Source organism: Puma concolor, chromosome B1 (genome assembly GCF_028749965.1).
Source record: "Puma concolor isolate L17-30 chromosome B1, mPumCon1.1.hap2, whole genome shotgun sequence".
Lineage (NCBI taxonomy): Eukaryota > Metazoa > Chordata > Mammalia > Carnivora > Felidae > Puma > Puma concolor.
The window spans coordinates 115,939,815-116,183,607 of NC_141670.1; the positions used below are offsets into that span (position 1 = coordinate 115,939,815).

Below are 243,793 nucleotides of genomic sequence, written 5' to 3' on the forward strand. Positions count from 1 at the left end.
ATACCTAATAATTCTTCTTTTGTCATATGTTCAAGTTAAAACACTAGAGATTTATTATATGTCCAGGGCAGGAGTCAGACCATTGTACATTTCACTAACTCTATAAAGAGTACAGTGAGGAAACAGCAGTTCAAGGAAGGGCACCATCTTTCTAATTTTTCCAGGGATGTTTTTGTATTCTTTGTAGAAAGGCACCTGGAAGGGCACCTGGGTGGCTCAGTTGGTTAAGCATATGACTCTTGATTTGGCTCAGGTCATGATCTCATAGTTTGTGAGTTTGAGCCCCATACCAGGCTCTGCCATGACAGTGCAGAACTTAAGATTCTCTCTCTCTGCTCTCTCTCTCCCCTTACCCTGCTCATTCTCTCTCTCTCAATAAATAAATAAATTTTAAAAATTTTTAGAAAGGCTCCTGGAAAGTGGCGGCACCCCTTTTCTTTCCTACTGGTCTTGTCCATCTGTCTCATAAATAACGTCTCTTCAAAAAGGTATTTGTTGCCTGACCCTCCGGGGACCATCTCCTCTCTCCAGACCTAACCCTTACTATATCATATTACAACTGATTGTTCAATATTCATGGGTGAGAGTTTTCAAGTATCCATCCACCATGTGCCAGGCACTTTTTCTTCACCATCTCAAAAGTGGTTTTTTCAATGTTTAACACACACTGCATTATAGTAGGACTTTACAAATCTGATGTTCACAACAACCCTAATAATTTTACAATCATCCCTAGTTCACAGATGAGAAATGTGTGACCCAGAAAGTTTCCATAATATTTCAGAGGTCACACAAAGGTGATCACTTTGACTTTAAACTGCATCAAAATCTAAAAATTGAATACTGACCGAGCATTTACTGACATTACAGAATTATTGTTAACTGTTCTTTTAGATGTGATAGTGATACTATTACAATTTTTGCAGATAAGGACTGCAAAAGATATATGCAGTCCTTATATAAAGATATATAAAGATACATTTAGAGATATATAAAGATATATAAAGTCTTATATAAAGATATATTTAGAGATATATGCAGAAATATTTATTGATTAAAAAAGTCAAAACTAAAGTCGATATTCCACATCAGGCCCCAGTATTCTATCAGAGCACATCCCCAGGATCTCTATAGTTTAGAAAGAACCTCACCCAGTGGCCAGTGCAGGGTCTCTCCCTAACAGGTTTTGTGACTTTGGGTGAGTCATGTCACGCCTTCCTTTTAGAAATGAAGACCTGGGCATGATGCTCTCCAACGCTCTTCTCAAACAAGGTGGTAGTTATTTACCACCTTGTCCTTGTAGGACAGTTCCATAGTTAATAGTGGCTCTTTAATGGAGTATGGACTGTAACCAGAAAGGATCCAATCTGCCTAGGTTTAGACATAATCTTCACCAAGAAAATCTTCTTATTCTACACCAAAGGTCTTGAGAGTCAAACTTCTTACTTCATTTGTGTTTGTTTTAGAAGCGGTAGAACCCTTTTTTCAAATGAAATATATAGCTGCCTAATTTATAAAACCTCTAAAGAGAGCTGCTCTCACTTAAATGACAGCTAAGAATCCCCTAAAATAGGCCCCTCTAAAAACCCACTCATCTATACCACCCAGAAACTGCTTTCATGATTTATGTTTATTTATTAACTTACTTAATTCTCCTACCATCCAAATAAGATGGATATCATTTGAAGACGAGATGAGGAAACTGAGGCACAGAGAGGTTAAGAAACTTGTCCAGTGTCACAAACGTAGAAAGTATCCGAGCTGGGATTCAAACCTGGGCAGCCTGGTTATAGAACCTGTACTCTTAGCAGCTATACTATGCCCTCTCAAAGCAGTTACACACTTACCTTCCATTGTACTGTAAGTTTCTTGGGAAAGGGTAGGAGTGGGGGTGTGTGATTTTGTATTCCTAGTGCCCAACTTAGTGTCTAGTCAAGAATAGGTATTCCGTAAGCATTTGTAGAGTGAATGAAATTTATTGGACACTTTTCAGGGGATAAATCAAAGCCCAATAAACTTTAGAGATATGAGTGGGTGGTAGAGATCAAGCTAAATTCTTTATTTTAAAGATAAAAAACCCGAGGCCCTGAAAAGTTAAATCATTTGCCCAAGACCAGCTAATTAGCAGCAGAACCAGAATTAGGTCTCTTAACTAGTAAATCACTAAAAGAATCAAAATGATAAAGGGACTGGATTAGCCAATGCCTATGTCTCTTTTTATGTTGAGCTGTTCTTTTTCTAACCATGAGGTATTGACAATTAGGAGAGTGGAAAACTTTGTCCTGGTCACTGTAGCACTGGAAGGGACCCTAAAGGTGGGCTTTAGGGGAGTTTCTTCGCATTCAAGTTGCCCTTAAGTGGCACCAGTTGGCAAACCACAAAGTGTCTACTAGCCAATGTCATTACTAAAAATATTGCCTACTTATCCCAAGTTACTTCTTTATAGAACTAGGAAACAAGTTATCTCGTTTCTTTATAGAACTACTTCCCTTGAGGTAGGAGACAACAAATTACAGCTTTAGCCCCATTCCAGGCCCAAGAACAATCAAAATGTAATTAAAGAGTCTCAGTTCAATATTTGGATGGCTCAAGTCAATATGTATGTCTAGTCCTTTTCTAACCTGGTTTCAGTAACTGGGGTCCTTAACTTTTGAGACCAAGCCCTCACATATAACCCAGTTCTTATTAAACTCTTATTTTCCCCCTATTGGGCCTAAGATACATTTTTGATAATCAGCTTACAGCAAAATGCAGGAAAAGAAAACACCTGCCTGGCAGGCTGCCACTCTACCCACTCCCTACCCTCCACTTCTGTAGACATCACTAATGGATCACAGCATTCCTTCCTGTAGATCCTAGAAACAGACGCAGGATCTTACTCTGGGAAGCCACTGCATTCAAGAGGAAACCTATTTGCCACAAGCTTTATTCCCTTAAAGATCTGTCATTTGCTTCATTCTCATGTTTCTCTCTTGAAGGAACTAGAGGTCTATCAGCGCACAGGTCTTGCAGCCTATCAAATGGCCTTTCTGATGCTGAGCACTGCCCCCATGCCTAAGATCAACCACACAGAAGATATAAATTGTCCTCCCTTCCCTGAAGGAGTGGTTTAATGGACATCATTGGGGATGAAAGCCAGAGGAGAAGCGGTATCTCATTTAGAATTCAAGGAAAGTTAAGAGGTGTGTATGGAGTTTAAGAATAAAAAGAGAAAGTATTAGCTGATTAATGTCAGAAGAGGAATTTGAAGAAAACCATAAGCAGAAATTGAGGGCCAATATACAGAGAAAGGGAATTAGAAAGCAGAGAAAACAAGACTATTATGTAACAGATCAAGAAAGTGGATGGGGGGGGTGTCTAAGTGGTGCAGTCGGTTTAGCGTCCGACTCTTGATCTTGGCTCAGGTCATGATCTCACAGTTAGTGAGTTCAAGTCACGCATCAGGCTCTGCATTGATGGCGGGGATCCTGCTTGGGATTCTGTCTCTCCTTCTCTCTGCCCCTCACCTGCTTATGTGCTCTCTCGCTCTCTCTCTCAAAATAAATAAATAAACTTTAAAAAAAAGGATGTTAATGGGTAGTGAATAATTAATAATTATTAATAATAATTAATAATAATAAGAGAATTAGTAATCCATCATACTTGTCTTATTACTGCCAGGAAGCTCAACTTTGCTATCTGATAACAGTAACTATATTAGCTCTTATAACTAGACCGTACTGTGCTCACCTCCTTTTGGAGGCTTAATTTTTTGTTTTGTTTAAAAAATATGAAGTGTGTTTAAATATACACACATTATATATGTGACGATTTTTGCTTTTTCCATTTACGATAAGAATTTTGAAAACCCTAGCTGATGAGGAGGGCACTTGTTGGGATGAGCACTGGGTGTTGCATGTAAGGGATGAATCATGGGAATCTACCCCCGAAACCTGTATACAGTATATGTCAGCTAACTTGACAATAAATTATATTAAAAAAAAATACCCTAGCTGAAAGCTTATAAGACCTTAGGCATCCATCTGGAAGGAGAATTTTAAAAAATAGCAAGAAATGAAAGATGAGAAGTCTCCTATTAACCCTCCTCAGTACAGCTAAACAAGTCTTTGTTGGGTATTGAGTGTGTATTGAGCTCTGAAATGGGTGACGTGAAGGACACGAAATTGAAGAGGTGACCCATCTCCTATAGAAGGTTATCATCTTAGGGAGACTGACTATACAGAAATACAATTGTTTGTAAGAAACAAAACAAAACAAACAAACAAAAAACACCAACGTGTGACTCATGATAGATATATAGTCTGAGCGCAAGGTTATACTAACCCAGTGTGGGGCCCGGGCCAGCAGCATCTGCATCACCGAAGTATGTGTTAGTAATGCAAATTCTCAGGATCCCCTCCAGACATACTGAATCAGAAACTCTGAGATTGGGCCCAGGAATCTGTGTTTTAACAAGCACTCCAGGTGATTCTGGTGTGCTAAAGTGTGAGAAACTCCACCCACAATATTCTTTGCCCGGGATACTTACACATTTCCTCCTTGTCTTCCTCCTATAGCATAGGGCCAGACCATGCAATCTTACGTAGTCCTGAAGAACAGAATTCAAAACCAAGCCACTTTGCTGAAGCTCTACACTAATAGTTCCATTTACAAAAGTTTTAGACTCAAATATCTAAGCAAGAGGCCTTGTTTAAAATGACATCAGCTCAGGGCGTCTGGGTGGCTCAGTCAGTTCAGCATTCGACTTCGGCTCAGGTCATGATCTCACAGTTTGTGAGGTCAAGCCCCGCATGGGGATCTCTGCTGTCAGCAAGGAGCCCGCTTAGGATTGTTTGTCCCCCGCTCTCTCTCTGCCCCTCCCCTGCTTGCTCTCTCTCTCTCTCTCTCAAAAATAAAAATAAACCTTTAAAAGAAAATGGCATCAGCTCAAGTGAAGATGGCCTATGCATCCTGAAAGAGGTGAATTTCAAATATAAAAATGACCACAGTTATTGATCATTTCCTATGTGTTAGTTGACCCACTATCCTCCAACCACTCTATTCCCCCTCCTAAAAAAAAAAAACAAAACAAAACAAAAACTCTATAAAGAAGACAAAATTATCACTCCCAATTTACAGAGGAAAACACGGAAGCTGGGAGCAGTCAAGTAACTTTCCTAAGACTCAACAGTTTGTAAACGGTAGATCCAGATTTGAACCCAAATCTGTCTGACCCCAGACTCTATGCTCTTTGCCACCCGCCTTTATTAAAGAAATGAGCAATTTTCTGAGAGTGCCTGAGAACGTGGAGGCCCAAGCAATACATCAACCCATCATTATGTTACCAACCCCACCACCAATTTGTTGAGGTCACTTCACCATTAAGCCTTGTGTGTTTTTTTACTTGCAAAAGGAGAGATTCTGCTACTTGACCACCTACTTCCCTGTGAGCTGGAATGAACTGAGGTATGAAAAACTTTAGAGAACTAAGGACGAAAAGTGTTATAAATAGTATTATTACAAGTAGCAATAAATCAGGTAAAGAATGTAATGTGCAAGTTGGAACATAAACTGGAATTAAGCCTCGTAAATATAAAAGAACCCAAGGCATGCAGTTCTTTGAATTCTAACAGTAAAATGCTTAACTTAAATTTTAGATTAACAAGGCACCCAAATAGCCACCTCAGAAAGGTATAATTTGAGAAGGTTGGGGCAGGATAATCATCAGGAACGTTTTTTGAAAAGGTGGTTAATCTGATGTATATCTTTAATGTTTTTTAGGAAAAATTACAGTAATAAAATTTGACAGTTTATTATATGCCAGTTAGAGTTTCTAAGCTCTTTACGTTACTAAATTATTTACTCTTCACAACAGTCTTACAAAGTAAGTCATATTATTATCTCCCATTTTAAAGAGTGGGAAGCTGATAGACCGCCTGGGTGGCTCAGAAGGTTAAGTGGCCAACTTCGTCTCAGGTCATGATCTGGTGGTCCGTGCGTTCAAGCCCCACGTCGGTCGGGCTCAGTACTGACAGCTTGGAGCCTGGAGCCTGCCACGGATACTGTGTCTCTCTCTTTCTGCCCCTCCCCCGCTCACACTCTGTCTTTGTCTCTGTCTCTGTCTCAAAAAAATAAGTAAACATTAAAGAGGGGAGAGCTGAGAAAAAGAGTTTAATACAACTTGTAAGTGGCAAAGCCAGAATAAGAATTGAGGCAGTCTGGTTCCAGATTGTATAGTCTTAGCCACAACGTTATGTACCAATACTTATAGGTTGATAAATTACTATTTTTAAAATCTCTTCTTCTTCTCCCATTAGCTTGTTGTATTTATCTATCTTCTCTGTGTTTTTTACCATCATTATCTCTAGCTGGATCATGACTCAGAACTCTACCAGTAGGTCAATGAATGTTGCAATAAACTATAATAAAACAAAACACCACAATGACCATGACCTTTTCATTCTTTTCCAGTGAAGCCATCTAGACAAGAATGTTAACCAAGCAGGTTATTGTCAAGGAATCTCAAAACAAGAAGTGAGCACTTCTTGGAGCACCTGGATGGCTCAGTCGGTTGAGTGTCCGACTTCAGCTCAGGTCATGGTCTCACGGTTCGTGAGTTTGAGCCCCACATTGGGCTCTGTGCTGACAGCTCAGAGCCTGGAGCCTGCTTTGGATTCTGTGTCGCCCTCTCTCTCTGCCCCTCCCCGCTCATGCTCTGTCTGTCTCTCTCAAAAATAAATAAACATTTAAAAACTTGAAAAAAACAAACAAAAAAAAAAACAGAAGTGAACCTTCTTCTCTGGCACATAAGAACACTGAGTATGTGTGTGTATGTGTGTGCATATAGACATATATATATATCAATCATATACACACATATACAATTGATATATATCTCAATTCTTTGTATTCAGTGATAACAGTTGCTCTTCACAACCTCACATGGTTACTTCCTCTGGCAATTTCTCTTATCTAAAAACTGTGCCAAATTGATGCCTTTCAGATAACTTTCTCAAAGTAATTCTATTTCAAAGTATTTTAGAGTTGGTCAAATTCTTAGAAATCAACTGAGTTGATCCTATGAAGCCCCAAGAAGGAAGCAACTTGCCCAGCGTTACACAGCGGGTTAGTGCATAGCATGACTCTAAACCCGGCCCTGTTAACCAAGGGGCCCTGAGGCCTGGGAAACATCTCTAAATCTGAACAGGAAGTAGCACATGGGCTCTCCAACAGACCCTACTGCCAGCCCCAGTTTTACCACTTACTAGATATGCTGAAGAATAATTTAATCAGACAGTACTATCAGAAAGAGATTAAGGGGCTCCTGGCTCAGTCAGAAAACCACGTGACTCTTGACCTCAGGGTTGTGAGTTCAAGCCTCACACAGGGTATAAAGATTACTGAAAAATAAAATCTTTTAAAAAAGAGAGATTTGGGGCGCCTGGGTGGCGCAGTCGGTTAAGCGTCCGACTTCAGCCAGGTCACGATCTCGCGGTCCGGGAGTTCGAGCCCCGCGTCAGGCTCTGGGCGGATGGCTCAGAGCCTGGAGCCTGTTTCTGATTCTGTGTCTCCCTCTCTCTCTGTCCCTCCCCCGTTCATGCTCTGTCTCTCTCTGTCCCAAAAATAAATAAACGTTGAAAAAAAAAAATTTTAAAAATAAACAAAAAATAAAAAAGAGAGATTAAAATATAGTTACTTGTAAAAGGTATATGCCTATACACTTAGAAAAGCCAAAGAAATTCACTAAAATGCTATTTATATTCATGAGTAATCTTTAAATTTCCTGATGCATTATAAACATGCAAAACCTAATAAATATTTCTGTTTACCATTAATAACCAACATAATGTTTAATTATAACTACAGTGTTTAACTTCTTCTCAAATAACTACCAAAACTATAAAATACTTACAGATTTAGCAAGGGATATACATTACTTATATGTTGAGAGATTTAACTTACTTGGTTTGGTACAAGGAGAAATATTTCTGCTTCTAAATGGAAAAATTAGATATATAAAAGGTACCTGATTCTTTTCACACATGCACACACACATACTCTATAAATACATCTTCAATTCAACCCAGTCAAAAGCTCAGTAAGATTTTTACTAATATTCTGAAAAATTAAAATAAAATTCATCTGGAGAAACAAATAGGTGAAACTATAAGTAATATTTTCAAAGAGATGAGTAAGAATAAAAGACTTATTTTTATCAGAGAGTAAAATACAGTATACAGCAAAATCAAAACAGTGTGTTAGTTCTACTACAAAACTAGACATACGCACTAATGGACCTATATAGGATGTTGTTACACCTAAGAATGCAATATATGATATGGAAATTTAAAATATTTTTACAAATGATATTGTACTGTCTTGTTAGAAACCGGGGAGAGAAATAAATTTAAGTCTATACCTCACTCAAACTCAAAAGAGTTCCAACTGCTATTAAGAATTAAAGAAAAATAAAAAACTAGCACAGAAGATCTAATAATAATCAAATATCAAGAGAAGTAATAACTTTGTAAGTTTGAGAATAAAATAGACACAATTTCCCTATACAAAGACAACTTCCCTTAAAAAAAGCTTTAACCTATGGGGGCATCTCGCTGGCTCAGTTGGTAGAACATGCAACTCTTGATCTCAGGGTCATGAGTTCAAGCCCCATGTGGGGCATAGAGCTTAATTTAAAAAAAAAAAAAACTTAAAAAAACTTTAAGCTATAAATATTAAAATAAAAAGACAAATAGACTAAGAAAAATTTTCAGTAAAAATGGCAAATGCTCATTTTTGTATCATCTTCACAATATAAAAAGTCTGTTCAAATCAATTTTTGAATGATGTGGAAATAAAACTAAAATAAATTACATAAAGAACTCCCACACATAGACAAGAAAATCGTAAGACCCTCATAGAGAATTAGGCAAAAGACAAAACAGAGACAATTCATACAAAAAGAAATACGATTAATAAGCAAGTCAATGGAAAAATATTAATATCGCTATTAACCAAAGAAATGCAAATTAAAGCAACAATGGAGCACCATATTCCAACTATAAAATTAACAAACATTGTTTTTCAATAAAAATAGTCTGTGTTGGTGAGGTCATAATGAAACCATACACTTATATATTTCTGGTATTGAGGTAGAGAAACAAATACTTAAGCCATAAAAATGGAATGTCCTTGCGTAAAAAAAACTTAAAATTTTTTTTAATGTTTATTTATTTTTGAAAGAGAGAGGGAGAGAGAGACAGAGTGTGAGCTGGGGAAGGGGCAGAGAGAGGGAGACACAGAATCTGAAGCATGCTCCAGGCTCTGAGCTGTCCGCACAGAGCCAGACGTGGGGCAATGAACCTACGAACCACGAAATAATGACCTGAGCCGAACTCGGACACTTAACCCACTGAGCCACCCAGGCACCCCCCCACCCCAAAAAACTTTAAAAAATAGAAAAACTGTAAGCACAAAGGTGTTTAGAGCGGTGTTATAAATTTAAATTAAATTTCAACGATTATCTAAATGTCTCAGCATATACTTCTTACAGGAAGCTTTGCCTTACTCCCTGACATGCTGCTTCCTCGCCTTCAGGCACCTCAGTGTTTCTCCTGAGTATATGCCTATCACTGACATGTCCCTTGCCTTTAGCACAGGGCCAGGCACATAGTAATTAGGGGTTTAGTAATTAGTGAATGAGTGAGTGAATGAATGAATGAATGAATGAGTGAATAAATGGATCAAATGAATCCATGTTAAAAAGCAGCAGATTGCATTAGTATGGGTCTTGATGAAATATGAACCTATTAATTTGCTAATTATGAAAATTATGTTGCAACTCAGAAAATGCTTCAGGATAGCAGTGCAAAGTGGGGGAAAAAACAGAATACATAATTGCACATATATTATGATTGTAACTAGATAATAGTTGTAGGCACATGGACAAACGCTAGAAGATAATATGTAAATTTAATAATGTTTTTTGTTGGAGTCATGGGATTATGGATGTTTTGGTCTTTTTCTTTTTTTTAAAGGCATATTAATTTTTCTCTTTTTATAATTATAAAAAGGCAGGGGGGAGTGGGGAATGCACAAGCCTTGAGTCAGAATACTTGGGTATCAGTACCAAGTCTACTACTTAATAGCTTTCTGACCTTGGACAAGTTACTGGAACTCTTTGAGCCTCAGTTTCCTCATCCATTAAATGGGACTATAATAGCTACCTCTCAAAACTGTTTGTAAGGTATAAATGACCTAATGCATGTGAAAGGATTTTATAAACTATAAAGTGCTATATAAAAGTGACACCATTATTATTAAAGTAGCCTCTCTTTCCTAAGAGAATTAAGCTTTTTATTTCCTCCAAATTGTTCACATTTAGTCGTTTACATACAATGCAAAAACAATTCCTAAGTTATTGAAACACACACCATCCTAACCGTGTCTCACAAGCTAATCCTGAACAAGCCCTAAACTCTGGCCTATCGGGCACTATTGCATTTCCAATCTGGTAGAGGAGACCTATGAGATGCTAGGAATAAATTGAGACCTAAACCCAAAGTGCAAAGCTTTCCTCAGGTAATCAAATAAGGAAGGTCAGAGAAAATCCATCACCAACTTTTGAAAGTTAATTATTTAATTTTCCAAATACCAAAAAAATATAAAAGGGGAAAGTCTCCCTCCCATTTCTGTCCCTGGTGGCCCAGTCCTTTGCTCCCACATGGTGACTATTATTATTTTATTATGTGTCCTCCTAGGATATTTTATGCACATTTAAGCAAACATAAACGTCTTAATTTTTTCCTTAAAAAACGTAACTATACATCTTGGTGCTGTTTACATATTGGTGCATAAAGAGTTTCCTTATTTCATTCTTTTGCAGCTGTGCTCTATTCCATTGAATGGATGAGCCTTTATTTATGTATCAGTCCCCTTTGAAAGAACATCCAGGTTGTTTCCAATCATTTGCTCTGCCCTCTGAAAAAGGAAGATTTCATTCTGCCATGAGCAGTGACAATGAGACATGCCGGGGAATGTGTGCTGAGTGACCCCAATCTAGAAAGCCCATTTGCTTGCTTCTCTTTTGAACAGTTAGACAGGCCTTTGGAATCTGCTCGGTTATTTTTCTTGCCTTGGATCAAAACTACATGATTGGGAGAATCTATTTCAGTTTGCCCTTTTCCTAAAAGACAGTATGATGTTGTAGTTAAGTATCTAAAGCCAGACAATCTGGGTTCAAGGGCTGGCTCTTCTCACTTACTATTCAAATGCTCTCTGTCTCAAAATAGAGATAATAATAGTATACACCTGACAATGTTTTATAAGGCTTAAGTGAGTCAATATACATATCAGTGGCTCTTATTATGTCCAGCATCTTTCAGAGGGTATTTGGTAAGGAGCAACCAAAACAATAAGAGGTATCATTATCTCAAGAAATTATGCCCTAAGTCAGCGGTTCTCAAAATGTGGTCTGTGGACCAATAGTAACACCTGGAAACGTGTGAGAAATGCAAACCTACTGAATCAGAAACTCTGAGGGTGGGACCTAGCAATCTGGGTTTTAATAAGCCCTCTAGGTAATTCTGATGCATGCTATGGTTTAAAACCTATTGTTCTAAAATGTCGGTTTTGGCATCTGAGGGTAGTTTAAAAACATTCAGATCATGGAACACCTAAGAAATCATGTTCTTTGTGGGGCACCATGAATTGGTGACATAGAATTCCATGCATTTTACCGGTGGAAAATATGCCCATATTATTTGTATGCCATTTTTTTTCTTCTCAAAATATATACATATAATTGTTTCCTTTTTTCCCCCTTTTTTTATTTGAGAGAGAGAGAGAGCCTGCTCGAGCAGGGGAGAAGGGCAGAGGGAGAGACAGAATCTTAAGCAGGCTCCATGGAGTCTGACATGGGGCTTGATCCCATGACCCTGGGATCACGACCTGAGCCAAAATCTAAAGTCAGACACTCAACCAACTGAGCCACCCAGGAACCCCTAGAATTCTTTTCTTTTTAATCACATTTCCAAAGTTTTTCTTTTAGCATTTGTTTGCTACTAGTTTTCTTTTAGCATTTGTTTGCTACTGATAGATTAAATGGTAGCAGGTATTAATATTTAATTAAAATACAGGGGAAAAAATTCAAAATTGAAAAAAATTTCTAACTTTTGAACTCACTCTATAATTGCAAAATGAGACTTGGCCACTGTGATTTAACTTTCACCATTTTTTTTTTCATCTATGTATTCATTCAGCGAACATTTACTAAGCATTGACTACATTGTCAAAAATGTGCTGAGTGCTTGGAATTCTAGTGAATAAGACAGGCAGGAGGAGGATATGGCCTATCCATTGATCTGTCATATGATCTACCTGCAGAAAATCACAGTCCCATTTGTATTATACCCATATTTTTATGCCGTTGGGCAGAGTTTCTAGAATGAAACAAACCGTTAATGTCCCTATCCATTAACGGTTGTGGACCAGCACAATGGTTTCTTCAATGAAGAAATGTTACTGTCCTATAGCAAAGACCAAGGGCATCAAATAGGTCTGAGGTCAATTCCAGCCAGTTGTCAGGGCTTCCCTGGAGCATTATCTTGAGAAAGATTCTGAGATATTATGGCCGGGCAGGAAACAGTGCTGTGCACAAAAATGAACCCTTGGAGAGTGTAGCCTTCCTTTTCCCTTGGGATATGGGAGGCTATTTCTCAGCATTTCTTGCATTATAAAATGGTACCTTTTGCCTTGTATCCCCCTGAGGCTACTAATAATGTTGGGTTTCTCCTTCCTCCTTGTAGTTTCCTTCTCCAAGAGCCATTGGGAATGCCCTGGTCAACTTCAGAGACAGTGAACAGTGTTTCCGATGTCAAATATATGAGCATGGGATGATTTTCTCTGTGGTGTTTGGGCTGAGGCTCAAGTGCCCAGCCCTATTGCTTTCTTCCATTGGCTTTAAGAAACCTGGCTTGCTTGTGAAGCAGCGTGAAGCAGCAGGATTTGTTTTCCTGAATAAGAGAGCATACACTTTCCCCTTTGCTACTTGGTTGGCATTACACAGATGTCAACAAATGGCCCTTCACCTTCCACCTCCATGTCAATCAGCCACTTGGAATAAACACAAAGAAGATTCCCACTACAAGCTTCATGTTTCATGCAAGAGAATACAGAGGAGATAAAGTGGGCATTAGAGTCAGGAATTCAGTGGTTGGGCTGGTTCTCCATTTGCTCTACAATTAAAAAGGTGTGTATGGAATTTCTAGATTACTCTTTATTTGCTTACATGCCTCTCTTACAAAAAAAAAAAATCATGAATTCCAATTTAGGATCCATTAGGATCATAGCTCTAGGGAAGTCTGAACCAGATCAATCTGGTTCATTTGGTCTGCTGGAGTTATACTTTGGAATGCGTGGTTCAGAAAAACCTGTTCCATGCTTTAAGAAATGACAATGACCCTGGAACTGCAAAGATTTTTTTTCCCCATTCAATTTCCTTCAAGAAGAGTCAATATGGAAATATTCCCAGGAGATTTCTCCATTAGCTCTGTTGAGAATATCTGGAGATTATATTTATCCTGATTTGCTGAAGACATTAGAAATCATTGTTCTCTTCCCCTAAAAATGTTTTTTCCTTCTCTTTCCTAATATTTTGCTTCTTTATTCAAATCCAACCAACTTCACAATGCTTGCTCATCACTGGACTCTTTGCAGGTATTATTTGGATCTCCTTTTGTTGGCTCTCCTTTCTGAGTACTTCTGTTTTCTGTGTAAGTTTATGAGTGCCTCAGACACTGTTTTTAAGCTCTTGCTTTTTTCTTTATACTCATGAAAAATATATTCTGGGGTTACCTCATTTTAAACCCTACCACAAAATGATGATTTTACAACCTTTATAAAGTTGCAAACTGGAAATAAAACCAATGTTTCCCATAAGATAATCAATTGTAAAAACTATTAGTTATCCACCTGATTGATTCAAATTTTAGACCACTGGCGCATCTGATTCGCAGGTGGCTGTCAACCAACCCTAATCATAATGGAGACAGGAAGAGAATTGTGTGTTAAGTTAAATCATAGATAACTGTTCTTATAGGAATATCAATTTCCTTCCCTTACCAGAAGTGACACTGAAGAGTAAAATTGACCGGCTTACTCTCATATTGTTTTTCTTCCAATCTTATTTTGGAAAACAGTGAGCAAAGACAAGAGGGGAAAAGAGAGTAAAGGAGATGTGAAAATGCCACGAACTATCCCTAGAGTAAACAAAACAAAACAAAATAAACCTGGATTTTGTTGGGACTTTCAAGACTGTGGACATAATATGCCATGTCCATTCACTGGCTCTAAGCACAGTTTTTACAGCCAGTCATAAAATGGAAAGTAAAGGTTCATTGTGAAACAGTTGGCACACATTTAACAAAGGTAAGACAAGCTGGCACCACTATAATTTATACCCATTAGCATGGGGTTCGGTGGTGATCTTATGGTAGAGGGCACAGCTAATAAAGAACTTCAAAAGAAGACAGAACAAATTATGAAATGTTGATTAGTGTAAGCAGTTTACATTTCCAGCTATGGTGAAACTAAATTTAAATTGCAAAGATCCGCAAATATCACTATTAATTCATATAAACAACCCAGCCATTCTATAAATGGATACAGATTTCACACAATGAGTTTTGCCATAAAAAGGAATCAGTTATCATATCTGAAATCGACACTATTTAACTTTGCAAAGGAATGAAATGATAGCTCTTGAGAATACTCAAGAGAGGTTATCTGTCAAATCTACATTTGGAAAGATTTTCCTTGTGAAGACAGAAAATAACTGGATCCCTTTGCCTTGTAATAACCCTCCAGATTTCTAAAAATGGGAACTGACTCCTTAATCCTTATTTTTACAGGTAAAACAATTCCATCCCCATCAGTTTTTTTTAAAAAAACTCATTTTCCATATCCTTTGTTACTTGGTTATTTTCCTCTGGTTCTTTTCCTCATTCCCACTTTTCTCTTAAAAAAGAAAAGGAGGGGGGTGCCTGGGTGGCTCAGTCCATTAAGCATCCAACTTCAGCTCAGGTCATGATCTCATGGTTCCTGAGTTAGAGCCCCCCTCAGGCTCTGTGCTGATAGCAGGAGCCTGGAGCTGCTTTTATTTCTGGGTCTCCCTCTCCTCTGCCTCTCACCGGCTCGTGCTCTCTCTCTCTCTCAAAAATAAATAAACATTAAAAAAAAATTTTTTTAAAGAAAAGTAGGTAGGTCTCAGGAAAGATTCTTCCAAACTTCACCCAGAAGCATTCCCACTTCTTCTAACTCGTGTGGGTTTTTGTCATTAGTTTTGATGGCAATTTCATCAAAAACATAACCAGATACTTTTAAATTCCTAAGAGAAGAGATTTGAACACAAATCAAAGATGACAACTAAACCTCTAAAATTATAATAGCCCTAATCCCTCTGTTAAGTGTACAGAGGGTCTGCAGACCACATGAGCTCACCCTGGAGAACATGCTGTATTTACCTGGGAACCAACTGCTGTACTATGACATGGGCTCTGTGCCTGTCTTCGGTCTTACACCAAGAACTTATACTCTGATGCACAGTAGAGAAAGGGGTACTCAGAATGCTGTGCTGAGGCTACTGAAATCGGTTGCTTTTTAGTGCATTACTTTAGTCGTGAGAACGTTGGATAAGTCAAGCTCTTTCTGAGACCCCAAACATCAAAGAGAATTCAGTTAAGGGCAATGCTTTGAAGAGCAACAACTATACTATTCTTTACCAGAAGTTGTGTGAAATGTAGGTTTGGCCCATTTATTTGTGTAATCCTTTTTTTTTTTTTTAACGTTTATTTTTGAGAGACAGAGAAAGAGAGGGAGAGAGAGAGAGAGCGATTGGGGGAGGATCAGAGAGAGGCAGACACAGAATCCAAAGCAGCCTCCAGGCTCCGAGCTGTCAGCACAGGGCCAATGTGGAGCTCGAACCCATGATCCTCGAGATCATGACCTGAGCTGAAGTTGGACGCTTAACCGACTGAGCCATGCAGGTGCCCCTATTAGTGTGATTCTTATGCACATTTCAAACGCCAAGGAAATCTGTTGAAAAACGTAGATTTGACCATTTAAAACTTGTATGTCCTGGCATTTTGTTTGTGGACAGCAGATTGCACCATGGTATAAACTGAAGCATCATGTTAGTTGCATCACGATGGCAGCACCAGCCACGCTCCTCAAAAGTTATGGAATAAATACACACAACTGTAAAATTCTTGGTAGTCAAACCAAAGCAGAGACTTGACTTTGTCTAACCAGAGAGACAATACTTCAGAACTGAAAGGAGTGCTATAAATCCAAAGTTCACAAACTCCTATTTCTTTATCACATGTCTTTCAAGTACCTTACTGCTCCAAGTGTGGTGCCCATACCAGCAGCATGGACATCACTTGGGAGCTCGTTAGAAATGCTACCTCATTTTGTATACACAATGGAGTACTATGTGGCAATGAGAAAGAATGAAATACGGTCTTTTGTAGCAACGTGGATGGAACTGGAGAGTGTTATGCTAAGTGAAATAAGTCATACGGAGAAAGACAGATACCATATGTTTTCACTCTTATGTGGATCCTGAGAAACTTAACAGAAACCCATGGGGGAGGGGAAGGAAAAAAAAAAGGTTAGAGAGGGAGGGAGCCAAAACATAAAAGACTCTTAAAAACTGAGAACAAACTGAGGGTTGATGGGGGGTGGGAGGGAGGGGAAAGTGGGTAATGGGTATTGAGGAGGGCACCTGTTGGGATGAGCACTGGGTGTTGTATGGAAACCAATTTGACAATAACTTTCATATTAAAAAAAAAAAGAGATGCTACCTCAGATTTACTATATTTGCATTTTAACAAGATTTTCAAGAGATCTGGACATACATTAAAGTTTGGGGAATACTACTTCATAGATGACTTTCTAAAGTAAATTTTACCTGCAAAATGATTTTATCCTCTTAAGCTCCCTTTCCAGGAAGTTAAAAGCGCTAATTTAACAAAAAATATAGCAATGAAAAATCTCTCATAGAGTCATCAGCAAAGCTTTCTGTCTTTAGAATCATACGATGGCCTACTTCACCCAAGGGCTAAGATCAGGGGGAAAAAAGAGTTTAAAAAATAGCTCTTGGCAAAACATCAGATATTCCCTTCCATGTCTTACCTTGTCTAGTGAGGAATCTCCCTAGAATCAGCTTCTTTATTTCACACACCTTCTACCATTGAGAGTCTAGAAAAACTTCAAAGGAGGACCAGGTGCTCTAAGACTAACAGGTGTTTATTATTATAATTTAATTTACTGAAAGAATTTAGTTCCATAGCAGTCCTAAGGAGATTGTGAACCCAACTGGAAGAGTAAGGAGCCTACATGCATACTCACCAAAGATCAACTCTACCCTACAACTCATAGCACATTGACCTTAAAAAGGTGAATGGAGGGGAGAAGATTCTATCACCAAGAGTTGTGCAGGGTTCTAACTTGAGCCCCTTCCTTTGAAGTGCTCAATGGCTTCCAAGCCAGCTTGTGGTTTAGTTCTCTCCTGTGGATAGAACATTTTACGAATAGTGGCATAGTTTCTTATGGTAAAGGGCAGATATCTACAGACAAGGTTTCAAAGGATATGGAAAATAACTTCTCACAATTCTAGGTTATTTTCACTGGGGACCCTGCAGCAATTGGTGGCCATTCTTGCTAGTTCCCCAGCCCATCCCTTTCCGGAAAGTACTTAGGCATTTGAAGGAAATGTGCTCTTAAATCCTTCTGGATTTTTCTGCCCAGCATATGTCATGTGACAATGTCTGCAGAGAATAGTCTGACGATGAGTACTATACCTGATTCCTTAGAGTAGTGCTTCCTGAAAAGTGGACCAGAGGACAACCGTATCTGAATCATCTGGAGTGCTTGTTCAAATGCAAGCTCATGAATATCCAGATCTAGTAAATCAGAATCCATGGAAGCTGGGTCTTAGAATCCACATTTTGAACACACTCCTGGAGGATTTTTTTTTCATGTAAACTACTACTCATAGTTTGAAATGTGCTGAATTTTGGACTATGAGAGCACTTCAGTCTGCATAGTATTCTGTAACTATCTCCAACATTTCATTCGTGGTTTGAATGAGCCTGAGGTGTCTCACTATCTTAAGGAATCTCAACCCAGCCTAGGTTATTTCTCCATGTAGAAGTGTTAGAGGAAGAAACAAAGTATATCAGTGGATACCCTAAAACACTGAAATGCTTCCCTGGTGATTTAAAGTTTATTTTTATTTATTTTGAGAGAGACAGAGAGAGCGCATGCATGCCAAGTGTTGGGGAGGGGCAGAGAGAGAGGGAGAGAGAGAATCCCAAGCAGGCTCCATGCTGCCAGCATAGAGCCCAACATGGGGCTTGATCAAACCCACCAACTACGAGATAAGGACCTGAGCCCAAATCAAGAGTCGGACCCTTAACCGACTGAGCCACCCAAGTGCCCCTGCTTCCCTGGTGATTTAAATTGTGGCTTGGTGTATCTCCAACCCAGGTTCTCTCTGCCCAGCCAAAAGATGTTTCCACAGGCAGGTTCTCTTGAACTGTGGGATTAGAACAATCACTGCAAGACCGAAGTGATATGTCAGCTAGATGGATTGAAGAAACTCCTGAACTTTCACCTAGACTATCTACAAACATACAGCATTTCAGTTAGGTAACTAGTTGGTCCGTGCCTGAACTCACTTTGCACCTGATTGATCATATCTTGGGTTGTTTCAGAATTTGCACCAGAATTATGCTTTCATTTCTTAATTTCTACACCGAGAAATGAGTAGGTTTGAATTTTCCATCAGTTCTGGTCAAGAGTGCCTATTTACCAAGCTCTAAACTCACTGTGTTCTCATCACATTATTGGTGTGTTTGTTTTGTTTTGTTTTGTTTTTTTTTTTTTGTCTTTCCCTGGTAGAAAGGGAACATTTAAATGAATAGTAGAATAAAAAGGTTATCCAGAAAGAGAGCCATTGCAATCATTGTTTAGAAGTGAGTGTTAATGCACATTTTCATTTAAGCTCCAAAAACAACAAATCAACTAGCACACATTTTAAACCACTTGTATAGTAAAAGAGTTCTTTTTAAATTCTCTGATTCTTATCAACATAAGTTCAGTTTTCCACTGAAATCAGCAATGAGGTAACAAATTTCTGGCAGGGTTTTCCCATCAATCTATACACCCAGCCCAGATTCATAAGCCATTATCTGGACACCTACATATTTTGATCAATAGTTAACTGCCTCATTTTTACTTAAGGTGAGATTTCCTCTTTGAGGTCTTGTATTTTTAAAAAAAAAATCCACAAAGAATTGGGGCACCTGGGTGGCTCAGTCAGTTAAGTGTCTGACTCTTGGTTTTGGCTCAGGTCATGATCTCATGGCTCATGAGATCGGGCTCTGTGCTGACAGCATGGAGCCCACTTGGTATTCTCTCTATCTGACCCCTTTCTCTCTCTCTCTCTCTCTCTCTCTCTCTCTCTCTCTCTCAATATATAAACATTAAAAATTTATTTAAAAAATACATAAAGAATTAAGTTTCACTTCAAAGGAGTAATATAAAGAATGCTATGCTTGGCCCAAGAACTAAATCATTTCCATCCTCATGAAAAGCAGACAACCATAGGTATATGTCCAGCTCCTAATAAGTAGCCATCAATTCTTTTCCCCTAAAATGACTAATTTTTGGCCTTATAAACTACTGAGAACTAACTATACTCAGAATGAGACAAGCTTGGCATTTGCATGACAGGAAGTAAACACATGAACTTTGAGGGTAATGTAGCCACTGTCACATCTTAACCCTTTGTTCTTTGTGCTCTCAATATCATTGATATGTAAACAGAGATTTATTCTGGATGAGACAAGAAAGATTTTAGTCGCCTCAATGAGCTACTTACTTAGTATTGTTGTTTCTGGGTCTGAAGTGTTACTGGCCAATTCATTTAGAATGTTTTAACACAACTTTGTGTGTTCAAATGACAAAAGGGTAAATGGTGTGTGATAGCTAGTCAGAGGTAGGGAAAAAATGGCTCTTTTCAATATAAGCTTTGTGAAGCACACGTTTACAGTCGGATGGGAGTGAAGAAGTTGCTGCCTGAGCATTAATGACGCTACATGGAGACAAAGCGAGTGCTTAGTCCAAGTTCACAGTACTCCCAGCAAAGGTGGGCAGTTCTCACTGGTCATCAGTTTATGAAATTACTAAGGACTTCTTTGCCCTTAATTTCCTAAAGGAATGGCAGGAAATGAAATCAAGAACCCTCACTATGTAATAAATCAAAAATACACCTTTGCAAGTAAGCTGAGCAATTTGCCTGAAGTGATGTAATTATTCCATGCTGAGCCTAGATTAAAAGTCAGAACATAGAGAGGCCTGGGAAGAGAGCATAGCGTGTGTTCTCTGGGTCCACACTTCATCAAATAGGATCTCACATCATTCTTGCAAGAATCCTATGAGGTAAGTTTTCTTACATCCGTTTTACAGGTGAGGAAATAGGGACTTGGTGTGGGTCCTTTGGCCACCTTCACACAGTGGGAAAACTTCAGAACCAGGAATCGAACGCAGCCTTCTCTCTTTAAAGCCCGAATCTCGTGTTTCCCCAAGTGTAATGCACACTCCGCTCCTTTAGGCGGTACAAGGAATCAAACCAGTGCAGTTCTCCACTATACCCTGAGTGAGAATCACCTGTGAAGCTCGTTAAACTGTAGAACCCCCACACCCTTCCCCAGAGCTTCTGAGTCAGCACCACCCAGGTGATTCTGAAGCAAGTGTTCTGATGGTCTCACCGTGAGAAACACTTACTAGGGATGAAAATGTAATTAGCACTACGAACCCACTTCACAGGCATTTTCCTTTTCAAATAAACTTAAAAAAAAAAAGTGAGGAGGTGGATTTTAAACTCACGCGTTATTGTTTAAATCTCACTGTATGTAAAAAGAAGAAATGATAGCGGAGGTGGGGGCAGATCTGACAAAGATCCTAGAGGTGGTACTCGAAACACTGGGTTAGCAGGTGAACAGCCTATGACCGCTACTCAGGTCTACAAACAGAACTCTGCTGGCCACCCAGCAGCCCCTCAGAGTGCCTCAGCCCATCGTAGACTGCTCCCTCCCTCCAAAAATAACCACTACCTGAGATTAAAAGCAATCATTTCCTTGGAATTCTTTCTAGTTTTATCGCCCAAGTGTCCATCCTGAGATACTGTCATTTAATCTTGCCCATTCTTTAAAATAATCTTGCCCATTCTTTAAAATCTGGCATATATTTTCAATCTCTTTTAATCTACTGGTTATCCTTTTTCTTTCCCCTTACAATTTATCTTTTGAAAAAAACATCTCAGACTAACTGAAGTTTCCCACAGACTGGATTTTGCTGATTGCACACCCTCGGTGCAGTTCATTTTGTTCCTGTCCTTGATATCTCCTGCAAATTGGTAGCTGGGCCCAGAGACTGATCAGATTCAGTTTGGCAAAGCTCTAGGTAGTGTATTCTTCCAACAAGTGGCATATAATGTCTGATGTTCTCTCCTTTTTGATGTAAGCAGCCATTGATTCAATGCCTGGATCTATTAATTCATTAGATGTTACACAATTGTGAAATTCTGATTGTATCATTTTCTTTTCATTTGTTAGCTCTAACAATCTTATAAGGAGATATGTGGTGATATGGTTCACAAAGGAAAGGTAGATAAATGCTTGATTTTGTTTTCTTTTACCTACCCAGTTTTTAAAGCAACAAATCAGTCCCTGTTATCTTCAGAATGGGTTTCAAGCCTTCGCAATTCTTACCAAATTTGAAGCTCAAATTGATTGTTGGGAGCCGTGTCTTCTAGGTGGTGCCCAAGTCCATTAGACATGACCCTACTGGTCTTTGATAGCTTCTTGGCTACCTGGCATTACAAGATCTTCCAGGCTCATCTTGTGTGTCCCCGGCCCCAGACTTGGAATCAGTCATTTGCCAATAAATCCTGGTTTCTTTTAGAGGAGAATAGTATTTCTAGACCACATCTGGACCCTAGGAAAACTCATTGTTTCAGAGGTGGTTATTATTTCTAGAGCTTTTCAGTGAACAGAGCTAAGAAATACACACACCAAATACGCACATATGTTTTTTAAAAATACAATACCTCATAGATTCATACTGTAGTGCATACCTAGGACAACAAGATTTTCACAGGGTTCATGGGACAATAGTTCTCAAGTTCTTCCATGTTGATTATAAACTTCATGCCCTTTTTTTTTGAAAGTCAGTTTTGCTAGATATAAAAACTTGGCACACATTTTCTTTCCTTGAGTGTCTTTCTTTATTTTATACTGTTTCCTTCTGGCACCCAAGAATTGTTATGCCACAAAGTCTGATGGCAACCTAATTGATTTTTCTTATATGTCATATGCTTTCTTTGTCCACATACACAAAGGATTAGGATTGTTTTTTTAAGCTCAGTGATTTTGTGAGAATTTTTCTTTACAGTTCAGTAATTTTACAAGAATTTTTCTTCGTGTTGGTCATTCTGGGTTGATACTCCAAGGCTCACAGTGTGCTTTTTAAAATGTTGTTTCTTTTTTTTTTCTCTGTCTTTCAGAAACATTTTCTGGAATTTTTGTATTTGTTCTGTTCTTGCACATTGGTTGTCTTCTTTAGGAATTCCTAGTATCTTCAGGTTTTGTTTTCTTTGCCTGTCTTCAAATGTCTGCCTTATTATCTTGAATCCTTTTTATTTCTTTCATCCTTTGTTTTTAAACTTTAAAATTGTCCTCCTTTTCACCTTCTGCTCCTTCACTGGCATTTCCTCTAATTTAGTGTTCATTTTTACTTTTATTAAAAAATTTTTGACACCTATCCTCCATCCTATGACTTTTTTTTTTTTTTAATTTTTTTTTTCAACGTTTATTTATTTTTGGGACAGAGAGAGACAGAGCATGAACAGGCGAGGGGCAGAGAGAGAGGGAGACACAGAATCGGAAACAGGCTCCAGGCTCCGAGCCATCAGCCCAGAGCCCGACGCGGGGCTCGAACTCACGGACCCTGAGATCGTGACCTGGTTGAAGTCGGACGCTTAACCGACTGCGCCACCCAGGCGCCCCTCCTATGACTTTTTTAAAGTGCAACTGTTGTTGTTCTTTCGTGTTCTGAATAATTTTCTTAAAATATTTAGCTTGCCTTTGAAATAGTACATTATAGATTTTATCTTTTTTTTTTTTTACTTATTTCTTTCCGGTATGATTTATTACCTGTAGAAATGTTATTCTGCTCTCAATACTCTTTTTTCTTTTGATAACTGTGTGTAGAATTTGACCTTAAAATTTCTGCTACCAATTCTTATGTAAAATTAGCTTCCTGAACTTTTAGGAAGGGTTTTGGTTCATACAAATTTCCTAACTTCACAGAGATCTCTCTTCTGTTGTTTTTGTAGATCGTTTGAAATATAGACACATATGGCAGCTTCAAGTACCTGACCAGTACTCCTCAAAACTGCCAAGATCATAACAAACAAGGAAAGTTTCAGAAACTGTTATAGCCCAGAGGAGCCTAAGGAGGCGTAATAAGTAAATGTAATGTGGTATCCTGGATGGGATGAAACAGAAAAAGGACATTAGGTAAAAACAAAGGAAATACGAATAAAGTACAGACTTCAGTCAATAATAATGTATTATTACTGCTTCATTAATTGTAATAACTGTTAAAGATGTTAATAATAGGGGAAACTGGGTGGGAAGCATATGGGAACTCTGTACTGTCTTCTCAATTTTTCTGTACCTAAAACTTTATTTCTAAAAAATGAAGTCTAGTTTTCATGCACACATGTGCATTCACACACACACACACACACACACACACACACACACACACACACACACACAGGGCAGCTTGCTTTCTAAGATTTCCTGGCTCTGTTTTCCCCACCCATCCACTTTTATCTGAACCTTCTCTTTTCTGCACCTCTTCACTGTGAGGTCCTGCACTGGGAGAGAGCCTTGGAGAGTCAGTCTTAAGAGCTCACAGAGGCTATATTGCCCCGGTTACTGTAAGCCTTAACATGAGAAATTTGTACCACCAGCAATTGTCCTGACAAAGTCAGCTGTTATCAAAATGACCTGCCTTTAGTTCCCAGTTTCATCTTTTTGGGGGCTCATCCATTATTCTCATATTTATCAAATCCAGCCCCATTACTTCCCTCTGTTTTCTTTTACACAGATGTCAGAAAGATACCGATCTTGCAGCTCATATTCTAGGGGTCACTGGCTTACCTTGTTCCCCGGATTTTTCATAGTTGTCCATGGATTTTTAGTTTTATGATCTAGTTGCTGTGTTTTTTTTCCTTATAGTTTCTGATCTCGAGTTTCCATGTATATATTCATTCATATAGCATACAATTCACCCTGTGTTTTTTTGTGGGGAATTTAGGAAGACCCCCAAATCGTGCTGCCACCATTTTCCCAGCATTCCAAAAACAAACTTTAAGGCCATCATCAACATTATAGAACTGAGATAATGAGGATTTTTATTATGGTAGCAGATCCAATGGCTTATTTAACTATAGACAGGCTAGAATGTGCTGTGGGTGGTAAAGATATGGTCCTGTGTTTTTCCACGTGTTTCAAAGCAGAAACTCAAGGACTTCCTGTCACCTGTGGCATATAACCAGTTCACAATTACTGACGGTGCTGTCTACGAAGGCAGCGGCAAGGACATTTGAAACGCATCAATCATCCCGATGATCTCATTCATGTTACTTTACTGAATTTCTCCTGGTTGATCGGTCTTTGAGGAGTACAAAGAAAATCCAAAACACACATGAGTGTGATTTCATCACCTTCTGCCAGGACATGATGGCTGTGTGGAATTTTCCTCCTGTCACCCAGGAAACACAGCTTTACACTGGAGATCCTCTTAATGAGGCAAAACTTAGGTGACATCAGAACAGTTGACATACTGGGAAATAATATACCTTATTTCCAGGGGCCAGTTTTTAAAATTTCTTAAAAAACAAAACAAAACACTCTCAAGGTCTTTTTTGAGGTTATTTCTCCCTTTCATAATTTGGGGGGGTGGGGCGGGGGAGGTGCATAGAGGCTGTGTTATCATCTTGAAGAAAATTTTCCAGGCCTATCTGACAAGAAGGCTGTATTTTCAGCCCAGACCCCATGAACCTGATTTTACTACTATCTTAGATAGACACTTTTAACAGGGCCTGCTCAATAACAGTCAATAAACTACTAACTTAGCAAAATTAAACTTGTTAGAAAGAATCCACTCAACTTCCAACAATTTCTTCCCTAAAGTATTAATAAGTCTCAACATAAACTTATCCAAATTACACTCTTCTGTCTGCCCTTGACCTTTCTTTAGGCAAAGTGCTAAAAAAAGGCAGCCAAGAAGAGGAAGTAACAGGGACCCTCACTTAATCCACAGCCTGGATAATCAAACCCTAAATAAAGGATATAATATTTTATTTTAAAGCTGCAACTAGACCTTGTTGGAATTAGACAGGGCCTCTTTCTCCCCAGAACATTCTAAGGACGAGAGGCCACCCTCAGAATGCCACTCTAACACAGACTGATCCCCATACACATCACTAGTCATGGTTTGTTTTCTTATATGGCAAAAGTTTATTTTATTTCGCTGCTCCATCAAAATTTTTTATCTCATTTATCATACAGTTCCTGCCTGGTGTGTTTTGCCAGAACTAACATGCATGAAAATTATGTTAATGGGCCTTGGACTGGTTTTAATGTACTTCATATAATCAAGAAACTAAACAAACAGAAAGGGCTCTGAAAGGTGCTCATTCTACTCAGAAGAACTGCTTGCTCTTGTAAGACACGTTTTTGAGGAGAGTACCTGCCAAGGATCAAACCACCAGCAATTCCCTTAGAAAAGACCTGTTTATTGAAAGAAGAAAATAGACTAAGGGACTTATCATTGTATCCCACCCCATCAAGTACCCTAGGTTTCCATTAACCAGTGGCGGTTTCATGGAGAGAGACTGGGAAGTGATTTGGAATGGATTCTTAACACGAAAACTGACCAAAAGAAAAATTAAGTTTCGATTTTTGAGGAGAAGCCAGCTTGGTGAAAATCGTCCATTGCTTGAGGAATTCAATGTGTGTGTACACAAGGATGTCACTATAATGCTGGCCCGGTGGTCTACTTCCAAAGCACACTGACGTTGGGAAAAGCGATATTATAAAGAGGTCTTTCTGCTACTTTTGAGAATTGAATATCCTAGGATTTAGTACAAGATGGACCCGCATTATCATAAATTTTCCTCCATAAATAAGTTTTATAGAAAAAATTCCATTAAGCTTGCTGAAGAACTGAAACTTTGAGGATGAGTTTCAAATAGCTTTGTGATATTGCTTTGAATATTTATATCTACATACTAATTTTTTGTAAACAACTGCCAAAAAATTTCTTGAGAGCCAGGAGTTGGGCTAGTCTCTGGGATACAACAACAACCGCATACACACAACTCCTTTATTAGCAATGTAAAAAGAATGCTAAAACCAGATAGAATCTATGTGTCTGAAATGAAAATAAAGACATTGGTCTGCAATTTTTAGTCATTTAAATGATAGTATCAGATAGACTGGTTGCCCAATCAAACCTATAGAGTTGGACTGTGGTTAAAAATGGCTGAAGTATGTGATCTCTGAATGATTGCGATATGTAAAATATGTAACCCTTATTCTTATTTTGGATAGCATCCAGGACGTTGAGGTCATTTCTGCCCCAGTGACAGGAGGACCTCTGCGCTTTTCACAGGAAAAATGTCTGTTTTGTTTTTGTCTAATCTGTTTTCCATTGAGAAGAAGAACTATTTTGCTTCATGAAGAATAAGAAGGCAAAAACACAGCTGGACATCACCAAGCTCAGAGGGGCCGGCTGTAAATGTGAGAGCTGGCAGTGGGGGCGGGTTGCCAAAGCAGGACCCTGGAGATTGAAGGCTGGCAAAGAGTCTGTAAGCAAAGGGGGCTGAAACATGATATCATTTCAATAAAGCACCCTGTCAATATGGCTCACCAACAGCTAAAACTCCACAATTGGAACTTTTGTTCTTTGACTCAATTAAACAAGGCTTTGTCTATGGAAATAAAAACACCCTTGAAGAAAGATAGCACATGAAACTTACCATTTATTTGGCACTTCAACTCAATATATGAGTCAAAGTCTTTCTTTACGGTTTGTTTAATACGAGTAGCGGGCAGGGGTGTAGGGGTGGAAGCAGGGCAACAGTGGTGAGATAGAAAGAGAAGGGATAAAGGCTGAGAAGACCCCTGGGATCGAAAGGGAAAATAAACCCCGAAGGAGTGAAATAATAGAAGTAGAAGTATAAGTAAAAATAGAAATGGAAGCCAGATCTTAACCATACACTCTCCCCCTTAGGCATCTCGCTAATAGTTCTCCAGGTAGAACAAGGTAATAATCCCTTTCTACAATGTTCAACCATGCGACAAATAGCAGTCTATAAGTACGCCATGTTTTTAAAAAGATGTTGACCAATTGTACCTCCGCAAGAGTATGACTAGGGGGATGAGAATCATGCAGGATCTTTGAGGAGACTAAGTATGGTTGGCTAGCGAAGATTTAGCAGAAGCGTGATAATTAAATTTGTGAAGGGCAGGAAGGCAGATAAAGATGTACACTGAGAAGTGTTGCCCTTGATAACACATATAAGACCAATGAAAGGAGCTAGATTTGGGATCAGTGTAGAATTTTCAAATCCTCAAAAAAGGAAATGAACTCCTTCACAAAATAGTGAGGGCCTTATCTCTAGATGTACTCAAAAGTCAGTTGCTGAGTATTCATTAAAGTTATTATAGAAAGGATTTATATTAGTGAGAGCTCTCAGTTGAAAGTGACAAAAACTAATTTAATTTAGGTGGCTTAAGCAAAAAGGAAATTAATTGCTTCAATATAATTCTAGATTCAGCATAGATGGATTCAGAAGCTCACATAGTATCGTCAGGAATCTCTATCACTTGGTTCTCCCTGCCTTTGTGTTGGCTTCATACTCAGGCAGGTCATTCCTCAAATGGTGGCAAAGAGGACAACCTACAGCTTCAGTCTTACACTACATCAGCTAAACAACAGGAATGGAAGGAGTTTCTTCTTTCTTGATGGCACCAGCAATTGCTGGAATTCACTCTAGCTACAGCTAAGTGCCTCCTCTGAACCTATTTTTATGGAAAGGGGAAAGCAGCAGTCCCACAAGCCAGAACTAAGTCATGCGCTTGCCCTTGCACAATTCTTGGTGGCCATGGGCATGGAGCACCCTCTTTGGCCAGGCCTGGGTCACATCCACACCCTTAGAGCAGGAGAGGAGGGTGGGCTAGAGTCAACAATACCTCCCTCCTAAACCATGTGGACTGAGAGTTGCCAAAGGAAAATCAAGAGGCTATTATCAGAAAAGAGGGAGGAGTTTCTGGATAGACAAAAATAACAGCTATCCTGTAGCAAGGATAGGAGACAGGCCTACAAAACTTTTATAGCCTTTTCCACTTAAAATTGGGTTGACTGCTAAATACCATTTGCTAAATTAAGAACTAGGTACTCATTCTATAATTTAAAGCCAAACTGTTGACTTTTAGTTACATAATCCCTTAGATATACAGTTACATCAACTCAGAAAGCAAATTATTCCAGCAATAGCCTGTTAATCACCTCCCTTTGTAAGATGTAAGACAGAAACCAGTGGTGTGCTAGCCAAATGACTGTTGGAAAATAAAGCCCCGATGTATAGTATTTGCCAATTTCCATGGTGTAAATACTCCCAGAAAGGCCAGTTTCAAACTATCAACATGAAGTCACTAAAAACAGAGTTGGGAAGAGATGCACACATTCATCACTCCCAAGTTGGTGCCTTCCCCTCCAGCACACGACTTGACAAGACCGAATAAGTGTTCCAAGCTCATGAAAAATGATCTCAGATGACGGAGTCCGGTTTTTTTTGTTTTTTGGGGTTTTTTTTGCGTTTCATTTGAGGATATGGTAAGAGACTGAATTTAAAATATGGCCTAAAATATGCAAATTAAGTCTATCAATGTCCCTACAGTGGCTACTATTAACTATTACAGTAGATATTTTCAACACAATATGGAATTTCCCAGTAAGCTCTTCATAAAATAGTTCTCTTTTTTTTTTTATGATTTAACCTGAAGAATAATGAAAAAAAAAAAAAAACAGAGGCATTGCTAGTTGGTGACTAATTATGATGCCTCCAGACTTGTTTGAAAAACCTAAGACCCTTCTCCACCTAACAAAAACCGGGATACTTTTTGGCAAAAAGAACCAAATCTAATGGGAAATAAAACACATGTCTGCAATATTTTATCAATGACTTGATTTGTTCTGTGACAAATGCAAAAATCCCACAAAAACAAATACAACTATGTATCAATGTACATGGCAGGCATTCGGCAAGAGGGGAAGAGACCATAGGAGCTGGCACAGAAACTCAATAGGAGAGTCATTCCTTACAGGATGAGAACACATTAAAGGGACCTCTAGCAAAGCTTTTTATTATGTGTCCTCCCAGAAGGTCTCGGTTCAAACTTCAAGCATCCCACATTCCAAATAGACCACTGCAGTTATTTTAAAAGGAATTACTTATAATTTAACCTTTTCAAATATTGCAAAACAGAGTATGGGTAAATATATATTTCTTAGTTTGTTTATAGTATCCTGTTGGAATTTTAGAAATTGATTTTGTCCTCACTGTCAGCAGCCTCAACTATTTAACCATTCTGAACTGTGAAAAAGGCAATTTCAGGTCAACACTTGGAAACAGTAGTAGTTAACAATTATGTAACCCTTACTTTGTCCCAGATGCTGTTCTATTTATTTTTTTTTTAATTTTTTTCAACGTTTTTTTATTTATTTTTGGGACAGAGAGAGACAGTGCATGAACGGGGGAGGGGCAGAGAGAGAGGGAGACACAGAATCGGAAACAGGCTGCAGGCTCCGAGCCATCAGCCCAGAGCCTGACGCGGGGCTCGACCTCACGGACCGCGAGATCCGCGAGATCGTGACCTGGCTGAAGTCGGACGCTTAACCGACTGCTCCACCCAGGCGCCCCGATGCTGTTCTATTTAATACAGGCCCTTTGATGCACTCACTCAACAAAGAGTGTTGCACCAGACTGAGGTCCATAGCCCCAGAGAGTGGGTTCCAAGAGGCCATCCAAACCAGTAAGGACTGACTTCAGGGGTCAGGAGCTGAAGCCAAAACCAAGTGGTGCACAGATAGAATGGAGTGAGAGAAGTAGGAGGCCGCCGAGCGAGGCCAGGCACAGGATCTTCCCTTTTCTCCTGAAGGTGCTCATGTGGCTTGTCCCACTTATCATGCCATAGATGGAACAAATACAGAATCCCTTTTTGAAAAGTAGAAATCTGAATTTTAAAATGCGTAGATTAAAAAAAATCTGAGGGGAAGGTATTTTTATGGAAACCATAAAACCCAAAAACTGTACAAGGAAAGATTGATCTATTGAATTTTTCTCAAAATTTAAACTTCTGTAGGAAAAAAATACCATGAAGTAAAAAAGACAAACTTGAATTAAACTTTTGTAATACATACTGCTTGTACAGAAAGATATAAATCAGTAGAGAGAAAGAAAGAAAGAAAGAAAGAAAGAAAGAAAGAAAGAAAGAAAGAGAGGGAAGGAGGAAAGGAAAAAGAAAGAAAGGCAAAAAAGAAAAATAAGCAAAGGACAAATGTGAAAATCTTCTAATAATTTTATATACACCACTCATAATTTTAAAATATAAACATTAGGCGCACCTGGGTGGCTCAGTGGGTTAAGTGTCCAACTCTTGATTTTCAGCTCAGGTTGTGATCTCATGGTTCTGTGCTATAAGCACAGAGCCTGCTGGGGATTCTCTCTCTCTCCCTCTTTCTCTACCCTCCCCCCACCCCTGTTCACATGCACACATTCTCTGTCTCTCTCTCTCAAAATAAATAAACATTAACAATATTTTAAAATAAAAACACCAGTCATAATTTTAACAATGCAAATTAATACAACAATGAAGTATTCTTTTGACCTACACATTTAAAATTAAAGCAAGAATGTCAGCAAGTGTGTAGTAAGAGATAAATTACGAAATTTTTCTCGAGGACAATTTGGCAAAACATCAAAATTCTAAATGCATATATCCTTTGACTTTGCAATTTGGTTGAAATCCAGAATCCAGAATAATAATAAATCAATAAAATCAGGATTTTGACTAATGAAGAAGCAAGCCACCTAAAAATGAACACTATTGTTCCTAGACGATTGATGATGTAATTTATAATACGAGAGAATGTGAGCCTTCTTGGACTGGCCTGATGGATAGCAGGTCAACTTAGAAGAACATTTATGAGCAGAGGTAATAACAAATTCTGAGCCTACTTTGATCTGTGATGTGGTTGAATTGGTTTTTCCTTTGCCCTCCCTTAGGCTGATCATTCGGAAGAAACCAAGGCCACTCAACACCCATAGGTTAGCAAGCTAAGAGCAGCACTGTATCAGAGGTCGGGGAGGACAGAGAGAATGTGATGCAGGGTAACAGAAACAGCAAATGCTATGTGACTGCATGGGTGGGAATTTGGCTTCACAGAAGCATATTACCTGACAGGGGCCTTGAACAGAAAGAGCAGAGACTTGGAAAAGCCAGTCCAAGGGTAGGGAAGAGCAAGATCAAGAGTCAGGAATGGGCAGAAAAATTTGAGACTTAAAGACAAATCTAGGAGATATTGGACCAGGAGCAAGAAAATTCTTAGCATTTATCTATAACCATCAATACATCAAGGAAAACAGAGACCCTGGGTCTTAAGATATCCTATATGAGTGGGTCCCAAACTTTATCCATTCATGACCTTCCCTCCAAATTCTTGCCATATTGGACAACAGGTGTGCTTGCTCTAAATTTTTCCTTTGGGTCACTCCTTTTGTATTTAGCCTTGTCTCAAGGAATAATACCCATGAAATAATACGTTTGCATATTAAAAATAGTTCTTCAAATACGTGTTAAGTAAATATACAGCTGAGAAAATGTTTTTATTTTTTTTTAACGTTTATTCATTTTTGAGACACAGAGAGAGATGGAGCGTGAGTGGGGGAGGAGCAGAGAGAAAGGGAGACACGGAATCCGAAGCAGGCTCCATGTTCTGAGCTGTGAGCAGAGAGTCTGATGCAGGGCTCGAACTCACGGACTGTGAGATCATGACCTGAGCTGAAGTTGGATGCTTACTTGACTGAGCCACCCAGGCTCCCCCACTAATAGAGTGTTTTAAAAAGCTCACTGTATACCACCTAATATACTGACATGTGAACCAGCAGAGTGACACATATCCCACCTTGAGAAATGCTGGTCTTCAGATAGAGTCACTTAGGAACTGATGTGAAAGCTGTCATTTGTTCCTGTTTACATCAAATATGACAACCTAGGCCAAACATGAAGTGTGAAAGTGAGGATACCAGATGGCATTTTTAAACCATGCTGAAGCATAACTTAACATACTATGGTTACGATGAGAAACTAACATTTTGGGGGCAGCTACTGTGGGTAGTACATGTGCTGGTTATTTAAAATATCTTCTGAATGGACATGGAAGTTTCACAAAATCAAGTAATATAACCAAGCAAGTGACCTCCATGTACAAATACCTTCATATTCCCAACCCCTGACAGCCTGATATTAAATATCATTTCAAAGTAGTTTGGGCTCAGTTTTACTCCCAACCTTTGAGGAAGGTTGTTGGATCTCACTTGAAAGGATGGCCATCCTTTAAGGAGGAAGACCACAATACCACAAGAAACGAGGAAAGAAAAATATATAACCTTCAATTACCTTACAACATTTACTAAAGGCGGGAGAGGTTTCAAAACAGTGTGACAGCCGGTTGGAGTCATGGCGTGGTTTCTCCTTTATCTGTTTATTTGCTTAAGGTACATGTATTCACATCTCCCACCAGTCCTATCATTTTCTGAGCGACCAAAGATTTTTAACCAGGCTTGTAATTGTGGCAGTATGGACCCCTCTTCATGGAAAACGAAATGACTTATCTTCCATGGGTCAGAGAAAGGAATCAGGGAAGCATGGTTGTCTTAGCCTCCTGGTTAAATGAGCTCTGATTTGGGGGATTGGGGCAGAGTGTGATTTTATTCTCCTGTTTGTCCCTACACCATACAAAAGCCCTCTTCTTTATGTGTCCAGCGAGGATGAGGTAGGTCGGGGCTGAAGGTGCCAGGGGAAGCATGGTGTGGGGCACTTGGAGAGAACAACCAAAATGATTAAACATTTCGGAAGCTGTCCTCACGATGAAAGAAGCAAAAGAATTTAGATCGATTGTGCCTTCAGAGAAGAAGGTTGTGAGGACAGGGATATGACTCTCCATCCTAAGGGATAGGGATGGTTATCGACAGGCACATGGCAAGGATCCGTCAACCACATGCACACGAGTGGAGCAACACTGAACTTGATGGGAGGTGTTTCTTGTGAGCCGCAATTCCTTGACTGCTTTCTAGAACATCACCAGTATACGAGAGGCAGGTCAGCAAACAGTGTAGGCACACAGACTCTGGAGCCAGACTTAGTCTCAGTTCCCTTGCCTGTAAAATAACAACAATAAAAGTGCCCACTTCATTAAGCTTCCGTGAGGATTAGATCTGTTACTATATGTAAAATGCTTGAACCACTGCCTGGCACATAGTTAGTGCTACGTGTTTGTGATTGTTGTTTTGTTAGTGTAATATTAACTGTAAGTACTTGCTCCATTTCCATCAATATTAACAAGTTTGGGGATTGGTCCTGAAATAATACTATCATATGGTGACAGATGATAGCTATACTTGTGGTGAGCATAGCATTAAAAAAGTTTGGAGATTCAATTAAAGGGCATGAATTGGAGGTAAGATGTTGAATAAAACAAAATGTGTTACTGCGGGGGAGTGGGGATTTTATCCTTTAGGGTTGACCTATGTTTGTTGTTTCAGACAGCTTTTCTGAGCTGGTGTGAACATAGTCCTTCTTAGCGGGTAAAGTGTATACAAGATGACCCATTGAGTTCTTCACAGCCAGCTGGTTTGGTATCAACAATGTGATCACAGCAGCTCTGGACAGAGAAAACTTTTCCTAAATGCAGCTACAAGAACATCTCCTGTCAGGGTCTATGTTGTTTTATGCACAGGCATATGGCCAACAGATCTCTGCTATCTACCAGTCAATAAACATGTGTGATGGCGTCTCTCCCTATGGCAGGAGGGGAGTGAAGAAGTGTCTTCGAATCCAGACTTTACAAAGGATGTGAGCAGGCTCTGTGTGTCTCTGCTGTCCATGTCAGTCAATAAAATTAGGTCCTTACATCTCCCTTTTCTTGAAGGCATTTAATTAGTTACATATTCATTGTTTTAAGAAGCACACTCGAGTAACAATAGAGCTTGAGAGCAGAAAAAAGAACTACTCGGGCTGGGTTCTGACGCCATAAAAACTTGGTGATAGGAAGTAACCTCAAACACTGGTGAAATCTTCTGAACGAAGTGGGAGTCTGCCTGCTGAAAGATGCCCCATCCCATCTGCTTAGTGGTACACAGATGTGGCTCAGTGGGAGTTGAAATCCTGGAGATCCTTGACATTTGCAGATTCAGCTATTCATAGAAGACCATTGGGAAGCCACCTCAATGGGCTATGCCATGTAATCATTTGTAATTCTGCTGCAATGCCGGAGCTCCCGAGGGACCACATAGCTAGTGACGGGAGCATGGTGTACTATACTAGGCCAGTCCACCATACTGTCCAAACTGGGACTTTTTTTTTTTAATTTTAAATGTTTATTTATTTTTGAAAGGGAGAGACAGAGACAGACAGAGTGTGAGTGGGGAAGGGGCAGAGAGAGAGGGAGACACAGAATCTGAAGCAGGCTCCAGGCTCTGAGCTGTCAGCACAGAGCCCGGCATGGGACTTGAACTCACAAACCGTGAGATCGTGACCTGAGCCGAAGTCAGATGCTTAACTGCCTGAGCCACCCAGGCGCCCCTGGACAACTTTTAAGAGTAAGAGGGGGGTGCTATTAATAATTACAGTAGGATAACAGGCATAAACTGCATCTGTACTAGACAAATTAAAACATATGATCACCCCACCCAAGGTCTAGCTTTTGGATCTTCTGTTAGTGTAAGTCACATCTGTGATTAATTAAAAAAAATTTTTTAATGTTTATTCATTTTTGAGAGAGGAAGAGAGAGCACAAGTCGGGGAGGGGCAGAGAGAGAGAAAGAAGGAGACACAGAATCCAAAGCAGGCTCCAGGATCTGAGCTGTCAGCACAGAGCCTGATGCAGGGCTCGAACTCAGGAACCTCGAGATCATGACCTGAGCCGAAGTCAGTCACTTAAGTGACTAAGCCACCCAGGTACCCTTCTGATTAATTTTTTTTTAATATACTTATTCAAAATAGCAATACAGTAAGAAATAAATTTTTATTTCAGGTTGGTTAGCTTATATGAAGATTTGCAGCCGAAACTGTTAACTGTAGAAAAGCTGGGGAACTACAGAAACATGTCCATTTTGGAGATTCATCAAAATCTTGCCCTAGAACTTTGTGGAACTCCCAAGAATTTACCGACTTGCCAAGCATGGCATAAATCTGAACCCTGTGTGTCTACCAAATTGGGTCAGGCCGCTTAAAGAGTGAGTCGACCACCTGAGCACAACTCCAAACAACATCACCAGGGCTTGTTATTCAGATCACTAAAGTAAATGATCAAGTGGGCCACTGGTGATACTGATGTCTTATAAGGCACTTACTGACAGCTGAAATTAATTATTTAACAGGAAATTTGGAATCAGGAGCATCATTAAAAAATAGCCCCACTAAGTCTTCTGGGTAAAAGGAAATCATTGCAATGTGCCATATACCCAGAATGAACCAGGCTCTTCACTACACTCTCTATATATGTTCTGATGTAATCTTCATAATGCCATGAAGAAGATACCATCCCCATTTAGCAACTTGAGGAATTAGAAAGTTGGCATGACTTGCACAAGGAAGCGATATAAAATATAAAAGTTATAAAAAGTATAAAACCAGTGAATGCTTTTACACAATCATGGTCAGGAGCCATGTTGGCAGCAGAAAGTCAACTTTCATCTCCTGCTCCGCTGGGAAGGGGAAGAGGAAGTAATTTTTTGCTGCCTCCAAGAAACCACTACTATTCAGTCCATCAAGCGCCAACAAAATTTAGAGACTAATTAAGATTGGTACCTGCCTACAAACTAACCTGTTTCTGGCTATGAGTTTATTGTTCTGTACAATTCCCAGGGGAAGTGCAGGCATTCTGGGGCAGCCAAAGTGACATAAACAGGGCAGTGGTTTGCAAATAGTTTGCCACCAATGGGTAAGAGAGCCCATCTCTTTCTGAGTCTTCAATTCAACATGAGTGTTGAGTCATTAAAATGAAGGGGAAGAAACCGGCACTAAGGGTTGCAACAGGGAGAGAGAGTAACTGCAAACTGCAGCCGGGAAGTGGCCAAAAAGCATTCTGCAACAAATGCAATGATAACTAAGTGTGGAGAGCACCAGTCTGTTTAAAAACAAGGCACCCATCTGCAGTTTGTGACTCCCAGATGAACTCGCTTTAGGGTAGAAGGGGAACAGACTGAGGCTTAACACTGTAGTAATTACCTATAATTATCATTTTGGATTTTTTCTTTTTACATAAAAGGAAATACGTATAGTTATGCTGCAATAATCCACTTATGTATAGTTTTTACTAATTCTATGATAGGAGATGGGAGTTTGTGTAGGAGAGTACTTTCAGGTCAAGCTCTAAATTTTTTTTTTTTTTAATTTTTTTTTTTTCCAACGTTTATTTTTGGGACAGAGAGAGACAGAGCATGAACGGGGGAGGGGCACAGAGAGAGGGAGACACAGAATCGGAAACAGGCTCCAGGCTCTGAGCCATCAGCCCAGAGCCCGACGCGGGGCTCGAACTCACGGACCGCGAGATCGTGACCTGGCTGAAGTCGGACGCTTAACCGACTGCGCCACCCAGGCGCCCCTCTAAATTTTTTTTTAATGTTGATTTATTTTTGAGAGACAGAGAGAGACAGAGTGCAAGCAGGGGAGGGGCAGAGAGACAGTGAGACACAGAATCCAAAGCAGGCTCCAGGCTCCAGGCTCTGAGCTGTCAGCACAGAGCCCGACGTGGGGCTCAAACTCATGAACCGTGAGATCATGACCTGAGCCAAAGTCGGATGCTCCACCGACTGAGCCACCCAGGCACCCCTCCAGTCAAGCTTTAAGTGAAAATGTGTTTCAAGTCACCATAAGCTGGGTGAATACAAAGATCTGGGATTTTTAACGCATGTATGAAGCATTGGAAGATTAGCAGATTGGCAGATTTCTAAAGTAAGAGAACAACTCAATTCATCTAGCAAAGATTGCCTGGATCTGTGTGTCCAGCTGGGCAGTGTGTTCAAAGTTGAAAAAAAAAAAAAGTGGTTTGGGTTGACTTTCTTCTTTCTTAGAAAACTCCTTGGGTAGAAACAGCCTCCCAAACCCCCCAAGAAGACAAACACCTATTCATCATTCAAAAAGCACCTCCCATGTCACAGTGAAGTTTTCCATCAGCTCTGCTGCAAAGCCTTCCCTCAGCCCCAAGGCAAAGGTTTGTGATCTCTTAGCAGGCTCCTTTGTCCCCTTGTGGAGACATCCCTTTCCCCTGCTCACCATACACCATGTTAGCATTCAAGAGTGGTCTGCCTCCAGCACATCATCCCACTGACCTCCAGGGCTGATTCTCGTGACCCGGATGATTAGACACGGGATCTCTTCCTCATTCAGTACCCAAGAAAATGACATCGCACCTAGTAAAAACCTTCCATTTGGTACAGGGCAAAGAAGTAACTCACAAACAAGTGTCTGTCCATGTGTGTATATTGTCCACTGGCCTGTGGTTTTTAGGTCTTATTGATTTTTGTAACCTGTGCTTATGTAGCACAGATTATATGTACCTCATACATCGATGTGTGTTCTTGCGATAACTTCAGGGAAAATAATGCAACAATTTTCCTTTCCTTTTCCTAGGTTTTTGTTTTCTAGGACCCATCTAGATCTTAAAATGTTTTCATTTTCACTGTAAATGAGGTAGCCTCAAATTTGTAAAAGGAGTCCAAATTTTTATATTTCCAGCCCTGAGATCCAGACACACAGAAGCAACTTCCGACATGACTCTCCACTTCTACATCTAATAAGCATCTCAAGACTATCATGGCCAAAACAGAACAATGGATTTTACCCGCAACCCCTTCCTAAAAGTGACCCTCCCCACTCTTCCCATCTCCATGTCTTCAACATGCACCTGGTACCCTGGATCTCATATCTGCCTCCTGCTATTTCCCTGGTCCAAGCCATCACCATCTCACCTCCAGCTAGTCTCCTGTTCCCATCCCTGTCCTCTACACACAGCAACAGCTAAAGCACCCTTCTTAAAATATTAATCATATCATGTTATTCCTGCCCTCAAAAGTCTTCAGAGATTTCTCCAGATACTTAGAACAAAACCCAACTCCTTCCTAGGAGCCTCCAATGTTCAATACCAAATATGGCCTGCCCACCTCTGATCTCACTTTCTACCTCTCTCCACCATATTTTTAGGGTCCAAATTCCCTTCTGTTCTAGGAACCTGCCACATTTTTCTCCTCTTAGAACTTTGTGTTTGTTCTTCTCTTTGCCCACGAGGCACTACCAGGTCTTTCGGCCAGCTCTGTCATGTCCTTCTGGTCTCAGCCTAACTATTAGCTCCTCAGAGAAGCCTTCCCCAACCAACCCTCTCAAGTCACTCTCCAAGCACCCTCTAAAACAATCCCCTATTTTGTGTGCTTTGAACATTATTTTGTTCATCGTCTATCTCCCCCACTAGAATGCGAACCCTGTGGGAGCAGGGATCTTGCCTGTCCCATTCACTGCTATATCCCCAACTCCTAGAACAGGGCGGGTGTGCACTTGTGGAATGAAGAGGGAGGAATTCTGGGGGGGAAAAAAGTTGTCAACAAGAAATTTGAATTTTAGTACAGTCACCAGGAAGTAGCTGTTCTGTAGACACATGATGCTTACTTTGTTGTCAGCCACAGGAGTAAGTGAGGACTACGTACAAAGAACTATCCAGTGACAAATGTGCAACAGTTTGCTCCGTGACAACTTCCAAACTGCATGCAAGTATGTCAATGCGCTCATAAAACAGATGTTATCCAAATTGCCTGTAGGGCCAACACAGCTGTGTCGGACAGGTGGCTGCTTAGAGAGTAGGCAGGACTGTCACCTCACAGAATAGATTCTCACTGACTGAAAGCATCACAGTAGATCCAAAACATGCCATACCAAACGAACACCCCAACCTTTTGGTACAATGGAAAGAGGATGAAGAAGTGATCTATTTTATAAATTGCAAAACTTGATCTTACCCTGACCCAAATCCTGGTCACTGACTAATTAGCTCCCTCTTTGGGTACATATATTTGCCTCCTTCTCTGATTCTGTCCTCCCGATACCAATCTCACACCCTCAATCCCCTTATCACCCAGCTAAAATGGTGTTTATAAACTGAAAGTACCCCAGAGGCCATCCCAGAATGAATTCCATTACTGTTGGCCATGTCGATGGCCAATATGAAATATGATGGAATCTGTGTAATGAATATGTGATAAAGAGCTCATCATTGTCAAGCTGAGCCACCAGCATGGTACTAACCATATGGAGCTTAATGTGGCTATAACTCCTTACAGACTCACCCAACCATCTCTGTACTCTTAGGAGCGTGCGATGTGCTCTTAGCTGAGAATCTAGAGAACTTCCTACTCTCTCCCTCCCTCCCCACCCATCTAAAGATATTTAATTTTTTGCTTCCTAGTCATATCTTAGAGAACAAGGTGGGGTGGGTGAGGGAATCAGAAGTCCTCATTTTTCTCTGGTTGAGTCCTTACTTTCATGTGGCATGGAGGAAGCACATGGGCTTTGAAATCATGCATATCATGTGACCCGGGCAATTAGTGAATTCCTGTCTTCCGTGACTTCCTCTGATGTTTAAATCCCTGTTTCAGGCCTTTTGTGATCAACAAGTCACAATTTGGCCATCACCTATCACCAGCAGGAAATGTTGTGCATCTTAAGAAATACCTCTCTGTGATGTTTCTTATGTCACACAGCATACCCGCTGTGACAGGTGCCATGGTGAGAGAGCCACCTCAAGGTTCTGTGATGAGGTTCTTAGAGAAGGGAAACAGAGGGCCTACCCCATTGCTTTAGTGGCTGTGAAAGAAATAAAGGACAACATCCAACAGAGCTGGTTTTTTAGAGGAGGTAGTTATGTATTCAAGCTCTGGGATTAAAAAAATACAATGCTTTGCCACTTACTGGCCATATGATATCAGGTGACTAACAACCTCTTTAGCCTCAGTTTCTGAAAATGAGACAAAATACAGCACCTATGCTGCAGGCTGCTGAAGGATTAAATTAGGTAATATATATGAAGACTTTAATATAGCTCCCAGCAGGTGGGAAGTATGTCAATAAATCTTAGCTGTTCCTTTGGCAGTATGGAGAGTTTGAGTTTCCAGATGCATGGTGATCAAATGCATCTTTAGTTATCCTTATTGTTTGATGATTTTGTTGGAAGCACTCATGCATGACAGAGGCTCTTCCCGACCTGCATTTCCAATATTCCTGGAAGGGTGAGAGAAGGGGGTCGGGGGGAGTGTGCCAACAGAGACATTATTCCACAAAACTAATTGCCTGGGAGTCTAGGGCACAGGTGCCTTGGCATGGGTACTAGATGACAAGGCAATCATAGAAATAACCAACTCATGGGGTAAGTGTGAGAATTAAATGAGATAACGTATATGTAACTACTAACAGTCTAAGAAGTCATTGCCTTTTCCTCTTTCCTTTGCATGGTTTGGAAAATGCTTCAGGTCTTTATTTAGTAACTTGCCAAATAAATTTTTACACCCCCCTCCCCCGGGCAAATCTTAAGAGACCATTTCGTTCCATGATAAATTCTTGAAATGCTATGTGTTTCTTAAACATTTTTTTTTAATCATCTCGCCTTCCTTTCTCACCCTTTGATCCTTTCGTTCCCTTGTAGTCTCTCTATTTCTCACATTCCTTTAATTTACATTTTGTTGTAGAATCCTGGTACAAGAGCTTTATTGTGGCACCAATCATAGAATGACTTTTTTAAATGGTCAGTTTCTACAGAAGAGTAGAATCCTAGCAGGATGCATCCTGCCACACTCTGATAGATATCCTTTTTTTTTCCGAATAAAAAAAGAAATGGCTCTTATGGTATTCTATGCAAATGAATGCTGACTATAAGTTGGAAACACATTCAGCTGCCTCCTCAAACAAAGATGTCTTTTCAATGTCAGAATTCTTGAAAGTCCTTGAATAAAAATTCACTTCCCTCTAGAGTCGTATTGATGTATTTTTAATATTGCTATTTTTCTTTTATTGTTGCATTGAGATGCATTCTCATTTTGTTTGTAGTTCATAATCAAAAGGAACCAAGGGAAAAACTAGTAAGGGTCTATTGAAAGAGTTAAATCATTTCCCTACAGCTTTCCTAAGCGGAACTGATAGTCTTAGTCTGACTTAGAGAGCTGGAATAGAAAGGCTGCCAACATCTGTTTTGGTCAGAGACAGATAAAAGAGACTAATTCATAGTGGGAATAACCCATGTGTGGCATTCTGTATTCCATTACCCTTTCCACAAAAAAAAAAAAAAAAAAAAAAAATACGCATGATACAGATAGACAGATATATTTCTACCTAAACTTTTCCACAGTGAAAATAAAAGAAACGTGAAAGGCTCAAAAGAGTAATTATTGATTTATTTACCTAGAATGAAGCCAGGAGCACATCATCATCACCACCACTACCTTGTAAGGTTGGGTCTCAGCCATCTGACAGAACTGGTCTTGAAATCTAAAAATACAGAAGTGAAAATAACTTTTCAAATACCTGTAGAAACATGAGTTAGGGTTGACAGAAACAACTGAGATACAGGAATAATGTAAAATCTTTATTGTATCCATTAGTTTCAACCTTCTCTCCATTAAAACTAATTCAAGAACCATTAATATATAGCCAAATAAAGTTACCTGAGATGCTCTTCTCTCATTATTGGTAAAGATGCTAACAGGTAGGCAAGAGAAGTAGTAAGCTATCTGGATAATTGATGAAATGAGTAAGCCACATAGAAATAATCAGGGCATGGCTATATCAAAAGATCAACACTAGAAAAAAAATGTTTTGCATTTAACAGGAATGCAGCTATGGAGATAGAGAGAGAGATTTGGTTTCTTTGGTTGGTTAGTTGGTTGGTTGGTTGGTTGGTTGGTTGGTTGGTTGGTTGGTTGGCTGTGAATGAACACTGTCAGCTTCCTTTCTTACCTAATAATATACAAAAAGCCTCCAACATCCAGGATCATCAAGAAACTTGTTTAATTCTGAATTACTTCAGGTAAGTAGCTCAATGCTTAGTAGCTTGGCGCTTTCTTTTTTGACACTAATCCTTGCATGACTGAAACAGCATTGTGATCAGAACAGAGTTTTATGATATACTTTTGACAGTGAACAGGAAAATCTTGAGTCAGTGCAGCCCAGTGGATGAACTATATGCCACAGTTTTGACACCCAGAGCCCGTGATTCCCATGAGAGGAAAAGATCCACCCTGGCTACTCCAAAAGTGGAGGGCACAAGCACTCTTGTTCTTCTTATTGAGATTTGGATGCTCTTCTCCTACTTAAAAATTAAGCAAGAGCTCTTCATGACTAATCCTAGTCTTTTGTTTCCTCTATCTCTTTCCTTCTTTTTTTTTTCTTCTTTGTCATCTTTTTCACCGTCCCTTTCTCTTCCATGGCCATGGAAATTGGTTGCGGTCTAGGTGGGGGTTATGCCTTATACCTGAATACTAGAATACAAGCTCACTGGGGTCTAAGACTGTACAAAGAAGGGGCTCAAACATGCACTTTAAATAGAATAAAGCCAGACTACCCCAAGGTCCTATACTGAAGAAGTAACCATGTCAGAAGGGGAGCAGTTCCTACCCAAGGAAGGTCAGGCTGGTCTGGCGCATTGTTTCTTCTATCTCAGCATCTGAAAACATTTGCTTCTGAGCAACTGTCTTGTTAAATAACAACTGTAGTCTTTGATACTCAGAACATAGTACAAATGTTTTATGTTTCTGAATTCTTTAAACATCTCAGAGCCTTAATTAACCAGAACTCAATGAAATGGAACACTAACTACCACTACTCTCCAAAAAATATTTTAAATTTTTTTCATCATTTTACTTTCATGGAAAAGATCCAAACTTTAAGTGACTCACAGAGACCACAGATACAATTGATAAAAATGTCTCCACGTACACCTAAGACAGTATATATTCAGGCCAATCTCTTAAATCTTCTACAGGCAGAGCATGTAATACTGAATGCATAATGATCATACGTATTGAGATTTTAATGCTGAAGCAGAACAGAGCCATGATAATGGAAGAAATATTGCTATGTTCTCTGTTTTTACTAAAGCAAGAAAAACTGCTACTGCCCTTCAGAAAGATTTTCAACAAGAGAGAGTATTCTTTTTTTCTTTGCATTCCAGATAATTGAATTTCTTTTTTCATCTGCCAAAGAATGTCAGTGCTCTGATCCTTCTAAGAAATTTGGGAGTAGTAGCCTGGAATTATTTATGATTTATGCCTACTGCCATAAAGGATTTGAGGCCCGTATTCAAAGAATTGATATGACCAATATGCTAGACTCTGCCCTTGACTTTTTGACCAAAGTTGTGTGCTTCTTTTACTCTAACTGTAAAACAAAAGACACAGAGTCATAGGATGACAGAGTTAGAAGGGACCTTTACTACTAGAAACTGTAGATCATTTTGTAGAAAACCAAGTTCCAGAAAAGTAAAATAATCTGTCCAAGGCCAAAGGGCTCATCAGTAGCAGCGCTGAGAGAAGAACCAGGTCCCCTGACCGCAAGTCTTTTCCCATTGGCCCAGACAGTCTCCCTGCTGTGCAGCTCTCCAGAGGATACTGCAATAAGGATGAGACAGACCATTTTGTAAAGTCAGAATACTGGAGCATGCCCTGAAAGTATAAAGTACTAAGGCCAGTTTTCCTCTAAACACCAAGCTCTACCCTCTTACTTAGATAACCCAAGAGGCACCTCAAATGGGTCACAAACTAGCATCTCAGCTGCCATGTGGCCACCAACATGTGCCTCCTTTGCCCTGCCAGTGTTCCTCGGGTTACTGTCTCTGGCAGAGCCACTGATCAAATGGAGTCCAAGAAGAACCTGCCTCTGAAAGCACCAATGCCCACCATTAGGCTTCCAGATTGCTTTCCCTGGATGGTGTCAGTGGGGAGTGCTGGTGGTAGAGGCCAGCTCACTTGTTGTGGACCAGAGCTTGTAGCATCAGGAGATACCAGACCATTAAGCCGGGAGTGGGGATGCATACAAGGGAAGGAGGTATAGTAGGTCAGTGAACTAAAGAGGGTCTGAAGCATGTATTGGGAGATGGAAAATGGCTCCATGGGTTCAGAGTCCCAGAGAAAAAGAATGTCATGGGAATGCAGTCCAAAGAAATAACTGGATTTTTTGTCTTTCACATGTAGTCTTTTGATGAATCAGGTCCACATTTAGGGCCTGGGGGCAGGAGCAGGTACAGGTATAACTTTTTCCTTCTTTTCTGGCAAAGCCGTAGTTAATTGTTGGGGTGGGTGTTCCAAGAGCCATCTCAAGTGGACCAAGTACCTTTCTCCTCCACTGGCTCCATAGCTCCTCCTCCAATATCTCACATGGAAGAGGCTTTGGCTCTGGAAAAATAGAGGTATATTCTAAGAGTAGGAAACTCAACTTTATGGGCAGTGGTGTGCTAGGAAAAGTTTGACAATCGGCTCTCTACAAAAAACATGCACACATAAATACATGTGTACATGTAATATAAATTTCCTGACATAAATAACGTTTGACTATAATATATAACTGTAAGAAAATATTCAAGCCTCTGCATTAGAAATTCCATATAGTCAGTTAATTTCTCACAGAACACTTTCCTTGATTCTTATCTTACTGTTGTATCCTTAGCCACCCATGGTTGCAATGATCAAACAAGTATAATTCCAACTTGAATACTGGTGAATATTTTCATTTATATTAAGGAGTAATAAACAACAAAGACATGCGTCAGAACAACACCTGTTCATGGATGATGTAAGCAGCTTCGTTGCTGAATCAGATAATAGTTTCTGAATATCAAAGGAATATTTCCTCAATGTGAGGGGGCTGTCCACAAGGTAACGAATATAGGCACAAAACAGATTTAAACTTAATGCTACTCATGTTATTACTATTTTCTCCATCATTTTCTTACGTCTAGATAGTCAACAAAAGGATAAATCAAGCCATGATTTCTAGCCAATTTCTGTGGTGTAAATTCTCCCATCATGCAGATTTCAAACTGTCATTGTGACTCACTGACTATGCGGTCGTGAAGAGTGAGGCAGCACGGCACTATCTTTTCTGTTCACGGTACAGGTAGGATGGATGTGAATCAGCTCAAGAGCATGGGTCATGTTAAAATGTAGCAAAATAATTTAAAAGTGGTGAGTAGGGGGTTTTGTTACCTTTGTTTTTAAATATAACTGTTGTAATTGTAAGTTTATGAAATTGAATTCTTCAATAGCGGCTATGTTTAACCAGGGGCTCACAGAATTCCTAAAAACTTCACCATCAGCTCTCATAAACTGGCACAGGCCGGCTCTAGCACTCCACTGGAGGGAAAAGACATTCTTTGGAAAATGAGTATCAGGAAAAAGATTGCTAGTTCGTAAGATATGTGTTCATATTAGGTTATAAAGCCGTTTATTAAGAAACTGAATTTTCAAGCCCTTGTCTAGTCAGTAGATTTGGCTTTTCTGGCCAAGTGTGGGGGGTTGGATTCTCCCACTTCCCCCACAGGCTCTAACCACCCCCAACCAACTCTCCCACAGACACCCACTGCACAGAAGGGATTCATTTAGCGCACCTCATGAGAGTTTCACCTTGTCCTATCCAAAATAACTCTTTCTGGAGCCAATTTTTTAGTGTAATTTATTCCAAACCTTTGATGGGGAAACTTGTACTCTTGAAGCTGTTCAGATGTGCAGCCAGCGGGGAGCTCCTGGGCCACACTGGCTTCTACAGCTACAGATGCTGTGGCCAAGCCCGACGCCCAGGGACACCACGTGGATTTCTAACATTCCTTGAGGGATAGCAGATCCATAGCCTATAAATGAATGCATTATGCTTATCCACGTACATGTTTTTAATCTGTGACAGGTATTTTATGGATTGGAGCCTTCATTTAAATGTTACATAATCCTCCTTTAATAAATAATGTGAATATTCAATATAATTGAAACAAGAAAGCCTGCCTTTGCTTCCGCATAAGTGGTTCAAAAACAAAAAGACTCAGCACAGATTAGAGATTGATCATCAAAAAGATCAGTTACATTAGAAAGTATGATCACGTGTCTGTCATAGCTTAATCGTAATGAAAGAAGTATAAATGATATTAGCATGTTTGCCTTCTTACATGGTCATCTTGAGCTCTTCAGACATAAGAAGCCAAAGAAATGCACCATTTGGTGAAATTACTAATTTGGCTTAACTAAAAGCAAAGCCAGGATGAATCAATTAAAAATACTAAGTTTCAAAATACGTTTTACAAGACACTTTTTAAAGAAATTAATTTGCATTAATTTTCAGGATAAGACGTAAGTGAAATTCCATCCACACTGCCAAGGAGGGTATTTACTTCAACAGCTTAAAGTGTACGAGACTGATGTAGGGAATCTGTTGATCTTAAAGAGTTTGTACCTGTAGCATTTAGCACAATGCCTGACTGAACATTCAAAAGGAATTTCTAAAATGAATGGACGAATTAATACCTTAATGACTGACGACAATTTATTAGCATTATTTTTTAAAGTTTCTTCTGTTACATAGACTAAAAAATATGTTTGTAATTTTACTTATGGTACTAATTTCTTAAATAAACATTTTCTCTATTAATATTATTAAAATTTAGTCCTTTACTAAATTATCATGTTTTGAATTATGAGAGTCTGTAATTAAGAAGTCCTAGTATTCTTCTGTGGCTTTTTCCTGTCCAGGATCCATTTCCCTTTCTGCCATTAATAACACCCTGATTTTCTCCTGGGGAACCATCTCTCCCCTTCTCATAGTCCATCCGGATACACTGAGATGGACCCCAGCACCAGTCCACAAGTGGTCATATGATCCAAACCTGGTATTGTCAGTGGTTAGTATACAAGGACTTTATGCACAAATCCCAACTGTGTACCTGAGACATCCTTACAAGAGAACCTAAGCACCTTTATAACAAGAGGATAAATAGCATGGGTTCTCCTCTGCTTTGTGAACTGTGCTTAAGTATGTGTGGCCTGGTGAACCTTGGTACTTTATGCAAGGCAGTGTGCTAAGCGCTATCAGAGTTACAAAATAAGTTAGACGGTCTCTACTTTCTAGGAACATAGAGGCCACCTGTGGAGTCAAATGTACTCCACACCAAGCACAGCATGAGTGCTAGAACAGATGGGCAAGCAAAGGGCTATCTCAGTGGAAGTAAGAACTGATTAAATCTAGTGAACAGTAAATACGAGCATTTCTGCACAATTTCCAAAATGGCTTGGTTTTTAACAGGTGCTAGAGAAGAAGCCTCACAAGAAAAAGGAAAAATCCATGGAAAGGCACTGAATAGGGAAAATGCCTAAGGGATGCATGAAATGGGATTAGGGAATAAGCTAGGAATGGAGCATTTGTCAGATTGAGGAGGGCTTTGAACACCTAGCAAAGAAACTGGACCCAATTCCAGAGGCATTTTTTAAAAATTTCATTTTACATATACATATATTTTAGTTTTCTCATCCCCAGGACCAGGGCCAATTAACACACTAGTAAAACTAGATATTATGGAAAAGTGATTTACATAAGAATAATCACTGATATTTCTTAAATCCCAAACACTCTCTCAAATGTTATTTTCTTGGGTTTTCTCTCCCCAAATTACTCTTCCCCCCCCCCCCAAAAAAAGTAAAAAGTAACATCAGGGATTCAGGCAATTTTTTTTAGTCTTGCACTTTCAAATATTTTTCTGTCCTTTAAATATTTTAATCAACTTTATTTACAAACCACTAACCTAGGAATTATTAGTCTACAAAACTTCACCTTGAAAAAGTATATAATCGCTTAATGATAGATGACTCAAATTTACTTTAGAAGAGAGACAAAAGAGACTTCAGTTTCCTGCCAGAAGCTCGACAGTGGGAGGGCATCCAGCCTATGGAGAGGAAAATGAGGAAAACTCCTTGCTGGAGAAGTATATGTGCATGCGTGCGTGCGTGCGTTCGGATTTATTTATTTATTTATTTATTTATTTATTTATTTATTTATTTATTTGGAGGGGGGGGGAGGGAGAGGGGAGAGGGAGAGAGGGAAAGAGAGAGATTGAGAAAGAGAATCTTATGCAGGCTCCACACTAAGCATGGAGCCTGACACAAGGCCCAATCCCACCATCTTGGGATCGTGATCTGAGCCAAAATCAAGACTCAGGTACTCGACCGACTGAGCCACCCAGGCATCCTGAGAAGTATTTATTTTGATAGAAGGATATTGCAGGCCAGAAATATTGCTTTCCAACAAAGATCCTCATGGGATTCATACACGCTTTCTGAGGAAGCAGAAGAATAAAGTCCTGATGTTTGCATGTCCCCTTAGATTCACCAGCACCACAGAAACTTAACTGGAATTAGAGGTGGAGGAACAAAATCTAGACACCAAGGTGGGAATCTGAGAGGAGGGAAGGGAGAAGGTCTTCTCTGATGAACACTGACCCTCTGCGGAAGACCTTGCCACATGATGTTCAGCTAGGTTCTCTAACGGGAGTAGCCACTGGTGATTTCATGGACTTGATTTTTGTCCTAGTGACTCTACATTTCCAGAAATATCAGTCTTCAATGTATCTATATTTGTTTAGGTTTTTTGCTTAGTTCTTTCACTAGAAAATCTATTGCATTCTGAAGTGCAAGAATTGGTTAAGTGGAATTAACTTTCGCCAGTCACCTCCTTTCTAGCTGTTCCTAATCACTTATATTTAAGGCTTACATCGTTTAAGAATAACTTGAGGTCACAAATGTTCATATAAGTTTAAACATTTCAAAAATTTTACATTCTCTTTCAAGTACTTTAGAAAGTTGCATAACAAAATGTTTCTCCTTATCTCTATGCAGCTGATTTTTAACTGAGTGAAAACTTTTGGTCCAAAAAAGAGAATTATCCAAAATTCAAGGATTGCCATCCACGCTGTCAATTCCCAAAGAAATCTGCAGCAATGAGGGCCTGGACTCAAGTGTTCAGCTGCCACAGTCTTAAACAGCTTCTCTAGAAGAAGCCAGAGGCACGAATCCAAGGCAGTCACAGCTCTTTGTGGCTCCAATGGCCAAAGCAGGACTGCTTCTAGTTGCCAGTGCCCCACGAGCCACGACAAACCACACAGAACACTCTGTGGAATTCAGCCTGGATCCAACCCTGCCCCTGGTAAATAGGAAAGCCCATCAGCTGAGCAGGTCAATAGCAAAAGAGAAGTATATCAAAGATAGGGTTGCCCAGTGCTCCCTCTTTTTCTTCTCTCTCCCTTCTGTCCCTTCCTTCTTTCTTCCTTCCTTCCTTCCCCCTCTTTACAACTTTATTGAAGGATAATTGACATAGAATCAACTGCCTATATTTAAAGTATACAATTTGATAGCTTTGACATAAATAAATATAAATATGTCTCCATAAAACCACACTACAAACAAGATAACAGACATTTCCATCACCCCTCAAAAGTTTCCTTGTGACCCTTTGTAATTCATTTTTTGTTCCATCCTCATGCCCAGACAACCACTGATCTGCTTTCTGTCACTGTAAATTTGTTTGCATTTTCTAGAGTTTTATGTAAATGGAATAACGCATTATATATGTGTTCCTTTTTGTCTAACTTCTTTCAGCATAATGATTTTGAAATTCATTCATGTAGTTCTGTGTATCAATACTTTGTCCTTTTTATAGTAATTTTCTATTACCTGGACATACCACAATTTATTTTAATATTCACCTACTGATGAGCCCATGGTTGTTTCCAGTTTTATGAGAGCAAAGCTACTATGAACAATTGTATACAATTATTCATGTGGAGATATGATTTCTTTTCCCTTGGGTAAATGGGGAATAAAATGACTAGGTCATATGGTAGGTATATGATCAACTTTTTAAGAAATGGTCAAACTGTGTAGAATTGGTATTGTTTTTTCCTTAAATGTTTGGTAGGAATCAAATGTCATCTGGACATGGGGTTTTCTTTGTGGGAAGACTTAACTAATTCATTATCTTTAATAGGTATAGATAGAGTCACTTAATGTTGTCTCAAGGTTCACTGATGCTGTTTTGGTCTTTTTTTCTCTTTGTTCTTTCCTTTTTGTTGTTTTTTGTCTTTTTTTCTTTCTGTGTTGCTTTATGGATAATTTCTATGGCTATGTCTTCAAATTCACTAATATTTTCTTCTGTAGTGTTTAGTCTACTAGTAATCCTATGTGGTGTATTTTTCATCTCAAGCTTTGATTTTTCATCTTTAGAGGTTTCATTTGGGCCTTTTTTAAGATCTCTTCTACATCTCTCCTTATCATGCCCATGCTTTCCTCTATTTTCTTAAACATATGAGGCATATTTATAATAGCAATTTTAATGTCCTTATCAATTAATCTTAGGATTAGGATAATATCTGGGTCTGTTTCTATTGATTTATTTTTCTCCTCGTTATATCATGTATTTTCCCATTTCTTTGCATGCCTAGTCATTTTTTTATTAGATGCTAGACATTGTCAATTTTTTATTGTGGAGTGATAGATTTTTGTTGTTGTGTTCCTTTAAATATTCTTAAACATTGGTGTGGGAAACTCAAGTCACTTAGAAACAGATTGAGCCTTTCAAGGCTTGCTTTTAATCTGGAAAGATGAACTATTCCTGGCTCCGTATGGGCTCCAAAGATTATTCTACCTAAGTCTTCCTACTGATTCCAAGGCTTCAGAATTTTCCTCACACACATTCCCAGACCAGTACTCAGCTAAAGACCTGAGGGCACACTCTTCACATCTCTACAGCATTTCCTGTCTCCCTCTCTCTCTCTCTCTCTCTCTCTCTCTCTCTCTCTCTTTCTCTCTCTCTGTGTGTGTGTGTGTGTGTGTGTGTGTGTGTGTGTGTGTGTGTAGCTTTCTCCTCTCTGGTACTTAGCCTGAGATTTTTAGTCACCTTGGCCTCCTCCTTCTCCTCAACTCAGGGAGGACTGCACTGCAGCCTGGAAACATTCACCAGGCAGTGAGCTGGGCTAATCACAGGGCTTGCTTCATTTGTTTTCCTTTTCTCAGAGATTATTGTCTTATATTGCCTATTTTAACATAGACACTATTTTTTTCACATATTTTTGCCCTTTTTTTAGTTGTCTAATGCAGAAGGGTAAACACAGTCCCTATTACTCCATGACAGCACACTGTGAAACTCTGATTCAGGAAATTTAATGTCAGGTTCAAAGAACTTAACTATATTCTAAGGGTTAATGTTGAACAATTTCTACAAATTTGTCAGTCCAACCCAGAGCCACACAACACATGTGTACTAAGTGGATTCAGTTTGTCTGATAGAAACCCTATTTCATTTCCATAAATTAAGATTCAAAGTAATAGTGTGTGTTGCTCCATATTATCAGATCCTAGTCTGATGATTCGGTGATATTTTCTCTCTAGTTCTGTGCATATATGCATGTGGTGAGGGGGGGTGTTCCTATAAATACACATGAGTAGATATTTTATAGCCAGCTTTGTGACTGGATTTAGACTTAAAATTTACAAGTACACTTTTTTAATGCACATAAATAAGAAATAGCTACTTGTGAATTCATTAGTTAATATTCTGTTTATAGAAGTATTGTGCAGAATAATCCTTTGTTCATATGAGTGAGATCCTGCTGTCAGTAGGAAAGTATGGAGTGAGGTGCCTTAAGGAACCACCTTGGAGCTTCACCACACAGTCAGCCAGTACCAATCAAGAGCCCTCTGCATTTTCCATTTCCTAAGATTGAATTTTACTCTCAGAGGAGTAAGCTCTTGAATTGACTAGAGCCATGCATGAGAATTAGTTGCCCATTCACCTGCACCCACAGCCCCCCTTACTCCAACTCTGTTCCTAGAGCTGCCTTGGCTGCCTGCCCAGACCCTTGACTTCTTGAATTTGGGCCCATCATGTTTCTCATGCCTGGCTGAATCCAAGGCCATCCACCTTTCCTTGACCTTAGGTATAAACTTCCTAGACTCCTGTCTGCCTGTCCACCTGGCCATTGCTTGGCCTGATGCCCAGCACATGTTAAAAGCAAAAGGCAAGATTTAGGAATCTACTTGTTTCCTCTGAACTACTGAAAGGCAGCCGGCAGTCAAGAGAGATGGATATGGTATGTATTTATAAAGTTAAATGAACCAAGGACACAGCTACAACATTAATGCAACTCAGCAAAATACTTTTAAGCCAGGCACTGTGCGAAGGTTGAGAATACAAACTGAATAAGGCATTAGCCTGATGATGGAGACTCTACTTCTAGTTTGGAGGACAAACAAGGAAGAGATTATAATAGAGCATGTGAGAGAACCACAGCTTCTCCTTGCCTGCCTAATTTCAAGCTCTCTACTTTTATTTACATATACATTTGGATAACAGACTATATATATTACTACTGGATGACACTGACACCACGTCCTGATTGATTTCCACAAACAGTTTATATGCCTGTCTTTCTAAGTTGTAAATTCCCTAAGGATAAGGGCCACGTCTTATTCTTTTCTTGTCACTCAGTGACTAACATAAGTTTTCCTTGAATTGAAATGCATGAAGTTCACATATATAAGGGTCTACTATAAAGTAATAAATTCCTTATATGAGCAATGCATACTAAACTAAAGCACACCCCTTGATAAACAGCAATGATTCCAATTATCTTAAGAAAGTACGTATGGTTACAATTCATAATGGGGAATTAATAGGTTAATTTTTTTTTTAATTTTTTTTTTTTCAACATCTATTTTTGGGACAGAGAGAGACAAAGCATGAACGGGGGAGGGGCAGAGAGAGGGAGACACAGAATCGGAAACAGGCTCCAGGCTCTGAGCCATCAGCCCAGAGCCTGACGCGGGGCTCGAACTCACGGACTGCGAGATCGTGACCTGGCTGAAGTCGGACGCTCAACCGACTGCGCCACCCACGCGCCCCAATAGGTTAATTAACTAAGTGGTTAAAAGGTAAAGTAAATGTACTAAAGTTGTTTATCGTTTGTTTATCTTACCCCAAGCCTTATCTTTAATATATGTGTATAGTAAGGTTATATCCATATATAAGCAGCCAGGAAACTGCTTAGAATTCATATTTTCAAACAAGAAAAAATTCTAGATCTTGCCATTGTTACCATTTTTCAGTCTTTTGGCCACTACCTTTATCTATTTCACCTTTACTCTACATAAGAAGATAACCTGGAAGAAAGAAGATAACTCTAGATAGTTTTGTGCCTAGGAAGAGACAGTAAGGGTTTAGCTAGAAGCCAAGAGGGGCAAGAGGCAGGAGGGACAGTCAAGCTGACTCTTGCAAGTTAGGGTTCCTGCAAGTGGCAAAAAGCCAAATATGTAATAAAGGAAAAATTTTTTATGCTTCACTACAGCTGGATTTGGGGCTCAAACAATGTCATCAGAACCCCATCTCTCTACCTCACAGCCTGCTCTCCTCTGTGGTAGCTTCATTCTCAGCCTTCATCCAGCTCACTGAACAATTCTACCTTTTGTAGAAGCTGAGTGCAGTGACATGTTTTCTAGAAACTTACCATTGTACTTGATAGTAAATAAAGGGTGCGCAAAATTGATGGGGCGCCTGGGTGGCGCAGTCGGTTAAGCGTCCAACTTCAGCCAGGTCACGATCTCGCGGTCCGTGAGTTCGAGCCCCGCGTCGGGCTCTGGGCTGATGGCTCAGAGCCTGGAGCCTGTTTCCGATTCTGTGTCTCCCTCTCTCTCTGCCCCTCCCCCGTTCATGCTCTGTCTCTCTCTGTCCCAAAAATAAATAAACGTTGAAAAAAAAAAAAAAAAAATTTAAAAAAAAAAAATTGTTTAACCACTCTCTGATATGCTGCAATGTCGAGCTCATTGACAAAAGTATTAAAATGTGCTCTAACCAAGAAAGGGGCAGCACTTTCAATGTTGACAATTTCTAAACTCAGTGGTAGCTTCGAGTCTCATAATCATGTACTATATTATACAAAATTACATAATTTTATAGGTTTGTTGATGGATCTGAACTTTAATAAGCAGTACTTATTCAGTTAATCTCTCAAAGACCATGATGGGATTTATAATCTAGTTTTTAATTACATCTTATGTCCTCAGTTGCCCATTTGTTATGGTAAAATAATATCATTTAGTTCTCACCTTTGGTCTGGCCTGGCTTACTTAGCACATGTAATTTGCAAGGTCAGACTGTGTTTTTTTTTTTTTTCCCAAGTATTTATCCTCAGCAGAGTGCTTGTCCAAAGTAGGTGGGTAATAAGGATATTTTAAATAAATGTTCTCCATCTTCAACAGTCCAACCAGTTATGTCTCTGCTGTTCTGCTGACTCTGCTGCCCACTGCATTCTTGCTTGCTAACTCATTTACATAGTGTCATGCCTGTGTCTCTCAAAATTCTGGATCATGTACACTGTGTGTATGTGTGTGTGTGTGCAGGTGTGTATGTGTGTGTGTTTTAATTAAGGTATAACTTACATATAGTAAAGTACAACAATCTCAATTGCTCAACTGTACAATTGGATGACTTTTTACCAAGAGAATAGACTTGTATGACCACCAACCAGCTCAATAAATAAAGCATTTACGGAAAGGCTTCCTTATGCCACCTTCCAGCGTCCCACCAAAGATAACTGCTCTTATGACCTCTACCATTATCAATTACCCTATCTTTGAACTTCATGCAAATAAAATCATAGCCTGTATCAGTTATATTTACCATATTACAAACCACCCCCAAAGTTAATTGTCTAAAGCAACAACCATTTTATTTACTCATAATTCTCTGGGTGGGCAATTTGGCCTGCATTCAGCTGGGAAGTTCTTCTGCTTCTTATACCTTGGGTCACTCATGTGGCTGCAGGCAGGCATGTGGCAACTCAGTTTGGTGGTTCATGATCTAATGGGGCTCAAATAAATATCTAGTGGTTTTTGCTGTCAGTTGAGCTGTATGTGTGTAGCAGGGCCAGCCAGGCAATATCCTGTGCATCCATGTTCTGAGGGGGTCAGAGCTGCAGTCCTCTGAGGTTCAGGCTGAAGAGCCACACGATGGTATTTCTCCCCCCACATTCCATTGGTCAGAGCAAGTCACAACAGCAACTGATATTCAAGGGACAAGTATATAAACTCTGTCTCCCGTCGAGAGTAGTTGCCATTTTTAATTCACTACACCCGACAGGTACTTTTTGTGTCTGACTTTTTCACTCAATATATATCTATGAGATTCATACGTGATATTGTATGTATTATTAATTTGTTCTTTTTCATTGTGGTGTAGTATTCTGTTATGTGAAAATACCACAAACTACATATCCATTCTACTAATGGTGGGCATGCAGGTTGTTCTCAGTTTGGAGCTATTATGAATAAGGCAGCTATGAACATTCCTGTACCTGTCCTCTAGTGGCCATAGGTACTTACATCTACTGAGTACATACCCTGGAGTAAAAGTATTGAGTAATAGGGTATGTGCATGTTTAGCTTTAGTTATACTGATAAATATTCTTCCAAGTGATTATTTTGCAAAATGTTGTGATCTAGAAGTTTCACAGTGGCTAGGAAAACTATTTCAACACAGCTACCCATATGTCTTCTCGGGTTCTCAGACAAAACTCTGATTTTTTTTATTCCCTCTGTCAGGTACTCTTACTACTCCCTTAATGGTAAAAATGATTTCAACATAGCCATGTCTTAATTCATTTGATCTAAACACATTTCCTTGAGCAATCAAAATAGCAATCCTCTTTTCTGAATGGTCTAGAGAGGCAAATCTAGTATGTCTAACTGACAGGGTGTGCAGCGGCTGAATCCAACAGTCATGATCAAAATTGCACCAACACCAAAGTGTGAGAGAAGGGGAAGGGAAGGGAAATTAACCTCTATTGCAGATCATTGTGTGACAGTCACTTGCTATGACCTCTGCCCACAGACTCTCACTGAGTCCTCGCAACAATCCTGGGAGGTAGGCTTGATTATTCTCATTTTATAGATGAGTAGACTCATCTACCTACCTGAAGTTTCACCTTCTAAGTAGCAGAGTCTAGATCTCGACTGTCATCTGCACTACCTAGCATTGTATCAAATAACTATGAAATAAAGATCTTGAAGGTGAGCAAGATTCATGAATTGCTGCAGTGTGGACTATAACTGATCCCTTGACCGGCACTTGAATACGCTGAGGCTCAGAGAAAGCCAAAATGACAGGAGTTGCAAACTCCTCGATGTGTCCCCAGAACACACACTATAGTTTGTTCTGAATCATTTTTCAAGCCAAATTTCCCCTACTGCCTCAGGTATCACAGAGTGAATAGCCCTTTCCACAGGCCCAGGACTGAGGATCACCATGTGGTTGAAATAACCCAGGGTGCAAGAAGAGCATATCCAAGCCCACATTCACACATTCTGTTTCCTGACAGTATCCTCCCAATTCTAAATTCCTCTTTGCCCACCCATGATAAATTTCCAAGCTCCCAGATGAAGCTCTTGGTGTTCTATTGGAGTCCCTGTTCCCACCTTCCCCATTCACCCCAAAACACTCCGCTTCCCGATGCCAGATGTCACTCTCCTATGCATACCAGATACCCCAGAGGCCCTTCTGTCTTTGCTCAGCCCTCTCACTGCACATAACACAGCCCATTGAAACATTTACATGGAGCACAATTTACAATTAAGAGTATTTTTAATCTGGGGACACCTGGGTGGCTCAGTCTGTTAAGCATCCAACTCTTGATTTTGGCTCAGGTCATGATCTCACAGTTCGTGAGATCAAGCCCTGGGTCAGGCTCTGCACTGGCAGCTTGGAGCCTGCTTGGGATTCTCTCTCCCTCTCTCTCTCTGCCCCTCTCCCCACTCGCATCCCCCCCCCCACTTCTCTCTCTCAAAAAAAAAAAAAAAAAAAAAGAGTATTTTGTCTGGGCTTCCTTCAGTTTTGTCACTTGGTTCTGCCTCACATGCCATCCAAACCATATCTCTCCACACACAACTGCTATCTCTCCCATTCTGCAACACACACACACAACAATCCCTTCATGGAAGTTCATCAATGCCCTTGTCTTTTTTCAGTCGGTTATTAAACAAGGAATTTTTTTTTCTTCTGTCAAAGCTACATATTTTCCGTAATTGCCTAGGCTTTTCTTAAGAAAGGACAAAATAAACGAAATCAATAATCTATACATGCTGCGATGGTTTCAGTCTTTGAGGTGCTTTTCCAAGCTGTGACTCACCATGGAGCTTTGAAGATCACCCACCCCGGGTCAAAACAAAAATGAGTGTCCTTCTCATGATTAACAAGGGCCTGAAATCTCCCGAGTTCTTAGAACTTTCACCCCTGGATGACACGTGGGACGTGTCTGTGAAAACATGACACTACTTGTTGGAGCAGGGGGGTTTATTCTGAAGGCTAAATGTGTAATGAATGATTAAGAGAACAGGCTCTGGAGGTTTGAATCCTAGGCCTGCTACTGGCTAACAGTGTGACCTTGGGAAGGTTACTTCATCTTCCAGAAAATAGAAATGATATCATTTATCTCATATTATTGCTGTGGGAACCCATGAGATAATTCATGAAAAGTGCTTCTTATGGTGCCTACCTAGCATATGATAAGGTCTCAGTAATTGTTAGATAGTATGATTTCAATAGACTCTGCCAGAATCACCATTGCATCTTCAGCCTGCCTCCCAAACTCCCTCCTCCTTCCTATTTCTGGACTACTGCCTTAAATGGAAATTTCTACCTTCTCTCATCAGTTCTCATACCCTCTTTCTGATTTGGCTCGACTCCATCCCTCCCCACAACATGAATTCCTGCACCCCCATCAGGCTCTCCCACAATGCCCTGGGGAACCTCTGTCTCAGTGTAAACACACATTTTGTCCTTTCTCCTCAATGCTGGCTTGTCCCTGAAGATACCATTTCCCTGACAACCCTTTCTAATGGTGACCACCCATCCCATAACCCATCACCTTTGAGAGAAGCATACTCCAGTCACAAACCTAGTCAGTTACCTCCCAACGTCTGCTTGCCTCTGAAATCAAAGCCACCCATATATATCACCTTCCTCCATTTTTTTGGTGGCCATGTTTCTTAGCTTTTTCATAAATGATACCTGGCTTGAATTTTGTTCTTACTCACGTATTTAACAATTATGCTGCTTTGATAGATGCATCAAACCCTGCATCATGTACCAGGAACATAAAGGTAAATAAAACATTGTTCAAGTTCTATGGATTAGCAGACCAGTGGGAAGGCAGACACACAATAATAGTAAGAGAACATTATTTATTATAATGAGTGCTATCAAGGAGATAACTACTGGTGCAACTGAAGGTCAAACTCCACAGGCACCTCCCTGTCTACTATGTCTTCCCTTCCAAGCCCCGTATCTTGCATGACCTGATCACCTGAACTTTTCTACTTGTCCTGCCTATAAACAGACCACCACTTTAGATCTGGTTATCTATAATTTGGAATTGCTCACCTCCAAGATCTTAAATTCCTAAATGCCTCTCGTTGATGATAACCTCTGATCCCTAGGAAACCTGCTCTCTGCCCTCATTTTCCTTCAGTTCCTAAAACATTCCCTATTCTCACCAGTCACTGGTGAGTGGACTTTTATTCCATTTTAAAATCTTCATCTAGTCCCATTAATTCTATTAGCCCATATTCTCCAGTCTTAACTTACTTTGAGAACCTCTAACCTGGGTCTTCAAACCATCCATAGTCACATTCTCTTCTCCCAGGTTAACCATTACTGGAACCATTAAAAATGAAAATCACTGAATAGTTCCATTTCAATCTATATATCCAGTCTCAACTGTTAACTTTTCCTATGCAACTGTACTTTCAATTCAGTGAATCCCAATCACGTTCCCTACAAAGCCAATTTCACATCATTTCCTTTCTCCAAATCCTCCTACCACTTTACCCCAGCTGAGGTCATGGGATAGCTCTTTCAACTTGCCCCATTCCTCCTCAAAATATCTTTAAATTCCTATCCATTTTCTCTTGCTTCCTTCCCAGCACAAAGAACAGTTTCCTGCTCTCCAAGGCTACCCACTATGCTTGTGACCTTGATCTTAGCAAGTTAATCCTCTTGGAACATCCATATTAACTGTCAGTTCACTTGATTTTCCCTTTCTCCCTCTCCATTGGTCCTTCCCCTTAGCCTATAAGCGAGCTACAGTCTCTCCTCCCATCCTAAAAGAGCATTCCCTTGATATGCTACCCCCTCAAGCTCCCATCCATTCTCTTTTCTTCACTGCCAACTTCTTGAAAGAAACCTATACTTGCTTGTTTCCACTTCCTGACCACCCACTCATATCTTATGCCTGTGCAATCTGCCTTCCAGCTATGTGGCTCTAATAACAATGCCTTAGCACAGATCACCAAGGAAAATACAAGATACTACAGAAATCACTTGAAACCAAGTTTAAATAGAATTGAGTTAGGCCTTTTCAGTGAAATTCTCACAAGAATTAAACACCACCCAATTCTCACAATTGTGTGTTGTTGATTTAAAAGGAGAAAAAAATGTTCTTAATTGTTTTTCTGAAAAAGGAACAAACTTCAGGATGTAAATTACAAATCATGTGGGTCCTTTTTCCTCTTCCCTGAAATACTCTAATTTCTAGAGCATAATGACAGTATGCAGTGTTTTATATAATCATCTTGATTTATAATGAATAACTTTTCCACTTTGCATAAAATGAATCATATCGGATCTTATGGTCCATACAATACTCTTTATTTATACAAGTAGTTCCCAAGAACATGAATCAATTTCACTAATTATTGCATTATTCTGAAGAAAGATAAGCAATAAAAATTTGGTGAAAATAGATCTAGAATGCGGATATGTTTATAATCTCCTGTCGTTGCAGTCAAGGACCATGATACACACCCATCTAACTGTGGCAGAATAAAATTAAAGGTTCATAATATAAACATGAGTTTTAGGAGTTTTTTACACATTTCTGGTTCTGTCCAGGCCTTTGCTGTGACTCACTTTCACTGGGATTCTGCTGACAATCTGCTCTAATGCATTCTTGTCTTCCAAAGTGTATCACTACTTCTGCCTTGGCATATCCATATTAGTGTCATCAATTAACCCCATGTTTGCCAGTTTCACAATATAAATGCTTCATAATTAGAATAATGACATTCAATCATAGTATAAGAATCAACTGAGCCTTCAGAAAACTAAGGGTGCGGCCTCGCCGTCTGGTCTCCCCAGCTTTCAGACAACTAAGGATATTTCTACTTCTACCTGATGCTAGGCAGGGTGATATCTGAGAATGTTTAAAGAGTGAGAGTCTTTCTGTCATTTCAAACAAATTTACAAGTGTTAAGGTTTAATTATTTTAGAAGAAAGGTAGGAGGAAAGTATGGTTTGGAGAGTGTTAAAAATTCTTGGTTCATAGATTTTATTTCTTAGAGTGCTACTTTTATGGGTATATTCTTAAGTAGAAGGAGCTCTTTACAGTCAGTCTTTACCATCCCATCACATAGTTAAGCAGGAAAGAGCTGCATGCTTGCTATTTGCCAAGTACCTAGAAAATGCCAGAGCCAGATGGCCAGGTTGCATGGAGCTTACCCTCTCGGCTGCAAAATCACAAAGGGTACAAAGTACAGAGAGCCAGGGCTATCTTTTAGTTTTAATGATCTAAGGATTCAGAGTTGAGAAATGACCTTTTTCTTATTTTTCACCAAGCGTATATTCAGTTAGGAGCCTTAACTCTGTTAGCTGTGGAACAATAACGCACCTTTGCATGGCTATTTCCTGATAAGTGAAGAAGCCTGGGGTAAAACTCCTCTATACCATAATTAAGGCTGGAATACATCTTGTCCTTTGTCCAACACTGCTTACTTATACAATGCTATTCACACACCAAAGGGAATTCTAGTTACCATGAAAAACAAGCCACAGGGACACTATAGAAATTTCCCACAATTATTTGTTCCAAAGTAAATACATTTCCTTTGATTTTGACAGAACCATAAAACACAGAAGTGTATTGTGAGGCTGTTTTGCTGTGTGTTTACCAATACCCTGGAGGCTTTACTCTTTGAAACACAGCAAGATTACATCATGGTGTTTCATCTCTCATCACTTGGCATGCATGTATATTATACCTAACAATCAAACATCAGCAGGGAAAAACAATGAACTAATTCACGAACCAGGATTCTGTTTTATACTCCATTTGTGAAGGATAATCATGACTTAGCTTAAATAAGACTTTATGTCTTGATTACAGGTTTCAAAGCATGAAAGTGTTGACCAAGCCTGGGTCCATGATATAACACACGAAACAGAGACTATTCATACTTGCTTTGCTGGAGGAGCGTAATAGGCGCTAACTCGTATAACAGGATACGAACAAACAACAGAACTTCTAGAAGATTGTCATTTCTAACTTTTATCACCGTTCTTCTCACCCATAATAACAATAACTGTTTTCATTGACCTTTCTTTTCTCTTCCAATTGAAAAGAGTTTCAGATGTTTGAACCCCTGTAACTCCACTCTCCAAAATCAGATACTCACTCCAGGGGACGATTTTGTTTTCATTTTAGATGGCAAACTTCAGTTTTCACCCTACCTCTACTTCATTAGATTATGGGTAAAGTGGGGTTATAAAAGAGTGATAAATGCTCACAAACCACAAAAGAAGTCCCACTACTTTATAGTTTCTTTTGTGGCTATTCATTCATTCATTCATTCATTCTATATTGAACATCTAAAATATGCCAGGCATTCACCTCCCAAGAAATAATACATGAGGATCTTGTAGTTCTGCAGCCTCCTTCATGTTGGTTCATTCACATCCATTCCCATGGCTACACTTTAGCTTTACATCACCTGGAAGTGGGTCACTGGAGACTCCTAAAAGCAAACCACACCTTTCTATCTGTGCCCTTCCCCCACTCCTTTACTCTTTTAAAGCTAGCCTTTGATATGGCTGACATCTTTGGTTTCTCGTCACTTGGAGGCCTTCAAACATACCTGGATTCAGATACTGGCTTACCTAGAGCCACACTTAGTCAGCAGCAGTCTAGCCAGTACCTTCCTTTCTAGCCTCCTTCCTTGTTTTATTGCTTTCGCCATGACAAAACCCAACTCAGTTCAACCCAAGTGGACCCACAGAAGCATCAGTGCAATGGCATGGCCCCAGACGAAGTACTGGCCTTTGGAATCAGTCTGTGGTCTGCATCTGCTTCGGTCAGTTGTCAGCTGTGTGACTTTATTAAGTTAATAATCTCTGCAGACCTCAGTTTCCTTAGCCATATCACAGAAATAATAATTACTACATCACAGGCTTCCCTATGAGGAATAGAAAATGGGTGTTTTAATTCTACAGCATAGACCCTGGCATATAGTAGGCATGAATAAATAGCAACTAGCATTATTTTGTCTATTTCTGGTTCAGATCTGCTAACGCTTCTGGAGAAAATTATATATTCATGTTGCTGGGCTCCATTATAAATTTATAAGCTCCAATCTTAACTGGCCCCTCAAGGGTTTCTCATCTACTCCATTTCCGTTCTCCATAACAGCTCTTCCAAACCTTTACCACTTTCCTCAAGGGTCCAACCAGCTCCCTGCCTCCCCTGCTCTCGGCGGGTGGCCTAATCTCTCCTTCACTGAGATAACAGGTGCCTGTGAGCAAGTCTGATTCTAACCTGACTTGTCCAATCAGTTATGTGGTCATACCTCCTCTCCCACTTCACTTCTATCTCAGAATAAAGAAGTATTCCTGCTCAGTTGATGACTAACTAAGTGACTCGGAAAGCATTTATTAAATGTGGACCCAACATAGGACCCAACCAGGACTTGTGCTTGGTGCCAACCTGCCCTCAAACAACTCTAGCCGCTGGAGGAGTCAGACCCACAAACCACCTAGAAGCAAACAACAGGACTTGTGCTACAACAGATACAAAGACAGGTACTAGCCAAGACTTTCAAGGTCAGCTAGGACAGCTTCTGGTAGGAGGTTGCATCTGAGCTGAAAACTGAAGAAGAAATAGTAGCCAGGTTGGGGGAAGGGGAGGGGGCTTTCAGACAAAGAAAGCAGGTTACGTGCCAATCACGGACACATGGAAAAGCTGGGCGCTGGCTATGAGTCAAGTACCAAGAGAATGAGTGACTTCACTTCTTTTAAATATAATGAGACAAAAAATTCCATGCAATAAGGGGTAGAAAACCAGTCAAGTGATTTCATATCCTTTTATTCCTTTCAAAAATACTATCTAAACAATATTCAGGTAGGACACACGCTGCCTGAAGATTAGGCCCTGCAGCTCTGTGGAAGATCCCAGACCTCATAGTGGGGATGGATGACAGAGGATTGCCATGACCCATACCACATCACTGAAACTTGTCCAGGATGTCTTTCTAGTAAATCATGAAGGTCTCCAAATTTTTTTATGCTTTCCAAAGAAGAAACTGTGGGCCCACATTATCTATATCCCAATAGGTCCTGTGATATTGTGACTTATAATAAGAAATACATATTAGGTCTTTGTCCCTGTTTCTGGCACGGAGCCCCTAAAACCACTGGAATTTCCTAAGTAATGAGAGCAATAAAATTAGGTGATTTTTGTTCTGTTAATGAGATGATTTTTGGAAAGCACCTAAGGAGGGGGGCTGGTTGCCAGAAGAACCAACCAATGTGACTGGGGGGGCTGGAACTTTCAGTGCCCCCCACTGACCTCTAGGGAGGGGAAAGGGGAGTGGAGGTTGCACCAATCACCAATACCAATGATTTAATCGGCCATGCCTATGTAATGAAGCCTTTGTAAAAACCCAAAGGGACGGAGTTCCAAAAGCTACTGTGTTGGTGAAAATGTGGAGATGTGGGGAGAGTCGTGCCCTAGGAGAGGCCATGGAAGTGCCACACCCTTCCCCACACCTTGCTTATGTATCTTTTCCTTCCAGCTGCTTCTGAGTTATATTCTTTTATAATAAACTGGTAATCTAGTAAATAAAATGTTTCTCTGAGTTCTGTGAACCACTCTACCAAATTAATCAAACCCAGGGAACGAGTCATGGGAACCTCTGATATACAGCTGGTCAATCAGAAGCACAGGTAACAATCTAGGCTTTCCTTTGGCATCTGAAGTGGAGGGCAGTCTTGTAGAACTGAGACCTTAACCTGTGGAATCTGATGCTATCTCCAGGTAGATAGTGTCAGAATGGAGTTGAATCGTAGGACACCCAGCTGGTATCCAAGAACTGCTTGGATGTGTGTTCTTCAGTCCTCAAGCACTTCATGCTGTTGACAACCTCCTTTGATGCACCTCCATACTTCTTCACAGTTCAGTATTGTTGCTATTTTGAATTACCTATGAAGGATACACCATCATCTTTTCCATAGTAAGGGCCTCTCAAGAAAGAAATTGTACCTGACATTCATATTTGTGTCCCCAACACCAAGTACAACAGTGAGCACATACTAGGGGCCCAGTGGTTGTTTGTGAGTGTATGGATAGATAGATGGTTGGGACAATAGACGTAGGCTGGTTTCCTACCCTTAAATGACTCATATGTTTCATTCTTAGATTTTCACTCCTAATTCTAGCTTGCCTTGAGCAATTCCACAGTTTTAATTCCACATTCAATTCCACAGTTTTAACTCTTCTTTAGAGACGAGCATTGCTATCAGTTTCTCACTATTTTTTATCCTTGTTACAATGTATAAACAGACAAAAAGTTCATACTATATATACTGCTATGAAATTTGCTTTTTTCCATTAATATGTCATGTAAATTATTCTATATCATTGCATACTTCATACTTCACTCTTCTTAATAGCTGCATAGTATTCCATTGTAGGGAAGAAGTGCTAGGATTTAATTTCTGTTGATGAACATATAATTTATTTCTAAATTTTCTTTCTAACAATAATGCTATACTGAATATCTTTATAAATATATCTTTGCACAAGTGTGTGAATGCTTCTGTAGGATAAATTCCTGGAAATGGATCCATTTAAAATTTTTCATAAATACTGACAAACTCTTCTCCAAAAATAAATATTTTATCAGTCCACCTCCCTGCCAAGAGTTGCTTTGAGAGTACCAGTTTCCTCATATCCTCACACATACTAAATGTCATAAATTTTAAAATCTTTGCCAATTGGATATGTGAAAAATATATCACTGTGCCTTTAATCTCCATTTCATTGAATATAAAGAGCATGGACATTTGCATTTATTCTTTTATGAACTATGTGTTCGTATATACTCTGCTTGTTCTTTTTTTGGAGAGTTGACTTCTTATTAATTTGTAAGAACTTTTGTAAGTTTTGTTTTGCCTTATTGGTTGCAAACAGTTTTCAATTCAACGAGGCATTTTTCAGTGCATATAGGTATGTTCTTGGTGGATTTTATCTTTTATTAATATTAAAATAGTCCCTCTGTTCTGTTAGTGTATTTTGTCTTAAATTCTGTCTCTTATATTTCATTCCTAATTTCCTTTTGCATGCATTTACCTGATGCATCTTTTCATGTCTCTTTAAAAATAATTCTTTGTCCTTTTTGAGAGAAAGAGAGCGAGCGAGTAGGGGAGGGGCAGAGAGAGGCGGGAGACAGCGAATTCCAAGCGGGCTCTGCACTATCAGCACAGAGCCTGATGCAGGGCTTGAACTCACCAACCGCCAGATCCTAACCTGAGCCGAAGTGGGACGCCCAACCGACTGAGCCACCCAGTTGCCCCCTTTGTCATTTGTTTTTAAGTATGTGTCTTATAAACAGAAAATAGCGATCTTGCTCTTTCAACCAATTGGAAAGCCTTTCCTTGTTAGTGTGTGCGTGTGTTGTTGAACGGTGTGGGGAAGAGAAGGAGCTCATTCACATTCATCCTGCCGCTTATATATTCTTACTACTGACGTAGTGTTATTGCTGCCTTCTCAATTTTACTTCAACTTATTATACCCGCTTTTTGCTTCCTTTCTTCTTTATTAGCGTGTGCTTATCACTCTAACAAATATAAGTGAACTTCTATTTCTCTCTCAAAGCCAACAATTAATCAAAATCTGTAGCCTATCTCCACACAACCATCAAGATCAGAACTTCAGCAGAATTTTAACTCCTCTCCCCACTCCTAGGCTTCACTGAAGTAAACTGAAATTTTAGTCACAGATTGTTTTCTTGTTCTAATCTGTCTCCCCTGGTATAAAAATCCTTAAAATTTGCGTTAAACTTTACAATGACAATATCAGTTAGTTACTATAAGTTTCATGCTCACCATTCTATCATGTATGCATTGGCTTTCCTTCTCGACTTCTTTATTCTGATTTATTTTTCATTTGGGTGGAGTGTTTCCATGAGAAACTTTTGTTATAAAATGTGTGTAGTAGTATGTTTTCTGTCTTCTCACGTCTTCACAATTGAATGATAATTTGTCTGCATGTAGAATTCTGGGGTCGTGGTCCTTTTTCCTTAGAATCCATCAGCTCTTAGTGTATACTATTTACCTATGAAAAGTCGATTCCAACCTTAGTAGCTTCCTTGATGAGTAATCTGTTTTTTTCTGCCTGGAAACTTGGGTTGGGAATTTTCCAAGGGTATGAAGTATTCAAAAAAGAATTAATGTCTGTCCCAAGGATTTAATGATTTCACAAAAGTAAGTTAAGAATAATTTATATTCTACTTTAAAAAGTGGCTAATTTTCACCAAAGGCATAATAATTAGTTTTTTTTTTCTTAACCGAGTAGCAAAAGAGCAAATGTGATTTATCTCTATGATTAAAAAAATAGGTTATGCTTAATGAATGATTTTCTAATAGCAATGGTTTTGAGAAAAGTTTATAAAACTAAGCACTACAAAATAAGCTTCTCAAAAGTCCAGGAGGGTCCCCGGAATTGGGAGGGAATCCTAGATTCAATCACATAACATTCAGCAGTGGAAGACAATATGTCAGGCACTCTACCTACATTATTTTCTTCAGAAGTGGTTCTCAAAGGAGTTAAACACTTAGTCAGGACCCCAACACTGGTAGGTAAGTGGCAGAACATAAATTTGAACCCAAGACTTCATGCCTCCAGTACACAGCCTCTTTTCAGCACACCATATTATGGGAAGTGTCTACAATATACAAGGCATTTATTTGTCTTAAGAGTTGTGAGGGACGCAAAGGCGAACGCGATGGAGTCCCAGCCTTCAAGTTGGGTATATCACGGTAGTTGTTATCTAGGTAAACCCTATTTAATGAACTTAGTTTTCTTAAAAAGTAGCATTTTTCTTCTTGTAAGTAAAAATTAGGCCACAAATCTGTGATTCAGAAGGAAAGTGTCCTTATCCAGGTGCATTTTTACACATTAGCATTTAGGGCAAATTGCCCAGAAATCCAATACTAATTTACCCCCAGGATCTCAAGCCCATAGTTACTGTTGGAATTTTTGGCAAGCAGATTTCCCCAAGGGTAATAGTCATATTAAGAAGTATTTTAAAGAAAAGGTGTGAGAGTCTTAGGCAAGAGTTCAAAGCTTGGTGTTCAAAGGTGGGGAGGGGTACTCAACCAGGCGGTGCTCCAGCAGTAAAACAGGTGAGAGGTCACCTGTTTACCTTGCCTAAGCTCCTGTGTAATGGATCAGTGTGGAGCTTGATGTGCAATGGTGACAATCTTTACTTTGCACTCAAAATTAGAGTAGATCATGTTTAAACTCCTAACTCCAAAGTTACTATAGCAGATTGGATAGGTAAACATGTCCTGGGTCAACCCTGAACTCTCCGCAAGTATGAAATACCAGTGTGAGTTTGGCAATCCGGATAAACACCTCCCACACCCCTACCAGTCTCAAAGCAGAACCCAAATTGATGAATTCTGTCCCTGTCCCTTAGGTCAACCAGAAGAATAACAATAGCAACAATACTAGTTAACGTTGTTGTCTATTTACTATGTAGTTTGTACTATCCTGAGTGCTTTAGTTTCCTTTAGTCCTCACAACAATATTACAAGCTTATGCATGTATCTATTTTATACATGAGAAAATGGAGACCCAGTGAGATTAAGTGATTTACTGAAGACTACACACCAAGTAAATGACAGATCCAGGATCTGAACCCACATCGACTGGCCCTGAGCATGCATTACTGACCACTACCATTTACAAAGTTTCACGTGGTTATATAGGACCTTTAGAGAAAATTTTCTCTATCACTTGGATCAGTCTTGCTCAGGCTGAGAGCAAGTTCGGTTAAGGAAATTGACTTGATAGAGGACCAGCTCCTACAAAGTTAAGAGCTTTTGTGGATTCCAAAGGGATTTAGAAGAAGGAATGTTTTAAAAAAAATTTAAACATCAAGATGGGATGGACTGGAAATCGGTGGGAGGCCAACATTAAGGGGAAACTAAAACTGAATGGGTAGGTCAGTACTCATCCCCAAAACAGTCTGTAGCAACAAGATTAAGTCATGCCCCACCACCTGGTAAGGCAAAGGTACTGAACCTGCTCACTCACCTAATCAGAGCTGATTGAAAAATTGAGTATGTTGAGTCAAATGGAAGCGTTATGGGAAAGGGGCTGCAAAAAGGCAGAGACTAGACACTAGAATAAACATAAAAGGAACAATAAACATAAAAGGTCCATGTCCAATTCCAACTTGAGAAAACATCCACTGATAATTTCCCATTCTGAGTTAAATTTAAATGTCTACTGTCAAGATATCTGACCTACTTTCATGTCTCTTTCTTTTATGCTTTGCATAAAATAAATGTTTAATAAAAGTGTGTTCATTGCTATCAAGTGTAAGATGCAAGGAAAGGCAGCTCTCTGTTATTCCTGTCTCCCACCAATCATCTTGGAGAATCACTTTCTCTTTGCCAGTGAGCACTCCCCAGGATAGGACACTGACTCTAGAAAGCCTGCGAGCTGTGTTCACAACTAAGCACTGGCTAGGTATGTTATACAGCTGCTCCAGATGAGCTTGACCAGTAAGATATGGGGCGTGGCAAACCAAGGAATCAGCAGTCCAGCATAAGGCAGCCAATCTGGTTTTGTTTTATTTTTAAGAGTCACAAGAGTATCTCACCCTGACTAAAATTCGGCTTCAGCAAAGTAAGACTAATAAGGAACCCGGAGGTAAGAACACTAGGTATGGGCTTTCCTGGCCAGCTTTTTAACTTTATATGGCTGTGAAAAAACTGAGTTGTTGTTGTTGTTGTTGTTGTTGTTGTTGTTTGAATCTTCTCATATTCAAAGTTTCCAGTCAAGGATGTCTCTGGCTGTCAGGAGAAAATGTTGGCAGCAGGAAGGGGAAATTGGTCACCTTTTATTTCCATCAACCCCAGAGGCATTGCTTTTTGCCAGACTGCCCACCCCACATGAAAGGATTCTCTTTCTTTTGGGTTTGATCTAGTTCTCTGGCAAAACAAATGTGAATTTTCCTAGCACTTCCCTTCCTCCGGCCAAGGCACAGACTGTTTGCTTGGATACATGGTCTCATTTCTATAATCCTCTAACCTGTAAGAGACTTGTGCACCAGAGTTGATGGTGGGTCTGTTGGGAATCCATCTAGAACATCTGAGGACTCATTTCCTGAGGGGTCATTTCCTGAGGAGGGGACACATGCCTAGAGAAGACATAAGCTCCATGAGATGAGGGTCTGTGTCACTCTTGAGCAATCCTGTGTTCCCAGCACTGATCATAATACCTGGCACATATGGAGATCCAGTACATGAGAGTGGGTGTTCAATAACTTCTTCCACAAACTTACTTTTGTACAGAAACTAGTGGTGCTAGATGGTAATGCATAAAATAATCTGGAAGGAATTCTATTCCAACTGTATTCTCAGTGGCCAACAGTATAGATTATAACATCTTTTCCCAAAGTATTTTGTGGGACACTAGACTCAAAATGTGCTCAGCAAAAAATGGATCGCACAGTCAAGTAAGCTGGACATACTGCGTACCTTCACATTAACCTATTAAAGAGGCTCTTCGGTTTTTCTGTTTAGAAACATGTTTAACTTTAACCCAGAATTTCTTAAAATTTTTTGACCGTGGAATCTTCACCTTGCACCTACTACCTACTATCCCATGGAAGTAGTGCTCCTCTGAACTCACTTTGGAATTATATTTGGAAAGACAGAGTTATGTCGTGATTGGCCCTCCATTGTTCTCAATAGTCCCTTGAATGGATATTCAGGACTTTCCTCTAAAATCATTAATTACGTGAACCTGATGACTTATAATTTTCAAATCATCCTGCATGAACATAGGGCTAATGAGTTCCTTCTGCCTTCCTATGAGGAGAGGTTGGCACTCTCCTCTCTCAGGACAGGAGTTGACTACGAACAGCTTCTACATCAGCTCAGCAGTCTTGTGCATTCCCTGGTATGGAGCTCCAAGGGACCCAGGGACCTGGTGAGAGAGGGAATTGGACTTCTGTTCATGAACCCTGGCTTCTTCTTGTGACTGCCTATGTGTCAGCTTGGCAAGGCTAAAGTAGTCAGTTATTAAGCGCCAGCCTAGGTATTGCTGTGACGATAATTTGCATATGTGGTTAACATCGACAATCAGTTTAACTTCAAGTAAACAAGATTGTCCTCAATCATCTGAGTGGCCTCTTCCAATCAGAAGAAAGACCTTAAAAGCAAAACTGAGGTTTTTTTTCCTGGGAAGAAGAAATCCCACTTGTGGATAGCAGTTCCGGTTCCTGCCTGAGAGTCTCCAGTGTCTTGCACGTTCTGGTCTTCAGTAGAACCTTGACTGATATACTGTCCACTGTAGCTGTCCCTCATCAGCATCCCTCTCAGCCAGGCTAACACACTTCTCAAGCACAGTAACAAGCCCAAAGGGATGGACAAAGCATCTTCCCCTCAGGCCATGGAAAGGATCTGCCTCAAGGCAGCAGGAAGTGCAGTCTGCCTGACAAGAAGGCTGGGAAGGAGAGACAGGAATACCCTTTGCCTTCAGACTCTGGTGTACAGGTTCTCCCTGAGGCAGTTTGTGTCTCTTCCACTGTTGCTGCCCAGCAGTGGGGCCAGGTGGGGTGCAGTTTGGGTCTTGGGGGGTGGAGGTGTGGGGGGAAGGGGGAAATTGCTCAACACTGAAGTATTTCCATGCCTAGGCACAACCAGGTGACATAACTGTGGAAAAAACACTTGCTTTCAATTTAATGATTTATTCACAGTTTAATGGTATCTCAGGGCATTTATTTTGCATTTAAGATGAAAAGCATAGATTTGTATATATTATGGAAATCGATGTACTTCTCATTTTGATAAAGAATGTGAAAGCCCAATCTGCTCAGTGGCACTGACATGAGGGAGAGATGGGACACACCTGTTTGTGCACTCACATGGGTGTTCTTTAAGCTGCGTCTAGAGAGGACTTTAATTTTTACAATATGTGGTTAAATATGCACACTAAAATGTGCATATTCGGTGATTCCAGGTCTAAGACTGTATCCTGAGGATATGCGTAAAGTTGTAACTTATAAGAGATCTCATCTCAGTTGTGAAAAATCAGAAGCCACTTGCATGCCCAACAGCAAGGTTAGTAAACGATGGTAAGGCAATATATGGTAGAATAAAATAAAAATAGCTGTCATTCACTGAATAGTGTACCAAGCACTGTTCTATAAGGGCTTTATGTTCTCAACTCAGTCCTCACAGCAAACCTACGAGGCACATTCTACGTCCCCTTTTTACAGATGAGCTAACTAAGGCACAGAGCGGCAAGGTGAAGTGCACAAGGTCGCACAGTCAGCAGGTGTAGGCAGGATTCCAGCCTGAGCACGTGGGCTCCAGAGCCCACGCGCTGCGTACATGCTGTGCCTCACTCTCAAGAAGGATGATGTTATTTCAAACACGCATATGTTCAGATACGTATACACAAAGCAGCTGCTCCAGATGAGCTTGCCCAGTAAGACATGGGGCAAACAAAAATGGAAATTCTACGCTTTAAAATCAACGATCTTCCCTTTTTCTTTATTGCTCATCTGTATTTACTAAATTTTCTACAATGAATATCTTACAGTTTAAAAATAAAAACCGTCAAAATCCATTTTATTATTTTGATTGAGAACAAACTCTTAATTTGTCTGGTCGGAGACTAGAGTCAGCTCAATGAAGACCAACGTTCAGGACGGCTACTCAAGCAAATTCATTCCAGAAGGATGCGAACCAGGCAGCACAGGGAGAGAACTCCTCCAGGGCACAAGTTCCAGGCCCCCTCGTCACACACACCATCAGTGAGCCAGTCAACCAACAAGCCCTCTGCTAGGAATATTGCTAATCTGAGAACATCTGCGCCTGCCCTTAGCTAGTTTCCAAAACCCCCGTTCTCTCAACCCGGCCAATCATTATGATTATTAACAGGGACCATGAGTTTCAAGTCCATAATCTTCTGAAAAGTCAGGAAATAAAATAAGTAATAAATAAATAATATAATAAATAAATAAAATCGGTGGTGAGTTGGGACTTCACAGAACTTTTTGTCCCTGGGTGTGTAGTCTTTATACTTATTGAATGAGATAAGAAAATAATCAGACATGTAAAGGTTAGACAGAACTGAATAGACTCTTCCAGATAAACTTCAAATATCTTCATTTGACAAAGATCCCAAGGCTCAGAGAGATCAAATAGCTTGCTCTCAGTTACCCAGACTGTCAGAGGCCAAACCATAATTAAAAACCAATTGTTTAGTGCCTAGTCCAACACTCCCTCTGTTTGAGCCATGCTACCTCAAGGGTTTGGGTTCCGTTGAAAGGAGGGAAAGGAGGTATTGGTATAAACACAATACATATTTTATAAAAACCATCTTGTATTCACTTTTATTATACTAGCAAAACACACAAAAGTATACAGAGTAACGCACACACATAGGTCCCCTTCCACATACCATGACAACTCCCCACCAAGAGGTAATTACCACGGTCAGTAATTTGGGATGTGACCTTCCAAACCCCTTTCCACAGATACCATACATGTATTTAGTGACATGCTAGAATGAGCTTATACTGGTTCTTGAGAGCCACCTTAAATGTTCAGGAAAAGTTGTGAGCTGGTTGTTAAACACAGTCAGAATTAAAAATTAATTTATATAAACTTATAATTAAGTTGGATTAAAAACAAAGATAAAAAGTACTCAGAACTCATCACTTCCTTGTTTGTTTGTTTTACAACTTTTTACTGTTGTCTACATTCCTCGGGTTATCTCCATTTATTGGAACTGTACGATGGAAAGAATAATGGTGTGTTTCTCTACGTCTCTCCCCAGCTTCACATTTTTACATTTATAGGACCCACCATCATGGGAGCATTTACACCAAGGAAATTGACAAACGCTACAGATCAGGGCAGGCCCTCCCCTCGCTGAGACAGCCAGTTTTTGAGCATTTACTAGCATACCATAAGAGACTTTTTTACAAGTTCTTTTTTCTTTCTAATAAATAGACTATTGAAAACTTTTAAAAATCCGTTAAATGCATTTATTTTCCTTGGCGAAAATAGAGATGAAGCACTCACTGAAACATGTAAAATATCAACGTGTTTTTTAAACTATGACTCTTCTTCTCTCCCTCAATAACCTGCTCCCTTGATAATCTAAACTTCTATTTTAACCAAATCCCAGTTCCTTTTAACTTTCCTCTTCAAGGATATTACGCCTCCCCTCCTCAATTCACCCCCACATCTTTCAAGCTCTCTTAAGAGAGAAAGAGAATTTTTAATGGCAGAGGTGAAGTTTCCCGAAGGTAATTACTTAATAGGCAACCAAACAAGAATGGCTGGATTTGCTTGGCCATGGTAAGCACCAGCTCCTGCTAGGGGCCACTCGGGCACTCTGAGGCTCCTGAATGTCAGAGGGAAAGCAATATACTCAGGCCCTTTTGTTGACACACCAAAAGATTAGGTTTCCTTAAATTCCTAAGGAATTTCAGAAGATTAACTTTTAGATAGGAAACTTCATAGGCTGAGCAGGCTGAGAAAAGAAAAAAGAAAAAAATCATGTCACCCTCAAGCAGTTCCATCAAGGGATGAAATTTTAAATCACATCATGTCTCACACCCATTGCTTAGTGCAAAATAAATCACTTGAACAGAGGGCAAGCCAATTTTTACTTTAAAAATGTTGTGTCCTAAGGCTGTCTTCTTGAACTTCAAAAGCACACTTTGTAATTACTCTACCTATCAAAGGAAACTCAACATTTCACCTCCAATTTCTTCAGCTTGTGTTATCACTTTTAATTGTTAATAAACCACATTAATTTTAAACTGATTATTCTGTTTGGGAATTCAATGTTTTCTAACAGAATACACTGAATTATATATAAGTGGGCTTATTTATGTACCAGCTATAGTTAGGTGGGGCTTTTTCTCACTACCTGTCATTTGTTTTATTTTTAGTAATTTCTGTCCTTTTGGAGACTCATAGCAATTCATGTCCCTCATTTTTTTAAAGGAACATTTCTAGGAATAAGAAGGATAAAAAAAATGCCAGGGATTTTGGGGGGTTGGGGTTTGTGCTCAACATTGATATATCATTTGCTTGTGGGTCATGAACCTGCCCATGACTTTTTATTTTTTTTAAAGAAAGCAAAGGACTAAGAAATAATTTGCTAAACTCAGACCACACCATCAACCTTCGTTCAGATTTGTTCATTTTCCTAACAAGATGTTCCCCAACCTGGAATTAACAAGACAAGTTCTTCTTGCTATCAACCTTCCTGCCTCTCTAGGCACTGACCATGTCTATTTGACAAAAGCATATATTTGCTTACAAACCATATTTATCCAGCCCAGTCAATTTGTTTGTTACCAGCCATGGTAACAAACAAAATGGTCTTGAGATGGAAACATGCCATGTTTGTCTCCACTCTAGCATCAAGCTCAGAATTCAGGAATTGAGAGCAGTTCCTGCTTGACTAAAAAAATTCTGAGAACATAGAACATCCTTCTCTTTACCTTAACTGTGCCCATAGTGCCGAACCCTCCACCTGGAGGGAGCTCCTTCTCCTCTGCCAACAAGACCAGTTCTGCATGCCCTTCCCAGCCTCCTGGATAACTGACATGCCTTCCACATTGGACCTCTTATCACCACCACACCCACCATCATCATCACCATCATCATCCTTTATCAAGGGCTTTCTGTGGTGCCAGGCACTGTTCTACATGTTTTACATGTGTTGATTTAAGTAAACCTCACCACGACCATTATTATTAACACTCTGTAGACATAGATAGGACACTGAGGCACTGACAGGTTCGTGTCAAGGCCACTCAGCTGGTAGATGACAGAGCAGGCCAGCTCCAGGGACTGTGCATCAAGCACTCTGCCATACCTCCCTACTTCATCAAGCTACTTAGTTACCTATATAATTGCTTCTCCACTGGCCTAAGTACTCCCAGAGGGTAGGGACCATCCATCATGCATTCCTACATTCCCCGGGGTGCCTGCCATAGTAGCTGGTGCATAGTAGAGGCTCATTAACTGTTTATGAAATGAATGAATGGATTTTTCCTACCATTTCCAGGTGTATGAACTGGGAGATGTCTCCGCAAGAAGACAGCCTATGGTTGCACCAAGCTGGTAGCCCTGGACGGTACATGGCCTACAGTCAAAAATCTGTCTGCTCCTGAGCCATATAAGGTGAGCAACATAACTGATTTGGTCAATCAACTAAACACTGATGGGTATCACCTCCCCTAGAACGTTATGACAAGTAAAGTGCCACAGATGGCACCTGGCATACTGTAAGTCAATGATGGAGGTTCACATAAGCTAGCAGGGCTAATGTTACGTTGGTGGTAAGGTGGGGAAGGTTGACATATTAGCATATCTTTCTGATTCTTTTAGCAATCCGCTAGCAAAATTATAATTTAAATTTATTTGATTATTTATACATACCCTGTCTTTTCCCCAAAACAGTTTATATATTCAGCAGATCTGTACATTGGAAGTGGAAAGAAATAAAAAAAACAAAAATAAGGACAGTAAATGGAACTTAGAACGAGGCTAATACCAAAAAAAAAAAAAAAGGTGCATAATAGTCTATATTTGCTATGGCTGAAGCAAAAGATTAAAATGTATATAGTAATTTATAATGTACATTCACAAAGACACTTCCTATGGGGTCTTCAAAGCAGCCATTCCCTATAGCTAATGTTATTATGTGCAGGTCACAGGTCAGGAACTTGAGGCTCAAAGAAATCAAGAAACTTGATTGAGTTCACACAGATAGTAAGTGTGACTAGAACCAGAGCCAAAATGAACCCTTTGGGGGAAGAAATTAATTCCAAAGCCTGTTGCCTAAGAGGACTCACAAATCCACCACAACTTGAGCCATCTCTTCCAAATGGGAGAAAATAATGAACCATGATAGCTCGGGTAAAATCTTTCTTTGTCTGTTGAACCAACAATTATTACAGTATAATAATAATTTCACAGATGTGCAAAATCTGAGTGTGATTCTAGAACTGATGTTTTGTGAGTCTGATGGTACATCTCTACATGCTCCTGCCCACAGAAGTTACACTCTTTCCTCCTCACAGAGCAGGTCTAGGCATCCTTTTCCTGAATTTGCGTTCTGGGTAAGGTCAGACTTCACCTCCTCCCCCGCCCTTTACCATAAGTTCCTCAGGTTTTAGTGGCATCTCCTAGGGGGGATGATTGGGTCTTCTCTGCACAGGGTGTGAGGAAACACAGGACCAACATCCAGACAACTTAGCATAACCCTGATGCTGCCTCCTCACCTCTAATTTGATTGGAACCAAAATGTGAATCAGAAGGGGCTCAGACATGGTACTTGAAAAAAAGAGCACAAAGCAAGGAAACAAGATTTCTGATGATGAAGAAAGAGTATTTACAGGCAGAGCATTTCCGGAAGAGTTGCGTCCAAAGAGGGACCTGTATCGTACTAGTCGTGGACTCTCCTTCTCCTCCACCCCTCCAACCTCTGCACTCCCTCCTTCACCTCCCCTGCTCCCCTCACCACCTCCAGGGCTGTTCCCCACCTGAGCAACTCTAAGGAAAGTGCTTTGAATCCTGCTTTTCCAGAACTGTGCTTCTGAGCCTCTGCTTCTGTCCTCAACATCTACAGAAGGTTTCACTGTGGAGTATACCAGTCAACACAGTGAAGAAACATAATAGTGCCCACTTAGACATGGGATTAATTGCAACCAGACACACTGAAGAACGAAAATTCCTTAGCCTCCTGCTGACTTACTGTGTGAAGGAGGGGTCCTGCTGATGTGTTAGCTATCTTCCCCAAACAATAAAATAATCTAATGCTTTCTGTTTGGGGAGCAAATCACCACTAATGGGATCTTGCCAATGACACCAACACCCTTGCTGGCCCTCACCTTTCCTGACTTTCCTTACATGGCCCCTCTCTGACTGTGATAATGTACCAGCATGTACGGATATAGATACTTCTCTTTAGCGAACTAATCACAATTCTAGGGGGAAACCCCAACATCATCTTCTGACTATCCGGAGTCCAACAACTTTGTCTTAGCTATAAAAAACCACCTATGACCGGGGCGCCTGGGTGGCTCAGTCGGTTAAGCATCCGACTTCGGCTCAGGTCATAATCTCATGGTTCATGAGTTCGAGCCCCAAGTCAGGCTCTGTGCTGACAGCTCAGAGCCTGGAGCCTGCTTCGGATTCTCTGTCTCCCTCTCTCTCTCTCTGCCCCTACCCCTGCTCATGCTCTGTCTCTTTCTCTCTCAAAAATAAATAAATCTTTAAAAAAAAAAAAAAAAAAAAAACACCTATGACCAATAGACTGTGGAGATATAGATATATAGATATATATAATTTATTTATTTTGAGAGAGAGGGAGAAAGCCTCTCCCAGGAGAGAGGGGAAAAGATATATATAGATATAGATATAGATATAGATATAGATATAGATATAGATATAGATATAGATATAGATAGATATAGATATATAAATATAGATATATACACATATATATACACACATATACACACACACACACACACACACACATATATATATACACACACACACACACACACACACATATGGAGAGAGAGAGAGAGAAAGAATCCCAAGTAGGCTCCCCACTCAGCACAAAGCCGGATGTGGGACTCAATCCCACAACCCTGGAATCATGACCTGACCAACTGAGCCACCCAGGCGCCCCTGTGGGTGTTTTTTGTTGTTGTTTGTTTGTTTAGTTTGTTTGTGGGGTGTTTTTTTTTTTGCTGTGGAGGGACATGAAATAAAATCTAAAGATACCTCAAAAAAAGAAAGGGGAAATAAGTTTAATCATTCAGTCAAATACTCTGCTGAGACAACCACAAAACAGCATCATGGAACAAACTTGGGAGATAATGTAGCATATAGTATATAGTTGCAGAAATCGAGGCCCAAAGAAGTTAAATGAATGCCCCAAGGCCACAGTACGAGTTAGTGTCTAGACAAGAAGCTGAATGAGCAAGGCAGGCAGCAGGAGAAGAAAAGCACTAAAAGAAGGCAGCCTGAGAATCCAAGACTGCAGGACTGTGCAAGCTACTTGGTCAATTAGAGACAGACACACCCTGGGGTCTCCTGCTGGTCCCATACATTGCCTCCATCCCCACTGCCATTTCCACTGTTTACATGCCTCTCACTCATCCTGGACTGGGTGCCATTTCACATCTACATCTGGGATCTGTCACAGCTGATGAGCTGCAGAGTGGATGACAGAAGTCATGTGAGCCCCTTCCCACTCAGTGGGTCCACTTTCTACCCCAGGAATGAGTCCAGGGAAGAGTATAGCTAGAGAGCAGCAGAAGTTGCTTTATTTATCCTTATTTATCTATGCCCTCTCCCTATCCGCCCCCACCCCCAAAAAACGTCTTGTCACAAAAAGATTTTAAGCCACCTAATTTTTTTTTAAGTCTTAAGCAGCAGAGGTTTATGACCTCTGTTTGAATTTTTTGAAAGTGCCACAATGAAACATGAGTTCAAAGTGTCATCATCTTTTTGCAGGTGGATAGCTAAAATACCCTGTTCAACTTGCTTACCAAAACAAGTTAAAGAGAAATTGGAAAGAAGACTACAGCACATGTTAAAGGATTTTTTAAAAATGAGTGTTATCACGTAAGAACTAACTTCCTTTTTCTATAGTCTGGTACTTGCAGCTTGAAATAACAGCTGGCCCCTGGTGACAGCACACTGAGGAAGCCACATCTGCCTCTAACAATCCTCTTGGAGGCTGAAGACTGAGGCTTGAGGCCTTAAAGGAGTCCTGAAGACTGGATTCTAATTTATTCACAGCTGATTTATTTACAGACTTTTTTTCCTAAATCTCTTTGTGATGTTTAGTAATACACAAAGGTAAGTTTTCCCATATAAATAAAACTGATCACTACTGCCAACTATATCAAAAAACAACTGTTAAACTGTGAGTCTTTGCAAAGAGGGGGAGTGTTCAGAGCCTGGATATGCAAAATAGCATCTGATATTGTATGTTTGGAGCAACCAAACACATCTGGGAAAAGAAACCCACTGCCGCTTAAAGTACCTGCTCTATTCTCTAGCACATCTGTGGTGCAATTAAAGAACCTAGTGCACAATTAAAATTCAGGTCAGCTAACAGCAACAATGGGGCTCTTTGATGTGAGGTCAGCTTTGGTCATTCTCATATACTCATTAAACAGGTTAATCAACTTAGTGCAGGATATAGGACAGGACTGACCAAAAATCTATTTAATTACCATTACCCTGAAAGCATTGGTAGAGAGATCTATTTTATTTGTTTGTTAGCAACTACTGTTTCATTGTCACTGCATGCTAGAGCTAAAGGTGCCACTTCTGGAATTGTGTGCTTTTTTCACAGCTAATGACATGTAGATATAACACAAATATTTGTTTGTATCTACTATTAATGTATTATAAAAGCAGATGGCTTGGTGTATGTCTTTCCTTTTCCCCCGTGTACACTTCTCTCTTTTGGTTAAAGTACTGAAGCATGGGTTAAATTTGTGGAAGATGTCTCATGCTCTTTTCATTTGTTTGCTTTACCTTGGGTCAAGAAGGGGTGAATGTGACATATTCAGTCTGGATAAGTAAACTTGACTCATGTTCTCCTAATGGGTTTTATCCAGCACCTGTAAGGAAGGACAGGTAATATGACCAAGTAGTGCCTATGGTGAACGCTCTAGTAGAAAGACCTGAACTTTAGGTCAAATAGACTTGGATTTGAATCCAGCTCCCTGATCTATACTCACTGACAAAATGAAGACAATAAGATGACTTTGCAGCATTGTTGTGAGGATACAATAAAATTATGTATATAAAGTGCTTAGTGCAGTGCTTGATACATGGTAGAACTTAATGATGCCTATTCATTAAGAAAATGCTTTCCTGAGTCACTGAGGAATCTACAACACCATTAATCAGGGTGCAATTTTCTCTTCCTACTTAAAACCAATATTCAGTGCTTCTCAAAACAAACTAGTTTTTTATGTTTGTTTATTTTATTTTATTTTATTTTATTTTATTTTATTTTATTTTATTTTATTTTATTTTTTTAGTAATCCCTACACCCAATGTGGGGCTCAAACCCACAACCTTGAGATCAACAGTCACATGTTCTCCCAACTGAGACCAGGCACTGCAATCAGTTGTTTTTTTTTTTAAATGACAAAACTGAACATACAATATATGGTGTTAAAGAAAATAACGAAAATTCATAACTAATGGGGTCTAAATGACTTCAACAGGAAGGCACTGTTGAGTGGGTGTCACAGGTATTATAAATACTTCTTGTGTCATGCCCGAATAAGATACAGGGAGTCCCATCTTTGGGGAACAGGAGGTGACATGGGAACACTCAAGGTTAAAAAATCACGAGTGCCTGGCTGACTCAGTTAATAGAGTCCATGGCTCGTGATCTCAGGGTTATGAGTTTTCAAGCCCCATGTTGAGCATGGAGACTACATTAAAAAAAAAAAAAAAAAAAAAAGTGGCGCCTGGGTGGCTCAATCGGTTAAGCGACCAACTCTTGATACGGACTCAGATCATGATCTCACAGTCACGCGATTGAGCCCCTGCTTGGACTCTGCACTGGGTGTGAGCCTGCTTGAGATTCTCTCTCTCCTTCTCCCTCTGCCCCTTCCCCACTTGCATGCGTACACTGCTTGCTCTCTCTCTTAAAAAAAAAAAAAAAAAAAGGGTTAGGGTACCTGGGTGGCTCAGTTGGTTGATCGTCCCACTCTTGATTTCGGCTCAGGTCGTGATCTCCCAGTTCGTGAGATAGAGCCCCACGTCAGGCTCTGTGTTGACAGTGCAAGACTGCTTGGGATTCTCTGTCTCCCTCTCTCTCTGCCCCTCCCCTGCTCATGCCTGTGCATGTACATGTGTGTGCTCTCTCTCTCTCTCTCTCTCTCTCTCTCAAAAATAAATAAATAAACATTTTTTAAAAAGGTTAAAAATCATAAGCAGCCCCATATCCCTTTGGAAAATACATTTGATTCTTGTTACTCATGGTAGTTATGTTCTGTACAGTCACCACAACCACTGAATTAGCAAACACTGAGCCAGTGTTCCCAGGGGAAAATATAGGGTTAAGCTCCTATGAGCTTCTTGTTACAACATTTTTGTCAAGAAATCAATACAAAACCTTATTTTGTATGTGTTTCTCTTTAAAGACATCTTATTTAACACATACTGTTGGTTCATTAACATTGCACTCACAGCCAACAGCACTTCAACTCGTGTCTGAATGAAGCTTATCTACTGGAGGAAGTTTCTCCATAAGGCAGGGTCACAGCCTCTTGCACACAGACAGCAACTCAGTATTGTTCTTGGGGCCATTTTACAAAGCAAAAATACCAACAAAAAGCACAAAAATACAAAAAGCAAATTAAATTGACCACAAAAAGGATACTTGTTTATCGTGTGCAAACAGAAATAAGAATACAGTGCCGGATTGTTCAACCACAGCTGAGAAATGTGTGTGTTGGGCAACTCAAAGTTTTCACCATCCCACCCATGCCCGATATCTATTGGGGGCAGGGGGTACAAATAAATTTTAACAAGTAGGTGAATTCACAATTGCAAAATCCATGAATAATAAGGCTCAACTGTCAACTTGAAATTTGACATGTCCCCTTCTCAATAAGCCCTACATGGCAAGTCTTTTCTTCAGTGTTTGATGGAAAGCTCCTTTGGGAAATTACCAGATAAAGTCACTGAGTGGCATTTAGGGGACACGTTGTGTGAAAAACACTATAGTAACTATGTTGTGTTTATTATGTGCCAAGCACAAGTCGAAGTTTAGTTTATTAATTAAATATATGTTAATAGTTATAGTTATTCATTAAATACTTTTATTATTTAATGATTCAAGTTGTTGCTTTCCTCTATTTTTGATTTAGAAAAGTTAGTTTGGGTGCCCTAGGAAGGAAGCTATCCCAGGTGGTTGGAAGTAGAAAAGCGTACCAGTAGGAAGACTAGAAGCCATGGATTTCTAGAAGTGTTCTCTCACCCCACCTCTTATATAAGAGCATCCATTGATTCATGCTGAAACCAGCCACTACTAGGTAGGCTCAACAGGGTCAGCCAAGTGGAATCTACTTCAGAGAGCTACATAACTCTCAGGATGACAAAGTGTTAGACCTGGATGGGAGCCTAATCATCATCTAATTGAATCTCACTCAATCTTCCTTGCTCTCTCTCTCTTTTTTTTTCTTTTTTCACTTTTAATGTTTTTAATTTATTTTTGAGAGACAGAGAAAGAGCATGAGCAGGGGAGGGGCAGAGACAGAAAGGAGACACAGAATCTGAAGCAGGCTCCAGGCTCTGAGCTGTCAGCACAGAGCCCGATGCGAGGCTCGAACCTACGAACCCTGAGATCACAATCTGAGTTGAAGTCAGATGCCCAACCAACTGAGCCACCCAGGTGCCCCCCCTTAAAATAAATAAATAAACAAGTGTAACAAATATGTTATAAAATCACATTGTGCTTTAAAATGTGGCACTAAAGCATAAGAGACTGTTAAAAACTGAGAACAAACTGAGGGTTGATGGGGGGTGGGGGGTGGGTGATGGGTATTGAGGAGGGCACCTTTTGGGATGAGCACTGGGTGTTGTATGGAAACCAATTTGACAATAAATTTCATATATTAAAAAAATAAATAAATAAAATGTGGCACTGAAGAAGGGATATACAAACAGACTAGTGGAGTGGAATACATGCATGGCCATAAAACACATACACACACACACACACACACACACACACACACACACACACACACCCCCAGCAAGTTTATATGGATGTATGGGTAATCATCTGTAGCACCACTTGAAACTATTTACCAAAATAAGTTATAAAGAACTAAACATTTTTATAAACTAGAAAATACAGATATGATATAGATTGATTAATTTTACAATAGTGGATGAAATTACAGAAGAAAATATCAACTACGTAAAATATTTAATCCTCTGTTTAATAAAAACTAAAGAAAATGAGAATTATATTTTAGCAGACTCTGATGATTGCCTACCTGGTGTCCATTCTTTCCTATTTACTTGCTAACAGAACTCCAGTGTTGCCAAAGGAGCAAGGTATCCAATTAATAATCCTGTCTTAGACATCTTTGCAGCAAGGGGTGGCTATGTGGTAAGTTAGGAAAGAAGAAAAGTATTGGAGACTGTTGAAGAGGGCATCCAGAGAAACTTCACAAAAAAAGACACACTGCAGCAAATGCTTGGTGCTCTTCCCCGTTCCCCTCAGAAACCCTTTATCTGCTGTGTGTGACAACATTCTTGTTTCTGGAGGTTCTGATCCTGACAGCTCACACCTGTTACTTTCTTCAACGACCTTTGAGCTACTAGAGTATCTTTGCCTATATGTCAGAAGGGCCCGGGTGTTCACCACCCCATCCTTCCCCCTTGCCTGGGGTGGGGGTCTGAATGTGGGAGCTACTTGGCTTTGAGAGGACACCAACCTGCCTGATTTATGCTTAGAGTCCAAGATGGGGCTGCAGCACTCCCTTGCGTGGTTTTATCTTCTTCTCTATGCTGTTTCCCTTACTCTACTCATCAATTTCTCCCAGAAATACTTCCTACGTAAGTCACTGACACAAGAACGGGCCAAGGCCTGTTTCTGGGGAATCTGACCTAAGACATATTCTCAGCTGGCCTGCCCTTTCTTATTTTGTTCCTTCACGCTGCCACCTTTTTTCTTTTTGGAGCATGGAAGAAATGCCTGGAGGTTCAGCAGCCATCTGGCAAACACGAGGCAAGAAGCACCAGGTCACAGATCCATACACTAAGGATGATATAGCAAAAAAACCTACTTACTGAGGTGCCTGGTGGGGCATATAATAACACCCGCCCCGCCCCCCCCCCCCCCCAAAAAAGATGTCCACATCCTAATTCCTTAAACCTGTAGCTGGGCCATGTTACACAACAAAGAGGAATTAAGGGTGCAGATGGAATTAAGGGTGCAGATGGAATTAAGGGTGCAAATGGAATTAAAGTTGCTACTCTGCTAACCTTAAAGCGGGGAGAGTAGTCTGAATTATCCAGGTGGGCCCGGTGTAATCACAAGAGTTTTTAAAAGCGGAAACGGAAGCAAAAGAGAGATCAGAGCTAAAGAAGATGTGATGGTAGAAGCAGAGGTGAGAGGAATTATATGTGAGAACGACCACTCACCTCTGCCCGCTGCAAAGACGAAGACAGGGGCCACCAGCCAAGGCACGCAGGCGGCCTCTGGAAGCTGGACAAGGCGAGGAAACAGATTCTCCCCCGCAGAGCCTCCAGAAGGGAACACAGCCCTGCCAACTCCTGGATTTTAGCCCAGTGAGACTCATTTTGGACCTCCGACCTCCAGAACTGTTAAGAGTAAGTTTGTTTCGTTTAAGCCATCAAGCTTGGTAATTTGTTACAACAGCAATAGAAAACCAATACAGCCATGTATATTTGAAATTTGCTAAGAGACTAGATCTTAAGCACTCTCATCCAAAAAAAGGCAACTATGTGAGGTGACAAATATGTTAATTAACTCGATTGTGGTAATGATTTCACAATGTATACATATATCATATCATCATGTTCTATACTTTAAACATACACAATTTTGTTTAACAATTATTCCTCAATAAATCTGGGGAGAGGAGGGAGGAAAACTAATATACCTGGTTTTCTGTCAATTGCAGACTAATTCAATCCTAAATGATATTTTTTAACTGAAAATGGGTAATATTTTTGATATAAGAAAATCTTATACAAATCAATAAAAAACACTAAACCAATAAGTTGATGGGCAAATAACACATGTAAACAAAATACACCATGAAGAAGTATAGGTGTTAAGAAACGACATAGAAATAGGTTTTCTACAAAAACATATGAAATATTTTTTTAAATGTTTATTTTTGAGAGAAGGGAGAGCACAAGTGGGGGAGGAGCAGAGAGAGAGGGAAGCACAGATTCAGAAGCAGGCTCCAGGCTCTGAGCTGTCAGCACAGAGCCCGACACGGGCCTCGAACCCACGATGCTTAACGACTGATGCTTAACCAACTGAGCCACCCAGGTGCCCCTGAAATATTTCTAAATATCAAGAGAAAATCATTACAAAATTACATGAAAAAGCAAGACAGAATTTATATTGTGTGTTTCCAACTATATTTTATAAATAAGCACGGGGGCTCTTGAGTGGGTCAGTCAGTTAAGCATCACACTTCAGCTCCATGATCTCATGGTTCGTGATTTCAAGCCCCACATTGGGCTCTGCACTGACAGCACGGATCCTGCTTTGGATCTTCTGTCTCCCTCACTCTCTGCCCCTCTCAAGCTTCCTCTCTCTCTCTCTCAAAAATAAAACTAAAAAATTAAAAAATAAAAACAAGCGTTGAAAAAGACTGAAAGGAAAGAATAAAAGGAAAGGTTTTTGAAATAGCAAGATTTGGGGTGTCTTTTCCTTTTTTCTATTACCTTTTCATACAGGCCATCCCTAAATGGCTAGCTCTCTTACTTTATTCAGTTCTCTTTAATAGGAAAAAGAAAATAAACCATGCCTTAAAAAATAATTGTAACACGAATACAAAATAATTATAACCCAAAATGCTACCTGCCCTAATACATGGAGGGAAGTGTAAGGCCAGGTGCTGGCACAAAGGAGGGGTGAGGTTTTGCCTAGGAACACTGGGAAGGCCTCACAGTGGGGGCGGGCAATTGAGTAGGGTCTTACCCAGGGCCACAAAGCAAGCAGGACGCTGCAGACAGAGGAAGGCACAAGGCCAAGGTGTTGAGTAAACTGCAAACAGCTGCGACGGCCAGAACGCAGAGTGGGAAGGAGAGAGCAGTGAAAGGCTAGGTATGGATATGGAGAAGCCTGAGCTGAAAGGGTTTACATCATAAGTACTAGAGTTTGACCTTTACTGTATTGGGAAGTAACTTTTGGCAGGAAAGAGCTGTGGTTGTATTATTTTATAAGGATTTTTCTGCTGCAGTGTGAGGACGGACAGGGGACCAAAGGCAGTGGAATAAGTTAGTTTGATTGCAATTATCCAGGCAAGAGGTCCGAACTGAATGCAACAGATATTTGAGGAATTTATGAGCCAAGGCGAATTAGTTCAAGGAAATAGGGGGTCTGATTTCCAGTGTTTACTGAGCCTCTTTCTACCAATATTTCCCTGGCTTTTTAAATGAGAGGTAACATGCGTACAGAAAGTCATGGATATAAATGCATGGCATGTACAACTCCATGGATTATCACAAAGGAACCCACTCACGTAATCACCATCCAATGAATGGATCATATCTTGGACTAATGGAGCCTCAAAGGAAGTGACATCCACTTGCTTGGGCCAACAACCCAGAAGTCATCTTTTATTCTTGTCTACCCTTTGTATCATACATCTAAGTCATCAGAAGTCCTGTCAAGTCTACCTTCAAGATATATCCAGAACTCAACCTGTTCTCACCACCTCCACTATTACCCTACTGCAAACTACCATCATTTCCACCCTGGACTATTGCCATAGCCTCCTCCCTGTTGTCTCGTACTCCCGTCTTGCTCCCCGTGATCCACACAGCTACTGAAGTGGTCCTTTTAATTATGGGGATTGTATCACGTTACTCCCTGTATCGTATCAACTTCATAGCCCTAGTTCTTCACTCTTCTCTGCATTGGTGCCCTTTGTCAAGTAACTTGGGAGTGATCTGCCTCACCCTCTTTGATTCTGGGCTCGGCTGTGTGATTAGCGTAGCAGATATGACATAAGTGCAGGCTTCAACTGGGTTTAGGCACGAAGGTTTTTGCTTTTGCAAAATTGTGTCAAAGTCCATGCTTCTCCCAACTTAGGTATGAATTTAAGTCTCACAAGATGCACCGAATTGGCATAACCTAATTCATTCACATCCAGAACTCTAGCTATCAGGTGTTGATGATCAGTAGGCCCTGCAATACAGGAAGGAGCACAAAAATAAAATTACCATCAACAGAGAATGATCACTTCATGGTATCACTATATCACTCTGCTCCATGTGCCTTTCCGGATTGCTTTGCGCAGTCTCGTCGCTGTACTTGAGCATTACCCCAGGATCCCCTGCTTTATGCCCTGGCTAAGGGTTCTGGCCAGCATCCCACCTTTACCCATGCCCTTCCCTACCCGCACTGGCCCATGTTGGTCTCTGTCTCACCCTGCACAGCGTCTTTTAGCAATCTCTTCCCAATCTCCACAGCTGGCATCAGATAAAAGGGAATCTCTGGTCTCTCTCACTGTGCACCTGTCCCCCTTCCTTCCCACTGCACTCTGGACTTTATTCAGCTGCCCATTCCATCTTTGCCTCATCCTGGAAACTGACCACTTAGCATCATCTTCTTGGCTAACTTTGAATCCCCTAGAGTCATAGTTCAGATCAAAACAATCTCTTTTTCTTCTGGTTTTTTTTTTTTTTTTTTTTTTTTTCCCTCACTGCATCATTTATTTGGAAAAGGAAACTTATCCATTAGGTACAACAGCATAGTACCTACAGGCTCTCAAAAAATGTTTTAATGTTAATTTCTTTCAAAACTAGAAGAAAAAAGAAAATAATAATGAAGATATAACAATGAATCCAATCTGTATTATATTCATCTTTGTACCCTGTATTTGTAAAATTCATACAATTTTATTTAAAAATTTTTTAATGTTTATTTTTGACAGAGAGAGAGAGACAGAATATGAGCAGGGGAGAGGCAGAGAGAGAGGGAGACACAGAATCTGAAGCAGGCTCCAGGCTCTGAGCTGTCAGCAAAACCAGATGTGGGGCTCGAACCCATGAGCCACAAGATCGTGGCCTGAATCAGAGACGCTCAGCCAACTGAGCCACACAGGTGCTCCTAATCTCAGTTACTTTTATGTATTTTTTAAGTTTATATATTTATTTTGAGAGAGAGACTGAGCAAGTGAGTGGGGGAGGGGCAGAGAGAGAGGGAGAGAGAAGAATCCGGAGCAGGCTCTGCACTGACAGCATGGAGCCTAATGTGGGGCTTGAACCCATGAACCATGAGATCATGACCTGAGCCGAAATCAAGAGTCAGATGCTCAACCAACTGAGCCACCCAGGTGCTCCTAATCTTAGTTACTTTTAAATGAAGGAAGGGATCCACAAAGGCAAAAGTGGCTAAGGCAAGCAAAAGTCATAATAGGATCCTGGTTGCTTTTGAGTATGTTGTTACCTTTTGTGGGTATATGTGTGCTTCAACTTAACTGTAAACTCCTTACAAATTTGTGTAATCTTTTTCACATACTTGTTTTCCCTAGAGAAACTGTCTCTTTGTTAGAAACTTGTTTTAATTGGCTAACCAAATGTAACATGCTCCCCACAATATAGAAAGCTCAGTAGTTGGTTGCATTTTCCTTTCCCCATTCTAGGGTCAGAGCCACAGATGGTAGACTGAGTGGGCCCTACATGGTTGCTAAATCTACATGAAGACAGTAGAGATGACCCAGTGTCTTTCAATCAGTCTTGTGATTGGAAGTTCACAATCAGGTGAGCATTCTCACGTGTTATTAGAGGCAAATGAGAGGAGGCAGTAGGTATTTGCTCATTCGTTTATTCATATGATCATATAGTAGAATTCTGGCTCCTTTTCTCTCACTAGTTATGTGCCCTAGGCAAGTAATTCAAACTCTCTTTGCCTCAGCTTTCTGAACTAGAAGCTGGAGAATAAGTGACTATTAGCTTCAGAGGGCCATGATGAAGAATAAGTGAGATAATCTACATCAAGGCCTACAATGGCACCTGAAAAGCATTCTAGAAAGCTCTCATTAACTGGACAAAAATTTGAGTGCCAACATGTTTATTAAATTGATGCACGTCAACGGAATGAACTAATAGTGATCAAACATCCAACGGCCTTGTCTTGGGTTCTTTTGCTTCCCAGCTCTCCTCAGGTGAGCACACAAGCTGCTGGAAGCTTACGTAGGTCATTCTCACCCAGCTGCATAAATCAAGCGTATTTGTCTTCACTGGCCTTTGGTGGAATGTAGGCACCTGGAACGTATCTTACCCTGCTGAGTATTTGCTGACCAAGGAGAGGATTTGTCAGCATCCCTGTGGGTTACAAAAGAAGTATCCTGATGGTGGGGGGGGGGGGTGGGGGGGGGTGGTTAGGGGATGGTTAGGGAATGACTGGAAAGGCCACCCTCTGGTCTTACCAGCCCCACTTTTGCCTCCACTTCTCCACAGGGCAGCAGATTGATCTTTTTGAAGGTGTGCATTAAATCACATCACTTTCCTGATTATTCCTTTAAAGGCATCTCTTTGAGTTTAAAGTACAAATTCAAAATGACACGGCAAGCCCTCCAACCTCTACCCCAGTACCCCTCTCCATCTGATCATTCCCATTTTCCCTCCAACTCCAGACTTGACCTTAGTTTTTCAGCTCCTCAAACAGCATGTTCTCTTTATCTCACAGACCTCCTACCTGCCTCCCCCTCAGAGTTCCCTCTGCCGACAGCCATTTTCTCTTTTCTCTTCGTTGGCTAAATCCCACCCCACTGCTGAGAAATGACTCTGACACGTAGACCAGATTAGATGCGCTGGCTTTGCTCTCCTGCAGCATCTAGGGTTTCCCCAACCAGCATTGCAGTCTATTGTGATTCTCTGTTGAATGCCTGCCTTTCTCAACAGAGTGTAAGCTTTTTTTTTTTTTTAAAGATTTTATTTTTTTAAGTCATCTCTTCACCCAACATGGGGCTCAAAATTCAACCCCAAAATCAGGAGTTACACACTCTACTAACTGAGCCAGCCAGGCACCCCTCAGAGTGGAAGCTTTATGGGGCTACCAGTATACCTGTCTTGTTCATGACTGTATCCTCAGCATGAACAAGACAGGTATAGGACGAACCCAGTGCTTCGTCCATAGTATCTCTCAACACATATTTGCTGACTAAACAATAGAATGAATAAATTAGAGAATAAAGTCCTAAGGGAGAAAAACCAAAAAAAAAAGAATCTCAATGCCAAGAATCAGCCCGCATCCATTAAAGCAACACAAGTTGGGGCCAGAGAATAGTAGAGTTATATGGGTAACCCCTCTATACCTCAGTTTCCTCATCGGTAAATCAGGGATACTAAAAAACCTATCTTAGAGGGTCGTTGTGAGGATTGTCAGATAATAGAAATAAAGCTGGCATTGTATGTGATTGTTATTTTTGTTATTCACAAAAGGCATGTTTCCTGGGTCATGTACTTCGTTCCACACAGTGGATGCAGAGACAGTTTACTGAAACGCCTGTGCAGGAAGGGCTATTTGCGGGCTGGTGACGTTCTGGTGTCACATCCTAGAAGGACATACAGCAAGAATGGCTGGAGCTGCTACTCCCTGGAGTGTCCTGTTATCTATAACATGGTACAGATTAGAGAATCATGACCCTGCTCTGTGGAAATGCATATAACCCACTGCTACATTTTCAGGCCATCTGGAGAACTGGGCCCAATGAGTATTCCATCTTTATCCTCTCCAGTCCCCAAGAATAACACATCAAAGAGCGTGTTTGCATCCCTGCAATAGATAACAGCACTGCCATAAGCTTCAGGGTCCACACATGCTACAGATAGAATGAATTAATAATTCCACATATTTATAAAATATGAATTAACCCAAGAAATACGTAACTCTAAGTAAAATTTCTGTTTTTTTAAAACTGAGCAGAGAAAGGCACTTTGATAAATGAAAGGCTAGTACATTTTCATTATATAGTATCACCAAATTGGCACTTATCACAAGCAACACATCACTGTTCTCAGATATATAGACGTCGACACAACAGAAGCATCAGGTTACTGGATGGGGGGGGTGGGGGGGGTGGGGGGGAGTCGGGAGGGGAATCCAGACAACCGATTTTTTAAATTATATTTGATTATTTGGCTTTTTTTTAACAATAGAAAAACAAGTAATATGATCAGTAAGAATTCTAGAGGCTCTAGTACATTTATATAAGCACAGTAAATTACTTATAAAAACCATGGAGCATTTACCTTTGTCTTTGTGTATGATACGCTATGTCTGTGTGGAACCCAGTTTGCTTTGATGGTAAACAGCTCTTCTTTCTGAAACCTTGCCTTCTCCTCCTCTGCTCTGTTGAGAGGTTCTCTTAATAGCCGAATTGGCTTTCCTGGAAGAAGAAAAAGAAAGCAGTGTGAGAAAAGTATGTGTTAGACTTCTTCCCTTTACTGTAGTGATAATTTACATTCATAGTCAAAGATGTAAAGATCCATACATCAGCTTTGTAAAGAAGTTGTAAAAATGTAAAGCAGTATCCTGTATTAAATATACCATAGCAAAGAAAAAATTTGTCAGTCTACTCTACAATGACATAATATACCAAAAATCAACCTTCTCTCTCCTCATGTCCTGGATCCTGAAACAACAATATGTATATCTGCAAGAGTGCTATAAGCATGTGGATTATTTATTACTGGGTTTGGGGATTATTTTGTTGCTAAATAGGCTTGAGGGGGGACTATGCATTATCTATGAGATGTTTCCAAACATTATCAAGGAAACATTAGAAAAGAGAGCAACTTTGTCTACTTCCTCATAAAGAATTTTCCATTCAGAACCTGAAATAATACTATATTATTGTATATAATAATATAAATACAAATAGATATAAATATACACACACAGGATCTAAAAGCACAATAGAAAAAAAATTTTTTTTTTTTTAAAGAAGAAAGTATTAGCATTATCTCCAGGTAAAGAAATTTGTGAGCTGAGATGGAAGACCTTTATATGTAAAGCCAAGAATGCTTGTTTCCATATTGCCAAATGTGTCCAGTTTTGCAGAGATAATAGCATTGACTGAAAAATGTTAATTACAATAAATCTCCCAGAAACACCCTAAACTAGAATCTCTCCCTCTAGCCCAGGATGGTCTGTAGAGCAGACCAAGGAGCTCACCCCTGCCTTCCACTCCTGCTGTCTAGCCTTTTTTGAATGCTTCCAGGTAAACTAGAAAATTTCCCTTTGGCATCCAGAAGGACCCAAAGTTACCCTTAATGGAAACTCCCTCAGGACCCCCACAACCACAACCTCAAACAACCGGCCAGAGATTCACCCAAAATCAGGCTTGAGAGCTCTGTCCCAAGTGGGGCCACCCGGTCTCTTGGCAATCCCCACCTAGACTCAAACACCGTAGCTACACACAGAGCTACCTGAGAGAAGGGAAGAGATTCTTCCTGCTCCACACTCCTCCAACCTCCATGTGTATCTGAACCCATTCATCCACTAACACACTTTGGGAAAACGTATTGAGTCCAGAATAAAATACCAATGAATATAAAGAGGGGAGACTGGAATAGTGCATGGTATTGGTACTTGCCAAAACTCTTATTACTGAAACCTCTCCCCAGACCTGTTCCTTCGCAGCATAAAAAATTATACTGCTAAATTCCAAGCTGTGATCCTGAAGGATATGTTGTATATAAAGCCTATTTGAAAACAGGGAGGATGAGAGATGGCCCATATGTAAAAACTATCTTTTATTAGAAATTTCTATTGCACTAAGAGCTCTGTGTGCATTATCTCTAGAAGTTTCTATGATCATTCCATTCTACAGGGGATGAAACTGAAGCTCAGAGACATTAAGTAACTTGCCCAAGATTACATAGCTAGTAATATCTGAGTTAGGTTTGAACACAGATTTTCAACACCCTTGTTTTTAATCACTAACCTAAACCATACTGCTTATCTTTATAGATTAGGCAAATGTGGACAGTATGAAGAAGAATCCATTTGTTGAGTTAACAAACAATACTTTTACCACAATACATGACAACTTTGTCAACAGTGTTTGAAGGAAAATCATTAGAAGAACATAAAGAAATGTTAGTTTGTCTTTATATTGTACTCACACAAACATAATACACACTGTGTTTAAATTAGTGAAACCATGCAAATACAGGAAAGCACATTTGGGGCAGAAAGGCTGTATCATGTAATCAAATGATCTGATTCTGTGGTTATTAGGGTTTTCCTCCAGCCCTGGCAAGAACCTACATGGTTAACCCTAGAGGCTATAAAGAGCAAGGTTAATCAAAGAACAATACTAAGTGCAGTGTAGTCTCCTGACTTGATTCTGGAACAAAAGAAAAAATGCCATGAATGGGAAAACTCGTGAGACTTAAGTTTAGTTAAAAGTAACATACCAACGTTAACTCCTCAGTTTTGACAAATGCCCAATGGTTATTTAAAATATTAACAGTAGGACAAACTGGGAGAAGGAAACACAGGAACATTACACTATCTTTGGAATTCTTCTGGGTATCTAAAATCATTTCAAACTAAAAAAATCAGTTTAAAAAAACCGAAGGGGAGCCTGGGTGGCTCAGTCGGTTAAGCATCCAGCTTCGGCTCAGGTCATGATCTCGCAGTTCGTGAGTTCAAGCCCTGTATTGGGCTCAGTACTGACAGCTCAGAGCCTGGAGCCTGCTTCGGATTTTGTGTCTCCCTCTCTCTCTGCCCCTCCCCCACTCGCACCCTGTCTCTATCTCTCTCTCTCCCCAAATCAAATAAATATTTTAAAATTTTTTAATTAAAAAAAACTAAGTAAAATTTAAATGTAAAAATAAGAGAGAAAGAGAAGACAGCACAATGCTAGAAACCAGGAACTCATCTTGCTGGCCTCTTATCATATCGAAACAGAAAAAACATGCAGGATAATTTTGCAAATTATTAATTTGGTTATTAATATGGTCACACAGATGCAAAATTATTGAAAGTATATTTAATAAAGAGAAAGGTGATTCTCAAAGACTAGAAATATGCATCAGTTAAGCCCAAAGCTTGCTTTTTCTGAGAAACTCTCTGGGGAGCTTACTCTCTTGCTAGTACTTCATTAGCAGACATTCCCTTTACTGGAGTGAGTATTAAAAGAATCTGCTACTAGACACAAAGGAAGACTTGAAGAAAATAGCAAAAAATACCATGTTCTTGGTCAAAGACTTAACATCCTAAAATTCAGTTCTCCCTATGTCAATCTGTAAACTTGACGTGTTTCCAACAAAAAAATTAATAATTTTTGTGGGACAAGTGGATAAGCTGGTTTCAATGTCCATAAGCAAGCAAGAATAGCCACGAAAATCTGGGGGGAAAGGTCATACATAGGAGAGCATGCCAGAGCGAGGCGGATTTTATTTTTTTCTTAAAAAATATATGTTTTTCTTTTTTTTTTCAATATATGAAATTTATTGTCAAATTGGTTTCCATACAACACCCAGTGCTCATCCCAAAAGGTGCCCTCCTCAATACCCATCCCCCACCCTCCCCTCCCTCCCACCCCCCATCAACCCTCAGTTTGTTCTCAGTTTTTAAGAGTCTCTTATGCTTTGGCTCTCTCCCACTCTAGCCTCTTTTTTTTTTTTTCCTTCCCCTCCTCCATGGGTTTCTGTTAAGTTTCTCAGGATCCACATAAGAGTGAAAACATATGGTATCTGTCTTTCTCTGTATGGTTTATTTCACTTAGCATCACACTCTCCAGTTCCATCCATGTTGCTACAAAGGGCCATATTTCGTTCTTTCTCATTGCCATGTAGTACTCCATTGTGTATATAAACCACAATTTCTTTATCCATTCATCAGTTGATGGACATTTAGACTCTTTCCATAATTTGGCTATTGTTGAGAGTGCTGCTATAAACATTGGGATACAAGTGCCCCTATGCATCAGTACTCCTGTATCCCTTGGGTAAATTCCTAGCAGTGCTATTGCTGGGTCATAGGGTAGACCTATTTTTAACTTTTTGAGGAACCTCCACACTGTTTTCCAGAGTGGCTGCACCAGTTTGCATTCCCACCAACAGTGCAAGAGGGTTCCTTTTCTCCACATCCTCTCCAGCATCTATAGTCTCCTGATTTGTTCATTTTGGCCACTCTGACTGGCGTGAGGTGATATCTGAGTGTGGCTTTGATTTGTATTTCCCTGATAAGGAGCAACGTTGAGCATCTTTTCATGTGCCTGTTGGTCATCGGATGTCTTCTTTAGAGAAGTGTCTATTCATGTTTTCTGCCCATTTCTTCACTGGGTTATTTGCTTTTCGGGTGTGGAGTTTGGTGAGCTCTTTATAGATTTTGGATACTAGCCCTTTGTCCGATATGTCATTTGCAAATATCTTTTCCCATTCGGTTGGTTGGCGAGGCGGATTTTAAAATACATCATAAAGCTATAGTTTGTAAACAAAGTGGTACTGATGGGGGAGGGGAGGGAGGGGAGGGTGGGGGATGGGTATTGAGAAGGGCACCTTTTGGGATGAGCACTGGGTGTTGTATGGAAACCAATTTGACAATAAATTTCATATCAAAAAAAGAAATAAACAAATAAAACAAAGTGGTACTAGTGCATGACTCTTCAAACTAATCAATGGAATAAAACAGAATGTTCATAAAAGACAAATTCTCGAGGTAATTTAATATACAGCACTAATTTTTTAGAACATTAATGAAAAGATATTGTTCAATAAATGGTATTGAGGCAAACGGGTGGCCATGTGGAAAATATCAGTAAGGCTGGTCTTCTACTTTGTACGCCCCACCAAAAATAAGTTCCCAGATGTATCAAATATGAATTCATATGCAAATAGAGAAAAACCTAGAAGGATTTTTAAAAATAACCTATTTTGAGAAAAGCCTCTTGTATAAAATAAAACCTTTCAGTCAAAAAGATAAAGACCTGGATATTTGACTACATAAAAATAAAAACTTTCTGCACAGGGTGAGGAGTGAGGAGACTAAATAAAATAAAATACAAACAGTGAACTGGTAAATATGTTTGTGATTCATATCTCAGAAAAAAAGACTAGCATTATTAATACATAAAGATCTATAAGAAATCAATAAGAAAAAGAATAAAGCCCAATAGAAAAGTGAAAAAAAGGATAGGAAAAATACAGTTTACAAAATAAGAAATACAAACAGCTCTTTAAACTTAAGCAAAGACGTTCACCCTTACTAACAAGATAAGTACACATTAAACTACACACTAAGGCACAATTTTGCCTTCCAAACTGGCAAAGACCCAGAAGTTAGACATCACACTGTGTTCCCAAAGATGTGAGGAAACAGGTATTCTCATCCATGGCTGGCATGAGTATAAATTGGTATGATTGTTTCTGGAGGCAGGCAACACAATTCCAAACAAAGCCACCAGTGCTCATAGCTCCTGACCCAGCAATTCCAGTTCTAGCTATTCACCCTCCAGGTACACTGTCCCATTTGCACGATCCCACAACTACAAGAATATTAATGGCCGTGTTGGTATTGGTAGCAAAATACCAATATTTTGGTAGCAAATCTTAGAAATTACCAGCGGAAGACAGGTTAAATAAACTAGGTAACACCCATGTAGTGGAATACTAGGCCACAAATGCTCTACAGGAGCTGGGGGTGAAAGCCCTCTGGGATCCCCTATGGAAAAAAAGGAAACAATGAAACAATGAATAACATGCCATCATGGGGGGGGCGGGGCTGGTGTTGCTACATGGATATGTGCAGGGGAACTGTTGGCTGAGGGTACAAATGTAGGAAGAGGCTCGGTGACAGAATTTTGTGGGCTTTCTCCATTGGCCTAATTATTTTATAATGAACGTTAATTCCATTCTAAATAAGGAAAATAAGCAAAGTCAATTTTATAAGAAAATCAAATGCCCTGTTACTACTCAAATGCATTTCGGAGAAGAAAGTGAAAACAAATAAAACCACCTGGTTCTTGAGGCCCCTCTCCCCCATCCTCAGCAGTCCCCACCCTCTCCCTAGGAAAACAAGGTTGTGTTAAACCCTCAAAGCCTCCCAGCTCAGTTGTTAAGGTAATTGTGTTTACTCTTTTCCAAACAAAGTAATTTGAATCAGAAAAGTAAATGTGCTCAGTCTTCAAGCTCTTTGATGTCACCTTCCTCCTTGCTCTCGAGTGTGCGACACCAACACCCACACCGCCCACAGCACTAGGCCCCGAGCAGGACACACAAATTCTATAAGCATTGCCATAGCTACACCATTTTGCTTGTGATCATGATGTAAAACAAATAAAACAGAAAGAAAATCAAATTTGAAATAAAATAATAGGCCCGGAAAAACACAAGCTGTGGGGTTTTTCTGCCCTTTGAACGCTTGTGGAGATTATGAAACTTTGGAGTAGTTTTAAAGCTCAGAACAATTTTTAGTGTCGCAGAGTCCCAGAGACAAGACTATTTTCTTTCCCGAAAATAACATCTGATCAAGGCAAATGGTATGTTTGAAACATTAAGAGCCAGCATCAGTACCTCCTGAGCCTATCAGTTGCTTTCCCTCTAGATGACCCTTGTTAAACAGCACACCAGCTCTAAATGTGATTTTAGGATTTTAGGTTTCTAAGACTCTGGAGCTGGTGGTTGTTTAGTCATGCAGGCTGGATCCGTGCAGGCAAAGGACAGAGACGTCCATGCTGTATTAGATGAGCTATCCGGGTCATCCAAATAAAATCCTCTAGCCTATGAGACACCTACTGTGTCCTTCACCTCAATCCACCCACCATCAGTCGGGTCTGCTCACTCACTTTGTGGGGTCCTGGGTCTACTCGCCTGGAGTTCTAGTTTCTTTTAACTGTTCCCCTCCCCTTTTAACACTCTTTTTCCCCCCTTTTCCTTAGAAAAACAAATTTGAAGTTAGAAGGTATTTAAAAAGAAAAAAAAAAGGAAAAGATCCAAAAGAAACCTGCTAGAGTATCCTTTGCTCATTTAACACCCTAAGGTTAAGCTTCTCTAATGGCATCTAAATCCTTGGGGTTTGTTTGTTTGTTTTTTTCATTATTTTATGTACTTGCAATAAAAACATTCTTTAGACTTTGGAAATTCTAAATAAAACAAGAACAGAAGAGTGTTCCTTCTTTTCAGCTCTCCACCCAAATGTTACCATTGTAAATCAAGGTAAGAAAGTAAATTAACTGCTGGCATTTAAATGTTTGCTGTCCCAAATATTTATTCCTTTCCACTCCCCCAAATTTGTTTTATACAAAACAATGCTCGTAAAAACAATAAATATTCATTCTTTATCTACTAAAATTTTTAGATCAAAGTACCGTGTGGCCCAAATCCTCAATAGCGAAAAGTAACATTGTTTGTTCAGCAGGAAGCCTTCAACTTCCCATTAGCAACCTGACCAAGTGTGGTTCCCATTTATCTGTAAGTGCTACAGCGCTAGGTGTAGACATAATAATATGATTACAGCTTTGTATTTGCAAATACACTTTGCAAACAGAGTTTCATGTACCCTTTAAGTGCACCATGTGCTGGCAGGCCTGCCCACTGTTGCACACACCTCACCAAGTTGTTTTTCTGTATCTGCATGTTTGCTTCCCACTGCTGGAATATCAACTCCAGGGAGGAACCAACTCTCTGCTACCTCTGTAGCCTTCTGGGGGAGTGGCCTGGAGTCCTTCACGGAAGAGGTGACACAACCTGAGTCCTGAAGGACATTCAGGCACAGGGCAAGTGGTGAAGACTAGAAAGGCGTTGCTGGTGGAGGAAACCACATGACCAAACGCCTGGAAAGCTGCACGTAATTCAGAATGCCTGGAGCCTACTGTATAAACCTGGGTCATAGAGCATACGACTATGGTGTGGGAAATGAAAGCCTTAGGGAGAGTCAAACAGGGAGCTCAACGACTTTTTAGTCCCCTGCTGTAAGCAACAGGAGGTGTTCCTTGAACATGTTTTTCTCTTGAAAATCTTTATCTTTATTTGTGCTAATTGGGGAAAAAATATGTTCATTGTTAAAGAAAAACCAAGTAGTAAAAAAAGTGCATAGAATAAAAAATACGTGCTCTACCCTCATTCTGTAGAGGTAACACTTAAGTGTTTTATCATAGACCTGGGCTTTTCACTTAAGTGTTTTAAGCAAAAAAACTGTCATGATCAGTTTCTGTACCAAAAAATCACTTTGGGTATAAGGTAGTAGATGGGGTAGCTAAGGGCTGGGAGACTCCCCAAGAGACTGGGGCAGTTCTTTCGGAGAGGGTAAGAGCCAGGGACAGGGCGGGCAGCAACAAGGGGTGGAGAGGAGGGCACTTAGGTTCTCATCAATCCAAGGGTGACTAAGAGGGAGGAGTCAAGGATAACACCTTGATTTGGGCTTAAATTGATGAGTTTGGAAATACAGAAGAAACATGGGTTTGTGGGAGGAAAGTAGGAGTATAATTTTGGACATGATGAGTTGATGTGGCCATGGGACAGCCAGGAATGTCCAGGATGTCCTGGATCTGGGGTTGAGGTGAGGGATTTGGAGTAAATTTCGTGTGATGGTGAGATTGTCAGGAACAACCAGAGGAAGGCCTGTATTTAAGAAACAAGCAGTCGGGGCACCTGGATGGCTCAGTCCATTAAATGTCCAATGTTGGCTCAGGTCATAATCTCACAGCTCATGAGTTCAAGCCCCGTATCAGGCTCTCTGCTGTCAGTGCAAAGCCCATTATGGATCCTCTATTTCCCCCTCTGTCTGCCTCTCCCCCTCTCTCTCTGTCTCAAAATAAATAATCATTAAAACATTTTTTAAAAAGAAAAAGAAACAAGTAGGCATGGGAGCCTTTATAAAGAAATGGAGAAGGAGGAGACCTAGAAGGGGAGAAAGGAGAGTGGTGTCACAGTCAGTAAGGCAGGACAGATGTTCAAGAAGGATCAGCAGTGTTAAATGCTGTGGAGGGAACAAGTAATTTGACTCAAGTGAAAACAAGCTTTGTTCTTAGTGGTCATCAGGGAATTTAACTGGAATGGGTTCAGCACATCATTTATATACATCATTAGAAAAGGACAGGAAGGAAATATAACACAATGCCAACAGTACTTATTTCTGGGTGTTGAGATTATGGGTGATTGTTACTTCCTTCTGTTCCTAGAAAAGAGATGAGTGGTCAAGGGAGGAAGAAGAAGGTACAATATTTGAAAAGGAAACATTTAAAAATTATATAAATGAGAGGTGTCTTGGGTGCTCAATTGGTTAAGCATCCAAGTCTTGGTTTCGGCTAAGGTTATGATCTCACAGTTCTTGAGTTTGAGCCCAGCATCAGGCTCCTCACTGACAACATACAGCCTGGTTGGGATTCTCTCTCTCTTCTCTCTCTGCCCCTCTCCCACTCGTGCACATGCTCTCCTCTCTCTCAAAATAAACAAACTTTAAAAAAGTTTAAAAATTATATAAATGAAACAAATTTATTTAATATGTTCAAGCATTTACAGTCATAACGGGAGATACCAACTTTATAGGGAATATAGCATAAAATAACATTACTGGTATTTATTACTGCTTGCTGTTTTGTGAAGGTGCACAGAAAGCATAGTGGGAAACTCTCTGGTTCCCCCAAAAATCCCACAAAGCTAGCTCAGGAACCCATAGCAACATGTCCCCCAAACCTCAGCTATTTATGTCCATAACTTTTGTCAAATCCCTTTGCGACTATCCTATTATTTAATAAACATTGTATTTAAACTAATTCCCCTTTTAAATTTAAATGGATCCATTTAGGGGCCCCTGGGTGGCTCAGTGGGTTAAGCGGTCGACTTTGGCTCAGGTCATGATCTCATGGCTCCTGAGTTCAAGCCCCACATTGGACTCTGCGCTGACAGCGTGAAGCCTGTTTCGGATTCCCTGTCTCCCTCTTCCTCTCTGCCCCTCCCTAACGTGCATGCGCTCGCTCGCTCTCTCTCTCTCAAAAATAAACAAACATTTTTTAAAAAATGGATCCATTTATATCATAATAGTAAATGGAAAATCATTATCACAGTAAATGGAAGGTAACTGAAAAATAAGTATAATGAAAACAGAACCACTGCCAGTAAGTCTAGCAAGATGCTTTCAATAACCCAAGGTTTCTAGCCTGAGGCCTGAACTAGCCCTCTGGTCAAAAGGAAACTCTATAGGCACTAGGAGTAGCTAAAGCCTTGCCAGTACTGTTTTAGTTTGGATTTCTCCAGAAGCAAACCCTGTAAAAAGAACTCAGTTGCAAGTAGTTCACTTCAAAAGGTGAAGGAAACATTAGAATACAAATAAGGGAGTTGGGAAATGAGATAGAAAAGGGAAGGAAGCCAATACTTGCTGTGTTATCAAGCCAGCAATCACTCTGGGCAACTGAAAGTTAATCCCTCTGGGGAAACTCTGGGAGCCCGCACAGAACACACCTCAGAATTAGCCCACACAAAGCATGAGGGAGCTGGGGTATTTATACACCAACCATTGTTGAAGGCTGATCCCAGGGACCTTAACTCCCCAGCAATCCTGGGCTACTTTGTGGGCATCAAAGAAGACCCCAGAGGAAAGAGAAGACCTCACCCAAAGAATACACTAATGCTACAACTACAAGTCTGGCAGGAGTGCCTTGATTTGATAAAGGTAAAGAGATATGGGTGGGGTCCCACAGATGCTGCTAGATACTAAACTGAGATTGAAAGAGAATAGAAAAGGAAATAGCTTTCTCATTATTTGAGTCAAGGGAAATTATTCTGAGCCTATCAATCACTCAAAAATCTTCCTCCATATAACCAACCAAGGGCTCCAGCACCCCGGGAAATGTTTGGACAGGAGCAGCACAGGAACGATAAAGTCTAGCCCAAGCCAGACCACTGAAAAACAGACCTTTTAAATATTTTAAAATTTAAATTTACCTTCCTTCCTGTCAGTTCGAAATAGCCTCATCATATCTGCTTGCCCAACAGAGTTGGGTGGCTCAGGCAGTTAAGCGTCCCACTCTTTTTTTTAAAAAAAATTTTTTTTAACGTTTATTTATTTTTTTGGGACAGAGAGAGACAGAGCATGAACGGGGGAGGGGCAGAGAGAGAGGGAGACACAGAATCAGAAACAGGCTCCAGGCTCTGAGCCATCAGCCCAGAGCCCGACGCGGGGCTCGAACTCACGGAGCGCGAGATCGTGACCTGGCTGAAGTCGGACGCTTAACCGACTGCGCCACCCAGGCGCCCCAAGCGTCCCACTCTTGATCTCAGCTCAGGTCACGATCTCACAATTTGTGAGATGGAGCCCCACGACGGGTTCTGCATTGACTGGAACCTGCTTGGGATTCTCTCTTTCCCTCTCTCTCTCTGCCCCTCCCCCACTTCCATGCACCTGTGTGCGCGAGTGTGCTTTCTCTCTCTCTCAAAATAAATAAATAAACATTAAAAAAAACCCCAAAGAACAGCTTTAAGAAAAAAAAGGATTCTTCTCTAGGCAAGCAAGCCATTAGAATGAAATTGACCACAGAGACAAATGAATAAATGGTCATTTTAAAAAAGGAATTTTACCTTATAAAAGAATCATCAAATTCTTCCAAGTAATAGCTTCCCTGAAGCTATTTTAAATAGCTTCATTTAAAATATGGTTTATTGGGGTGCCTGAGTGGCTCAGTTAAGTGTCTGACTCCTGGTTTTGGCTCAGGTCGTGATTTCACGGTTGGTGAGTTCAAGCCCCGCATCTGGCTTTGTGCTGATAGCACGGAGTCTGCTTGTGAGTCTCTCTCACCCCTTCTGTTTCTGCTCTTCCCTGCTAAATTTGTTTCTCTCTCTCTCTCAAAATAAATAAACTTTAAAAACAAATAAATAAAAATAATTTTAAAAATAAAATAAAATAAATAAATAAATGATAAAATATGGGTTTGTTTTTTTTTTTTTTTACAAATACCAAACAATTCACCCATCCATAGCTCACAACTATTATAATAGATAAAGTATACAGGTACCATGTGCTACCAAGCTGTGCATAGATATTTTTTAAGATATTCTTTCATTCAAGAAATATTTATTGGACTTTTTCTACATATAAGAAATTGTTATAGGTGCCTTGAGATATAGCAGTGAAAGAAACACAAAAATCCTTTCCCTTCAGGAAACTACATTCTAAGTGGGGAAGATAGCCAATAAATAAATAAATAATAGGTACAGGATGTCAGCTGGCAATAAGTGCTACAAATAACACAGGAAAGGAGGACAGGGACTACCAGTGTCTGTGGTGGGGAGGGGAAGGGGGAGGTTATCATTTTAAGTAGGGTGATCAGAGAAGACCTTACTGACAAGGGATATTTGGAAAGACCCAGAGAAGGTGAGAGAGTAAGCCATGCAAAGATCTAGAGGAAGAATATTAGAGAGGAAATAGCTTGTGTAAAGATCCTGGGGCAGAAACAGCAAGGAAAGTGGCAAGGCTGGTCCAGAGCAAGCAAGGGGAAGAACAGGAGGAGTGAGACCATAAAGTCCAAGGTGGGTGCAGATCATATAGGGTCGTGTAGGCCCTTACGAATGGTAAGCTACTAGAGCACGCTGAGCAGAAGAAAGATCTGAACTGACTGAGGTTTAAGGGGATCACTTTGGCAGCTTCGCAGATAGTAGGCAAGTGTGACAAAGGCAGAAACAAGGGGCTCATTTAGGAAGCTATTGTTAAAATCCAGATGAAAGATGATAGCAGCTTGAACTGGGTTGGTGAGTAGTTGGCTCTGGGTATATTTTACAGGTAAAGGATTTGTAGCTAGATTAGATGCAGGGAGTCAGAGAAAAGAGAAGGGTTAATGATGGCTCTGAGGCTTTTAGCCTGAGTGGCATAAGAGTAGACCTGCCATTTCCTGAGATAGAGGACACTACGGAGGAGTAGACTTGGGAGAAGATCAGAAGCTAGATGTTGAATATGTTATAACTAGCAGACATCCAAATGGAGAGGTCTGTAAGCAGTTGGATATGCAAGTCTGTGAGTCAGGGGCTCAGTCTACGGGAGAGATTTAATTCTGGGCGTTGTTAGCATCTACATTGTATGTAAGGGCATGAGACTGGATGAGGTCCTCAATGAATAGACAGAAGAGAGGGGCTGAGAGTTTGAGTCAAAGCCCCTCTCTCCACCAACTACAAGTCAGGGACAAGATGGGGAACAAGCAAAAGTGACTGAGGGGTGGCCCAGGAGACCAGGAAAGAACCAGAAGCTGATGACATCCTGGAAGCAAGTGAAGAAAGCGTTTGAAGAGTGATGAACTGTGACAAATACTGACCATGGGTCCAACAAAGAGACTGAAAATTGACCATCAGATTTAGCAATTTTGGTGGAGAGCTGAGACTAAAATCATGTCTGGAGTGTGTTCAAGAAAGAATGAGAGAAGAGGATTGTATTTATATCTTCTACCTTCTTTGTGTGGTAATATTTGCATTGTTTGGAACCTAAAGAAATATCTGATTTTTTTCCCCGACAAAATAACATATAATTGAATATTAGTTCTGTTCAATTGATTAACTGATTAATTCAGGCAAAAAAAAAAAAAAAAAAAAAAAACACCATACCTCCCCCCCGCCAAAATACCCAACACAACAGCTACTTTTCTCTTTCGCCTAAGATATTTAATGATTGGTTTAATTTATGCTTTACTTTTTACCTGAACAAAATATTGGCTTATAAACTATAATATGTGTAGATCATGAAAATTTTGCATATGTAGTTTCTGTAGTGACTTGTAATACATAAGTCAGTAAGTTTTTCCTTCTCTCTTTTCCTCTGATGAGGCACCAATGATCTGGAAGATAGAAAAAAGGAGATAGTAGAAGAAAAAGCGAAGAAAGCAGTACTTCTGAATTATCTCCAACCTGATGATGGAGTTGGTTCCATTTAAATTCAGTTATCAACATAATGAACACAAAGTCATATTCATTAGTGTTCTCAGTGAGAACATAACTATTGACTCATGTACAATGTGAATTGAGTTACCAAAATAAAAAGAAAAGAGAAGTTGCCCCCTCTTTCCTTTTAAATTAAATTCTGTGTCATGTTGATCTGAATACAATCCTGAGTTTTTAACTGTATAAATTAGTTGTAATGTCTGCAGTATCATTTTTATTTGATTGTAAATTCCTCTTTCATCTTTACTAAGACCAGAAGAAACTATGAGAAAATAGGGTATCACTTACCCTTCCTGCATAACCAAAAGTGAGGGCAGTTTTATTCAAAGGATCATAGTCTTAGGCTAGAAATATAATTATTGTTGTTTTATTTCTTTTTCTTCTCCTTTTTTCCCCCTTCAGTAAAAAGGGAACAGAAAAGAGACAGTACAGCTAAAATAGAGTTATTTCCATGAAATATTTCTTCCATAGTACTGGGAACCCTAAGATAACAGTCTTGTATTCGAATGTGAGAGGCAGAAAATATAATTTACTTGAAGCATTATGTGAAACAGAATAGGTTTTTTTAATCAACCATAGAAAGTGGAATACTCACAGTACCTAATGTACAATGTCCATTTGATTTTCAACATTTTTTTCTTTTAGTAATAAAAAAAAACAGATACAATGACAATGATTATCATTTGAAAATCATTTTTGCTGTTACTATTGTTGGACTTATGAATATAATTAATTCTAAAGCATTGGTTCTTGCCTGGAAAACAAGCAAACAAATAAATACCACCTTGGTTTACAAGCGAAGGGGAGAGACAAAAGAAAATAGTCATTAGGCAAACCTCCTCTCCTGCTCCTTTTTCTCAGATTATAATTTAACTTTGATTACTGCTCTCTGTCCACCTGGCCTTCTCATGGAAATGAATCTTTTTTATTATCTTACTTTTCAGCTTACTTATTATTTCTTACCTACATAGCCACCATGCAAAGGTGTTTCTTACCTAGGTGAGTCTTTCTAGTGACCAATTCACCACCTTGGGCACCAAATCATCTTTCCTATCAGTTCTTAATTCCCTTCATTTTCAGGGGTCTAACTATGAAATTCTCATAGCTCACCAGTGGAAACAGTTTATCAGGTGATTTCACACCCCACATGCTGCAGGGTCCATGAAGAAAGGGGGACAGATGAAAGGTCTCAGGGAGCAACACAGCTGCTTGGGAGTGTTTTGTGGTCCATACTCGGAGTAAATTCGGAGTGTTGTTTTCACATTACTGTTTTTGTTTCCCTCACAGCATGCAATGTCTTTCTGGACTATCAGGATAGCAATCCAGGGGCGCCTGGGTGGCGCAGTCGGTTGAGCGTCCGACTTCAGCCAGGTCACGATCTCGCGGTCCGTGAGTTCCAGCCCCACGTCAAGCTCTGGGCTGATGGCTCAGAGCCTGGAGCCTGTTTCCGATTCTGTGTCTCCCTCTCTGTCTGCCCCTCCCCTGTTCATGCTCTGTCTCTCTCTGTCCCAAAAATAAATTAAAAAAACGTTGAAAAAAAAAATTTAAAAAAAAAAAAAAAAAAAAAGGATAGCAATCCAAGAAGTTCTGACACTTGGCTAAGAAATCATCTGATCTGAACCATCCTGCAATCCATTCCACAGTCCTCTTTTGGACAGTTCTGACCTGCTTACTGATCAGATTGTTCTGGAAACCCATATTTAAGTTGATTAAATTGTCCCCTTCCTGGAAGTTCAGGTTTATCTTCATGTTAGAGACAGAGAGACAGAGAGACAGAGAAAAGACAAGAACGTCAACTATTTCACAATAAGGGGAAAAAACATCAGACTACATCCCGTCTGTATTTGTTAACACTTCCCCATAAGAGAAATCCAGGAAATACTTTTTTTTTCTTCTTCTTCACATTAAGCACAATTTTGTGTTGCAGCCAGAAGACCCTCCTGTTTGCTGTCTTCAAGTGTGTGTGTATGCAGTGGACTAGATCAGACAGAGCTCAGAGGAATGCTGAGCTCACGAGGCATGCACTGGGGGCATGAACAAATCCACTATATTGCTCTCCTGTGTTTCTACAGCCACCAAAGATCCTCACGTTCCCAAGTCTCTGGGATGCAGCTGTCTCTGGAAATCACCCCATCACTTCCTTCTCAGTTTACCCCCTAAAGCTCCTCCCCCCAAAAATCCCTGTCTGGAGCAACCAAGACCTCTTCTGAGGTTTGTTGGGACCACAGACATCATTTCATCTATTACACTGAAAAACAATTTGCAGTATTTCACTGAATTTACCTGGCTGGTGTTCCAATTCAGCATTTTAATAGCTAACCTGATACTATGAGTTCCATTTCTGCCCTTCCTATATAAAGTACATTATTGGCATATTTTCTGGAAAGGTGTATTTTAATCCAAAGCAGCCAGTAGGAAAAGAACAATCTAACAACACATGACATTTCACCAAAAATGTAGCTTAAAATTTACTTCCAAGTAAGTTCATTCTCAGGACATCTGGGTGGTTCAGTCGGTTGACTGACCTGATTTCAACTCAGGTCATTATCTCACAGTTAGTGAGTTGGGAACAACCATCAAACTCTGTGTTGACAGTGCGGATCCTGCTTGGGATTCTCTCTCTCTCCCTCTCTTTCTGCCCCTTCCGCATGTATGCTCACTCTCTCTCTCAAAATAAATAAACTTTAAAAATACATATTTTAAAACCCCAAATAACAAAATAAGTTCATTCTCTAGGGGAATGTCCAGAGTAGCTGAAGTATTCTGTAATTTTATTGGAGTGATTGTTTCACAGGTGTATGTATTTACCAAAACTTGTAATAAAGATGTTTCTACAAAGTACTTGCAAACTGCATTCAGTACAGTGCTCTTTTAGTGCATGGAAGGGATACTCGTTCTGTTAACACATGTAGTGAAATGTTTTTAAAATCCTTGAATTAATTGTACACTTAGAAACTTCGCATTTCACTGTTTAAATTTTGCCTTAAAAGTAAAAAAAGCCTTTTTAAAAAATTGCTATAAATGGTCAGAGCCCGTCTGTATTAACTTCTGCATGCTCACAATTTCAGTTTGTCCTGAAATCGTGTCTGCTCTGATGCAGTGGCTCCAACACTGCCACTGATGTCTTCATCCTCTTCTTTTCCTTGGTGATTTATTTCTTTAGATTATGGCTGTTCTTATTGTCGAAATTCCCTAGCATCAGCTCTTTTATTTTTTAAATCTTTTTTTAATGTTTTTTTTTAAATTTATTTTTGAGAGAGAGAGAGAGAGAGAGAGAGAGAGAGGGAGAATGAGTGGGGGAGGGGCAGAGAGAGAGGGAGACACAGGATGCAAAGCGGGCTCCAGGCTCTGAGCTGTCAGCACAGAGCCTGACGTGGGGCTCGAGCTCACAGACCGTGAGATCGTGACCTGAGCCAAAGTCGGAGGCTCAACCGACTGAGCCACCCAGGAGCCCCTAAATCTTTTTTATCACATTACATTTTAACTTTTTAAAATCTTCTTCATCTTGATTCATTGCATATAAATGTTTTTAAAAGCACAAAGATGAAACTAAACACCACCCAAGTCTCCACTATTCAGAGAAAACTACTGTCAGTATATTAGTGTCTATCCTCCTAGAGATATTGAATAGATATTGACCAAGTGCCCAGTTTGTAGCAGGAGAAGTTCTAGGTACTGGGTATACTGTAGTAAACAAGGCAGTGCCCTTGCCCTCATAGAGCTTATGTGCTAATAAATGCTAACGTGAAGGGGATTTTTTCTTTTTTAATGAGGCAGGATTGTACTTGTTCTTTCATAATCTGCTTTTTCCACTTAACATAATACTAATATCTTTTCTTCAAGCGAATAAAAATATGGCACTTTTCGTATCCGCATAGCCTCCACCGTATGGCTTTTTAGAATGTATTTAACAAATCCCCTAGTTCAAACAACCAGACCTTTCGTCTCTATGAACATCTCAATGACAGTATCTTGAATATATTTTTAGTGATCTTCTTGCTGGCAAAATAATTTCATTTTACTTTCTTTATTGCATCAAGGTTTAAATGTCTGAAATGGGTGAAACAATTTTGCAACTATAAAGCGTCTGCCTAAGCCTAAGACTAATGCCTTATGAAAGTATTTTGGTTGAAAACTCCAGGCAGAAGACAGAGATTTACTACCTGGCCCATGTGTGACCAAAAAGTAGTTTAGAAGTATAGGTGAAAATGAAATCTGGGGTGGGAGCCAGAGCTCTCCATACTACCTATTTCCTGAGAAACCTCTGATCCTAGATGACCTGTAGGGAACTTCGAGTTTAGCAGTTTGGCCAGGGAGGGGAAAGTCATTCAAGAAGAAACGCTACAGGAAATCTTCAACCTACATATTTTCTAAAGCGCACTGGTGAATCCACTATTTAGAATGTGAAAACATACTCAAAGAAATAATTCAACAACATACTTGAACCACAACTATTTACTGAGCCCCTATTACGTGCAAAGCACTATTATAATGCATTTAAAGTGAGGATTATAATCTCAAAGTAGTTCAGACTTATTTCACTCTCCAATAAAGTTGAAAATCTGTATTTGCCATGAAAAATAGTATGTAACAATACATTGTAATAATATTACTTGATATGTAATATCAAGTACACATCTTTCATCATCTACTGTTTTAAGGGAAGTGTGCGTGTGCGAGGTATTACTGTAGCAAGGGAGCTACCAAGATGAATCAGACACACACTTGTCATTAAAGAGTTGACCAAATACAGCAAAACTGCCTGATACAGTAGCCTCTAGCCATGTGTGTTGCTGAGCCCTCAAAATGTGGTTGGTCTGAACTGAGAGTGCTGTGGGCAAACAATACACCAAATTTCAAAAAGTTAATATGAAATAGAGAACGTAAAATCTTTCATCAGTAAGTGTTTAAAATGATTATGTGTTAAAGTGGGAATATTTTAGGGGCATCTGGGTGGCTCAGTGGGTTGAGTGTCTGCCTTCGGCTCAGGTCATGATCTCACAGTTCATGAGTTCCAGCCCCGTGTGGGGCTCTGTGCTGACAGCCGGGAGCCTGGGGCCTGCTTTGGATTCTGTGTCTCCTTCTCTCTCCACTCCTCATGCTAGTGTGCTCTCTCTCTCCCTCAAGAATAAATAAACATTAAAAAAAAATTGTTTTTAATGGCAGTATTTTGGATATTTGAGTTAAATAAAATACATTATTAAAATTAATTTGGGACACCTGGTTGGCTCAGTCATGATTCCAGGGTCACGGGATTGGCTCACGTCAGGCTCCACGCTAAGTGTGGGGCCTGTTTAAGATTCTTCCTCTCTGTCTCTCTCTGTCTCTGTTTCTCTCCCCCCTGCCCCTCCCCTCCTTAAGTGTACACACCATGCACACACATTCTCTCTCTCTCTAAAATGAAAAAAAAAAAAATTTTTTTGGGGGGGGGGCGTGCCTGGGTGGCTCAGTAGGTTAACATCCAACTTCAGCTCAGGTCATGATACCGTGGTTTGTGGGTTCGAGCCCCACATCGGGTTCTGCTGACAGCTCAGAGCCTGGAGCCTGCTTCACATTCTGTGTCTCTCTCTCTCTCTCTCTGCCCCTCCCCTGCTTGCACTCTGTCTCTCTGTCTCTCTTTCTCTCAGAAACAAACATTAAAAAAAAAAAAAGGAAGAACAGAAATTTTTTATAAGATAAATAAAATTAAGCAAATTTTAATTTAACTTAATCTTTTTCTTTCCAGCTTCTTAAAATTATATATGGGACTTGCACTATATTTCTGTTGGCAGTGCTAATCTACACAACTATAGCTACCACTTACTCAGCGTTTATACTATATACCAGGTAATTTTAGACCAAATATATATAATCTTCCATAAAGGAAGCATTACAGATAAGAAACTGAGGGTTCAAAAGCTGTATTAACTTAGCATGCAGCACGTTTCTAGTATATTTTCTGTGTACCAAGAGCTGTTGTAGGCAGTGGGAATATCAGAAAACAAATACTCTCATGGAACTTACATTCCGGTGGGAAAAGAAGGTAAAAAATAAATATTAAAAAATATTTCAGGAAGTGATAGATGAAGAAAGATGAAGCCCGTAAAAGAATAGATAGTGCCCAGAATTGGGGTGAAGTGGAGGTGAGGAGTAGTCATCTGAGCAGAAACATGAAGAATGAGTCCTGCAAATATCTACCTGGCCAAGAGTCTCTGGGCAGAGTCAACAGCAAATAAAAGACAGTGCACGTGCATGCACGTGCACTTTACACACTGGAGGAACTGCACAGAGAGCCGGGTACTGGAGAGCAGTGAACAAGGAGTAGGAAAGGAAGTCAGGAGTGTGTTGATGGCAACTTGGGAGCTTCCTCCACACACTAGGGACCGTTCAAGGATGACTTTGACTGCTCTCTGATGCATGGACTGTTGTAGGGCATGCATGGAACTCAGCAAGAGGGGAGCCGGAAACCAGCTGGAGGCTACTGAAGGAGTGCAAGAGAGATTGTACGAGGTCTGTTTGCCTCAGCCACTGGAGATTTGCTGTTCCTGCAATACAAAGGAAAATAATCTAAAAATTATTCAGAGAATTTGAACAGCAAAGGTCAAATATCTGGATAATTCAAGCTTCAAAATATATTTGGGATTGTGTGCAGTTATCTGAACTGGCAGTCAAAAATCACTGTCTAACTTCATAGCATAGTAATTTATCTCTGTCCCTTGCTTTCTGCCAAGTTAACCTAAGGGAAGTGGGCTTGAGATCTGTAATTGGCAGAGGGGATCAGAGGACCTTTAAAAGTCAAATTCAGATCAGGCAAATTAGCTTTATTTCTGCCAGAGAAAAGTGTTCAGTTGAGCCAGATGACAATTTTGTAGCCTAAACTATTTGCATTGGCTCAGCCTACCTTCTGAATTACTCCAATAATTGTTAATTCTCAGTTTAAGCATAGCTGCACACCCAAGACAGAGTTGAAAAACTAGAAGCTGTGTTCTGGATAAATGTATATATTAGCCTGGATAACTCCACTCAGTGAGTCTGTTTTTATGGACAGAAGTACTTTAAAAAAGAAAGTATCCTCAAGGTCAAATGTTTTTGTTAACTTTGTTAATGTCTATGTATTCTTAGAGAGAGAGAGAGAGAGAAAGAGAGAGAGAGAGAGAGAGAGAGAGAGAGAGAATGAGCAGGGGAGGGGCAGAGAAAGAGAGGGAGACAGAGAATCAGAAGCAGGCTCCAGGCTCCAAGCGATCAGCACAGAGCCTGATGTGGGGCTTGAACTCATGAACCATGAGATCATGACCTGAACTGAAGTCAAACATTTAACCCGACTGAGCTACCCAGATGCCCCAAGGTCAAATGTGATATAGGCCAAGTCCCTTCTCCTCTGAGAGGTAAATGAAGGTTTTTAAGTAGGTACTCCATTTCAAGTGGAAACAAATACACATCAATCACAAGGACCCCTAAAAGTTATATCATGATAAAAAGGAGGCACCATCCTGACCATCCAGGTTGGTTTATTTACTTTGATGGAACTCACTAGAAAATTGTTCAACATGCTGCACTGTGCCTGTGTAGATGTGTTTTCTGGGCATCGGATGTAGTTCCTGTCAGGCACTTTCCTGGGGCACTAAAATGTATAGATTACACACATCAAAGACAGACTGCAACCACGGTAGCTGAAATTTACACAAATCTGTGCTGTGAGTAACTGGATAAACAATGAGACTAATGACCTTGTTCTTCATTAATCTCCATATGGCTCTGTTGGTACTGCCCTTGCCTTCAGGCAAGAAGGCTGTGGCTTTGGCTTCTCGCCTCAGACCAGGGATTAGACTCTGGCTCAATGCTGACAGAGCCCAGGGCCCTGCTCCTACAGCCCAGGAGGCCTGAAAAGACTACAGAGGCCACCCATCTTAAGAGGTGCATTTACCTCAATTCAAAAAACACCTCATTACCATATCCACTGAGGAAACAGATTTATAAAAATAAGAAAATCCTTTAACCATGCCTCCCCATTCAGAGAGTTTATTTTCTCCAACAGAGGGCCCCAGGTTTTCCTTAAGTATTTTCAGGGCCTCCCCATTGCCCCCCAAAACAAGACAAAATCCTCAGTGCCTTGGTCCATGTTCTTTTTCCAGCCAAAAATAAATTTCAAAATGGCTGCATCCGTTAAGAAGGGTGAAAGGAAGAACATAAGTACCCCCCACCCCCCCACCCCCCCACCCCTGTTGCTATAGAGCTCCTTCAACACCATTTGCAAGATCTGAGTGTTGCTACTAGCAGAAGGCAGCCCAAAGAGATAGAGCATCTCAGGAGGACTCGTACCTGGGCAGCCTTGGGCCGCAGTAGGAGGAGACTAGAACCGGAACACTGGAAACCACCCCCTTACTCCTGCTTTCATCACTCTGTACACAGGTCTCACTGGAAAGCTTATACTGGGAGGTGGAGCCCAGGAAATGATTCCATCGGAGGGGCTATCTTAAGTTAGGGAAGATCACAAATGAAGCACACTCACCTAAATGCCCTCAGTGCTACACACCCAGCTCTAGCCATAACCTTTATTGCCTTGTAAACTTGAGATGCCTCAGTCTGAGCTATGTGATCACATTCTACGCTGAAACGTAAATTCTGATGGGATTTACTCAGTCCCAAGAAACATCTCTTACACACCTTTCTAGTCACTCCCCTCTGCGTTCTTAATGTTGTTGTTTTGAGTGTTTTATCTATACGTGCTACATGTTAACCCTTTCATAGACCATCATACTACTAAGGTCTCAGAGTTATTATGAGCTGTGTCAAATGCCTCCCAAAATAATATTCTATTCCCAGTATCATTTGTCTACATCCTCTTATCTATCCATTAGGAACCCATCACAAGCATGAGGCAGAGGTAAATCACATTCTCTCTCTCCCTGCAATGTTTTTTCTCTCATCACACTTCCAGGGGTAACAAATGCTACGATGATTTTGGTGCCTTTGTAATGCAACTTGCAGATATGGAGATGGCCACAGCAGTAGATGAGCAAGTGTGAAACCATCCCCATTTACTCCTGTGGTAGAGACTCCTAGTGCCTTAGAAGTTTTCGTGTTGCAACTTACAGGTCTCCTGAAGAATCATCTTTGCTTCCTACTTTCACATGCATTACCTCACTGAATTCTTACAACAATCTTGTCAAGTAGGCCATTATTACACCCATTCTGCAGAAAGAAAGACCGGAAATGGCTTGCTTGAGGTCAGCACAGCATGGCATGACAGCCGTGGTGTCCACCACGGAACCAGGATTTCCAACCCCACATTACACTATTTCAAAGCAGTCTCTTCATATTGCGTTGCTTCTAAAACAACAGAATACTGCTCAAGTAGTGTATTCCAAAAGGGGCCTTGTGGTTTTATTAAACTATAAAGACAAACTTTCTAGCTAGTCGCCTGTAGGAAAAGATTTCAGAAGTCTGTCAACAGGATTTCAAACCATAGACCCCAGATAGATAGTGCTCTGATAAAAAAAAATATTAGCATTGTTTTTGCAGGATCTAACTTCTGTGGGGAAAAAAACTATGCAGTGCATCGTATCGTGTGTAGCAAAAGAAGCACCATGCACGATGAACATGTACACAGGTGTTGTCAACGTTCTCTTCCCAATGTGGCCACAGAAGAAAGTGTGAAGCATACTGCCAATAAGACAATATTTATGGCTCAAGAAATTCGGCTTCACATAACAGTAATTATGAACAAGATATTTTCCCTAATAAAAATTACTGCAAGACAAAAATCTGGAGGAACTAAATGTTTCCCTATGTCCTCTTTATTTTATTCCACGTGCTCCAGAACGGTTGCGGGGAAAGAAAGGGAGAGAAGAGTAAAAAGGAGTGGAGGGAGAAGGGGAGTCATAGCGAGACGGCCTCTGCTGACGGTTGGTTTTGCTTTAGAAACTGGAATGTGTCCAGGCTTGATTTTTATTTTCAATTCACATTTCAGATCCAGCTCCCCAAACTCTTTGATCTTTCTCCCTGTCTCCTTACCCGGAAGAGAACCCTTGGCCTTCTCAGCTGGGAGCTGGGAGCACACGTGGAAAGACTGGCTCGGATCCATATTCTTGCCAAATTTAGTCACACAAAGGGGCCTGCAAGGGAAAAAAGAAAGGATGAAAGCGGCAGCCGCCACGACTTCAAAGGCCGTGCCGCCGAGCCGGGCCTTGCGCAGGCGCCGCCCTCCGCGGATATAAGGCGCGGCTCGCGCGCGCGAGGCGGCCTCTCCGCGCTGGTCTCCCGCGCGCGTCCCCGGCTCGAGCGGGCGGAGGGGACCAGCTGTGGAGGGGAGGGGCCCAAGGGGCGGGCCGCCGCTGCCGGAGGCCGGTCCCCACGCCAAGTTAAGGCGCCTGAGAAAAGTTTTCAGACCGGAGAGAAAAGCATTTACGCCAAGCCCACTAGGCGAGCCGTCCTGTGGCCTCTGCACATTTATGCCAGCACGCACATCCATGCCACTCCGTCCTGGGGATTCCCCCTTCCAGACGTACGGCCGGTGCCTCTGCGCCGGAGCCCCGGTCCCTGCGGCGGTTGACAGGGGTTCCCATTGCGGAGCCCCGCCGCGAGGGCGCGTGGCGGGGCTCTTTCTGGCCCATTCTGCTCCTCGTCCCCTCGTTCCTGTCCGCGATCACCCCAGCTTGACTCCTCTCGCTCCGGACGGCCCCGGGATGTGAGCCCTCGCTTCTCGGGTGGCAGAGGGCCGGCTGGTCCCACACAGGAGTATGGGATGTGGCCTCGGCACGACCCGGCCCTCTGCACCGGCGCGCCTCGGCCCCCCCATCCAGGGAGCTGCGGACGCCGAGCTCGGCCCGCACCCGCACGAGCGCGGGAGAAGCCACCGGAGAGCTGGACGCGCGGGCGGCCGCGGGGTGCTCCGTGGGCGGGCCCCACGAGGCTGTGCGGGCGCGAGGCTGCCACCCCGACGTCCCGAATTTGGCCCCGAATTTGGGAACGACTCTTTCACGGTCCCAGGAGTTGTTACCCGGCGGGTAGGGGGCTGGGTTTGTCGGTCTGAGGAGGAGACCAGAAGAGGCGGAAGAACCCCTGGGATGCAAACTGCCATTTACCTCGCGCCCCCCGCCCCCGCCAAGTCCGTTAAACTGAAGGTGCCCACAGCTTTAGTCTTCTGGCGAAGCTAGGATGGGGAATCGAGGGTGCCAGAGTTCCGTCCGTCCCTGGAATCACAGTTTTCGTTTTCTACTTCTTCCCCGTCCTTGCTCTCCCCTCGAGCATCCTCTTCCGTAGGCCCCCGCCACCTCCTTCCTTTGGGATCCCACCAAAGTTGTAGCTGGGAGAGACTCCAGGCCGCACAAAGGGGAAGACCCGGAGTCTGGGCGGGGGGGTTAGGACCGAGGGGGCGGAGAGGGCTCTGAAGGGCACCGCGCTTTTTCTCTCCTCCCTGTAATTAAGGACTCACTTGAGTGTCTGTAGCTGAGTCCACTTGGCAGCAAAATCGCCAGGGGGGAGGGGTCTCTGGTGGGAGTGGGGGTCATTCTAGCTCCCCTGTCTGCACCCGCGGGGGCCTGGGCCGCGTTTACCCTGCGGACTGCGAGGCCCGTCTCCGCTCCCCCCTCTCCTCGGTTCCGGCCCCGGGTGGGCGCCTTGTCCCCCACGCGCAGCGCCGGCGACGGCGCCCGGCACCGAGGGAAGTGTTGATATAAAACAAGTCACTGTTCGCTCCCAAACTAAACCCAAACCAACCAAAGCCACCAAGAGGGGAAAAACCAACAGCAATACAGCCAGCCCCTAGCAATTGTTTCACGGTCGGAATTAAATCACATCAAAACGCCCCCTGAAACCCACATCCTGACGGAGTGAACCTGCAACAGCCAACCTCTAGTCGTTCGCTCGAGTTCACACGAACAACCCGCCTCTACATCCGAGGGAAGGGGGCGGCGGGCGGCGGTGTTTCTCCCGCGCCGCACCCACCACATCCCGGACTGTGCACCCAAAGCGGCGGCTTGCATATGTAATAGCAGCCCCCACACGAATTAGAAAAGACCTCCCGGCGACAGAAATGCCTTTGCCTGCAACATCACCGAACCTGTTAGAGGAGAAGGAACTTCTTGCCGGGGTTACTGCACCCCTCCTGAGTTCCCCTGCTTTCCAACCCCCATCCACCCGCCCCAGGAGAGACAGACTTCACGTGGAGATGTCAACCTCCTTCTCAGACAAAGCTTCAAATATACTTGGGTGAATGTTTTCTGGTAAAGCCCCCTTTAAGTACAGCCCGTCTCAAGATTAGCAACAACGCTAGGGACAGTCAACACCCGCACGCCTCGGGGAGGACAAACAGCCACATAAACAGAGCAAAGCGCTCGGTGATTTCGTTAGAAACAATGTTTCCATAGGAGAGGGTTACCGAAAAGTACCAAACACAGCCACCTACCCTCGGCCCTTCAAGTAAACAGTTCCCACAAGTTATTATTCCCCAAATCCCCATCTTCTCGAGCTTCTAATCCCCAGGACACCTGAACGGGATCTCCAAATGACTCCGGGAGTCCAGATAATTAACATGAAGGACAAAATGAGATTCGAATTAGTTGTAACACTTAAACAGGGAGATGTAGGAGTTGCCACTTAATATCCTTTTGGCTTCCAGAAAATATCCTCTGGCCATTCTGTGTGCTGCCCCCCCCCCGCCCCGCCCCTCCTCAACATTTTGATGCAAAGGAACCTCTACTCTGGCTACTTTAGTGAAACTTGCATTTCCCAGTTCTTTTCCTATCAGCCAAATTGGCACATTTGTGGGAGAACTTTTGACTTTGCTTTCCCATATTTCTTTTAGAACAGAAGGTATTAATGTCATAGCTACATGTTTACAGCCCTAGTACTTTGCACTCACATTGGTACATAACTTCAAGACAAGTTCACTACTGCCACCAATTTAAAAAATGGGTTTCTTGCCAATCTTTTCAGTATTATCTTACAGACACATTTTAACAGCAGAATATTCTTTTTGTTTTTCTTCTCTAAGGCTTTGCATTGTCAGCATTTAAAGTGTATTTAATGCTTTACTCTTCCTGGCTCCCATCACCAGCCCCTTAATTTTGCCCCAATCCCTGCGGATAGAATATGTGTGACAACTGACAGTGCTGTATGTGACCAACTGAACCCTCTAAATGATAGTTTTAAAAAATTGCTTCCTAGTAAATTCCCATCCCTAGGAAGTAGTTAGCAGTAGGCAAAGTTTTAAGTGCTCATTTTGAGCACTGTTAAGGTCTTTACTTATATAATGTCCAGCAGCTTGCAATTTTCCCCCCCGGGGAAAAGAGGGATCCTTGCATGACTGTTTCCTATAAAATAGAGCTAACGTCTGATTCTGTAGTGTTTTCCTTATTTTCAATTTAAGGTAGATGGAGACACATTTCTCCCTGCTTCTTGTTTACTGTTCTGAGGTTTTACAGATGGCTAGTGTATTGGGTATAATAATTTTGCCTGGATTTTTAACTGAGGGGGTTTGAGAGCCAAGGAACAAAATGTAACATGTTTTCAAACTTCAGCTTCACTTATACTGTAACTTTCACAAAGCATCTCCTTAAAAGTTCTGTCCTTGTACAAAATGCATCAAAGAGATGGTGGAGGTTGGGGAATTTTTGAGGTCGGATTCGGATTTGCATCTTCAAGGGTCTCTTTGAGTGCGCAGTCCGAGGTGCCAGAGACTGCCCGGTCCTCCCTCCCTCTACTGGCATCGCACTCCTGGGTCCTTTTGCCTTCTCTCTCCCTCCTTGGGTTGTTTTTTCATTCTCTATTTGGTTCCCATACACTGTGGTGTGTATCTCCCAAATTCCACGAGAAACCTAGCACAACTTTCTCCGTACATCCCATGGTGAGGATGTACTGAAAGAGATCTTGTTTTAAAAGGCGGTAATTAAGATCCAGTCTTCAGTTTTTTTCTTCTGTGTCCTATTTTTCTCGGGAAGCCTGGAGATTTAATTTTTGCTAGCATGCGTTCTCTTGTCCTTTGACATTATATTTTCGGAAACCCACAACTCTCTTCCTTGTCCTTCTTGTTTCCGTTCTCTTAGTTGAGCAATGTCTGTTATATTTTCCCCTTTTCCTTCTCTCTGTCCCCAATTCCCGCCTCATCCGCCCTGTCAGAGCATCTATCAATGTGGTGTCGATCACAGCTGCGGCGGCTTCTCTTTCATCTTCGTAGCCCTGCCAAAGGGAGGGAGGGAGGGAGAGAGAGGGAGGCGGGAAAGAGGGTGGGGGGAGAGACTTGCAGAGGAAGGTCGGGGTTGGGGGGTGTGGGACAAGAGAGGGGATACTTAGATGTTGAAGTTAAACCTTCCCAGCAGAATTTCTTGTCAATTTCACGCGGGCAAAGGGTGCTTCTTCGTGGGTTACAGGAAGCGCTGGGTCCTTCCTTCTCTCAGCAAGTTGCCTGATTTTTTCCTCTAGGCGCGCGCACGCGCGCGCGCGCGCACACACACACACACACACACAGCCCTAGGACTCGTCCTACAGGCTCTGGGAAAAGAAAAAAAAGTCCTCAATCACCACCTCCTTCTCGCCGTTCTCCCCCCCCCGCCACCCCCCAGCGGGCGGCCGAGGAGAGCTGGAGGCGGGGGAGGGGAGGGGGAGGAGAAGCGACGCAAGTGGGTAGCTTTTCAGCGCCAGCCAGGCGCGGGAGGAGGAGAAGCAGTGGGGAGGCGCAGCCGCTCACCTGCGGGGCAGGGTGCGGAGGAGGGACCCGGGTTGAGCACTCTCGGTCCGAGGAGCCTGGACGCACCCGGAGCCTCGAACGCGGCCAAGCTCAGGGCACCTCCCCACCCCCCCCCCCCCACCTTCGGCCAGGCGAACCCGAAGGTGCAGCTCTTTGCTTTGACAGAGCGGCCCGGCGGAGGCGTGGAGAGCGGCGAGCGAGAGCGCCAGACTGAGAAACTCGAGCCGGGAACAAAGAGGGGTCGGGCTGTGTGTGTGTGTGTCAGCTCGAGCTCCACGCAGAAGCATATGGGTCCGAGGCCCCTGCTGTGACTCCCCGAGACCCCGCCGTACCCTCCACTGCCGACTCCCAGCGCTCGCCCGCACAAACTTTATTCTTGGCAAACTTCTTCTCTTTCTCTTCCCTCCTCCTCCCCCTCCACCACCTCCTCCTCCTCCCCCACCTCCTCCTCCTCCTCCTCCTTCCTCCTCCTCCTCCAGCAGATTAAATGCGCCTGGAGAAGGAAAACCGAAGCGAAAGGGAAGGAAATAAGAAGCTCTAAAACGGACATCTCCAACCCGGGTGGCTCTTTAATTTTTTTTATCCTCCAGGAAGTGGACTTTTCGTTATCTTCTGATTCTCCTTGTACCTTCTCTGCTGAGGCAAACGGAGTCTTTTTGCCCAGCTTGCCTCCTTTCTCGGAAAACAAACTCCCAAATTGGCAACCGGGGAAGCTAGGGTGGAGAGGTTTGCGTAGAGACGCGCCGACGGACCCTCCTCTGCACTTGGGAGAGTCGTGCTTCCACCGGAACCGGCGTCCTCCGCGCGCAGACCCTGGAGACGCTGGGGGCGTGGGGTGGCCCCCGGGGCAACCTACCCTAGCACGCGCCACGCAGCGCAGACGCCCCCAGAGGCGCCGGCTGTAGCGGCCTTAAGCAGCCCCGTGCCCTTCGGCCTCGAGGGCGGGCGCAGGCGCCGGTCTCAGCGGAGCGGGAAGGCGCGGGCGGCCGCCGGGGCTCGGGCACCGCCGCAGCTGCTCCGGCCGCGGGCCGCCGGCCCCATTTCCGCCCGCTCTTCGCCCTCACGCATCCTTCCAGATCTCCTTTTTCTCCTTCCTCTTTCGTTGATCCCCTGTCTTTCCTGCTGTCGCCTCGGGTGCTCCTCCAGCGGAGCGGAGATTACCGAGTGGTCGGGATGCCCCAACTCTCCGGGGCCGGCGGCGGCGGCGGCGGCGGGGGAGACCCGGAACTCTGCGCCACCGACGAGATGATCCCCTTCAAGGATGAGGGCGATCCTCAGAAGGAGAAAATCTTCGCCGAGATCAGTCACCCCGAAGAGGAAGGCGACTTAGCCGACATCAAGTCCTCCTTGGTTAATGAGTCTGAAATCATCCCGGCCAGCAACGGACACGAGGTGAGCGGGCCGCTGCCCTAAGGTCCGAGAGGCGTGGCGGGTCCCGGGGAAAATTAGAGGAGGGACGGAGATTCTGGGAGCGTCGACTGATGGGTCCCAAGTAGGTCCTCCGTTTGCTGGGGGGGGGGGGGGGGGTTGGGGGGGGGTTGGATGGGCCTCCCGGCCAACATTCTTCGTGTGTGGGGGTGTGGGTGTCGGTGGGAGGTGGAGAAGTGCAGCGAAGGTTACTCCAAGTGGGTCAGTTCTGAGGTTCGATGACTGAATTGTTGGTTTGTGGGCAGCAGAAGCCGCCCTTAACCCCTAACGTCTTGCGTGCGGACTTTTTAGTGGGGTTGCGAGGGTGCGATGCATTAAAGCGAGGATGTCTGAACAACGCTGAGAAGTTCTTCCGTAGGACGGAAAATAAAGTGCACCCGCTCTCTCTCTCGGTAGATGTCTGCAAAAGTGCGTTAAACCACCAAAGGCTTAGGTAGAGACGAGCAGAGCCGCTGTCAGAAAGGAAGGGGAGGCGGGCGTGGGCCGAGGACAGGCTGGGCGGTCCCAACCGCCGCGAAGCGGGGCTCGCGCGGAGCCGGCCGGCCCAGGGGGCGCGCGCCTGGGTTTCTGCGGCTGCCGGAGTCCCAGCGCCCAGGCCGGCTGCAGGGAGCCGTGGGCGCACCGAACCGAGCCACCACAGGGCGGGAAGCCTCCCAGTGCCGCCGCCAACACTGCTTTTCTCCAACCCCGGTCACTTAAAGTAAAAAAGCGCTTATATTTGGGGTAGTTTGGGGCCTGGATCAGGCCTTAAATCTATGCGGAAAAAAAGGAGAAAGTCGAGATGTGGCGGAAGCCAGGGCACCCACACAGGGAAGGGTGAAAAGCGCTTTATCTGATCTCCTGGCCCGCTGCGGGCGATAGCGCAGGTAACCCAAGTAGAGTAAATACAGACACGTGCGTGCCGGCAAGAGAAAGCCGCAAGCGGGACCGCGCGGAAGGGCTATTTCAGGCGGCGGGGAGTTTCAGAAGTGGGGGGGGTGGTGGGCGGATGGACCCTGATACCCGACACTCCACTGGCCACCCTCTTTTAACAACTGGGAAACGCTTTGGAGGAAATCCGGTAGAAAAGTCCTAACACTCAAATGATTTCACCAACGCTTTTTCCCTCCAAAGAAACTTAGAGGGTATACCCTTTTCCCTTAAATGGCATCCTTCTGCCCCCAAAAAGAAAGCGTGTGGTTTTGGGGGCGGGGACATTTTTGGTTTTAAACAACACGATTAAGAACCCTTCACAGTTACCTTCTGTATCCCAATGGCCGGGGTGAGTATGCATTTGGAAGGCTGGGGGCCTGGGTTCTTAGGAGCACACAAAGGTGTTCGTTATCCTCGAATCTTTCATTCCAACATGCCAATTTGAGGGGGGGGGGTCAGGAAGGGAGCTAGGGTACACCCAACCCCACTTAAAAGGTTTGTGACTATGTATTGGGGGTCGAAGATCACCGGGAGGACATATGGCCAAGGAACCAAGTAACGTCCAAAAAACACTTAGAGGCCAAGCTTGTATTTGTAGAACAGCCTCTTTTTTCTTCTCATTTTGCTTGTCCTTCCTTATTCCATGAATACATTTGCCACCCGCTTCACATACTGCGTTTCTGCTCTGGAAAGAAGGGCTCTGCAGCTTGAAGCATAGAACCCAGGGATTAGGGCTCTGTTAATCTTTGCTGTGGTGGTAAGTGGGCACGGGGTAGACCAGGGAAGATGGTGAAGGGGTAATACCACTGATTTGCACGTGGTTGAGGCTGGGTGGATGGTGGTTACCAGAATTGATATTAGCTGGGCTACCTTTAGATGTTTATAACCCAACTCTCAAATTTTCCTCCCTTTAACCACAGAAATAGTTCACTTTTTTTCTTGTCGGCTTGCACTCAGCCTGCCATGGTAGGTTATAAGGAGTGGGGGGCTCCTGCTGGGACTTGCTTGGGACAAGTTGCCTTAAGACCTCCATCTGTGAGTGCATAGTTTCTATTTAAAATGTACTTTTAGTTGTAAAATGATATTTCAGCCCGATTTTAATCAGTACTGATTGAAGTGAACTGTGGCTAAGGAAGCTATCAAAAGGATGAACCCCATTAAGCCCCAACTCCTATCATATCAGGTGTCCAAGTAGCCTTGATGCATTGTAGCAATCAGAGCACCGTGTGGGTCTTTCCCAGATTTAGTATATTATTGTTTTTATCATTCTTTATACTTTCTAGTCCTGGGTAGATAATAGTCACCGAAAAATTTGTGTTGAAAAGAAAAAGCAAAAGATTTCCCCGTTCTCAACCCTAGCCTATCCTTCTTAGATTGGTAAAATGGGTACATTGACTTGCACCCAGTCCTCGTCCTTTGAATGACCAGTGGACACACACTAACTACAAACTCTAAGTTGATTTTCTCTTTTGGGGGCATGGGGGTTCTTGCTGTTAGGTGGCCAGACAAGCACAAACCTCTCAGGAGTCCTACCACGACAAGGCCAGAGAACACCCTGATGACGGTAAGACACTAATTCTGCTTCTCCCAAATTTATAACCTCACGTGCAATTTGTGAATATAGGTGTATCGGATGTGATGTGACTGTGCTATTTTAATAAAATAACACTATTTTAACAAAATGGGAAAGAAAATCCAGTGAACTTACTGCCTATGTCTGATGTATATTTACATAATTTTAAAACTGTCTTGAATGAGTTAGGGGCCTTTGGATTTTAGCTGGCTTCCAGACTATGTGGAAGAGGAAATGTCTATAATAAGTTTTCCTCTTTTCCTTATTTTAGCCAAAGTTCTAATTGGCTTATTTTTTTCTGCATTGTTATAGAGTGACAGTCTACACCAATTTATTTTCCAACAAGAAATAGTTTCAAATGGATTTTCCTTTGTAAAATTGCTATTTCTTATTACAGTGAGAGGACAGGCAGTGAATGCACGGACTGAATATGGCCCAGTAAATCGAATCTAACTTGTAAACATATAAAACTTTATTCTTAAAATTAGGAACCTTGCATATGGAACATGTTAGACTTTCTCCCCATTTCTAATTCTTGCTCAAAAATTTAAAAATTGCATATATTTTTTAGATTTAAGGAGAGCTCCCTGTGACTTTAAAATAATCTGTAGGGTTTTCATTTCGAATAGTCTGCATTTCTGTTCTCCAGTTTACTTACAGTCGGCCTGACCAGAATGAAGTGTTCATGCCATACAGTATGTCAGCCAGGAGGAGAAGGGAAGAGAACTGTAATATCAGACTTTCTTCTGAGCTACAAAGTAGTTATACAGATTAAAGAGAAGAAATGTATACAGTAAACACACACAGATTTCTTTGGCAGAATGGTGTAGTACATAAAATTAAGTCTCCTGGAGTTAATCCTTTATAAATTTGATTAGTTGTCCATGTACTAGACACAACTCTTTCTCTTGATAAAATCTAGAAATTTTCTAGAAATCTACAATCACGGATAGAGTTTTTGAGTTTGCCGATAAGGTGGAGCATAACTTCAGGTGTGTAAGTGTGTGTGTGTGTGTGTGTGTGTGTGTGTGTGTGTGTGTGTGTGTAGCCAGATGGCCTTATATGTTTATAATATAGCTTTAGATTTGTGTGTGTTTTTCCCTGTGCCTGTATTTCTTGGTCCAGTTTGTTAGTTTTAGAGCAAATTAAGTAAGATGAATAACACTTATTTTTGTAAAAACACCCATCAGTAGTGGAAGTAAATTGAACCACATGTTTTTAAAACATCTGTTTTGCTGCTAAGTCATTTAAGAGAATAAATACTGTCAATCTAAAATAGAGCATAATAATCCAGTTACAGTATTTTGTAAACAAGTCTTTTGTATAAGGTCTGATTTGTCATAGAACTATTAGATTTTCAGATGAAAATACAGTGATATAAAAAGGAAATCAATGCATCATTGATTGTTATTTGAATTCTCTCAGGAAAGCATCCAGATGGAGGCCTCTACAACAAGGGACCCTCCTACTCAAGTTATTCCGGGTACATAATGATGCCAAATATGAATAATGACCCATACATGTCAAATGGATCTCTTTCTCCACCCATCCCAAGAACAGTGAGTAACATGCTGATGTTGCAAATTATTTTCAGAAGTGGAAGTTAATTTGTATGTTAGCAAAATGTTTGTTTTTTAAAACACTTTAGAAATACTCTCATTATATGTGACTGGTCATTACTAAATAAGACCTGCTGTGAAGAATGGCTGCCTTGAAAGAGTACTTACTACCTTTGATGTCTTGCTTTTGGAATTTTAGCTTTTGGCTTATTGGTTAAGATTAATAAATAACAGAGCTCCAGTTATCATGAAATCAAGTAAAGCTAAGTCAACAAATTCATGATTTTATGAGTATTGTGCTTTTTATGCTGATGACAGGAGAAAATTGATTTAATTTTTCAATTAACTAAGTACTGTATAGTTTTCACTGCCCATAAACCATCTAGAATCAGAACTACTTTAGCTCATTTGTAGTTGAACATTTAGAATGTTACTTCCGCTTTTAAAACAGTGTTTCATTTTATTGTATTACCCTATGTTTTTTAACAAATCAGTTGGGGGTCAGGTGGGGATGAGGTATTTTTACTCTATTGTCAGTTGTTGAGAAAGTATCATTTGAAGACAATCCTAAGGAAAATTGTTCTTTTTATCTCATGGCTCACTTAACTTTTCAAGTTCTAAAAAATTCAGTGGCATTATAACTACATTATGCAAATGTTTAACTCTGTGAAGAATTTCAGATACATTATTTGATGCTGTTTTTCTTTGTTGGGAAGCGGAAACCTTTATACAGTAGGAAAACACCTAAAGGGTAACTTGTATAGTATGTGAATGTGAAGTGTACTGGTGACTGGAGTTCTCCCACAGAATAGTCCCTTCTGTGGTAGTGACGGATTTTCACTGATCCATCAGTGTATTTACCCTATTTCAGACTTATTCTCCCTCTGCCACCTAAGCCCCAGTGAAGAACATGTATGTGTGGGTCTTGGGGATTAGGGGTTTAGTCTGTTCCTCCAGGGAGAGAAATCCAGGATAGTGAAAATGGAACCTATGGTCTTGCCTTATTAGTCCAGTGCTTCCACTAAGTGGGGGGAAAAAATCACAGACATCTGGGGAAAGTACTGGTATTAATACCTCTGGGATCTAGAAGATTCAGCAAAGGAGCAGAGAGAAGAATCAATTGTGAACAAACAAGAGTATTTGTGATTATTTGTAGTCTTTGTTAGAACGAGAGGTATATGAGATATGTGTGGGCACTGTGATTTAGAAGTTAATGTAATTATTTTTCCATAAATTTCCAAAAGATATTTGAACTTTCAAGTAGGGAATAAGATATTTCTAATTTTCATATAGCAGCTAAAATGGTGATCTTGGCAAACTTGTGACGGTTGTTATATGAAATAGAGTTTTCACATTTTATTTTAAAAGGCTTTTCAAATATTTGATGATAGAGATGTCTGTGTGATACATACGAATCTCCTGACTAAAAAGTATATTAACTAATTAAGCAAATACAGTTTAATATTTAGAGACCACCCCAAGTATAAATGCTTCTGAGTTTTAAAATTTGTAGGTGACTTTATATTTGTTGAACTAAATATGCAGACATCTCAGATACTTCTTTTATCGTTGGGCTATTTTGTTGGGGTTTTTTTGGATGGTAAGGAGGAGAATATGTTTTAGATAAGGGATAATTGAAGATTTCTGTTGAAAGTCTTTTTAGAACAACAAATAATCTTTCTGACAAATCTAAATTATAGTCTCTGCACTGGTAACAATAGAAGATAACCCCTAAAACAATCTTACACTTTTCAGCTGTAAACACAATTAATGCTTAATAAGTATTTGTGGGATTTATTCTTTAGTTCAGCCGCTTCTCCTTTCAAAACGATAATTGTTAAAAGTCAATATAATAAAAATCTGATACGGATAAATTATCCCTAAGCATATTGAAAATTAAGCTTCTTTAAATTAGCACTTTCTGCTTTAGGTCTCCAGCACGCAGCACGCACCCCCACCCCCCACCCCCGCCAATACTAATAATTTTGAAATTCTGATAGAAGGTATTTATTGTTAGTATACGTATTAAAATTTTGAGGTCAGTGAGTTGAACAGTCATTCATTGTTTAGGAAAGATTTGTGGCCAGAATAAATGTTGGTGGGTGTAGATTGGAGGAAAGGGGTGTGGTTAGGAAACAGTTACCTTACCTTGTTACCTGCTGTTTTGGTGTATTCTGTTATATTTTAGGACCTGTTTATTTTAGGCACATTTTGTTGCGATATTCTGCAGTTTGCACAATTATAGAAGCTTTTCAGTTTTAACCACAAGGCTATGTCCATTTTTTTTTTTTTTAAGGGTAGTTGCAGTCTTCGGTTTTTAATACCTAGCAGCTGTTTTTAATGTGTCTGAGATCCAAAACACTTTAACCGGAAAGCAGCCTCTCTTATTCACCCCTTACCGTGCTTTCTGCCGTCTTGCTCTTTAACTCTCTCCTTAGCAGGACTTAGTGTTTGTGTAACTGACATTCTCAGTGATAAGTTTTCATCTAGGGTGTCAGGAGCTGGGTGACCATTTGTGTTTGAGCTGAAGGTGGGGGTAGCCCCAAGGAATCCTCGTTACTTGCATTTGCATTACAAACAACTGCTTGTTTACGGGCATCTGCTGCCCGCAGGTGTTAGGACTAGAAAAACATCTGGGGGTGGGGGAGGGCCCTGACCGCCCCTTCCAAACACAGAATCTTCCATTTTATAGGAACCTGCACATATCCAGAGATTATCAGCTAAGGCCAATTGGCACGCACAGATGTGTTTCTGTTGATAGCTCATTTTAACAATTCTATATGCGTTTTACTCCTTTTTAGACAAATACTGACATACAGATGCTTACACAGCTTTTACCTGTGGCCTAAGTACAGTATTACCTACTCAAGAGAACCACCTTTGCCAATCCAGCTTTTTTCCTTCTGAAGGGAAGTTTTAACTGGCTAGTTACATGTTTCAGAACTGGAATTCTTAGAGGTGTGTTTATATCAGAAATATTATGAATGAGTATCTCAAAGAATTTTAAATGCGAATTCTCAATTCAAATAAATCAGGCCTAATAAGAAAACACCTGTAATAATAACACATTTGGTGTCAGTTGTTAAAGCACAGTAAACCTTGGCTTGAGTTGGTCGTTTTCATAGAAAGTAAGAAGATGCTGAAGCTTGTTAAATATTTCAGAACAAGGACCCTAGAGAATTTATTAAAAGCATACTCCCAAGCCTTTTTTTTTTTTCTGTGAGTCTTATTTATGGCAGTCCCTCTAGGCCAATGGTAAAGTATTAAAAGAAAAAAATACTTTGTTACCTCCTTTGGGTCCTGGCGCTTGCGTGCCTGAATACCCTGAATACCATGTGAGCAGGGGGTTTGGCTGGCTTCAACATAGTGAAAGTTCCCTTTGGCATAATGTACTGTGGTTATTAATCTTAGGTGTCAGACTTACATTTGTCCCATAGGCTACCCAAGTTTTTAACACCTCTGAAGAGAAGCATCTCATTTCTCTTCAGATGCATGGGAGGGAAAAGCAGCAGACGTCTTGCGGGGAGCTACAGCAAATGTTACAGCTGGGTCATAGGACCCACCGACCTACCTCAGTAACACCTGGTCAGCACCATGCTGCTGACTTCATTGTTTCTTTGTGCTCACACAGGATGGATTTTTAGGTGGGAAAAGAAGATGTTTATGTTTGCATTTCATCTTTCCTTTTTTTCTTATTTTTAGTAGACATTGCTATTAAAATGTTCAGGGGATCTTTTTTCATTAGTTTGAGCATCTCCGTTCTATTGTATGGTTTTTTTTTTTTACCTTAAGAGAAACATCATTTTGATTTCTGATGAACAGAATATAATAGGTATCTATTATGACTTTGTGATAACCTACCCCCATGTTTGTATTTGCTCACAAACAGCTTAAAATTGATTTTCGTCATTGCTACATCTTGAATTAGTAACTAGGTAAGCTTATGCTTATCTGTAAGCTTACACTTATACCACTGTGCATTGCTGAATAGCTTTGAAAATACAGAAGTAATAATTCAAGAGTGGAGGGAGACTGTGGCTTATATTTTGAGCAAGGTTTTTAAGGTGGGGTGTCTTCACTTTACAAGAAGCTACTTAATTTGATTTAGTGAGAAATTATTTTAAATTTTCTAAGTTGCATACTTTCCGAAGCTAAGTACATTAAATTTGCCTTTTTACCTGAAGTGCAGGAGAATTTAAGTTTTAGAAGATGGGTTCTATCTCAAATTTTTTTTTTTTAATATTTATAACATCTTTATTTCACTTGACTTTTTTTTAATTTTATATATGAAATTTATTGTCAAATTGGTTTCCATACAACACCCAGTGCTCATCCCAAAAGGTGCCCTCCTCAATACCCATCAGCACTCTCCCCTCCCTCCCACCCCCCATCAACCCTCAGTTTGTTCTCAGTTTTTAAGAGTCTCTTATGCTTTGGCTCTCTCCCACTCTAACCTCTTTTTTTTTTTTCCTTCCCCTCCCCCATGGGTTCCTGTTAAGTTTCTCAGGATCCACATAAGAGTGAAACCATATGGTATCTGTCTTTCTCTGTATGGCTTATTTCACTTAGCATCACACTCTCCAGTTCCATCCACGTTGCTACAAAAGGCCATATTTCATTTTTTCTCATTGCCACGTAGTATTCCATTGTGTATATAAACCACAATTTCTTTATCCATTCATCAGTTGATGGACATTTAGGCTCTTTCCATAATTTGGCTATTGTTGAGAGTGCTGCTATGAACATTGGGGTACAAGTGCCCCTATGCATTCTATCTCAAATTTGAAAGTGTGTATCAGGAGAATGTGTGGGGAAATTCCCCAGAGCCCTCAAACTCTTCTAGTTCATTCATTTGATACATTTTTAATTGTAATGCTACAAAGCAGGGAAGGATCTTAGTCTGAATAATTGGAAGCTGATGCGACACCTTACTCCCCCGCAACTACCATTCATGTATCTGAGCTATCTCAGGACCAAATGGTTTGCTTATTCAAGCGTTCCAGGGAGCCATACTACCTACATCTGACCCTCCAGTAGCTAATACCGTACTTGCATCACTCGTGCAGCCAAAGTGTGATCTTTATTCAGCTATATTTTTTTCAAAATGACTAGAAATTTCTTGTTCGTTCATAAAAATAAGAGAACAACCCAATTTCACTAAAACTAAAGACCATTGAGCCATCCTGCAGAAAATCTTGCTCTTCAAAGTACCTCTTCTCCTGCCCCCACACAGGTCCTGAAGTTGCTGTCATCAACCCCGTTATTTTGATTCAGTCTATCTTGTGGTTGGAGACTTCTGTACAATTTACCAGGACCGAGATTGGACCTCACAATGGGGTTCAACCGGACTTGAATTTGTAGCCTCACAAGTATTCTTTCATAACATCAGTCGAGAAAATTTTGTAGCTTTTTGAGTCCTGTTGTGTTGTTTTCGCTGTTTTAAACTAATCCTATCAGTTCTTTAGGCAGAACCATTCTTGGTTTATGTGACTGACATTTCTTTAGGCAGTAGATCATTCCATAACTCTCTGACCCCTTTGTTCCTCATTTATGTATTGTAGACATGATTGGAATTTTATAAAACTGGTTTCCCTTTGATTTCAAAATAGATAAGCCAGCACTGTCCGTGGGTTAGCAGAAAAGCACATATGTTTTATTCCCTGGCAAAAGTAAAGTTCAGCATTATATAGGTGCTGCTATCATGGGAGTAAAGTTTTTTTTTGTTTTTTTTTTTTAACATTTTATTTATTTTTGGGACAGAGAGAGACAGAGCATGAACGGGGGAGGGGCAGAGAGAGAGGGAGACACAGAATCGGAAACAGGTTCCAGGCTCTGAGCCATCAGCCCAGAGCCCGACGTGGGGCTCAAACTCACGGACTGCGAGATCGTGACCTGGTTGAAGTCGGACGCTTAACCGACTGCGCCACCCAGGCGCCCCGGGAGTAAAGGTTTTTTTAAAAAGAAGATATTCATTTAAAACTTGTGTGTCTTGAATATTATTAAGTGGTTATGCCAAACAGAGAGTCTATAGAAAGCTAATACTGTAGCAGTCAAGAGACTTAGTACTGCTTTGTACTGTCCTGACAGGTCCTTACTCATTTGGAAAAGGCAGCCACTGGACTTTGTTTAAATACTTTTTTAAATATATTTTAGATCATGATGGCTTTTCAATATTAATTATGACCTTATGAAGTCACAGTATAGGAATTGTATACTTTGCTATAAGCTCTTAAGTCATTTTAGGCATGTAAGTGATTCAATCTTTATAAAATTTGAAGAAGTAAAGCCAGAAAATGACCTAGAGACGAACCACAAAGGTTGGGTGGGGCGTGGGGGCAGAAAGAGAGGGATATTGAAATACACTGACTTGACAGGAAGAGTGGGCAGTTGAGTAGAGAAGATGGAAAGGAAACAGGCATTGCTCACTCCAGAGATTTTGACAATGTAGCCAGTCTAGCTGGGACTGTTTGCAGACTCTTTAAGAGGATGTTCAGGGGATTTTATTTTTTTATTTTTTATTTTTTTAAATTATATTTATTATATTTCTTTGGCCAGTATTTTATTTTACTTGGATTGTTTAGGGGATTTTAAAATCTCTGTAAGATGATGCCTTTATACACCATACCCACTCAAACTAAACTTGTAAACCTGCTGAAATTAACTACTTGCTATGTGTAGATCACTCACAAAGCTCTCAGGAGTGGTACTTACCGGTCTTCAATCTTTATGGGGAATATTGCAAGGGCATTACAGAGCAAACAAGAGTTTTGCCTACTACCTGTCCCCTTTTTCCCATCTGTAGGAGAAATATGACTGGCAGAGATGTTGCGTCACAGTCTAGAAATGTGTTTTATTTTTGCAGCTAACCAGGGGCAGGTAGACGCTAAAAAACTTTTAATTGTTGGCCATTGTTTTGAGCTATGTCCACGCCTAATTCTATATGAAACTTGATGATGGTTTTTCAGAATCAGGCTTTGATCCTCATCATAGTAATTTGTTGTTGATGTTATGTTCACTTTAAGAAAGAGGACTATTGCAATTTTACTTAGCACAGAGAAAGGTTGCATGAGGGGTAGCTGAAGGGAAGCCTCTATAATCTAGAAGGAGGAGTGGCTCAAGTGGAGCTTTAATTTTCCCTTCATGTTGTCAGCTTCTTAATGAAACAGTTACCAAAGCAAATTTTTAAATGCTGACATACTAATACCTACTTATAAGTCCTTTTTTTTCAATCCTGAAAAATTCTGCAGTAAAACCTATCCACTGTTGATGATAGTTGATCAGCTGGTCAATTGATCAAGGACTACTGATGAATTATGAGATAGTTCCATTCAGCCTAGCATTGAATAGACACGTCAGTAAATTTGCTGAATAAAAAATGCACTAGAAATTTTTCATGTATGTTTTTTGGATATTTCCAAGTGATCTCTCTTTATCAAACCAAATGCTATGTTAAAAGCAAAAACTGTCCGCTAAATAATCCTTAGTATTTTATTATTTTATCTTTTCTCTGATTTGTTGCATCAGTGAAAAGAGAGAACATTAGGCTAGAGTCTTTAATAAGAAAATCAAAGTCTCTCTTTAAAGACTGTTAAGTTTCCAAGTAACTGCTAAAAACAGCCAGCTGGGAGCTTGCTGCAAGAATGAAAAAGAATGGGACTGGACCCTCATATGAGGACTGGTCACAAGAAGTACTTTCTTACTTAGTTCTAGAAATTTAATTGAAGAAAAAGAGGTGATAGAAACACTTATTTCAAAAGGATACTTGAGATAGAAATATAATAGGAATAGAAAATCATCTTCAATTATGTTTTAGTATCATATGGTTAATGCAATTTATTTTTATTCTTTCCCAGATAGAACCATTTTTTTTTCCCCAGTAAAACTTGAGGTATTTACAGGTATTAAAAATTTTGGTGTGCTCCTTCTAAATATATGTGGCATTATTATCACAGCGGACTTTTCTAGGCCAATGTGTACTGTAAATTATGGCCTTCTGTGATGTTGAGATGTTGAGAACAACATATTTGAGTCTTGGTTAGGTAAAGCCAGGTAGTTCCCTGTGAAGGAGAACCTGTGGGGAAGACCAGTACTGGGTAAGATGTCAGAGACCTGAGGTCTCGTCCCAAGTCCTTCATTCTTTCCCAAAGCCGTGGGGGGAGGTATTTAACCTCCATCAGCCTTTGTTTCCTCATTTATAAAATGAGAAATTTTAATATTTCTTGCCTGCTTTATGTGGTTGATGTGAAATTTAGGTGGCACAAAGCCTGTAAAAGTACTCGGTTTACTAGCTAAGGGAACAGAGCAGGAGTGTCAGATGGTATAAGCCAGTGCCTGGACCCCCACCTGCTGGGAATGCTGTAGCCACAAGGGGTGTTTGACTGTACCTAGTAAGCTCCTGAGAAAAGGAAGAAGTGTTTGGTTTTTATCATGCCACTGTGCTGACCTGAAATTTGGACACTGAGTGAAGTCCTTACATTCACCTGTAGAAAATTCTTGCGTAGGGGTGCCTGGGTGGCTCAGTTGGTTGAGTGTCTGACTCTTGACTTGGGCTCAGGTCATGATCCCAGGGTTTGTGAGTCAGAGCATTGGGCTCTGTACTGATAGTGCCCAGCCTGCTTGGGATTCTCTGTCTCCTTCTCTCTCTCTCCTCCTCACTCTCTCTCTTTCTCAAAATAAATAAATAAACTTTCGGGAAAAAAAGAACAAAAAAAGAAAAATCTTGCATAAATAAAAATTTTGGGAATTGTCATTACATCCCTTACCAAAGTGGCTTTCTTCTCTTGGGTTCCTTTTTCTCTCTAGTCATGTTAGGAGAACATGTGATTTTTCTTGTTAGCACCATAGAGAATGTGGTGAAAGAGCAGGTTTCTAAATTTCATATTCATGAAAAATCTCATATCCTTCTAATATTTGATATGAAATTGCCAGATAACTCTTAACTCCTTGGATGGAGGTAAGAATATTTTTTGGTTAGGAGACTTTTCCCCTTAATCCTTTAGGAGCCAAGTTTCTTCTCTCCACTGCAAAAATTATATAGAGGAGATCTAAGAGCCATGTGAATGTAGAGGATGACAGGCAAGTTCCTTTTTTCCCCTTTGAATTTTCTTCTAACTTAAATCTTTCCAGCTTTCCTGGCACCTAAAAGGATCAGGTCCAAGGGGATGTGTTGGCCCAGCAGCAAGGAGAAATCAGTGATTTTCTAGCCTTGTGGAAAATTCCAGCTTCCATCCTTTTAAGACTTTACTTTTTCTCTAAATAAAACCCAGTGAATGTTAAATATATTTCAACATGGAGTCAGCTTTCTTGGCAAAGAATTCTTCCATTTTTAACGGCAAATATTATATCTCATAATTATGATCACATATCATCTTGGTGCACTGGTTCAGATGACTTGGATCAAGAAAAAGGTACTATAATCTTGTCTCAAGTGTGTTAGACTTAGTCTGTGACTCCAACAGTGAGACTTTTTTAAAGTCTGGAATAAACCCAAAAGTACTGAAGTAAAAAATTATTTACTGCTTACTGCATTGGGCTAACCAGTTTAGCTAACTAGCAAGGTTGGGAAAAGAATTAAGTCTCCCAAATGTTGCTTGAATTAGTGTTTGCTCATTTGTCTGTATACATTAAAATTTTTACATTAAAACTCAAGATTTTATTTTTTTTTTGAAAGGAAAAACACTTACCCTTTTTAAAAAAACGACTACTTTGAGCCAGATGCTGTTCTTTAGTTTAGTCCTGACTGAAAACTGTAGGTGGGTGTTCTCATCCCCATGGAGTTGTGGAGTCAGTGCTCTCCCTTAAGATAGAAAGAGGTGTTTATTTTCTTTGAAAATAGCCACATTTGCCATTCAGAACATAAAACACTTATTAAATGAATCGTAATATTGGTTAAAATATAAAATAGAAAAGCAGTTATTACTTTGATTTTATTGGAAATTTCATTAATGCTTCACTATGTTTTATGAAAATAGAATACTTTTATTAAAAAAAGCAATCCATGGTCACTAGAAAAATTAGTAAAATAAGCAAGAGGAATAACAAATATTAAATTCCCAGAATCCCACTGTGTGAGGCAATCACTCTTAAAACTCACTATGTAGCCTTTTAGACCTCTACTGTACCTATGCACATATATAAATATATATTTTATATGTTTATGGCAATGGGAACATAATATACTGTTATGTAATTTGCTTATTTTCCCACCAAGATACAGTATATAATTTTTACATCATTTTTTTTTTAACTTTATTTACCTTGAGAGAGAGCACAAGAGCTGGGGAGGGACAGAGAGATGGAGAGAATCTGAAGCAGGCTCCATGCTGTCTGCAAGGAGCCCAATGTGGGGCTCAATCCCACAAACTGAACTGTGAGACCCTGACCTGAGCCGAAATCAAGAGTCAAATGCTTAACCAACTGAGCCACCCAGCCGCCCCTAACCGCACCTAACATCATTTTTAATGATTGCCTAATTTATGTAATCAGTCTTGTTGAAGACATTCAGATGAAGTCACATTTTTCCCTGTCTTTGGCAACATTGTGATGAAATGCATATTTTCTTTCTTTTTTATTTTTTTTAATGTTTATTTATTTTTGAGAGAGGGAAAAGGCAGAGCATGAACCGGGGAGGGGCAGAGAGAGGGAGACACAGAATCCAAAGCACGCTCCAGTCTCCGAGCTGTCAGCACAGAGCCCAACATGGGGCTCGAACTCATGAACCCGTGAGATCATGACCTGAGCCAAAGTTGGACTCTTAACTGACTGAGCCACCCAGGCTCCCCAAAGTGCATGTTTTCTAACTAAATCTTTGCACAGATTCGATTTCCTTGAAATGAATTGCTAGAAGTAGAACTGCAGAATTAAAGGCAATGAGTGAATGCACCTTATTTTTAAGTTGGGGTTAACCCAACATTGCAATTTAACCTTAAAAAAACATTTATTTTAAGTCCATATTTAAAAGTACGTATTTGATTATATTCAGGTTGGGTTATGGTTGGTGTTTTGAGGCTGATAATTTTCATGCCTCTTCTGGTTAAGAATGAGTCCAGTGCTAATGAAGAAGTCAGACAGATGGAGAGCAGAGTATCTGTTTGTTTGTTAGTTTATATATATATATATATATATATATATATATACACACACACACACATATATATACACACACACACACACATAAATATGTGTGTGTGTGTGTGCATTTAAATTTATTTATTTATTTTTGAGAGAGCAAGCGAGCACAAGCAAGGGGAGGGGCGGAGAGAGAGGTAGATACAGAATCTGAAACAGGTTCCGGGCTCTGAGCTGTCAGCACAGAGCCCAGCGTGGGACTCGAACCCATCACCAACTGTGAGATCATGACCTGAGCCAAAGTCAGTCACTTAACTGACTGAGCCACCCAGGTGCCCCTGTTTATATATATATCTTAATGTTTACATATTTTTGAGAGAGAGCGCGCAAGAGCGAGCATGAGTGGCGAAGGTGCAGAGAGGGGGACAGAGGATCCAAAGTAGGCTCTGCGCTGACAGCAGAGAGACCGACATGAGACTCAAATTCACAAACTGCAAGATCATGACCCGAGCTGGTTAGATGCTCAACCGGCTGAGACACCCAGGTGCCCCCAGTTTATTTATTAATAAGACTGGATTGGCGAATGTGGCTTGGACTATGACATGAATTTGGACTTCCTTTGACTTCCCCAAATTGAACACATCACTGAGCCACAGACTTCCCTAACAGAGTCTGGGAGCTTATCTCCTGTGGAACTTGAGGTGAGAACAAATCCATGGTTGGGCAAGTTGGCCTCAAAAGAGAGAAAAAAGAGTCATCTACCCTTGCTCATTTTCTTTCTCCAAATCACCAGAGAGGAGTAGTCCTGCCTTATGGGAAATGAATGAGGAGATGGGAGAGGAAAAGGCTGCCTTCCTGGGAGCTGCCCAGAGAACACAAGTTCCTACTTTATTGGCCGAGCCAGGGAGTAGGGAAGAAGGGCACAGTGGTTATCCCTTTAGTCATAAGCCTTGATAGACTGACCAGACTGTGGCCCAGAGACAGTAGGGGTAAAAGACACATTCATAACGACGATGGGAGTTGCAGCGGAGTACTGCTGGTGGAGTCCAAAGATCTGGATCCCAGTGCTCTGTTACTGGCACACTGTGTGCTCTTCAGCCAGTGACTTATTCTCTCTGGACCTTGGTTTCTTCACCTATAACATGGATTGCCACCTGTTCTATTTGTAAAAATACACAGTGCTCTGTGTTATTGGTAGTGTTTCTGGGACAGGGACTGACTGCATCTGAATTACTAGTTGGGCGGGGCGGGGGGTTGGTTCTCGTTAAAAAGGCAGATCCTTGGGCCCCTCTGCAGATGTCCTGAACCAGAAGCTGCAGGCAGGTTATGCATATGCACTTTGAACACGTTACTTTATTGATTCTTACCTAAAGTAAGGTTTGGAAAAACACTGACCCACTAGCTGCTTAATAATTTAACTGGGGTTCAGATGACCTAAGTGACCTGCACAGGCCTCGAACCGAGAAAGCAGTAGAGCAACATTGGGCACTTTGGCCCCAGAGCTCACCTTCTCTCTGCCTAGCCCTCATAGAGACCACTGGCACTCAGTTCTCTTCTAGTCAGGTCAGGTTTCCTCCCGGAATGCCCTCCTCCATTGACTACAGAATAAGTCCCACATTCTTCAGCATTATTTTCAAAGCTTTGCACATTTTGGAACCATCTACCTTTCAAGGCTTGTCTCCTTACTGCCCTACCCTGCAGCTTACCATTCACCTACATTTCCAGACCTACACCCTAAACCCTTTCCCAAATCCCCAACTTCCATTTCTTATCTTGGTCTCCCTGAAGTGCCCTGCTCCCTCTTCCTGCCAGCACAATCTTGTTCATCTTTAAAGGTCCAGGCTAAATGGTACCTCCTTCATGAAGCCCCTCCTGATTCTACCACCAGTTAAGACTAAGTGCTGTCTCCTGTGGATTCCCACAGGACTTTCTTCATAACTGTTACCATGTCTAATAATAATTGGCTGTCTCTGCATCTGTATTTCATACTAGTTGTTAGTTCCTTGCAGATAGAGCACCTGTTTTATTCATCTCTATTGCCCAGAACCTGTTACACTACCTGGCATAGAGCAGGTTACTTTCCAGATGATTGTGGAATAAATTTAGCAGAAAATTTGAATTCCCACTAATATCGGGCAATAATACCAGATGTCATTCCACATTTAAATGGAGACCCTTGAAAAAAAAAAAAAAAGCTTATAGAGAATCACAAAGCTGAAATTAAGTTTAGAAGTTCTCTGAACATTCAACATGGAGTCCATGGACTAGACATTAGCTCTCAGTTTTGAGTACATAGTACATAGGAACTGTTCTGAGTCCTTTGTATGTTTTTGCTCACTTTATCCTCAGAATAACCTGATGATATCCCTAATATCTCAATTTTACACGTGAGACTGGGCATAAAGAAGGTTGAGAAACTGAGGCATAGAGGGCATAGAAGAGATTAAGGAGCACGATAAAACAGTTCAAGAAGTAAGAGTACAAACAAAGTTGGTCATTTGCTCCAATCACACAGCTAGTAAGTAGTGGTACCATAACTGGGGCCCAGGTCTTGACTTATACTGCTGGGTGCTTTCTGCAATTTCAGTTTATTAATACTGTCACTGCCATACAGAAGATGCTAGATGACCACTGAATCAGTCAATTTCTCACCAGTAAGGTGTATGAATTCTTATAGAAGCTTTGTGAGTATAAAATGAGATAGTGTATGAAATTGTACATTTCTTTAATATTTGGTAGAAATAGTTGTGCTCGTGGTGAATATGGAGTTCAAAGGCAAACCAGTTAGATGCAAGGAGAAGGGGAGATGTATAAAAGATGGTGAAAGTTCTAGCTTGATGATGAGGGGACAGCATTCGTGGAAAAAATGAATTTAGAAAGAAGAGCAAGTTTCAGGACAGACATTCATGAGTTTGGTTTAAGGATTATCCTACGTTTCTCTTTCATGCTAAGAAAACAAAAAATTAACCAATATCTGGAGTCAAAACATTTTATATTATGGCCATTGTTTTGGTCCCATCATTTATTTAAGTCCGCAGTGCCTCACAAAATCACTTCATTTACTTGCCTCTGAAGCTGCCTGGATTTTACCCGAAGCCTCTGTATGACTGTGAGTCATAGAACTGCCCAGAGGTGAGGAGAGTAATAGTATTCATATACTAGCATGTAATATCTAATGAATGCACTGTACATGCATTTTTCTTATTAAATACTTGAAGTGAATATTGCTAGTCTTTCCATGTTTCCAAAAAAGAAACTGGGGCACAGAGAAGTTATTCGATTACTGTAGTCCCAAAGTTTTGTAAGTGGTAGAACTTGAATTCAAAGCCAGGTATCCCTAATTCAGGAATTGGGACCCAATCCATAAACTAGTTTCTCCCTTGAAAAGGTGTTGAGAAGAATCCTTAGTCAGTGTCAGTAAACTACTTTGAGGATTAAAAGTGTCTGTTATACATGTGTTTTATTAAACAATATAAACGGTTTAGCTTTAGTAGTGGCTTAAATAACAGGTTCTTAGAATATGTAAAAATTGTCTTCTGGTTCATTCAACACATAACCATGTGATTGTTTAATGTGTTCTTGAAAATTCCCAGGAAATATTTGTTCTTTGGGTGTATCAGACACATTTTGATAAATGTCTAATTTTATGGGAGTCCCTATTGCTCACTTCTAGGGGCCCTGTGTCCCCAAATCTTATGTATTTAAGTAGGTTAATCAAATAGCTGGGTGGCCAGAGGTTTTGTGGTTCTTGGAATCTCTTTGATAAATAATGTTGTCTCCTTATTCCATAAGAGCTGAGCATTTACAGGCAAAAATCTACTGCCAAAGAGTGTTCTTTGCACAATAAACAATTAAAATGTGGTATGTGCTTCATTTTTAGGAGCTGTTAGTGGTGATTTTTGTGGTATCATGATGTTAGATTAAGTAAGAGAAATTAGAATTAATTGGAATGATGATCATTCCTGAGAAGTTGCAACAGTGGGTTTCCTTTAAAAAGTGAAGAAACTTTTCTTGTTATGAAGATACTTACTAGGAGCAGTCTTCTTTCTCTCAAAAAAAAAATGCCTTTTTTGTTTTTTTTTTTATTAAGAAGTAATATATTTTTTAAAAAATTGAGGGAACTCATTAAACAATAGAGAAAATAAATTAAAAATATGTTTCCACCATTCAGATATAATGTTTCATTTACAAACACACGCACACACACACACACACACACATTTTCAGATTTCTTTCTGCATCTATACTTACAATACAAGCATTTTTATAAATGGGTTCATAAGATTATTTTTATTACAATGTTTTTTCCTTAAAAATGTATCATGTGCTCATCTTTTTATGTGAATAAATATAGGTCTGGGTCATCAGTTATGGTTGGATACTATCCAGTTATGAGAATATTTCAATTTATTGACTATGTTTTCAGTTATGAACCTTATTGTTTTTATTTTAAATCATGCTAAAATGACGGGGTGCCTGGGTGGCTCAGTTGGTTAAGCTCCCGACTTTGGCTCAGGTCATGATCTTGCGGTCGTGAGTTCCGGCCTCGCATCGGGCTCTGTGCTGACAGCTCAGAGCCTGGATCCTGCTTCAGATTCTGTGTCTCTCTCTCTCTCTCTCTCTCTCTCTCTCTCTCTCTCTCTCTCTGCCCTTTCCCTGCTTATGCTGTTTCCCTCTCTCTCTCAAAAATAAATAAAAACATTAAAAAAATTTTTAAATCATGTTATAATGAAACCCTGTTAAAAACATACATAATCGGGGCGCCTGGGTGGCACAGTCGGTTAAGCGTCCGACTTCAGCCAGGTCACGATCTCACGGTCCGGGAGTTCGAGCCCCGTGTCAGGCTCTGGGCTGATGGCTCAGAGCCTGGAGCCTGTTTCCCATTCTGTGTCTCCCTCTCTCTCTGCCCCTCCCCCGTTCATGCTCTGTCTCTCTCTATCCCAAAAATAAATAAACGTTGAAAAAAAAAATTAAAAAAAAAATAAAAACATACATAATCTGTAATCTATTTTTTACAGGTTATATAGATTTAAATAGATTTCTAAGGATAGGTATTCTCTGGTTATATAGGTTTAAATAGAAATCTAATCAAGTAGATTATAAATATTTACATATTTATGTTTATGTGGTTACATATTTATGTGGTTACATATTTATGTGAATGGCTTGTTCATATCTTTATGAGTTTATGTGAGCTTTTGTCTGTAAAGCATATTAATCATTTTGATCAACTACTCTTAAAATAATGGCTCAAAACAATTCTACAACAAAATTATGATTTTTCTGTTTCTTTGTGACAACACAATTGAGATCTACTTGCTGGTTATTGTATAAACAACTAGCTACTTAATTAAAATGCTTTCCGGCATTAGCTTGGTTCATTTCTTGTATTTTTTTTCAGGAAAGAAGATGCTAATAAAACTCTTTTGTCCGTGGTAGGATGGTGTAGTAACCAGAAAGGACACTTTATTCCATTTCACTATTCAGAAGAAGATGTCTGTTGTTGTACCTGTCTCTGTTCTCTCTGCACTAACCCTAAACTGTAAACAAGTATCTTGGTAGAATGAAGACAAACACCAGAGAATGTTTATTTCAGGAATGATATGTCATTCATCCCATAGATATTCATGGAAGGTATACTTACTTTGAAAGTCATTGTGCTGAGCCATACTGTGGGTGAATGTCCATGAAGGTAGTCACCACCCTTAGTAAGCTTACAGTTGTAAACATGAACTTGTGCAGCACCTACAGCCTGACACAGAGTGAGCAGAAGCAGCATCAGTAGTGCAGACCCTGGGATCCCGGAGGGGCAGAGATGAGCCAGGTCTCCTGGCGTGGTACAGCCTGTTTCAGCAGCTCCACGTGACTGCAGTTTTTACAATGTGCCCTTCTCTCTTTACCTGCTTGCAGTTTAATGTGGCCCATTTGAAGCATGGTAGAGACTGTTTGGTTTACTTGTTTAAAAGTGGTTGTGTAGATAGCTCTGTTCTGGCTGGGCCAGGAAAGTTGCTTAATAAATACTTTTTAAATTAAAAGGTCATGTATATTAAGTAACCTAGAACAAAAAAATAACCATTTCTAGAACATTTTATTTTTTAATTCGTGTTTACTCTTTTTTTAGAGATTTTATTATTATTTTTTAATGTCTGTTTTTGAGAGAGCACAAGCAGGGGAGGGGCAGAGAAAGGGGGACAGAGGATCCAAAGCGGGCTCTATGCTGACAGCAGACAGCCTGATCCAGGGCACAAACTCATGAATCATGACGTGAGATCATGACCTGAGCCGAAGTCAGACCCTCAACCAGCTGAGCCACCCAGGCGTCCCCATCATAAAACATTTTTTTTTAATGTTTGTTTATTTGGGGGAGACAGACAGAGTGCAAGCAGGGGAGAGGCAGAGAGAGAGGGAGACACAGGATCTGAAGCAGGCTCCAGGCTCAGAGCTGTCAGCACAGAGCCCGACATGGGACTCAAACCCAGGAAGTGCAGGATCATGAAGTGCCAGAAGTCAGGCACTTCACCCACTGAGCCACCCAGGCGCCCCATAAAACATTTTAAATGAAAAAGTTTATAAACATTGCTGCCAAGTTAACTGGTATTGGTAAGAACGAGGGCTAGGAGTTACACCCTCTTCTGTTTCATGTCATTGGTACTATGGCACTGTTTTATTAGCACAATCACCAGAAACCTTTATTTGTAAGACATCTGCTCTGTGTACTCTTTAACCATGTTTTAAAATAGTTATTGTCAAACTTGACCACAGTTAGAATTGGGCAAACAGAATCTCATGAAAACAGACAATTTTTCATTTATTTGTGTCATGCAGTGGACTGAGCCCAAATCCAGGATCAGCTTTCTGCTAGGTGTCTAATGGGAAAATGACTTTTACCTTTGTTTCTGCTTCTTTACTCACAGTTTGAAACATTGGGTGATGTTTGGAAACGCGGCTTTGAAAATGATGTAGCCTAGTTAACTGAGGAAATATTTGGTCAAAATCCATGGCAGGGAATGAATCCCTGTGTGCTAGGAATAAAGTGCTAAACTAGACCTGTGAGTTGCAGGCCTGAGGATGTTTGCTTTCAGCCACATATACAATTTATCAAATAATTCTAAGCTACAACCAGAGTTAAGTAAGGCAAGATCATATTAACTAGATTTGATGAGGGATTCTTATGTACCTGATTGGGGAAATTAGAGATCAAATTAAAAAAAAAAAAACAACAAAACGTTTCCTCCCAAGATGGCTGGTCATCAGGAAGGAACAGAGGTCTCTGTGTAGTGGCAAGGGAAATAAGACATTTAACCTTCAGATGAAAAAGCAGTTAAAATTTAGGGACAACGGGGATGTTTAGTTTGTGTTTATTATTTTAATAGTTTTTGAGTGAACTCAGTAATGTGTATGCAATGTGAAGTTTGAAAATACTTGGCTACCTGAGGAAAAATGAAAAGTTAGAGGGCTTTTACTTTTTTTTTTTTTTTTTTTAAGTTCTGTTGGTAATTTTATGGTGGGCAAAAAATACTGACGTGGAGTCAAGCAAATCATTCACTAGCCCTATGTATCTGAACATGTTGCTGACACCTTTAGGCATTAGTTTTCTTATCTGGAAGTGGTAATAACAAATGGCTTGTGTGGACTAAGAAGGCACAGTCATGTTAGTGTGCTTTCCTTGTTTAAAAGCTCCTGAGCTTCTTGGTGCCAGACCTTTGAGCCGGATCAGAGATGAAGACACATTTGCATTTCTCTCAGGTTGTTTTATCAGTACTGAAGGCATCAGAATTGACTTCAGTGCTTTGGCAAAGGAGGTTTTTCTGCTCTAGGAGTAAAGCAAGGTCTGATGGTATTTGAGAAAGGTAGAAAATTGACCTAATACTACTTTTGCCTGGCCCTGGGAGGGCATCTCGTGTGTTAGTAACTTTCTGGGGGCACCAAAAGTGCAAACTTAATACCAGGGGAGATCTGGACATCTAACTTGAGTAATTCATTGGGTTGAATTGCTTACCATTGAAGGTCTGCCTTCAGAGAACCAGCCCATATTGATTTTTTGCTTTCCTCCTCTTCTCACACCCCAGTATATTTCTAGAATTCCTTGCCCACAGTTGTCATCCAGATGCTGCATCTTCATGAGTAAACATTTTGTTGTTTTAAAGTCACAAGTACCTCCGTGGACAAGGATTAAGCTACATTGTAATTTTACTTGGGGAGATGACATCCAGGAGGTTTTTCCCCTTGGCTTTTTTTTTTTTTTTCTTTTTGTAACTGGGGGAGGAGGAATTTACTTATTCAGCAAACATTTATTCAATGGTTACTTATTTAAAAAAATTTTTTTTTTCAATGTTTATTTATTTTTGGGACAGAGAGAGACAGAGCATGAACGGGGGAGGGGCAGAGAGAGAGGGAGACACAGAATCGGAAACAGGCTCCAGGCTCTGAGCCATCAGCCCAGAGCCTGACGCGGGGCTTGAACTCCCGGACCGCGAGATCGTGACCTGGTTGAAGTCGGACGCTTAACCGACTGCGCCACCCAGGCGCCCCAAACTTATTTTTAAAATAGTTTTATTGATGAGGTGCCTGGGGGGCTCAGTTGGTTAAGTGTTCGACTTCGGCTCAGGTCATGATCTCACAGTTTGTGACTTCAAGCCCTGTGCTGCGCTCTGTGCTGACAGCTGAGTCTGGAGCCTACTTCGGATTCTGTGTCTCCCTCTCTCTCTGCACCTCCTTGCTCACGCTCTGTCTCTCTCAAAAATAAACAAACATTAAAAAAAATTAAAATAAAGTTTTATTGAGATATAACTCATGATAATAGTTCACTCATTTAGTGTATAGTTTAATGGATATATGCAACCATTACCACAGTCAGTTTTGGAACATTTTCATTACCTCAGAGAGTAGTAACCTCTTGCCTTTGAGCTCTCATCCCCGTAGCCCCCCATTCCCTCACCCCCACCCCAGATCAAAGCAACTTCTGATCTATTGTTTGGCTCAGTAGATTTACCTGTTTGGGACATTTTATAAGAATGGAATCATAATATGTGGTCCTTTGCAACTGATGTGTTTCACCTTGCATAGTATTTTCAAGGTTCGTCCACATTGTAGTGTGTATCACTACTTCATTCCTTCTTCCTTCTGGCTTTTCATAGCGGTATCTTACTTCCCTGAGGTTAGATCATTTCCCTGATGCAGATACAAGTATCAGTGCACTGAAAAAAGGAGTTGGTGTAGTCTATCTGGAGAGGAAAGAAAGTCAAAGTTAATTGATAATTCAGATCTATAGATCAGTGCTGAGAATTTTTTTTTGAGAGAGAGAGAGGGAAGGAGGGAGAGAATTTCAAGCAGGCTCCACACCTAGCCCAGAGCCCGATGAGGCTCGATCCCATGACCCTGAGATCCTGACCTAAGCTGAAATCAAGAGTCAGAGGTTCAACCAACTGAGCCACCCAGGTACCCTTGAGAATTTTTTTTATTATAGGTCCTTATCAGCTAAAAAACTTTTATAATTATGAATTAAATACCTGAATTACATAATTATCTAATAACTTAGATAATTACATATACTTAAGGCAATGTTTATGGTCATTGATGGAAGCTGCAAGTCCTTAATGCCAGTAAAAATTGATAATTTCTATTATTTTGGTCAGCTTCTTCTCAGATCTTGTTGAAGATTTTAGCTCTAATGCAGGCTCTTAAAGAGTTGGTATTAGAAAGAAGTAGGATAACTGTTAGCTTTGCCATCTTCTTAATGTTTGCTTGCGCTTGCATTATTAGCATTATTTTCAGACCACCTAGCACTCTTGCCTATCTGACATACAGAGCAAATCGGGGCCCCAGTGACAATCCGCATATTGAATATTTTTATAAAGCTTAAATTTTTTAACATAAAAATATATATTGACATTGTCATATTTTCTTCCTGTACCCCAATGGGTGATGTTGTGTACTCTTAATGTATAGTCCATTAGAACCCACTGCTGTAGACTGATGGAGAAAGTAAATTGGAACTATATTCCTGTCTGTTCCAGTAGGCCACTTCTCACAGTCTGGCTGCTATGTGTTTCACAGGAAGGTTGTTTCTGAGACCAGTAGATTACACAGCACTATGAAATTCATTCTCTTTCTGTCTGGTTGTGTCAGTTGTCTGCTCCGTGGGTTACTTGTGGGCTGCTCAGAGAACCACCTGGACTTCTGCGCCCCCGGTGCCGGGCTGAGGCTGTGCTGGGACCCTGGTGCGGCCCCACCCTTCAGCAGCTGTGTGGGGATTCTGCCGCCTTCCTTTCCCTGGGTTAGATGTCTGTGCTGGCATGGTTGCTGTTTGAAACCAAATATGCACTGTGTGCGCATGTGGTGAAAGCACTGGAAAAGAAAGCCCTGAGCGAGTTGGCTCTCAGGCTTTGACGAGCAGGCTGAATACTGGGCACTGTCCATATCTTGCCTTGTTCGTGTGGATCTTGATGGCGGAACTCTTTGCTGGTCCCCACAGAGATCTGCCCGATAGGAAGCTGGTCATTTGGCTTGGAGAAGGCAGGAGGGCAGTTTGAAACCTCTCTAAGACTTTCTTTGACACGAGTTTGTGACCATTATGACCAGCTTTGTTCTTTGCTGAAGAAATATCCAAAGGAAATGGGCTTAAATCGTCAAAGGAATTTAGGCTGGAAGAATTACTTCAGAGGGAGGGATTAATAAACATTGAAATGGTTTATCAAAGGAAAGCATGGAATCTGATTATTTAAGGTTTTAAGAATAAATGTTTATTTGTGTGGAGCGATTCAAATGGCTCACCTGGAGGGATCCCAGCCCTCTGGCTGTGCCTATTGGTCCTGTTTCTTACTCAGCTCGCCTCCCCCAGTCCTCACCTCTGATGCAGTTTTATTTTCTTTTCCGTAAGCAGCATATAAACCCTCCAGGTCCTCCAAGAGATTATATTCTTTCCTGAAGGGAAAAATAAATAGGCCAGCATATAGATTATGCTATATAACGAGTCTCCTGTGTGTTATTACAGTGTTGTCACCGCAATTCTCAATTATGGCAATTTTTGCTGAGGGGTAGTCTTAGGAGTATGTGGGGCCCACGGCTGCTGCGGCTGCTGAGCTGCTGTGTGCTTTTCGTGCGTCTCTGCTCAGCCGCCGTGGTGTCTGTCTCGAGGTTGGTGCTCTGTCACCTCACATGCAGTTCAGGCGACTAAAATTCCAAATTCAGTTTCTCTAAGGAGGGTCTTGAAGAATATTGGACTCACTGGAAAGAATCTGGCAAAAGTGGCACGCTTGTTTGTGAACAGGGGACCTGGGTTCAGTCAGTCTCCCCTGTATTGATTTGATTTGCTTTGCTTAGGTGTGAGCGAGAGGCCTGGGATGCGTCCACCGGCTGTTCAGCCTGTTAGTTGGCTGGAGAAGGCTAATGATGGAATCCTAAAAGAAATGGTGTTCGCGTGATAATCTGAAATTAGATTGGGGCCTAGGGATATGGAAAATGTGATAAGCTTATTAGGAATGCAACCTAGGGAAGAATATTTAATAACTGGACCCTATTTCTGGCATTTTCTTCTCAAAATGGTAAAATTAAGGAAAGAGAGCATTTTTCCGAGAGAAGAAAGTCTGGACTTTGAAATGTTATGATTCATTTTTTCTTGCTGCATTTTGGTGTTGTATTTCTAAATTCGTGTAGTTTGCACACCTTCCTCCAAAAACAAACAAGCAAAATGAACCCCAAATAAAACAAACATCGGAACCGTAACCCAGTAAACTGAGGTAGGCAAGCTACTAAAGAGTTTTCCAGTTCAGACAAATTTTTCAGACAAAATGTACAGTTTGGTACCTTACAACTAGGCCTGTTGATTCAAAATCCTATCGAATAGACAAAGGCAGCTTTTGTTCACCAATTACTTGGTGTCTCAGAACTAAGGGATTTTGTACAAAATGAAAGGAGGCAGTTATTTCAGAGTCATTTCTTCGATGTCAGTAAATTTCAGAACTTCATAGATTAGGAAAAGTAAAAAACTGATAGTTCATTGACTAGTATCTACATAAGCAATATTAAATTTTTGTGAAAAGGGAGCGTTAATAAATGGGATGCATTCAATTTTATAAATTCTTTAAAAATTCTTATGCTTTCCCATTCTCTTCATCCTAAAGCCCTGCCATTTATTAATTTGGAGTTTCTCTATAGAGCTGCATATATGAATTGGGGCAGACATTTTCGAAAATAGCCACGTAAGAAATTTTCTGATAGCTAGGGACATATATAGCACCATATGTAACCCTAAAGACGTAGTATGATGGTAATTAGTTGACCTCGTATTCTGGGTTGATTTTAAATGCAATAATGGATATATTTGCACAGTGTGCTTAATAATAGCAACCAAAATGTCCTATTTTTTTTTTTAATCAGAAATACCTTGACTCTTATTTGCTATTTTAAGAAAGAGTAGCATACTGGTGTTGATATATTTTGGTAATATTGTATCCTTAAGATTTTTTCTGCCTTGTTTGGTGGCTTCACGTTTTGATTCAAATATCAAGGTGTAATCTTGGCAGACTGAGTTGCGCCTGTGTGTATGGAGCTGGAATTGAAAACCTCTTTTGACTTTTTTTCCTCTCTTATTAATAAGGAATTATGCACTTACAATTTCCCAAATAATGTGATTTATTACACATGCAAATTTTAGCTCTGCTGAATTGACTGAAAGGGAGCAGGTGAGGGGGGAGGGGCAGGTCTTGAGCAGCAAGCAGCTCAGTGGTTCACCTTGCATCAGGTGTCTTCAAGGTCTTCAGACTGAAAGCATGTTAGAGTCCCTTTCCCAATTGGAATCACTTACCCCATCGTTTTCGTTTTACCCTTTAGGCTTGAAAAAGTGTGTATTTAACCATCAGTTCATTTTGTGTGGTCTGAGTTATAAAAATGCCCCTGCTGGTTTTTCCATATGAAAGACATGTTTTTCATTTGTGGAAACTTATATAATTTTTTTTTTTTTTTTTTTTTTTTGCTGGCTTTCTTTTGTGCTGCTTTAAATTAAAAGCAAATGTACTTCCCTCCCCTTCATTCTTGCTTCCCCACCCCCATCTTTGCATGTTCCAATTACAGAGTTGTGAAAATAAGTCATCTTTCGGCTTTTGTTACTTTAAAACAGCTATCGGTGATGTCAGAGTCAATACTAAAAGCATTAAGAATGCTGGCAGAATGTAATGCAGCTGCAATCCAACATGATGCTGGAAATGGGGTTGAGAGCATAAAGGCTTTCCATATTCCCAGGGCGCACAACTGCTTGCGGCCTTGGCTTTGATCTCTTCAAAGGCTGCTGCCTCCTCCTAGATGGAGAGACTTGGCTGCCACTCGCATGCATTGAGAAAAGGCAGAGGTCTCTATTCAGGCAGAAATCAATCACTGTGCAGAAACAATTATGTGTAATTCAACCATCATGAAAACAGGACGAGATTACGGGTTTGTTACCTGAGTGACTGTGTGGAGACGGGGAGCAGAGAACACTGGAGTCCTGCTGACATGCCACATCTCGATGACAATTATAGACGTATGAATGATGTGGCAGGCGGGGGAGGCATGATGACAAATGCTGGTCACGCTGTCCAGCAGAGCAGAAAATGAGGTTACAATTGGGAGATAATGTTTGCATATGTAACCATATTTCAGCAAGCTGAACAACTTCAGGAAACAGACCCTCAAAAACTCTTGTGGGTTTTTGTATATATGTATACTAGCATTTGAATCTGATAGTAGCTGAATTAAGGCAAAAATAATCCTATAATTTGAGAATTCTAGGAGAGAGAAAGCGAACTTTGGGTTATTACTTTTGCTAATTTGGAGTGTATCCTGACACCAAACTGAAAACACAACCAAAGTTTCTAACCTCATATATGTGAGTCTTTCTAAATATCTTCTGGTTCAGGAGTGACATTTTTGTTTTGAGTTCACTAATCTGCCTCAAAAAAGCATTGTTTTTGCATCTTGATTTAAGCCCTTTGGAAAAATGGTTTGTCAGTTGCACTATCTTCCCTTGTTTTCAAATGTTATTTTTCTAAAGCAGCCTTCTGAAATGCGTTTAAGTCTCCTTTCATTGTGAATAAAAGCAGGGCCTTTTTTCTAGGTAGGAAATAACTTTTTGCTTTAAGTAGAAGTGTATTTAATCTCAGAGCCCTGGCACGCAAAGCTGTCGAGGCATTTATTTTTATTTTAACTTGCTCTTGTCACCTCAAAAAGGCATAGGAGTAACCTCACACTTTGCCAGCTAGCCCGGCTATGGGAGGAGGGGGGGTGGGGGGGAGGCAAAATAAGATGAAAACCTAGATGGCTGATTATAAAATGGTATTGCTGCCGCTCAGCTTGCTACCCAGGCCCGGGTTTACCTTTTATGCCGCTCCAGCTTAGACATCAGAGGCGTGAGAGCTGCTTTGAGTTACAGATCTTCAAACAATAAGTCAAAACAAAAAATCAATCCCCTCCGGTCCCTGGGTGCAGTTATCGAAAGATAAAAGAGAAAAATAAAGTTATGCTAAAGCAGATAGAGGAAAGGAGCAGATATGCCAAGGAAACCGGGAGGACAAGTGCAGAGCTGAAGTGGGCCTCATGTGAGCCAACATCAATGAATTTTTATCTTATCAAAAAGTTTTAGGGTTGCCAGTTCTTTTCCGACTGGATCCAGTCTGCTCCAGGGCTGCCTGGAGCATGGGTTTCAGTAAAGTTGCCCCCTCCCTCTTAAAAGTAACCACATAGGAATTAGATTGCATTTCACTCAAGGTATAAAACTCGCCACAGACTTCCAACAGCAAATTAGAGGTTTCGATAATCCCTCGATATTTTGAATATGAATTGAGAAGAGGATTTTTTTTTTTTTTAACATTTGTTGAAAGCTGTAGACTTACATGAAAAATAAGGCAAATCTCTATAGTGTGTGTTCTTTCTTCAAGCCAAATTTCTAAGGAGAGCAAGAAAGCCCCCATGAATTATTTTTGAGGTAAGAAATCTGTGTTTTTCCTGTTTCTTGTGGGTAATGTCAGATATTTTTGGAGATTAACTATCTGAAGGATTTTTGCTAGCATTTTGATATATGAGCCAGAATGCATTTTTATGAATCCAAGTTACGGGGGGGGGGGGGCGGGGGGGGGCGGGGGAAGGGGGGGTGGATTATGCCTTTAGATATTTGTAGCTGTAAACATTTTTGAGATTATCTAAGATACAGTTCCTTCTTAGCTTCCCTAAGGTCTTTCATAAAATGGCACCTCGGTTTTCATTCTTACCTTTCCCTCGATTTCTCTTTATTTTCCTCACTGATAGTGTACCTGAGCTTCTGTCCAGGAGCCAGCCTCAACATCCATGTCCCTAACCACTGTGGAGCCTGGTCTGCCCCTTGCTGGGTAATCAGCTTCCAGATTTTAAGGGAAAGAGGGTAGTTAGGTTGGCATTGTAGAACTAGATGCCCTGCTATTTAAAGAAACTTGTTTTATGTGTAAACTATAGTTAATCATTTGAGTAAAACCATCATTGCTTTCATTTGCATAGTTCAGATGACTCACTGTTTTGAAAATTAAATAAACTCAAATGGAAAACAACCACACACTGCGGGTTGCAGCCTTTATTTCCTAGCAGAGAGTTAATGAGCAGAAAGATGGCAGAGCCATTTCCACACATCTAAGGCTAAAAATTTTTTGAACTATTAATGAATGTACTTTATTATAAACATTGAAGCTTAGAGTATGTGCTGTAGGCCCCGAGAGAAGAAGTGGAATGAAGATTCTTTCTAGTTTCTTATAATTAAGCAATGGTAGAAAATCACAGTCTGTACTTTTAGGCCTTTGTCCTCTGACTCTCCTTCCGGCTGGGTTCAGCTAGCAGTTCCACTCCAGTCTCTCTCTGCCGTTTCCTATCTTTAATCCCTTCTTGTCATCCTTCCAGGCTCCTTAGAGGATGTAGTTATAAGTGGCTTCATGTTTACATTCGAGGAAGGAAAGAAAGCAGGGGAGGAAAAAGGGGCAAGTTGGTGAATGTTGCACAGAGGTGCCGTGCTCCAGCAAGCTCCAGTCTGGCCCACGTGGGAGAACCTTGGAATTCCTGACGTCCCAGCTCTACCTTCTGAACTCTTTTACTCTCATATGGCCAGTGGCAGCTGCAAGGGCTTGGCTGGGAAGTGGGATGGCCAGGGTGGGGGGTTGGGGTGGGGGGGGGCTGGCCTCCATAATCTCCAGCAGTAATATTCTTAACCACCCCAAATAAACACCTGTGCTAAGTAAAACATTCTTCAGGGTAGAGCTAATCCCCTCTTCCAACCAGATTGCTGTTCCTAAACCCCTTTTATGTAGAGACGTATATGCTAGGTAAACTGTCAGGCATATTTACCCTTGTGTAGATACGTGTGCATGCGACGCAGTGTTTCCAGTTTGTGAATTGGATCGCCGGTACCTCAGTCCTAGTTCCACCACTTAATGGCTCTGGGACCTTAAACACATTACTTAAGTATTCTAATCCTCCTTTTCCTTATCTCTAATATGAGAGTGTTAGTAGTAGCTACCCATGGGCCCTGTGTAAAGGCAATGCCAATGAGAAGCATACACGACATTTAGGTGCTAATTAATAAATGATAGCTATTGTCGTTGTTAGAATGCTAACAACAGTCTATTCTACCCTAATTTAAAACATTATTTGCATTTTCTTACTAACTTTTTGAGACGTACTAGCTTATCTATGTATGCATTTTTGATATTTGAATTTCTCCATGTCCTACTCCTAGAGTAGAGCCTAGGCTCTGGAGGGAAATGTTGAGTCCAGCCTGTTTTATCTAAGCCTGAGTTTCTATTGAAGATGCACAAATAGGAGGTTTTGGTGTGGTGGTTGTAAGGGCTGTATGATCATGGGAGAAAATATATGGTTAATAATTCTTTAAACTCTAGGTTTCAGTAATTTGAAACTTAGGGAAGAAACATGATTTGTATTTATTTTCTAGCCTTTTTAATATACTAAAGGAAAAAGCTTATCTCTTTCAAAGGAAAAAAATTTTTAAATTTCACAAATGGTATATTTAGTTGGATAAATTCTGTAGGACAATATTAAGTTCATATCACAGAGTATGTGCATATGTAATTCACTAGCATTTGGAATGGTAAAAAGGAAGACCATATTTCAAATATTTTGAGTCAATATATGGGTTAAGGGTCTAAAGTTTATAATGTTCAGGGATATGGTGGGTAACACAAGCAGGATTCAGGTTACTAGATTGTTAATGGTCCTTTGGGATGAAACTAGACTCTGGACAGTGTAGTAACTAATATCTGTCCTTCCTGCAGTCAGACTGCTCCCCTTGCCCGCCAGCACACCCGCCTAGTGCCATCAGACTGGCCGCGCTGCCTTACCTTTCTCTCTCTACCTCGGGTCTTTGAGGGCAGTTTTATCACATACAGACTCTAAATTGAAAATCTGAGTAGTAGTGTGAAGGTAACTTGATGTTACTTAAAATATCACTTGGCCTTCTGGTTTAATAGGAAATGTCTAACTTTGAGATGCTTGTAGTGTTTTTGTAAAAATATGTTGAAAAATGTATTTAATGATTTTGCCCTTTCCTGCACTGTTTGAAGAAGAATTTAGGGAAAGGACACCAAAATATATTAATTAGGGTTAATTAAAGTTAACTTAAAAGTATTTAAAATGAAAACACTGAAATTTTGAGAAGCCAAAAGAAACTTAGTCTGGGTTAAATAGCTTTGTCCTTAGCAGAAAAGATCAGCCAACCTTTCAGGTTTTTTCCTCAGCTTTATTGAGGTATAATTGACAAATAAAAATTGTATATACTTAAGGTGTACAATGTGATAGTTTAACCAGCCTCTTAGAATTTTAAAGGAATGCCCAGAGCTCTTATTTGGGGCTATTTAATTTTTAGTTACTACATACCTCTGTGTAGAGAACTTCATAAAAATTATTTGGAAGATATCTCTCATTTTGCTCTTGGCTATTTTGAGTTAGAACATTATTTCAAAATCTTACAAGCATAGCAAATATAATCACAAACATTTATGCTTTTGAAAGAAAAATACAAATCTTGTTGGAGGACACATGACCCTAAGTGATTTTCAGGCATGATTAAATATACTTTATAAACATGGAAATCATAACTCTAACTCTGCAGTTAGAAGAGCCCTAAAAGGTACACTTCTGGTATTTGATCCTGTATGCATTGCTGAGCTCTAGAGATTTGTGTGGGATACCCAAACCTAGAATGTTACTATGTAGCATAAATATCTAAAGCTTAAAAACAAAACAGGGGTACCTGGCTGGCTCAATAGGTAGGGTATGTGACTCTTGATCTCAAAGTTGTGAGTTCAAGCCCCATGTTGGGTGCAGAGATTACATAAAAACAAAATCTTGAAAAATAAATAAAGCTTAAAAACAAAACCAAAAAAAGGAAATTCAAGGAGATGTATGTTATTTTTCTTTTTTTTATTAATTTTTTTAATGTTTATTTATTTGGGGGGGGGGGCGAGAGAGAGAGAGAGAGAGTGCACAAACAGGGGAGGGGCAGAGAGACCGGGAGATGCAGAATCCGAAGCAGGCTCCAGGCTCTGAGCTGTCAGCACGGAGCCTGATGCGGGGCTCGAACTCATGAACTCTGAGATCATGACCTGAGCAGAAGTTGGTTGCTTAACCGACTAAGCCACCCAGGCCCCCCTGTTATTTCATTAGAAGTATTTGAACTGGCAATTTAGCATACAAATAAATGTTTCCATAAAGAATAATCCTTTGATTTTAGAATACTTGGTTGAATAGCCAGTGCAACTGAAGGATTAAAGGCTTGGAGGGGCTATGTATAGCAGAAGGACAAAGCAGAAATGTTACAAGGATAAACATTTAATAAGAATTCTTTATAGAATTTGTAGTACTTGTGCATCTTAGAAAAGATGACTTGTGTTTTATGATTTTAAAGTTTTTAGTATAATCCTCTGGAAGTTATTTTGCATTTAACATCAGGGTTTTGTTGTTGTTGTTGTTTCCCCTTCTTTTGTCTATCATGTTCTGTTTTTCTACCTGAATTTTAACTTTTGAAAGATTTAATTAAGTCTTCTTGCCTCTGATCCTCACTTTCCTATGAGTGGTTGCACTGTTTCTAGGTAAAACGAGACCAGTTTTTGTTCAGTTTGCCTGTTTGTCTAATAACTTTCTGACTGGTTTTCTTTATGGATGGGTAAAGAAGAAATCAGCCTAAGGAATTTTAAAGGATGTATTTAATCATACATATTGTTTGATGTCCATTTGGTGGGGGTGGCTTGTGATGAGGCCAAAAAGAAGAGATTCCTTGGAGCCGGCCCATGGGGTGAGTGGGAGGAGGGCAGAAGGAATTGCAGGCTCCAAGCTGGGTTAGCCCCTGAAGGATTCTGAGTGGATAATTACCTACACCGTAGGGCTAGAGGAGGGCTACAAGTCAGTGCTTGCCTAAAAATCTCTCCCCTGCTGGCAGTCCATTGAAGTGTCACTCAGCCAGCCTACTTGCTCCCAATTCCCTCTGTTAGAGGTTTTCTATAGACAAAGCAGGGGCGTTGTTGCCTACGGCCCCTCTTCAAGGCCTGTAACCTAGACACTGGGAACGGGAGGGACTTAGGGGGACCAGCCTAACTTTCTGGAGGCTGGACACGGCATGGTAGCTTCGCCCAGGTGAAGCCAACCTGCTGTAGGAGTAACTCCCTCACTTCTCACTCTCCCACCCCACCCCACCCCACCCCACCCCACCCCACCCCTGAGGGGAGGGGCACCTGCAGTTAAGGCCCAACACTGAAAATAAATGGAATCACTCTTTCACATGTATTTGAGACTGCTGTCTTTGCCTTCCTCCTACCCCTTTCCACTCTTCCAGGTGCCACACACATACTTCGTACTTCAAACCTCTGGTTTCGGAAGTTTTGCTGTTCTGGTCCCTGTCCTATCACATGTTTTGCTTTGATTCATAAAGACTTGAGGTTTGAACGCCTGAGTACTTCAGATGGGTCTGAGTACTACAGCATCGGGATGATCTGTGGCACCTCTTATTCCTGACATTAGAGTTCTATTCATGTAGCCACAGGTTTTAGAGTTTTAATCACCTTTTGACACCAGGGTTCAAAGTTAATTTTGAGCAACTGACACTTCTGTCTTCTTCCAACCTGTTGGTGTGTGAACCAACAACTTACAAAGTTTTATATTAAATCTCTTCTCAGTGTTACTTGAATATTATTAGCCATTTTGGATCCAGCGATCTGGTTTTTTTTATTCCTCCCATTTTCTTTTCCTGTTGGAATTTGAAAGGCAGGCACTTCATGCTCTCTAAGGTTGTTGATTAAAACGTGTGTAGAGGCAGGGCTAAGAACAGACTTACTGAGCCATTCATCATTAGTACTCTTCTGGTGTTTTTGAGCAGAGTACATCCTGTTCAGACTTGGAATCCAATATGAATCTTGGTTTTACTTTTGGCTTGCTGTGTGACCTTGAGTAATTTACCTTCTCAAGGTGCTAATTCCTTCCTATATAAAATGGTGATGCCTCCCACTTCATCAGGCTCATGTAAGGATTGGGGATCAGGTATGTAAATCCTCAAAAACAGTGCCCAGCACACAGTAGTGGTCAACAAAGATAAGTTCTCCTCTTTGCTTTGGAATCACAGAGGCAAAGTGTAACCCTTCATCCCTTTGTCTTGAGTTTACTGTACCGTCTCACCTGTCAGCTCCACAGGTCTTGTCTTTTCTAACATTGGGTGCTCTTCCCACGTTCTACATGACTGCACGTTTGAACTTTAAATAAAGACATAAGGCTGCTTTGGCTTGACTTTTTTCCCTAGTCCTCTTTCATTACACTGAATTAACGTGTCAGTTGATAATTTAGAAGATATGGTAACCTGGAGGAGGCATAGTGGGTAATGGGATGGGATGGCTGTCTTCAGATAGGTGAGTGAGTGGAAGAAGTTGATGTGGAGTAAGAAATAGACTTTGTGTAATCACAGAGAACAAGATTATACAGGTCCACAGTCCTTTATCCATAAAGTGGGAATTGAAAAACAATCTGAAAATTGAGTTTTTTGTTAAATTTGGTGGCAAAATCTGACCCTGACGTGAAGGTATTTATAGTCCTTATTCCACTAAGCATGAATACTCCTATGCCTCACTGCAAAAATAAAAATGTGTTTGATTATAGAGTACTGCTCTGGACCCCACTGAGGGAACTATGTAATGTATAACGTGTGTCCTATATTCCTTTTCTGCTAATGAAAAATTAAGTGAAAAATTCGTGGTTCAAGGGTTTCAGGTGAGAGATTGCAGGTCTCTACCAATAGGTAAAAAGAAGTCTTGGAAAGGGAAATACTAGCCTAGTTTAAGGAAGAGTTTCCCACATACTGATGATAAAATAAGATTACTTTTCAACGTGATAGCATCTCAAACACAGATCATTTATGGTGGGGGTGAGGACTTGCTATGTAACCATCTCTTAAGGATGTCGTCAAAGGAGTTTATTGAGTAGAAGACTGGACCTCTTTCAACTCTCCATCAACTCTACATTTATTAACTTAAAAGACACAGCTAATAAACTGCATCTCTTGATCTCGTCCAATGTTGGGTGTAGAGATTACGAAAAATAAAGAAACAAACTTAAGACAAAAAGACAGTTGATTTAGCCCTAGTAAGGTCAGTTCCAACAGAAGTTTCTCTGGGAAAATGAGCCCACGGTGCATTTTGCGAATCAGGATGTAAACTAAACATCGGGTGTCATGCCAAGAGTGCAGGCACCTGATGATGGAGAAGACTATAATTGCTTTACATTTATTACCTGTGTCTCTTGATTACATAGAGTGGTACAGTTATTGTAAAGTTTAAATTCTAAATAAAATTTTGTGATAAACTTCTGTTTCATGTGGTTGAACTAACCCAGAGGTTTTCAAAGTGTGGTCCCTGAATTAACAGCATCAGCACCAGCTGAGAACTTTTTAGAAATGTTAAATTTCTACACCCATTCCAGACCTCCTGAGAACTCTGTAGGTGAGGTCCAGAAACCTGTTTTATTAAGTCCTCCAGGTGATTTGGATGCATACTAATTCAGTAAGCATCACTGAGTACTTTTCATGAAGAAAACACTTGGAGGGGCCCATGGTGCCTGCACTCTAGGTCTCAAAGTATGATTGATGGACAGAGCCAGGTTCCTCTGTGCCAAGGTGCTATTTTATAAGGGCTACAAATGAAACTCAGAATGCAGAAGGAGAATAGGGGAGGAAGAAAGAGATTCTAACTAGGACAATGAGTAAATCTCATTTGGGAAGAGTGTGCTTTAAGACATGTATAAGACTTTTGGGGCTACAGAATAGGGTAGTATTCCTGGCTTAGGGGAAAGAACAGTTAACCTCCCCATTGTGGGGAACTCATTTGTCTCTAGAATGTCAGTACCATCAGCCAGACGACTGGATTATGTTTCTCATATACTTTGGATATGAAGTAAATTCTGTTTGGGCCCAAGTGCCTTACCTTATTTATCCTGTTGAATTTCATCTTACTTGTGTAGGCACATCAGTCTAGTCCTATAATGTTTTGGATTCCTAAATCTGTCTACCCCATTGCCTGATTAAGGTCATCATGCAAATCATCAATAAAAACTTTGAACTTGCATTTTGAAATTTCCCTCCTGTTTGACCTAAATCCTAACACTAGACTCCCAGCTAGAAAGAAATAATCCTGATTTCTTGTGTGGTTTCTAAAAACAGTCTCATTCTCTCATCATACCCTATACAACACACCCCTTTATTTTTACTGGGAACTTTTTACATTTTTAGTTTTTTATAGGATACAGTTTACACTGTTCGATACACCGCACAAGAGCAGGATTTGTCTGATTTTTAGCATGTTGGAAACTTTCAAATTGTATTTATGCTCCCAAAGAGCCCATGCCTGCAGAATCCATCACTGTAACTAGTAGCATATATTGGTTTGTTCCAGAATACTACTCGAAACAAGGGCTTTCGGGTCCGTCTTCAGCAGTCTCCTCTTTAGACCACTTAGGCGGTTTGCGGAGATGGACTTTGATGCCGTTGCTTGAGAATTCAGTGTTTGCAAATGTATTTATTTCGACCAAAATTCTGTCTAATAGGTGGAAGTCTGTTTTTGTGATGGCCTCATGCATAATTGCGTCAGCCTAGGGACTTTTGAGTGGTTTAAAGTAGGGAAGATGAGGGGCGCCTGGGTGGCGCAGTCGGTTAAGCGTCCGACTTCAGCCAGGTCACGATCTCATGCTCCGTGAGTTCGAGCCCCGCGTCGGGCTCTGGGCTGATGGCTCAGAGCCTGGAGCCTGTTTCCGATTCTGTGTCTCCCTCTCTCTCTGCCCCTCCCCCGTTCATGCTCTGTGTCTCTCTGCCCCTCCCCCGTTCATGCTCTGTGTCTCTCTGTCCCAAAAATAAATAAACGTTGGGAAAAAAAAAAATTAAAAATAAATAAATAAATAAATAAAGTAGGGAAGATGATATCTATATAGCACACATGTAATACTTTAATATTGTTTAAGATTTTAAAAAATGTATACCTTACTAATTCTTTCTTTATTGGTTAGGGACAAGGCTAAGTTCCAGGAAGGAACTTGCAGACGACGAGGGAAGGAAATATGTTATTTTCACCTCCTAGAAAATTAACTGGAAAGCCTTTTGATGAACTGTAAACATTTAATATAATCATAGGCTGATAACGCAGCATTATAGGATTGTCAGGTAACATAAAAGAGTAGTCTTTGCCTTTAAGGATCTCATCAGCATTATCCAGGTAGATAGTTATCTGTCAGGCTCTCAATGGTTTTATTTAAAGAGAATCATATAAGCAGTCTTAATAATTGGTTCTGGTCACCTGTGTTTCAGGTTATCCTTTCTCTTTTTTTAACCTGAATTCCTCCTGTGCTTTAAAAATCTTTGAAGGGAGAGATTTGAAGGACCATTTCAACTCATCCTTAAACTCAAAGGGAAGTGTGTCAAGTATTATTTTTCTGTAAGTGACAATTGGGACAGATGATATTATGGAAGAAAACAAATGAAAAATGGGATCATTGTTGAATACATTGGTGATTACCCACTCTGTAAATAACATTACCTCCCGTAACATGGCTTAAGAGGACCGTGTTTCTTTCCTAAATAGATAGTATTTTTTTTTTTTTAAGTTTAATTTTGAGACAGAGAGACAGAGCGTGAGCAAGGGAGGGTCAGAGACAGAGGGAGACACAGAATCCAAAGCAGGCTCCAGGCTCTGAGGTGTCAGCCCAGAGCCTGACACAGAGCTGACCCATAAACCGCAAGATCATGACCTGAGCTGAAGTGGATGCCCAGCCAACTGAGCCACCCAGGCACCCCTTAAATAGATACTATTTATTATTGATACTTCAGACACCACTAAGAAAATTATTCAAAGAATACACAATGTGATTCCTAGGGTTATACCCTAGTAAATGCCCAATACTAATATCACATTTTTGTGCCTTGGATTTGCAACTAGCTTTTACTAACAAAGTTAAGTATACAATATTTCTAACTTTATTAAACAATTAGAATGCCAAGATATGGCCTGAATTAATTGGGAATATTTTGTTGTTGGATAGGCTTATGGAGAATGAGGAGAAAAGCCATAAAGTTTTGTTGTTTGTTTTTCAGGTGGGACACCTAGGACAGGGTTTGTTCTATATATGGCCTTTCTGATATGGATTTTCTCAGAATCTAGAAAAATGCTGTTTTACTTGGATTGTTCTCTCTCCTTCTGCCTTTCTATTATTCATGAATGATCATGTTTTTCAGAACAGAGCTTTCAAAATTCATGCAGTCCATACATGGTTTGAGCTTCTAACTATTCCTTACGTGTGTGTGTGTGTGTGTGTGTGTGTGTATGCATACTCTGAGGTATATTCTGAGGTGTGTGTGTGTGTGTGTGTGTGTATATATATATATATATTCTGAGACTTAGAGAAACTGATTCAGAGATATTGGTTCTTCCAAAAATTATATAATTTTTTTTGGAATTCTAGTGCTCTTAGAATGTTAGAGGCAAAGAGCATTTTAATTGACCACTGGTCCTTTAGAACAAAAAGGGATTGTATGTTTCTGTGTCTTTCTACTGAGTTGGTTGGCTAATCTAAACAATTTGCAATTGACCAGAGTTCTATATAATCAGCAAGACTTTGAATTGGCCAGAATCCTATAAAGATGTTCAGGAAACTTGGTTTTCTGTAGTCTCTTCCTCTTCCCTTGGGAGTAGCATGTTTGGTAATGTCAGGAATTGGGAAAAGATCAGAAATAGAAGAAAGTGTCCTGATTCCATTTTTTGAGGTATTGGGGGAGGAGGAAGTGGCGAAGATGGTGTCTAGTGGGCTCTTTCAGGTTTTACCTCGTCTTATTTTCCAAAATGAAAATGTTGTATATGATTTAATACTTTGGGAAGTGCTCATTTATTTTATCTGTGATAATATTAATGTGATTGCTACAAACAACCTTTAATGATAGGCATTTTTATGGATTCTTTTTCCTCTTTCTATTTTTAATCTGTATTAAAGCAACAATGAAAGAAATAAATGCGCTAAGTTATATACTGCCTTACCACCCTAATAAATAACTCTTTTCATTATTCCTTATCTTTTCTTGCCCATACACACATATAGTGTTACATTTTTGTAATGCTGTGTTTAGATATTTATGAGTGCTATATCTTAACTATATATTTATTTCCTATTTAAAGTGAACATACCTCATAATTTAGAAAAGAACTTCTTTAGAGTCAGCTTTAAAATAATATCTTTACAAAAGGTAAAAAAAAAAAAAAAAGTCTAACTCTCTACTTTCAGTTATCAATTTATCCTCTAAAAACAAAAATCCTTTTTTTTTTTTTTTTTTTTGATCCTTCCTTGATTTTCTACCAGTGACTGATCTCTTGCTAGGCTTTTATGGATATAGTTTTTTAAATGACACCTAAATAATTTTGCTTACATTGCAAACATTGATATTTAGAGGTCTTGCCCCAGTTCATCTTTTTCTTATTTTTCTTCAACCTCTGACTTGTCTTTGGAGGGTAAGACTTAAGGTCCTTGTGAAGGTCCTGACTGCTGGATTCTGCCTGCATTAGTAAAAGCGCCTTTGTGGGAACTCCGCAACAGGTGAATATTCTCACTTTTGTAATACGATTTTCATGTGTATTGATTTTTGAGAGTATGACACCCTCCTGAGAACAGTACATAATTCATTTGCTGTTTTTTTTCCCAGCACTCACATATTATGAGAAAATTCTTTGCGTGTGTTACAGTAGCAAACCTCCAATGACTGGAGAATTAAATAAGGCTTGTGGGATTGAAATGTCCAACATAGACCCTACAGAGAAGATTTAGGGCCATGGTGGAAGGCTCCAGAAAAGAAAGACACAAGGACAGATACCCAGTCCTTGACCTAGTTCTCTTTGCCTGGCTCAAAACACCTGAAACTTTAAATTCTGTTTCCCACAGTCCAGTCTTTCCTATCTTGTACAAGTTATACTCTCTACATCCATAAGTTCTCTGTGACTTCCATTTTCACACTACTGATATTCCTAAAAATCTCTGGTTCCTTGTAGTGGCAGAGTGCTATAATTTTCTGGGTGAGATGTGCTGTAAGACCAGTTGGGGATACTACCTATATTCCCTTTGAAATGGTTTGGCTGGTGGTTTTCAAATACATGGAAGGAAAGGGAACAAGAAATTTGTGACAACACAATAGTAATTGTAAAGTATTTCTTGTCATTAGTGAACCCCTGGGCTGGCTTCTTTCTAGCCACCATTCCCTTCTGCTCTGCAGCTGGCTGTCTCTGGAGGGTCACAGGAGGTATAGCTTCAGCGATGTATATAGCAGTCTTCAAGTTGTCCACATTTCCTTAGGAACACAGCGTTATAAATAAGTGAAATAAGTGTTTTTTGGATATCATCTGTTTCTTTAATAGCCTGTCAAATTTAAAGGGCTTTGAAATAACCTAAGAAACCCTGTTGTAGGATAACCCAAAGAATTGATTTGTCAGGTGGGAGTTCCAAGTGTACTTGCAAGCCTATACCTGGTTTCCAAGTACTGTTCTTAGACTCGGCCTTTGTGTGTGCTGTTCTTTCTGTCAAAATACTCCCACCACATGGAAAACTTCTGGGCTTCTGACCCAGCTTACATGTCACCTCCCCTGAAAAGCCCTCTTTGAGCCCTAGTTGGCCTTTCTTACCCCTGTTGTATTTTATTTATGCCTCAAGTAATAGCATTTTCCACATTGTGTTAAAGTTACTAATTTGCATCTTAATCCTTTTCATTAGATTGTGCACAGATTCTCCAGAATGTGGGCCACCTTTATGTGATCAGCCCCTAAAATAGGGCCACATATATCCAAATCCGTGAATAATGAAGTAAATAAATGACGTTTTCTATGTCTTTTTTTTTTTAAGGTTAAAAAAATTAGGAGAGAAGTATGTTAACTATTAAAATATAGTCTTGATTGGGGCACCTGGGTGGCTCAGTCAGTGACGTGTCCGACTTCGGCTCAGGTCATGATCTCACAGTTCGTGGGTTCGAGCCCTGCGTCGGGCTCTGTGCTGACAGCTCAGAGCCTGGAGCCTGCTTTGGATTCTGTGTCTCCCTCTCTCCTGCCCCTCGCCTGCTCACACTCTGTCTCTCTCTCTCTCAAAAATAAATAAACATAAAAAAATTTTTTTTAAATACAGTCATGATTATCCAGTTGTGATTTACCTTAACTTTGATCCTTTTACACACTTTTCCTTCATCCCTGTCATATCTTTATGTACATACCAAATGGTATAGGAAGGTCAAAATCAAACTAACCAGTTCAAGTCCTGGTTAGGAGCTTAGATGAAAAATATTGATAGGGGAAAATGACATAACTGCCTAAAATAACTTCTGAACACTTAGTAAAACTATATTCAGGATATCTGGGTTTTTTATGGTCACAATTCTAGAACTGGCTTATGTCTGTGTATATAAAATTTTTTGCAACTTAAGAAACATAATTGGAGCTTTCAGTCCTTAGTGGAAATGAGAAAGTTGCAAAACATAGTTAAGACCAGTGGACACTGGAATAGGACCATTTGTGGAAACAAACAACAAAAACTACCCCATTTCAGTAAGGTTGTCTCCTGTCCATCTAAGAATTTAGACATTCAAAATTGATAGATTGTGGGTAGTGTTGTGGGTTTTGGTGTTGTCCACACTGTTATGATTAGTAACTTTTTGAACGTAGAGTTTTGTTTTGTTTTTTTTTTTTAATTTTTTTTTTTTTAATTTTTTTTCAACATTTATTTATTTTTGGGACAGAGAGAGACAGAGCATAAATGGGGGAGGGGCAGAGAGAGAGGGAGACACAGAATCGGAAACAGGCTCCAGGCTCCGAGCCATCAGCCCAGAGCCTGACGCGGGGCTCGAACTCACGGAGCGCGAGATCGTGACCTGGCTGAAGTCGGACGCTTAACCAACTGCGCCACCCAGGCGCCCTTGAACGTAGAGTTTTAAATAACACAACAAAATACATTTAGGCTTACCTTTTACATGTATCACAATGGATTTGACCAACCTTTATGAATTACATTAAATTGAAGTCTGGCAAGTCATGGCCTCTCTTTGGTGGTAATATTGCACATTCACACTGCTGCACCTAAATCATCTGTTGTAAATCAGTTGTTTCCAAAATTTGACTACTAAACTGTTTTCTAAACTCATGTGCTTAAAAAAAAAAAAAAAAAGCGAATGTGGTATGTAATAGTAAACAAATGATTTTTTGGAAAATCTCAAAGTTGCAAAATCCCACTAAAATATAAATGATCAATAATATGTGAATATCTGCTGAACTTCCACACATTTTTACTAGTTCATTAAGTAAATTCTAAAACTACACATTTCACTGTAACAGTGAGAAATTTAAAAATGGTAATGTGTGGAGGGATATATTTAAAAGCACTGGGGGGCTGGCTCCCTCAGTTGAGCATCTGGCTGATTTCAGCTTAGGTCATGATCCCAGGATCCTGAGATTTAGCCCTGCATCCGGCTCTGTGCTGAGCTTGGAGCCCGTTTAAGATTCTTTCTCTCCCTCTCTCCTTCCCTCTCTCCTTCCCTCTCTCTCTCCCTCCCTCCCTCCCTCCCTCCCTTTGCCCCTCTCCCCCATTTGTACTCTTTTTCTAAAATTAAAAAAAAATTAATTAAAACACTGGAGTCTTACCATTGTAAATAATCTTGGCATGATAATGGCTGAGCTATACTGAATTGACGAGTGCAGTGAATACTAATAAGCTGAGTGAGCTAGTCCAGAGAAAAATAATTGCTAGTCTGTAATGAGAAAATAAGTTGGTATGTTGGAATTCTAAGTTGGGAGAAGTTAAATTCTATATGGATTAGTCTTTCAGTTAAGAATTCATTTCAAATTTAACAAATAAAAATTAATGTTTCTCACAGCTTAGTACCAGGGATACCACATTAAAGTATATGGAGCAAATCCTGTGATACCTAGAAAGGTAACACCTAGAAGGGTTAAAAAAAACAACAACTAAGTTTTAGTTTTAGGTTCAAGTTGGACTCTGGACAGATAGCTCACAGATAAAAGAATGAGGAAATCCAGAAAAAGCCCTGAACTCTCAAAGTGTTTTCATAACGTATTTGATAGCCAAAGCTGAACAAAATTGATGTGAGACTTTTTACAGCCATTATCTACCCACTTAGTATGACTGTTCATATATCTGGTTAGACACTGCCTCAGACTCTGCTGGGGATGTTACATATTATGCAGTATCCATCCTATGTTACTTTTCATACATCTGAAAATTCTGAAAATTCAAAAATGTTTGATGTCACAGGTTTCATATTGTGGACCAGGTATGGTCATTGTGGACCAGGACTTCAGTTACCTCGTGTAAGTTAGAGTAACAACACCATACTATTTTGCTAAGAGAACAGATTTTTATATTTCACAGGCATGGATTTAAATCTAGGTTTGCCTTTTACTGTGTGACCAGGGACAGGTTATTAAACCTCTGAAAGGATAATTCTTAGTTTGTATGGTTATTTGCTTTGAAAGTCTCTAAACTTTCAAACTTTCTAAACTTTAATAGGTGATCAGTCAAGATACTCCATAAATGGTGGCTTTGATTATTAACGTTATATTTAAAATTGATGTTAGGCATCTTCAGAATTGGTGTGGTCTTCTAATTCTAGCATCATGGTAGGTGAGATGCTCTAACCAACCAATCTATGAAATAAGCTGAAATTACAAAGATATGTTTTATTTAAACACACTCATATACAGAAATATGTACACATTCATAATATACACACATAAAACATGCATACGCACATCCAATCTATACATGTTTTTAAAAAAAATTTTTTTTTTCAACGTTTATTTTTTTTGGGACAGAGAGAGACAGAGCATGAACGGGGGAGGGGCAGAGAGAGAGGGAGACACAGAATCGGAAACAGGCTCCAGGCTCCAAGACATCAGCCCAGAGCCCGACGCGGGGCTCGAACTCACGGACCGCGAGATCGTGACCTGGCTGAAGTCGCACGCTTAACCGACTGCGCCACCCAGGCGCCCCTATACATGTTTTTAAAAGTATACATTTTGAATGCGTCCATGAATAACTAGAAACTTAGGGGATACTAAGAGGCCAAACAAAAGTATAAGTGGGATGGGAACCTAGTGATGTAAATGGTCCATGGAAGCTGGCTTTTGTTGAACGTAGTGAATCAAGCTTCATTTTACATCTCGCAGGGTTCACAGGACAAGGAGTAGAGTCTAATAGAAAAATTCCAACCCCGGCAGAAAGCTGGATCCCAAAGGCTATATCTTCAGTGTAAAGCTGAACTAGAAAGAAACCACTTTCCCAGGGAACTGCAAGGAAAATTTGTTGTCTCAAATATTGGCACAGACCAGAAGAGGAAAAAACACTCCCCCTGAGAACTGTAATCACAGCCAGCTTTCACTCAGATTTGCAAACTGAGTTCACATTATCCAGGTGGATTGAAAGATCTCAAATTGGGAATTTTCTTTAAAGGAGTTCTCGTTTGGTAATGTTTCCCAATACATGGCAGAAGCAAGGACAGATCCCCTCTGGAAGCCCTTACCTTCAGTATAGGCCTCAAAGAATTTCCGTAGGTAAACTTATAAGACATGGACACTTACAGTAAGAAAAAAAGAAAAGAAAGGAAGGAAGGGAAAAAGGAAGGAAGAAAATCACAACACACAGGGAAACATGGCTCCATGAGCCACAGTCAACAGATTCAGTTGAGTCAGACATCAGAGTCTTTAAATCAGTGTTGTGTGTATTATCCAGTGTGGTAGTCACTAGCTATATGTGACTCTTGAGCACTTAACTAGTGCAACTGAGAAACTGAGTTTTTAATTAAATTTAAATAGCCACATAGCAAGTGACTACTATATTGGACAGTACAACTTCAGAAAATAGAATTATTACACACTTTAATATGTTTAAGAAATGGTAAAGGGAAATTAAAAAGTATGAATAAAGATCAAGAGAGTATATAAAAGTGGTAACATAGTTGGGGCACCAGGGTGGCTCAGTTGGTTGGCATCCAACTTTGGCTCAGGTCATGATCTCATGGTTTGTGGGTTCAAGCACTGTGTTGGGCTTTGCATTGACAGTGCAGAGCCTGCTTGGGACTCTTTCTTTCTCCCTCTCTCTCTGCCCCTGCCCTGCTTGCTCACTTGCTCTCTGTCAAAATAAATAAATAAACTTAAAAAAAAAGCATAGTTTTGAAAAAATCAAACAATTTCTAGAAAGGAAAAAATATTTCAAGTTAACTACTAAAATGGATGGGTTTAAGAGCAGTTTAGATTTAGCTGCATATGGAATTAAGGAAATGGAAAAGTGATCTGAAAAAATTTTACAGAATGTGTATGGAAAGACAAAGGAACATTTTGAAAGTGAAGGTATTACATGCAAAGACCAGTCCAGAATAAGCTGATGGAACTATGATAACATCAGACAAAAGTTTAATTCTGAATTGTTAGGCTTATAACATAGCTTCAAAATCTATAAGGGAAAAATGGACAGAACCACAAGGAAACATAAACAAACTTACAGTCTAGTAAGGGATTTCAACATATCTCAGTAATTGGTAATCCCTAGACACTCCCCTTCTCAGAATAATCTATAAAATTTTTGAGGGGTGCCTGGGTGGCTCAGTGGGTTGAGTGTCTGACTTCAGCCTAGGTCATGATCTCACAGCTTGTGTGTTTGAGTCCCATGTTGGGCTCTGTGCTGAGAGCTCAGAGCCTGGAGCCTGCTTTGGATTCTGTGTCTCTGTCTCTCTCCGCCCCTCCTTCCTTCTCTCTCTCTCTCTCTCTCTCTCTCGCTCGCTTGCTCTCTTGCTCTCTCAAAAATAAGTAAACATTTAAAAATTTTTTGAAGTATTTGAACACCACAATTAACAAACTTGATCAAGTGGATTATGTGGATCGTTGTATCCAGCAACTCCAGGTTATAAAATATTGGGCCAAGAATCAAGTGTTACCAAACTTCAAAGGATTATTTAGCATACGATTGTATTCTCTGATTACAAAGCCATTAATTTAGAAGAAGACAAATAGGAGAAACCCTCTTTTACCAATAAGGAAAACTTTAAAATGCCTCAAAAGTCAAAGTATTTAGGACTGAATAGTAATAAAAAGTTTATATATCAAAATCAGTGGTATGCAGCCAAAGGGACACTTAGAGGGAAATATATAGCCTTCAAATGCTAGTAATAGCCTACAGAAGCTAAAGGTACAGTAAGTATGTGGTGGATCAAAGAGAATGAGGCAGGAGAAATTATTGTTAACAATGTAGGCAGAGGACTACTCTCTTCTGCTAGCAGTTATCAGCACCTGTATTCATAACTTGATTAGAAATCAGTTTTTTAAGATCTTGGCCAGAAAATGTTATACAGGTTATTGGGAACAGATGGTCCAAAGGGAGAGAAAAGAAAGTGGTTACTCTGTAAGACCTAAAATACTAGGGCATGCTTGCCTTGTGCTTTGGTATCTCTATTCTTTGCCCAGAGCAAAAATAAAAGCAACTCCTTTAAATGGGTGGATCAGTATCAGTAGGTTTCGTTTAGTAGATAGGTTCTCAAAGTATAATCTCTGAACCCCTGAGCCCCTAAGATGTTTTGGAGGAGTCCATGAGATCAAAAATGTTTCCATGATAATAAGTCTTTTTCCCCCCTGTTTTCCACCGTGTTTACATTTGCACTAGTGATATGAAAGCAATGGTGAGTACAATTAGTGGCACCTTAGCGTAAGTCAAGGCATTGGTACCCACTGTACTAATAGTCATTATATTCTTTACTATCATTCACTTGGTTAATAAAATGCTGGTGTCACTTGATAAAGCAGTAAAAATTATTTTATTAAACTTAGACCCTTGAGTACATGTCCTTCTGTCTAATATTCTGGTGATGAAATGAGAAGTACACATACACCTTTGCTTGTAGTGAAGTGTCATGGCTGTTTCAAGGAAAAAGTCTGTGCGATTAAATTTTTACTTTACAGAACGATTGACAGGTCAAATATGGCTAATAACTTGGTTATTTGGTAAGCCTTTTATGAAAACTAAGCGAAGTGAGCCTGTCACTTGCATGAAAACAATTGTATTTGTTACCAATGTTAAAATTCAGACTTTCAAGGGAAAATTAGGATTTGGGGAATCTTGTGTCTCTCACCGTAGCTTGAAGCTTGAATCCTTAAAGACTCTTCTGATGAGATATTGGTGATACTGACAAATGTGATTTTGATACTGTATAATGAAAAGTGTCAGTGTTTGGAAGATCTGTATAACTCCATAAACCGGCATTCTCTAAATTATTGGTGGTTGTTACAAAACCATACATAGGTGAGATCCATTCAGCATGCAAGATAAACTAATGGATTTTAGTATAACAGGAGAGGAAAGTTTACCTGTATGCTTTCAAATTCCATATTGCAGCTGACCATTGAGGAATCATCATTTTGTCTAGTGCAGCATCAAGAGAGAATATTCATAATCATCTTAAAACGCTATTAAAATGTTTCTCTTTTCCAGCTATATATTGGTGTGAAGCCAGATTTTCTGCATAAACTTCAACTAAACATATCACAGATTTTATGTAGAAGCAGGTATGAGAATGCAGCTGTTTTCTACTAAACGTCAGATGTTAAAAGGATTTTCAAAAATGTAGAATAGTGCCACTAATTTTCCATGAAAATATGTGATTTATGTTCACATATGATGAATTCACTACTATCGTTTTTATAAATTAAAAAAGTTATCAGCTTTAATTTCTAATATGGTAAATATTGATAGATATATTCCACATAAACAAAAGCTCTTTGAGATTCTCAATAATTTTTAAGAGTAAAGGGACTGAAACCAAAAAGTTGGAGAACCACTTATTTATTAGTAAGTCAAACTTTTAGGCTCTTTCATAGGAAAGATTTGAAAAAAAAAGAAACTCCCCATGTTAACAGAAAATGGAGACAAAAGATTTGGAACCCAAACACTTGTTTTTTTCCTCAGTATGTGATTTTTGGTAACCTGGTGTTTGAGCTTTCATCCTGAATGTGGGAGTTGGCCTTCACCTCTATAGTCTCAGAGCTGTGATCACAGCCTTTCCTGTTGGCCTTTAGACCTCAGAATTCCACAAGCACAATTAAGAGAGATGGGAGGAGCAGGAAAGAAAAAAGATCATCTTCCATGTATCCATACAGTAGTCCAGAAAGTGGAAAAAAAGAAACTACTAAGACTGGGAAGTCCACCTTTCTGAAGAATTTGCACCTGTACACTACATAGCTGACCTACTGAGAAGACGATGAAATTGAACAAAATCTTCCTTTTACAAGTAGACTTTTGGATTTGTTTGGTGTAGGTTACTTGAACGTATTTGACCACAGACCACATGCCATGAAGTATATAGCTCCCTCACAAAGAATGCATAGCTGTCCTGTGTTTGAAAAAAAAAAAAAAAATGTAGTTGCAAAGTTTTATTTCACCAAGAGAAGCTCAAGAACAGATTAGACTGTAACACCAAATGTGTGTCGACCAAAACCCGGGAGATAGGTCAGGTGGATGTTGGGTTACACGGTCTCATTAAAGAAAATGAGTCAAGACTTATCTAATGAACTCACATGGATTCAGCACATTTACCCACCAGCCAGGGCTGCAATGGCCGCCTCCTGCCACAGCTGTTTGTTTAAAATTGCTTACATGAGTCATTCTGAAAAGAGACTCTGCCTTTTAAAAAATAAGTAAACAAACCATTTGAAATCTTTGTCTCCTACCTGATAATCATCTAAGAGAAGCAGTGTAATTATGTACTTGGGAGAGTCCCTGGCCTGAGGCCTTTCTAAGCCTGAAATGGCCTCATGGAGAAATTTAGAAAAAAATGCCTTTTTATTTGTCATTCACTGTGGCCATAGTGTTTGTCAAGTCTGTCACCTTCCTGCCTGTTAACCATCGAATTGTAGTTGGCACTTCCCATGTAGCCTAAAACCAGTATCCTATGAACTCTGTGGAGGTTGACTACCAGCGAAGGGACCTGACGAGTGTTTCTGTGTCACTGTTGAGCAAATGCAGAGGGGAGATTGGTAAAAAGGTGACTAGAGAAATGAAAGCATGAATTCTTGGTCATCCTCTAAATCAGCAGTGGCTACTAATAAGCTCATCTTTTAAAAGACAATGCAGTGGAGGGGCGCCTGGGTGGCGCAGTCGGTTAAGCATCCGACTTCAGCCAGGTCACAATCTCGCGGTCCGTGAGTTCGAGCCCCGCGTCAGGCTCTGGGCTGATGGCTCAGAGCCTGGAGCCTGTTTCCGATTCTGTGTCTCCCTCTCTCTCTGACCCTCCCCCGTTCATGCTCTGTCTCTCTCTGTCCCAAAAATAAATAAACGTTGGAAAAAAAAATTAAAAAAAAAAAAAGACAATGCAGTGGAATTGAAAATAGTTACTCGCTCTTAACAGTGTGCTTGGAAGGAGCCTGTACTGTGGTGTCAGATCTAGGTTTGACTCCTACCTCTACCACTTACTAGCTTGTGTGATCTTAGGCAACTAATTTAGCCTTTCCAACCCTCATCACTACCCCCTCCCTAAAATGGGGATAATTATAGCAATCCCGCAGGGTTGTCGTTGGGAGTAAACATTTGTTTAGCACAGTACTTGGTGCACAGCAAATGTTCCAACTGGTAGCAATAGTAATTGTGGCTGTTATCATCGCTAATATTAAGTTGTATTTCACAGGCCTAATTAAGTCCTGTTATCTTCCTGAGCTTTGGTTCTCTTATCTCTAAAATGGGGAGTTGGTAGGTGAGCTCCAAATCTTCCGGCTCGACATTCTGAGTTGAGTTTCAGGAGGTTGGCAAGCTGCCCATTGGAGGGTCCTGCCCCTCCCTCCCCACACTCCATCGCAGCCCCCACCCCCCCAGCTCCCTTCCCTCCCTGCAGCCAGCCACCCTGGCCAGTTAGCGCCCCCGCAGGAGGTTGCTAGATCAAAGCCCTGGGAAAGGTCAGGCATTCCTGGAGCAGAGAGACACTCAGCTGGCTGCGGTACTGCCCTTTCCTAATCAGGCACTGCAATACTCCAGACCCTAAATGGAGAGGCTTTTCTAGTCCGAACACCGGGGCTCAGCTGAGCTGGGGAGAAAGAAACTTTAAAGGAGAATATGTGTTTCGGGGTTGCCATCAAAAGCTTTCAGTGTTACGCTTTTGTTTTCTTTTGGGGATGTGTGAGAATAGGTGAGAATAGGAACGTGGAAGTCAAGTCTCACCCTAAAGATTCTAGCAAGTGGCAACTTACGGAATGGTCAAACAGTGCAAACGTTATAAATGGTGTCGTAAAACACAATCAACAAGGAAAGTTAGTCACTGTATGTTGAGTAAAAAACTAGATTGCAAACCATTATAGGCTTTCTTTTTTTTTTTTTTTTTTAAATAAAGGTATATGTGTGAAACTGTAATAGAGAAAAAAGATTGGAAAGAAATTCATCTCAAAAGTTTTTTTCTGGGTGGCAGTTATCAGGTAATTCTTTGATTAACTTTTATTTGGATTTTCTGAATGTTTTATGTGAGTTAAGAAGTGTAATAAGGAGACACAAAGCTGAGTTATTTTAAAGAAAGAAACCAAATTGTCTTTCAAATGAAAAGGTTAACCTTTTCAGAGAAAAGAGGATGTGTGGATGTGAGGTATGTAGTGACTCTACCACGCTCACATGTTGCCAGCCTCAGAGGCTCGTGGGCTTGAAGCCAAGGGATGTAACCAGTTCCTTCATTTGTGAGCACTTACGCAGCGCTTACTGTATGCCCAGCACTGCTCCCAGCACCCTGGGTCCGTGAACTTCACAAAGTAGGTTCTGTTATCCTTATCCTACGGGAAGCTGAGGCACGGGGAGGTTAACGCAGCCAGGCTCACACAGACAGTGAGAAGGAAAACCAACGCTCAGTATCAGAATTCACACTTGAGCCACACGCTCTTCCAGTTGCCCTGGGCTGAGACCCTGACAGCAGTCCTGGCAAGCAGTTTTCAAGTTAGAGTGTAGACAGGTAGCCACGGTGAGGTGAGTTGTGGTACTGTGGGCAGATTCCGTTAGAGATGGATGCAGACGGCTCTTCTGGGCCCTCTTCTCTTGCTGATTCTTCCTCCTGTCCAGCCTGCGTCCCTCTGCCCTCCTCACCGGGTCCCCATCCTAATCCCTCATGACAACCTCAGTTATCATGGGGTTCCACTACCTTTACCCAGGAGTCAATACCTGGCTGTGAACCAGCTTGGAGTCTGCAGCTGCATTCGGAATTGAAGCCACCATTTCTTTTCCCTCTGTCGTAGTGGCTTCAGTTCTCCCTACAAAAATAACATTTCCATAACTGCTTCTCAGTGCAGGGAGGACAGCAAGGTAAAGAGGAACGTGCACCCCTGGCCAGTTGTCTTCAAACAGGGCCTCAGTTTCCCTATTGGAAAAATGCAAGGACAGAATTAAAGTGATTTCAAGGTCTCTCATTGCTTTGTGCTTTGAAAAGCTTCAGTGCAGTCTTTCAACATTCTCTCTTACAGATTGCTTTTCTAGTATATTCCAGGAGCAGGGAGAGATTAGAGTCATATTGTATGTTTCTACAATAGCCACAAAAACTCTCTTCTCTCTTTAACGTGTGCCAGTATTAGTACCTCAGCTGTGTCCTGTTGATTTGATAGCAGTCATCTGTACTGTGGCATCAGTCACTAATTCACTTTTCGATGCAGAGCTCAGAGTTACACATTCTTGGTTATCAGCAAAACTGTTTCTAGAAAGACCATTACTCTTCAAAGTGCATCACTTTAACATAACGTTTAAATAGAGATTTTCTTAGGTTGAAAAGCAGAGGAATGCCGTGGGCTCACTATAGCCGGCAAGAGAGGAGGTACTTCTTAATATTAAACCAGATTATATCTAAGTCCTCTTCATCAGGTCATCATGCTGTTTCTGCTTACTCCTGGTTCTCATCCTCAAGTGGGCCCTTGTGTTAAGCTGTGCCTATTGATCGGATGTATTTGGACAGCTCATTGCTAATATATAGAATGTTCACATGGCCAGTAGAGACTCTCTGTCTCCAGCAGAGGAATATATATACCAGTCATAGTAGTGTGTGTATGTATGTGTATATTCTGTTCCATTCCGACTGTGGACAGGCGCTTCTCTCAAATACTGCACATTTGCTGTAATTTGACGTCATTTGATGGTGACAGATTGTATGTTATATATGACATGTGCCTCTGAGAGTGGTCCTGACTTCTCTCCTTTTCTAGAATGCAAGGTGTTTTCCTTGCCCTTTAGCCACTGCTCACTATATTCCGTGTTTTCTCCCTAAGTGTTAAATCTCGTATCTTCAGCTTACGGAGTTTTTCCACTTACCAAAGTCACCTTAGCATTTCATACTGCTTTACGCTGACTATCCAGACTTTCACAAACTCTGTGCCTTTGCTGTTCTCCTCATTTTGACCTCTCCCCTTCACAGGCCCCTCAAGGTGGTAGTGGCGATAAAAGTCTTTCTACAGTAACCACTCTCTGGAGGGGCTCAGTTGATACTTCTTTTCATCCAGCTGTATCAACAACAGGGATGATGATGATGATGACGACGACGACGACGATGACGATTATAGCAGCAGCAGCATTTGTGTGGCTCTTTGTATACAGAATGCTCTTACCTCTGTCATTTATGCAAGCTTGGTCCTCCCTGGCTTGTTTTTACAGATTCTTTACTTAACTCTGAAAATATTTTTTAGGTTAATTTGCTTACCAAATGGATAAAGGAGAGAGAAAAATCTCTGAAGGACAATTTTTCTTTATGTTTCTTGTTTTGCTTGAATGCTAAACACTCTAGGCTGTTTCAGAGTCCAGAGTCCTTGAATGCTTGTAACTGCCTAAATATACTGAATTTCTACAATGAAAAAAATGGAATTTTGATGACTTTTAATGAAATAGGTCACATTTTGAGTAATTGAAACTTCCTGAAGTTTCCCTAACACATTATTTGCATTTCAACACACAAAAAGGGAAAGAAATCCAGGTAACTTTAAACTTGTAGCCTTTCTTCTATTTTTCTTCACATGGTGGTTTTTAATGAGTCTAGTATCTAGAGCTGAATCTTTTATAGCTGAAAGTAGAGTAAACCAACTTTCAACTTGAATGTGTCCTCTTATTGAAAATTTTGTGAGCGGTGGTGACGGTGGGTGGCCAAATGGTAGAAATAGCTATGTGTTGCTTCATCCTCTCTTCTTTCCCCTCTGTCTCAATGCACCTGTCTTCAGTTTATTCATGGCCCCAACCTCTCAGTGTGGTTGTTACTGTTTTGTGTTTACCCTTCCTCCCGTTTTGAAGAGTGCCAGGGAAAACTTGTTGAATTCTTCGAAGAGCAGATTTGTAGATGTCTTGTGTTTTGATATTTTGACAGCACTAGGTGCAGAGTTGGGTTTAAGGTGCTTGTGATCTGTGGCAAAAACAGGATGTTTTAGGTGAGCCTGACTGTACAGGCGGTAGGCTTGTGGTAGGGTGGGTGCTCCCTGACTTTGGTCCCCATTTCCCCCTCCACACCCACAACAATTCTATTTCTTTGTGTGCATACTAGTTTCAGGGACTTGTCTAGGGGCAGTCATTCAGTAGATGCTCCCTTCCCCCATGTAACACGGCTCCACTGGTCCCCAGTCCCTATTCTCCAAAGCAAACCTGAATGGCTCTCTTCCCCTACGCTTGGTCAACAACAGCAACACCAAGCCCTATGGACCTCTTTCATCTGATCCCTTTCTGCCTTCATCAGAACCTCTCTGTCCCATGTACTTTGTGTCTGGTTTCGAAATTGAAAATTCTTGATTTGTGGATTTACTGGCTTCATGCATTTATTCTTCTTTGGTCACATATGACCTTAAACAAGGAGAATGGTTTCCATTGGTACCATTAATTTGACACATGGTGTGTTTTTCACTTCAGTTAATATCTCAACTTTGAACAGCATTCTCCAATTACAGCTTCTAGGCTTATGGCAGCACCAGGCTTCCACTTCGAGGCTCCTGCCTCTTCTGTTGCTGTTTCCACTCTAAAAGAGCAGTTTCTGCCCATACTTTCTTGACATTGCTTAATGATGTACTTTATGGGTCTCTTGGGGACGTCGAAGAGACAGATGACACTCTACTCTGTGGAGTGAGACCCTGGCTTGACTCTGCCTTTTCTGAGAGGGCTCTTTCTCTAAAAGGGTTTAAGTTTAAAATGAGGAGCACATATGAATCATACTCATGCTAAGGCATTTGTATTAGGTGCAAATGACATTTGGTTACTGTGAAGCAGATATTGGTTTATTTGTACATTTTTAAGAGCCAGGAACTGATGCAAAAACTTAATTAATAGCAGCTCACTTAATCCTTAACAACCTTCTGAACTAGGTACTGTTATCATGATCCTTATTTTCAAATGGGGCACAGAAAGACAAGTAACTTACCCAGGGTCATCTAATAAGTGGCAGAGATGAGATTCAGAGCTTGGCAATCTGGTCTGGGCACCATCCTTTTTACCCCCATCCTATGGCTATGAACGTCCAGGTGGTAGGGTGGCCAGATAGTCCTGGGTACCATTTCAAGAGACACATTCTCTTCGCTTGTGAAAAACTAAGGTCAGAATACTCTATACAGAGGATTGGGGCACATGGTGAGAAAGTGACCCTCAGGCCAAGGAGCTCTTTGGCATTGGCCCTTCGGAGTAGATCTCTCAGGCGCTCATCTGACTACGCCAAAGCTATCATAGGCTCACGGAGCAGGGTTCCAGGGACGAGAGTTTCTAAATCCCCGACAGCCATATGATGTAGACCAGTTGCTAACATGTCAACATGATCTAGATTGGCTGGTACCAGTCCGCCGTTGCAGCACCACTGAACCACTGTTTCGTGTCTGTCTCTTTGCCTGCTCTGACCACTAGCTGCTGACCTCTGAAGGGAGGATTATGGCAGGGCTTGATTTCATGGGCGAGAAGATGTAGCACGAATAGTCCTCTTTAAGCCATTTGCCACTCTTGTTTGTATGCCAACACATTTCTTGCTCACCTTGTTTTCTTCTACCTCATCCTTCAACTCTCCTTTTAAATAAGGTAGTAGGGATAAATGACAGAATCAGGGATGAGAATTGCTGTGGTAGTTGCAGAAGGGAAGGCATCTCTTTTTTGCAGCCTCTCTTGTTTTCCTCTCCTCTCCTCCCCTCAAGCGGGAGTTTTGGGACTCTAGCATAGCCTGGTTGCTGCAAGGCTAACCAACAGTGCAGTTCACTGGCTGGGTCACTGGGCACACTCAGCAGATGGTGCTCTCAGAAATGAACTATAGGCCAATGTGCTGGGGATTGAGGTGAAGGTACAGCCCTTGTGAAGCCATCAAAGCTTTAGATACGTTCAGGAAAAAAACAAAACAGTGGGAATGGGAGGGGAAGGCAGAGAGTCAAGTCTGCATGGGGGCATCTTATAAGTGAGTGTTCTTCATTTACCTTCATAGGGGTTCTATTCAGATTGTCCTCATGAATAATCCTTTTCTTCTTTTTGTGACTCATGTGTTCGTTCTTTGATGTAATCTGAGGAAATATTGGGGTGAGGGGGAGGTGTTGACAAGCCCTATATTCTGCTTGAGAGAAACTTGGAGGAAATTATTTGCCTGAATTTGCCCAATTGTTAGGAAACTCAGCATATAAAAAGACCTAACTTCTTTCAATTTAATAAATGCTCAAACAGACATATTTCAGAGACCTCATGGTTATTGGACCCATCCAAGGTTTGAAACCTGTGAGGGATTGCCAGGTAGTTATTGAGCAGCTACTAGGACTGTGCCTTCTATATATTTCTCCTTTATCCTTACCACAACACTGTAAGGTGGATATTAACATTTCCATTTTACAGTGGAAGAAGAAGAGGTTAAGTAAGTTGACAAGGATTATAAAGGGTGTGGAGTCAAGATTCGAACCCAGATCTGTCAGTCTTGGCACTATACCAGGAGGCCTGCATGGAGAGCCTATGCTGGGAGAGGGACATAGATTAGCTGGGATGATTTCCTGAGAGCAGTGAAAAGGGGGACATTCTTAGGAAGGCAAAGACATAAAGGACGGTGATGTGTCTCTCTGTTGGAAAATGACCTCCTGTGTTGTTTTGTTATTAAATGTTGGTAGCACAAGTGTCAATCTCAAAGACCATTATAATCATCCTATTAGCAACCTTCTAGGCAACAGACATCCTTGTATCACCAGGGACATATTGAAGCTATTAAACTGTAGAGATAGCAAATGCTTACACCGTATGATGTTTGGAAGAAATTCTGACTTCAGAGAAATGAGTATAAAATAATGCAACATGTTAATTTTAGAAAGTGAAAACAGGCCCCATAAGGAAATGATTATAATACTTAGTGACCCCTGTTGCTGTACTCAAAATAGCACACAGAAAAATTTAACAAGTATTGTTTGGAGGATGTTAATTTTCTACCTGGAAAACTGTTTAGCCAACATTGCCATCTGCCTTTCTTCCCCATCTCCCCTCCTCATTGGGGGCTACTCGCCCTTGCTGAATATAATAAACAATTGAAGGGAAAAGCAGTTCTAATACAAATCCTCATTACTTTCCCTTTCACACCCCTCCCCCACTAGACTTTAAAAGTGATAATTGCTTGAAATACTGGGAGAAAGTAATTTGTATTGTTAAAGCTCTGGTGAACTTCAAACAAATCTGTTCTATAATGGTGACTTCTTTTAATTATGGGGCTAGGCAGATGGGTATTTCTGTGGACCTGCTGCACCTGACCCTCACCACCCCCCCACCCCCAACACACACACACTCCCAAGAGCTTGGGACTTGATGGAAAATAACTTGTCTGGATTTTTTTTTTTTTTTTTAATCTGTGCGCCTACAACAGGAGGCCATAGTTTAGAACCTCAGGGAATGTCTTTGTGTTCAGGACCCTAAATGTTTGGGCTCTGTTTCTAGATTAACTTTTGTATAGATAAAGGTAATAATATATAATGCTTCTCACCATTCTAAGCATGTCACATATGTTTATTTTTGCTTGACACTGACACAGTACTTACCATGCGCCAGGCGCTGTTCTAAGTGGTTTATAGACATTAACACATGTACTCCTCACAGAGTCCTTCATGGGTGCTCCTGTTCTTCCCCATTTTTCAAAAGAGGAATCTGGGGCACATGGAGGTGGAGTGAACTTGCCAAAGCCAGGCAACCCAGGCAGTCTGGCTCCAGACAGAGTTCATGCCTGATCACCTTACTATACTGGAAGACAACTTGTCCCCTCTTCGTTTTCAGAGACGTTCTAGATGACCGCCTCCAGCAAGTCAACAGCATTTAGTTTTCATCTGTTAATCATTGAAACAGATTGAGGAAGTGCTCAGGCTAAAACACTAAGGAGGAATAGTGGATGGCCTTACAGGGAATGGATTTTTCTTTCCTCGCATTTAATTAGTTCTTCCACACAGGTGCTAACTCGAATATGCCAAAAGATTTCATGCCCACAGCAGATAAGTAGCTTCTAGACGATTTAACAAATTTTCTTTTGTCTGCCAAGCTCCCTTGTTATCAAAACATCCCTAGGTAGAAATGTAAGTTTTTATAGATCAAAGTTTGCATGCTAAACTGGGGACACAGGAGGGACCTATTGAATTTGATCCTCAGTCTGCATCCAATCCTGTATTCCTGGTTGCAGACAGAGAATGAAAAACACACATAAGTCAGCTCTAATTATTAGTAAGAGCTTCTCTCCAGATCTTCTAATATAATTAAGAGGGTTAATAGGGGCACGAGTGAAGCTCAACAGGAAGGGCTTGTTTGCTTGTTTTCTGTTTATTTTTAAACCTAATATTTAACTGTTACTCCTAGTTTCATGCAAGTGTACCTTATAAATAAGGAAATTGAGAAGGTAGTGGTTTGTATGGGTTTTATGGGTGATCCTGTTTACCTCCTGGAAAACATCTGGTAAGATGAAGTGGGACATCTTTCCAGCACTTGACCTCAGTTTCTCCTGACCGTGTGGCTGCCTGTATTTTGCTGGAAGTGTCCCCAGTTCCAGGGCCATTGGGTATCTGCCATGTTGTAATATGATTGAGTATACACATTCAGAAGAAAAATGCCAATTCTTATGCATGTCATTGCTTAAATTTGGATAGGAAAGAACCAAGTCCAGTAAAACATAAGTGCTGCACCTCCTAACCAGGTCAGGTTGCAAGGAGAAAGGGTATATATACTATAAGTGAGTCAAATCTAGAAGAAGCCGAAAGTAAGAAAGAGGTGCTATGGCAAACTGATGACAGATAAGATGATGATAAACTGAGACCTTTTAATTACCAGCACAATGTTATGGCTTGTTACAAAACTGTCATCTCTTGCAAAGCACCTGAAGGTTGATGTGGAAAATCTGAGCCATTTGGAGAGGAAACCTCAAAGTTGAAGCACACTGTTATAAAGCCACGTATCAAGGTTGAGGTCCCTTGCAGCTGTACACTTTCCAGAATGATTGAACATATGGTTGGGTCTTACCGATACTTCCATCTCTCTCTTGAATTTGGCTGGAGAAGAGTTTGACTTCATGGCTTTCTTTGTCTTACCCATCTCTGTCCAGAGGACCTGTCCCTTTCTAGCCAGCCTCACACTGTGCTGTCTGGCTCTGGGTCATTAGAGGTGTGCTTTCTGAGGATATCCTGGTTCCCGTTGCAAGACCTTCATGTATGGTATCTGTCCCCACCTGATCTGTGCCTGTGCTAGGTTTTCTGTACCTTGTTCTCTCAGTCACAGGGGAAATGGCACTGAAAGTAGCAGAGTGGGCTTGGGCAAGGAGTGTTGCACTCCATGATAGAGGACGTGATGCCCAGTTGTTCTGCTTTGATGGGCCTAATAAAATAGTATCAAAGCGTGTGTGTGTGTGTGTGTGTGTGTGTGTGTGTGTGTGTGTGTGTGTAGATAATCTTTTACTTGACAGAAACATAGGGGGAAATTTTGTAAAAAACCTAAAAATTTACATGTGAGGCTTACTTCAGTGGCTATCCAAAATAAAATTCATTATTTCTTTTATACTAGAAAGCTCAAGTAACACAAAAATTTCCCTTTTATATATGTAGAATACAATTTTTTCTTTGGTTATAAGGCTAATGCATGATATCCTTGGCAAAATTTTTGGAATATACAGAAAAGCACAAGAGACAAAAATCACCTCTAGTCTTACAAGTTAACATTGTGGTTAGCTTTTCAGTGCATATATTTCCATTCTTTTCTGTTTGTAGACTTTATATGAAATACCATTTTTCCCAGAACTGAGCCTGCTACACCTGTGTGATCTTTTCAGAAAATGGTTTTCCCTGTCTATGCCTATGAACTCCATCATGTTTATCTGCAGAGGTCACTGACCTCAGCCCTTCTTCCAGGCATGAGTCTGTACATTCATGCAGAATACAAACGGTGAGGGGCAGAGAGAGGGGCTGTTTAAAGGCCTAGTCAGCCTGTTCACCAACACCGAAGGGCCTTTTCATCTTAAGAGGCATCAGAGGTGTGGGGCTAGTTTTCTTCATGTTTTCCAGTCAGGTTCAAGTTACCAGACCACTGTTGGGCTCTGGGTGACATACTGTCTGTGCTGGCCCGCTGTCTGATTTCTACTCATCTCTCTGCTGTTACCCATTTCTCAGCCTTTCTACTTCCTCACCTGGGTGGGTTTCCTCTCTCTGAGCATTCACAAAAATCGAAAGGGAATAGAAATATGTGTAAACAGACTTCGATTGTTGGGGGTTTTTTGGATGATCATGTGACGTCACTTTTTTTTTTTATATATTTTTTACTAATATGACTGGGTTTTGGAAAAACAATGCTCTTTGTACAACTGATCTTTATTTTTTTCTTTTTTTAAAAATTATTTTTAATTTACATCCAAGTTAGCATATAGTGCAACAATGATTTCAGGAGTAGATCCCTTAATGCCCCTTACCCATTTAGCCCATCGCCCCTCTCACAACCCCTCCAGTAACCCTCTGTTTGCTCTCCATATTTAAGAGTCTCTTATGTTTTGTCCCCCTCCCTGTTTTTATATTATTTTTGCTTCCCTTCCCTTGTGTCCATCTGTTCTATGTCTTAAAGTCCTCCTATGAGTGAAGTCATATGACTTTTGTCTTTCTCTGACTAATTTCACTTAGTATAACACCTTCTAGTTCCATCCATGTAGTTGCAAATGGCAATATTTCATCCTTTTTAATTGCCGGGTAATATTCCGTTGTATATATAAACCACATCTTCTTTATTCATCCGTTGATGGACATTTGGGCTCTTTCCAATACTTTGGCTATTGTCAATAGCGCTGCTCTAAACATGGGAGTGCATGTGCCCCTTCGAAACAGCACACCTGTATCCCTTGGATAAACACCTAGTGCAACTGATCTTTAAAACTCATCCATGATAAAAGGTAGCATTGTGAAGTCTGTAGGATGCCTGGGGACCAGAAAAATTCAGGCCTTGGAGTCTGACATTGGCTCTGCCACTTTCTAGCCCAGTGACCTCATGCAAGTCAGTTTGTTAATTTTGTCACATGAAATGACAACAAAGTATCTGTAATTGGTACATGGATGTGTGGCATTATCATCACTGCCAGTTTGTTTCCCGTGAACATGGAAAACCCAGCCTGTTACTGATCCTCATCCACCTCCCTTTCCCACTCTGGTCCACAAAGGCAGCCTCATGCTCTCTGAGGTTACTGTAGTTTGGAAGCCTGGAAGCTTTTTTCTCCAGGCCCTTCCCTTCCCCACCACACCCAGTCTGTCACCAGTTAGCTCATTGTCCTCTGCCTGCTCTGTGGTGCTCAGGTCTGGGACCATTCCCTCTGTCAGCACCATCCCCCATCCTAATGCCTGCTGCCGGGCTTGCTCCTCTCCCACCCGGTGTAGTTTCCTTTGAACGTTCCATGTTACAGTTACTTGCATATATGTCTTACCTGCTGGAGTTAGATACTAAGTTCCTTGAGAAAGGACATGAGATTTTACTTCTCTTTGTCCGCATTGCCATCCTTCCTTGTCTGGCCCTGCACTCACATGGGGGGGGGGGGGGGGCTCCATTGAAAGTTTAATGAAGAGAACTGAACTGATTAGATTGTTCATTCTCCCTGAGCCAGATTTGGGCTCATCTTTGAGCACTTTTGGCCTATCTGGTCATGGCACCGTGTCCTAGGCGGAGCACTGGATCCAGAGTGGGAAGATCTGGAGTCTGGCTGCATATGACTAGCTACCTAACTTCTCTGGAAGTCGCTTTCCTCATTGGACACTGAGGGTAGTCAGGCTTGTGGGCCCTTAGGCTCCTTCCAGCTCTCAAATTCCACTTTAATAAACTGCTTTGCACTCAACACTTTGAAGTGGCAATTCTCCCCCTCTCGTATGAGATAAAATGAATATTTCATCTCAAGCCCAGAAGTCATTTTGCACATATCCTATGATGGGAGGCTAATGAAATCCTGATCGAGACTTTACATTGCTAGAGATGGGATCGTTTTCGTTGCTCTATCGTAACAATTTGGCCAGATCTTCTATAGAGAAATGAAACAGAAGACTTAAAAATTCATTCATTACAGTAAAAATCATCTTTTGAAACATTATTGAAATTAATTTTGAAGCCAGTGGGAAAATGGAGATATGTGAAGTGAAAACAATTTAAAATTCTAAGGGAGTAGCCTTTAAGCTTTTTATTTCAACCCTAGTAGTCCTCCTAAGGAGTAGATATTTCATTGAAGTAGACTCTTCACAGACTTGAAGTTTAAAAAATTGTTGCATTTTTTAAATATAGGAAAAAATACAAACCATAGCAGCGTGCCAAGTTAAAAATGTATAGTTTTGAAGTTACTGATGACTACCACCCTGGCTTGGTGACTGGGCCGGCAGAAGTCCCTTGCGTTTTTCTGTGCATGCCTTGCTTCAGAGTCTGCAAGGGGTGCACCCTTAAGCTCCCATAGCACATGCCCATCTGTCCACCTGGCAGCCGAGAACAAGCTGACAGACAGTGCCACTTCCCAGAAGGATTGTACGCACCCTAATCCTTCTCCAGCAGGTTGGAGAATACCTGAAAAGGCCACCTCCAGTTCCCAACTGTCAGTTCACTGGCGGTGTGCACCAAGAGTCAGACTGATGCTGTTTATGGAATCACTCCAGAGAGCATTCCTGTAAGGGGAGGGGCAGAAAAGGGCTAATAACAGCCTTAGTGCCATCACTGTGAGATAGGCTCCGGAAGTGTGTCTGTGGGAAGGTGGGAGGTAAGCTGCTAGTTAGGTCTTAGTACGATAATGTGGGTATTTTCCGTGTCCCTAAACACACACAGTATGTCATGCTTTTGCTGCGGGCTGTGCTTTGGTTATATATAATCCAAAGTTTGGCCTTCTCAGATTCCCCTGCCATCAGTGCATGTGAAATTACTAGGTTCAGAGATACAAAAGCCATAAACAGTGGGATTTCACTTCAATTTGCCTTACATATAAAGTAAAGCTAGCCTCCATTCAGTCCAAATCAGTTTTTGTGACTTCAGTTTGTTTTTAAAAATGGAGATGTATGGGGCACCTGAGTGGCTCAGTCAGCTAAGCGTCCGACTTCAGCTCAGGTCATGATCTCGCGGTCTGTGAGCTCAAGCCCCACATTGGGCTCTGAACTGTCAGCTCAGAGCCTGAAGCCTGCTTTGGATTCTGTGTGTGTGTCTCTCTCTCTGCCCCTCCCCTGTTCTCAAAAAATAAGCATAAAAAAAATGTTTAAAAAAATTGAGGTGTAATTCACTAACATAAAATTCAACATTTAAATTGTACAATTCAATGGTTTTTAGCATATTCACTAAGTTGTGAACTATCACCACTGATTCCAGAACATTTCCATCACTTCCAAAAGAAACCCTTTACCTATTAGTAGTTAGTCCCAATTTCCCTCTTCCATCAGGTTCTTAGAGCCACTCATCTACTTTCTGTCTTTATGGATTTGCCTATTCTGGACATTTCATATCAATGGAATCACATGACCTTTTTTGTCTGGTTTATTTCACTTAGCATAGTTTTTAAGGTTCATCCATGTTGTAGCATGTATCAGAAATTCATTCCTTTTTATGGTGAATGCTGTTCCATTGTAGGGATATACCACAGTTTATCCATTCATCAGTTGATAGGTATTTGGGTTGTTTTCAATTTTCAGCTATTAGGAATAGTGCTGCTATGAACATTTGTATAAGAGTATTTATGCAAACACATGTTTTCAGTTCTCTTGGGCGCAATACCTAGGAGAGGAATTGCTAAGCCATACTCTGTTTGACTTTTTGAGGAACTGAAAAGCAATTTTCCTATTTCTTTTAACTATTTTTAATGCCCTAAGTATCACCTAGTTAAAAATTTTAAAGAGCAGTAGCAGTTAAACAAAACGTATTTAGTTAGAGAAAACACAACTGAATTAGTCATAAGCTGAGGGAGAAAATTCCAGGTTTTGTTAAACAAAAGAAAATGTGTTACTTACAGGGGTTTGTGTTACCTGCACATTTACCCATTAAAACTGGCTTAAATAGGGTTGGAGAAAGTGAAAATGACCATTATTAACATAAACTGGCAACTTAAAGGGAAAGTGAAAAATAGCACATAGATTTCTCCACATGATGATTCTTTTTTCTATGGACAGGATTTCTCTGAATAGAATGATAGCTTTACATTCTTTCTTGACATTCCACTCATCAGCTTTGCTTGGGAATCATGAGGCTCGTGAATAATTTATTGATTGTACTATTCATTAGCATGATAAGTTGATACTGCATAACAATTTCAAAAACATGAACACAGATGATGATAGCAATGATAGCATTTTAAGAGGAAGGGAATGCTCTGCAGTGGTTTCTTGTTGGCCTGTGCATTTCTAGTCGGACATTTCTCAGACCTGCCTCTGAGGTCCTGTTGGCTGCTGCAGGTCACCTTCTCGGACCAACCTAAGAGGGGGCATTGGCCACTGGATAATGAGAAAGGGGATCACATCAAGTTTGGTGAAAGGAAACAAGATGGAGTCCAGCCTTTTCTACTTATTGTGTGAGGTTGGTTGGACTTTCTGGAGTTTTTGTGTCCTTACTAAAAATTTGGGGATGTTGACAGTTCTTTCCTTACAGGGAGTGGTGAGATCAAAATGAAATAAGGAACATGAAAACACTTTGTAAACTAACGTAAATTTGGTTGTTTTGTTATAGTTCAATTCTGGCCCCCCCCACCCCCCCCCCCCAAGACCTCAGCCTTTCCTTGGAGTGGCTTCTTCATAGCTGGACCCAACTGCCAAAGCTGCAGCCTCTTTGCAATAACGTACTCAGAGGAGACCTGAAAGTGAGACTCCTGAAATAAAGCCAAGTCTTCTTCCACATTTGTTGTTAATGTAGGACCATAGCTCTTCAATCATGCAATTCGTAGAGCCTCCAAGTACTGAGGGGCAGCTCACTTTGTTGGTGGAGATGTTGGGCAGGCCTTTTTGTGCATGTGCAATGAACTGTATAGGTGGCTGCTATCTTTCTGCCCCTCTGATGGGGGGAATGCCACTTTCCTTGTCATAGACTTGTCCAACTGGGCTTGTCTCTGAAGGTTGATTTTTTTTTTTTTTTAAGTTTGTTTATTTATTTTGAGAGACAGTGTGAGAGGGAAGAGCATAGAGAAGAAGAGAGAGAGAATCCCAAGCAGGCTCTGCACTGTCAGCATGGAGCCCAACACGGGCCTGGATCCCACAAACCGTGAGATCACGACCTGAGCAGCGGAAGCCAAGAGCAGAAGCCTAACCAACTGAGCCACCCAGGTGCCCCTGTCTCTGAAGGTTAATTTAATGTTGGAGATTCATGGTAGATTTGGGTGCAACAATACCCAGTGGGTTCAGGCTTTGCTGCTGGAAGGGAGAAGCCTTTAATGGAGTTTTGGCAGTATGACCCCATTTCATCTGGAGGTCCTGTCCTGAGATCATGATGAGCATAACCTTACAAGTCCTCACGCTGGGAACAAGGTTTAAAGACAATTAAAATGCTCCTGTTTTCTGTCTTAACATCTGTTCTGTGAGCTTTATTGGTGTTCCTTCACGTTACCAGTACATGCTGCCATTGAACCTGTGCCCCATCAGCAGTATGACATTCATCCATCTTCAACTGATTTTTAAAATGTTGAGGTAAATAAGTCATCTCTAATTGTACATGGTTCTTTTTTGTTTTGCTTTGTTTTCTGCCTTCCTAACTTTCTTCTTCTGTAGCTGCTACTAGAAAAATCCAAAGTACAGGATATTAGACTATTGTAATTCAAAGCTTTAGAACCCTTAGGATCACAGGGTCATCAGTGCTGGAAAGGGCATTGAATATATTCAGGCCCACATTTATTGATGGCAGCAATCCAACCCTTAAGGTGCTATTCAAGTCGTTACAGCTGAGGTTCTTGTCTACCCCCTCCTCTCCCCTGCATTTACCTTTCTTGCTTCTTCTTGTGTTTGTGGATCATCTGTGGTGTTTCTTGGCTCCCCAGTGTATATCTTTCCATCTTCTGTATTATCCTCCCCAACCAGTCATCCTTTCATCTCCTTTCACTCAGACATCTTTAAAATATTGGTGTTCAGGAGCACCCGTGTGGCTCAGTTGGTTAAGCATCTGACTCTTGATTTTGACTCAGGTCATGATCCCAGGGTCATGGGATTGAGCCCTGCATTGGGCTCCACGCTGAGCATGGAGCCTGCTTGGGATTCTGTCTCTCCCTCTGCCCCTTCCCCGTGCTTGCATGCATGTGCACGTGTGCTCTCTCCCTTAAAAAAAAAAAAAAAAAAAAAAAAAAAATATATATATATATATATATATATATATATATATACACACACATATATACACACACACACACACACACACACACACACATAGGTATTCAGATGGAGCAGACAACACCAGGTTAAAGAAGTGAATTAAAATGCCTTCATGCATCTCAGTGGACCATATTGTAACATGTTTGCATCACAGAAAAAATGTTCTTATACGAAGAAGTTATCTTAGGGAAGTAGAAGCTGCAAATCAGTAGTGAAACAATGATTGAGAGGATGCTTTGAGGCCATTACTGTTGCAGTAAATTTCAAAGTTACCTTTATTTGGTTCTCACCGAACTCATACACGTTGATTCAGGTAATATTTTCTCCGTATAGGAAATGAGCCTAATGACTTCCTTTTTCCAAAGTGGAATTAATATGGTGTTTACATGGTGTTTTACCATTTGCAAAATGTTTTTCTATGCATGATCCCATCTGATCCTTACACAAACTTAGCCAGGGAAAATATAGGCCTCATTTAATGGGAAATCTGAAACACAGAAGGGGTGAGTCATTTGCCTAAGTTCACACAGCAAATAGCAGGTGGGACCAGGAATAGTAAGTATCCAGGTCTTTTGACTTCAACTTCACTATGCTATTATTCTTGCCCAAGAACCAGCCCCTACTTCCAATCATGGATGGTATCACAACCTGGGCAAAAGCATTATTAAAGAGTTGAGTGTCTTAAAGGACGTTGTTTAATTAGCCCTTACATTATTTTTGCTTCTTTATAACTCTCCCTAAAATTCATAATTATTTTCAGATATCCCTATAAGAATTGATGTTACGTTGCCTGAATGAATGTGCTGCAAAGACAACAAATAGCCTCTCATCTCCCTCTGTTTTAATATTGAGCCCCATGCCAGATTCTGTGCAGGTGGCCTGAATAATTGCAGTCTGACATACTGCCCTCATGTTGAAAGCTGCATTCTTTAACGCACACATGACATGGTCTTGATTATTTCCTTTTCTGTGTAAGATACGTTTGTCATAGATAACTTTAAAAATAATTATAGTAGGCATTTTTACACTTTTTTTACTACATTAATTATTTCCTTGAAAAGAGGGAGGAAAATAACCCATTGAATCTTCTGCATGTCTCTCCTCATTTCTGTGCAGTGGAACTCCTTCTCTATCTGGTGACTCAGACCGTGTGCTGTTGAGGCCCAGAGGCGAGAAACCAGGGAGAGGAATTAATGACCAATGGCCACACATTCCTGAAGTGTTGGCAGGACCTGGGAGCATGGATCAGGTCATCCTAGATCATGTCAAGTGATGATCTTTTGAAATTTCTTGTCCTGGAATGGTTTCAGACAAAGATCAAAATTATGTTCCTGTTGCTTGTCAAAGAGAAATAAAGAAAGAAAACTTTGTTTCACCTCATAATTTAGGAAGGGTTTCAGTGGTCCCCAGTAGTATGCTGTTACATGTTCAACAACCAGCTTCAGGGGAAGTGGCACTGACTTTTCACATTTGCCAGTTTCCCTGGTGTAAATAATCCCACCATGAACAATTTCTAGCTATCAACATAATATTAACAGACTCTCAAAATTTCTGAAAATTTAGGAATTTGCTCTTTAAAGCTAGTACAAGCCAGCTCCAACACGCTACCGTAAATTAAAGGCAACCTAGGTCACTCTTGGGAAAGATTTCTAGATGGGGCATTCAGTGTCTGCCTTGAGTTCATCAGCATGTTCCTCCCAGAAAAGATGCAAAATAAAATTGAGAGAGGAAATTTTCTATTTACAATAAATGGTACAAAGTAGAATTTATCTTTGCTTTTATATTTGCAGAAGTATCGTTTTTCACCAGCAGAGAATAGCTATTTTCATCTTTGCTCTTGTAATTTTCCACTAGCTGTAGAATGTTTCTCTTTTATAAGATATAAGTAAAGTTAATGTTTTGGGGCACCTGGGTGGCTCAGTCAGTTAAGCTTCCAACTTCGGCTCAGGTCATGATCTCGCGGTTTGTGGGTTTGAGCCCCACGTCGGGCTCTGTGCTGACAGCTCGGAGCCTGGAGCCTGCTTCGGATTCTGTCTTTCCCTCTCACCTTGCCCTTCCCCCACTTGTTCTCTCTCTCTCTCTCTCTCTCTCTCTCTCTCTCTCTCTCTCTCAAAAATAAACATTAACAAATTTTTAAAAAGAATCTTTTAGGGACAGTAGCTCAGTTGGTTAAACATCCACTCTTGATTTTGGCTCAGGTGACGATCGAGGTTCGTGAGATCTAGCCCCATTGGGCTCTGCACTGACAACACAAATCCTGCTTGGATTCTCTCTCTCTCTCCCTCTCTCTCTGCCCCTCCCCTGCTTGTGCTCGCTCTCTCTCTCTCTCTCTCTCTCTCAAAATAAATAAATAAACTTAAAAAAAAAAAGAATCTTTTAAAAGCTCTTTACATTTTGCTTCCTCTTTTTACCTCTGAAGTAAACGTTTTCAAGGAGAGTTTTTTGCTCTAGTTTGACTTACTTGGGGGCTTTAAGATGAATCAGAACGTACAAAATTACATAAAACCTAATTTGTATAATCTACTGTATTTGTCATTTAAGTTTTCTGCCTCAACTCATTTCAGGATTTTGTTTTTAAATCCAAAACAAAAGGTTATTTTTTCTTGACTCATAAAGTATATCCTATGAAGAGTGATGTCTGCAGCATCACTTTAACTCAAGATAAGCTGTGGGGTTTTTTTTTCAGGCAGTATACTCTGATATGAGATGGAAAAGATGGTTACACATCAAGGAATGAGTTAATCATTAATTTATAATGAATCTGAAAATGTGTATTAGGTGTTTTCAAAATGATCCGAGCTGACAAGTTAAAGAAGTTACATATAACTGCAATGCAATAAAATCATGTATTCAGAAGGCTCACTCTAACCTGTAAAAGATACATATCATTTAGTAATTTTTTTCATACATAATATGAAATGTTAGAGTTTAATACTATACTTCTATAAATACTTGGTTTTAAATTTCTTGACTTGGCCCTGAATATGGGGTATTGAAATCTAATGCTTGTCAGCTTCTCCACTAAACTTTTCTGATTTTCAGTTTCCTTATCTGTAAGTTTCCTTTTCCAAAAGGAACTTTTGTCAGTAAATATGCCTACTTTTTTGTTGTTGTTTAAGTCTATTGGAGTAGAGTAGGCAAAAGGGCAATCTTACCTACAGGTTTTCGAACTATAAAGCAGACCTGCCTGTTAGAAATACTATATGAGTGGGGTGCCTGGGTGGCTCAGTTGGTTAGGCATCTGACTTTGGCTCAAGTCATGATCTCATGGTTCATGAGTTCGAGCCCCGCATCAGGCTCTCTGTGCCGACAGCTCAGACCCTGGAGCCTGCTTCAGATTCTGTCTGTCTGTCTGTCTCTGCCTCTCCCCTGTTCGTTCTCTCTCCCTCTCTCTCTCTCTCTCTCTCTCTCTCTCTCTCTCAAAAAGTAAGTAAACATTAAACATTTTTTTCTTAAAAAGAAATACAATGTGAGTCACAAATGCAACTCATATATATAATTTTAAATTTTCTAGTAGCCATGTCAGGGGTACCTGGGTGGCTCAGTCAGTTGACCATCTGACTTCAGCTTAGGTCATGATCTCATAGCTGGTGAGTTCAAGTCCCATGTCAGGCTCTGTGCTGACAGCCTGGAGCCTGCTGCAGATTCTGTGTCTCTCTCTCTCTCGCTCTCTCTCTCTCTCAAAAATAAATAAAAACATTTTTTAAAAAATCTAGTAGCCACATCAGAAAAATAAAGAGACAGAGGTAAAATTAATTTTAGTAGTAGCTTTATTTAATGCAGTGTGGCCAAAATGTTACTTCAATGTGTAATCAGTATTAAAAAAGGGATACTAAGACTTTTCCCATTCTTTCTTTCACATTGTTTGAAATTCAGTATGTATTTCACACTTACAACACTTACAGACTCATTTAAGGGCTCAAAATCCAGTGACTAACGGCTACCACTTTGGGCAGTGCAGCTCTATAGATTAGCTTTAGTGCTTATATTACAGTGTAAATACCACATTTATATACTCATGGAAAATGACTTGAATTTCCTAATAAACTTTAGCTCAATTAGAATTTTTGTGTTAGTAGCTGAACACAAAATAATATATCTGTTGTATTCTTTTTCTTTTGATTTCTGAAAAACTCTAAAGCAAATTTTGTAGAAAAATGAGGATCCCACAGACTTAAATGTTAGTCCTTTCACCTTTTAAAACACCCAGTTTTAAGCAGAGACTATTTTTATACTTATGACACTTCACTAAAATCAGAGATGGCTTGGTGGGACAAAATTTGCACAGAAACTTTCTTATTGTTTTGTAAATGATTCACACCTGATCTTAAAACAAAAATCAGTTTATTTAAACTAAAATAAGGTACTTTATTTTCATAGTTACTTAAGTGTGAAAGGTGCCTTTGCAGTATGGAATTATTAGGTTTAGGGCTGTTGCCTTTGTCCCTGTAGAATTGTGCACCATGCCTTTGTAGTGTGACCATGTAAACAGCTCATCCATACTACCCTTCTGGGTAGCTGTGGGACTTTCCTGACCATGACCCCGTGCAGGCTCCAGCCACTTCCTTCTTCTCTTCCCAAGAAGAGAGCTGTGGTCATCCAGTTTGTTGGGCCCCAGACATTCTTCCTGTCCCATTGGACATTCTGAGTGCCACGAAGAGATCTTCTGGCCCTCTGAAACTGGGTGATAGATGCTGCCGTGGTGGCCACGGGAAGACTTCCCTTCCTTTTGGGTCTGCCATCCCTGGGCAGAGCCTTTTTAATCAACATGTCCCCAGACCAGCACCAAAAGGCCTGATAGAATCTGTTTAGGAATAATGGTTGATGAGGTTCAGAGGAGAATTTCTGGGAATTCACTCACCCCAAAGCAGTGCACTCTGTCTTGTTCTGGAGCTCCTGGAGTTGCCTTATTCTGTCCTTTGCTATCGCCCATTGTCATCACTCAGCCTTGCCACTGGCTTACAGAGGGAAGCGTCGCCTGCTGCCTCTGCTCCAAGCTCTCTGTGACTATCCAAAGAAGGCTCTTGCTCTGACTTCTTGCCCAGCCACACTGACTTGTTTACTTCCGTTATTTCCCAGTGAGCTACACAAATACTACTTTTGACAAGCTGATTAATTTCCAGCTTATTAATAATATTATTATGCAGTGATTGTTAAAGCTCTTCTGTCTTTGAAAAGGGCAGTGTTTTTTTTTTTTTTTAAAGTTTTATTTATTTAAGTAACTTCTACACCCAGTATGGAGCTCAAACTCATGACCCTGAGATCAAGAGTCACACGCTCTTCCTACTGAGCACTCCGTGTACCCTAGGGCAGTAGTTTTTAATCTGTAGTCCTTGTCCTCCCCTATGCATACAGTGCAACCTCCTGCCACAATCCGGTGATGGGTGATTGTGTCTGTGTATAAAAACACTTGTACACAGCTTTCTTCACATCTGTGTCTGTGATCCAGAAAATGTTTATGAACCATTGGAATCTTTCTCTACCCCATGTCCTTCCACTGTAAAATTTTATATATGTGTACGCACTCCATAGAACCTGCAGTCATAGAGCTAGTGGTCTGGGCAGGGTCATCTTGTCTCTCCTGTCTCCTTAGAATTCAGTGATCCTTTCTTTCATTAAGGCCTTTTACTTCTGAATTAGCCTAGCCGCTCTCTGGCCTTACTTGTAATATTTCACCACTAGCACGGTAAATCTCAAACCTGTTTGTTTTATTCTTTGGTTTGCTTGCTAATCTTGAACAACTGTAGTTGTTTCTCACTATTTTCAAAGGACAATCTTAACATGGACAAAGGGCAATCTTTAGCACAAATAATAAAGGCAGGCACTCAGAGGATTAGGGATGTAGTGGAGGAGGTATGAAATCAGTCAAATAATAGGATGTTGCAACTTCACATAATTAGAAGTCATTTTATCTTTTACTCTGATCTTCTCTCAGCTTCCAGCCTCAACCCTAGTCCCTCTATCTAGAGCCTCCAGTGTGGGTCCCCCTTTGGCTCCGAGAATGAATTATTCTTTTTTGTTGCCATTCTTTTTAGCTGTTCACAGTGAAAAGGTCAGCTCTTTGGGATAAGACAACTCAGTATTTGATCCACGTTCAACCATTCACAGGCTAGCCTGTGTGACCTGGGGCAAAACTTAAGTCTTTCTGAGCCTTGGGTTTGTGTCCTCATTTGAAAATGGGGAAATAAACTTGAGCACAGGTATAAAAGCATAGCTCATAGTTCCTAGAATATAGTACATACTCAGTGAATGTCTCTTCCTTTGTCTTTCTCACTCATGCATCCGGGTTTTAGCTGTTGCAACCTGTACTTTCTCTCTTTTTAATGATCTTTCTTTGATTCATTTCATTTCTACCATGTTTATTTCATACAGCATTCAGTGCATTAGTGACTAATAAATGGTAAGACAATTATGACTCTCTAGTCACCCTATAGGGTCAGATTATTAAAATAAAGCTTAAGGTTGGACATAACCTTGTAATAGAAGAGTTGCACTTAAATATAAGATGATAGGCCAAAATCGGGCATGTTGATGTTGGAGAGAAAACCAAATATTTTTTAAAATTTCTTCAAAATAAATGTATTTGGACCCTCAACTCTGTTTAGTGATTGTCCTTCTCCATTCCTAAAGCCATGACCCTGTAGTTAATGTAGGCCCTTCCTTGCATGTAGTTCTCCCCAATTTCCCTGATACTAGGAAGAGGGAAGGGGAAGATGTGCTAATCCTAACCCTGGTCCCTTCCCTGCTGAACTGCGACACCTGTCAATTCTGATACGTGTGAGTAACATACTCTTGACATTGGCCCCTGGATAAAAAAAGAAAAGAGGAGAAAAACACAAAACTTAACTGAACCTCGGAACATTATTGTATAATCAGAATAGCTAAAACACCAAATAATGTTTGTGAAGACACTTCATTTTTATCTGCTAAAGATTAAATTGGTAATAATGTTTTGTAAACAAGAGAAACAATGAGGTTAAATGGGTTATCTTTGTCTTAACGGATGATATAGGTCTGGCAGCACCCTGAGCTTATCATAGTTGTCTCTCCCCGCTCCTTCTCTCCCACTCTCCCTGTTGACTTGAGGGAAAAGAGATTAGGAGGTAAGCTTGAAGCGATCACATGAGCCCTTAAAAAGCCAAAAGGTTTCTCCACTGCATAGAAGAGGAAGTCAGAGATTCAAAACAAGAAACATTTGATGCACCATTGCTGGCTTTAAAATGGAGGGCATACATTGTTAGGGAATGTGAGTGGTCGCCACCTGACAGCTAGCAAGGGAATGGGGACAGCCACAAGGACCTGAAGTCTGTTAAACACGGAAATGATCTTGCAGAACCTCCAGACAGGAATTCAGCCCAGCCAATACCCTGTGATTCCCCGAGCAGAGAACCCAGTCATACCATGCTGGAATCCTTCCCCAGGGAAACCATGAGATCATCGTTATATATCATCAAGCTACTAATAAATTTGTGTTAATTTTTTATGCGGCAATAGAACATGCAAGGATTAATCCCTGTTTGAAATGTAGAGGTGCAAATTCTTTCTTGAAAGGGGTTGACTTCTTAGTGTTGAAATGCCTCATTCAGACAATTAGAAGTATAAGAAATAGGTATTGACTGGCTGTGCTTTGCCAGGACTTGCACTAGATGCTGGGGATAAGTCACCACGGTATGACCTCTAGTGAGAAAAAACAGATACACAAATAGTAACAGTACAGTATAATAAATACATGAAGAGTCCAGTCCAAGGGGCTGTAAGTGCAGTGCAGACGATGAGTGTGACTGAGGGAGTTGAAGAAGGCTTCTTAGCATCAAAGGGTACAAATCTGTATTCCCAGCTACTGTAAATCAAGAATCCCTTTGGCGAAAATAATTCAAAATTGATGAAAGAGCACAAGTCTGGCGTTCTGTACCTACTTGAATTAAAGGAGTCAAAGGAATTAAAAAAATTTTAAACATCATTTAAAAGGATGTGGCATATATTATTTTTGTTTGTTTGCCTCCCACATTTCTCTTGATTCGGTACATTCAGAATCCTAGCAAACAAGAGGGGAAAAAACGAGAGCTTAGTATATCATGGAAACATTCCATATTATAATCCATGAGTCATTTTCTCTCTGAATTCAACTTAACTGACATAATACTCTTCACTTTATTACCATTGATCATCGACAATCCACTCTTTCTGTAGTACAAGTCCGAGTGCTGTAGGCAGCATTCTCAAAGTGTAGTCTGCGGAGCCTTGGGGCTCCCTGAGATAGGGGGTCCATAAAGTCATTATCCTCATGATAGCACTAACAGATTATTTGTCTTTTCCATCGTGTTGACGTGTTGACGTTTGCACTGATGGTGCAGGAGCAGTGGTGGGTGTTAGCTCCAAATAGTACCAGTAATAGCACAAGTAATTCAAATTATTGAATTCTGTACCACAGCACTCTCCCAAGAAAAAAATTGTCACTGTCACCTAGGATGAAGCAGCAAAAATTACTAATTTTACTAAATCTTGACCCTCGAATGCATACCTGACAAACTATGGTTCTTCCAGCTTTGGTAGTCGGCAGATATTTTCTCACAAATGAGCAAAGTGGGTCTCTCTCTAGTGAAAACAATCGACAGCATTTGTTGCCAGTGGTAAAATTTGAGCTTTCAAGCAAAAGTTAGAATTTTAGAAACTTTGTATCCATTACTGTGGGCCACATAGCTTCCCAAATCCTTAAAGGTTTCTGATGAGAGCAGTGGTGATATTAATGCGATTTTTATATTGTGTAATGAAATGTTTCAACTCAGTCAACCCGTATTTGCCAAATGACCAATGGGTAATGTTACAAAATCATGCATGGTTAAATTTAAATAAAATGCAAGATCAGTGGATTTTAATGTAAGGTAGGAAACTATAGTTTTTGATTCTACATTGCAGATAGCCTTTCAGAAACTACCACTTGTCAAGTTTTAGTATAGTATCAAAGAAGTTCCAGAATAATCTCAAAAACTACGAAAATAATACTCCTCTTTCAACAACACATCTGTGCAAGGTCGGGTTTTCTTCATATGCTTCAACCAAAATAACATATCAAGATGGAAATTTGAGTGCAAAAGCAGTTAGAGAATACAGTTGTCATCAGTAAACCAGATGTTAAAGAGATTTGCAAAAAAAATGTAAAACTATGCCACCCGTGTATTTTTGTTTATAAAACAGTCACTTTTCAGAAGAATACTTTTTGTTAACATGCAACAAACATAAGTTTGTTGTCTTTAAATGAATTAATATTTAAAAATTTTTCATTTTAATTTCTAATGTGATAAGTGTTTGTAGATAAACCCACACAAACAAAAGCTCAACAGGATCCTCCGTGAATTTTAAGAGTGTTAAGTGCCCTGAGAGAAAAAAGGTTTGAGAACTACTGTAAGAGATTTTTCATTTATTTTATTTTATGTTTTATTTATTATTTTTTTTCTTATTAAAGATAATTTATTGTCGAATTAGTTTCCATACAACACCCAGTGCTCATCCCAACAGGTGCCCTCCTCAATGCCCATCACCCATGTAAGAGGTTTTTCAAATGAATGGGCTAAAATTGTATTATCTATTAAATTACAGTCTAAAAAGGAAACAAAGCAAGCACATAGCAAACCTACGTGTACATGAATGCTACAGCAGATCTAAGCCAGTCTAAATTCTAAAATATACCATGTCTTAGCGATGAGCAATTTAAACATTTGGGAGTCGGAGTAATTCATTTAATCGGCCTCTTTTTCCTTTCTTCTTTCCTTTATCCATTCCATAAATATTTATTGAGCATATATTATGTGAATTATTCATTAATCCATGCCTTAATTCTATGAGGTATCATTCGACCCACTTTGTATATGAGGAAACAGATTCTGAATAATTAAGTGAATTACCTAAGTGTAGTGCCCAAGTGAATATGAATGGGATGTGAATTCTCTGCCTCCACTGCCCATGTACTTGAATATTAAACTATATTATTACTCATCTCTTCCACTTGGAAGCCAGAGAATGCTAGGACTGTCCGCTTTTGGTTCCCTGGGATACAAGCTGCGGACTTCAGAGTCACCAACCGGGGTTCCAGTCCTGAGGTTAACATCCTGTGTGATCTTGTACAAGTTCCTTACCCTCACAGAACCTTGGTTTTCTTCCCGGTAAAACAAAAATCATAACACTTAACTTAGGGGTGATTCCAAGACAAAATGATATAATATATAGAAATCACCACTATCTGGAGAACTAGGAAAATAGTAGCTGCAGACCTGCTGGTGACACCATTATTCTCCACGTGGGTGGTTGTTCCTGTCCAGATGCTTCGTTGCAGGCCACACTCATCTGGCAGGGTAGTTTGCAACCGAGATGGAGAGAGAAGCCGAGGAGCAAGCCGTGTGGAACAAGAAGAGCAGGGACTTGGGTGTCAAACTAATGCCAGCACAAGTCCTTTCTCAGCTAATTATTGCTTAACTCTGTGTCTGAAAGAACTCTGCCTTCCCCTCTATAAACATAGAGGTGAAACTGCCCACTTATGTGGATGAGTGCCAGAGAATATACAGACATGGCCGTAATGACTAGCACTTAACTGGGTGTCTAATCCATATTAATTCCTTCCCCTACGACACGTTCCTTCCGCTCTTCGGAAAACATTCTGGGTGTCCAATAGAGAGACCGTCCCTTTGCCTCCAGACTCGGGCTCAAGAATATTTGTCCTGCAAACCTTAGAACTTACCAGTTCCTGCTCAGGAAGTCTTCAGAGCCCAGGCCCTAACTGTTACCTTAAAAAGCTGCTGCATCACAGCCAGCAGTGGTCTTAGATTTGAAAGCCACATCAGACAGAAATCAGGTGTTTAGCTTTGGTGGAGCTTAGGAGATTTCCAGTGCAAAAAATGTTACTTTTGAGGTCTAGTCGATGCAAGAAAACCATTGTATCCTTCCTTTTGGAGTAAATTAAATCTGCTCCTCTGTGGGAAAGCTTGAGAAGCTCAGCTTCTCAGAAGAGGAGGGGAAGACACAATATAAAATTACATGGCTTCTGTTCCACGAGGACCAGATTTCTTGAGTTTAATAAAAAGTAAAATCGCACCATAAAAATTGAGGCCAGATGAAATGCCTCATCTTAGTAAGTTGGTGGAATGTTAATATTCTCTGGATTTGGTTATTACCAGCAGGATCGTTGATAAAATGCACAGCCAATTGAAATGGAACTCAAGGCCTTTATGCACAGCCAGGTCTTGCACTGTGGGTTTAGTTGAAATCTGGGGATGTGCAGAATGGGGACAAGCTACTAGACCAGCAGGTTTCTCCCCCAATTCCTGCTCTTACCAGCAGGCCCACGGCTTTAGCCAGGAGGGCGCTGAACCACTTTTTAGTCCTTCCCAGAACCACATCCTCGGAGGCTGACAACATTCATGGCAGCTTGAGTTACTGCCAGCGGTGAGTGGGTCATTTCTGGGAACGCTGCTTTGGGGGTGGCTCTCAGGATCCCTAAGTGGCACCCACTTCGTGTCCACAGGAGGTGTGGGTTTTATTGGCTATGATGCCAAAGAGGTCCTTACCTGCAAGGACCAGCCTGGGTGGCAGCCAAGCTAGCTTCCTTGGAATGTTTTCCAGTCCTGGAGAGAAAGGCGCCAGTTGAGTCTCTGCAGCTCTGACCACTTCTCCTGAGGTGCCTCTTTGTCTGGTGTGATTCCTGTGCCTGGGACAGAGACCACACAGTCATTTCATCTATGTCACATACTGTCAGGTATGGCCCAGATGGTCAACTCAGTGTCCAAGATTTTATGAACTTGGCTCTTCGGGGAGGCTGCATGCTGTGCTGGTAATGAACGTGGCCCCTAGAGCCAGACTGCTGCATTTGAACCTAGCTTTGCCACTTATTAGCTCTGTCCCCTTGGGAAAGTTCCTTGACTTCACTATGCTTCAGTTTCCTCACCTGTAAAAGAAGGATAATAATAGTACCTGCTTTAAAGGTACTATAAAATGCTTAGCACACAGTAAGCACTTGTGTTAGTTGCATAATAATTATTATGCACTAGGTAGGTAGCATGGCCTGGTAGTTTTCCAAGCTTGGGAAAAGACTGCAGGCTTCCTACTGATAGCCATGTGTGGGTGCGGAGTGTAGGTAGGTGAGAGAGTTGTCTTCTAGAGTCTCCCCACGCCCCTTATATTTTCTTTCCCTTTTCTGGTACCTTCTCTTAACATCTTTCTTACCTGTCTTTTGTTCACCAGCCTGAGATTAAAGAATATGTAGTTGGAAGATCAGAGTCTGTGTCCTGGGTCAGCCACTTACTGCCATGTGAGCCTAGACAAGTTTCTGAACCTCTCCGCGCAGCAGTGGAAGATTCAGGATGTCTCAAGGTCGCCAGGTTATCTCATAAAGATGGGATTAATAGTGGGTGCTGTTACCCCGGGATAATGAAACAAAGGACACACATTGAAAATACCTGGTGATTTTCCACTGGAAACTAAGACTTTACCTGTGAATGTACCTATGTACCAATGAATGTACCTGTGAATGCGCTTGACTGTACCTACGAAAGAAAAAAGAGTCAATGTGATTTTTACCCTTCATCTCTACCTTACAGGGAGATGTGTAGTGGGGAAAAGCACCACAGTGGGAGTCGGGAGACCTGGGTTCTGTTCAGTGAGGTCCTGGGTACACAGTACCCAGTATAGAGGGGGAGCCGGGAAGATGGTGTTTCTCTACTACTTGATTCCACTGTATGTAGTGACCCAGGGGTTTCCATTCCCTTTTTATGCATTGCGACCCTGTATCACTGCAGTTGTGTAGTGAGCAAGGCTGTATTATTAGAAGTGCTGACAGTAGTCGTGGCTTGATCATCCATTTCCTGGGGCCTCCATTTCTCAGCTTCTCGTCTTAGAAAATACGAATCTTAAAATGAAATTTTGGTTTCTTACAGCTTTTAACGTGATATGAAGGCATATAATTAGATACACACTGAATTTCCTATCACCCAGTTCCTTTTCTTCATAGTACTTGCTGCCGTCTTTTTTGTTTTGGTTTTGTTTTGTTTTTTTTTTACGTATTTTTTCTTTGTCTCCAATACTCCCATCCCACTCCCAGGCCCCTACCTAGAAAGGAAGCTGAGGAAGAATAGGGACCTTGTCTCTTTTGACCTTCAGTGCTAGAAGAGCGCTTGGCACATTTTAGGTGTTTAACCAATATACACATATGCCCTCATATACAGGTATAACCGCGCATTATAATATAGTTACATAAAATTGTCCTTTTGACTAGCTAGTCAAATGGTTGTTCCTCCCCTATTCCCCACCACAACATACACCACACTGGTATTTGGAGATTAGAGGACTAGAATTAAGAATGGTTATATTGTCTGTCTTCAAACTTACACAGAGTACCACTGCCTGGGTTCTTGCCTTGTGTGTACATATAGTATCAGAGAACAAGAACTCCTCCTATCAGAGGAAGCCCACAGTTTAGGGCTGTGGACACGTGATCAAGCTGGTGATGTCTAGCATAGGGGTTGGATCCGTTTATATACATAGTGGAGGTGGTCAGCAGGAGGCAAAATACAAACCCCAGAATTGTGCTCACACATATTATTGAGATTTCATATTGCTTTTATTATTTGGCCACAAAAATGGACATAATCCTTGTTGGCTTTAACACACCTACTAGTACTGCTTTCACTATCCATCTTGCAAAATATAAGACAAGGCCAGAGCTTAAATTAAAATCCTCAGCTTCTTATCTTCTTCCCACAGGAAAGCAAATCTGTGTTGAAAACCGTAAAATTAAGAGGAGAGCAAGGATAGCATAATTTAGCAAAAATTCATGGCACCAGATTCTGAGCTATATGACTGGAGGGATAGGTCAGACATTAAGAAGATGCTGCCTGCTAATGCAGGTTCCTTAAGGTGGTGCTCTGGAAATAAGAAAGGCATGCAAAATATATATATTTCCAGAAGATTTCTGCAATGCTTACTCTTTATAAGCACTCCAAGAAAATACCTTTGTAGATTGCTTGGCAATTATGCTTCTTATGAGACTTTTGAAATGAGACTCAAAGCAGTTTAGTGGAGTTGAAATGTATTCATTTTAGCATTTGAGTGTTGAGATTTTTGTTTCCATTTTAAAAAGGGTTTGTAATGATATCCTTCTATCCCCACCCCCACCCCACCTCCTGTAGCATTCTAAATTCCTTGTATTTAAGAAGCTCATTCTGTGTATTTGGCAAACTGCATCATTAACACTTGAAAAGCATTGAAACATTTTTCTAACCTTTCACACATTTATATGCATAGATGTCTGTGCTGAGGTATATAGAGAAAAGGCATGGGGCTTTGATAATGGTGCTCTATTTAATAAATGCCCAGGGCTATACGAGCTGTGCAAGTTCTGCCATAGAGACAGGAGCTGATCATACAGGGCAAATCTAGTATGGAAATTATGTCATTGTCTAAAAAAGGGTGATTCGCCCCCCCCCCCTTTTTTTTTTAATAAGTTTTTTTGGGTGGAGGTTGTAATGATAGGGTATAGAAAATTAGTATTACTAGCTGTAAAGAGAATTAAGTGTTACTAGGATAATTGTTCCTAATTTTCCTGAGGGTAGTCCTTCCCGTTGGAGCCACATACTTTTTATATCTAATTTGTAAAACAAACAAAAACACCAAATTTAAAATTAGTGTGTATGTCAGCAAGTGTGTTATAGGGCTCTTAACCATTCAACATGGACCCACATTTTAAGCAGTTTATACTGTGCAGTTGTCAGGTAGTTCCTCAATATATTTTTTTTTTAATATAGATATTTGCTTCTGGGGAAACAGATTTCACATGTATTTTACTTTATAGCACAGTAAAAATCTCACTGATTCAAACTGGTAAAGACCTGTCTGAACTAGTTACTTAGTGAATATTCAAAATTCATTGTATTTTATTTCTCTTAAATCACAAGTTACTTATTACTGTAGTGTTTGTAAAAATTGAGATCTTCCTGGGACTGCTGTAATTAATGGATAAGTTTAAAACCAGAAACATATTTTGCATGTATATAATTGCATCGAGTTTACTTTCTTTTTTCAAGGGCAGGGGGAGGCAGTGTAGAGTTTATCAAAAACAATCTCCCTAATCAGGTTAAACTGCCTGAGTCTTGTTTACATTACTTGCTTAGTAAGCACTTCCTTTGGTGGTGGGGGGATTAAACTTAAAACAAAGAGATCCCAGATTTCAAATTGGTACAGCCCAAAAAATGACCTGAATCTTTAAAAATATTATTGTTATGTAATTTTAGACTTCCAAATTCAATAATAAAATTTATTTTTAAGCTAATATAAGACCTATAAAATGTTAACAATTTAAAGTGTTCTTTCAGGCCACATTTCCCGTTATGCAGTTAAACTCAAGATTAGAAATTCCCTTTTATCAGTCAAAACTTGTAGAAACTAGAGAACCTGAAGACAAACCGAGTAGTGCTAAAGCATAATGAATGGATGGTCATATTTGATTGACAAAGCTATAAGACATGAAAAAAAATGTTGTAATGTGGTTCTGTAAGATGTACAAACTATAGACTTACAAATTATATACACTAAGGGGATATCAGTACAGAAAATTTATATTGATTGGGTTGTTTAAAAATTTGACCTTCAAATTGGTAATATTCATTTATTTGTTTATTGAACAGTTTTTTGAGTGCCTTTTTATTGCAGACATATGTAGTGAATAAAAAAGAGTTTATAAAACGTTTGTGACTTTTGCTCCAGTAACTCTGGGTTGAACAGTTGAACATAACCTGAGGAGATAATCCAGAAGGTCATAAATATGTATGCACAGAAATTTATGTAATATGAAATAATAATCAACCTAAAAGTCTCATAGGTGCTGATTGAATAACTGATAGTATATGATACCCATATACGTGAGTATTTAACATGGAAAAATTCTGAAGGTGTAATGAGTACAGCAGATGAGTTCAATTTTTCAGGTCTAGAGATGATTCTTGGGCTGTGCTAATGCCCAGTTACTGCTATTTTGTGACTGTTTCTTTGGGAGAGGTGTTCCTATTAACTGTTGACCTTGTGGTTACTTTGCAGTCAAATAAGGTGCCTGTGGTGCAGCCATCACACGCGGTCCATCCTCTCACCCCCCTTATCACGTACAGCGACGAGCACTTTTCTCCAGGATCACACCCCTCACACCTCCCTTCAGATGTCAACTCCAAACAAGGTGAGAGCCCCTGCCTTCCTGGGCCTTTCTCGGTAAGTGAGGAGCCATATCTCATCAGACCAAGTACCTGTAGAGGTGCCTTTGCTGTATGTCACTGGGTGGATCAAAATACATTTGTTTGGTAGGAGTTTTTTCAAAGATTTGTTGTTACTACTTTTATTTTTCAGGATTAAAAAACAGAAGAAGAAAAACATAAAAGGGTTATTTTCAAAGTGACAGCTTTGAAAATCTAGAATCCACCATATAAACCAATATATTGTACAGATATACTAAAAATTCAGTGCTTGGTGCCCCCTACAGTATTCATTTATTGCAGTTGTAGGTGTTGATGGTAGTGTTAGAAAAATGTTAGAAAACAGACAGCATAGGAGATTTTTACTTTGAATGTTCTCTTTTTCATCCTTTTGTGATTTCTTTTGGTTTTAGTCCTTGTTATGTTTTATCCTCTTTTTGTTATTTACCAGCACCAACTTAGATATTAATAATAATTAAAGTATAAAACCATCTCTGTTAAAGTCAAAGTAACATGAATCCTGTTTTGCTTCTCTACATTATTACCCAGTTCTGCTTCTATATTGTTTATAGAAGAACACATAGCATAAGAAGTTTGAAAAATCAAAATGCCCAGGTTTTTTTTTTTTAATTTTTTATATTTGTTTATTTTTGAGAGAGAGTCTGAGCACGAGTGGGGGAAGGGCAAAGAGAGAGGGAGACACAAAATCTGAAGCAGGCTCCAGGCTCTGAGCTGTCAGCACAGAGTCCAATGCGGGACTCGAACTCATGAGCCACAAGATCATGACCTGAGCCAAAGTCAGACACTCAACCAGCTGAGCCACCCAGGCACTCTCAGAATTCCCAGTTTCTAACCTGGTGGGTGTGGGTATGAGTTGGTTGTAGGACTTAGAGCTCAGGTTCTGCAGGCCTTCTGGTCCATTCTGCTTAGAGCATACGTTGAAGATGAATTTGTTTGCCTTTCCTCTTTCCATGTACATACACACTTGGACCTCAACAGGATCTTTTTTTTTTTTTTTTTTTTTTTTTTTTTTTTTTTTTTTTTTTTGAAAGTTTCTTTTTTTTTTTTTTTTTTTTTTTTTTTATTTATATATGAAATTTATTGTCAAATTGGTTTCCATACAACACCCAGTGCTCATCCCAAAAGGTGCCCTCCTCAGTACCCATCACCCACCCTCTCCTCCCTCCCACCCAGAAATTCAGAATAAAAGATCCTATAAAACTGTGTGAAAACAGAGAATGTAAAGATGTAAAATCTGCCATCACCGGCATTTCACCCTTTTTTCCAGCCTTATCTTTGAACTATAGTGGACAAGAAAAGTTAGTAAGTGTGGAAAAAGAGTGGAGTTCAGAGGCTGGGTGTTTTTTCCACTACTGTGAACTCTTGTAGGTTACATCCTCAATGCCTTAATTCCCATCCATTGTTAAAACTGCTTATTTGAGGACTTAGTCACTGTCAGACTTTGGCTTGAGTGGAGCTTTGTACCCTTTACCTAGGAAATGTAAGAATCACCTATGTGGATGTTTCTGGGTTTGCCTTGGTTTTATTCCTCATTTCCAGTCCTTCCTCTACTTCCTTTTATCAAGGACCTCCAAGGAATAAGAAACATCAAGACAGGTCTGAGGATGTATGGTGAGATGGGTATTTTAGGAAGAAGGTGGAGTTTGAGAGGGAAGATCAAGAGTGTGACCTTGGTCATGGTGGTGATTTCAGGTACCTTATAGACATCTGGAGGGAGAGAGAAGGTAGGTAATTTATAGGTCACCATCTCAGAGTGATATCTGTGCTAGAGATGCATATCTGGGAGCCATGAAGCTATAAATGACAGTTAAAGATAGATATAAAAGCCTCAAACAAGCTATTGGCTCAAAGAATCCAATAGTGTGATTTATTTGGTTTTTAACTATTTATTTAACAATTACATGGTGCTTCCTATGTCCTAGGCCCTATTCTAATCACTTTGAAACACACTTATTTAAAAAAAATAACACATTATGGTTCAGAAGTTTTTTCTTCCAAGATTCCTAGGACAGTTCTATTTTTTAAAAAGACAAATTTATGACTGGCTACCAGTTACATTTGTATTTTGTTTCCATCTCTTCTACTGCCCTACCTTGTTTTGTCTTACTAATTGTAATTTATATCATTGCTTTAAAAAAAATTTTTTTAAACAAACTCTCCAGAACTAGATAAAGAACAAGTGAGCATGATCAGAAAATTGCATTTTCTCTGAAGTTCTTATTTTGTCCCCAAATTTGTGATTTTTGCATTCTACTCTGCATACAGTGTTTGTTTTTTTTCTTAATATAAAGTTTTTTTGTTTGTTTGTTTGTTTGTTTTGCTACTTTTTTGTGAGCAAAGAGTTTATATACCTTGTCACCATTTCTCTCTGGGGATATGTAACTTTGGTTTAAAAAGAACTAATTTACGTGATTTGGGGTTTGTATCATTCCACTTGGTCACATTCATCACCAAAACATAAGTAAAAAGCTCACTAGGTCTCTTGCTTTTATTCTCTTTGTCTTCTACTGCCAGTCTTTTTAGTTATATCATGTAGCTAAATTAGTTAGAACATGGTGGTACTGAGGCCAGAGTTGCTAATTTCAAAACTATTGGGAGGCTGGTTAGTTTTATTTAAAAAAAAATAATAATAATAAATAAAAAAGTATTATGTCCATGCTTTAACCATAGATAGAACTATCCAATAAACATATACTGTAGCAGAACTCATTCTCATTTGTAGGAAAATAACTTTAGGTTCGTTTCACAGTAGGAAACACATTCAGTTTTACCTTTCTCTCACCGTGTTGGTGTGGGGTATGTGTGTGGGTATAGGTTGTAGGTGTGGGAAAGGGAAAGGAAGCTGATACCAGTCATTTTCTTCTCATTATGTCTTACGAAAACGTTGCAAAGAAAGAGCTTTTAGGAAATGTTGGCTTTACATATCTGTCTTTGTATTACCCATTGTATCCTTATAAGTAACCACACTCACATAGCACTTAACACTGTGTACCAAGCATTTTTCTGTTTTACATATATTCATGCATTTATTCCTCACAACAACCCCTATTCCATTTTTATACTGATTTTATTTTTTTTAAGTTTATTTCTTTTGAGAGAGAGAGAATGCGCGTGCATGAGCCGCGGCAGGGCGGAGAGGGGGAGAAAGGATCCCAAGCAGCCTCCACGCTATAAGCCCAGAGCCCAATTTGGGGCCTGATCGTACGAACCATGAGCTCATGATGACCTGACCCGAAATCAAGAGTCAGATGCCCAACCAACTGAGCTACCCAGGCGCCTCTATACTGATTTTAAAGAACAATAACAAATAGCTTCCTCAAAGAAAAGTAGCAAGTGAGTGGCATAATTGATGATCCAGGGGCACCTGGGTGGCTCAGTCAGTTAAGCATCTGACTTTGGCTCCGGTCATGATCTCATGGTTCATGGGTTCAAGCCCTGCATTGAGCTCCACACTAACAGCATGGAGCCTGCCTGGGATTCTCTCTCTCACTCTCCCACTGCCCCTCCGCTACTTGTGCTTTCTCTCTCTCGCTCAAAAGAAATAAACTTTAAAAAAAAAAAAAAAAAGGAATTAATAGATCCATATGAGTTTGATTCCAGAATCATTTCATCTGTAATTGTCAGAGTTACTTATAAAAGCTTAAAAATCCTTAAGGCTAAGGGCGCCTGGGTGGCTCACTCTGTTAAGTAGCTGACTTCGGCTCAGTTCATGATCTGGTAGTGTCTGGGTTCAAGGCCAGAGTTGGGTTCTGCTCTGATGGCTCAGAACCTGGAGACTGCTTCAGATTCTGTGTCTCCCTCTCCCTCTGCCTCTCCCCTGCTCACACTCCGTGTCTCTCTCTCTCTCTGTCTCTCTCTCAAAAATAAACATTAAAAAGAAAATCATTAAGGCTATGCTGTGTATAGCCTCTCCTTCACATAGTATTTAGTAAATATTAGTTAAATGAATGATGTGAAATGTGTCTTCAGTAGCATAGCAGTTGGTGGAGATCCACTTCTAGGATCTTAACATGACAATAGGCTGTGTAGAAAACACAGATCCATTTTCTGTTCATGTAATGGCCTAAGCCACACCATGTGCTTGTTGGTATAATGGTTGGCAAAATTGTTGGTAATATTGACGAATGAAGAATGGGTCTGTTTAAACACTACTAGTTCATTTGTTCAGTCATTCGAAAGTATTTATTGAGAACCTCCTCTGGAGACCACCATAGTTTGGAACATAGATTGGTAAAACATGGTCTCTTTTTTCCAAGCAGTATATAAGCTCACACGGAAAAATCATTGGCACAAACTAACTATAAAACAAAATGAAGACCATCTTAAGTACCCTGTTACAAGTACAAATAAAACATTATAGATTCAAACAAGGAAGAAAGATATCTCAGAGCTATAGACATTAGAAGGAGGGGTATTTGAAGTATGAGTGGAAACAGTCAAACTAAATACCCAGCATAGGAACTAGCATGTAGCAAGTGCTAAGTAAATGGTGGTTTCCCCCTTTCTCCTTGGAGCAGTAAAACCAAATCAACCTAGTTTGTATTGTGTTCGTTTGCATCACTCCTGCTACTACAGAATCACTGATGCAGCATTCTAAGTGTGCCTGGAACGTGGACGAGAGCGGAGAGCAGGGTTTAGGCTTGTCTTCTTAGATGTGTGATGACATCAGCAAGTTACGCATGGCTGTGTCCCAGGGGTAAAAGTCCAGGACAATACATATTTTGTAGGTACCTTAACCGGATGCCTAAACAGTCACTTAATCATCCCACACCTTGGTTTCCCCATTTGCAAAACAAAGGATTAAAGTGGACAATTCTGGGGGCGCCTGGGTGGCGCAGTCGGTTAAGCGTCCGACTTCAGCCAGGTCACGATCTCGCGGTCCGTGAGTTCGAGCCCCGCGTCAGGCTCTGGGCTGATGGCTCAGAGCCTGGAGCCTGTTTCCGATTCTGTGTCTCCCTCTCTCTCTGCCCCTCCCCCGTTCATGCTCTGTCTCTCTCTGTCCCAAAAATAAATAAACGTTGAAAAAAAAATTTTTTTTTAAAAAATAAATAAAGTGGACAATTCTGATAGTCTGTAACCTCTAGTCATGATTTTCAAGCTCAAATTTCCAAGAAGGTTCCAGAGCTCTTGTGAGTTAGTCTGATTTTTCTTTTTTTTTTTTTTTTTTTAATTTTTTTTTTTTTTTTCAACGTTTATTTATTTTTGAGACAGAGAGAGACAGAGCATGAACAGGCGAGGGGCAGAGAGAGGGGGAGACACAGAATCGGAAACAGGCTCCAGGCTCTGAGCCATCAGCCCAGAGCCCGACGCGGGGCTCGAACTCACGGACCGTGAGATCGTGACCTGGTTGAAGTCGGACGCTTAACCGACTGCGCCACCCAGGCGCCCCTGATTTTTCTTTTTAAACTGAGCAGTCCCGCTGCAGACCCTAATATCTGGGGAGGTTTCTGGATCTCGGGGGTGGGGGGCAGCATGTTGGAGAAATTCCCCAGTGAATCCGATGTCACGAATCATCACTGTAGGCTCCCTTAGATTCACCCCACTGTCTGAACTTCCTCAGGCCCAAGAAAAAAAAAATCCCAGAGTATGAAATTTGGGGTCCACTGTGACCCATAAGCAGTGGTATTTCTAGCCAAAAAGGGGAGGGATTTGAGACAATCTTTTAAAAACAGCAAAAATGAGATAATCTCATGTAAGCTGTTGAGGGATTAAAAACCTTCTTCCTACTTGCTTCCTATGAGAGTTGAGAAATAGTTTATCCTAACTTCAGAGTCAAATTAACATCCACTTTGAAGACAACACTTAAGTCATTCCCATATGTTCAAGACCTTAAATATCTTTTAAGACCCAAATGAAACTCATAGGCATTTTAAACAGTAAAAACAGAATAATTAAAGAGCATCTTTCATGTGCTCACCTAATTTCACATGTTGGTCTGAACATAACCGTTGAATGCATATCTGGGTGTTAAATGTGGAAACGTGTGCTTATGTATGGAAGTGGGCTTTTTAGGCCAGATGAACTATATAAAGAAACTTTTGTGGCTTTTTTCCTAATCAGAATCACTTTCCCCAAAATGCACCGAATCTTAGGTTTTTATGTTTTGCATTTTTATGCATGTATCCCTTCTTTTCTACACCCAAGGTAGAATATAAACAAAGAGATGTCATTTGGGACTGGGATTAGGTATAATCTTTAGGTGGTTTTTACAGTTATAGGGCAGTGTACCCCAGGGACTGTGAGCTCAAGAAACAATTTGGTGGCATTCTCATTTTCTGTGGAATACAACTAATCCAGAACAGCTTGACCTTGGAGCCCAGAGGACTCAACTTGATGAAGAGCTTAGTTGGAGCTGAAGTGGCAGAGACCAAATGAATCATATCAAGTGTGACCGTTATGGGGCTGAAGATGATTCCTAATTAATCTTTGATCCTCCGAGGTATCACATTTCCCAAATCTATGTGTCCGTAAGGGAGCCAATGGAAATATGAAAGTGGCAATTTACCTAATCCTTGAGCGTCATGGCAGGCCATCTACTTAGGAAGGCTGTCATTTTCCATTCTACACAAAAACAATTGTCTACCATTTTCCTAACCAAAGTGAAATAATGAGGGCAAACTAAAAAATTTGAAAATCTCATTATGGTCACACAGAGCATACTTACTCTTTCAAGAGTTCCTCAGGATGTCCTATCTTAAGATGTGATTTCTCACATTTTGAAATCTTGAGAAAAGCTAACAGACTTCAATTAAATGCATCCGGTAAACATTGTTTGGTGCTAGACCTTAAGTATTAATGGCATAAAGTACTTTATTGCTTTTCTGTTATCCTTAGAGTCAAATGTTCTGTGAATCTGAAAACTCTACTCCTTCATTGTTCTTTTGAACAGGCATGTCCAGACATCCTCCAGCTCCTGAGATCCCTACCTTTTATCCTCTGTCTCCAGGTGGTGTTGGACAGATTACCCCACCTCTTGGCTGGTAAGATCCTTCCTGCAACCTTCAGTCAGGCATTTGAACACATGTTTTTCTTTCCATTCATGGAAATTAGCTTTATGAATGATAACACTTGCAGAGTTGAAGAAATTTCACATCAACAAGCAAGGTGCTAACTTTATTTCATTTCAATTTGAAAGATTGAAAAACATACAGACTTTGAAATGGATTGAATGCCTTTGCTAATATGTGTAGAAAATGACTATGTAGCATTTGCTTTGAAGCTTATAGGTTTATGGATTCAATTTGTGGCTTTGGGCACTTGCTATGCCTGTACAGAGTGCTCAGTGTGGTTTTTCTTGTCTAGTTTTTTATGAACAACTTATTTTTGAAACAAACTTAGACACATTGCTTATAAAATGAGCAGGTGAAGTAAATGACAAATAACTAGAAATTCAAAACTACAAAAGCATCGTTTGAATGTTAATAAAGTAAGCACCAGTTTGAGTTCAGACAAGTGAAAAACTGATGTTTGGACTTCCTTTTTTCAGAATGCAAACACTTTCTGTTTTCTTGTTTATGTCTAAAAAAATTCTTACTGCTGTTTTCAAAAATTTTTAAATTATAAAGGTAAAGGAGAGGAAATATATTTTTGGAAGAAAGGCTTAGTGTAGCCTATTTTTATCATCTTACTATTAGCACACAGCTTCCCCCCACCCTTTCTTCATTTATCCTCTCCCCACTGCTCTCTCCACAGAAACACTGCACCAGCTTTAGGAAATGGACCCTCTCCTTTCTTGATCTGGTCCTCTATCCCCAAGGCCCCCTATCCTTGCCCCAGTCTCCCTAACTCGACACCCTTATGTTCTCTTCTTCAGCAAGAAGGTGTCATCCTGCCATGGAAATTCCAGCTGTCTGTCTGTCTGTCTCTATTTAGCACTAAATCTCTCAGTCAATAACTGTTTAACTGATTATGCATACACCTTCAAACCTACATCAACTATTCTGTCTGAACTTACTACTTAGTGGCAATAATCCTGTGCTGAGTGGAGGCTGGAAATACAGATGGTGTAAATGAGAAATGTGAGATGTGGGAAAAAAACAAGAGAGATGGAATTCTCACAGTGGAGAGGGAATAATTCCAATTAATTGATCTTTTATTTCTTGACTGTAGCATAAGTATACGAAAGTGTAGGGGGAGTGTAATGCTTTTAAAATGTTTATTCATTTTTATATCAATTTCATTCCCTTCCCTCATTCCTTCCCTGAAGTTCTCAAAACTCTGAAAGGAGTACTCCCCATTCTCACAGTTCCGTTACACTCCGTAAACATTTGTCACATGCCTGTTTTGTTCAGAGCATCAGTGGGGCTGGGAGAGAGAAAGGGGTGAAGGGTAATTCATGGGCTGGTTTGTTTTTAAAGTTGAGGGTGGGAGCTCTTCAAGGTAAATGATGCTTTGATCAGGTGGAGGTTAAGAAGGGAAGCCATTGGATGACTGCAGAAATGCCGTGGTCTGTAATACCCCAACACAGTTCTTTTGAAGCCCTCCCTCTTCTCCCCTCATCAAACTCTTATTGCTGGTTGGTAACTCGTGTTTTGTCATTGATGGGTTCCTTTCTTCTGTGACCTCAGGCAAGGTCAGCCTGTATATCCCATCACGGGAGGATTCAGGCAACCCTACCCATCCTCACTGTCAGTCGACACTTCCATGTCCAGGTAGGTGGAGGCGGAAACTGGGCCCAGGACAAGTTGCTCTTCCTGCGCTTGCATTGTGTGCGCCTCTGCTTGCCTCTCGGTTGGCTAGGAGGGTGCATACCTCAGCCACGTGTCTGTCTGTGCAGTGTGCCTGGCTCCCACACTAGATGTCGCAGAGACTCCTGGGTAGGAGCCAAACGCTGCACCCCACCAGCACAGCCACACCCCTCAGGGAGATGGACTCGGCCACACCACACTGTGCGTCCCAAAGAATTTACTGCCTCCTGACTGTGGGATGTGAAATGTCCTGAAAGCAGACATTATAAGAAGAGCTTGTTTGATTCAAAATATTCTGGGAGTGGGGGAAGGGGGAAGGATAAAGACTGGTTTGGTCTGAGTTCTGTAATTTGCTTTCTTGGAGGAAAGTTGTAGCAGCTTAATGCGACAGTGTTTGAAAATGCCCAGGTAGTCTAGAGCCTTCCTGGACCAAGGCTGTCAGAAGAGAATGAATGGCACTTATGAGCTGTCAGGCCATCCGGGGTGTGTGTCCTAGTGTGTGAATCAGGCCCTGTGTGGACATGTTAGTTCAAGCGAAGCTCTGTGAGATCTGCCATGCCACACTGCTCTGTGTAATGCTTCTGCTTCTGGAGAGGATGGCGTCTGTGCCCTGTGCTTGATGTACACACACACTTGTTGTGCACCATCTGTGTGTTCACTGTGGCTTGTCCAGGGGAGCTAGCCGTACTGGGCTGGAAGTCAAACTGTTGGGCTGCTAACTGGTCGTGAATCTTTACTTACATAGGTATGAACTTCGCAAGTTCTGGGGTGGATTTCAGCTTTTTAAAAAAATCATTATTTGCTCAGCAACTTGGAAATCTAGCTTGTTGGGAGGGCATGAAGTTAATACCTTTCCCCCCCAAATATATTTTTACCCCTTTTAACATCGTAAGAACTCTGTGATGACAGGATTTTCTCCCATGCAAATAACCAGCATCATGTATCTTTGCAAACGATCCAAGTAGCAGAGCATCATTATTTAATCAAATATTTGTATTTTTCCCATGCCTCCTTAATTTTTAAAAATTTGTGTCTGATCCAAGTGGAGTGCCTTCTTTCCCTCCCAGATGAAGGAATTAATTGTGCTGGATGTGATAAAAGATCTGAGAACATTGTTCTTGTTGAATTAAATGTTAACTTTAAAGCAGTTTGAAAAGCAAAAATTTCGACAGGATGTTCAAATTTATCCAAAGCGTTTATTGAAAGTACTCTCTTTTATTTTTCTTGCATGGCAGTTACCCTCCTTTGGCTTGTGTGGTGGTGGATATTTAAAAAAAAAAAATTTTTATGCTCTTTAGCATACTAGGGAGAAAAGCCTTTAGCATGCGTAGTTTTTACCTGGTGCAGAACTGTATCCTCCCCCTTAATTTTATCAATTTTCCATAAGGCTAGATCTCTCAAACATTACTTTCTGTGTAAAAGATTGTTTTCAATGATGTTGATGGCAACTTTATTAAATTGGGGGCTTTAAAAAAACAAAAAACAAAAACCCTTCCAGTCCCTTGTTTTCTCATTGTCTCCTACTATCAATAAAGAAGCCAACAATATGAGAAGATTTATTTAATGTGGTGGTTTGCTTAGGAATGTACGCAGAGATATTTTAATGTGGTGTCTTTAGCTATTATTTAAAAATCATTTAAAAAGCTAAATCCTAATAAAGTGTTATATTTCCAGCAATTACACTAAACTGGAATCCTTCTTTAAAAACTGCTTTGCAAGAAAAGTCACTTTTTTTTTTTTTTTTTTTTTTTTTAAATTCTAGGACCTAGAGCCCTCCCAGGAAAAATGTCAGATTCTATTAGTTTGAAAAAACAAAACAACAACAACAACAAAAAAAAACCCTGTTATATGAGGAATAAGTATAAATATTTTCCACCTGAATACAGAAAGAAATTAATTATTGGCCCACTCCAATTCGTAGTTAATACTCCTGTGTATAAAGATGTGTTTTCACTCTCAGTCATTAGCAGTTAGTAGAATGTTTCAGGGTTCTGCCTCCTTTTGCTACAACAGCCACTAGTACATATGCTTTCTTTCCTTTCCTTCTTTTAGGTTTTCCCATCATATGATTCCTGGTCCTCCTGGTCCCCACACAACTGGCATCCCTCATCCAGCTATCGTAACGCCTCAGGTCAAACAGGAACATCCCCACACTGACAGTGACCTAATGCACGTGTGAGTACACATCTGATTTCACCTATGAATACCTTAAGATACTGTGAGGATTTAAACACAGTTTCTTCCTGCTACCGTTGAATATCTCCCCCTCTCTTTTAGTATGAAAATCAGTGTAGCTCTGCCTTGAAAGTTCTGACCCTGAGGAGTTTAGGCAGCTTGATTCTCACTGTGCTGATTTTAAGATTGGAAAGGAGCACAGACCCCAGAAGATCAAGGGAATCTCACCAAAACAGAGTAATCTTCAGAGTGTGGGCATTGAATAATCTTGAGCTGCTAAAGCTACTACCAAGTTTTAAATTGGGTTCTGATTGTTGGGGAGCACCTGATGGTACCAGAGGGAAGTAGGCCGGAAAGTTCCATGTATTTCCTTCTGGACACGCACTTCACCCTGCTTGAGGCTTCGAAAGCACAGAATTCAAGGGAAAGGGACAACCAAGCCTAGGATCCCCCAGTCGGGCCAGGGTTTGTCCCAGGCTGTTAGAGCAGGACTAAATTCCCTGAAGAGATTAGTGAATGAGTTTCTAAATCTAGGATTTGTAGACTAGGATGGGAGGTTGGGGTAGCAGGGTGCATATGATAGTCCATAAAACCCCTGCACATGTAGGCAAAGCCAACATGCATTTGTTTGGGGGAGTGAGTCTAGAGTTTCATTAGCTTCTCAAAGGGGCCCTTGACCTAAAAAAGTTAAGAACCTCAGTTCTGAAAGAGGAATAACTACCCATACTATGTGTTCAGCTTTTCCTGAGATAACCAAGGAGCTCAGCCTCAGGGTCCTAGATGGAGCATCTTCACAAACCCTTTTACATTTTGTGTCAAACACTTCCATAACTATAGGTAAACTTTCTCAAACCAAAGGATCCTTACTCCCAATGAGTTGTTCTTCTAAGTGAATGCTGTTCTGACAACCCTTCTAGAGGGTTATCCCTGGCCTGACTTTGACTGGTGACATGAACAGGTGCTCTGCTTCTCTCCTCCCATCTCTTCCTTCCTCTGTCCCTCCCCGCCCCCTGCCCCCACATCATCCCAACCACCTTTTAGGAAGCCTCAGCATGAACAGAGAAAGGAACAGGAGCCAAAAAGACCTCACATTAAGAAGCCTCTGAACGCTTTTATGTTATACATGAAAGAAATGAGAGCGAATGTTGTAGCTGAGTGTACTCTAAAAGAAAGTGCAGCTATCAACCAGATTCTGGGCAGAAGGGTAAGTAGTCTGGGGGTGAGCGGATATGTAAATTTTTATGGTGACCTTGGAACTGTTTCCTTAAAGGTAGTCATAGAATGTATTTATATAATCACCAGCCACTTTGGGAAGTAACAGAACAAGATAGGCTAATAATCTTTAGGAGAATTAAATGATAGAGTGCATCGTAAGCAACTTAGATTGTACCTAGCACATAGAAAACCTCCCGTAAATGTTAACCATTCCCCCTGTTATCATTTATTGGGTGTCTTTCATGTACCAGGTACTCTGGTAGGCATTAGATAATAATTGCTGGATAAAATAGATATGGTCTTTGTCTTCATGAAACTTAAAGGTTTGTGACAGGATGCAGATATTAGATAATTACCCAGTGGTTAATTAAAATTGTGATAAATACTGTGAACGTAAAGAGTAAGACTATGAGAAAGAGTAACAGGGAGCTAGGGAAGGGCCCCTCTAAGAAAATAGTATTCAAACTGAGACCTGAATGAGGAGTAGAAGTTAACCAAGTGATTAGTGGGGAGAGATGGACGGACCCTCCCCAGGTGCAGTGACAGGTGTGTGAACAACCGTCTGAAGCAAGAAAGCTCTTAGCCCCACATAGGGAGCTATAGAAAGGCCATGTAGTACCAGCCAAGCTTCTGCAAGAACCCTGGCAAATGCACGTGGCCACTCCTTCCAAGACAGAAGTGGATCTGTTCTACTCAGAAGCTTTTAACTGGAAGAATTTATATGGGCCAGAGAAATCTTTATTCTAGAAAAATTGCTCTCTGGTTCTTAAAGTGTATGTGCATGATTTCTGGATTGTCCCTTTTCTTTTCGTTCCTTCTTTTACCCATGCCAAGATATCTTTCAGATCACCTGTATACCAGGAAGTAGGCTACAAGTAGGACGGACACTTTCTTTCTCCATCCACCGGGCCCATAGGCTAGTAAATCTTTCCAGGTGCTTTTCTCAGGGTTGAAATGGTTTTAAAACGTTAGGTATCTGACGAATGGTGGGGAAATTATAATTTTAGAAATGCTTCATTTTAATTTGTTGATGCTCTTCATATATGTGTGATAGCTACTTAAATCACGACCTCGTGTATTTGTTTTTTGCAGCCTCTCAAGGAATTCATGATTTGTAAATGAACATTTAGGCAAAGAAGGTCTGACAACCTTTGTGAAACTTAGAGGATGGTGTTTTAGCTGTTGTTGTGGATAATTTTTACCATGTTTGATACAAACCTAATAAGCTTCAACATTTGTAACATAAGACATTCAGGAGGTTTCCAGGCCATGTGAACAGATGGAGGGAAGCCAGCTTACTTGCATTATTGATTCCTGTTGGATAGAATAAAAATGCAGTTATTTCCAATCTGCAGGACACCCGGGTTTCAGGGGGTAGGGTGTGGTGGCAGATTATAGCTCTCTTGGTGCCCTGTGTATAATACTGTCCCTCCCTGTGGATTCTTAAACACTTAATAACAATAATTACAATGATTTCCCAAGCCAGAGCGTAGCAGATAAATGATTCCCATCATCTTTGAGGAACCTCACCTTAAAAGCTTAAAGGCCGATGACCATTCCCCTGACCCTTTAAAAGAAGAAACCGGAGGGAAAGAAGAGTTGATGTGCTTCTTTCAGTTTGAATAAAACTCTCAGCTTTTTTTCTTTTTTGAGTTAAAGGTCCCCTGGCCCTCCAGTGGGAATTATTTTCCTGCTCAAGAGAGCAAGTAAGGATATTATACGGAGGTTTGCTTCCTATTTTTAATGCACGTTTCCAACAATTGCTACTTTCTCAGCTCCCTTAACGATCCCCAGATCAGAGCGTGTGTCCTAAAGGATGGTTCTCATTTGGGGTCTCTCTCTGTCTTTGATTTGGACACCTGTTTCTATTTATAGGTCTCTGAGATCTCTGATTAAGATCAGGTTTTCTGTCCTCTCATCACTTCCCTCTGGCAGGGTAGTCCTTGCTGTTTCTTTAAAGTTCCTGGCTTTAAAATCATGTGTTTTACACTGAGATAATTAGAATTCTTAAAGGTGGAACTTAAATCCATCCTAGAACATTTTATCTTTTGATTCTTATTCATCATCAACATATCTCAAAAAAGAAATGTTCAGTCATTTGAATTAAGGTTTTCTTTTTCATGTTATAAATAATAATAGTACAAATCTTAATTTAAAATAAGCCTTTTCAGACCTTCCAGGGTGTTAAAGGAAGTCCATTTATTGCAAATTTATTGTCAGAATTTTTTTTTATGTTGGAACGATAAACTTTTTTTTCCAAGTTAAATGAGTATTTTCCCAACAACATCTTGAGAATGAAATTTGGCTTTTTAAAAGATTAACTCAAATTTTCAGTATAAGCAAGACATAGAAAAGTATTTTTATAGCTCATTGTGTTGCAGAAATTCCTATAAAGAAAGACTATCTTTCTAGTTTGTACTAGATTTTTTTTGTTTTCGTTTACATTAATAAAGCCTTAACATCATTGCTTTACCCACCATTTTACTCTGGTAAATGGTCTTTTATATGTGGGTAGATTTTATGCATTAGAAATAGCAGGGAACTAAAAGCAATTGGAAATTCAAGTATATAGTTTGTGGCCTGCTTTTTCTCCTTGCATTTTGCTCAGTTTTGTCAACCTGTGTCCTGTTTTAGCTGAAAAATAACTGGTTGATTTCGTGGAAGACCCAACCTCCATACGTATTTTGAGAGAGAAGTTTTATAAAACTTATTCCAGGTTTTCTCAACAAGTTATAAAGCTGCCATAAACTGTGTGAAATTATACTGATATATATTACATTGGTATAAGAGCACTCTGACTTGTCAAATGAATAAACACATTTATAAAAAGCATGCTTTTACTTTTTTTTTCCCCTTTTTGTCTCCCTGTTTGTTCCTTTTTGGTTAACATTTTGGTTAACATTTTGCCAATCATATTTAGCACCAGAACTGTGTAGATATTGATGGTTAGTCTTTTCTCAAAAACAAACAAACAGTCAAGGCTGATCTTTTCCACTGTGTCCAGTTTGGTTTCCCTTCTTGTGTAAGTCTCTAGCACTGGGTCAGTGTTCCAGACTTAGGTAAGCCAGCAGTTGGTAGAAGCCTGGTTCAAACTCACACTATTGCCCCAGACATGCCTCCTTCTTCGGCTTGATTTTGCTAATTGTGCTTACTCTGCTAGTACAAAGAACTGTGTCTCACGTAGCTTTTTTCAGGTTTTTTTTTTTTTCTTGCCGCCTCCCCAGTGCCTGTCCCCCCCCCCCCCCCATCATTTTTTAAAAGAAAAACATACTACCTGATTTGCCTTCAAGCGGGACCAAGTCCTGCTGTGAGTCATGCTTCTTAGCTACTTGATACTCGGCACCTCTAAAGCAATTAAAAAATAAGCCGTCTGGCCTATCCAACGCAGAGGCCCAGGCACAGAAGCACTGGTTCCAGAGGAGCCAGAATCCCCTGCCCTGCCCCTGGGCACTGCCTGTGTCGGAGGCTGGAGTGGGAGGTGGGTGGGATGTGGCAGAAGGTGCTTGAAGTGCTCTTGAGATTGGGTTCCTGGTCTTTTAAGAAATGGGAGCAGCAGGTGTTTGTTCCTTGAGGAACGCTGCCTAGCCTTATCGCAGGAGCCGGGTCCAAACTGAGGAGGACTTAGTCTCTTCCAGGAGAACTCTTTCTCTCTCATCGCCTCTCTCCCTCACTCCTCCATCCTTTCCCCAGTTTAGCCACACCTTTCTTTTCTCTTACTTTTTAAAACTATGACAGGGAAATTAAAATCAATAGGCAGGGCAGCCATGAATGGGAAAGAATCTCCTAGCACCCTAGAGCTGGGGGTGAGCAGGAGTGGGGAGGCGGGAGCTAACCCAGAACGTGGGCGTGTGTGGTGTGGGTCAGGTCTGTTCTCCCGTGCCTCCGTGCCATCCCCTCTGGCCAGTTGGTCCCTCCAGTGCCCAGCCGTTCCTCCCAGAAGGCTCACTGGTAAATCCTGGCATTGAAGAAGTGGGGAAAATACTTGAAAACTGCCTGCCAGGGGACCTGGAGCAAGTTGTGTGCAAACATAAGCCACTTAAATTCCCAAACGGATGCCTTGCCCACATAAGCTGTTTTACTGTGATACATAATTATGGCAACTATTAAAAGGGACATGGAAAGTTTGCAGGGTATCAGCCCTTACGTTCTTTAAATTAGATACTACAGGGTCAGCTTCTAGATGGCAGAATAACCCTGGACAACGCTCCTTGCTTCCCATCAGAAGGAAGCTAAAACCATAGCCGTAAGGAGTACACGTGCAGTTGTACGGGGTTGTCCGTGTGCTCCCTCTAGACAGTGGGATTTCTACAAGTAGGAGGAGAGGGTGAGGGGAATCAGACAGACTGACTTGAGGTCTTGCTTTGTAGACTGGCTCATAGGATGAAGGTTTCAGACTCTTCATATGACAGAGTGGGAAGTGTCCGTGTGAGGTGATGATGCATCTGGGTGGAAAAGACATCTGGAACTTATCACATTTTGCATAAATACATGGTGCTCAGTCTCAAATATCAGAATATGGTACAAACTATGAGAAAGGGCTGAGTTGGGTGTTGAGGTCACCAGTGAAAGTTCTCTCCAATTTATATTGGAAAAGAGAAAGGGTGAGTGACAGATCATTTTACTTCGGATTCTTTAATTGCCTTTGATGTGTTTCATGTGATACTGGAGAACAGGATAGAGAGAGCAAAGTTTGAGTTTCACTCTCGCCACCAGACTCCCAAGTGGATTTCTGCCGCTCTTGCTCTTCTGCCATTTAAAAATAAATCAGAGTCTAAGTGCTTATTATCTTCATTCTTGAATGTTTGAAACATGAAATATATAATATTGTTGCTATTTTACTTTCATTTAATTTTTTTTTCCCTTCTTCTTTTTGTTTTAGTGGCATGCCCTCTCCCGTGAAGAGCAGGCTAAATATTATGAATTAGCACGGAAGGAAAGACAGCTACATATGCAGCTCTATCCAGGCTGGTCTGCAAGAGACAATTATGTAAGCTCCTTCTTCATCCTACCAACAGCTCTCTCCTCTCACCCATTCTTTCTTTCGGCCACTTTTGTGAGGGAAATGTGTTTCAGGCTACAGTAGCCCCCCCATCACCCCTTACCCACAGGGATACGTTTCAAGACTCCCAGTGGATGCCCGAAACCACGGATAGTACTGAACCCTGTAGATATGTTTTTTTCTGTGCACACACACCTATGATACCGTTTGTAAATTAGGCACAGTGAGCGATTAGCAGTAAATCTTCTTGTACCGCACTCATCCTCCTTGTGATGATGTGAGATGACAACATGCCTGTGTGATGGGATGAAGCGAGGTGACTGACTTAGGCTGTGATGTTGTGTTGGGCTACTGTTGACCCTCTGACGCTATGTCTGGAGGAAGACCTTCTGCTTCCAGACCCTGGTTGACTGGGGCCACTGAAACCATGCAAAGCAAAATTACAGGCAGGCGGGGACTACTGTATATGTATTGCTGGTACTACTTCCTATTTTTGGAAGTTAGTGAACTTTATAATAAAGATTTCCTGGATATATTTGCAAGCTTTGAGCGATCATGATTTTTTTTTCCTTTGGTTATATAGTACATTTTTTTAGGTAAAACTTTAATCCAAAAAAACCTTCCCATTAAATGTTGAAAAAGATTTTTTTAAAAAGCCCATAATCGGGGCGCCTGGGTGGCGCAGTCGGTTAAGCGTCCGACTTCAGCCAGGTCACGATCTCGCGGTCCGTGAGTTCGAGCCCCGCGTCAGGCTCTGGGCTGATGGCTCGGAGCCTGGAGCCTGTTTCCGATTCTGTGTCTCCCTCTCTCTCTGCCCCTCCCCCGTTCATGCTCTGTCTCTCTCTGTCCCAAAAATAAATAAACGTTGAAAAAAAAAAATTAAAAAAAAAAAAAAAAAAAAAGCCCATAATCTCCTCATGTAAAGGCAACATTAGTAATGACTAGTTACGGTATCTTCCAGGTATTTTTTCTGCGTATATGTTTTTTTTTTTTTACTTGGATATAAGTACGTGTGGGTATAACATACACTTTTGTGTCATGCTTGCTCTTATATATAATAAGCATTTTTCTGTTATGGCATAGTGTTTCTTTTTTTTTTTTTTTTTTTTAAATTTTTTTTTTTTCCAACGTTTTTTTATTTATTTTTGGGACAGAGAGAGACAGAGCATGAACGGGGGAGGGGCAGAGAGAGAGGGAGACACAGAATCGGAAACAGGCTCCAGGCTCTGAGCCATCAGCCCAGAGCCCGACACGGGGCTCGAACTCACGGACCGCGAGATCGTGACCTGGCTGAAGTCGGACGCTTAACCGACTGCGCCACCCAGGCGCCCCTGGCATAGTGTTTCTACATATTGATTTTAATGGCTATATAGTATTTTGAGTGAATATCACAATTAACGATTTTTTCCTGTTTTTTAGACATTTAGGTTGCTTTTTTTTTTTTTTTTTTTTTTTTGGTGATTGGAAATAATCCTACAATGAAGGTATCCATGCATAACAGTTTTTTTTCTGTGTTTAGGGCTGCTATTTCTGTAGGATAGATTCACAGTAGTGCAATTGTTGAGTTAATATATTTTAAAGGCTCTTTGACACTGTCAAATTTCTTTTCAAAAGGATATTATTTTACAGTTCTTAAAAAGAATATATTCAAGTGACTGTTTTGCCACAGGCTAATCAAAACTGGATTAAAAAAATTTTGGCGGGGAGGTGCGCCTGGGTGGCTCAGTCCGTAAGTGTCTGACTTCAGCTCAGGTCATGATCTCACGGTTCACGGGTTCAAGCCCTGCGTTGGTGTCTGTGCTGACAGCTCAGAGCCTGGAGTCTGCTTCAGGTTCTGTGTCTCCCTCTCTCTCTGCCCCTCCCCTGCTCATGCTCACTCTCTCTCTTTCTCTCTTGCCGTCTCAAAAATAAAATTAAAAAAATTTTTTGTTTCACTTTAACATACCTTGATATCTATTATGTATTTTATTCAGATGGAATAGGTATTATATTTTTTTAAGTTTTACTAATTGGCCAAAAATACCCCATTTATAGGGCCTTACTTTATTTTATTACTTTAGAATTTGAACAATTTACTAACGTGGTCTTGATATAGCAAAGACTATTACTGAGAAAGTGTATTATAAATTATATATTTCAGTTTTATATTTTATGGAAGGGAACAGTTTTGATTATTTAAGCTCCTAATTTAAAATTTTATAGATCACTTTTGTGCTCCATGTGAGCCTGGCATTAGAAAAGCCAGCCAGGGGGCGCCTGGGTGGCTCAGTCGGTTAAGCGTCTGACTTTGGTTCAGGTCATGATCTCATCATTCATGAGTTTGAGCCCCATATTGGGCTCTGTGCTGACAGCTCAGAGCCTGGAGCCTGCTTCGGATTCTGTGTCTCCCTTTCTCTCTGTCTCTGTCCCTCCCCGGCTTGTGCTTTATCCTCTCTCTCAAAAATAAACAAACATTAAAAAAAAAATTTTTTTAAAAAAAAAGAAAAGCCAGCTAGGACAGTTTTAATATTCGGTCTAGGAATTGTCCCTTCTAAAAAGAGTGAAGGTGAAGCCGTTAATCGATATCTAATTTAACGTGTGACCCTTGGGGGCGATGGTCCTGTTGGCTGCATGTCTGAGGTCATACGTCCCATAAAATGGGACACCAAGACTTAGGGAACACATTTATTTCCTGCAACGTGCTCTGAAAAAAGTCACTGCTGGTGGGGATGTGGAGCTTGAACGGTGGCTGCGACCATGACGAAGAAAGGAGGGGCCATGCTCTTTGTTACTTGGAAGCAGCAGCTCATCGGACCCTCGTGAGCTGCCGTCTGGCCGTTGTACTAACTGCCGTGTGCCTATTGTCCAGAACTGTCTTAAGTGTCTTCTGTGATGTTTTCTAATCCTCATAATAATTCGGGGGGATAAACAGTGTTATTGCACTTCATAGATGAGGGAAATCGAGGGGTCGGACAGGTTAAGTCATTGGTCCAGGGCCAGGTAGTGGCTAAGCTGCTGGTTATTACCCGGCCCTCCCGGACTGTCCGAATCTGTGCAGTTTGCCTTCTGTGCAGCAGACTGGCACGGTCTTTCTGGGGCCTTAAGGAGACTGCTTTAGGGCAAGAGTTCTCTCCCCTGAACCGTGCTTCTGTTTTCTGGGCAGTAATTAGCATCTTTCTGGGCAGATGTGACCCACGGAGGAGCTGTGCTGTGGATTTGTATACATTTAGCACTGCTTGTTGAATGTCTTTGAGTGAAGGTTCTGTTTCTGACCCTTAGGTAAAGGATAAAGCTTTAAAAAGAGATGAACACATACATACTCTGTCCCTCTCGCTCTCTCTCCTTTCGTCCATATGGAGAGATGAGAAGAAAGTAGTGTTGAAGAAATCCAGTATAATGTGAATTTACCTTTAAAGGTTTTCTCCTGCAGAATTTTTAAAGGAAATTGTTTCACATAACTTGATTGTGGGATCCCCCGGAATGAAGGGAAAACCCAGCTTTGTTAACATCATTTTTTATAACAATAAAAATAAGCCTATTAATTACTAAGGCAAACAGAAGTCAATCAAATGATACACTTTAGCTAATTATTCTTAAAATAACAACATAGAAATGGAGTCTAAACAAGATACATGTCTTGTATCGTAGCAGTTAGTGTCAGAATGCATCCTCATCCTTACTGAGATCACATTAAATATTATGTCTCAACTATTTAATATTAACATGCTCTATTCTACAGCATCATGATTTTATAACTGAAGTCTTCATAAATCAGCAGCACACATATTTTCTTAGGTGAGCTCAGTCAGATATTTGTATTAGAGCTTTTAAATTTAATGCTTCATAATCCCAGTATTAACTATAATTAAATATTTTAATGAAAAATATTTTTATATTTACCGCACACAAATGAGTTTTTTTGTGTACGTTGACACGAGTACATCCAAACTACTCCGGTCTTTTTGTCTACCATAAAATGTTGGTTCTCTCATAACACTGTTTTATACCTAGACTACAGTAGAGGCTATTTCACAAAGCATTGGCAGTCCTCCACCTCAGGCCACAGTCACACATGCTGGACATACACAGGGCTGCAGAGGAGGCTGACACACTCAGGTTGTGATCTGGAGCCAGGGGCCGTCTGGAGGGGGGCTCAGGGACACAGCCAGTTATGGCATTGGGAGGAGGTGAGGTCTGCCGGAGGGGGGAGGGGAGGGGCGGATGGGATAGGGAGGTGGGGTGGAGCCGAGAAGCTTCCTGGAAGAGCTGGCACTTGAGATGATGTTAAAGGGCAAACGGGAGCTAGGAGGAGAAAGGGAGGAGGAAGTTCCTGACACATGAAGCAACGTCATAGCATCTTCTGAAAACCACAGTAACGCCGTTTGAAATGAAGACCGGGGAAGCCCGTGAGAAGCATACTCTCCCTCTGTCTGCTCCCCTTCTCCCAGAGTACTTTAATAATAATGTTAACGAGAACTCCATTATTTCCGATATGCCATTTTCCAGGGTCGCTAATATCTGCTCTTTGTGAGGACAGTGTGAGTCAGCCTTACTAGGCTCTAAAGCCTCAGTGGTCAAGGTCATGTGACACGAAGAAAAATTATTCTGAGATGCGTAAAAATATAGACACATAGTATGTTCAGTGTAATCTTAGAGTTTTACGTTTTGTTCCTTGTTCATGTGATTATTACGGCAGCCATAAGATAGAGATATTGGATGAGATATGTGTTCTGTTAAAGTTATTTGAAAGTACTATCCTAATCCAGGTTGGCCATTTACTGTTCACGTAAATCAAACAGATACTGTGTCTCTGCCCTACCTATTACAGTGATGTTTTAGGGGAAATCATGAAGAAAAACAAGAGTAGACCAGTATAAATGGAACTTAAAATTGTAAATCTGTGAAGGTGATTTTGCAAATGTATTTAAGATTGCACGTTTTCGTGTCTGTTTTAGGAAACAAGGTCCTTGATTGCCAGAAATTCAGCCTTTGAAATTACCTTCCATTTTCTCAGGTTCTATCTTACCTTGCTGCCACTATCCTTGATCATGTCATACCTGTGCCGTGGGGACAAGAGGTCCTCAGCTAATGTCATGTACTTTTAATTACATGGTAGAATTCATTGGAAGGAAGATTGATCATGAACTGCCGGAAGTGGGTTCCCAGCGTGGTGGTCAGTGATAGGCTGCCTCCTTAAGTGGGCTTTCTCTGAACGGGTATCTGGTGCCACGGCCCTAGGACCTCCTCAGCCTGGCGTGGCTTTGGGAAACCACTTCCACTGTCAGTACTGATACTCAATAAGAAGCTGTAGGGACAAAGGTCACAAAGAGGTGACAATTTTCTCTCGTTCTCTCGGTCTGTGTGTCTAGGTGTAGATGGGAAAGGGAGAGAATGAGGCACCCTTCTTGGTTGACTTCTTGCCTTTTGTACATTTGTATCCCGTTCGTCCATGTGTTCATAGTCCAGTGTGTAACATGACCATGTGCCTGGCTTCTTCCAGGGTAAGAAAAAGAAGAGGAAGAGAGAGAAACTCCAGGAGTCGACATCAGGTAGGCACCATGTGACTTTCTAGTCAATTCTCTGCTTCTGACAAATACCTTTGAAAGTAGTCGGCATCTTCGACACACTGCTTTTGTTCTGCAACTGTAACCTCTGATGTTTTAAACTCTGCTTTCCTTCCTGAAATGCTTTAAAGATGTTTAAAAGACCTTTCTTTTCAATGTGAGTGCGTGAAGGTACGTCTACACATTCCTTCCCCAAACCCTGTCACCTGGAATCCTGTTGGTGTTTTGTCTTGTTTTTGCTTTTATTGTCTATACCCTCCGTAGCACTTCTGCTGTGTTTCCATTTGCACAACTCCTTACAATAACAGTTTTTTATCCTGATTTTATCATATGCTACCTTTTCTGTGGTTTGGGTTTTCTGAAAGTAGAAAACATGATGACAGCAGGGTTTATCTTTCCCGGACATTCATTCAAGGCATCAGTGAGTGAGGTCCTATTTATTTCCCCTTTTTCTTTCATTAAAAGTAAGGCCACTACTTGTACTGCACAAATAAAAATGGCTGGTATAAGAACCATAGAAAGTAAAGCCAACGAGCCAACCTGATGTTGTAGCTACTACGTATTTGGAATGTACAAAAACCTCTTCAGTAAAAATTTGTTAAAGACACAATTTTCTGCAGGTACAGGTCCCAGAATGACAGCTGCCTACATCTGAAACATGGTAAGAACGACTCTCTGGTCCTACTGCTGACGTTAGTTATAAACAGAGGCACTTGCTTGTGAATCTCCTTGCTCATACTGATGCATTCAACTCTGCTCCTTTAAAGAGGAAACCCCACCAAAATCAAATTAGCGCTTAAAGAAAATCTGATGGTTTTTATACCGGCTATGTTTTTGCAATATGGTATGCATTTCTCTCTTTCTTCCTTCCCCTTCTGCCCCTCTAATCTTTCTTCCCCTTCCCCTAACTCTTCACCATTCCGCACTGACCACCAGTGGCAAATCTGCCTGCTCTAAGAAACAAACCACAGAACCAGCAAGCAAAATGCCCTCTTACTCTGAAAAGCCCTGGGTGGCACGTGGGGCACCCAGACCCGTTCTGGCACAGGACCTGGAAGGTTTTGCTCCGTAGAGACTTCTCAGTTGAGATGATATATAGATACTTAAAAGTAATATATCTGTTTTTTGTGAGAAGGAGGGACTTTATGTATTTTTTTTTTCCCCCTGTTATTTAAAAATCTGGGTGGGGACTCGATTAACTCTATTCTGCTATCAGGCTCTTTTCTCTGTTGGTAACCATTGCTAGATCCTGGTCAAGTATTTATAGGTAATGTGTAGTTGTCGATTTGTTTTTGTTTTTGTCTTTTTACTGTAGTGACCATATTTTTGATCGATTGAGCCACCAGCCCTGGTGGGAACCTGGCTTTTGTAAACCTTAAAATTTAGCTGACCTTTGAATTCATAGCGCATTGACCTCTTTCCCAGTGGCAGCTCTTCCCAGAGGAGCTACGTTTGATTCTGCTCCCTCTCCAGCAGCCCACACCCAGGTCCTACAGATATTGTTGGCCTGTGTTGAATCTTCCCTCTTAACTCATCATGGCTGCAGTCCTTGCTGAGGTTCTCAAGCCTGCCGTCTGGATTATTAGAATAGCCTTTGCAGAAATCTTCCCACCTCCAGGCTTCCTTTCTGCCAGTTGATCTTCCGTGTTGCTCCCGGGGGGGTTTTGCCAAAACACGAATTGATTGTGTCACTTCCCAACTTAAAAAATGGTCAGTGCTTTTTGTTTGACAAAGTGCAAACCACTCAGCGCAGATCTATTTACTCTGCCCCGTCCTGGGTTTTCCCTGCGGTCCCTCTTGCTCATCTGCAACCTAGCCCTTATGAGTCCTGTGCTCAGTTCAAACGAGATTATTAGCAGTTCCCCACATACACCGCGGGCACTGCACATGCTGTCCCTGTGCTTGGAAAGCCTGTTTTCCCCTGCCACGCAAGGGATACATGTGCAGTGTTCCTCACGAGAGAGCGTTAGCATGCAGAGATTTGGTTCTTGGCTAGAACCAGATGACCCCCTGCTTCCTCTTGTAGAACTTAACTTTGGTGCTGAAATTTCAGTGGACTTTCCCAAAGAAAGTTATAGACATTTTGATGCCAAATAGAAATTTTCAGTCAGCTGTTTGCCGGGGCAATCTACTTCAGCTTTTCAGTCTTTCTTTTCAACTGTACAACGGGAGTAGCACCTAGGGCCTGTGGTTGTTTATCTTATATGCCTTCCTTCTTCCCTCTACCCTCACTGAGACCTACCTCAGTTGCCTTCTCCTCTGTGAAACTTTCATGATCTTTATTCAGATTCCCCAGGTTCTTCCAATGCCATCATTATAGTTTAATGATATCAAAATGCTTCTAAATACTGAGTGGCAGCCTTTTCCCTGATTGAAAAGAGGATCTGCCCTTCGTATAGATGACCAACCAAAGGACCCAAAAACCAGTATCACAGACGATGTCCATGTTTACTTCCACTTAATGGCTGTTCATGGAGGAACCTCTTCTGAGCTGGCCTCCCGGCTTGGTCATTAAGAGCACAGAGAGGACAGTCGCAGGCCCTGTGTCGTAGTAAAGGTATTCTGGTTGCAAGCACATACACATGCTTTTGTACTTTATTTTTGCATTCTTTTTTTTTTTTTCTTTTTAAAGAACGTTGTCCTTTTAATCACTAACCCTTAGGTATGGACAGCAGCCTTTCCATGCTCTGCCTCTAAATGGAAAAACCCTCACAAGTGCAGTGTGCTGAGGACTGACATTCATTGATTCACTCCATCTTCTGTTTGCACCAAAATTTTTAATGCCACTTCTGTTACAAATCATGCAAAAAATATGTGTCTATACTTCCTGGTTTGGTTTTGTGTCCTTAACGATTAACATGGTATATAGTATTTTAGACTAGATTAGGTGGGGTATATTTGAGTCCTACAATTTATCTCACACATCCTTTTTTAATGTCATAGCTATCATTGTGCTTTCCGGTCACTTCCGTATTTTTTCTAAAAGTTAAAGTGTCCTTTCTACTCTAGCCCAGAAAAAAAAGGAAAGTGCCCCCTACCCCTACCCCCCCCCACCCCACTTCTCAGCAGCTGCTGCAGTTGGTGGTTTCCTTCACTTAATCAGAGTCCCCAGTGTTTCTCTTGTTGCTGGGCCAGTCCCACAGCCTTTGAAGTCACTGTCCTCCACACTGTCCTCCTCCTGAAGGCAGCACTGGCAGTCATTTGATAAGAATTGTAGAGCAGAGAGGAGCTCTGATTTGCATTCATAAGGATTTCAGGAAATCAGGAATGGTGGTATCCGTGCTGTCCACTCTTCCCCTTTGTTTTGGGAATTCAGAAACTCCCGTAAGGGTAGTAGTTGACTTGTTTAGTCAACGTTGAGCACTTACTGAGCCCCTAACTAATGCCAGATAGCGTCCTGTGACCTGAAAGTAGTGTTGAGTGAGGCAGAGAAAGTCCCTGCTTTTGTAGTGCTCACATTGCTGAGGGTGGTTATTAAAAAGTAAACAGAAAAATAGGAGTGCAGTAATAAAAATAAAACAGGGACTGACTTGGGCAGGGTTCTGCTTTGGGTGTGATGCTCACGAAGGCCCTTCTCAGAAGGCGATACCGATAACGACCTGCTATCCTTGAAAACCAGAGCAGTGGCTGAGAAAGGACCCGGGGAACTGAGCATTGTGCTGTGGAAAGCACTTAGACTGAGAACGAGGCCACCCAGGCTCTGAGAGAAGCCCCTTCCTGAACTGTGTGGCCTGGGGCAGGTCCTTTAAAGCCAGTAGATCTCCGGTTCCCCACTCCAGTGAAAGTGCTGGGTCCTTAGGCCTCTGAGACACCCTGTGTCCGTGGCCCTACTTCCTGGTCTGCTTTGCTCTTCTGTGGTCTGCACTGCCTCCCAGTGTTGCTGAAGAGACTCAAGTCTCCTTTATGTTTACAGGTTTGTAGTCCCCGTTCTGGGAGTGGTTCCACAGAACTTACTAAAGCACCTGTACGGTCTTGAAAATGACAGGTAGACAGCGTGGCTATTTTTCAGTTCCTGTGTAGATCGTCTCCAGCCTCCCCTTCTCCACCCAGCGTGACCGCCTCTGGTTAGGGAATCTGGTTCTCCACTGGTGTGAGCCCCTTGTTGGCCACGCTGCATCCACACTAGTGCTGGCTTCACCTTAGAAACAAGCCAGTGACAGATAAACCGTTTGATTAGAGCTGATCCTGCCAACGACGGGGCGTGAAATCTCAGGCAACTGGTTTCAGTTTGGAGGGAAGTTGCTGAGTATTAGCTAAATCCCTCCTGATCTCCTCTCCAGTGAGGTGGAGCTTAATGGAACCCAGCACCCAGGAGGGGAAGATATCGTGACTCCAATGTGAAGATGTATTTTGAGAGGGTTTATTTCTCTTAGGTACACAGTGGAACTTAACCCTCTCTTGGCCTCCTAAAAGAAAAGTCCTGTTAAATTAGATCTTTGAGCTCAGATGACCATGCATGGAGCACAAAGGCCAGAGAACTCTCTTGCCTCTGAACTAGCATAGGACAACGAACTGTAGGGAAAATATCCCCACTTAATAAGGAAAATCTTTCCTCAGGGAACAAAAAAGCCCTCTGAAAATTTGTATTTCTGCTCCTTGAAAGATAGACGTTTCATTTACTGCTTTCATGTTTTTGGTGCGAAATACTATTGCAGCTGTCTCCTGCAGCCCAACATAACTGGCCTTTTGACAGTTCCCCGTATACCAGTTGTGTCCCCATCTTCCCGTGTGTTTCCACTTGCACGCTTTATACACGTATTCACTCTGGTGAAATCAGTTGAAACGAATGAGCATTGACTGGTCTCAACACTTTGCAGTGACTTTTAGGATAATTAGAAACGGGCTGCACGAAAGACTTTCTTTCAGGGTAGAGGTGATTCCCAAGCTGTGTGGTCTTCCAAAAAAGCCAAATTCATCCTGAGCTTTTAGGACGAACTTGTCACTTGTAGGAATGCTGGAAGTCCAGGGCCTCGGGGAATGAGCCTGCACACGTTCTGCTGTGTCCAGCTCTAGGCCACTGTTGTAAATGCCAGTCATTTCTTCATTCGTTCTGCAAACACCCAGCGAGGACCACTGCAAGTCAGAAACGGCACTAAGCAGTGGGGCACTTGCCACATGGACTCTGTCCCCTCCCGGAGGGGCTTTTAGTTTCAGAAGATAAAGACATAAAAATAAATAGGAATTATAAAGTAATACATTCTGTGCTATAAAGGAGATGGATACATTGTGTTAAAATAAGAACAAGAAGTATCAGAGTGAGATCAAGGAAGCCTTTCTGGAGTAAGTAACCCTTGAGCTGTGTAGCCATGAGGGGAATTGATAGAACAGTGATCAAGTTGCTGGGAATTTCCAGTGTTTTGGTCCAAGTTTATTTGGAATATGTAACATCTCGAGAGTTTGTCAGAAGTCAGAGATTGTCATCAAATACTGAACTTCCCTTCCTTCCTTACTTAATCGAGATTCATGGGAGTTACAGAAGAATTAAAATTTTTGAAAAGCTGGAGAGAATGATCACTCCAAGTTTACTAATGTAAAAACATACCTTTACAAATTGGCTTATTAATATTTACTTTAACAAATGAAAAAAATCCCATTATCTTAAAATTACATAGATTGAAAAGATTTTTATGATATCTCAACATACTCCTTTTGACTATATAACATCAAAGAGCTAGTTTAAAAGAACAAACTATCTTTAAAACAACACCTTTTTAAACACAGAGAGCTACACACAGATACCCACATACAGACATACTCACAAAAACTTAAGGTTTTGGATATTGGTGTAATCTCTACCTTGTATACTTGCTAACCTGAGGTTAAAATGTGTTTTTTACTTGAGGCTTTGTTTCCCTTGGGGCCAAGAGGTGTGTGGGAGAGGTAATTTCTAGTACAGTATAGAATGCAGTAGTTAATTGCACAGTGCTTAGCTTTACATCTCTAGCTTTCCGTTTGAGGGTGATGCTCAGGAGCCTGATGGGCTGTTTATTAACTAAGGGCTGGGGGCCCGGGGCCCTGGTGCTCATGCAGCCTCCTGACAGCGCTACAGCATGGGGCTGGAGACACTTCCGGGACCGGCCGTGGGACTGAGGGTCTTTCCGAAGCCGTGCCCTCTTGAAGTCAGGGAGCCATCTGTGCCCAGGGGTCTCACGGACAACGGTGTTTTGTACAGGCTTTGATGCCCACCCTGCGAGCTTGCCACTGGTGCCTCATCTTCGCTCTGAGTTCTGTGCCTTGAGAGCAGATGGAGTCATTAGGTATCAGCAAGCCTCTGGCTCTTTGCTTCTGGTTGACATGGCCAGTTAGAAAGCAAAACCAAGCTCTTACAAAATAATAAAATCAGAAACAAAAACCTTCAGGCTTGTTCAGAGTCTCCAAGTAAAAATTAACGTTTTGAAAATGGGAGGGAGGAAAAAATAACATCCTGCTTTCCACTCTTCATCTTTTTGTCCCATGCTTAGACACTATGGTCAAATACTTTGAAGTGTCACTCAACAAGCAGGAGATGTGTGAGGGTTTGGGTCTCTTGGGAAGGGAGCCTGAAGCCTGGCGGCAGGTGGCTGTCCGATCAGGGAGACCGGCCCCCCATCGCGGGACACGGCATGGGGGCAGGGCCTGGCCGTGCAGCCTGCAGCGGGCACCCTGCTCGCGCTCCCAAAGCACCCCTGCTGCAGCCCTTTGACCGGGCGCCTGGGCAGCTAAGTTGGTTGAGTGTCTGACTCTTGACTTCATCTCAGGTCATGATCTCACAGTTCATGGGATCGAGCCCTATGTCAGGCTCTGTGCTGCCAGTGCAAAGCCTGCTTGAGATTCCCTCTTTCTCTCTACCCCTCTCCCGCTTGCATGCATGTGCTCATGTTCTCTCTCTCATAATCAATAAACAAAAAATTAAAAAAATAAATTAAAAAAAAAAGAGGAAGCCTCGCCTAGTGGGGGACTTCCTGCCTGACATTTTGCCAGGCAGCCGCTGGTGTGGCATTGGTCTTGTCTGGGTCAGCAGGTTGCTTTCCTAGGAAATGGAGATTTTGATGGCCCGGAGACATTCCCACATGGCACCTTCCCTAGACATGTTCCTGTCTGAGGCGGTGGCCTACTCGTGTCTTCCTTCCTCTTATGTTTGTCCTCAAATTCCTGCTGAACTTGTCACAGATTAGTAGAAACCTGTAAAGAATTCACAAGGCAATGACACTTAACTATAATGTCTCTTAGTAAGAACATTCAGTAAGGAAAATCCAGACGTCTGGCTGGAAGGGCAGGCGTGGTCACATTGTCCTGGAGAGAGAGATGGCTGCATAATGACACTGTGTGGCTACACTAAATGCTGTGCGGAGTGCAGGTTTTCAAATTCTGACCATTCTTCAGGACGCTGTGTGCTGACTCATAGCGCGGGGGCCTTTGATGGCAAGAAGAGACAGCCCATGTTGGCATAAGGAGAACGGGGAAGTCCATTTGAAGGATGCAGTGGCATCTTGTGGAAGCCAAAGACAACAGTGCAAATGACCCAGAGAGAGGACTGGAAGATGGCCTTTTCCTGCTCTTACATGTGCCCCTGAAAACTGCTCTCTTCCCCCTTCTGTACATCGACTTTCTCAGTTCTTTGATCATGTATCCAGAGCTCCCGAGCTGACACATTGTGACAGTGTCAGTCTCCCAAAGAGATGAGGATTCAAATTCCAGAGAAGGGACTCCAGTCAGCCCAGCATGGGTCAGACTCCTGCCTCGGTCCACAATCCGCTGTGGCCAGAGGGAACGGTCACACCGTACAAAATCGCCATCGGGGCACACTGCTCTCACTGTGGGGGGTGTTGGAGTTGGGATAATCAAGAAGGGGGCTAGGCAGCAACCCAGCGGGTGTCTGTTGCAGCTCACCAGTGAGCCGGTGACTGGGATCTGTTAGATCAGCAGCCGTGCTTTAGTGAAGATGTGGGGAGACACTCATCCCTGTGGTGAAGGTTTTTAAAATCTCTCCTGTGCTACAGTGTCAATTCTTCAGTGGTCAGGAGAGCCAGAAATGTGTTTAAGTTGCCTTGGGAAACTGAAACAGAGAAATGGACCCTTGGCCAGCAAAGTTGCTCATAATAGGAGAGGGAGAGGCTCATTTAAACCCTCTTGGGACATGTAATATTTAGTATTGTTCATGAAAGAGCATGAAATTAAGATCAGTGCACTTAAGAATAGTTTATAGAATAAGAAAATTATTTTGGACAAATTTGGTTTAAAAACAATGGTTTTCTCACTGAACCATCTGGAACTATTGAGGAAATGAGCCCTTCTGGATAATGGTTTCCCAGAGAACTGTAGGTTTCCCTCTTTAAGTATCAAAACATGTAATTTGTTTAACTCTTGAGTGCCCCTCAACTCTTTCTCCTTCAAATTAAATATTTCTTAGTACCTCATGCTGTTGTTCTACGGTGCATATAGTATATGGTAACAAGGACTCGGTGCTGTTTGCCACTATGCTAACTGACCGCAGATAATGTGGGATTTTAAGAAATCTACCCCTTTATCATTTTTGTACCTTCCCTTCCTGAGACGCTGCCCTCCTCTAAGGTAACACATTCTTCCGATCTGTTGTGTGGTTTCGGGAACCAGAAAAAGAAGTATATCTGAATAATTTAGAAGTTAAAAGTAAACGGGCTCTGCGTTGGTGTATGCAGGGTGATCTTGGAAGGAAGGGGGCGGCTTCTGCGCATGAATTCCTCGATGGCACTGTGATAGCTTGAGGCTCTTTTACTTCCTTTTCCCCAGCTGCCGGCTAGCGGCTAGCTGAGCTCCCGATGAGTGAGGGGAGCCTGCCTAAAACCATCCGTGAGCCTCGGCAAAGTCACTGTGTCTTTCTGGCAGAATGAGAGGATAGTGAGGGCATCTCAGTGGGACAGTAGTGCTCATCTTCTTGCTTACATTTGAATTCGTATCTAACCTGAAATTTTCTAAAATTTTAGGTACGTTCTTTGAGAATATCACAACAGACCTCTCTGGCTGCCCTTTTGCGATGACTTTTCTCAATTATCATTGTGTGTCTGGAGATACTGTGTTTCGTAAGAGATATTTTATGTTTCATAAGAGAGGTTTTGCAGAATTCTCTACTGGTCTGTACTTTCCACCAGAAGCTCTATAAATGGTATGAATTCTGCTCACTCCCCCAAGTATGCTGAGGCTGGAGCATCAGAAATGGAACGGATGTTTCTGGTCCACATATTGTGTCCTGGGTGCTCTGCTAGATGTCTCTGCTTAGATTACCCCATGCCAGTCTTGAGGCAGCCCTGGACAGGGATGAGGAAACACCAGTGACTTGTCCAGGGTCACGTGACTGGGGTGCAGCAGGGTCGGGTTCGAACCTGGATCTGTCTTTAACTCCCAGTCTCCACCCACTGAAGTAATAACCCTTATCGTGTCCTTCCAATGCCAGGCACTCGCCAAGCTCACCACACATTGTCTCCTTTTATCCCCTCAAACCCACTTTATGAAGCGTGGGGACTTACTGTTTCCATTTTACAGATGAGGAAACCAGGGTTTGGTATGTTTGGGTAATTGGCCCAAGATAACCCTGGTAGAGTAATGAAGCCAGTGTTCAAACCCAGTCCAGGACTATGCTTGGAGCTCTGCTGTGAACCCCACAGTGCACTGTCGCCTCCCTGTGCAGCAAGCATATGCTTAGACATATGCGCGCGCACACACACACACACACGTGTTTAACAGTGGAAATTCTTGGTTTGAAAAGAAAGTACGCACTGATCCTGTTGCCTCATTTTTAGGAGGTGAAGTTGGCATCTTTGGTATGGGAGAACTTCTAGAGAAATGTGAATTGGATAAAGAATTTGGAGATGGGAGGTTGAGGTGGATCTACATAGTTCCTGTCTTCCTGACGTACTTCATCTTATAGAGCTAAAATGATGTTTTGAGGCTCTCTTATTCCAATAGTTCTTCGAGAATATTTCTGTGTTGTTTCCAGGAGTAGCAAGGATCTAAGCGAATAAGACCTGCACGGGGAGGCCCAGCCTCCCATTGTGATGTATGTGCTCACAGAGGAGACACAAGGGGCCCATCGGGAAGGGAAACCGACAGCTGCAGATAGAAACCAGAAGTTTCCCTAGAGCAGTTTGTTAAATAGTTACACGCCTGCCTCAGAATCATCTCAACGTTGCCCAAGTCCGCTTTCACTGATAATTCACTTTGAATAACCACAGGGGAGGAAACCGCATGGATTCAGTAACCCTGCCTCGGAATGTATAGCCTGGATCCAAGCACAGGGCCAGAGACCCGTCACCGCACTGACCCCCTTCCTCTGGGCTCTGGGCACCTCCTTGCTTCAGAGCTTGTGGCTGGCAGACTGACCGGTCTCGAACTCAGGGACTAAGGACACACCTAGCTGCAGAAAGATGACCCAGTGGCAGCTTCCCTAACCACACACTGTCATTTCTCCTCTTTCTCAAACACTGGGTGGTGTTCGCTTACAAGGGGCTGGAGCTGGCTTCTGTAGGTTACACTTGCAATCTTTGAGGAGATTTAAACTTCACAGTTAACTTCTTATGCCTCTTGTTCTCTTTAGCATCCTGCTTTCTCACAGAGCATAATATCCTGGGGTGGGCGGTAGTCTAGATGCAGCCCACCTCCACAGTGCTATTGACTAGTGACGGGCAGATGGATGATTGGAAGGTAGGAGACGAAAATGAACGACAGTTTAGCCCCAAGATACAGTAGAGAGCACATCGGTTTAGGGCTCAACAGTGAGTCCTGCCACCTGTAGTTTGGGTGACCTTAGGTTGTTTAACCTCACACCACCCCCAATTTCTGTAGGCGGGCAGAATTCCGGGACGGTGGCTGTTGTGATCATGTGACGCTGAGCGTGTAGAGCGTGTGTCCCGTGCCTGGCATATCCGTGCTCAGCAGACCGTGTTTTTCTTCCTCCTCCCTCACCAACTCCTTGCAGACAAGGCCACCTCAGAGTCACAAAGTCATGAGGCTGTGACCCACAGGCCCCCAGAGGCACAGGTACTCTCTAGGGGTCATGATGCACCAGTCATGTAATGACCGTGGGCCTCAGTGTGCTCTGAAATAACAAGGCCCGACTAGCTCTGTCCTGCTTGCTTCCTGCTCTAGAAGTCATTGCTTCTAGATCTCACGCCCTGAAATAACAGCACTCTGTCACAGTTTGCCCCAAGGCCGGCCAGCAGGGCTAGGCAGTTGGCATGAGGTGTGTGGGGTGCTGCTCTGGGGGCACTTTTTGCAATTAAAATCTGCCTCTGTTTACCTTTTGCAAAACTTATCTCTGATATTCTCTCAAATCTTGTGTAATGCCTGAAAACATTTTAAAGGTCCTGCTCCTTCCTAGCAACACTTGGAAGGGGGGAGAAGGATCTTTCTATTCCGGCCCATCGTTTTGGACTCCTCAGCATTTCTGAACAAGGAAATGGTATCACTTGATACGCAAGGGGTATTCCCAGGTTGTTCCTACAGAGCGGCTCCGCTGCCCCCAGCCTGGCCTGGACAGCTGGAGCTGACCTTCCTCTCCTCCACCTCAGCCTCAGGAAGGGGCTTGTTTCCTGGGCCCCTCCCACCGGGGACAGCCTGAGGTGGGGGGCTCGGCTGCAGACCCCAAGGATGAAGCACTCAGCTTTTGGTAGCGTCTTCGTTTGAGCCTGTGGAGAAGGACTCCCTCCCCACCCTGTCCTTGCATCTTTTGGCATCAAGGCCTAGACAGTCCTAATGCCTCCGAGTTAGTGCTGTTTACTTACCAGAAATAGATCCAGTCATGAAATCTCCAGCCACCCCTTTACTACTTGGGCTCTTCGTAAGTGACTCCGCCCTTTTGAGTTCCTGGTTCCGTTTGGTTGGTGGGATATTTTTGTCAAGATTAGAGTCTGGTCCAAGGGAACTTCGTGGGTTTCGGCTGGATGGTGGGTACGGTCGGGGGAGGGAGGGGACCTATGCCGCCCGCCTCCAAACCCGCTCTACAAATGGCCCACGCGGTGACTCCTGGCGGAGGGAGCCCAAGCCTTGACATATGTAAGATGGGCCTCGCCGCGCTGCCTTTGAAGCCCGAGCAGTAATTGCCGGCTTTGATTGCACCGACTTCACTGGTGGGTTGGGCCGTGCTGGGGCTCGCCTGGCCTGGCCCAGCCACAGCCCCCCAGTGAAGCCTTAGATGTGGGAAGTCTCCAGTCTCCGGAGCCTCATGCCTGTGGTTTCTTGAAAAGAATTGTGATTTGACCTGTTTTATATCTATAAAGCAACTCTGTAAGCCCCCCATTTCTCCCATTTGGAGGTAAGGCTTGGTCTGCCCTGATGGCCCTGCATTTTAAAGGAGCAATCGCATCCGGTCTGTCTTATTTGATAGCAAGACACATTCTCTGCCAACTGATTCCAGTGCCAGTTACACGCACATTAGAAGAGCATCCTGAGTGGGGAGGGGTCGCCTTTAGGTTTGCAGTTGTACAGAGCATCTGTGAAAGCAGCTTTCCAGGAGCATTTGTAAGAGGACGCTGGAATACTGAGACAACAGTGGGAAGATGTGAGGCTGTGCAAAGAAATGGCTTTATTAGGAGATACTGGGACTCTTTCCAGGGAAGCACACAGTATCCGTGTGGTAAATGGCCATGCTGGACAGCCAAGTTTGTGACTGCTCAGCTCAAGAAGGGAGGAGGAGAGGGCCCTCAGGTGGGGTGGGGTGGGGGAGGGGAGGGGAAGGACGGCTTGCCAGGCCAGGAGTTGCAGGGTGCTGCCCCACGTGTCCGCCCTGCTGGGCGGGGGGTGGGGGGACAGTCTCCAGCTCTGATTTCAGAGTGAGCCCACAGCTGGGGGTGGGGACGGATCGCAGCAGAGGGACAGTCTGTGCCCATCAGCGAGCAGTCCATCCTGATGCCTGCACTTATCAGCTGCTGCAGCTCCTAGCCCAGGACCGCAGGGCCACTCCTCATCAGGGGCAGCAGCCTGGACCAAACCTTTGAAAATCTGTGCTGCACAAGTACAGCGTAAATAGGAAAGTGCGGGGTGCCTTCCCCACTGGTCTAGGCTTTGCTCCTTTGTCCTTGGAAAGGTACCGTCCTTCCTAGCTCTTATCTGTACCCTGCTTAAATTTTAAAAACCACAGTGCTGTAGCATGTGTTTCCCTGTTAAATAGGGAAAGGTCAGTTTTACAGAATAGGAATGGAAGTCGGCATCACAAACGTTCTCGGTCAATAGCATTCTGTGACCGATCTCCTCCCGCTTCGTTTGTTTTTTTCAGCAGCGACCTACATATATAGATGGTTTCTTCACAGTTCCCATCAGTCATTGTGAGGGACAGCGCTGGCAGTAGGTGCGTTAATGATAAGAGTCACTGCCAGGTCACTATAGTGCTAACAGCCCTAATAGCTCATGGTGCCTACCCTGCGCTTGCTCAGCACCCGGGGTGGTGAACGCATTCCCCGTCCCTGTGCGCACACATACGCGTACATGCGACCACGGCAAAACTTCACCGAAGTAGACTTACTCTGTAACGTAGTGCGAGGATCTGGGGCTACCCTAGGGCTGCCGCTTTAGCCATCACCAGATCACCAGAGTGGACTATTAAATGCAGAGATCTCAAGACACATGCCGTATGCAGTAGAAGTTTAAGGCCTGTGACAAACGCACATTAACAACTTTTCGTTTGTTCCTTCTTGAGGTGGAAAACGAAGCTCATTCCCAACGTGCAAGGCCAAGGCAGCGACCCCGGGACCTCTTCTGGAGATGGAAGCTTGTTGAAAACCCAGACTGTCTCCAGGGCTTGCCCAGTCGACCCCAATGGAGAATTGACACCACCTTCACCCTGAGGTCACCGCTAGAGACGCTGATCCATAAAGACAATCACTGCCAAACCCCCCTTCATCTACTCCAAGAGCCAAGTTCCGAAATCAAGCATAAAAGGTTTCCCAGCCAAGCAGACAGAGCACCTGAGAACGCTAGCAGGCTGAGCAGCTGCCCTCCCTCCTCTCCGCGTGCACTTCTCAGCACTTCCCAGAGCGTCTTGCGTCCACACCTGTAACCTTTTGGCAAGGACAGTAACTTGGCTACGTTTGCCTGCCAGGAGCAACCCGAGCCTGCAGCCGGCACGTCCTCACACCCCAGCGCGGAACTTTGTGGAAGACGTCCCTCTTTGTTTAGGTCTTCTTCTTCTTCTTTTTTTTTTTTTTTTTGCCTTTCTCCTGAAGCTTTTATTTAACAGTGCAAAAGGATCAGTCTTGTGTTTGCTTTTTTTTTTAAACTTGAATTTTTTTTAATTTACACTTTTTAGTTTAAACTTTCTTGTTGTATATTTTGCTAGCTATGAGCTTTTAAGTAAAACTCAAAGATCTGGAAAAGTTGGAAATAAAAACGAAATGAAAAGAAGCCGCCCTTTTCTGAGCGGCATCTTTTCCGGCAAGTGGCTTCTCTGTGAATTGTAACAAATAGTGGCCTCCCGTCTTCGTAAGGTGTTTGATAGAGCTAAATAAATGTAACAGCTGAATCCACGCCGTGGGTAGCAGTTGGCAGTCCTATTTCATTTTATTTTTCTTCTGATCTCCTTTGTTTAAATGGTAAACCTTGACACATACCGTCAGCAGGCCGGTTTGCAGTGAATTTTCCTTTCTTTCCTTTTCACCCCCTTGTTGTAAAAAGCCCAGCACTTGAATTGTTATTACTTTCAATGTTCTGTATTTGTATCTGTTTTTATTAGCCAATTAGTGGGATTTTATGCCAGTTGTTAAAATGAGCATTGATGTACCCTTTTTTTTTTTTTTTTGAATAACAAGGCACAGCCTTTGCCCCAAACTGCCATCTAACGTTTGTCATTCCAGTTTGAGTTAACGTGCTGAGCATTTTTTAAAAGAAGCTTTGTAATAAAACATTTTAAAACAACGTGTCCTTTTTAAAAAAAAAAAATAAGTTCCTAACAATCACAGCTGGTAATGGCGAACTAAATCCGTGGGCCAGGTCCAACCTGGCCTCGCCATATCAGAGGGGCGCCTTCCCCTGCCTCCAGGTCGTGCAGTCCTCGAAGGTATTTGGACGGCTTGGACCCCACTTCCTCCTCTCCCAGGTGTAGACATAAATCGGGGCCAGTGCGAAGAAGACTGTCCCCAGGATTTGGATGGGAGTGACTCTCTTCCTCAGCACCTCAGACAGCCACCTGGGCCCCAGCTGTCAGCAGGCCTGGGGTCATTTTCCATCATCAGAGCTCCGCAGTCCTCAAACTGGGCTCCCCAAATCGAGGTGTCCCTCTGCCCCCACTCCTGTCTCGAAAGCCAACGTTTTCCCAGGTTTCAGTTTGAATTCCATAATCTTCCCTTAAGCTTTTCTTAGGCAGGTCTGTAAGTTGGTATCTGATTTAGCAAAAGCTATATACATTTTCAGTTAAAAAAAAAAATCAGTATTTCGTGGCTCTGCATCCCTTGAACCAGTTTGAGAACCATTGATTCCACCGGCCTGAAATCTCTTGCTGAAGCTGTAGCCAGTCTCCGTTCCCAACCCCCAGCACAGCTGGGGAACAGCTGGCCCCACACTTGCATTCACCCTGCACGGACCGCGCTTGAAGACTGCCATTAAGTCACCGGCCCGTTTCTCTCCTCCCGCGAAGCGATCCGACTCCTTCCACCTTTCATCATCGGCCCTTTAATCATCTTCATTACTGTCCTCTGGAGCCTCTCCAGCTCCTCCTCAGTCAGTCCCAGACGCGAAACCAACCGGGGAGAACCCTATTCTGTTCAGGAGACGTACTTGCTACAAAGTTTTCAGAGTCCTTTGAAAACCATCTGAGTTTTCTTAAGGTTCAGGAACCAAACGCCCTAAAGCTGCCATTCATGCTCTTCCCGGGAGTTCACTAGAAAATCCAAACACAAACGGTGCAGGAGGGGGTAGTGAAGTGTTA

At 41.0% G+C, this 243,793-nt stretch overlaps 2 protein-coding genes across 10 annotated transcripts; one reads left to right on the top strand and one right to left on the bottom strand.

The window, feature by feature from the left end:
• Positions 1-73,228: 73,228 nt before the first annotated feature.
• On the bottom strand, positions 73,229-117,254 carry LOC147581828 (uncharacterized). Of its 6 annotated transcripts, XR_015250302.1 has the most exons (8): positions 116,956-117,189; positions 115,536-115,636; positions 91,923-92,059; positions 85,104-85,283; positions 83,951-84,059; positions 80,460-80,545; positions 76,332-76,370; positions 73,229-74,406 (listed from the first exon to the last, which is right to left on the bottom strand). XR_015250302.1 is itself a non-coding variant. In XM_086704438.1 (6 exons), the coding sequence occupies exons 2-5, from the start codon at positions 115,603-115,605 to the stop codon at positions 83,979-83,981; spliced, it is 468 nt and encodes a 155-aa protein (XP_086560564.1). In that variant the 5' UTR covers positions 115,606-115,636; positions 116,956-117,187; the 3' UTR covers positions 80,299-80,545; positions 83,951-83,978. The 6 variants fall into 6 exon arrangements, 2 of the variants coding, with proteins under 2 accessions (XP_086560564.1, XP_086560565.1); XR_015250303.1 differs by lacking the exon at positions 80,460-80,545 and having other exon boundaries at positions 116,956-117,194; XR_015250304.1 differs by lacking the exons at positions 73,229-74,406; positions 76,332-76,370 and adding an exon at positions 114,615-114,713 and having other exon boundaries at positions 80,299-80,545; positions 116,956-117,254.
• Positions 117,255-120,182: 2,928 nt separating this feature from the next.
• On the top strand, positions 120,183-242,784 carry LEF1 (lymphoid enhancer binding factor 1). Of its 4 annotated transcripts, XM_086704435.1 has the most exons (12): positions 120,184-121,599; positions 124,045-124,111; positions 125,546-125,679; positions 205,140-205,272; positions 212,196-212,286; positions 213,874-213,957; positions 216,046-216,168; positions 217,210-217,372; positions 222,263-222,370; positions 227,862-227,910; positions 228,546-228,586; positions 241,571-242,784. In XM_086704435.1, exons 1-11 carry the CDS (start codon positions 121,381-121,383, stop codon positions 228,578-228,580), a joined length of 1,206 nt encoding a protein of 401 aa, XP_086560561.1. In that variant the 5' UTR covers positions 120,184-121,380; the 3' UTR covers positions 228,581-228,586; positions 241,571-242,784. The 4 variants fall into 4 exon arrangements, with proteins under 4 accessions (XP_086560563.1, XP_086560561.1, XP_086560560.1 ...); XM_086704437.1 differs by lacking the exon at positions 213,874-213,957 and having other exon boundaries at positions 120,183-121,599; XM_086704434.1 differs by lacking the exon at positions 228,546-228,586.
• Positions 242,785-243,793: the final 1,009 nt, after the last annotated feature.

What these genes read in the sequence shown, in the direction of transcription:
- LEF1 (XM_086704434.1), top strand. Translation starts at nt 121,381, where the DNA reads ATGCCCCAACTCTCCGGGGCCGGCGGCGGCGGCGGCGGCGGGGGAGAC. An exon ending in CTCCACCCATCCCAAGAACA is followed by an intron (nt 125,680 to 205,139) that starts GTGAGTAACATG and finishes GTTACTTTGCAG; the next exon opens with TCAAATAAGGTGCCTGTGGT. An exon ending in GACAGTGACCTAATGCACGT is followed by an intron (nt 216,169 to 217,209) that starts GTGAGTACACAT and finishes ACCACCTTTTAG; the next exon opens with GAAGCCTCAGCATGAACAGA.
- LOC147581828 (XM_086704438.1), bottom strand. Translation starts at nt 115,605, where the DNA reads ATGGATCCGAGCCAGTCTTTCCACGTGTGCTCCCAGCTCCCAGCTGAG. An exon ending in GGCCAAGGGTTCTCTTCCGG is followed by an intron (nt 92,060 to 115,535) that starts GTAAGGAGACAG and finishes TTCTTCTTCCAG; the next exon opens with GAAAGCCAATTCGGCTATTA. An exon ending in CGTCTTTGCAGCGGGCAGAG is followed by an intron (nt 84,060 to 85,103) that starts GTGAGTGGTCGT and finishes CTTACCACATAG; the next exon opens with CCACCCCTTGCTGCAAAGAT.